The sequence below is a fragment of the Phyllostomus discolor genome, chromosome 4 (genome assembly GCF_004126475.2).
Source record: "Phyllostomus discolor isolate MPI-MPIP mPhyDis1 chromosome 4, mPhyDis1.pri.v3, whole genome shotgun sequence".
In the NCBI taxonomy this organism is placed as follows: domain Eukaryota; kingdom Metazoa; phylum Chordata; class Mammalia; order Chiroptera; family Phyllostomidae; genus Phyllostomus; species Phyllostomus discolor.
Window position 1 is genome coordinate 208,406,001 of NC_040906.2, and position 275,867 is coordinate 208,681,867.

Below are 275,867 nucleotides of genomic sequence, written 5' to 3' on the forward strand. Positions count from 1 at the left end.
TTTTTCTGTGCCTGGTCCAGTCTGATCACAGAGACTTGCTCCTGCTCAACCCGACACAGGAGCTCGGTGAGCTCGGATGCGCGGAGGAGGAATCCAGGAACCGCCCGGCATCAGCACAGGTGGGCGCGACCCCGAAGAGGCGGAGGCTCGCCCTCTGAAAAAAGTCACTCCACACCGCTGTCCAAGGCCACCCTGTCGTCGCCACTGTTTTCCACACGGCGACCGGAAACCTGGCCCGTGCACACCGACCCCGCGCCCCACCCGGCCACCTCCCGCGCCCCCCAGCCCACCCTTCGCTCCGGTGGGCCCGAGCACCGTGCTCCGAGTCCGCCCTCCCCCCTCCGCCCGGCGACCCCGCCCCTGCACGCAGGGTGCTGTGTGGGCAGCACCTTCTCCATGGACGAGGGATTCAGCAGAAGTCGCCCCCCGCTCCTGCCCTCACCGCCCCCAGCTGTGCTTCTGGAGACTCGTGTGCATCGGGGGGGTGTGCACGTGAGAGCGTGTGGGAGGGTGTGTGTGGGCACGCATGTGTACAGGACTATGAGCAAGTGTGCACGCACGAGCCTGTGAGAGCATGAGTATGTGGGTGTGCAAGATGTGTGTGTGTTTCAGTGTGAGGGCTGTGTGATCGTGTGATTGTGTGTGTGTGAGGGCGAGCCTGTACGTGAACACGTGTGAACATGTAGGTGAGCGTATGTGTGTGAGCCTGAGTGTGAGCATGTGCGTGAACATGTGAGCGTGTGTGTGAGTACGAGCATGTGTGAGCATGTGTGAGATGTTAGAGTATGAGCATGTGTGTGTGTGAGCATGTGAGTATGGGCATGTGTGAGAGTGACTGTGAGCACACGTGAGAGCGTGCGAGAGCGTGGGCAGCGTCGGTGTGGGCTCGCCCCCAGCACCTGGCCCACAGCGGGAACCCCGCGCCCAGAGCAGCAGGCCAGGGCGAGCGGCGCTGTGGTGGCCGCCCCGCTCACACGCCAGCCCCGCACCGGGGGCCGAGCTCCTGGCCTTGGGCCTCCTGTGGACGGGGATGGGGACCAGGTCACCTGCTTCCACGCTGTCCCACCCCCCACGTTTCCCACTGAGCAGAAACCACTGTAAATACAGCCCCACGTCAGCCCCACAGTAGATGGCCACCCTCCTGGGCCACGCCCTCCTCCTGGCCGTGACCCGCTGGGTGGCTCGCAGAGAGGGGCACCCACGGGTCTCGGGGACCCAACAGAAAGGGGCGGGGGGCGGAGAGGGACCTTCACCACCGCCTTCTCCCCCAGGGCCACAAGGACACCTGTGGGCACGAAGAGTTAGGCCAGGAGGGTGCGGGAGGCCGCTTGAGGGCAGAGAACTGGGGTGTGGGGCTGTGGGGGTGGGTGGGGGAGGGAGAGGGGCTGGGCAGGAGGTGGGCCGGGGGTCAGGGGAGGTCGTCTGTGCCCCACAGGGGCCCGCTCGGCTCTCGGGAGCCAGGGCAGGTGTGGAGGACGTCGGACGAGGCCGTGTCTCCCAGGAGGTCGCCCGGGTGGGGCAGCACGGCCAGGTGTGGGGTGTGGGCCCTGGGTGAGCCCGCCCAGTCCCGGCAGGGCCCGCTCCCCGGTGCCCGGGGCAGGAGAGCCCCGGGAGGCCCACCTGGATCACAGGGGCCCAGAAGCGGGGAGTGGGCTTGGGAGGAGTCGGGCCAGCGCCCACCGCTCACAGCGTGCTCAGGTGCGGCAGCAGGTCCAGGGGTCCGGTGCGGCTGCGCGCGGCGGCCGCTGCCTCCACACCCCGCAGCCACTCGGTGCACCTGCGGACCAGGTCCTCGTCCATGACCGTGGCCTCCTCCTCGTACTCCACGTCGTCGTACTTGTGCCGGTCGTTGAGCAGTGACACCTTGAGCACGCCGCGCAGGTGGGCGGGCCGTGGGCTGGGATCCGGGGCCCATCGGCCACGGGGAGGCAGCGGGAGCCCGGGCAGGCGCGCATCCAGGCCTCCGGGGCCGCCTCCCCTCCGAGGACCCCTGCCTTTGGCTCCGGGCTGGGGGCCCAGCGGGAGCGTGGCGCTGGCCAAGGGCGCGGGGAGCAGCCGGCGGGGCCGAGCCAGCAACTGCTGCTCCAGGGGGCGTCTATGAAGGACCGGGGTGACCTCGGGTGGTAGGTTCAGGGGGAAGCGCGCCGCGGCCTCACGCCTTGGCCCCAAGGCAGCGGTGTCCGTGGTCCCCGCGGGGCTGGGGCTGGAGCCGGCTGGGGCCTGGGCGCGCCGAGGAGCAGGGCCGGGGGCACGGCCCACAGGGGGCTTCCTCAGGGTGGCCGAGGGCCAGGAGCGGGACAGCAGCGCCTCGGGCCGCGCGGGGGGCCGCTGCTTCTCCCTGGTGGCAGCCGGCGGCAGGGGCGCGGGAGGGGCACAGGTGGGCGCAGCCGTCTTCCGGGGCCTGCGGGGTGGCGGGCGCGCGGCGGAGACCCGCGGGGCCGGGGCTGGCGGCGGCGGGAACGGCATGGCGCCGCCCAGCCTGCGGAGCCCCAGCGCGCTCGGAGGACGAGGATGGGGGGCCTGTAGTCCGCAGGGTGTGAGCCGGCGCCCTCCCCGTCGGTGGGCGGGGCCAGCACTTGTCCTTGCCCCGCACACCCCTCCGTCCAGCGGCGTCTGCGCTCTCCCTTCCGGGTTCCCGCAAGGGACCCGGGAAGCCAAGGACCCGTTTCTTCCCTCCACCCCGGGCCCCCAGCCGAGCCCCAGCGCCCGCTGTACCGCCGCCCACTGCGCCCTCTGGAGAGGAGGAGCCGCGGCCGGGGACGCGGCGGTTGCATCCAGGAGACAGGAGACTCCGCGGGGCAGGACGGCGGGAGGCGGGGGCCACCGGCAGGGCCAGTGGCCGCTGGGCAGAGGCGGGGCAGGCCGCAGAGTGGGCGTGTCCTCCGTCCCGGGAGGGTCCCACCCCGGGCGGGGAACCCTCCCCAGGCTCCCGAGCGCACCCCAAAGGCTGCGGCCCGCACCCCGCGGAGGGAAGGCTGCGGGACACACAGGCGGGCGGAGGCACCTCGGCGCACCGGCAGCGCCGCGGCTGAAAGACAGTCCCTTCAAAACCAAAGCCCCGCCGTCCGCGAACAGGCCAGGGGGTCGTCTCAGGACGTGATGACGGCGCTGGGAACACCCGACAGCGCGTCCTCTCCCGGACCCCGGGACCTCCCCCGGGGTCCTCACTGCCGCGGCGGTGGCTCCCAGTCAGGACATCCTCACTGTCCACCCCCACGAGGCGTGTCCCGGAAAAGTTGTCACTTAGTGTAACAGGAACGGTTTGCGCGACATCGGTGTGACCCGGCAGCCAAGAAGGGTGCACTGGAATGTGCACACGCGTGAACAGTGACTTCACCGCACTGGTCAGCGGGGGCCGCCGAGTGAGCACGTGCACTGTGTGGCTGTCACACTCAAAGTGACTGAGCGCGCAGAGCAGCGAATCTGCACCCAGTTTTGCATGAGGCTTGAACGTTCCTCCATGGAAACCTTCCGGTGACTCAGGGGGCCGCACCTGTGGGCCACTGTCTCTGCCCGCTGCCCAGGTGTGTCGGATGCAGTCAGGGTCACCGGAGGTCTGTCCCATGTCCCGAGAGCGCCGTGCATTTTACCCCAGGGCTCACCCTGTCTGGGCCAGGGCCCTTCCCCACCCCGCAGTGGACACCTCCGCCCGGAGCCCCCGCACGCCCTGTCCCAGGACCCTCGGCACACCGCAGCAACGCGCCCACATGCTCCAGGCACGCCCCGCCCCCAACTCACCGCAACGGCTGCCTCCGGCCAGCAGACAGGGCACACCTCCGGCATGTGGTGCATCCGCGCTGCCCTCTGCCAACCCCTGCCCCCTGGCCGCCCAGGTTCATGGTGGTCGCTGTGGCCCCGCTTTGGCCCCGCTCCGGTCTGGCTGCCAGCCAGAGGCCAGCCAGACAGTGCACAGGCGCTGAGGGCAGGAGGGTGCGGAGAGCAACCGCGGCCAACCGGGCCCTCCCGGGCCTGCCCGCCCACCCCGCCCCAGCACCCCCTCCTCTCCCACACGGGTCTCGTCTGGGTGTGTCCCCTCCGAGACACTGCCCCATTCTCTCTGCCCTCTGCCCCTCCACCAAGGCTCCAGCCCGCCCCCCGGCAGGCGCTCCTCAGGGGCCCGGCCCCTGCCAGGCGCCCCCTGGCCCCTCTCCCCCCCACCCCCGCCCCAGGCGACCAGTGGCTGGACCCTCGCCTGCCCGCCTCGCCGTCAGCTCTGCCTCCGCCCCAGGACCAGACCCGCCACGGACCCCCGTGCTGGGCCGGAGGGCGCACTGAACGCCGCCCTTCCGAGTGCCCGCGTGGTGACGCGGCCCGCCCCCTGTCACAGACGCGTGGGCGGCGCCCAAGGGAGCACGGGGAGGGCGGAGACCCGAGACCGGAAGCCGCGGCTCCCTCGCTCTCCGGCAGACGAGCGCACGGCACCCGGACGAAGCGCCCCTGAGACGGAACCCAAGGGCCTCCCTCCGAGAAGCCTGTGACTCTGGTCCAGGAAGAGTCATTTTTCCAAGGAAGCTCACTGCAAAGTTGTAAAGGTTCATATATTATTTTTATTACATAGAATAAGCAACTTTTAGTTTAAAGTAAAAACTTCCACATTTAAAGTTTTTAAAAAAATATTTTTAAAAATCTAGACGTTTTAAGAGAGCCAAGAAAGGTGAACACACACCAGGCAGCACAGGTTACCTTAAATATTCACATCGCGAGTGCTGTTTAGAGAAGATTAAAGAACTGGCCAAAAATCATTCACGACCGGCACTGATTAAGATTCCTGGTCTTCGGAAGGGACAGACGTTAAGGACACATCATGCACGAGGGTTACAAGCATTCAGCAGTTTAATCACGCACGCACGGAGCTTCGCCAGCGCAGAACGGGCCCCCACCGTCACCGTCACCGTCACCGTGGAGGGCCGGGGCGCGAGCGCCGTCTCGGGGGCAAACACGCTGCACCAGACACCGAGCAGCCGCTGTCACGCGCTCCTTCCGACGAGTGTCCGGTGTTCAACCCACCAGCGAGGAGCAGCACTTCAAGGCGGCGTCCCTGGCGGGGGAGGGGACGGGAAGGGCCACGTGACCACCTGCCTGCCTGCCGACAGCCCCGCAGACCGCCCCCGCAGACCGCCCTGCGCAAGACGGCCCTGCCCCCAGCACTCGGCGGGCGCGGCCGGCGCCTCCGCCCGGCGTCACTTGAAACGAGGAACCGGGTTGGGAACAATCTCTTACTTTCTGAAATGACCCATTCTATGAAATCTTTACCGGCACATACACTCATCTTATGACGAAGAAATAAATTTAAACGCCAAACACAACCTAACAAAAGAACTAATTTTAAAAAGAAATAGCAGGTTGGATGTTAAAAAAGCAAAATAAGCCCTGGCTGGCATAGCTCAGTGGATTGAGCTGCGAACCAAAGTGTCGCAGGTTCGATTCCCAGTCAGGGCACATGCCTGGGTTGCAGGCCAGGTCCCCAGCAACCGCACATTGATGTTTGATGTTTCTCTCTCTCTCTTCCTCCCTCCTTTCCCTCTCTAAAAATAAATGAATAAAATCTTAAAAAAAAAAGTGAAATGTTTGTGACTACATACTAACAATTTTTTAAAAATCAGGTGATGAAATTCATTCGCCTTCTGACCCTTTTCCCCGAACAGCCTGCCTGCATGCTGCCAGCACCGACACTCGTGCGCACTTACACAAACGCAGGGCCGGGTGCGGGGGGGGGGGGGGGGGGGGGGGGGGGGCCCTGACCCTGGCGGGGGGGGGGGGGGCGGCCTGGCTCCGGAAGCCTGGCCGTGGCTGCGAGCGCCCGCGACAGGGGACAGCAGCTGACACCCGTCCGGGTGACCCGCCCCTGCTGGGCACGGCGGCAGGTCTCCAGCAAAGCCCAGGGACGGAGGGAGAGGCACCCCGGTGCTCCTGTGCCGCACTGGGCCCTGGCTCCTCCCCGTGCGCACCAGCAAGGATTCCCCCCGCCCCCAGCCCCCCCGCTCTCCCTCAGCGCCGTCAGGCGCACGGCCTGGCTGCTTTCCCCGCACACCCTGTCCCCACCTTCACTCAGGGGCAAGGCTGTGCCGCAACAGAGCAGTTTTCTGAGTCTCGGACTTCAGACTGTAATCAGCGTTGCCTTTCCCTCCGAGCCTACACGAAGTGCACTTCTCTGAAAAAGTGTAAATGGCAGCTGCCTCTTGACACACACAAAATGAATGTGTCTACTGGCTTAAAACGAGCCTCGTGTATCAGAACCCAGTGTTTCACTAACTTTAAAGAAATGTGGAATTTGTTTTGCTGGAGTCTCCACGTCCTGTTTGCTGAACACTCACCACCACGGAAGGACCCGGAACCTCTCGCCAAAGCCCCCGAGCCTCGAGGGGTCGGGGGTCAGGGGGGTATAGCCTCAAGGGGTCGGGGGTAAAGCGGCAGTGAGCCCCACCCCTCTGGGCCGCGGGTTCGAAGGGCGTCCTTCTGCCGCCTCGTTTAAGACACCGCGTCCTCTCGAGAGGACAGGCAGCCAACGGCGGCCGTTAAGCAGCGTCTCCCGAGAGAACGGGAGACGCAGACGTGCTTCCGGGAGCTGCTAACCGGGGGACGGGACCGGCGGCCCCGGCGAGCTCACCTGGCGTACGGGATGTAGGACAGGCTGTACCTGCAAGAGAAAGCCCCGCTGCTAAGACCCGCCGTGTGACACCGCCGCGCAGTCCCCTCCCCGAGGGGCCCCACCGCGCGCCTCCCGAGGGAGGGGCCGCGTTGGGCACGCGACTCTGGTGCACGCCGGGGTCTGAGCGCGTCCTGGGCAGAGGCTCCCCGTCCGAAGTCCTTGTCGCCATCGTGGTGAACAGAAACAGGCCGCTGAGAATGAAACGCACCCCCACCCCCCTCAGGGTGAAGCCGTCACTAAACGCAGATGATGACACAGAGAACGACAAGTCACAGGAAACGACCGAGGGATTCGATGTAACCCCACCCCCCCCGCCCCCCACGGCCCCCCCGCAGCACAGAGAAGTGCGGCGACACCACCCACACACCCTCATCGCTCATGGGGGGGCGGCCCGGGGTGGGAACTCGCAGCAGGGCGGGTCTGCTGACCGCGGACGGAAGGGACGGGGCTTCGCTCTGGAGACGAGGGAAACACTCAGGCGCCCTGACGTGTGGGGACACCCTCCCGGTGCGACAGGGTGGCGTGCAAGGAGGGCACTCGCAGGGCCTGTCGCCGCAGCTGGACGGGACGTGTCCGGGGGGGGGGGGGGGGGGGCGGGGCGGAAAAGGCCCACGGGAGGCAGAAGGGCAGACCACCACCGGCTGTCACCTCGGACTGCTGCAGGGTTGGTGCCCAGAGGCGCCCGTGTCACACCGGTCTGGTGCCGGCTCAGTGCCGGGTGCACGGCAGGCCCACGCTCCCCCGGCTCCCCTGGGTGGGGCCTCCCTCTGCGGATCCACGCGGCGTGGCCTACACATCCCACCGTTTCTCTTCCACGCACCAGGAGACGAGGGGAGGCTCGGGGGGGACCCTGTGACCCTGTGTCCGTGCAGCGCCCCGCCCCGCCCCCCGCCCGCACCCTGGAGCCCCGTGTACGCCCCAGGGGACACGCCCCATGGGACACGCCGGCGCGCACTCACCAGGTCATGGACAGGAACTGCAGGATGCAGAACAGCACGGCCAGCCCCTTCTTGCGCCACTGCAGCGGCGGGAGAGGGGGCGGTGAGCGAGGGGCTTCCGCAGCACCGTCCGCGACCGCGGCCGGCTCCTCCCCGCAGACGCGCCCGACGGCAGCCCCCTGCGTTAGCCCTCAGTCGGACAGACTTAAAGCTCAGCAGACGTAACACTCAACCAGCCATAAAGCACGTTTCCTCGCCAAAAGTCTCTGCACCCGCCAAGTCACGTGCCGCCCAGCACAGGGCCTTGAGTGAACGTTGCTGAAGGACCGGGCTCAGGCCGGACACGTCCAGGCTCTGCAGCGCCGGGCCCGGTGAGCCGGTGTCGCCGCCCCTGGAGCCGGCACGTGCACCCCGCTCAGGCAGCGGCCAGGCCCGCACCCCACGAGAAGGCCCCGTCTGCACCCTCCTCACTCGCTCCCTTTCCCACTGTTGACGGAGAGCTGACTCTATATTGTGATCTGCCGGAACAACGTGAAACACAGCTTCCAGGACTTCTAAAGTTGTGTAGTTTTAGACTCCCTTGTCCATCGTAAGTTCTCACTTATCTAACTTTTTATTTCATCTACTGCTTACAAACCAACAGGCTGCGAGCCCCTCCCAAAACCGGAAGCCAGTTTCCCACAGGGACGTGCAGAGATTCTTGGGCCGGTCCCGTGGCTCCTCCCGGGGAGCACGCGCAAGCGAACGCCCTCCCAGAACCGAAGGGCGGTCCTTCCGGAACCGTGTGTGTGCGTGCGGCGGGGGGGGGGGGGGGGGGGGGGGGGGGGGTCGTCGGAACCCCTCCTGAGGGAGCACTTCTGACACCCAACTCCACCCTCCCCACAATGTGCGGCCCTCAGGGTGGACGCCAGCCGCCTGGAGGCCTCCGGGGAGCAGGCAGGGACCCCCCCGGCCGGGCGCAGGGCTGGGGGCGCAGACGGGAGGCCGGGCTGTGCGTGGGCCTGCTGCAGAGGTCCCGGGGGCCGGGGTTAACCCAAGCCCCCGTCCAGGCTCTGCCTGTTGGCTGGGGCGTGATTCCTGCCAGCGGGTTGGCCCTGGCGACCATCGCCCGCCCCCCAACGGCCCCCCGCCCCCCGAGGGCGGAGCCTCTCTCAGCACAGCCTCGAGCGCCTCTGCAGTGCCGCGCAGCCGGCGGAACGAGGGCCCGGCCGAAGCACTTACCCAGAGAGCCGCACACAGGGTGAACACGAAACACAGCTGGGGGGAGAGAGGGGCCTGTGAGTCCGTGTCCCTTCAGAGCCCGTGAGCACACACACACACGCATCTGCACGGACAGCGTGCTGCGGGCACCGTCAGCGAGACCGCCAACTGCGGCGCCCCCCCCCCCCCCTCCCGCAACGGGGGGGCCCACACAGAGGACGCTCGGGGAGTGACTCCGTGGCAGCACTGCTCTCGGGAGCCACCGCGGCTGTGCCCCCGCCAACACGACACCCAGTGAGTCGCCCCCCCCTCTGCCCGGCACCGCCGGAGGGGCCGGCCGGGGCGGCCTGCACACAGAGGGCTACGTCCCCAGCACGCACCTGGGCCCCCGGGGAGGCAGGGCAGTCCCAGGGGAGGCGGCGACGGCCAGAGGCAGCCGACACCTGGAGACCAGGAGCCCTGGGCGAGGCCGCGGCCCAGCCCGCCGGCCGCGCAGGTGGCGGCCCAGGAGCCCACGTCCTCAGCCCAGGTCCTCAGCCCGCAGCCGGAAGGGTGTCGTTGCCACCACGGGCAGCAGGAGCCACGTGACGGGACCCTCACAGAGAGTGGGCAGGGACCCGTAGGTAACCCAGAGAGGCAGAGAGCACTCCAACACCAGCCTCCCGGCCCCCGCAGCCACTCACCATCATGACGACCGTGGCGAGCCACCGCGTGCTCTCGAACATCTTCTTCAGCTGCTTCACGGGCCCCATCAGAAAGCACGTGCTGTGGGGACAGGCGGGAGGGCTGAGGGCGGGCGGGCGGGCGGACGGCGGTGCTGTCCGGTGACGCATGTGCTCCACGTTGCTGCCCCGCCCCCCCGCCCCCGGGAGGCACCCCGGCCCTGCCCCCCGACCACTCCCCACTGGGTCGCAGGCCTCACGGGAGCGGGGAGGGACGGGGGCTTCGGGGACCTGTAAGGTGGGAAGCCTGCCTCTGGCCTCCCTGGGGGGTGGGCTGTGGAGGCCCTGGCACGCTCCCCCAAGACGCTGCATTGTGGCCACTGGCCCACGCAGGGGCCCAACGCCTCTCGACGCCCCGGCAGGGGCGGGCTCTGTGGCGGAGTTAGCCCCCCCCCCCCGCCCCCGCAGGCCAGAGCCGCAGAGACACCCCAGGAGGAGCGCGCTCACGGGGAGGGGGTTCTGACGCGGCAGCACACGCGGCGGGAGGGGCACGCACCTGGCCAGCGCGGCGATGTTCCCGAAGGTGTAGAACACGGCGAAGAGCTTTATGCCGCCTGGAAGCCACAGCAGTCCGGTCCCCTGCGGGGAGACAGTCGCGTCACTCACCCCACCGCCACCGCGAAGGCTCCGGCGCCGCGGGCTGCCCTGGCCGTCGGGGAAGCGCGCCGGCCGCAGCGGGGCTCCGAGCGCGGTGTGCTCGCCACACGGGGCCTGGCGGAGCAGGCCGCTGCGGGGCGGCCGGCCCGGCGACGGCGCGGGTGCCGTCACTCACAGTGGTGGTCTGAGCGCTGCCCTAAAGTGTCACGGGAGTGCCTGAGTGTGGCACTGTTAGGGCACAGAGGGACACGCCTGTGACCTTGTAATAAAGGGTTCTGGGATCAAAAAGGGGCGTGGTGTGTGCCGGGCCCCGTGGGTCGTCTCTAATCGCACCTTCTCAGGCAGCTGGTCTTCCGCGTCCCGGGCTAACGGAACCTCGTGTCTATCTGCACGTGAGCCCGTGTGCGTGAGCAACACCACGGCTCCCTCCACGCGTGCATGAAGCCCACCCTGCCGAGATGCGCCCCTCACTCACGTGCCCGCCCTCCCTCCTGGCCCCTTGGGCTCTAACCACTCTGAAACAGCGCGGCTCGCTGCTCCCCACCCCTCCGCCCTGACCTCCGCCCTGCCCTCCGCCCCCCCGCCCCTCCGCCAGTCCCAGAGTGACCCAGGGAAGGCAGTAACGGGGACAGGACGGAGGCGGCCGCGCCACACGAGGTCGGGCTCACCAGGATGGAGAAGAAGACGCCGCTCACGAAGCAGACGGCGAACCACTTCAGCCTCGTGCTGAAGCTCAGGGAGGCGCCGTCCAGGACCTGCAGGGGAGCAGCTGTGTCCTCAGGGGGCCAGGCAGGCCCCCGCCCTGCGCTCTGGGTCCCCGGACTGTGAGGGGGGCACCGACACAGTCCGGGCACCGGTGGCCCTGAGGAAACACCACTGCTGTCGGCAGGGGTGACCCGGGCCTGGGCTCACGTCCAGAAAGCCCCCACCCGCCAGGGGCAGCGCAGACACCCCCATGTGGACACGAGTGACCCAGGGGGCGAGATGCTGTGGAGCAGCGGGCGGTCTCGACAGCGGGGAGAGGGGCAGCGCGACAAGAAAACGCTGACAGACGCTGAGGCTGGGGCGTGGGCGCCACGTCTGTCCGGCCGCTGAGGCTCGGTGATGGGGTCCTCGCGCAGGAACTGCGTCAGGAAGGGCAGGGGCAGGAGCCCAGCGCAGAGGAGGCTCTAGCTGACACAGCCAGCGTCAGCATCAGTGTCAGCGTCAGCGTCATTGTCAGCGTGGGGCTGTCAGCGTGGGGCTGCGGTGTCAGCATCGGGGAGGCCTGAGCAGGGCGGGGCCCTGGGCCCCGCCTCCCACCAGGGCTCCTAGGCTGGAGGCTGGGGGCGAAGTGCGGCTGGCCGCAGGGGCCCCAGGGTGCGCAAAGGGGCAGAGCCACCTAGTCCTGACGGGAGTGTCCACCATCAGACACGGCGACTGTAGAGTTCACTGCTAACCAGCCCGAGAAAGCCTCGGGTGGCTCCCCGGCCATCGGTGAAACACGGCTGTGAAGGGGCCGTGGACGCCACACGCATGCTGCCCGCACTGCGGGGGAGCCGGCTCACACGGGGCAGCCCCGCACGCGCTGACCGCGGCCCGGCACACACACGGGACCACACGCACCACTGGAACTCGCTCTCCCCACACGGCTGCACGGGCGTCGACCACAGGCGCCCAGCAAACCAGAAACACCCAGCAGGAGCTCGCACCCCAAAATGAAAACTCCTCATGCTCATCACCACACACGCTTGTAATAAGACCGCATGCTTGTGGCATGTTTTCAAGAGTGAGGAAGCACAAAGTTGTATATGCAGAAGCTCAGCATATCTTTGGCTACATCCTTACCTGCGTCGATTCATCTGTGAATCCTTATGTAGCATGAAAAGTAGATAAAAATAAATATTCCGTCAAAGCAACATACATCACTTTTTAACAGACTTTAAATGTTTTTAAAATTTCCGCTTAACTCAGGCATTCCTGTTTCCAGCCACGACACTTGCTTACACAGCAAAACTGACCCGTGGGTTCTAACCAGAGAATGGTCTTGCCTGTAACCTTCTAGAAACGTCTGAGTTTCACTCTTTGACCGGGGACAACGCCCATCAAGCGCATTCTAACGGCGTGGGACGGAACGGAGCCCGGAGACTGCCCACGACCGAGGACATGGCCTTCGTGCTCCTGGGAAACGGGGACAACGTCCTGAGAACGATTCCGAACGGCACTGTGAGTCCCCAGTGACGCGAGGAGGGGGAACAGGAGGGGAGAAAGCACCCACTGCACTTCTCCCACAAGTGTAACCGCCCCGCGGTCAGTGAGTTCGGCCGCTGGTTTTCAGCGGCCAGCGCACCCCGATCCCGGCGGGCCCGGCTGTGTGAGAGCAGGGTCCCCCCCACCCCCACTCCATCTGCCACAAGCCGACCTCGGCAATGAAACCGACACCCGGGCGGTCAGGGGAGCGGGAACGGAAGGTCCCTGCTGGGTGCCCAGCAGCGGGCAACGCTGGGCACACACGTTCTGTGTGTGTGGGGGGGGGCACCTCACCCCCAGGGTGACCTTCCTCCCCCAGCACACCCTGGGCCTGGGGCTCAGACCCGCCCCGGACCTTCCCTCCCCAGGCTCGTCACTCACCAGGGGTATTGACCCCCATGGAGGAGGAGCAAGGGGCTGGAAAACAGACTCATGTGACCCCCACACACGCGCGCCCCCCCCCCCCCCCCCGTGCGACCACACCCTTGGGCACTCAGTCCTCGGGACCACGAGGTTCCGGCCCACATGCAACACTCTCGGAAACCAAGCCTCCGGGCTGCCGACCACAGGTCTGCTGGCCACAAGACGGTTCTGGTCACAGAGTCCGACAACATCCGGGCCTCGGCTGTGTCTCAGCTCCAGGCGCAGAAAAGCAGCACAACCAGACTGAACGCCGACCTCGGGGGCCAGCTGCACCAACCAACGACCCCAACTGCACTTGACTGTAATGAACTCAAATGTTTTGGAATGAAGAGTCACCCACGGCTCTGACCAGCGTACTGTACAGCGGAGACCCAGGACACAAAAGTGGCGGTCCCATAGACGCACTGGCGGACCCCGTGGAGCTCCGCTGACATTTCTCGCCGGGCTGTCTACGGTCCCGGTAACACCACTACACTCCGCAAACCGGCAGCAGCTCCCGGAGGGCATCTGCCCGTCTTACAGCCGCGGAACCTCCGCGACTCCCCCAGGACCCTGCTGCCACAAGACGCACTGTACGGACGCGACAAGGAGGGAGATTAGGACAGGAAGGGGGGACTGATAAAAACATCCTTCCGCAATCCTGTTCGACCTTGAACGCGCCAGTTCTGGGACAGGCACGCAAGAACTTGTCAGCGTGCAAGCGCCAAAAGCACTTACCCAGCGGTTTCACTCCCCGGAGCTCTCTCAATAGAGGAAGTGCCCTACCAGAGCCCAGAGCCCAGGCCCCCAGAGACGGACAGCTTTCAGTCCGGTTGTCAGTCTCCGCTCCTCGACCCTCCGCGGCTCCGCCCCGCCCCGCCCCGCCCCCCTGCCGAAAGGCACGCCCCTCCCCCGCCAGCACCGCGTCTATCAGAGAAGCAAAGGGGGGCGAGGCGCCCGAGGACCTGGGCTCCCGGCAGCTCGCGGGACGGAGGGTCTGCGCCCGAGGGGCGCCCCACGGAGCCCCCACCCGGCGCCGGGAACCAGGCGGAGGCTGGGGGAGGGCGGCGCGGGGCAGACGAGCGGTCTGGGAGGGAAGGCAGGCAGGCAGCAAACGGGCTCCTCGGTCGGAAAGCCCCACGGGGCGCCGGGGGGCGGCTCCGTTAGCGAGGCTCTGCGAGCCCCACGGACACGTGCGAGGACCCCAAATTCCTCCGGGAAGCAGAAGGAGCCCCCCGCATGCACGGCGCCGGCAGAACAGGCGCCGCCCCGGCCCGCGGTCGCCCCTGCGCCCCTGCCGCCGCGGCCCCGGGGACGGGCGCGCGCGGGGTCCCTACCTGCGAGGTCAGGCCCTGCTCCTCGTCGTCCTGGCCGCTCAGGACCCGCCGCAGCTTCTCCATGGCCCGGCTCCCGGGCCGCGGCGGCGGACACTGGCCGGTCAGCGGTCCACGCCCACCGAGGAACCGGGACCCGAAAGCCCTCCTGCCGGCCGGAAATCCGGGTCGGGGCTTCCGGCGCGGCGGCCCCGCACGGCCGCTGCGGTCCCGGCGCGCGCATGCGCCCCGGAGCCCCGCCGCCGGCTCGCAGCCCTCCAGCGGGGGGGCCCGGGGAGCCTGGGGACCCTGGGGGGGCGGCAGGAGGACTCCGACCGCCGCGAGTCGCGGTGCTCCCGTTGGCGCGGTCGCTGCCCCGCACCCCCTCCGGCGGGGGAGCCCGGGGAGCCTGGGGACCCTGGGGACCCTGGGGGGGCGGGGGGGCCTGGGGACCCTGGGGGGGCGGCAGGAGGACTCCGACCACCGCGAGTCGCGGTGCTCCCGTTGGCGCGGTCGCTGCCCCGCACCCCCTCCGGCGGGGCCCGGCGGGCGCGCGGCCCTGGCTCGAGGGATGGGCGGACGCGCGAACGCGCTGGGGACGCCGGGCGCGCAGGCCCAGGTGCTGCGCTCGGACCCTCGTCCCTGCCCGGCTCGTCGACTGTGTCTGGCCCGAGCCAGGTGGAGGCAGGTCTCGGGGGACCCCTGGGAAGGCAGGGCGGACGCGTCCTCCCGCAGGACTCCCATGCTCAGCGTTTGTCAGCAGAAAACCCTTGGTTTTGACCTATTTATACTACGATGTGAGCACCTACGCTTTTGTCAACTGAAAAAGTTCAGAAAAATAGGTGATAAACATCTTCCGTAAAACAATAAACCTCTATGCTTCTATGTAATACAAAAGTACATCTATAAATTCTTCAAGAGTTTTCCTTTTGAAGTATAGTAACTTGAATTTTCCATGTGCAAGATGATGAGATAAACCGGTAACTCTAAAAGCGGAGAGAATTTCCAAGGACAAACGAGGTTGGAGCACGTGAAATTGCCCGTGTCCAACTGGATCGCCCTGCCCTTGAGCATAAGAACTCTCATTGGAAAATACTTTGAAGGTGTAAGAAGAGGGGAGGGCGGCGGGTATAACTTCTGTTGAAGAAAAGGAGGCCAGCGCAGTTTCCTGGAAACCTCTGTGCAGAGTTCGCTGAGGCAGAACCCTCCCTTTCGGAGGAACCAGTGAGATGAGCCCGGGTCTAAGGTGCAGAGTGGCTCTGCCGGGGTTGGGGTCCCGGCTCCCCATCCTGCAGCTGGGAAGTGTTGGGGAAGTCAACCCAAACTTCTCGTTTACTTTCTCAAACGTGAAGATGAAGGTGGGACTGTCTCCTACCTTCCGGGTTGTTAGGGGGATTAAGTACGATAATGCCACGTTGACCCTCATTACTCACGGGTTCCTTATTTGTAAATGCACCGACTTGCCCAAGTGTACTTGTAGCCCCCAAACCAATACTTGCAGGTGCTTCCACCCTCATTCGAGGACCACGCACGGAACAGTAAAAACTGGGACTTGTCCAAGGCACAGTGACCCAGGTCCCGGCTGCCGTGACCCAGGCGGTGCTCTGCCCTGGCCCCACTCCTGGTGTGAACAAGGGCCCTCTTCATAGTCCACTTAGTGCCACATTCTGTGTTTTCAGGCTTTTGTTCTGTCGGTGACTTCACTGTTAAAAGGCCCCCCAAGCCTCCTGCTGAAGTTCTGTCGACTGCTCCGAAGAGCAAGGAGGCTGTGGCAGGCTTCATGGAGAAAATACGTGTGTTGAAGAAGCTTCTTCCAGGCCTGAATTTCGTGCTGTCGGCCACGGATTCAGCACTAATGGATCAATGACTGTCACCACATAAGGTGTCTTCAGACACACATGAAACAAGGTTCGGGACTGGTCGGTGGAGGACCCTGCCCTGTGTTTGCCCCCAGGAGCGGAGCTTCAGCGTCGCTGATGCAGGGTCTGCCGCAACTGGGTGGGACAGAGCTGCCACGAGTGACAAGTGGCCGCACCGGCAAACACTTAAGGCAGGGCCTGCCGCTTGCCGAGTGCTGAGTAACAGCAGCTGCTGGTGTGTGACTTCGATGATTACTGTTGTTCCCTTGTGCGTCATTTCTGCTCCGGACCCCCGCCCTCCTCCCCGCAGTCAGTGCCTCGGCCATAAACCTAGAAACGTCTGACTGCTTCCTTTTTGCTCTCCCCGTCTGCTTCTCAGCTCTGGGGCTCTTCCAGAGCCGTCGGCCTCGCAAGCACGAGACAGCCCAGGCACAAGATAGGAAGGTGCGCCTGGTGGTGGGGAGAGGCAGGGCGCGGGGGAAGCTGCCTCTCCTGAGCCCTGTGCTGAGCCGGCTGCCATGCCACCTCCCTCTGGGCCACCAGAGGGAGTCCACAGACGGTTCCCTGAAGCCAGCCTCTCCACCTGACTGCAGGGAGGTGGAGAGAGCTGAAGGCAAGCCCAGAGCGGAGAGCAAGTCAGCAAGGCTGAGGTGGCCCTGCCCGGGGAGTGGGCCATGGAGCTGGTGAGCGTGGGCCTCTCTGCAGCTAAGCCCACCCCCGAGAGTGCCCAACACTCCCTCCCGCGCCAGGAGCTCTGCCCCCCTCCCTCGGGACTCATGCCCAAACCCCAGCCCTGCACCAGCTCACTTGGGTGCCGGGGCCCGAGAGCACTTCTTAGGAGGGAGGACCATGACAACGGTGGTGGGACCTTCCCCCAACGGCCACATTGTAAGCATTTGGAAGTAGAGGATACAAAACCTTTTAAATCTCCTCCTCCCGTCTCTAAGGTTTCGTCCAGTCTGTGGGAATGCTGAATGTGTCGAACACTCGAGTGACAAGGACGCTGACACTGAGCCCCGTGTGGTCGGAAGTGCCTTAGAGTGCGGGACCCACGAGTGTGGGATAAACGTAATAATATTTAACCAGTGGTGGTTTATTGTCTCGTCAGCTTGTCCTAATCACTTCCCCCGGACATGATAGCAAATCTTGGTACAAAAAGTAACACAATAGTTTTCCTTCCGGACTGAGGCCCGGGATGCTTTGTGAGCGAGAACCAGTCCGTTCGCTGCCTGTCAGCAGGCCCGTCGCCATGGCCCCGTCGCCATGGTCCCCGGAGCCCAGGCAGCAGAGGAGCGGAGGCAGCGGGTGCAGGGGCAGGTCCGCTCGTCACGTGTGGGCGGGAAAGAGAGATTAGGGGTAATCGGTAGGAGGAAAGGTGAAGTGAAGAGAGACAGACGAGCCTTTAGAAAGACACAGTCTTAGCTCTGATTGCGCTTTTCATTTCCCAAAGGCACCCCAACTCCCGTCTGTGGCGTTTCAGGGTTTCGGTTCCTGCCCTCACCGTGGAAACTCGGGCACAGCTCTGACGACCCTGAAGACCAGCAGAGGGCGCTCCATGCTCACGCTTCCACCCACACCAGCCCTGTCCCCCGCCCGGTGGGCGGCAGCAGTGGGGAGTGGCCAGTGTCAGCTCCAGTGGATCCCTCTGGTGGGGCCCCACTCACCGCCACCCTGCACCCCACGGCTGTGGTGGTCGCCTTAACTCTGTTCATCTCCTGTGCTTCACCACCTCCCACGAGGCACCGGCTTCCTCAGAACAAATACACGGCCGCCCACGACCCAGCCCCGCTCCTCCCTCCAGCCTGGTGCATCGCCCAGCTTGCTCTCCACGACACATGCATGTGTCTGCATGTGCACACACACAGGTTTGAGTGTGCGCGCCCACATGTGTGCATGCCCGAGCACATTTTATGAACACGCAAAGTCGCAGGTTTGGCCGGACCCCCTGCTCACAGTCTGAAATTCAAAGCCCCGCCAGGAGCCCTTGGCCCTCCCGGCCTGGAGCCCTGCTTCCCCACGCAGTCTCGCCCCACCCCCGCTGCGGGCACACGCCTGCTCGGCGCCCTGCAGGTGAGCGGGCCTGTGCTGAGACCGGCTTCTGTGACAAAGTCAGGGGGCAGCGGCCCCTCACGGACTTCCCTGCGGTTCCGGTCACATCCTGTGTCAACAGCGCCGCCCTGGGGGCCTGTGGGACGGCCTGGCTGTGGTGCACCCCGGGGTCCGCCCAGCGGCACCTCGGCCCAGAAGCCTGTGGTCCTGTGGTCCTGGGCTCCCCCCCCCCCACCCCCCCAGGCCAGCAACCCGCCCAGCACTTCAGGCCCAGGCCACTCGGGCTCGGCTCCTGACGGGGCGGGGTTGGTTTTGACGTCCTCTTCTCTTCCAGACCTCAGGCGGCGACTCCGAGACTGCGGCAGACTCCAGAGAGGCCCGGCCCCGTGTCGGGGTGTCGGGGTGTCGGGGCCTCCATGCTATCTCCACGGCTGCTTCCTTGCCCACGGTGGCCTGCAGCCGTGCCTGCCGAGTCTGAGAGCCCAGCGAGGAGCCTGGAGCGCCAGTGCAGCCAGGACAGGGACAACTGTGTGCACACAGCAGGGGCTGTGGATGTGGGGTCGGCCCCGGCCAGTGCCGGGCGGGAGAGGGCAGGAGAGGGCGGGGAGGGCCAGGCCGCAGCAAAGGGGAGGGCCCTCAGCCTCGCCAGGACTCCCTGTCATCGGCTCCCCTGGCCCGCGGCCCAGGCCTGCGCTCCCTGCCGGCACCCCGCCCGCCCGGCCACCAGCTCCGGCTGTGCAGGAAGCGCTTCCCCATTGTCACCTCCGCCCGGCTCTGCGGCAACACGGACACCCCCCTGAGGCCCCGTGGTGCCGGCCTGCGACCCGCGGTGCCAACTGCATCTGGGAAGCCAGCCTGGAGCCCGCTCACTGCTCTCCCGTCTGGGGCGGCAGCCGTGTCGGGCCTGTGCGTGTTTTTGGAGGCGTGTCATGTGGGGCAGCTCAAGCACCCGAGTGTGTGTAGCCGGGCTTCGGAAGGAACCGGGGTTTGCTCCAGCCCGGCCCGCATGCTCACACCTCCCTGACGCAGCCTTTCCTCATGTGCTGACCGCCACCCCCCCCCACTGCCCAGGGGCTCACGGCCCGCACTGCCGGCTGTGTCCTTCCTCCCCCGGCCGCCCCCGCACCCCGCGGGCAGCCGCTCTGGGAGCACGCCCCAGGACCAGACGGGACGGACCCCGTGTGCATGCCTGCAGCTGGGACCCTTCCCACGCCTCTGCAGGCCCGAGCTCTGCCAATCCCAGGCGAAGGAGCAGGAGCAGCGTGCCCGGGAGGAGTGGGGGGGGGCCCCATGTTGCCCCCCGCCCGGTGCTCGAGAAGCCGAGCAGCACACTGGTCAGTCTTCTGGGCGCGAGGCCACCACCCACCCGCTGGGCACCCCGCGGTTCTCAGCGCCCCTTCTGCTAGAGACAGACAACGGACGTGGTCATCTTGGAGCAACCCACACGCTTCAAAAAAAGAAAGAAAATAAAACCAACGCTGCTGTGGAGGAACATTTCACCAGCTGGTGTCGGCGCCACACGAACCACACCAGACCGTGCCCGCCCCACACCCTCCGACGCTCCGACCTCGCCGGCAGCCAGGGCCCTGCAGGAGTCCCCAGGCCCCGTCCCGGAACTGGGAGCGAGCTCAGTCCCCTCGTCTTGGCTCCGTCCTCCTCCTCCTCCTCTTCACATGGGAAGGTCAGCGTCAGGGCGCCCCCGGGGCCCCACGTGGGGCGCTCAGGCCGCAGGCGTGTCTGCTCCCTTGCGGATCCTCTCCCGTGGGGGGGGGGGGGTGTCTGGAGAGCAGAAACGGCCTTGCGGGCCTTGCTCACCAGGCGTGCGAGGGAAGCCCACCACCAGGCGTGCGAGGGAAGGCCACGGGGTTTCATCAGGGCCCGTCCTGGTCCCGGGGTGCCTGGCGTCCAGCGGGGTGACAGCTACAGGCTGCCCCTCTGGGGACCCGGGCAGCCTCCCTGTGGAGGGGGGAGAACCCCCCACCCCCACCCCCGGCTCCTCCTGCCGCTCCAGACACGGGCAGGACGAGACTCTCCCTCGGTGACGACAGGAGACCAGTCCCACCCACGGGAGAGCGGAGGCCGGGGAGAGAGGGGGCCGGAGGGCCGGGGGGGAGGGCGCAGGCTGCAGTCCCTGCTCCAGGAGGCCCAGGCGGGGCGGCGCTGCCCTCTCCTGCAGTCAGAAAAGGGGAGCGCAGCTTCGACAGGACTGGGGCGCCCTGGGCTCCCGCCTGCGGCATCAGCTCCGGTTCAGCTGTAGGAACGAGTCCGAGGAGCCCTGGACGGCATGGTCCCCGCCGAGTGGCCCCAGGGGCCGGCGGGAGACAGGCCGAAGGGCAGGGAGAGGAGAGGGGCCCTGGCCCGTCACAGGTGTCTCCCGTGGAAGCACCCCCGCCCACCCCCAACCCCTCGGGCTGCGGCAGTGGGAGGGGCCTATGTGACAGCCCTGGGCCGCAGTCTGGCAGGCAGGCAGGAGACAGAACAGGCATCAGAGGAGCTGCTCGCAGGGCACAGGAGGACAGGGTGGGGGTGGGGCCGTCCCGAGTGGGCGGAGACACGGAGGCAGGCTGTCTGGGGCTCTGGTCTCCCGCTGCCGCAGGGAAGAGGCTGTTGCTAGCATTCCCGGCGAGGCCCCACACCCTGCCACGACTGTGTCCTGTGACAGCCCTGACCCAGTGTGGCCTGTGTCCTCAGGACACGGGGTCACCGCCCAACTCCAGGAGCCGCTCCGGCCCCCGCCGAGGCTGCGTCCTCTACCTGGTGCCCAGCGCAGCGCCCCGCCCTGGGGGTCCGGGACGGCAGCCCCAGTGGGACACGGGGAGCTCTGACCACTGCCTCGGGGAACGGAGGCCGGCGCGGCTCCAGGCCCGGCCAGTTACTTCGGGCGTCTGCAGGGGCCACACCTGGGGGCGCTGTCTTGCACCCCCCAGGAGAGCGGCCTGCCAGGGCCGGGGCTGCTCCCAGAACCCCCCTCCCTGGAAGGCCCGCCTCGCCCCGACCGACCTGCAGGAGCTCGGCTCCGCAGCTCCCTAGGAGCCTGGCAACACACCCTGTCACTTGGCCCACCAGTGTTTAAGCCGTTTATTGCCATCAGGTCACAGCGCTTGAGGACGCACGCTGCACGGGGCCGCACGCTCCTTCGGGCCGGGCCGTGAGACCTGACACATGCGTGCGGCCGGCGGGCAGTGCTCTTGCGTTGTTGGGGGCGGGGGGGGTCAAGGACACGGAGCACGCAGAGTTGCCAGCTTTGTTCTCTTCGGTCCTCGGGGATGCGTTTGGATGGACGGCGTCCACACTGCTGCAGGCGGGGCCGCCGCCGGGGGGTCATCAAAGTGGCTGTGCTGGGGCCCGCTCGCGGGGAAGGGAGCACCCAGCCCTCGGGGGCCGGGGGGCCGTCCGGTCTGTGCATGGAGCTCTCTGCGCGCGCCCCGCCCCTCGCAGCGGTGCTCCTGGCGGCGGCCTCTGCGGCTCGGCGGCGGGCGGTGCCGCCCGGCCACAGCGCCAGCTCCCGCCTCCCTGCCGTCACGCGGAGGCCTTCTCGCTCATCCTGGAAGCGAGCACAGGGAGAGAGTGTGTGTGTGCGGGGGGGGGGGGGAGCCTCTCCGCCAGCGGCCCGGGCTCTGAGCAGACACGCCAGGTGGCACGTGTCTCGACGGGCCGTTCCATAAAAGCACAAGCGTGCAACTGCACGCGGCCACGGTTGAGTCTGGCCGCACCGTGTCGACTGCCCGATCGCGCCGCCAGGCCCACAGCAGGGCTCGCTTAGCACCAGGTGTCACACACTCACAGGCCCTGACACCCCGAAAGGCCTCTACCGTGAGACTGGGCTTCACCCCCCGACCCCGCACCCGAACGAACCAACGACCGCGCTCCGTGTACCTGTGCTTGATGAGCCGCGTCCCCTGGACCAGCTGGGCCACCTCGTTGGTGGCATGGCAGGCGAACAGGAGCCAGTTGCGAGGCTGCACCTTGTAGGCGAATCTCATGAAGGTCAGCGAGTAACAGCAGAGGGCTGCGGGGACGCCGGGGCGAAGGGAAGCAAGGGTTGAGGTCTCAGGAGCCCGGGTGTGGGGGCGCCCCAGGGTCAGGAGCCCGGGTGTGGAGGCGCCCCAGGGTCAGCCACCTCAACCAGAAGAGGAGCCTGTTCCGCGAGGACCCCGGAGGGGCGGAGTCACTGCCCGCAGGCACCGCGTGCAGGAAGCCCGTGGGACACCTCACTCAGAGTGCAGGTATCAGAGGGAGTGGGCGCACAGGAGTTCCAGCTCCGTCACTGTCCCCCACCGCCCCCCCAGTCGGTCGTGTACCATCCGTCACCGGAGGGACCTGCTGTGTGAGCCCCGAAACAGCTTCATGGCCAAACATCGGGGTTTGGGGTAAACTCAGGAAGGCGTCTTCCGAACACGGTGCAGCTCGAGAGAGCCCACCCCTCCATCCCTCCACGGGGTGCGGGGCGCACGAGGGGCCCACAGACCTCAGCTCCCCCCGGGTGTTCCAGCGCCCCTCCCCATGGGGCGGGGGCGCCTCCCACAGGCCACGCTGTCCCTTTCTGGCAGGGACCGTCCCGTCTGGAGCTGCTGGAACCGTGCAGCTGCAAGCCCCCCGGGTCCCACAGCCGCGCACTTACCGAACGTCATCCTCCCGCTGATGATCTCTGGAGACTTCTGCATGTCATTGATGGCGGCGATGGGGAGGCCCCAGTTGGCCACCGGGCCCCAGAAGTGCTGTGAAACCGAGAAGGAAGCAAGGAGGAGAGGCTGAGGCGGAGCCGCGGATGGGGCACCTTCCCCGGCTTGCCAGGTGTGAGCCGGGGAGACCGGCCCCCACGTCTTCAGGGCGCAGGCTGGCCGGTGAGCTGCCCCCGCGCCCGCCTGTGACTCGGCGGTCCTTACGAGGTGGGCCCCGAGCCGGAGGGGGTTTGGCAGCTCACCAAGGGGCCAGCCAACTTCCAGATTGCAACCGAGTAACCTCGAATCGCCCCGTTTAGAGAACTTTAAAATGAGACTAACTTCTTACAGGATTCCTTCTTGCCATAACTTAACATCTGTGATAACCTTTCTCCACAATTTAACGTTTAAATGCATGAACACTGGGGTTTTTTTTATTTTCCTGAGGCTATCTGACGACCCATCTCACAGCACAGAGCCCGCCCCGGGCCCTCCTCCGGGAGACAGGGACCCGACGCAGGAGGGGCGCCGCTCTGGGGCCGGGCGAGCAGCTGCGCGGTCCGAGGACCTGGGTGGCCGCACTCGGAGCCCCGGCGGCTCGGCCGGAGGGACCGGAAAACACCGTCAGGCTCACAGCGACAAGCTGGGTTTCAAAACCGGACCGGCAGCTTCTCACTCACGCCAGCACCGGGCAGCCGCCCCGAGAGCCCACCCTCAGCTGTCCGTGCTGGACGCGGCCACGCCCGACCTCACTTCCCTGCGGCTGAAACAAGCCCAGTAGCCTTTCCCACTAAGTCACAAACTGTCCCGCTGACCACAGCCTGCAGCCCTTCGCGCCGTGAAAGGAGCCGCCCGTCGCCGGCTAGCGCCCTCTGTAGAGCGTCACACAGCGCTCGGGGCTGAGCTGTCGGCACCGGACAAACCCAGGCAGCAGAGCCGGTTTTAGATCTTGCACTTTTAATGCCGACCGGAAATAACACCCAGACTTCCACAAGGACTGGCGACCAGGGGGACCCGAGGAAAACGCGGCAGGGCTGCAGAGCCGCCAGCCAGAGCTGCGACAGGGCCGGCCGGGGACTGGGGACTCGAGGCCCTGCAGGCCGGGCGGGCGCACACATTAGCCTTTGGGGCTTGGGGTGGCGCACGGGTCCCTCTGTCCTCGGGCTGGAGTGGCCCGCGTGAGACCTTGCTGCTGGGCCTGGACACCTCCCGCGTCCGGAGGAGGGCGGCACCCTCCTCTAGGCACCTCCCGGCCCACTTCCTTCCCCACCCGTCTTCTTCCGGGGGTCACCCATCTGCACTCCTGTCATTCCCCAGTGATCTCCCCGCCTCCCCCTTGACCGGTCCTTTCTCCACTTGGGTCTGTTCCCACTTCTCCCCGAGGTCTCTCCCCGCTGCCCCACCCGCACGCCACTCCCGGGGCCGAGGTTCTGGGTGCAGGTCCAGGGCTGTCACCGAGCCCGAGGAGCCGCCCGGCAGCGGGACCAGCAGCAGACACCACGCACCGTCTGAAAGTTTAAGGTGCCCGGGGACTCCCCTCAGACAACAGTATGACAAGTCACAGCACAGGGTCCCACGGGGGGACGGAGCGTGCTGGGCCCGGCACCGGGGGCCGGACGTGGCAAGGGCGGGGGGGGGGGGGGGCGTGCTGTGACTGGGAGCGGTGCCCCACGCTCACACGCGTCTCTTTAAAAGTGCGCTCGAGGTGGAAGCCACTCAGCGCCCGAGCACGGGGGTGCCCCCTGGAAGGGGCCTCCGTTCCAGCACGAGGTCCACGTCCGCCCCCCGTTCTTGCAGTGCGTGCGGTCCACGCTCCGGCGGGCGTCTGCCGGTCAGTGTCCAGGAGAACGCGGACAAGACGAACTTGTTCTGGGTCAACGGGAGAACACTCGCACCCGTTACAATTCTGAGCTGCACGCGAAGGACGCCCGCACCAACAGGCGGCACCGCCATCTCTCTGGGTTGGGACTCCCTCCCCCCCCCACTGCATCGGGGTCCGGCCCCGGGGGGACTGTTGTTGGTGAGGTGCATGGGGCCTGCAGAGACAAGGACTCTGGGGCGGACCGGGACAGCGGCAGGGAGGCTGCGGGCGCCCCCGGCCCACCCACCGCGCCCGGGGCTGGCGGCAGGCAGGCCATCTCCGGCAAAGGGCGCCAGGTCCGCTGTCCCGCAGGCCATTGACACAGACAGCCGCACAGGCAGAGGGAAGCAGGAGCAGGTTTCTTACCGTGCTGTGTGGTGAGAGATCGCCGCGGTCCGGTCAGGGGAGACACGAAAAAAAGAGAAAGAAAAAAAAGGTCAGCCGGTTTCGCAGGCCAGGTCCCGTCTGGTCCCTCCAGCCTGGCACGTGTGCCCGGGCACCGGAGCGGCTGTGCGAGCGGCACGAGCTCCCCCCCCCCGCCCCCCAGAGGGTCTAGTGGGATTTCTAATGACAACTCAGACCTTCATTACCCCTTAACTTCATTAAAAAACCTTACTTCCATTAAAAAAACCTTAATCTTCAGAGTGCTCCGACAGAAATATAATGCAAGTCACAGATTGGAGACACAGACATAATTTAAAAATTTCTAACAGAACGAACAGAAGTTAATCTAAATTTATTAGGTTTATGTATTCCGACACGTCAGAAGTGCTTCGTTTTGGACGCACAGCCAGCGGACGCTCATTAACGCAGCACCGTCTATCTGCTGTGTCCCCGGCCAGGAGGCGCTGTGCACCGGCACCCTGGCACACCTCCTCTGGGCAGGCTTCCAGTGTCGGCCGAGTTGTGGCTTGTGTCTCAGGCCGTCCGGCACGGCTTAAAGCAACCGCGTCCTGGAAAACGACCAGCTGGAGAGGAGCACAGCACCCCAACAGAACCCCGCTAACAACGAGCTCCCGCTTTCCCTCGAGCTCCCGCGGCCGCCTTCCGGGACCCCTCGGCCCGGGTCTGCGCCCAGGCCGCGACCGAGCCACACTCAGCGGGCGGCCGCCCTGCTCCCCCCCGCAGAAACGCTGTTCAGGGTGCAGCACTTCAAGTCTGATGGCCCCTGGGGGATGACTGACTTCCAGTTCAGCACTTTGCCCTTGAGTCATGTGACAGTTCACGTTGCACAGGGGCACGCGGGAGAGGAAACTGCTGCCTCTCTTGCTGCCGGACCCAACAGCCCTGCACGCAGGGGACCGTGGAAAGGACGCTGGTCACTCCACATCAACAGTGACCTGATGACTGTAAAACAGTCTGAGAACCCCGTCATTTCCTAAGCGTCCCTGGAAATGACAAAAACCCACAACTCAGCAGCCCCGAATTCCACGTCAGAGATGTCCAAAACACAGACCAAGTACTCAGCTAAAAAACCTAAAAATCACACTTGTGCAGAGCCAAACTAGGAGAAGGAAAAAAACCTTCTTGGTGTGTGTAACAGTCTGTTCCAAAGAAAGATAAATTTATAAGGAACAAACTACAATTTGAGGAGAGTAACGTAAGACTGTATAAGACAGTCCTTGATTTTCTATTTGGTATGCTGCCTTAATTTTATTACAGTGAAGGTTAAAAAACAAAAAACCCCAAAACATATAGGTAAAGGTTTTCTTGGGCTCGCCCCTGACCTTGACCCCTCGTGAAGGAGAAGGCTCTCCCCCGGGTGAGACCGGCTGGCGGAGGCGGAGGCGGAAGACAACCAGCACTGAATAGTTCCGTCCTGCTTTCCTCCTTCCTCCGGGATTGTGACCCGCGGCGCTCGTCCAAGCTCATCCTTATTTCCCTGGGCCTCCCGGTGCGGCCACGCCAGGTCCCACCTCCCTGAGGGCGCTGCCCCTGCCGCCAGCGTCCTTCCTCCAAAAGCACGGTGCGTGACCTGGGCCACGTGTGGCTCGTGCACGCCTGTGGCACCATCTGTTCACACCGGGACGGCTCGTGGGGCAAGGCTGTGAGACGGTGTAGACCGGGGTGTCACACTCATGCTCACCGGGGCCACGTCAGCCACGCAGTGACCTTAAAGGGCCGCATGTAACGTCAGGACTGTGTACATGTAACTCCTCCTTAACAGCTAAGTGAGAGCTCAGCGCTGACACCGGGTAGAAACCAGGTGCCGGGCGGGTAAAACAAGGTGGAGGCCGGACTCGGCCCAGGGGCCGTGTGAGTGCACCTGTGGGGTAGAAGCAGTTCTCCCGTGGGCTGACGTGCTCACTTGAAGGTCACCTATTCTCACCAGCTGGCGTCTGATTTTCTAGCTCAAGTTAAGACGAGGGAACCGCTGGGCTGTGCGGTGTTCAGCTGCACGGAGCGGGCAGAACTGGACTGGACGGCAGGGGAGAGGCCAGCTCTGCCCCACGCCTGCAGCCTCATCTATGGGGGTCAGCCCCACTGCAGGGGGTGAAAGCACAGGCGGGCAGGGGGCGGGAGCAGCTCGCAGAGAGGGCGACATGGGCAGGGACAGACGCGTGGGGAAAGGGCCCAGCGCCTGACTGCTTCCAGAGCCACCCCCCCCCCGCACGGGGCTCTTCCTCCAGACTCTAACCAGCACGCCCGCTCAGCCCCACGCGTGTGGGGTCTCGGGGCCCTGAGCTTCCTGGGAGGCACAGACACCAGTGTTTTCACGCGGCAAGTGAAGCGTTGAACCGCCCGACTTCCAAGGTCTGTTCCAGCTCTCCTGTCCCTCATGTGGGGAAGATCCCCCCTGTTACTGCACAGGTGCGTCTCACCTGGTGAACAAGTCCAAGTCCTTAAAGCTCCCCTGGAAACTTGTGAGTTAAAATTAACAGAATAAAGTATCTCGGTGGCCAGAGCATCTTCACTGCACACACGAGCTGACTTCGGATGTATGAGCATGCTAGGAACTGGCTGGCCCCCACACCCCAGGACCTAGGTGCTCCTCAAGAAGCAGCCTTCGCACACGCGTCCAAACACGCCCGTGCAGGCGAACGCCCGCCCCCTCCTGGGAAGGGCGGTCAGCCCCGGGGCCCACCCCTCTGCATGGCTGTGCAGTGCCCGCCACTGACATGCCCCCCCATGTCCTCCCTCACGACTCACCGCCCACTCTCACTCCTCCTTTCCCCAAATTTGGAGACAGAAGGACAGGAGGGAAACTGTCGTCTCCTTTTACTCCATCGTAGGATGTCTGAGAAGACAGCTTCTTTAAAAATACGAATGAGGGAACCAGGAAGTTCCTGACCCGAGACCCTCAGAGGGAGGGGAAGGGGGAAGGGGAGAGAAGAGGGGGGAAGGCACGGAGCCGGTGCGGCAAACCCAGGGGGCGGAACTCCCATCGGGAACAGCAGGAAGGGGGCTGTCAGGCCCGGCGCTGTCATTAGGGCTTGGTGAGAGCCCAGGGTGACAGCTGGACAGCCAAGGGCCAGGCCACTGACCCCCACCCCCACCCAGGGCCAAGGACACACACCCAGGAGAGCAGGGAGGGCCGCCCCTCTCCCTCGGGTGTAGTGGACGCCGGGTGCCCGCCAGCACACTCCCCGCGAGGGTGCGGTGGGGAAGCTCCTGTTCAGTCACACCGACCGGCCTTCCCCGCAGCTGCACCTGACCCCGGGAGGACCTGGCCCCGGGAGAACCCGGGAGCGAACCCCGCACAGGCTCCCAGCTTCGGGGACCCTGCACCACGGGGACGAGGCGGAGCCTCCTGTCTCCGCGGGGCTCAGACTTTCCAACACGCTAACCTGACCCGCTGCTCCCGCCCGGGACTAGCCGCGTCCCCGTCCCCGACTGGCTCAACCGCGCCGCCTTCTTTTTCCGGGGAGTCAGGAGGGCGGCTTCCCTCCCCAAACTCGCCCTACCGCCCGGCAGGCCGGGTTATCTTCCCCCCCTGCGGCTCTGTGAAACTGGGAGTCAACCGCGCCGCGACCACAGTCAGGACTGAAAACAAACCCTGTTCCCCTCGGTGCAAGTCAGCTGCCTGCTCCCGCGGCCCCCTGCGGGCTCCCCTCCCCCGCCCCCTGCACCGCTCACCGGTGGGCCACACGGCCCAAGACCCACCCGCACGGCTCGCGTCCCACGCCAAGGACACGACTTAAAACTGCTTCGAAGTTGCATCACACACTGTGGCGCTGCACCAAGCAGCGGGGCCTCGGCGGGGTGCCCAGCTGGCGGGGGCACCGACTCGGGGCCAAGGTCAAAGGTCCGACCCCAGGTCAGGGCCCCGACAAGAGCGAACCAGGACAGGTCAGTAAGGGCAACAACAGATCCACGTTCCCTGCCCCCCTCCTTCCTCTCTCTAAATCGATAAATTTAAAAGAAATATATTGTAAACGAGCCCCTGAAGGTCGGAGGTGAAGGAAACACAGACAGCGAGTCTCGGGCCCTCGGCCGGGCTTGCCCTTTGCATCTGACGGGAGCGGCCGCGGTCACGGACAGCAGAGCGGGAACCCTCGTCCTTGGCGGCGCAGCACTCGCGTTCGGGAACCTTTCGGACCCCACGCTGACACTCCGGGCCCGAGAACGGAGAACGGAGAACGGCGAACGGCGAACCCAGCCCCGCGCCGCCGTTTCCGCCGCCGCCGGAGCGCCGGGGCGGCGGGGGTTCACCTTCGCGAGCGCGGGCGGCTCGGTGCGGGGGACGCGCGCGCCCGCCCGGCGCCCCCGGCCAGGAACCGCCCCCGCGCCGCCCCGACCCCGCGTCTCGCGGCCCCGGCCCCCGCCCGGGATCCCACCCCGTCGCCCCGGGCACCCGTCCCGCTACTCCGCCGCCCCCGCCCCGCTGTCCCAGCCCCCGGGCCCCCGGCCCCCGGCCGCGGAGCCCCCGAGCCCCCGCCCCGAGCCCCCGGCGAGCCGGCCCCGGCCCGGCGGGTTCCGTCCCGGGAAACCCGTCACCTCATGAGGTAGTCCCGGAAGTCCTTGCTCCGGACATAGTCCGCCGCCTTCCGCACCAGAGCGCCCGCCATGGCCGCGCCGGACCCCAGGCCACCCCCGACGCCCTCGCCGCCGCTCCTCGGCACCCGACGCCGGCCGAGCGGACGGAGCTGACACCGCAGCAGCCGGCCGGCCCTCCCGCGTCACGACAGCTCCGCCCCGCCTTACGGCCGCTGGCTCTCGGCCTATGGGAGGGCTCGGGGCGGGAGGCCACCGGCGGATTGGCTCGCGCGCGCCGCACACCTTCTCCCCGCCCCTCAGCGGCGCGCGGGGCGGGGCCTCTGCGGACCGCGGCCGGGCCCGGCGATTGGCTGGCGGTCACTAGGGGGGCGCTCGGGCGCGGCGTCCCTGCAAGGGCAGTGCGGCCCGGATCTCCGGGCGGCCGGCTCCGCGCCCGCATCCTGCACGCTTCCGCCTGGGCCGGCAGACTAGTGGGCGCAGGGCGGGGCGCCCCAGGGCGGCCGCGCCGCTGTCCTGGGACAAAGGCCGCCCGGGCCCGGCGGGGCGCGCGGGTGCATGGAGTCACAGAGGGTTTTGTTTGGTTTTAATTCTTTATACTGGCCCCACATGTGGACGATTTCGGTTATCGGAGGTGCCTCCGGTGAAATGTATGGGGACGGGGACTCGGACACCACAAACGTGGATTAGAATATGAACATCTCTGGAGGGCGGGCGTGTTCACACTAGTGATGGACATGCCCCGCAGCCCAGCAAGCCCATTTCTAGAGATGCGACCCGAGGTAGACAGGCCCGTTTGTGCAGTCCCGCGCGCACAGCAATGTCTTAACGTGCAAGGTGGGCAAACCACTTGCCTGCCTCCTTAGGGAGTCTCGAGTAGGCCATGGTGCCCCCTTTGCATGGAGTACCCTGCAGCAGTCAGAAAGAATACAGGACCTGCCCTGGTTGGCGTAGCTCAGTGGATTGAGCTCGGGCTGCAAACCAAAGTGTCGCAGGTTCGATTCCCAGTCGGGGTACATGCCTGGATGCAGGCCATAACCCCCAGCAACCGCACATTGATGTTTCTCTCTCTATCTCCCTCCCTTCCCTCTCTAAGAATAAATAAATAAAATATTTTAAAAATAAGTTAAAATAAATACATTATTAAGTAAAAAAACTTATTTAAAAAAAGAATATGGGACCTCTGTGTGCTGACGTGGAGAGATCCTTAATACTCACAAGTAAAATATCAAGGTGCAGAAGTGTGTGTAAAGTATGCTACTCACTTGTGCCTAGGGACAACGGAACTAAAACTTCATGTCTGCAAAGACTTGGGAGAAGTGTTAGCATTGTTAGAAGTGACTGCATCTAAGGACGGTTATGGGGGCAAGGCATGGAGGGGCATTAAAGAAGAAGTGTTTTTGAGAGTCGAAATAGCAAGCTGTTGCTTGAATCAGACTCATTTTCTGCTAGGATCTCTGTGGCTCATACCTGGCCGTGAACTTCTGTGAGTGTACCTCCGTGCACAATGTTACGTCTCACAACAACACCAGGAAGGCTGCTGTCCACCTCTGATGCTTCAGAGTGGAGGTGGGAATGCATGACCTAAAGAGAAGCAACGAGGTGTTGATTATTAATAACATTAATAGCTATCTTTTGTTGACTGCTAGGCACTTGCACATTATTTCTCCTTCTCATGTCGAGCCAGAAGGTGGGTGCAAGGAAACCAAAGACTACTTGAGTAAAAACCAAACTGCTCCCGGCAAGATCGGTGGGGAGGAGAGACATGTCCCTCCTTGCCTGCACCACCCCCGCGCGCCCCCAGTGTGAGAGCGGGTTTCTGGATCTGAGTTCAGCCTCACCCCCTAGTATTTTCTTTCTCTTGCGAACAGTGGTTCTGAAATTCCAGCGGTCAGAAGAATCACCTGCAGATTCTTAGGAAAGCCCCCCCGCCCCCCAACTGCCCTGAACCCATAACCTCAGCCTCAGAGGGCTGCAGCGGGGCCCTGGGGAGTGGTTCTGAGATGGCTGGGCAGCGCCGCACCTGGAGAACCACCGCTGCGGGCCCCGGTCCCTGGGGTCACCGCTAGGCCGGCTTCCGGAGAGTCTGCTCCACATGCGGCTGCGCTCGAGCCTCGGCGCCTTCCGTCCCGGCGCGCCCTCGCTGAGCCGCAGTGTGTAGTGAAGGAGCTCCAGTGCGCCAAGGGGACAGTGTCCCACGAGCCCCTGGCCTGGGATCGCACTGCAGCCCGCTCTGGGCCTGACGTCTGCGGCTCTCCAGTAGGCGCGCCGCCACGCAGTGGAGGACTTCTTTCAGGTTAATCCGCGCCTTTGCTGCTGCAACACGGAGCCCGCGATGCAGCCTCACGGGCGAGAGGACACCGGGGCAGATGAGGCACCCTGCTACGTATTTTCACACGAATTTCGGAAGGCCCAACCCGTGTTGTTCCACGTGGCATTTCCCAGACTTCCTTAAGCGCGAGCCCGGTGGGAAGGAGCGTTCGGCGGAGCTGGTGGGCGAGGCTCCCGCGGCCGAGTGCCCCCCAGGACGGCCGCACCCTCTGAGCCAGGGTGTGCGGTGGCCAACTCGGACCTCCCAGCCCTGCCCGTTTGGGGCTGACCACATTTGGCACGTTACTAAAGCTCCCTAGGCCTCTGTTTTTTTCATCTAGAAAATCGAAACTCTAAAAGATAATATAAAAGCTGTATCCTGTCCCATGTAAGAGGGAAGGAAAGTGGTTTCCTGAGGTGCCCAAGGCCACATCTAAGCCACAAGAGCCCCAGAGCAGAGGGGCACTTGGGCCTCCGGCTCCTTCGAGGACGCACGTGTCCCCAGCTTCTTTCGGATTCTCGGGCGGAGGCTCAGAGGCCTCGGTGATCACCTCAGCCGCTGAGCGATCATTAGTTGAGAGGTTCTGTATGAGCAAAAATTCCTATAATAACAAAAAAATGGCCAGTGAGGTAGGTTTAAATATGATGTTCAATGCTGAGTTACATTTCCCGGCAGAAATTAAGTGAAAGAAGCCAGCCACAAAGGCCCACGTGTCATGTGATTGCACTCCCGTGGAACATCCACAGACACAGTCAAGGGAGGGGCGGCCGGGTGCGGCTGGGTGCAGCCGCGAAGGAGATCCGGCTGCAGGGTCTCGAAAACGGTCTAACGTTGTTCCAGGGACGCTCATGCAACTCTGTGAATTTGCTAAAGACCGGTGGGTTGTGCGCCATGTGAATTATGTCCCAACAAAGTTACTTTGAAAAACGTCACGGCAATAAAAAAGAAAAACCTCAAAAAGGTGCACAGAAAAGCTAACCAAACAAATCCCCCGAAACGCTCTCACCACAGAGGAGGAGCCGCGACCTGCGTGCCCTCCCTCAGGCGGCCCAGTACTGAAGGGGATTCCTTCTTTTCAGGGTCAGTCCAGCGAATGCGGGAGAAGGAAGGTAGGATGAGAAGCACACCGCCGGTTTGCTGTCCTCGCGAAGTGACCGATCCAGACAGAAACCACCAAGGGCCGGACGCTCAAACCCTGGCGTGCGTGGGTGGGGGCTGGGTGCTCGCGGCCGGCGGCGGCCTCCCAGGGCAATGCTCCCAGATTTACCAGGGTGGGGGAGGGGACCTGCTCACCCCCAGAGGTGCCTCCTGCAGCAACGCCACACTGAGTGAGCGGCATGGGGGGACCGTCCACCCCTCATCTTGGACCTGAACTGAATGAGCCTGTCGCTCCGCCTCCAGGTCCCACGCAGTGCAAGGGTTGCAGGCGTGTGGGAACGTGGCCCAACACAAAATTGTGAATTCACTTAAAACATGATGAGTGTTGTTTGCGATTCCGTGTTGCGATGTATTTAATGTGTGGCCCAAGGCAACTCTTCCTCCAGGGTGGCCCAGAGACGCCGCAAGGTTCGACACCCCTTAGAGGAACGAGTGGAAGAATCGAATGTGTGCAGTGAGGGAGATGGGGGGAGAGCAGGGGGGCTGAGTCCTTCTGGTCTGCACACCCCGGCGTGGGGCAGGGGGCCATGTGCAGGGTGCTGGGTTTCTAGTGGCCACATTCAAGTGTAAAAAGGAACAGGCAGCCTGGCTGGCGTAGCTCAGTGGATTGAGCACGGGCTGCGAACCAAAGTGTCGCAGGTTCAATTCCCAGCCAGGGCACATGCCTGGGTTGTAGACCATGACCACCAGCAACCACACATTGATGTTTCTCTCTCTCTCTTTCTCCCTCCCTTCCCTCTCTAAAAATAAATAAATAAAATCTTTTTAAAAAAGGAACAGACGGAATTCATTTCAGTGTTCTGTTTAGTCCAAAATGTTGTTTCAATGTGTGACCAACATGGAAACTATTATTGAAATATTTCATGTTCTTTTCATACCCAGTCTTTAAAATCTGGTATGAGGTTTAGACTTACGGTTCCTCTCCGTTCAGATGCCAAATTGTCATTGGCAACGCTTGATTTCTATTTTAACTTCATGGAATTTACAGTTTAAAAAAAAAAGGATATTCATGCATCCAAGTTATTCCAAACATACTGAAAAGTTCTCCCAAACAGAAACGAGTGCCCCCAAACTCAGTTTCCTTTACCCTTGCACTCACGGCCACAAAACCACTTCATCTTTTTTTTAGAAGAACCTACTTTGAAGCAAAAGCAACGTCAGTTTCAAAAGGACAGGCCCGAGTTAAGTAAATTGACCCTCTGTTGCTGCAACTCGGCTGGGTCGGCTTTGAGTCGAAAGGTTGGTTGTTGCACAACCGGCGGCACCTCTTCGGTCTGGGGGTCGATTCGCAGCTGATTTACACCGAGTCAGGTATTGCTGCCAGCCGTCCTGCCTGTTCACATTAGACACGTCTGTGAAACCATGGCCGCTGACTCGTAGTCCAACATTTTCAGCTGCAGATAAATTCTGCTGCCCGCCTCCCTGTCTAGCCAGGTCCCAGACCATCTCCGAAAGGAAGCGTCTCAGCCTCAGGTCTAGCGCACCCCCCGGCGGCGTGACCTCGGCACGAAGACCAAGCCACTGCCGCCTGCCCTTAATCCAGCATTTGGCAAACATCCCCTTTATCCCCAGAACATCATGAGTGGGAGGTCAAGTTAAAGTAAATCATTGTGAAATTTCTCCACGACTCAGCCAACAGGTGCTGGCAGATGTCCCTGCGTTTAGGGACTTGGATCTCTTGCACTAGCTCCACAGACTGTGGGACCGCGTGAGCATGGTCGCGGGACAGCCTAAAAGCTCCATCTGGGGCACTCTTCTTCGTGCCCGCCCCAGGACATGGAACACAGACATGCTCGAGGCATGTCCCACTCTGGAACGAGGCCGTAGAGGCACACCGGTGCCTTCTGGAAAGGTGCCCACACATCTCGGTTTTCAGCCGGCGCAGCCAGAACACCGCTCACTGGGACAGAAACTAGTGTTTGCACCCCTAGCGGACACTCCGCAAGACCCCCAATGCCCGCTCCCTGCTGCTGCTTCTCGGGCCTCGGGCGGGCGACGCTTCTGTCTGCAGGTGCAAGTCCGGCGCTGGCTGGGCAGCTGCTCGCCGCCGCGCAGCCCGGCCGGTCTTCGGTCATTCATATCTTGCTCCTCACTGGAGCGGGTGAGGGGCATTGTAGGTCAGGGTGTCACTATAACATTTTCAAAACTTCGACGAAGTTTCAAGCAGTCAAAAATGTATGTATATTCTGATACACGATGTTGGCTTACAATGTTTTTCATGAACGTGAATTCTCTTTTAACTGCTGTGCATCGCGGGCCCGCCGTGCCACGGTCTGTGCAGGGTCAGCCCTCTCCACGGGACAGGAGCCGCGGAGGTGAGAACCGCTGGCAGGACGCAGCCATGGGGCACACACACACAGTGGGGGCGACTCTGTCTCCCAGGCCCGTCGGGAACGCTGGAACCCAGAACGAGGTGGCCTGTTGCCAGGACTCCTTCACCCATGGACTGGGTCGGGGGTGACCGGGAGCAGGTTGTTTGCTTGGCCTCGGGGCAGCTTCCCGTGGGCCGGGCGCAGGGATCTGCACGGTGGTGCCGAGCGGCGTGTCTGAAAGCCCGTGTCGGGTGCGCCCGTCCCCAGCTTTGGCCCGAGTCTGTGCCCCAGAGGAAGGGATGCAGGCCCCCACACTCTGTGCTGACCCAGCAGACTCGGGTGTCCTTGGAGGGTCTGCCTGCAGGGGCAGAGGCTGGATGGCAGTGAGAGGGACTCTGGGTATTGCCACTGAGTGAGAGCGGGAAGCGGCACAGCCGGCCCCCCAGGAGGAAGGAGAAGCGCCCCCATACTTCGTCCCACACCCCCGTCACAGAAGCCCTGAGACCACAGCGCACACACAGCCCACGGGGGCCAGAGCTGGAACGTGAACTGGGAACACGACTTCCAGCTGCCACAGCCAAGGTGCATTCCACGTGCACTTGCCGCTCCGACTGTGTGTGCAAACTCAGTTTCCCAGGGGCTCGAGGGGCGGGGATCCGGGAGAGGGGGGCTTCTGACGGGAGGAAGCCGCTCGGGTCTGCGTGTGGGCTCCAGCCCGGTCTCTGTGCCGCGGTCCGTTCTGTCTCCTGGCCCAGTCTCGTCCATCCCTCCGGCGGTGCCGAGCACCCACGGGAGCCAGGTTGGGTGCTGCGTCCGGGGTCCAGGCAAACAGCCGATAAGGATCCTGCAGTTGCTGCCCATGGAAGCAGGGTTCTTGTGGTGCCCCGAGAAAAGGCTTCCGGGAGACACGCGTGTAGGGGCTGTGGTAAGGGTTACTTGTGGCGCCAGGTGCCACCAGAATCAAAGGCGAGCCCCTGGGTTCCCAATGTCCCATTTCCGTCCGTCCCTGTGTGGAGAAGGCCCAACTTGGCCTTCATCGGGGCCAGAAATAGGACCAGCGTTCAGACATTCCGTGCCACGCCAAGGCTGGCCCAGTCCGGCCTTTCTCGCCATCCGGCCAGCCAGCTCAGCTTGTTTTTCCGGCTGCGCCTCCCCTGGGGCTGTGTTTGGAGTCCGTGGGGCTGCTGGGCCGCAGGCAGCTGCTGTCTCCACGTGGCTGCCATGGAGAGAACGCATGGAGGGGGAACAGGGTGAGCACGTGTTACCCGTGAGAGAGAGAGAGAGGAGGGGCGACATCCTTTTAGACTCAGGTTACACTGCCTCGGGCTTGGGATGGACCAGGAGCTTTTTCAGAGTAACCAGTCAGCTTCCCAAGCGTTTGCAGGCTGCGCATGGGTCCGCCTCCTAGCCAATCGATTGCCTAGATCTTCCAGGGTGGTGTCTCTTATCCAGTCCAGCCCTTTGCCTGGGCTGGACTGGACGGTGTCTGTGGCCGCCGTCTTGGCTCCTACTGCCCATGTGCAGAACACCCCCTTTATCATTCTGTCCCCCCCCCAGGGATCTGTGGGGGACAGACCGGTGGAGGTGCCCTGGGGACTGTGTGAAGCTGTAACTTCCCAGCAAAGCAAGGAGGCGCGTGCGTCCCAGCTTCTCGGGCATCGTAACGTCTGATTCCCTTGCTCCCTTCCTTCATTGGCATCTGGCCCCCACGCCGACGCCGCGGTCGCAGTTCGGCCGGGGAAACAGGTGGAGAGGGCACGGGAGTGGGTGCCGGGTCCTGCTGGGTGCCGGAGGGAGACCTGCGGGCTGCGGAGACAGCGCACAGCTTCACCGGGGTGGGCGGCTGCGCTTTGGGTGGGAGCCCCCCCCCCATAAGAGCAAGCCCCCACGAGGCCGGGGAGGGCAGCAGAGCAGACCAGGGCCCCCACCCCCGACAAGAAACAGCTGGGAGTCCATGTGAGGGGCCCGCTGGCCCCCACAGCGCCCTCCCTGCGGCCTCGGGGACCTTCTCCCTGAGGACCTGACACTCCGCACACACGTGGCTCCTGCTGGCAGTGACAGCAGCGGGCAACCCGATGCCGTGGACACCGTGAGCACAGGGCACTGTTTCTGAGCCAGGAGCGCACGGCTACGGAGGCACACTGGGCTGAGTGCCCGTGTGGTTTCCAGTTCACTGGTTCTGCCCTCCCCGCCCCCAACCCCGTGTGACGGTGTGTGGGGGGGCCTCGGGCAGGCGGGTAGGTTGGGACAAGGTCACGAGGATGGACGGACACCGTGTAAGAACAGGCCAGAGCCGGCTGGGAGCCCAGGAACGGGGAGGCAGGTCCAGGTGCACACACTGCCAGCACCTGATCTTGGCCTTGCAGCCCCACAACTGCCAGAGATAAACGTCTGCCGTTCCGGGGCCCCGGGCTCAGGTGTTCGGTTGCGTGGCCTGATTGGTGCAGCTGGGCCAGGTGGTTTCCCTCCCTCTCTCCCTCCCTCCCCTCCTCCCTCTAAAAATAAATAAATGAGTTAACAGACCAGCAGACGGATTCCGGACCTAATGTCTCACCACCGTCTCCGGAGCAGTTTCCTGAGTCGGTGACACACAACCAAAAAGCCTTTTTAAATCAAGTTTTCCCTTGCAGGCCTGTCGTAGGCAGGGTTTTGTCTAGTAAAGGCATGTATTAGGTAACTTTCTGCCCCTTGTGAAGGGGTGTCTTAAGGAGACATTTAAGACTTTCTCCTGGGTGTGAGGGAAACCAGCGTTGCTACAGAACGAACCCAAACTCAGACAAACGGGAGGTTTTCACTGTGCAGGTCCGGGGCGGGCCGGTTGATGCCTCTCAACGCTCTTCTGTGTGTTGATAAAGAGGGAAGGCCCCTGGGAGAGCACCAGGGCGGGGCACCTGGGAGGGGGAGGGGAAGGGAGGGGCGGGGGAGGGGCGGGAAGGCGAGCACCAGCACCCGCGGGTTCCAGGTGCAGGTAGTTGCTGGTTCCTTCCTGCAGGTTCCAAGTGCAGGAAGTTGCCCATTGCCCCCTAGTGGTGAATTGCGACAAGTGCAAACAGGTGGAGCGCCAGTTCCCGAGGAATCACGTGGCCGACCTCCCAAGGTCAACAAGGGCATCTCACCTCCCCCCGCCCCCCCACCCCAAAGCCCTGGCGGGGATCTCATAGGCCACTGGCGAACGTGGGCTCCGAGTCCGGGTGCAGAACCTTATCTACTCATCACTCGCGACAGTCAGCCGTTTGGGCCGGGCGCCCCTGCCGCTGGGGACCGGGACAGGACACTCCCGCGGGCAGGGCTGTCCCGGGGGGCGCCCCGGAACCAGTCCCGCTGCCACGTCTGCCTCGCTGAGTGCCGGGCGATGCGGGGAGCAGCGCGGGCCGCGCAAGGGTTCGCGGCCCAGCGCCTGAGCCGGATGCCAAGGGTCGGGGCACTGCGTCCGCGGTGACTGTGAGACTCTCGCGACCAGAACTGCTCTCCCTGCCGGCCCAGCACCCGCTTGCTGGCCCCGTGGGGGCTTTGACGCGTCTGGGTTGTGCCGCCACGCCCTCCCCGTGTCTCTGTGCCCTCTGAGTGCACTTGCGCATGCACGTGTGCGCGCACACACACGCACGCACCCCCCCCCCCGCAGGGCTCTCAGTGCAGAATCGGCAGCGATGGGCCCACCTGTCCCACGCGGTCAGTCACCCAACCAACCGCGGGGTGACAGCCCCCCAAAGACCGCGGGGCGGGGCTTCCTTGCAGGGCATTATGGGAACCGAGGCAGAAAGCCCAAGACGCGAGGCGAGAAAAGTATTCCACTTCATAAAACCCGTGTTTATTTAAAAAACCTATTCAGAAAGTCTGGAAAGCGTAATAAATACCTGTACAGGGGCCGCCCGTCGCGAACACGAACCGGAAGCGCGAGCAGAGGGGCCGGCGAGCGGAAGCGGCGTGTAAACAAAGTGCGAGGCCGGGGTGACGGGGTGCGGGAGAAAGCGCGCGCCCCGCCCGCCGCCGCTGCCGCCAGCCCCCGTGCGCGAGTCCCCCCCCTTCCCACACGTGGTCTCCTGAGCTCGGGAGGCCTCCCGCAGTCACCACCGTCTGTTCCTCCCCGTTCGGGTGCCGCTCCTTGCTAGGGTCTTTGTCACTCTGAGGTGGGGGCCACCAGCATGGGGGAGGGAGCAGAGGCAGTGCCATCGGTCACCCGGTGCCGCAGAGACCCGGGAAGGACAGGGCCGTCTTGCCCACGGCCTTGGGGACAGGGTTCAAAGAACAGCGCTGAGAACTGACACTGAGAACCGTCACCGCTTAGAAGGCGAACGGCCTTCCGAACATGGATACACAGGATGCCCGTCCCCCGCCACACCGCAGGACAGGAGGGACACCGGCCCTTGCCCAGTGTGGCTGGAGGTGGCCCCTGTGAAGACCCTCACACCCGTGGGGAGAGCCAGATTCTCTCAAACTGGGGGTCGCCGGGGCAGGGTGACACCCCAGAGGTGTCGTGCAGGGTCTGTGTCTTGGCGAGCCGCAGGCTTTGCTCTGAGCGAATCCTAAGGTTTCCCGCCCCAGGGCTGTGGGCAGGGCTGGGTGACCTCCTGTCACCTGTACACGATCTGATGGTGCCGTTCCCGGAGCTAGGGGAGCTGGCCCCGGCACGGTGGAGACACCCAGCGCCCTGTCGTTCCCGCCGGACGGAGAGGCCGCTGGACGCCCCGGGTGCCTCTGGGAAGGCGGGTTTCCCGCCAGCGTCTCCCTTCTCTAGGTTGCCTTTCTCGCCTCGCTGTGCACGGAGGTGGGGGCACAGTGGTTCACAGACTCCACGGGGCAGGGCAGGGCTGTGTGGGGGTGAGGGCACAGGCCCACCAGGCCTCAGGGTCATGGGCAGGGGTGGGGGTGCCATCTCCCGGGTCCGGCCGTGCAGGCTGTCCACCGCAGGAGCTCGTGAGCCCCTTTGGAGCCGAGAGCTCAGACATCAGGCCACACTCACCGCACAGCGGAGACAGTTGGGGGCTGGGCCGTCACAGCGGGGATGACAGTGGGGACACACCTGCCGCCCGCCGCCCCCTCGGGACGCTCAGCCCTGGGTCCCTCCGTCCGAGCTCAGGGACAAGCCTCGTGCGGACAGGCCGGGCCGAGGGCCCAGCAGGCAGCTGGGGGCCGAGCGGCACACGAGATGCAAAGACTCGGGTGGCCTCTGGGTGGGGAGACCCTGGGGCCTGTGGGCACTGCAGCTGTCCCTGCTCTGATCCGCAACGCCAGTCGGGCCTGAGCAAGACCCCTGGGGTGGGGTGGGTGTCGTCGCAGCCTCGGGGACCCCTGGCAAACGCCTACCAGGGCTGTGCAGGAGGAACCCGGGGCCGAGTCTGTCCCCACCTTCCGTGTCCTGAGGTGCTGTGATGAAAGATGCCGTGTGTACTAGTTCGGCTCCCGTTCCAGGTCTGAGAGCCTCCGACCCAGCTAGGGAGTCCTTTCCAGGAGGCAGCATGCGTGTGTCTGTGTGTGAGAACGAGCAGAGGCCGAGGGACACGAGAAACACGGGAATATTGTCTTTGTAGCAGGAGCCTGGCTGTGACCCCCGGCGCTCCCGCAGCCCTGCCCGAGCCCACAGGGACAGACAGACGGATGGGTGGCGAGTGGCGGTCCTCCCGCAGGCCGACTAGGACACACGTGCTCATTCCTGCAGACCCACGCAGGCAGCGGCTGAGCTGGTGGCGGTTTGGTTCAGCAGCAGCACACACCTGGCTGGCAGTAGCACACCTCGCCTGTGCGCACACCCAGGGTCACGTAGACGGTCACGGAAGGCCCGTGCAGGCGGGTCCATGCGACAGAAACACGCAACAGCACAGCCCAGCTTCCGCAAATGGTGCCACCTCCCTGTCGCCAGAGCTTCCAGCTCCCCACCCCCGGCCCCTCCTGTCCCCTTGGGGAGACACTGGGGACTGAGCTCGGGGTCCCGGTGGGCACAGGCTCCCGTGGGCGGTGGGCGGAGCAAGGCGAGCAGACCCAGAGCCATCGAGGGCAGGCCCGCGCCAGGGGCAGCGCGATGAAGGCTCTTTGGGTGGTCTTCGGGGGGCCGGGCCCTGCTCTGGCGCCCTGTGCCCGCTCTGACGCTCTCCAGCTGCGGCCCCCGGGGGGGGGGGCCTCGAAGCCTCCTACACACGACTGGGACCCCGTGTCGCATTTCCGACCAGGTGACTGGCTTTCTCTTTGGGAAAAGTCTGTCCGCACGAGCGGGGGCTGTGGCGGTGCACGGAGCCGGCAGGAACCCCGGTGTCACCGGCGTGGTGGCTGCGGGGAAGGAGGTGGGAAGGCGGGCAGAGCGAGGCGGCACCGGGAGGTCGCTGTCCGGACCCCCTGGGCTGAACGAGGAAGTGGGGCCGAGTGCAGGCCCCGTGGTTGCTGTGGCGACGCCTGCGGTGCCGGTGCCGGGGCTGAGGGCGGTGCGGGTCCTGGCGCTACAACCGCGTGGACGTGAGTCTCTTCATGCCTCTGCGCTGGGCCAGGCCGGACGACAGCACGGGCTCCAGCCGCGGGGCCTGGGGCGTCCTGTTGAGCGCAAAGTAGGTGGCGGCCATCGCGCCCTGCAAGACAAGGGGGGGCCCGGTGACCGCACTGCCACCGCCCAGCTGGGCGCCGGCGGCCACGGCCTCTCAGGCGTCGTTCTCTCCCACGTGTGGGGGTGGGGGTGGGGGTGAGGCCCCTGTGACCACGAGTGTGGTGCGTGAGCCCAGGCAGGGCCTCACCCCTGTGCCCGCCTGACACCCCTGCCGGCCCTGACCCCTGCCCCGGGCAAGGTCAAGCCCCCCACTTCCTCCGGCTGGGCGGCGTCTGTCCTGGGCCCGCTGGGTCTGCACACACACACTCCCCCCTGCCACCCACCAGGGTCTGGCCCCCGCCACTTGGCCACGGCCGAGGAGCTGGACTGGCCTGGGAAACGGTGGCAGGCCCGAATCCTCAGGGCAGACCGCTGCTAACCCGGGAGCTCCAAGCCCCGCACGTACCCACAAAGGCTGGGGCCGCCCCCACTTCTCTGAGGAGGGCTCTGCCCCCCGCCCCCCACCCCGCCCTGTGAGGCTGCTGCTCGGATGGAGGCCCCTGTGGAGTGGCACCCTGGTGTGCTCTGTGCCCCATTTCTGAGTGTGGGGGGACGGGGTCTCACAGACTGCTGAGAGGGGTGCCCCAGCAAGCCCTGGTGGCGGAGCAGAGAGAAGGTGGCACCTGTCCGTCGCTGTGCACGGGAGGGAGGGGGCGTGGCCTCAGACGGAGGTCTAGTAGCTCCTCCGGTGGGTGACCTGCACAGCCGGACCCAGAAGACTGCACCCACTCCTGCCCGGGACCCTGAGACCTGGCGGGCCTGCGGCCTTGGCCCTCCTCCAGGCACAGAGCCGAGGGTGGCCACCTAGCCGGGGGCCCGTGCTGCAGTGTCTGTCCCCCGTCTGGCGCACACAAGCGGGTGCCCTGTGTCGTGACGGAGGGGACCGGGAGCCGCACGGCCCCAAGACCCTCCCTGCACCTCCCCGGCTCTGCCTGTGTCCCCCTTTGTCCGTGTTCCTCTCCCTGCCTCGCTGTCATGTGCACACATACACGCACACACACGCACACACGTGGAACCTGTCAGCCACGTTAGCAGGTGGTGTGCCCACTCAGAGAGCTGCGTGGGCCCGCGTGAGAGTGATGGGTGAGGTGGGGGAGCCTGCCCGTGCGCCGGGGGCCCCTCCCTGCACACTGCGATTCTCGGGTCCATGGGGGGGCCTCACGGGGCCTCTCCTGGGCTCCCCGCCCCTTTGCCCCCCGGACCCGTGTGAGCACCTTCACCAGGTGGACATCCTGCCTGCTGCTGAGCTGGCTCTGGGACAGGTGCTCGCGGTTCACGATCCAGGGGTGTTTCAGGACCTGCACTGCCGTCAGGCGCTGCTGGGGGTCCACGTGCAGCATCCTGGAGACCACGTCCTGTGGGGAGGGTCAAGGGTCAGGGCCAGAGAGAAAGCGGGCGGTCTGGGCTGTCCCAGAGCCCTGAGCAGACAGACGCCCCCCTCCCTCGGCCGCTCGCCGCGCTTCCCCGAGTCTCTGCGTTTCGGGTCCAGTGCTGCTCTTCAGGCCCACCAGCACGTGGCTGGCGGCTATGTTCTAACCCTGAAATGTTTACATTGTGTTGAAGATGTCATGTCTGAAGAGAAACCGCGTGTGGAGATGTTGAATGGTGCTGTGTGTGAGCTGCTGAAATACTGCTCCGTGGGGATGACACCCCCCAGCGGCGAAGCAGGGCTAACCCCACGGACAGCGGCCGGTTCCCCATGACGTGCGCAGCCGCATCTTCGCGAGGACCCCCCACCGACATCTGCGACCAACGGTCACTGACCACGGGACAGTCGGACGATCCGTCACCGTCCCGGATGTGCCACGGCCCCATCTGGTGGGCAGAGTCCCCGAGGAACCAGGAACTCTGCCAGTGGGTGGCCTTTGTGCTAGAGCTGCCGCCTCGACTCCCCCCTGCGCCTGCGCCTACTGAGTGGATTCTCCCCGCGCCTGCAGCCTGAGCCTCCCGGGTGGATTTTGGGCTCACCATGCTCCACGACCACATGAGCTAATTTCTTAAAAACAAACGCCTCTCTCTGTCTCTGTCTCTCTGAGTATGCATGTACATCTTATTGGTTCTGACACACCAAGCCCGTAGGAAATGTGAACAGCGCTGTAAAATATTTATGCATCTATATATCCTTTAGCTGAGCAGCTTTAGAAAAACCCACGGCGGTGCAGCATCTGTGTCGTTCGCACGAACGGTGTCCTCCGGCTCTGTCAGGGACGGAGCAGCTGTGGCAGGGTCTGTACACCCGAGGGGGCGCCCGGGCGGCGCGGGCTCACCTTGGCCGCGTCGGAGACGAAGTCCCAGTTCCCCCCGGAGAGCGCGTACTTCCCGCTGCTGATCCGCGCCAGGATCTCCTCGGGGGTGTCGTCCGGGCCGTTTGCAAAGGGGGTGAATCTGCGTGAGGAGAGGATTTATGGAAACGAGCTTCTGTTTTAACCCTCAAATAAAGCCCACGACAGAATGCAGCCACTCTGCCACTACAAACGGCTTTTTCCTCCCCGTGATGCTCCAGAACTGGGACTGGTGGTGACGCACGACTTATTCTCAATGCTGCGTCCGTTTCCCTTACGTGGTCAAGGCTCGGGGTCAACGGGGCAAGTGACAAGGGCCCCCTGAGCCCTGGAGAAGCTTCTCCGCACCACGCCTGGCTTCCCCAGTGACCGTGTGTCGGAGTGGTGCACCTGGTGATTCGGTTTCCATGGTGACGACACAATGTGATGGGTGAGGGCCTGAGACGCTGAGTCAGGGAGGCCCCCAGCCGGTCTGCTACCACCCCTGGGTTCTCTGACAAGCTGGTTTTTGAGCTTCAGTTGCAAAATGGGTGGAAGCACGTGCTCCCAGGGACCTTAGCAGCGCCACACATGACACTGAGCAGGGGCGTGCACGGTGCTTGGTGCACGGAGAGGGCGTGCGAGCTGTTCATTCTGCCACCCCCAAGTGTGACCCAGCCCACAACACGGGGGCTGGGTACACGCCTCCCTAGAGTGGAGTCCCGTGTGGTTCTCACACCAAGGCTGTGATCTCGGTTTCGTGGACAGCCACACGGCGGCGGCACAGCCGTGACATCAGGACCTCGGGGCTGCTCCCCTTTCTCCGTCGGCACTAATCACCAACTTGTTACGGAACGCTTGTTAGGGCCACAGAAAGTGCAGCCTATTCCCGTCCAGTTTTGTGAGGGCTCGAGGTCCACGCTGCTGCCTCAGGAGATGGCGCTGGGTGACCCTCCCCCGAGTACTCGATAGACTGGGGCGACGTCGGGAACCAGGGGTTTGTCGCGTTCTTGACCCTCTCAGGGGAGGAGCCTCAGCCCTCATGTGTGAGTCCCCCCATTCACAGGGAGGGGAGCCAGGCCAGCGGGGTCAGGGGTCAGCCAGGGGGCTGAGCTCGCAGGAAGGCATGGCCGCTCCCTCTAACGCCAGGGCCTCGTCCCAGGAAACTGGCCCACGCACGCCTGAAGGCCGCAGCGCCGTGAGCGGCTGGCTTCCTCAAGACACTGTTTGACCATGACCTTTCATGGGCTGGGTGCTCCTTGGCTCAAGACAATGACTTTAAGGAGCGAATGCCTGGACCTTTTCAGGGAGTGGCCCCGCCCGGGCAGTGGCGAGGGGGTGGCCTCGAGGCCAGAGGCCGGGATGCTCTGTGGGTGGGGCTGAGGCTGGCAGCCCCCGGTGCCTAGTTTGGAGATGCCCTCAAGAAAACACCTGGCCACGTTCCCTGCCCTGTTCGCAGGTGTCCTGAAGGGGGCGTGAAGTCTGCAGGTGTGCCCACACCCGAGCCCCGGGGACAGGTGGCCCGCCCCTTGGGGACAGCGTGGGCACAAAGGCCCCCCCCCGGGGAGGGCGTGCCTTACCCCGCCAGCATGGTGTACAGCAGGACGCCCAGGCTCCAGATGTCGCACGCCGCGTCATAGCCTTGCCGCTTCAGCACCTGCAGCGGAGGGCGGGGGGCAAGTGAGCGCTCGGCGAAGGCAACTCAGGTTCACGGCGAGTCGGTCCGATGGGACGACGGTCCCGGCAGGGTGCGGACGGGGCGGGCAGGACCCCCGAGAACCAGCCCCTGGGAGCCAGAGCTCCTGCTGGGCACCGGACAGACAGACAGACTGAGGAGGAAGCTGTTCGTTCTTAAGGCAGGAGAAGTTTTCATTATGAAAAATAGGCCCAGCGTAAATCGACTATCTTAACCATTTGAAAAAGTTCCATTGATTATAGAGAGAGAGGAGCGGTGGGGAGAAGGTGGGGGGGAGGGAGCGGGAAACATGGAATTGTCGTCCCACTGATTTTGCACTCGTTGGTTGATTCTCGTCTGTGCCCTGACCGGGATCGAACCCACAACCTCGGAGCATCAGGACGGCGCTCTAACCCACTGGGCAACCCGGCCAGGGTTAACCGTTTTTAAGAGTGGCGTTAAGCACATTCGCACTGCTGTGCAGCCGTCACTGCCACCATCTCCCGAGCTGCTTCACCTTCCCAGACTGACACTCTGTCCCCACTGGACACTCCTGCGCCCTCCCCCTGCCCGGTCCCTGGCGCCCGCCACGCCCCCACTCTCTGTCTGTGTGAATCTGGCCGCTGCAGACCTCAGCCAGCACTGGGGCGAATCTCACTTCACCCCTTGTCTTCAAGGCACACTCGAACTGTAGCTCGGGGCAGGCCCGCCCTCCTTTTTGGGGCTGAGTCATACAGGATAAGCCACACTGTGTTCGTCCTGTCAGCCGTTAACGCACAGGTGGGCAGCTTCCACCTCCTGGCCACTGTGAGTAATGCCGCTGTGACCACGGCAGACGGGGATCAAATAAAAGTTGTGTGTGAGCAAGGTCGGAGGCCGATCCTTCTCTGACGCATTTCTGTTCTCGAAGGCGCCTGCCGACCTGAACCCCGGTTCCGCCAGGCGCCGTCTCCCGCGGGCTCCGAGCCCTCCCTACCTCCGGGGCGACGAAGTTGGCCGTGTAGCAGGGCGTCATCAGCAGCCCGTTCTCGGCGCGCAGCTGCTTGGCGAAGCCGAAGTCGCAGATCCGGATGGACTCGGGGTTCCCAGACTCGTCCACGTACAGTATGTTGCTGGGCTTCAGGTCTCGGTGGACTACCTGGTGGAAAGGCAGCAGGGGTCTGCCTGACCTGGGGGGCAGCACGGAGGGAGGGGCAGGAGGGAGCCAGCGGGCCAGGAAGGTGGGGTTTCCGTGGGAACCCTGTGTGTCTCCAGGGCACATCCCACAGCACAGGCAGGTCAGCCCGGAGGCTCTGCTTAGAGCCCCCCCATGCTCAGATCCGGTCAGAGGGGCTGGGTGGACCCCTCTGACCGTGAGGGGACATTTGAACGGAAAAGTACGCTGGCAGCTACACAGCTGCGCGAGCGGCTGGGGGCCAGCGGACAGAAGGGACTGGGGCTGCTCTGGCAGCACAGGTGGGACCATCTGAAACAGCAAGCACGTGCCTCGGGCCCGCGGGCCGCAGGGTAGGCGTCGGTGCACCTGTGAGGAGGGACGCCGAGCCGAGATGTGGGCACAGAAGCCTGGAGCGCGCCCTGAGCCCCGAGCTGTGGGACCGGCCGCCACAGCCGTGTTGGACGCAGGGCAGCGGCACCTCAAGCAACACCACTACGTAGGGCACGGGGCGGCGTCTCCTGAGCGGGACCGAGACTGACTGCAGGGCCACCTGTGGGGAGAGCTCGGGGCCTGAGCATCTCCTCGTCCTGTGACAACCCAGGGAGAGGACACGGCGGGGGGGGGGGGGGGGGGCGCGCAGAGTTAAAGGGACCCACACGGGCAGCCGGTGTGGTTCGCAGAGGCCCCGGAGGAGGGGAGGAGAGACCGTGTGTCCACTTCCAGGTCCTGCCGCGGTCAACCACAGCCAACCTGCACATTCCACCAGGGCAGGCTGACCACAGTGACCACCCAGAAGGACCCACTGTGGGTCCTGGCAGAATCCCCTCCTGCTCAGGGGGACTGACCACACGCACACGGCTGGTCAGAGAAGGATGCCTGCCTCCGGGGATGTGCCCAGAACCCGGAGAGTGGGGGCTGGTGAGGAGGAGGGGCCAGGCCCCCTGGGGAGGCCGCGTCTGGGGCTGAGAGTGTGGGGTGGGGGGCAGTGTCTGGGGGAACCGCTGGCACTCGCTCGTGTGCGGCTGGGGGCGAACATTCAAGCCGTCCTCGCCCTGGTGACAGTCTGTGACGCTGGGCCACCAGAGGTTAGGACTTCGAAGGGGCGGGGGGTGGGAGGTGGGGCTGAGGGCAGTGCCTGGACCGTGGTGGGGGCTGTGGGGGCCTCAGCGTTACTCCCACTTACATAAAATGATTTTATTTACTTACTCGTAGAGAGAGGAAATGGGGGAGGGGGGGAAAGAGAGGAAGAGAAACATCGAGGTGTGGTTGCCTCTCGAACTCTGGCCAACCGGGGACCGAACCCACACCCCAGGCCTGTGCCCTGACCGGGAATCAACCCATGACCTTTCGCTTTGCAAGACAACGCCCCGCCCACGCAGCCACACCGCTCAGGTGTGCTGTGGTCACTTTTATCTAGTGTCACTTTGCGTTGGTTAAAAAAAATTTCAAGTTTAAATAGGGCGAGTGAAGGGAATTCTAACATTTCCCTTTACCGAGCCTACGTTGTTTCTGTAAGTGATCCAGGTACATTCACCTTCCTCCCTTGGCCCCTTGCGCCCCGCGTGCGCCCGTGACGTCAGACACAGAGCGACTGGGAGGCCGGAGGAAGCCGCAGACGCCCCAGGTCCGCGGCCCGCTGGGCTGCGCCCGTCCGCCCGCGCCACGCCCCCTGCACCGCCCCGCCCCCCACGCCCCGCCCCGCGGGCTCACCCCCTGCGAGTGCAGGTAGTCCATGGTCTTGCTGATGGTGCACAGCACGTCGCTGGCCTCCCGCTCCGAGAAGCACCTCTGCCGCAGGATGCGGTCCAGCAGCTCCCCGCCGCGCATCAGCTCCGTCACCAGGTACACGAACTTCCCGTCGTCGTAGACCTGGGGCCGGGAGGGGGCGCGCATGCGTCGTTGCTGCTGCGCAGTCACCCACGCTGCCGCCCGGTGCCCCCCCCGGGGGGGCGGGGAGAGGAGCGGCCGCAGAGGGCGCCGTCCCAGGAAGTGAAAGACTGTACACAGTAGGCACGTGCGAGTGGCCAGCCCGGTCCCACTAGACACGGCTCTTGGACGAAACCAGCGTCCACACCCGCAGCTGGGCAGGGACTTGGACACTGAGGTTCCTGCTGAAAGGAGCCCCGGCCCTGCCCACGGCCCGAGGCCGACTCGTGGGGACTGAAACTGGGCGTTTGCACGGCCCCTAGGGCAGCGTGGTGCACACCCTCAGTGCACCTAGCACCCAGGGGCGCTTGCACCCCAGCAGGTTCTGACCCTGCAGGTGGAGGGGGTGGGCCTGGCCCTGCGTTTCTGACACACCCAGGGGCCCTCTCCACCTCGGGCAAGACTCGGAACAGCCAGACCCCAGGGTCCAGGCAGGGCGGGCGGCAGAGCCAGGGCAACTGTAGCATGGGGGGTGGAGCTTGTCTTTCAGCAAAGGGATGATAGAAAAGGAGGTTTTCGTCACACTAATTGTAATGCTCCGGCTGTCCCTGTGTCACACTGTGTGTGTGACAGGCACACCCAGGTCCTGCTGCATGGGCCCCCGGCACCGAGGAGAACCTGGAGGAAATGGAGTAAAACTCCAAAATAGGATTCCACTTGAGCTTCCAGACCAGTGAGTTTTCAAAACAGGCCACTAAAGCCACTAGTGTGGGCTGGAGAGGAGGGAACTCTGCCGTGGGCCCCGACACCCCAGCCCGGGGACCTTCACGGATTGCTGGGGGCACCCCCTGTCCCCCACCCCCCCAGGGGCTCAAATGTGGCTGGTTCCTGCCCACTCCGCCCTGGGGGAGGGGCCGCTAACAACCCACAGGGAAGGGAAGGGGGCTGAGCCCCCACCTGGCCCGCCACACCCTCCTGTTTGTCACAGTAGCAATGACAGTGGGAAGCGCACATTTGGGCTGGAATTCACACCAACTATCTTCCCCCCTTTCCGGTCATGTGACCTGGGAGCTGGGGGTGGGAGGTGTAAGCAATGGGCAGGTCAGGCGGAGCCCGGAAGGGCGAGCGGCAGATGCAGGCCTGGGCGCGAGCTGGATGCCACGCCCGGTCACCGAGCCCCACGGAAAGCCAGCCTGCCGGCGCTGCACCAGGGAGGCCACTCACGTCTTTGAGGGTGATGACGTTGGGGTGCTGGCCGTACCGCAGCAGGATCTCGATCTCTTCCGAGGGGTCTCTCTTGCTCTTGTCGATGATCTGAAACAGACGGGGGGCCAGTGGGCGAAAGACCACCGGAGGACTGTGGCCTGGGTCCCGTCTGCCCCTCCTCCCGCCAGCTCCCCCCCTCCCCCGAGGTAACTCACAGCCGCCTAGAAATCCAGGGCGACCCCCCTCCCAAAGCTGGCACAGAGCAACAGTTACAGAAGGACACCACCCCTGTTGAGGTGTTCCAGGGCTGGCTGCAGAGGGGGTCTGTGGGCGCCCCCAAGCACGACAGGCTGTGGGTTTGGGGGCCCGTGTGCCCGTTCACCGCGTCCAGAACGAGGCTCCAGCTGCTGTGTCTGGCCGCACACCAGCTGCACAGCATAGTCGAGTGCGGGGTTCTCGCCCAGAGCCGCGGGGTGGGCGCCTGCGGGGTCCCTCTGTGGCTGCGACCTGCGCACTCGGGTGCTTCTGTCCATCCTCCGCCTCCCCCTCCCCCTCCCCCTCCGGCGCCGCGCCCCGTCAGAGGGCAGGCACAGCCCTCATGCCCCCTGCGGGCAGATGGCTCCACCGCAGACCATCCCACCTGCCTTGGGGCAGGGAGCCCGCTGTGGGTGTGCTGGGGGTGGGGGGGACCAGCCCCTTCGTGCGAGAGCTGCTCTCAGAATGGGAGAGCGGTCGGGCTGTTCCCCTTGTCAGCCACCCCCCCACCCCCGACTTAAAAGCGTTCGCAGTTGGGGGGCCTGCTTCCTCTGTCGTGTCAGTGACCCTCCTCATAAAGCTCCGTCTCTCTCTCTAGGTGAGCACAGTGCCGGGCAGCCCCTGCCCCGCGGTGGGGGCTCTGCCCCGTGGCCTGTCCTCCCCACCCGGCGCCGATACGAGGAACCCCACGGGGATGGCTCTTCTCTCCCACCCCGCTGACAGCCCACCGCCGAGCCCAGGGGCGGCGGCGCCCAGGACTGTGGGCAGGACGACACCCGTGACGGACAGGAGACACACCACCGGTCTCCTCTTGCTGCTTGCACTTCCTCCCACTGAGGTCCCAGCTGCGACCCGGGGACCCAGTCAGTTACTGACACCAGCCAGCAGGTGGCGCATCGCCCTCGCGGACGCGGTCTCCTAGGACTCGCCCAGTGGGGGAGGGGCTCCTGGACGTCCGGCGCACCTGCGGCTGGGGGGCTGGGCGCCTGCAGGAGGGCAGGCTGGCCAAGGGGGGGCCTCCGATGGCCTCTGCCGTGGCTCCCTGCTGGGCCACCCAGCCTCCCTGGGCTGGGGTCTTCTCTTTGAAACTTGAGGTTAAGAAGGCAGGGTCTGGCACAAACAACACCCCCTTTTTATCACAAAATCATGAGCGTGTCATTCTGTAACATAACAACGTCACACTCAAGCCCACGGTAGGACATTTTAGGTGAAATGTTCCCATTAAAACGATAAATTATCACCCCCGCATCACTACCCTACCAACCACACTCAAGCAGGCCTTACTTCTGTTGGACCCTATCGGTGGATTAAAAAAAGATTTTCTTAATAATAAAATTTCATGATGAAAGAAATGTTTTTGTAGCATAACCTGTTGCATCACCCTCCGAGTGGGTAAACAAGAAACAGGAAGCTTTTTCCGCATGGCCGGGGGCCGGGCGGGTGGGTGGCAGTTAGACTGAGGAGGCTGCTGTGGGGAACGGGGGGGCACCCACGGGCGCTGGGCCCCACCTCCCTCCTGCCCTGCCGCCTCGCCCTGGCAGAACTGACCGCAAGCCAGAGGGCAAGGCAGGGAGGGCACCGTGATGGGGTTCCCCCTCCCCACGGGGAGGGGAAGTGGCTCTGCAGGGCCCTGACCGCTGTCCTGGACGGGACGTCCCCGGGAACCCCAGCCTGCCTCCTGGCCCCCGCCTACCCCCTGGTCTGCTGGTCTGTGCTGATGCGGGTCGGACACAGACGCGGGTCGGACACACGGATGCACGTGCTGTTCAGGCCGTGTTGAGACCCCGAGTTCTGGCAGAGGTGCTGGCCACCCTTCTGCACAAATCTCCGTGGTTTCGCTTTGCTGTGTGTTCAGCAGGGAGGGAGGGCTGTCCGTGGAGGGTGAGGAGGGAGCCCCAGCAGAGACGCCCCAGGGGAGGGGAGGGGAGGGGAGGCGCGGTCACCTGTGCGGGGCGGCACTGTGAGCCCATCCTCGTCCAGACAGGCCAGGAAGAACCGTGTGCTCTGTGGGGTGGGTCCCTCGGGGTTGTCGGTGCTCCGCCTGCCTCGAGTCCGAGCCTGGGCGGACTGCGCTCCCCGTGTCGAGAGCCGCGCCGTTTGGAAGCCCCTCTGCCGCGGCAGGGCCGGGGAGGGAGGAGCTCTCCCTGAGCAAGCTCCGCGCAGGCCCCCCGCCCCCCTGTGCCCCAACAGTAACAATGACGGCCACCGGGAAGGAGTCGCAGGGCACTGCCGGGTGTTGAGCCCCGCCCCACGGGGAAACAGCTTTTTCTCCGGGACGGCCCTAAGAACGCACGTTGTGGGCCCGAGGTCCGGGGGGATGCGCAGCCTCGACACCCACAGGCGAGCCCGGCCCGGCCAGGGGGCGGCCGACACCAGCCGCTGTCCTGGGAGGTGACTCACAGGCCCCCGTCACACACTCGGACTCCCGGTGGCTGACGAGGGGGCAGGAGGGGACCAGGCTTCACCACCGTCACACGCCTTCTCCTCTTCCCTCTGGCCTCCAGTTTCTCCCTCTTCCTCCGCGCCCCTCCCCCTCCGCTGCCCTCTGTCCCGGGACAGCACAGCGGGGCTGGGGCCTTTCGGGTGGACCCAACCGAGACCCGGGTGAGCTCCCTGCCTTGCGAAACGCCCTCCCCCCAGCAGGGATGGGCATTTCCCCTGGCCCGTCAGAGGGATCCGTCTCTCGTGTGAAACAAGGCTGGTGGGGCGTGCTCTCGCTTGCAGGGAGCCACAGACGCCCCCCCTGCACAATTGACTTTAACAAACAACACCCAGAAACAATGCCAAGGTTTCCTGCCAGGAAAGGTGAAAATCTCCACACCAATCAGCTCTCCTTCTAAAAGCAAGCCCCGTCTGTGGGGAGCAGCTGTCTTAATCCCACTGCTTCCTCGGGTGACAAAGTACGCGCACGGCGTGGAAACGAGCACAGGGACGCTAATGTGGTTGCAGACGGTCTGCGGTGGGCGCGAGTTGGGGTCGGGAGTCGGGAGAGACTCCCGGCCTCCTCCGTGGAGTGCCTGGGCCCTGGTGCGTGTCTGGTGCAGAACAGGGGCTGCTGCCAGGGGCTGCGGAAAGGAGTAGAACCGCCCCGGCCGAGGAAGGGACCGGGGCCCAGACCAGAAGGGCTCTGACGGCAATGAGGGCGGGGGACGGAGGGATTGGGACTGCCAGGGAGGTTTCCGACAGCTCCCGTCGGAGGTTTCTCTTTAAGTAACTCGCACCCTGGACCCCACGAGCACTGGGGTGGGGGTGGGGACAGGGACAGGGCCGAGCTGAGATGCACGCCAGGGGTAGCAGGTACCCCCTGGGGAAAGTGCTGCAGCTGGGGGGGACACGAGACAGGTCAGGAGCCACAAGGGGGCAGCTGCCCCCCCAGAGAGCAGGGACCCTTGGAGCTGAGGTGCAGGCGCCGGGTCCTGGGGATGGCTCTGGGTACGGGGAGGGCAAGCCCGGGCGCCCCAGACAGGAGCTTCCTGTATCCGTGAGAGCCGCTGTGTCCCGGGGATCTGCTCTAAGGCAACGGGTGTCCTTCGTGGAGGAAGAGCTGCCCTGCCCTCTCCAGAGGCCCTGCCCCGGGCCCAGAGCCACGGGGTCACGGCGAGGGCCACCCAGCCCCGCATGGGGAGCCCTGGGCTCTGGGTCCAGGATGGTCCTGGCTGGGAGCCCTCCTGTCCCCATCCTGTTCTCTCCCCCCCGCCCCCGGAGGTCCTCGGGCTCGGCACCGCCGACATTTGGGGCTGTACAAGTCCACAGGGGAAGAGTGGGAGGGGCAGGACCATGAGCAGGAGTCCCGGGCAGGAGCGACGCCCGCCCCAGCTGTGAGTGACCAGGATGTCTCTGGACGTGGCCAGAGTCCCCTGGGGAAACTGCCCAACTGATCCGGACCGCCCTGGGGAAACTGTGCCTCCTGTCCAGTCGGATCCCACGTTCTCCGTGCGGCTCACCACTCCGTGGGGACATTGCGGTGGTGCCCACGCAGCAGGAGGGGTTGTGGGGTCCCTCCCCGGTCAGGGCGCAGGCAAGGATCCGCCAGTGAGCGCGTGCATGAGCGGACACCCAGTCGATGTCTCTCTCCCCCCCACACACCCTTTTTTTTTCTCTCTAAAATCCATTAAAAAAACAAACAGTCCAGCTGAGCTTAGTGGGCAGGCCGTGGACTCGAGCGCCTTGTACAGAGAATGTGCGACTTATGCTTCTCCATGCACTGGGATCAGATTTACAGGAGACCTGAGCCCCTACAAATGGCCAAGCCCACCTTTCGCCAACCAGAGAACTCGAGAAACGATACTTTGCTCTCCCGGACCTCACGGTCGGTGGAGCTGCTCTCGACCGCCGAGGGGAAGCCGCCAGGTTCAGCCCCTGCAGATGCTGCCAGTCCGTGCTGGTCTTCACTCCCGTGACTCGATTTTTGGCGACTGTAGCCACCTCCCCTCCTTCCTCCCTCTGTCCCTTCCCTTTTGCCGGTCGCTACCCCTGTCCCCAACTCGACTTCCCAAAACACAGAGTGCCCAAAGCTGTCCCTCCAGCGTGTATCGTCTCCGAGGCTGCCGCGCGTGGTCAGGAGCTACATGCTGACTGGAACTGCAAATGGACCACCCGACTCGGCAAACGGAGCACCGGCTGGTCGGAGCGTGGACAGGGGAAGGGGGCGGGGCACGGCCGGCAGCAGCGAGCTCAGCGGCCGCAGCACGGCCCCGCCCACGGCCTTACCTTCACGGCGTACTCCGCGTCGGTGGCTTTGTGCACACACCGCTTGCACACGGAGTAGGAGCCCACCCCGATGTCCTCCTTGACCTCGTAGCCATCAGTGAAGTGGACGTTGTTCCCGTGCAGCTGCTGCAGACACACCGGGCGGAGGCGTCAGCGGTCGGGCGGCGCACACAGCGCAGGCGCAAAGGGGTCCGCCCAGGGCCGCGGAGCTGGTAGGATGGCTCCGGACCTAAACCCCGACCCGCCCGCCTCTCGGGCGGCGACCACGTCAGGCACCACAGTGCGCTGCGCCCGAGCCGCGTCTGCAAGTCCCACCCCAAGACACCCCGGTCCCCACCGGCTCCGCCCACGTGCACACCCTCCACCCCGCCCGCTCAGAGTGCAGACAGGAAGCCACCGAGACCGGGGCACCCCGTCACACCCATGTCCACCCCGGACACGCGTGTTTTCCCAAAGGGTCGTGGGGAGAGAAATACGGAATTCAATGCCATCCACTAGCCCTGAGTGGGTTTTTAAATAGACTCTAACCACGACTTCTCCTTAGCATTCTCTATATCAGGTTATATTTACAAGGAAGAAAACTTGAAAACACGGCACCTTCACAGACCCCCCAAGGGCAGAGTTCAGGGCGGGGCAATGCCGCCCACACAGGGAGCTGCCCTGCTGGACTCCGGCTCGACTCCCCAAGGTGAGGACACCCCCGTGGGCCGACTGTGGGCCTGGCCCCCGTCATGCCCCCGAGGACCCCCGCAGAGTGGGCGCCGGGTTACCTGCACGATGGGGTGGACCGTGGACTCGCGCGGGCCCTGCTGCGGGGGCTCCTGGCCCAGGCTGGAGGCCACGAAGCTGAAGCCTCGGAACAGGTGGTGGGCGTTGGCGCTGGGGGGCACGCCCGGTGAGTCTGCAGGGGTGGGGGACAGTCAGCCTGCCTCGGGGCCGCGGCCTGGGCGCACCCCGGCGTGGGGGGGGGGCGTCGTCTGAGTCACGTGTGTGTGTGTGTGTGTGTGTGTGTGTGAGATGCTGTGCATGTGGCAGAGAAGGGGGTGAAACAGGCCGGATGGAGGGGAACCGTGGGAACTGCTCTGTTCTGGGTGCTGCCGGCAGAAGCGGGGGCAGTGCCTGGAACAACCACCGTCTGGGACTCACTGACCGTAACTCACTGGCCACGCTTGACCATGACCCTCCGCCCGGCCCACTGCAGGTGGAGGCGGAAAGCCGCCGGGGACCTGGGGTGGAGCTGCGGGCACACGCACCCACGCCACGGAGCCCAGCTCTGAGACCGCGCAGCCCGTGCCCAGCCTGCAGGGACTGCACAGAGTGCTCGGCACCCCCCCCCCCCCCCGCCGTCCTGCAGGGTCGTTCGGCAGAGGTGCCCGTCCCCGGTGGCAGGAGCGGGAAGGGGCACCGCCCTTGGACCCTGACTTCTCCAGGCGCCGCTCGACCTGCGGGAGAGCCTGTGGCTGTGGGGCTGGCCCCGGTTCAGGTGAACGGTGAAGCAGAGCGAGAGGGTAAGTCACTGCTGGGGGGGGGGGGGGACAGAGTTCACAGCCCGGGAACAGCCTGGGGTGAAGCGGACTCCGCGATCTCGAGCTCCTGGAGACGGATGGGGGAAAAGGGCAGAGCACCCGGGAAGAACTCGGGGGCAGACAGAAGGGCGGGAGCCCAGGCTCGAGGCGGGGGCACGTGTCCATTCAACTGGGGAGGCACCGGGCCTGGTGGACACACGGAAATGAGAGTGGTCATCGCCCCGTGGGCTGGGGGGCGCTCGCAGGGTGGGGCAGGCACGGCAGTGAAGGGCGCCCGGACGTCCAGGAGTGTGCCCCACAGAACTGCCTCCAGCGTGCTCAGGGAGGTGAGGGTGGGAGACGGTCGTGGTGGCCACGTCGGTGACGGCAGGGGAGTGGCGACCTGGTGAGCTCTGGGCACCAGGGAAGTCCCGGGCGTGACCAGCCACGGCGCACGGCCGGGCGTGACCCCAGTGTGTGAGTGCCGGTGCCTCTGACAAGCGGGATGGGGCCCGGCTGTGCCAGCTGCATGTCGGGTCAAGGGGAGAGAGCAAGCTCGGGCACCAAGGGATCCCACGCATGTTCCGGAAAAGGGAAAACACAGCATTGCGATACACATTACGTTGCAATGAAGTCCCGTGTAGCAATATAACTACAAATATAGAAGCCTATAATTATATGCATTTAAGTTTTTCTCATAATGTACTTATACAAAAACGTTCAGACACGTATTTCATGAAAGTTCCTGCAGAGGGGGTGGGAAAGGCCCCAGCAACGGCCCCGCCTCCCACCGTTCACCCCTCTGCTCTGTGCTGCTGCTTCCCTTTGGCACGGAGGTAACCAAGACGAGGCAGGGTTCACCCTCTCGGGGGAGCAGGTTCGTGGGGCGCAGTGGGGTGGGCTGCCACAGGGAACGTGGGTTTTATTCCCCAGTGTGTTGCTTCGGGGATGACGGCCATGAGGGGGGCTCCTTGCAGCCCGAGCTGTGAGCTGTGGGTCTCCCTGCACCGAGTGACGCCCACCCACAGCCGTCCCAGGAGACCAAGCCTGGTGACAGGGTGTGGCAGTGGTGGTCTCTCTGTCAGCACCGTGGACCGGCAGGGGCCGACTCGGGTCTCCGCCTGGACCGGTCACCACCCGGCACTGAGACCAGAGCGGACTGTGTGTGGGGACGAACCGCCAGGTGCTGGACCTGAGACACTGAGACACTGAAGAGCCAGGAGTGGCGTTTGAGTCACGGGCTGTGCGAGACAGCAGACTCACCTTTGGGAGACACTGGGTGCAGCACACGGGCTTGCTCTGTGCCCTTTCTGTCGCCGGCACGGAATTCTGGCTCCAAGGTCCGACCGGCCTTAAAAGTCCCCCAGGTGCCAGGTGCTGCACCCTCTCCACCAGCCCCTGGACCCACCGCCCTCCCCCGGCAGGGCTTTGGCTGGAGGAGCGCAGCCGTCCCGGGGCATCGGGGCGAGTGCAGAAGGCCGGGGCAGACCAGGAGGCGCCCTGACTGCCTACGGGGGTGGGTGCCCGCACGAGGGTCTGCCACACTTTCATCGTGACATCGTGACGGGAACTCTGCGGTCACCCGCCGCCTTTCTTGCCTGGGACTGCCCCGCCCTACACAGAGACGCAGGTGCTGCCCAAGGCTCAGGGCCACCTGCCCGCGGGTAGATGGGTCCTTATAGGCCCAACAGCCGGCGTTTGGCCCGTGTGGCCGGTGGGACCAGAGACAGGAGGCGACAGCAGCACTGAGGATGCTTTACAGTCATCAGGGGGCGCTGACTCTCAGCACTGATCTCGGGGAAGGGCAGACGAGGGCGTGGGCAAACGGGATCCCACAGAGCCGGCCCCGGGTTCCCGGGAAAGCGCCCCTGCAGCTGGGCTGCTCTGGCGCCCACACAGCTGTCCCTCCCGGGTCAAGGGAGGGCGCCCGCCACGGGCAGGAACCACGGGCTCACCCCCACTCTCGGCGGGCACGCACCTGTGGGCGTCCGGGTGGTGAACTCGGGGTCGAAGTGGAAGGTGTCCTCGGGCCTGCCCACCGCGGGCTTGAAGGGCGGCTTGATCTCCTTCCGGTACAGCTTCTGCGGGGACAGCGGCGGGGTGAGGGGCGCGGGGCCGAGGAGGCCGCGGGGCCTCGGGCCAACTCAAGGGGCACCAGGGCGGGTGGGTCACGTGGCATCCCGTCTCATCGACAACAGCGCCTCACACGCTCTGACACACATGTGAATACACATCCAATCACACATCCCCTCCAAACATATGCGTCCCGGTTCCCAGCGTAAGGGTCCTCATTTGGGGGCAATGGTTTTCAACCTTTCATCAGCCTGAGAATCTGTCTTCACTCTGTGGACAGGACAGTGTCTCGCCCTGCCCCGGGTGACCTGGGGGGAGAGCCCTGCTCCCGGGGACCCTCCTCACGCCCTGGCGACCTCGGGCCAGCCCCTAGGAGCCGCCGGCCGGGTCAGTTTGGGAAACACACACAGCGATGAGTCGAAGTCTGAGCAGAAACTCCCGTAGCGCTGCAAAGCAGGTGTTACCACTCTGACCTTACCGGCGAGAACACTCAGGCTAACACAGGTTAGGTAGCTCGTCAAGGTCAAGAGCAGCTGGGATAGGCGGACCTGGGTCTCCGGCCTCCTGCAGTTGCAGCTGTGCTCGGGACGCAGGTGCAGCAGGAGGGACCCCTGAGCGAGCACCGCCTCCCAGAACCCCGTGGAGCCCACAGACATGCCGGGGGCCGAGGGGCCGGGTGCGGGGGTGCAGGGGTGGGGGGGTGGGGTCGGGTTCTGACTGAGGACCACTCGGCTGGGGGCGGAGCCTAGCGCTGCCCTTGGGAGCCACCAGCAGAGGAGACGGGAGTGGATTCGGGTTGGATTCTCCGTCACTTCCTGCCCTGGGCATAGAGATCCCTTTGGGATGGAGTTACCGCTCCAGCCCTCTCCAGAAACGGCAACGTGCCACCGCCTGTGGAGATGCACGCATGTGCACGCATGCACACATGCAAACACGCGTTGGGCGGCACGGACTCCCAGGCCTGGCACTTCTCAGAGGTGACTCCGAGGCCAGCCGCCGGGCGGGCCCACCATCACAGCCCTCCCCCTCACAGCAGCAGTCCCCTGGACGTTGGAGCTGGGTTATCAAACAAACACCCACCCTGCTCCCGTCTGAGACACAGGGTCCCCTTCCTGACGCTTGGGGGACAAGGAGAGGACAGGGGAGGGCACACCCAGATCCTACCCACTGAGCTAGGAAGGGCGTTTTAATTGTTTTTTTTGACACTCGGTTAAAATGCTGGGGTGACTTTGCTAGCTCTGGAAGAGAAGACCCCCTGTGTCGCTGTGGTATTAGCCTAAAGCAGAGACGTGGGGACCGGCGTTGGGGGGGGGGGTCTGCCTGCCTGCCTCCCCGGGACAGACGGCGGCTCCCAGCTCCGAGCTCGCCATACCACCCCCACTCGGGCCCGGGGGCCGCAGGTGTCGGCCTCGGACGACCCCCAGTTCGTTCCCCACCTGTGGGCCCTGGCGTCCCACAGGACCTCGGCCCTTGGGCCGACATCTCGGCCCCCGACTCGGTTTCAGCAAGTTGACGACGGTTTTCCCAAAGCCCGCCCTCCACATCCGGGCTCCTCCACAACCGGCCGGGTTCCTCCTGCCCAACCACAGGGGACGTCTGACCCCCACCTGCCTTCAGCAAGAATCCTGGTGGCTCTGTTCAGCCAGAACCGCCCCCCCACACACACACCCTGGGTTTGACCCCCCCCCCAACACCCCCCTGCTCCCTGGCTGGAAGCTCCTTGTGCACCTGTGTTCAGAGTGGAGCCCCGCCTCCCCCAGACCCCACCCATCAGAGTGGAGCCCCGCGTCTCCCACTGGGAGGCCCCACCCATCTCCACAGCCCCAAGAGTCTCCTGTGGTCTTTAACAGGTGTCACGAGTAACTCCGTCTACAACAGGCTGGGTCACTTTTCCCTTTAACACCCTCCACAAGAGCACAGTGGGGGGCATTAGAGGTGGGAGACCCAGACCTCGGGGGCCCAGAGGCCCCGGTCATGAACAGGCTCCGTGGCCCTGCCCAGCGCCCCTCCCCCTAGCGCCCCAGGGGCTCTTGCTGGCTGAGGGGGGCCCTGCTCCGTCCTCGGAGGCCCACAGATTTCAGGCCCCAAGCCGGGGGTCCGTGCCTGTGCTGCGCCAGCCTGATCGGAGAGCGCCCCCTCCAGGTGACAGGCTGGCACTGACCGCTGGTCTGTGCCCCAACAGCTAAGGTGTGCCCGTCCCCGGGTGTGCGGTGTGGGCCACGGCAGCCACTTACATTCCAGTCTATGGTCACAAAGAAAGGGTGACGCTTGATCTCCTCCACGCCGTCGCTGCCGGCACCTGTCACAGCACAAGGGGGCGGCGGGGGGGAGAGTCAGGGCCGAGGACCCGGGGGTGCTGGCTGTGGGCGCTCAGCCTGTGCGGCGCCCCCGGCGCCCCGCCCTGACCCGCGGCTGCGGGGACCCTTCTCAGAGCTCTGTTATGGAAGTGAACTGACTTGGTTCGCCCTCCTGTGAACCTCGGTTCACACAGACGTGGAGGTTTTTTACGGGAAGAGGGATCAAACTGGACGCAGGTCCCAAGTGCGCCTCCCGCGGTTCGTGGGTTCCGAAGGAAGGAAGCGAACTGGGCAGGGGGTAGCGCCACCGCGCGGGGGAGACAGAAACTGCAGCCTGCAGGCACGCGCTTGCGCTGCCCGGGCAGCCACGGGGCGTTTGGACCACTCGCGAGTCCTCAGTCCTTGGGTCGGACGCAGGCGAGAGCATCCCCCCACCCCCATCAGTGGCCTCGGGAGCACGTGGGGCTGGAACGGGGCTGCAGGCAGGGGCCCCGCCGACCCCCCTCGGTGCGCCGGCAGCGGCGCGGGGCTCTTACCCAGCCGGTTGCACGGGTTGCGCTTGAAGAGGGCGCGCAGCAGGCTCTGCGCCTCCGCGCTGAGGAACTGGGGCATGCCCAGCTTGGCCCTGCGGGGTGGGGGCGGAGGGGAGGCGGAGTCAGAGGCAGGGCCTGGCCGAAGGACTGACGGCCGGAGCAACCGCCTCCCCCGCCCTCTGCGACCTGCTGGGTCAGCAGTAACTGAGAAAGCAGCGCGGGGGACCCCGGGCAGCTGCGACCCAGCGTTTGGCCTTCCGCCCCTTACACTCCCTTACACTCCGAGGTTAGTGAGGGCACCGAAAGGTGTTTGTTCATGTGGCCGCACCTGTGATGTCGACCACATTAGAAATTAAAACTGAGAAAATTTTAATAAAAAAAAAGTCACTACAAAGAACCCTAACAATCCCGGAAACAGAAGTCACTGTAAACGGGAGTTACAGTGACGTCCCGACAGCAGCAGGGGCCTCGGAGAGAACAGCCACAATGTCCCACCCCGGGAACCTCTCCTGGGCTTGTCGCCCCTGTGGGGGTCTCGGCCCCCCCCCGACCTGGGGCCACAGCTGGGAGCTGCCCCCTTGGAAATGCTGTCACCCCCAGGGGGCCCATCAGGAGCCCCCCGTCTACCCCTGGGGTTCGCTGGAGGGGACTCTGCTAGCTTCAGGGGACGTACCGGCCGTGTTCCCCCTACCATGAAACGGAGCTGAGGTCATCGCTACAAAAACACGGGGCTGGGCCCACACTTGGTCCTCCAGGACGTGCGTGAGCAGGGAGGAGGCCTCTCTGGGGTTCCCCCCGAAGCCTGTCCTGCATCACCCCCACCCCCCGCCCTGTGCACACCACGGCGCTGTCTGCAGGCACCGAAGCTCCGCATGTCCCTCTGCAGGGCTCGGTGGGCGGGAGCTGGGGGCCCGCTGCCTCATGGTCCCCTTCAGCCCACCCAGCCCTGCCCCAGAGACGCTGCCTTGGGCCTCTCCAGGAGCCGCCCCCCGCCCCCCCCCCCCCCCGCCTCCCCGCCCCGGGGCCCCGCTCAGACGGCCCCTGCTCACGCTGGAGATGCGACAGCGAGGCCGGCACTGGGGTCGGCCTTCCTTCGGGGGCCCCAGCGGCCAAGCCCACTGAGGGGTGAGTGATCCCCCACGAGAAGGCGCAGAAGCCCGCTCCCTGGCCCGCTGGGGCCCAGTCCTCTGCCCTTGGAGCCTGCCCTCCCCCCTGACGGGCACCAGCCACCGCACCCTACAGCGCTGCCACTGGACAGCTTGGAGGGTGTGCCTGGTGGGAGCCTGGCCTGGGGTGAACCAGCCCACCTGAGCCCTCGGGGGCCCTCACGGCCGGCCCCTCACTATCCCTGTCGTCACCGTGATCGCCCAGGCCTGCGTCCCAGCCTGCTCCCACGACCGAGGCTCTGGGCAGCAGGAAGTGCTGACAGGCACTGGGGGGTGACCCCCAGGGTGGGCGGTCCCTACAGAAGGGGCTGACAGGTGCTGGGGGGTGGCCCCCGGGGTGGGCGGTCCCTACAGAAGGGGCTGACAGGTGCTGGGGGGCGGCCCCCGGGGTGGGCGCTGCCTACTCACTTGAGGATGAGGGCCATGGTCTCCTTCCGGTCCTTCCCCTGGAACGGCAGGGACCCCGTGAGCATCTCGAACTGCAGAGACAGCGCAGGGAGGGCGAGGTCAGACCAGCAGACGCGGCAGCGGAGCCTGCACGGATGGGCGGAGCGTGCCCGTGTCCCGAAAGCACTCGGAGTCCTGAGGGGTCGCGCCGGGCGCTGGGGTGCTCCGTGGAGCCTTGGTGACTCTGCGTTACGGAGCGGCCCGCTCGCCACAACCCCGCTTTCCTGGCAGGGGGGTGACGGGGCGGGAATGTGTTGACCCCAGAGGCAGACTCAGCCCGCCACCGAGACGGAGAAAGGGACTCCCGGTCTGGTTCAGGGCGTGGGATCCCTCCCTGAGCGGCCTCCCGTGCGTCTGCCCCGCCGGCCAGCATCCCTGAGCCCCGGGGCCGAGGGCCACACCTAGAGACCAAGTGACCATGGCCTGCGAGGCCTCCCGGGGACCAGCCTGGGGCTCCCCGGGGGTTCCTCCGGCCCGTGGGGGGTCACAGCCCCGAGGTTCCGCAGCTGGGGGGACCGGCATGTGCCTGTGGGAAGAGAGGGGCTGGGGAGGTGCGGGGCGGGGCCAAACCCACTAGAGCTCGGCAGCCTCGCTTCCTCCCGGGCTCAGCGCGCTGGATGCACTAGATGCGGGCGGGCGCACAGCCCTGACCGCCGCGCCGCTGCGCTCACCCGACGTCAGATTTCGCAGCGTCATCCTTCAGGCCTGCGCCCAGCGCACGGCGCAGGCTGGGAGGACGCGGAGTGGGCGGGGCGGGGCGGGGCGGGGCGGGGCGGGGCGGCCCGTGGGGGCGGGGACAGGGACAGGGAGCCGCGCCCGCCTCCCGCAGGGCCGTAGCAGGCAGGTCGGTCAGTGTGCGCTTAGGCTCCACCCGCGAACGCGCGACCTAAAGAAAATTCCGGCTTCCCGACGCACAGGTGAAAGTGTGCAACTCGCCGTGCGTATTGGCCCACGTTAACGTTTACACCTAAGTGGGAGGATTTGTGCTGGAAACAAGGAAAACGATGAACGCGGAAACCGCTGCATCTCTCCAACCCTCATGTCAGCCCCTAACGACGTTAATTAGGTGTAGGCCTTTGACTTTTAAGACACGTGCCCCTTATTTGGACCCCACTTCTGTCTCCTGAGGGTGGGGCTCGGGGTGGGCGCAGGAGGTGGTCCGGAAATGCGGGGGCCAGGGTTCGGGGGTCCGGAAACAAGCCCGGTTTCCCCGGGTCACCCGGGTCTGGGACGCGGCCTGGGGCGGGCAGGTGCGGGGGTGGGGGCGGGGGGCCAGCGCTCACCATGAGCACGCCGAAGGACCACCAGTCGGCGCTCTGCGTGTGCCCCCGCCGGTTCACCACCTCGGGCGCCATGTACTCGATCGTCCCGCAGAAGGAGTAGGCTCGCTTGTCATGGTCCACGGCCTCCTTGCTGAGCCCGAAATCTGGAGGGGAGACCGCCGCAGCCTTCTCAGTCCCCAGGGGGCACGGTGGGGGGCTTCGGGTCACGTCTGTGGGTTCCGCCCCACTGGCCTTCCCTCCCCCACTCGCTCCGTCAGGCCCAGCCCCACCCCGGGTGGGACGGAGCACCGTGGGGCCCGCCTGTGTCATGTGAGGCCGGGCAGCTCCCGGGCCACAGTCTCAGGGGATCTACGGACTGAAGGAAGGCCTCGCCGAGACACCAGCACACTATTTCTCAGTGGCCACTGTGAGCTCCCGGGAGGCCGGCCTTTCACAGGCCCCCACGGGACAGCAGCTGGGCCTGGAAGCACGTGGGGCCACAGATGGGACGGGAGGCAGGCGCTGGCTCGGAGCGAGAGGACACGGGCTGCCGCCCGCCACACCCGTGCATGCACGCACCTCGTGGCGAAGGGCCCGGTGACCACACAGGTCTTGGGGGGCGCACCCTCCGTCTCATCAGCGAGGAAGACAAGGGGCCCGCACCCCTGTCCGGGGCCGCGTGCGGGGGCCAGACTGTCCAGCGCCCTGGTGGGGTTGCTCACTCCCTGCCTGAGTGACTAGCTTTGCACCTGGGTGTGTCAGGGGTTGTTTTCACTTTGTGCCTGGCGGGGGGGGGGGGGGGGGGGGGGGGGTGACGGCGGCAGCTCCTACAGGCTGGAGCAGGCCCTGTGGGCCCTGGACTCAGCCCCACGGACCACTCCGGACTCCTGGCCCCGGAACGGGAAGGTGGCACACGGGTGTCCCTTTAGGTCACCCCGTGTGTGGCGGTCTGCGACGGCACCAAGAGGAAATTAACACAGACGGGTGTCGTGGGACCAGAGGGGCGTCCCCCGTTCGACTGAACTTGGCCTTGACAGGGGAGATGGACCCCGAGAAAATGAAGGTGGGGAGGGAACGCAGGGCTGGGACCCTGCAGAAGTGACACCATGGACACCTGTCCCCGGGTCTGAGCGAGTGGTCCCCGAGATGCCGGAGCCGGACACCCAGTGGTGCTCCGCCTGCGGGAAGGTGCTGGGAGGGTCTCAGGTCAGAGGGAGAGGGGGAGGCCCCTGGGACGAGTGAGTGAGTGTTCAGGACACGCCCTGCCATGCGGCTGACCCACGGCTGCGGAGCACCCAGCCGCGGCGGACAGGGGTCGTCCCAGGCTGGTGCGGCGTGGGGGGGGGGGGCGGCCGAAGGAGACCGGCGGCCTCTACGCACCTGTGATCTTCACGTGTCCCTCTTCGTCCAGGAGGATGCTGCAAGGCGGGGGGAGAGCAGAGCAGAGGGTTTGTGTCACCAGCCGCCAGGCTGCCGGGGGCGCGCGGCCTCGCGGGGGCATCTGCACTCCGGCGCTGCCTGCTGTCCAGTGTGCAACCGAGGTGGCACTCGACCACGTTTTTATCTTTGCTCCTCGGTGGCACCGAATCTCTGCCCAGAAATGAGCAGCTTTCGAGAGTAATCCCTGACCGATTCTCACTGACCGCAGAGTCCCCTCTCTCGTGGCCCTGCATTGGGAGTCACCCCTCGGGAGGGCGTAGACCCCTCCCGCCTGTCGAAGGAGAGAGGGCCAGGGGCCGGGCTCATGGCCGAGAGCGTGGGAGAGCCGCCCTGCTCAGGCTCGCGCGTGGGGGCTGGGCCCACCACTTGCTGCTCCCTCCGCGGGACCTCAGGCTGGTCTTGATGGGTACTCGGCCGTCTGTCTGCCCGGCAGAGGGCAGCCCCGTCCCAGCGTCACGGCCAGAGGCTCTGCATCGCCTGGCTCCTGGGCAGAGCGGGAGGCTCCCCGGGGATGAGCACGTGTGCTGTTCTCGGCCAGTGCGGGGGGGGGGGGGGGGGGGGGCCGAGAGCCCAGCACGGAGCCCCTTCCTGCTGCGGTCTCAGCGCGCTGCCCAGGCACCCAGCCCAAAGCTGGTGGCTCCCAGCAGGCCCCACGCCGTCCGTCAGGGGCAGGTGAGGATGCACAGGACAGTGACCCGGGACTGAGAAAAGCAGTGAGGTCCCCTCAGGGATGACTGTTAGGTCAGCACCTGAACCTGAAACGCCCCCTAGCCCTCCCTGCCCCGTGGGGGCCCCCGCCCCAGCCGTGTGTCTGCTCCATGGGAAACGGGAGAAGAAAACCAGAAACGGAAACGCGGTGGCCCCGGCGGGTTTCCGGCTCGCGCTGGGCTAGACCGGCCGGCTCCCCCGGCAAGGACACCGCAGGGCGTCACCGCCCAACACGCTCGGTCCCATCGGAGTCCGGGCCGGGAGTCGGTGCCACTGCCCTGAGAGCAGCTCCAGGGAACGCCCGTCCGACTTGCCGTCACCGAGAGAGCGTGTGCTCCTCGGCGATGACGCGGCTGAAAGCACCTCCCGAGGCCGGAGGTGCCTCGTGGGAGACCACCCGGGGCAGGGGGCACCACTCCTCGGGGGCAGGAGCCTCGTGGCAGGAAGGAACGGGGGCAGGGGGTGGCGAGGAGCTGAGGGCGTGCCTCCCACCCGTGCAGTCACGCCTGGGAGCTGGGACACGGCTCTGGCCTTGCACCCCCCCCACCCCCCGGGACCAGGTCTCGCGGGCCGGGACGACGCTGCACCATCCAGCAGAAGCCACTCTTGTGTCCGGGCCCCCTTCCAGGGGAGCAGGTGGAGGCTGCTCACCCCTCTGGGGCCCCAGCGTGGGAGGGGCTGCAGCCAGGGGCGAGCTCACTCACTTCTCCGGCTTCAGGTCCCTGTAGATGATGCCCAGGCTGTGCAGGTGGTCCAAGGCCAAGGCCAGCTCAGCCAGGTAGAACTTGACGTCCTCCTCCGTGAACATCACCTGGCCAGCGAGAGCACAGACTGCTGGGGGCGGGTTTGTTTGGAGGAACTCTGCCAGAGGGACCGGGACGCAGCCCCACAAAGTCCCACGCCCCCACAATGCTCTGCTCCTGCAACATGAGGGGAGTGAGGGTGGGAGCCCTTCCTGCAAGGGTGACGCCACCAGCCCTGTGAGGGGCGCCTGGAGCTTCCTGTCCTCTGGGCCCGCGGGCCCCGCAGGCCACCCAGCTCCAGGTGTTGCTCCGGTTTCACACGTGCACACGGGAGCTCCTGGTGTGCATTTGCAGGATTTAACACAAGACCCAGCAGAAGCCTGGCGAGGAGCCCTCAACAACACGTCGGAACTCGTGTCTCCTCCCTCTCACGTGACACCTGCCCCGGGGTTTGTGCGGACCCGTGAGCTGGGGAGCCGCTGTCCACCCTGGGTGGGGGTGGGGGGGTCTACCCGAGACGACGCACACCTGTGGTGCAGAGTCAGCGGGCGCCCGGGGACAGTGGGACAGGGGACACGTGGGCGGCGAGGTCACGCGTCAGGGCGCCTGGCTTCGGGCTAGGAATTCCCACGACTCCAGGGTCGTGGTCTGGGGGAGGGGGTTCCCCTGCCCCCGGCAGCAGTTAGGAGCAACGTGTACCTCCTGCGGTCACCTGCGAGGAGGCCAGATGGTGACGCGAAACCATTTTCCGCACTCACCACGGGACTCAGTGTCCCAGAAGGGACCGGATGCCCACACCTCTCCCTCTGAGGGCCTGAACGCCGGTTCAAGGCTGCCTGCTACGCACGATCGTGGTGCGAGGCGGCTCGGGGACTGGGTGGTGACTGAGTCCGGCTAACGCGGACGGAGCGCACCCGTCTCACGAGAGGGTGCTCCCCAGTGCGGCAGGGGCACGTGCCCCAGCCCCGGCAGCGGCACCTGGGTGCCACCACCCCTCTGTCACCCCTCCCTCTGGCCTCTGGAGTCTCCTGTTCTGCCCTCCACACTCAGCCAGCGCCTTTCCCGGTTGGACGTTTCTTTTCTAGACTGTTGGCCCAGCCATGGGCCTAGTCGTAACCGGTTCTGCCGGCCGCTGACCCCCCCTTCCCCCGACTCGGTGTACGAGGACCACGGCTGCACCTGCAGGTCAGTGCTCAGGGGGCAGCCCAGTGTCTCTGCCAGGCCAGTTCCCACGGCGCAGGTCGGCGTGGACGGGCAGGGGCCAGGCACCCGCTCCGTGGGGCGGGGGGGGGGGGCAGACACCCACTCTGGGGGGACCATACGTGAGCTCTAAGAGAGACCCAAACACACACATGCACTCTCTCCACACAGACAACACACACATGTAGTCTCCCTGCACAGAAAACACACATGTGCACACCCCTCTCGGCCCCCCGGCGGCCCTCACCTCCTTGGAGAGCCGGGTGAAGAGGTCCCCTCCCCGCAGGAAGTCCAGGATCAGGTAGAGCTTCCCCTCCGTCTGAAAGGCTGCAGGAGGGGAGAGCGAGTGAGCATGTTGGCAGCCCCTGTCCTCGAGGCCCCGCCCTGCACGTTTCCCGGGCTCGGTCCCCTGGGCTCAGACGACACTGCGCAGCCTGTGCCGCTGGGTCGTTTCAGAACCGGGCCGGGACGACGGGCAGGAGACAGCCGGCCAGGGGGCGGGACTCAGGGAGAGAGACTCGGTGTTGACAAGCTCGTTTCCGACACTCTTCAGGGTCTTGAGATTTCTTCCCTTCCCCTTCCCTCCTCCCTCCCTTTTCTGGTCACAAAGGGGGAGGAAAGACACAGGGCCCGCTTGCCGTCCTCGTCACCGCAATCAGGGTCGCGCCCTGGGTGCACCTGGGCTCACCCAGCGTCACCCTGGCCGGAGGGCGTTGGGTGAGGACGACAGCGCCATCCTCACCAAAACGCCAGGGACGCCCCCCAGCCTGGGTCAGGAGACTCCTCCTACTCAGCCAGGGACAGAAACTAAAGAATAATGACACTGGTGTGTAGCCGCCGCACGTGAGGTTTCCAAGACAAAAACAGGCCTCTTGCTCCTCTGGAGAGGACAAACAGATTGGGCCCCGGGAAGGGGAGCGGCGGGGGGAGGGGGCTTTGTCCTGATGGATCGGGTCGCTGCCCCGGCCCTCTCCAAAGCGGTCCCACTATCTCGCCCTGTCGGGGCTCACCGCACTCACCGTAGTGGAGCTTCACGATGAAGGGGTGGTTCACTTCCGCCAGGATGTCCCTCTCCATCTTGGACCTGACGCGGTCTCGGACTGCGGGCAGAGAGACGGAGGCTTTCAGGGCAGGAAGCAGGGCCCACGACCCGGGGTCTGCAACACTGACTCGGGGTCTGCAACGCCGGCGTGGGCCGTCTCCCCAGCCCCTCGTGGCAGAAACTTCCGGGCGTGCACACAGGTTGAGACGGCGGGACAACCATCACCCTGAGCCCTCAGGCAGTTCCAACACTGCTGATGTCTGCACGCGCTCCACACACACACGGGAACACATGCCGTGCGTACGTGCACACACGTGTGTGTGCACACACTCGGCCAGCGACCTGACAGTGAGTGGTGGCACCAGGGCACCCGACCCCAGGGCAGCACGCCCCCCCCCCCCTCCGGAGAACAAGGACGACCTCTCACACGGGCAGCAGGACGGCCACCCCGGAGGCAGTCAGCGGCCACCCCATGCTGTCCCCTGACCTCCAGCCCGAAGGCCAGTCCCACCCCCGGTCATCCGTGGCTGTGTCCTTCCCCCAACCCGGGACCCCGTCACGCCCCCACACCGTGTTTCTTCACTCCGTTTCCGCACCAGAACCGCCCCACACCTGGGGCCCTCCCTCCCGCCGACGTGCCCCCTTCTGGCCAGGAGGGAGGAACGGCCACTCTGGCCCCGCTCCTGCGGGCCGAGGGCGGGTCTGGGGGCTCTGCGAGGGGGCTGCACGTGTGCACAAGACGGCCTCCGGGGGGGGGGCAGGGGGCTCGCGCCACATGGTAGATGAGGGGTGCGGCCACCGCCCGCTTGCTGAGCGACGAGGCTCGGGCGGCAGGTCCACGGTCCCCCACCCTGAGGTCCACGCGCCCGTCAGTACGGCGCCACCTGCGGGTGATGCTCTGGCCCCGAGTGACCCGTGGGGGCCCTAACAACTCTCCATCCAATGGTGTCACCTTACGTCTACCCTCCTTGCTTGCATCCTAAGGGTTACAAAGGGGCAATGTTCTCATTTCCGATGGAACTGGAAGTCCACAGGAAGTTTCCTTCTCCCTCTCTCTCTTTCTCACTTTCTGAGAATAAATCACCATGGACCACCGATTTTTAAAACAGATTAGTTTGTTACAGCCGATTGCAGTACTACTCCTTTTGGTGGCGACGTTGTCCCAAGCTTAGCCATCTGGAAATACAGATGGAATCTGAGGCAAAAATAAACAAACAAAAACGATCACCACTTGAGAAGGAGAACAACTCCAAGATTCCCACGTGTGCACCGGCGCACCCAGCACTACGCCTGCGTGGACTCGCGTGGCCCCACGCGGGCGACGGTGGGAAGTCTCCCCGGACGGGTGTGTGTGCCTCCCACCCCCTGAAACAGGGTGCAGCCAAGAGTGGGGCCCCAAATAGGGATTTGGAATGGGGTCCAGAGCTCAAGGTGTCCAGGAACATTAGAAAGACCTATAAGATGTCTTCACCCCTTACCCCCCACAGGTGTGAGTTGGGGGAGGGGACACGTGGAGCAGGAACATGCAGGGCTCTTTTGTACAGCCACAGCTTTGCAGCTGACCTCTGGCGTGGTCATTTAACATATCTACGACCTTTAACTGGCTGCATAGATATGTTAAACAGCTGTGGCTGTGCTCTGAGCCAGGGGGATGGAAGGGATTTCCACCCAAGATGCAACTGGGGGGCAGGTCCGTGGAGTTACAGTGCCTGCGTGGGAGCTTGGAGAAGACTGGCTCCATGACATGGGGCCACCCCCGCCCAGACTCACGATGGCAGCCCAGTGAGCTTGGAGTAATACAGGAATGCCGGCAGGTGTAACTGATTGTGGGAGGGGTTGGAAAAGGGGGTACAGAGGAAGATTGGCGCGGAGATTTAAACCCAGACACCGCAGCCATTGCTAGGGGAGAGAACCATGCAGCTATGGCAGTAAATGAGAGATCCGCGGGGTCTCGCAGGAGTGCAGACCCCCACAGCTTGGGTGGAAAGGAGAACCACTCGGCTTTAGCCGGAGTGGGGAATCACCGTGCGGCTTTAGCAGAGAACGGCCGCTCGGCTTTGGCAGAGTGGTGACCCCCGCTCCTCGCAGCTTTGCTGAGAAGAACCATGTGGTTTTGGCCAGAGTGGGGACCCCTGCAGCTTTGGTAGAAGAGGACCATACGGCTTTGGGGTGCTCCCTTTGACCACGTGGCCCGGGAAGCAGGAGAGACTTTGCCTGGAAGAAAGGGGGTGAAAGAACTCTTGCCAGTAGGCCACGAGAAGGTGCCACGTGGCTTCGGATCAATTGGAGATCCTGCCTGGATGGTGACACAGCTGACGGTGTCAGGAGCCTGGGTCCCGGGCGTTTGCTTCTTTTCCTGAGTGACAGTGCCCCAAATTAGGGCAGGGGGAGGAGGGAGCACTGTGGGCGTCTGTGGGTACCCAAAGGGACTTTGATATCTCAATGAAGACATTGGGTCTCTACTTGAAGTCTGCATAGCTCTGAAGAAACACTTCTTCTCCTTTTCACGACTCTCCGGCATGGAGAGACGTCTTTCCTAAGGTGGCAGCGGACAATCGAACCTATTGGGGGGTCCTTTGAGTAATAGTATATTGTACCCCCTGGGCCCTGTGTGTGTGTGGGTTCTGCAGCGCCCTGGCCTGGGCGCCACGCTCGGTTTGCTGTGAGGGGCCCCTCCCCAAGGACGGCCGTGGCGGACCACCAGCCACGAGCCCTGGCCCAGCTGCGTGCAGAGAACCCAGAACCCTGGGCGCCGCCGGCGGGAGCCGGAAATGGAGCGATGGAGGACAATTCAGTGGTTCCTCAGAAAAGCGAGGCGTAGCCCATTATTTCTCATATAAGAGCTGCTTTCTCTAAGTGCCCTTAGGCTATGGAGGAACAATGCTTCCAGATGAGTGGATGCGTTAGATTAAAATAATGCTTACCCCGTGCTCTAAAGTGGCTCTCCGAGGCCGGGCACTATAAATACACTGACCCAGTTTAAGTTGTGCCTGTGCACCCAAGGGTGACGGAGTTTCAGTAAGAACAAATTTCTGAGTTGAAACTGCACTTTTCCTTAGTGACTTTTAGTGAGTTTTACTGTTTCAAATTCACAGCAAAAGCGTGCATTCATGCAATAACTTGGATTTTAGAGTGTGAAGATACATGTGTTTTACTTCAAGCGGTGGACAACAGACATGCCCAAGAATTACCTTGTTCCCAGCCGCACTCTAATTAAAAGTGAGCTGACCTGCTGCTGTTGTTTCAAAAAGATTTTATTTACTTATTTTTAGAGAGAAGGGGAGGGAGGGAGAAAGAGGAGAGAAACATCCATGTGTGGCTGCCTCTTGTGCGCCCCCTACTGGGGACCTGGCCTGCAACCCAGGCCTGGGCCCTGATGGGGAGTCCAACCAGTGACCCTGTGGTTCACAGTCCATGCCCAACCACTGAGCCACGCCAGCCAGGGCTCTGTTGCTTTTTTTTTTGGCTTTCTTTTTATTTTTTTAAAATATTTTTACAAATTTTTTGAGAGAGAAATGGGGAAGAGGAGAAAGAGGGAGAGAAACATCCATGTGTGGTTGCCTCTCATGCGCCCCCTACTGGGAACCTAGACCACAACCCAGGCATGTGCCCTGACTGGGAATCGAACCAGCAACCGTTTGGTTTGCAGGCTGACGCTCAATCCACTGAGCCACGCCAGCCAGGGCCCTGCTGCTTTTTTGGAGTTGCACACGGTGCCCAGTGTGACCCAGAAATCCCGCTCCTGGGTGTGTGTGTGCCCACGAGCACCGACAGCGGGGCCTCCCGCAGACGGGTGGGTGCGCGTTCCCGGCTGACTGTCCGCAGCAGCCCGAGGACGGACGCAGCCCCCGGGCCCAGCCGCAGGTGATGGGTAAAGGACCCGTGGTCCATGCAGACGCTGGAGGGCAGCTCAGCCTTCGAGGGGCACACTCTGACACGTGCTACAGCACGGGGGGGGGGGGGGGGGGCTGGGGACCCGGCGTGGAGTGGAGCCATCCTGACGCAGAAGACACACGCAGCAGGCCTCCCTGTCTGGGGGGGACCCGGGGAAGTGGGGGGTGTGTGCTGGGGCGGGGGAGGGGTAGGTGGTGTTTGTGGGGACAGAATTCCACTCAGGCGACGAGACCTTCCGGGAACAGACGGGGCGGCGCCCACACAGCTCCGTGGACTCGCACGCATTCATCGCCACGTGGGACTGGCCGGAGAGTCCCCGCTCCGCGGCCCACTCCTCACCACGGGCAGGGGAGAAGCTGTGCTTCCCGCTCCCGCGTCCCCAGGGGGTGGCCGCGCTCTGCTCTGGGGGCTTGGTGCGGCCTTCTGTGCTCAGGCGCTCTCTCGGGGGAGGGAGGCCGTGCTGGCTCTGCGGCCGTGACCTCGGGGCTCCCCCCCCCGCCCCGTCTGTCTGTGGTGGATGTGCAGCGTCTGCGTGATTCCCTCAGGACGCCCCCCCCCCACATACAAGCTTGTTCCCAGGGACGGGGAATGCTGCAGACCCCCCCCCCCCCACCACGGCTCCCACACCCGCCGCCACGCCGGTGCTGCCGCTCAGGAGACGGACGCCGGACGGTGGAGCAGGTCACGGGGCCAGCAGAGGGCAGTCCCCACCGCTGGCTGTCCCAGCGCAGGTGCCACCGCCACCACCCGGGGGCCGCCACAGAGCGGGCCCCAGCAGGGGGAACAGAAGCGAAAGCTGAAGTCCACCCGCTTGGTGGCAGAGGCCGAGGCCGCCAGCTGAGGGCTCTGCAGGAGGGGAGCAGGTGACGCTGTGGTGACACGGTGGCAGCACTGAGACGTCTCTCAGAGGCACGGGCGGGGGAGGAGGCCTGGGCAGCCGGCCGGCAGGCTCGGGGGAGCGAAGGGTGGGGGTGTCGGGGACAGTCGGGCGTGGGACTGTCCCTTCCAGGGCCACCAGACAAGCACGCTGCTGTGTGGACACGGGCTCCACCAGGCCCCGGGGGCGGCGGCCTCCTCAGGGCAACCGCCTCACCCCGTGCGTGTGGCCGGGCTCCTTGCTCTCCGGACAGCAGTCCAGGGGACAGGGCCACCTCAAGGTGGGTCGTCTTCTGGGGGACAGTGTCTGTCCCACCCACCTGTGTAACCCCCACACCCCGGCCCCAGGACGTGACCCAGAGAGAGCCAGTGTCAGAGAAAGGGACCCGGCTCCTACACCTGTTTGTCACCTCCGTGCAAAGCCCTGTCCTCAGCACGGGTCAAGATGACCTAACCCCCCCCCCCCCCAGGGACTGACACGTTGTCATGGAGTTCGCGTCTCTGTGGGAGGTAACGACCCTGCTTCGTCACATGCCTGGCTGGCCGAGGAAGCCAAGGGCCGTGATAAACCTGGTGCTACGGTTGGAAAAAGATCTCCCACTCAGATTTCCAGGGGCTGGCTAGTCACGGTGGAAAAATAATGATCTGTTTCCACCCTGCATTTTACACAAAAATTGATCCCAGGTCTACTAAAGAGTTCGGTGTTAAGAGACTCGAGCCCTGCAAACAGTAACACGAGAACGCCTGGTGGGATCCCCTCCGAGGGAAGGCGGCAGGGGAGACACCCCGGGAAGAGGGGCAGGCCGCACCCCAGGCGCCCACGGACCGGCCGTCCGGAGAGACCCAGCACCGGAAGGCAAACCGAGGAACTAGAGGTCACCGGAAACAAACGGAAAGAGGGCCAGGAGCCTGAACACACAGGCCACCCAAATCCTCCCGCTGCGGCATCTCAGACAACGGAGGAAGTGCCCGAGACCCCACCTGGCAGGGAACAGACACGGCTCAGAGGAAGGCACCCTTCGGGCAGCGCTGGGGGAGGGGTGGGGAGCTCAGAATCGAGGGAGCCAGCCACAATGGGTGTGCACAGAAAAACGCTCCGGGCTGTGCTGAGACACAGGCCGGTTTTCACGAGCGCCCTGCAGGTGCTGGGTGCAAAGTAAGACGGTTTGCCCTGCACGTCACCCCTGTGCCTGTGGCCCGCCCCCAACGCAGAGGGTCCGGGTGGGGTGGGGTTTCGTGGTTCACTTTGCTCTGAACCACGGGGCCGCCTGCCCCTCCCGGAAGCAGGGGTGACCTCCCCGGTCTTTCAGCCCCCACGCCCCTGGGGCTCAGATGGAGGAGGGGCGCCCAAGCACCACCCCCCCACCCCCGGAGCAGGGCAGGGCTCCCTCCCGGGGACACAGGCAGGAGGCGCACGGGGGTGCCGCTCTGGTGGACACGACACTCAGCACCCAGAGCGACCCTCTGAAAGCCCCGCTCTCCGGGACCAGACCCCGTCTCCACGACACCCCAGCCCCCAGGCCCCGACTCCGGCTGGGCCTGCTGCCCTGCGCCCACGGGGAGCTTCAGGCGCCTGGCTTCCCGCCCCGCTGGCTGGCCCCGGTTCTCCAACCAGGGGCCTGCTCCGGGCTGGCAGGGGCTAAAACGGTGGCCCTTTCAGTCCCGACGAAGTGTCTCCGCAGCCACGGTCCCTGGAGGCCCGGCCGGTGGGAAACCACAGCAAGTGGCCTCTCGCCCGGTGACCTCTCGCCCGGTGACCTCGTGAGGGGGACACGGAGCCGAGTGGCTGTGACCCGAGGCCACCCTGCTGAGGGCCTGAGATACCAGATAACTTGGTGTGGGGGGGGGGAGGGGCAGTCACCTTGTGTTACTCTCCCTCCCACTCCACCTTCTGGGGAAACCAGCCCCTGAAGAGCGAGCGGAGACCCCGGTACGACCCACGGGCTGCCAGAGAGCGGCTTCCCGGTTTCCTGCCTCGGCTCCCCCGCCTGCCGAGGGTGGGGGGGTCACACCGGCAGGGGCAGGGAAGAGCCCGGCGGGGCTGGGACTGGCGTCCCCTCCTCCCCCGCCCCCAGGAGTTCGCAGTCATCCGGGTGCGAGCCCCACGGCAGACGAATCGGCACAGAGGCGAAAGGTGTCCAGACCTCGGCGCGGACTGAGGCTATTTCCGAGTAGTAAGTCCGTGTTTGTCAGGGGAGCGACCCCGGGACGAGGCCGCGAGTGAGCCGGCGCTGACACGGCGTTCTGGGCGGAGACCGACCGCTGCGCCACGCCGACTCCGCCCCTTTCCCCTCCCGCAGCGCCCCCCCCCCCCCTGCGCGGACCCCCGCGCGGTGGGGTCGCGGGGAGGCGGCCTGCCTCTCCAGGCTGCGGCGCCCCGAGCGCGCGCTGCTCTCCCCCACTGCCCAGAACTACCCGCCTCACAGACGCGCGAGGGCGAGGAGACAGCGGAAAGTGCGTTGCAGAATATTCCTGGGTTTACGGGATAGCGGGGTGACTCGGCTAAGGACGCAGAGGGGTTGGAGCCACACCGAGGTCAAAGGGTTCTTTGACCTCGCCCCCCTTCCCCAGGGAGGGGCAGGGACGTGGGAGTGGCCGGTGTCCTCCCACCCTCCTGGAGGGGCGGCCAGTCAGCCCTCCCCGGACCCCTGACCCCCCTGACCCGGCAAGCCCCACCCCGCAGAAAGGACCGCTTTTATTTTCTCTGGAGGACATACCTCCCAGCTGCGTTTCCGGAAAAGAAGTAACAATTCTCTAGTGACCGGCCGTCTCGGGGAGCTAGAATGCTCGGTGGCATGAAGTAAAATGTGCTTCGGAGCGGCGGCACGCACCGCGGGGTGGGTCCCGCCACCAAACGCTCCCACGGCTCCTTTGCACGAGGGAACGTGCAAGTGACGTCACACGGCCGGGCACACGGGGCCGGGGCCGTTCACAACCAAAGCCGCGTGCTTTATTTTTATCGGACGCCGGAACCATGGGCGTAGACAAGGGGATCACAGCCAGTCACCGCGTACCCGTTCCACGCGGCACCTGTCTGTCGGCCAGCGCGGCGTGTGTTCAGGACTTGCACACGCCGGGCCTCTCCCCGTCCTGACACACACACTCGTGCGTTCAACCAAGCTACGCTCGGGCTGGGCACACCATCTCCTGCCTCGCCCGGGCGGCGCCCCACCGGACGCTGTCTCAGGGACGCGGGGGGGGGGGGGGGGGTGACAAGTGGGGAGAGTGTGCGTGTCCGCGGAGGATGAGCTCAGGAGCTCACCGAGCCGGACTTTGCATGGGAGCTGAGCGGCCAGGGCTGACTCACGTGGACGGACTGCAGGTTCGCCGCGGGCTGAGCCAAGAACAGACCCAGCTCCTCACGGGAGGAGCCTTCATTCCGCTCCCCAGGGCAGCGAGCACAGTCGCAGATTCACGGGGGGCGGGGGGGGGGGGGGGGGCGGGGAGGTCGTGTGTGAGGGCGAAGGAACCGCTGTGATTTACGGACAAAAGGTTCACGGTCGAGGTGCCTGTCCTGGCCAGGTTACTATGGCATCAGCGGACGGATGACCGGGTGCGTCATCTCCAGGAGCAACGTGACCGAGAGGATGATGTCACACCTTCCCGTTCCCACCCGCCCTTGTCTCGGGACCTGCCCGCTCAGTGCTGTGGGGGGGGGGGTGAGAGAGGGTCTTAGAACCGCCCCCATGTTCTTTAGCAGCTGTTGGTTGTTGTTGTTTTTTTTTTTTTTTTTAAGATTTTACTTATTTTTAGAGAGGGGAAGGGAGGGAGACAGGGAGAGAAACATCAATGTGTGGTTGCCTCTCGCACACCCCCTGCGGGGGACCTGGCCCACAACCCAGGCATGTGCCCCGACTGGGAATCGAACCGGTGACCGTTTGCTTCTCAGGCTGGAGCTCAGCCCACGGAGCCGCCCCAGCCAGGGCTAGCAGCGGTTGGTTTTTAAAAGGACAGCTTCGCCGAGATACAAGTTGTATGCCATCCAATGCACTTACTGAAAGTAAGCAGTTCCATCGTCCAAACCCCGAGGCCACGATCATCCCCGGCCCCGCCCCATGGCCCCGCCCCCACCATGAAGCCCCGCCCCCAATCACGAATACACTGCGGATCTGCCCCTTCTGGACCTGCAGCACGGGGACTCTGTGGCCGGCTTCCTCCGCTTCCGTGTGATGTCTGCGGGATGCGCCCACGTCGCCGCAGGAGCCAGCGCGTGGCTTCTCCACAGCCGAGTGAGCCCCGCCGTGTGGCTGTGCCACATCTGATTTGTCCACCCGCTGAAGGACAGTCGGTGCTCCCCGCCTCTGGCCACCACCGTGAGCCGGCCGGTGGGGTGTGCACAGCCTGCACAAGCCCCTGACCCACGTCTCGAGGGTCACCGGGCAGCTCCGGGTTTCACCTTCGAGCCCGCGCCGGAGCGGCCGTTCGCTGTTTCAGACGCTCCGACGCGCCCCAGCTAACGCAGGCCTGACTCAACCTTCCGTTTCTGAGCGCTCCTGTCCAGGGAAGGGCCTATCTGGCTAAAACTTGGGAACAGAAAGACAAAGCCTTTCTTGTTTCCTCTGTACTTTCCTACACCCCTCGTTTCCCACACGCTTCAATGCTGTGTAGGAAATTACAAAAATGAAACAAAACAATTCTTTAAAATGATGTTATCGTCAGACCCTTGGACTTCTTGGCCAAGTTCCATCCACAGACGGGTCTGCAGATGCAACCCTAGCTGCAGTGAACAAGGCTCACTGGGGAGAACAGGCTGCTGCCTGGACCCGGCTGAGCTCAACACCTGTGTGTCTGCAACAATGTAGCGTGTCCGCAACAACTCAGCATGTCTGCAACAACTCAGCATGTCTGCAACAACATAGTGTGTCTGCAACAATGTAGCATGTCCGCAACAATGTAGCATGTCTGCAACAACGCAGCGTGTCTGCAACAATGTAGCATGTCCGCAACAATGTAGCGGGTCTGCAACAACGCAGCATGTCTGCAACCCAGAGCTTCCTGCACGGGAGTCACTCGGAAGGACCACGGGTTTACAGAGTCAGGTTCCAGGCTCTGCCCCGGACAGACTCCGACTCAGCAGGTCAGGAGGGGGTCCAGGAGCCTGTTTGGACCATTTTCCCTCTGGCATGCAGGGGATTCTGGGGCAGCCCCCGCCTGGACAGAGGGGCCCCCCTGGCTGGGCTGCGGCGGCGCCCTGGCTCCTGTCTTCTCTTTAGCACCCTCCCGACGGGAGCCCCCACCCATAGTCCCCCTCGTGTGGCCTCCTTTGGTTTGGTTGCTGCGTACTTGGTCTGTGCGTTTAGTGTCCTGTGTTGCTGGTCACATGCAGATGGAACTGTGCGTCCCCCCGCCCACTGGACAGCCAGCAGCTGCAGTGGCGGGAGTGGCAAGGCCTGTGCGGGAGCCCTGGGGGCCCGGGGCTCTAAGGCTGGCGCCCACTGTTGCCTGTACACCCTCAGGTTTCAGGCCCCAGAGGCCCAGCGTGTGTCCCCCTTTCACAGAAGTCCCCCTCACTTAGGCAGACAGACCCCCCAACTGACCGGTCCCCCCACAGGCTGGAGCGGCTGCCGCGGTCTGGTCTACCCCCCCCCCCCCCCCCCCCCCCCGTGCAGCCCCCTGCCCGCCCAGCATCCTCCCTCCAGACCAGCGGAGGGGACCTCCGAGCCTTTGCTCCTACAAAGACAGCCCCCCCCGCCCCAGCCTACTCCGCTCCTGAGAGCGACCCCGAGCAGCCCAGGTGGCTCTGTGCCCTCCTCCCTGGGGACAGGGACCAGGAGCACACGTGATAACACGCTCCGTGTCCCACTGCCCGTCCCGGATGGTGTGCGTGGCCGCCTCTGGCCGCCTCCGCTGCTGAGCGCAGGGATCCCTCTCCCACCCGCGGGGAAGAGGCCGTGGCCCCAGCCGACGCGGCAGGAGCTCGGGTCCCGCGTGCTCTTCTCCAGACGCTGGTGAGCGGGGAGCAGACCCCAGAGGACTGCAGCGTCCGACTTGCACTCGGAGCCGGGGCTTGGCTGGAGGGCGGGGCTGGAGGGCGGGGCCGAGGCCGAGACCCGGAGGGAGTCGGCCTGCGCTGTGTCTCTCCACGGAGTCAGTGGGACCGCCCGGGAAGCGCGGCCTCCCGCAGCACGTCCCGCCTCAAACTGAGCGCCGCCGCCCGCGTCACCGTGACAACCTGCTCGCCACCGCCCCCCTCCACGCTCCACGCCTCTTCTGCCAGGGGGTGCGCACGAGCGGAACAGATGCGGGAGGACGGTATTTACACAACACGGCGTTTCTCTCCGGGGACCGTGGGCCGTGTGCGGGGACATGCTAAACGCTCAGGGAGACGTTCACACGGTTCACCATCGTGAGAGCGCCGCGCGGCAGAGGCCCTCCGGCCGGGGGTCTGCCAGCCCCAGGCGCGCGCGCCGCACAGCGGACACCCGTGGGGCGGAAACCGCCCCCACGCAGCCGGCCCGCCGCGCCGCGCCGCGCTGCACCCGCCCGCAGCGCTCACCTTTCAAGGTCGCCTTCTTCAGAACCTTCATGGCGTACAGCTGCCCCGCGTCCGGGCCCGCGACCTTCCGCACCAGGAACACCTGCGGAGACAGCGCGGGGCGGCTGAGACCGGCGGGGCGCCGCGCTGTGCCCCTATTTCACCGGCCGAGGGGCCGCACGGGAGTTCCCCAAACCCCCAGGGAAGCAGACGCGCTGCAGGAAAATGTAGGGTTTTCCCCGACGGCCCGGCTGCGGGGAAGCGGCCCCTCATTACAGGCGCGCCGGAGGAATCGGGGGTTGTTTCTGTGCCATGAATTTTCTGTTAAACCGTCTGGTCAGAAGTGAGGCCGCCCTCCTTTGGTTTTTATCTGTCTGTACCTCGTCCTTTGTTCCTGCTGTTTCTGCTCTCACGGCTGCCCTCCCGTCCCGCCCCCCCCCCCCCCCCCCATATCCTCCTTTTCCTAAAACGCAGACGGACAGACATGCCTCCGGGCCGAGCGCTCCCTCTCCTGCCAAGGTCCCCTGGGCCCCCCAGCAGAGCCCCCCAGCAGAGCCCCCCGAGTCACTGCCCGTCCCCACAACAGGCCTGACTCTCAAGAGAAACTCGTGTCTCTTACTCTGGGCTGTCTCCCCCAGACTCTACCTCCGAGGAGCTAAAGCTCATACGACGGATTCGTTTCTAAGTGACAGGGAACCCCCTGCTCAAACCGGGAGACCCTGGGGGGACAGTGAGCGCCGTTCGGGGGGGCCGCGTGTCTGACGCCGGCCTCTGGGGTGCCTGGGGAAGGGCCCCCCACAATCCCGCCCTGTGCTGTCCAGGCACTCCTCTGCCCCTTCCCGGGGGCCCTGCAGTGTGGAGGGTCCCACGAGCTCCCACACGTGGCTGGAGGGGGACTGAGAACCCCGTCCCACCGGCTCTGGACGGAAACCACGCTCACACGAGCAGCCAGTTAGGGCTTAGTGTCGAAGACGTCTGACTCTGCACGAGGGGCTGAACACAAAACTTGGCTTCCCTCTGTTCCGTCCCAGGCTGCAGAATGGCAGTGACTGGTGGCCGTGGCCATTTTCTTACCTGGTTTTAGAGTTCTACTTTTATTTCTGGAAAGAACAGGGGGAAATCCACCTGCCGACGGCTGCCAGGCCCCTGAGCGGCCGGCCCTGCAGCGGGGGCCACCCCGGGGCGAGCAGGGGACCCAGCGGGGACCAGCAGCGTGGGAGAGAAACCAGAAATCACGGCAAACCCCCATTTCAGAATGAGCTCAGCCCAGGACACCGGCCCTCTGGGCCTCAGGGAGTCACGCCCAGCCCGGACCTGCGTTTCTCTGCTGCTCCTCTCTGACCCCTCAGTTCGCACGGAACCCTGGCCGCGCGGAGTGAGGTCCCGGCTCTGGGGGCGCGAGGGACCCGCCGGGGGAGGAGCGCTGTGCATTTCGCTCCCCGGGTCACGTGTCCACCTGTTCAGGGGTGTCTCCACCACGTCCCGTCACCAGACGCCCGGGGGCCCCGCCTGGAGATGGGGGACCGGCCGCCGCGGGACCAGGCTCGGAAGGAGCTGAAGGTGAACGTACCTTCCCGTAGGACCCCTGCCCCAGCACCTTCAGCAGCTCAAACTGGGAGGGGTCGGCCTTTTCGAACCCTTCCTTCACGTGGTGGCTGATGTCGATCTCCTTGACGACGCCTTCCTCCTGCAAGACACGGGGCACTGGGTGAGCAGCCGGCACCGAGGTTATGACCTTGACCAGCTCGGGTTCCTGCCGATGGTGCCGTCTGCCGGCCGGGAGCCCCCGCGTGGCCCCGTGGATCTCTGTCCCGGGGTCTCACCAGCACCCTGAGGAGAGGGAGAGGGGCTCCCTGTGTGATGCGCCCCACTTCCAGACACTCTGGGCATCATCAGCTTGGACGGAGCGGACCTGGACACTAAGGAACAGGGGACCCTGACCACTCGCTCTGCCTCTGGGAAGGGCCGCCGTGGGTTCGGCGCGAGGACGCAGCCTGTGACGCGCGGGTCCGTTTCCCCGTCTCAGCCACGCTGTCCCTGGGCCCACTGTCCCTGGGTCCACTGTCCCTGACGCTCTGGCCACAGCGACTACAGAGGACACCGCACTGCCGTCCCAGAGAGCACGTGTCCCACAGAAGGGGGGTCCCAGCCGCCCAGCAGCAGGCTCCCCCGGCAGGAGAGGAGCCCCGGTCAGTGCGTGCAGCACGGGCAGAGATCTCTGGGCACCCACCGCTGGACGTCCCGCCCTGCAGACACTGCTTCCCTTGGAGAGGGGCGGCTCCCTGCCCCTGCCAGCGACCGGGCGTCAGAACGCTGGACAGACAGACAGACAGGCAGAATCCGCCTGAGGTCACAGCCTGACGGCTCCCAGAGTCCACGTCCACGCGTCTCTGACATTTCCCTTCATCCACCCGCCCACCCGACCTCTCACCCCGGGCTGCAGGCCGGGCGCCATCGGGACGCGCTGGCAGCAAAGCTCTGAGGCATCTGGAGCAGCCACCCGCCCGGCACTGCGTGCGCACGGTGCTCTGGGCACGCGGGGCTTTGCTCACACCGTTCCTGCCATTCCTTCCCACACCCACACGGTGACCTTCCATCCGGCGAAGGTCGCAAGGTCGCGCTGCCAGCCAGGAGAGTCGGCCGGGCCTCCGACCAAGGGCGGGGTTTCCCCGTATTTCAGTCTAAGAGCCACTATTTCAAATGCAGTCGTCACGGCAGTGATTTAACGAGAGCGGTCTCTAAAACTCCGGGAGCTCCGGCTCCCCAGAGCGAGAAGTTTCATGACTTCTTCTCCGTGGGACCATGACCGTCCCTGACACCCTTTGGAGGGTGGGGGGAGGGCAGGGGACGGGGGGCCCTGCCTGCAGGAAAAGCCCCCGCGGCCGGCAGGGCAGGGGCCTCAGCAGCTCCCTCTCTTCTTCTCTGAAATTCCGACAGCTAGAGCGAGCGCTCGGAGGCCTCGCCTTCCAGGGCCACTCAGCATGTCTGTCCGATGGCGGTTTTCTCTTTGCGAGAACAAGGAACAAGGAGCCGGTGGACCCCCCTCACGGAGGCCAGGAGGCGGCCCGAGCACGGGAGACAGCCACCCTGGGCGTCCTCTCAGGTCAAAGTTGGGCAGGGGTCGCGTTGGAGGGCCCTCCCCTCCTCCCTGTGGCTTTCCACGACCACAGGCCCCCTCTAGCCGCAGGAGACTGGGCAGCTTTTGGAGGGAAATCTCTTTGTTGGTAACAGGGGAGACGGGAAGGGGGGACCTCCAGGTGCACCGTGTCACCTTGTTTCCCACAGGACAACGGTCCCCAGCATGGCTGCTGCAGACTGGACTTCCCACTTGGAATACGGGGCTGAGGGCTGCCGTTAAAACCCTCCAAGTCCCCCCAGACGCCCGCACGCCCTCTTCCCTCCCACTGGCTCACCCCTGAAGAGAGAAATGGCAGATTTGTCCCTCGAGTCAGAACCAAACGCCCCCTGCCTGTTAGTACAGTACTCCCCCGGCCCAGCGACTGGGCTGCCCCCTGCCGGCAGTCCTCCACCCCGCACCAGGTCCTCCCCAGGCCCCACCCCTCCCGAAGCAGCTTCCACCACGCAGCCGCGGTAACACAACACCCCCGTTATGAAACAGGCCGTCAGTCTCCCGGTCACACCTCCTGTGGCTTTGCTCTGGCCACGTGAGCACGCTCAGTTGCACTGCTGAGCGAGGGTGAAACTCAGCCCCGAAAGGCACGGTGGGTGGGAGAGTGTGGTGTCAGCAGAGCGGCCAAGGGGGCAGGTGACCTGGGCCGCGGGCCCTTCAGCTGCCGGCCTCCGCCCTGGGCAGCTTCACAGCACCCGTGTGTTTCCCGAAGATTTCCACGTCGTCTGTGTCCCTCGGCTGCTCTTTCTGGCGGTCTGGAGACCCAGAACTGGGGTACTGAGGTCACTCGACATGCTGGGACACCAGAGGGGACCCCCACCTCTGCGAACCTGTCATCAGACAGGTCTGTCCAGCTCTGGCCGGCGTGTCCCCACAGTGGGAGCCTGCTGCGCCCAGCACCCGGCAGCCAGCACCCGGCAGCCAGCAGCCAGCACCCGGCACCCGGTACCCGGCACGGAGCCCCAGAGCCTCAGGTTCCGCCCCCCCCCCCCCCCGTGCCACTGTGCCTGGGGACACCTTTCTGAGAACATCGGGATCCGCACCCCCACCCTCACTCCCCTGCTCCACCCATCCCCCCGGCTCCATGACAGGAGTCACCTTCTGCAGCCATTGCTGGGATTTCAAATCAGAGGCTTGGACGTGAATCTCAGCATTTCACGGTTTATGTAGATTCTCGCTGTCAGTATTTGGAGCAAATGCACCCAAAGCACACGCTGAATTTCATCTCCAAAAACAGCACCTTCCAGGGTTTTCCCTGGGTAATATTGCAATGTAGTTGATTTCTCATTTACTTTATATATTTTTAAAATATTTTATTTATTTATTTTTAGAGAGAAAGGAAGGGAGGGAGAAAAAGAAGGAGAGAAACATCGACTGGTCGCCTCCTGCCCCCGGCCCCCCCAGGGAGCAGCCCACAACCCAGGCACGTGCCCTGACCGGGAACCGAACCGGCGACCTTCGCTTTACAGGACGAAGCTCAGCCAACGGAACTGTGCCGGTCAGGGCTCATTCTTCACTCACATCAACACGGTCTTTCACAGCCAAGAATCTCAACCATCCACAGAAAAAAACCGCACGAGCGTCACAGCTGAGAGTTTTGAGTTCTGCGCTCACACTGACATTTAGACTTGAACTCGCCTGTGGATGCTTTGTTCTTCTTTAGTCCCAAGGACTTGAAAAAAAAAGAAAGAAAGAAAAAAGCTCTGGAATCCGTGCCGACCCCAGGGGCCGGTGCGCCTAGAAAGCTCGGGGGAAGGAGGCGGGAGGGGCGGCCCAGCACGCCGGCACCCCCTGCCTCTGCCGGCCGCCCTGCTCTCTGGACGGCCGCACGCCTGCGGCTCGGAGGGGCGGCAGGAAGCCAAACGCCACCGCGCCTGTTCAGAGAGAGACGGCTCTGTGCTCCACGGGGCAGGTCGCTTCATCCGGAACACTCCGTGGGCGCTGGCGCCGTTCTCCTGAGACCACGCCCTCTGCTCCCACGGCCGCCACAGGGAGCGCTGGGCGTCTGGTCTCCAGCAGAGCCCCTGTCCGTGGGGTTTCCTTCTAAATAACGGGGGGCTCGGGGCAGAGGCTGGCACGGTGGCCGGGCTTGCTTCACAGGCAGGGACTTCGAAGGTGTTCTGACGTGAGAGGTGAAGAGTGGAGACACGAGCTGCCTCAAGGGCACGCATATGTGACAGAATCCTCTGTGACGATGAGTGTGTAAACGCCAATCGGACGTGTTTGAGGTTCCGACTGATGGGGGCGGGGTGTGCCGGCGGGTGCGACAGCGGCTGTGTGAGAGGCAGGTGAGCAGCCAGGACGGGCGGAGCCTGGCCCGAGGGGGCGGAGCACAGGTGTGTGCACCTGTCTGCACCCAGGTCCCCTCGGGTCACACCTCTGCTCTGGGTCATCTGCTCTCACATCATGAGGGGAGACTGTACGAAAACCAGGTGCAAATTAAAAGTTGGGAACTACTAATGATAAAGACATAGAAGATAAAAACTGGGCGTGTCGGATTCAGCTCTGAAAAAGGGGGGAGAGGTCACCCCAGCAATCACTGACCCCCGTGGAGGACATCACTTTCCGGGCAGATTATGGGGACTGGAAGGGGCCCAGGCCCAGGTGCGCCTCCTGAGGCCTCCTCCCACACCAGGGGGTGAGTGGCCCACCAGGGGCCGGCGGGCACCGGTCACCCAAGCCACGTGAGGCTGCGAGCTCGCTGACCCCACGCTCTCGGCTGGGTCACCCACGCTCCAGGACGGAGTTGGCTCCACTGTCGTCTCCTGGGCCTCTCAGCATCTCCCGCCGACGTCCCGCCTCACCCGTGCACTGGCATATTCTGAAAAGGCGGTCGTATCCAGTGCTTTTCATCGTTTCCAGCAAGAAGGCTCGCCACCCCTAATCCATGGTGTTGCTGGAAACAGAGGCTCAGGAGTTCTCTCCCCGTGGACAGGACTCCAAGCGGCCTTTGCGGCCCCTGCAGGCGGCCGGCTGCAAGAGCGTTCTAAACACGACGTAAAAGCGTAGGAGTAGTAACACTGCAGTAGCAACCGTGCAGGTGACCACAGGGGGCCCATGTGACTTCCTCAGGAAGCCTGAAACGCAGGACTTTCCGATGCAGTAAAATGTCTGTGTAATAGGCTGTACAAAAATAAAACTTTCATGACCTTAAACTATAACGGTCTTATTAAGATGCCGAGAACCACCAGGAAAAGCTCCATGGGAGCCCCAGTTCTACCACAGACAGGAATGACTTTATACTCACACATGGAGATGGACACAGACTTTAAGAAGTCCCCCGTGCGCCCCCCGCTGCGTGCACGCCAACCCTCACTGCCTCCCCCCGACCCACACGGCGTGGCCGCGGCAACCCCGCACCCGGCAGCCCCGGGCTCTGAACGGCGGCTTCTGCTTCTGGGAGCAGGACCGGCCTCTCCAGGGCACAGCTGGGGGGAGAGTTCAAAGAGATACAAACGATGAAGGTACACGTTGAAGACCTGCCAGGGTTTATGTCTTCTTTGGCCTTTGCATTAAAAAGTCAGACGCACGCCCAGGTTGTACTGGGCACAGCCGTGATGGGGGCGAGGGCTCAGCAGCAGCCGGGGACTGTCCTCCGTGAACAGCTTTGCCCAGAGCCCCCGCTGTCAGCGAGGGCAGGCCCCTCGGTGCCAAGACAGAAGCAGTAAGGCGAGGCAAGGCGAGGCGAGGTTGCTCATTCCCCACTTACTTTGTTTATTGTGAGATAAACAAATCAGATTTCCAGGGAAAAAAGCCAATTTCTGTTCTGAAGAATAACACACTGATTAGCCAGTGCGTTTGGCGGTGTGTTTGCTGGTTGTCTCCACCCCTGGAGACACCTTACGTCCCGACATCACGGATGGGGACAGTCGTTCCCAGGCGCTGTCACTGTCAAACGGTTCACACGAGAGCCCGGAGCCCAGGACGGCGTCCACATGCAGGGGAACCAGGAGAGAGTCGTCACCCCTTTATCAGGAAGGCTCGCCACCCGTCCCCGGGAGTCGGGGTCCCTCCGTCGACTGGGAAGAGTAAGAGTCTCAGGTGGAAGGGAGCGAGCGGAGCCGACAGTCGCTTCAGAGAGGCCGAGAAGGCGAGAGAGAATGACTTGAAGTCGCCACCAGGACGCGGCAGGGTGGGGACCCGGGGTCCCGGCCCCGAACACTCAGCTGTGACCTCCAGCACCGGCCCCGGGGGCCCCAGGCCACTTTTGCACAGTGCCACCCACCCAGGAACCACAAGGGTCCGTCCGCACAGAGATGCAGCGCGGCGGGTGAGGACTGCGGCTGGTGACGTCCTGTGTTCGCAGCCCAGACTGGACCGCCCCGGCCAGTGCGGCTCGGCCGCTCGGAGGTTGTGCGTTTGATCCCCGGCCCGGGCACGTGCAGGAGGCAACTGATGGATGCTCCTGTCTCACATGGGTGTTCTCTCGCTCTCTTCCTCTCTCGAAAAGCAACAAAAAATAATGTCCTCAGTGAGGGGAAGAAAATCCACATTTGACTCAAGTGCCTTCAGAGAGACACGAAACCCTCTGCACGCCACCGTCAGTATTTCTTGGGGAAGCGCAGGCAGAAGGGACTGGTCACCCCGACACAGGACACAGACGACACACGGTGGCGAACCGTGAGGAACAGGAAGAGGCCGGCTAGACAGCCAGCTCGGGGCCCTGGGCCTGGCCATCTCCGCGGAGGGTCTGTTTATGCAGCTCAGTAAACTGTATATGCTTGTGCTCCGCTTTCTGGGTCAGTCCTTTTTTCCTTTCTTAGTAACATTATTATAAAACCCAGGTTGCAACTAGCCATGTGTACAACCACTACTACATCCTGTGCAGAGGGGAGGCCACGTCTGGCGGAGCGGGCCGGCTACGGGCTTCCCTGCGGCGCCTGGCCTTCCGGGGCGAGGACGTGGAGGAGGCGGGAGTGAGGGTGGGGTTCTGCCGGGGGCTCGGTGGCTGCGGTTCTACTATGGACAGTAACAATTCATTATCAACCAAAGTGTCGCAGGTTCGATTCCCAGTCAGGGCACATGCCTGGGTTGCGGGCCACGGCCCCCAGCAACCGCACATTGATGTCTCTCTCTCTCTCTCTCTTTCTCCCTCCCTTCCCTCTCTAAAAATAAATAAATAAAACCTTAAAAAAAAAGAAAAGAAAACATGATTACAAACATTAAAAAAAAATCACTATCACTGTGTTGCTCGTAACCTGAAGACTGTCTTTCAAGAAAACGTAGGCATACTACTGTATAGAGAGAACCCTAAAGATTCCACCAGAAAGCATTGGAACTGATCAATGAATTCAATCAAGTAGCAGGACACAATAATTTTTATACCCTGATAATGAACAATAAGAAAGAGAAATTAAGACAACGTTCCCATTTACAACTGCATCGGAAAGTTAAAGTACGCAGGAACGAGTTTAGCCACGGGGGTACGGGAGCCGGACTCGGCCAGCCACGAGACGCCGAGGAAGACGCCGAAGGAGGCGCGCGCAGGGGTGTGAGGGGACACGCACACGCCACTCGTGGGCGAGGGAGAATGAGCTCGGCCACCGTGTCCGTGCTGCCCGGGCAACCTCAGAGTCGACGCAGCTCCCGTCGGGATGCCGATGGCATCCTTCACAGACTAGAACAAGTAATTCCGGAATTCATACGGAAGCACGAAAGATCCCAGATAGCCACCGCGACCCTGAGCGAGGACGGAGTTGGAGGAACCACGCTACTGACAACCGGCTACACTGCAAGGTCCCAGTCGTCTAAACGGCCTGGGGCTGGCGCGACAATGGACCCCGGTCAGTGCAGCCCAACAGGGAGCCCAGAAACCAACCCACGCCCGCGTGGTCGGCCCACCCACGACGACGGGGGAGGCAAGAACACGCCACGGGGCGGAGACAGTCCGTTCAGCACGTGCTGCCGGGAAAACTGGACAGACACAGGCAAAGGCAGGAGGGAAGTCACACCACCCTCCTGCACCAAACACGAGAACAAACTCGAAATGGACTCAAGACTGACGCGTCAGGTCCGCACCAGGAAACTCCTAGAAGATGAGCACATGGCACACGTGTCTAAGCAACGTTTTGTTATTAAGAGCCTGAGGTTTTGTTTGTTTTGGCTTGGATAAATAAACCATTCGACCAGTAACTTTAAATGTTCAAAAAATTCCCAGGAGAAAGCACGGGCAGTGAATTCCCTGAAACCGCTCCTTGTAACGTCTGTTCCGATGACCCTTCTCAGGCAGGGAGACAGAGAACAGCGTGGGTCACAGCGGCCCCGGAGGGGGTCCTGGCACAGGGGAGGCAGCCGGCCACGGAGCGCAGAGACGCCGATGGGGAGGAGCCCTCTGCCAGAGGCATCCAGCGGAGTCAGGACCTACTATTTAGAAAGAACTCGTACAGCTCAATGCCAAGAAACCCCAAACAATACAATTTAAAAGTGGGCAGAAACACTTCTCCAAAGACACACAGGGGGCCGACAGGGATGAGAAGAGGCTCAGTGTCACCAGCCATCAGAGAGATGTGAACGAAGGCCCACTCTACTGGTACCATCATCCACTTTTCTCGCTACAGACTTCTCGCAGGACACGCACCAGCACCATGGACAGGGCAGCCGAACCTTCCAGGGGCACCCGGTGCTGGTGCTGGTGATCCAGCCTCTCCAACTCCAGCCCCTCCATCAGGCAGAGGCCCCGCCCACATCCCCCCCACCCCTCAGCTCCCCCTCACCGCTAGGACGCCCCCTCTCCCAGGTTTATCTGCCCAGGTGTGGTTCAGCGTTCCCCACAAACCCAGGAAGGCGCACCGGCAGAGGTCAGGCCACAGGCAGGAGGCTGGCGTCCAGTTGCAGGGGCAGCTGTGAACCCTCCCTCTGCATCAGCTTCCAGCCTGCAGCGCCCAGACCTGAGACCCACACCGGCTCAGACCTGAAAGGCCCCAGGAATTGTCACCTGAACCTCGGCTGAGCGGGTGAGGCCAGGGCGGGGGTGGAGGCAGGAGGGGGAAGGCGGGAAGCCGCCCGTCTACCTGCCCTGCTGCCCAAGGTCATCGGTCGGACTCTGGCCACCTGGGGCCCACGCTTTCAGAAAGAAGTAAAGCCTTTTCATTTGAACGGGGCACGTCTGGCAAAACCAAACTCCTAGGGAAAGGAAGAGCTTTTTTAAAAATGGTTTTTACTTCTTTGTTTTTAGAGAGAGGGGAAGGGAGGGGGAAGAGAGAAGCATCGATTGGTTGCCTCTTGCACACACCCCAACTAAGGATCTCACCCGCAACCCAGGCATGTGCCCTGACCGGGAATCGAACCGGCGACCTTTCACGTTGTGGGTTCCTGCCCACCCCACTGAGCCGTGCTGGTCAGAGCTGGGAAGTGGAAGGTTTTTAAATCATCGTCTCTAACCCATCGCACGGACGGTTCGCAGCAGCTCAGCTCCGGCGCCTCTGGAAACTGGGTGTGGAGGGACAGGCAGCCACCCCCTCACAAGCAGGAAGTGCACTTCACAGGCTGAATGTGTGCGGGTCTGTAGCCTTATTTTTTAATCACATTTTATAGTATGACATGAAGTTTTATGAAATTCCTAGCATAACATAAACACATATAAAATGTCATAAGCATTAATTTCTCGATGGAAAAAAGTGCCAAAATACTAGCAGTAATAAAATCTCTATTATTAAAAACGTTAGCTGTGATTTCCATCTTAATTGAGAACGCAGAATATTTTGGAAGAACTTTCCAGAGGTCTTACGTAAGCCCTGCCATCATGCCTCCAGTTTACGGGGTAGGACACAACCTCTTGAATACTAAAAGACATAAAATATAGCAGGGTAATAAAAAGCTGGCTTTAGAACTTAAATATTTTTGTAACTTGCTGTAGATAAGAATTTGGAGGCTTAGGAAAAAACACCTTACTGTATTTTTATCCTTTCTGCTACTCTGAAATGCATTCAATTTATTTTAATTTGATTGCTGACTTCTTTTATTCCTAAAAATGCACTTGGGGAAAACAGAATTAAAGCATATGCACATTAAATTAGAAAAACAACAATACTCTTTAAAAAATTATTTTGAAGATTTTATTTACTTATTTTTAGAGAGGGGGAGGGAGGGAGAAAGAGAGGGAGAGAAACATCAATGTGTGGTTGCCTCTCTCATGCCCCCTACTGGGGACCTGACCTGCAACCCAGCCATGTGACCTGACTGGGAATTGAACCAGCAATGCTCTGGTTTGTAGGCCGGCACTCAATCCACTGAGCCACAGCAGCCAGGGTGAAAAGCAACAATACTTTCAACATCAGTTCTAATTAAACAATTTGATAGGTTTTAATCTAAATTTGCATATTTTCAAGGAATTACGTTACACATGAATCAGTTCCTAGAAGTTACCAGATTGCTCTTTGTGAGCCGAAAGCGCTACAGTTGTGCAGATTTAGCAAGCACACGGGGCCTCACCTGCCAGCCAGCCCAGCATCACCTACCAGGCTCCAGGCAGGACCACGTCACCATCACCTTTGACCTGTGAAAATGGCCCTGCCCACTCTGCCTCCCCTAGATCCCAGTGGCTGAGAAGCTCGTGAGACCCTGGCACCACTTCCAGGGGCCGAGGGGGGGCCGGCTGCGGGGAGAAGCTGGTTGGGAAGGGCTCCCGGGTCCTGCAGGCTTTCCGCAGCCGCAGCGGGCGCCACGGGAGACCAGCCCTCCGCTGCCCAGACGTGACACAGAGAGACGCCGTGAGGAATGTGTGGTGTGATGGTACGCCCTAGCAAACTGGGGCGGAGTGCACCCGGCTCCTTTGGGTGCCTTCTAAATGCTCGGGAGCCACGAGAGGCGACAGTGCCACACACTCCTGGCGGCCCCTCCTTGAGGCTGCGGGCCTCCCGCCCCAGGCTCACTGCCACCCACGGGGAGGGGGGCACCACGAGCACGGAAGGACCAGGCTGTTCTAGAAGAAACCTGCCCTGTGCTGGTTCCCTTGTCTCCTGCAGCACCTTACCTCCCTAGACGTGGCCCAGGTGCTGCCCCACGGCCACACGACTCAGAGTGGACAGTCAGCACATTTATTTACAGTGAGTTCATCAGCTTACCCAGTGCGCGCAGAGACACTTTAATTAAATGCCAATAAAAATGGGTATCTTTCAATCTATTTTACAGCCCGGAGATGCCGTGCAGCTGCGCCACGGACTGCCATCAAACCGTGAAAACGCCCGGCGGCCTGGGCACTCGCGCTGCGCCCCCCCATCCCCCGATGCAGTGAGCGAGCTGCGGCGCCGCACCCAGTGCGCCCGTTTCCCGCCCCCCCCCCCCCCCCCGCCATGGGACCGCGCCCGGCACTCTCCTCCACCGGATCTCGCAGCAGCCCCGACGGAAGGTCCAGATGGGACGGAGAGGCTCCGAGAGGCACCGCCGCCCTGCCGCGTTTCCAGGAAGGACGTTCTCTGAGAGCTGCGAGCACAGGAGCCGCTGCCGCGGGATTCGCTTCCCCACCAGCAGACACGTGCGGCGGAACCCGGGGTTTACGTGCACAGCAGTGACTAAGGACTCGCGGGGCGGTTGCCGCTAGGCAGAGAGGGGACACACCGGAACGGCCCGGAACCGCAGTGGAGGTCACTGTGCGTGCGAACCTGGGGGACCAGGAACGTCTCGGCCACCCCGCCCCCCATAGCAGGGTTCTGCGAGCACGTGGGCACGGGTCTCCAAGGGCGTGGGCGAGGGCCCTCGGGGTCCTGAGGACCTGATAACACATTTTTCTTTCCACCCAGGATGTCCCACAGTAGACGTCCTGGCTGGTGTAGCTCAATGGGTTGAGCACAGGCCTGCCAACCGAAGGGTCACGGGTTTGATTCCTGGTCAGGGCACACGCCTGGGTTGTGGGCCAGGTCCCTGGTGAGGGGGCGCACCGGAGGCAACCACACATTGATGTTTCTCTCCCTGTCTTCCTCCTTCCCTTCCTCTCTCTCTAAAAATACATGAATAAAATATTTAAAACACACACACACACACACACACAACCCTACAGCCCTGGCTGGCGTAGCTCAGTGGATTGAGCTCGGGCTGCAAACCAGGCATCGCAGGTTCGATTCCCAGTCAGGGCACATGCCTGGGTTGTAGGCCACGGCCCCCAGCAACTGCACATTGATGTTTCTCTCTCTCTCTCTCTCTCTTTCTCCCTCCCTTCCCTCTCTAAAAATAAATTAAAAAAATATTTTTAAAAACTACAGAACTTTATTTTTTAAAAAGTTGCTATTTCCAGGTGAGGAAAGAGCAGGTCACCCACTTCCAGGGGGCGATGTCTCTCCTGGACTCCAGGCGACAGGGCACTGCCCCCTCGCCTGGTGGCAGACGTGCCCCTGTCCACGGAGGACCCCGGGCCGTGGACCCCCAGCCCGTGGCTGGGACGCGTTGGCTCCGAGGCAGCTCTGCACGCCCCCGACTCCCTGGGCCAAGCCGAGGGTCTGGGATGTAAGCAGTTTCCTGTCGGGTGACTTGTTACTCTGTGTGTGTGTATGTGTGTGTGTGTGTGTGTGTGTGTGAGAGAGAGAGAGAGAGAGACAGAGAGACAGAGAGAGAGAGAGACTCATACTCCCACAGACAAGCAGCACAGGCTGACGGGGTCCTGCGAGCTCGGTCCCCACAACCGCTGAGTTCGGTGCCAGGGACCGGGGAGGACCCCTGCCTGCCGTGTCTAGGGGTGGCCCTGGGCACACACACTGGGGGTCCTGAGGCCCAGCGCCCTGGAGAGCCGGCCCGGGCCCGACTCACGCCCTCTCGCTCCCCTCACCACGCCTGCTGGAGACCACCCCGGGGCTCGGGGGACCCACTGCACCGGGAGCACGTAGCCGGGAGAGGACGGGTGCTCTGCCGGGCTCAGCCCTGCGGGACGAGGAGGGGAGGGCGGGGAAGGGCCGGGGGAGGTGGGTGGCCGGGGCGTGGGCCCTGCACAGAACAGGAGCGGACGCTCTCGCTCCTGGTGAGTCACAGCCGGAATTAGTGCAGTCCCCCCCCCCCGCCCCCCAGGGAGGACACCACGGGCCCCCCTCCTTTGGAAGTGAGGTGCTTCAGACACAGGCCCAGCTTTCTGAGGACTGAGGGTCAGATTGGCAGGAAAACGTGCCCCCGGGGCCTGTCGCCTCCGGCCACCCGCAAGAGCCAGACGCCCCTCGTGCTGCGCGGCCAGTGTGGAGAAAGTGAGCTGGACCTCTCCCCGCGGACCGGGCTCGGGAAGACACAGCCGGGCCCACGGCTGTCGGCAGGGGCTGGGGGCACACCCGAGGGACGTCGGCTGCGGGGCACAGCTCGGAGCTCGCCGACGGGGGGCTGGCGGTGGCAGCGGGACGTGTCCGGGCTGGCCGTGGCGGGGCTCGAGCGTGCCCCCCAAGAAACACGTGGCGAAGCCCTAGCCCCCCGTCCCCGAGACCTTGCCTGCAAGCAGGGTCATGGCCAACGTAACCAGTCAGGATCTGCGTTCACTGTGGGGGGGGCGGGGGGAGGTGACCGCAGTCCCAGGACGGGGGCCACGGGAAGACACAGGCCGGGAACAGCTCCGTGACAATGGGGCGTGGGGACCGCAGTGATACTCCCACAGCCTGGGAGCAGCGGGCGCCCCAGAAGCCGGGGGAGGCGAGGCAGGAGCCTCCTCCGGGGGGTTGGGGAGGGTGTGGCCCCGGCGAGGACGCCCGATTCCACCCTCCAGCTCCGGAGCCGCGGGGACCCGCGGTGCTGTGGTTGAAGCCCCCCCCCCCCCCCGGGGAGGGGGGGTGGTCAGGGCAGCCGCGGGAAAGTGGTCCAGCGGGCAGCGACACGGCCCTCGGCTAAAATGGCATCGATGCTCGTGACCACCCCCGGGTGTCTGTGCCGTGCAGCGCACACCGCGTGGAACACCAGCCCCCACGGAGGCCGCTCAGAGCCCCGAGGGAAGGAAGCGTCTTTGACGAGGGAGTCGCTTGGGTCTCCCGGAATGAGGGAAGATGGGAGGCCACTCGGCAGGAAGGTGAGCTTGCAGGACAAGCACCGGGGTGCGGCCACGGACCAGACCGTTAGCAGACGTCACGGCAGGTGGAGAAGACTCGGGGACACGGGCCAGCACCCCGACATCACGGAGCAGCATGGGAGAGAGACAGCAGTGCCTCCCACAGGGACCCTCGGGAGGGCGGAGGGTGGAGGGTGGACGAGCCAGGGTCCCGGAGAGCAGCGGGCCGGCTGGTGGGAAGCACGCTGGGAGGGCTGGGCCGTGGACAGCCCAGCAGCCGCATGCGGCGCTCGACTGCAGCCAGACCCTCGATGCAGAGGGGAGCGTCCGCGGGCTGCTGGGCAGGGACAGAAGGGTGGGTTCCTCTTCTACTGGGAAACTGGGGGTGGGGAGAAGGCTGGCATACCGAGACATTAAATGTGTAAATAGGGAAAGCTAAGTTAAAACGCCAGTGAGTGTAGGACAATGAGGCAATGATCCCGCAGCCGGTGCTGCACACGATGATAGCGCCAACAGACAATGGATGCGGAACCACCGTTCTCACGAGGCTTTCTGGGGATTTAACCAGCGGCACCGACGACGCAGCTCTCCCGAGCTGGGCGGGCGGGTGGGAGGGCCCGTGTGCCGGGCCCTGCTCTCCGGGGCAGCCGGCCACGCGCGGGCCTGACCTTGGCTCTGTCGCCAGCTCCCGAGGCCGTATGTGGAGCACTCGTCCCCGGAACAGGACCACTGCCATCACGCAGCAGAGAGCGCTCCTGTGCGGGTGGTGTTTGTCTTCCTGCGAGCACGGCCCACTCTGTTCCCGTCTAAGTGGGTCGCAGGGACATCTCCAGGCACGCGGGCACAGCCTGCGGCCACACTGCGCCACCTGCTCCCCATTGTCCACCTCTCCGGCAGGAAGTACACAGGCGCTGCTCCGGAGGGAGGGAGGCAGGGAGGCAGGGAGGGAGGGAGGACGAGAGGAGGGGAAGCAGGCAGTGCGGGGCTGTGGCGGGGGTTGGGGGGAGCACGGATGGCCCCTGCTGCAGGCCCGTCCCTCCCCCTCGGCCCACGGGCGAGGGCCCTGCGGTGGGCAGCCCGAGGCGCTTTCCAGCTTCTCACGGGCGTTTCCGCTCTCACGGGAAGAATGCAGAGAGGAGACGGACAGGTGAAGAGGTTCGCAAATTCAAGGCCGATTCCCAACACTGCAGACGGGCAGGGGGCCTCGAAGGGCTGGAAAGTCAGTCACGTTCGGACCCGTCCCACAGCCAGTTCTGGACAGAGACGTTGGGGTGCAAGGACCCCCTGAACTTCAGGACATCCGGTTACACAACCTGGGATGTGCTCCCCATGCACCCGCTCACGGGCGGCTTGTGAGGGCAAAGCTGTGGGCCCCTGGGCCCTAAGCTTCTTGGTTTGCCCGCATCCTGTCCCCGAGCGAGCGGCAGGGGACGGCAGCCTGCTGTCTTTGGGAGGCGGTGGGCGGAGAGAGGCCGGTCGGGGCACAAAGCACTCTCCTGTCGGAGTGCCGGCGTTTCTCTTGTTCCCGGTGATCCGTCTTTCTTCCCTCCACCCTCCGCTGCTTCCCTGAGGATGGGGACTCAGGCTCTCAGGTGACACCTGTCCTGTCAGCTGGGGTTTGTCCCGGTGTCACAGCTCGGGCTTGATGACCCGACCTGCTCTTGGTGACCTTGGAAGAGGCTGGAGTGCTGCGGAGGGCAGGCAAAGGCTCTGAGGAAGGACGAGGACCCTGTGACCCTTCACACCGGCCACACCAGGGAGGCGTCCCTGGGCCCAGGGAGGCAGGAGCTCCTGCAGCTGAAGGACGGTCCACTTGCCAGGCACAGAACACTTTGCTCTAAAATGACCGACAGGCTGCAAGGCTGGATTTCACGCAGACCACTGAGGTTACGAAAATGAATGGGAGGTCTTGTTCTTGTTCACCAAAAAGACACGAGGTACGGAAGGCAGCGACGGGTCACAGCCCCCCGAATTTACGGTGTGGTCCTGATGGTGGATGATAAGGGTGGCCCGTGGACCCCTCTGGGCGGGCCCTCCCAGGCACACTCCCTCGCTCCGGCTCGTGCTGGCCGCACGGTCCCCTCTCCCCACACGAGTTCCATCCGTCTGCATGCAGCACCTTTGCTAAGGCTCGCAGCAAACGCCAGCTCCTCCATGAAGCCTGTCCTGACCACCTTCTGGTCGGACCCCTCGGTTGCGGGCGTGGGGCGACCTCCACTCCTGCTCTGTCCACGCGTGACCGTGGCAGTGCTGGTCAGCACCTGCCTTCCTGTGCAGACGTGGCTCTGGGGCCGTGCTGGCTTCTGTCTCACCTGGAGTCTCTGCCACGGCGGAGCCTGGCATGTGGGGAGAGCCCACTAAAGACGAGCCTGGTAACCAGATGAATGAGCCACTCCAGTCAGCGGGCCCCCACCCCAGGCTGCCGCGGGGACGTGGGCTGTCTCCCGCCCTGGGTGCATCTCGGGGCACGAGGGCTGGTCTTTGTCGAATAAGCACCCGCGGGGATGCCACGCCCCGAGGTTGGCCGAGTAAGTGAACGGGGGCTCAGAACAATGGTTCTTCTAACATAAAAGTTGCTGTTCTTACCCCATTGTCAGGACTGAATAATGAAGCGGCATGCAAACCGTTTAAGTGAAATGGAATTTGAAATTGGCAGAAAGAGCTCCTTATTTCACAAAGTGAATAGAAATGGCAAATGGAATGCACTTGCTTTTGAAAGTGGCCTTATCGAAACCAGTGGGAAACGAAATTCCAAACTTGAAGTCATTTTTATCATGTGATTCCTACTGAAACCTGGTTTGCTTTTGCTGCTGGGCACAGGGAGCAACCGATGGAAACACTTCGCATATCCAGTACTTCTTTAAAAGGAAATCTCTTGCCCTCCCCTCAAAAAGATGGCGATAAATGAAAAAAAAGAGTAAAAGTGTAAAACAAAACAGAACGGCTAACTGGTCTACCTGAGTCTGCCATTCAGATGGTACTAAGCACTCGCAGGCCACGTGGCATTGCACAGGCAGGGGAGCAGAAACAAGCCATAGGTCTTTACCTGTAAGCGAGTTGTACGCCAGCAGGTCCGTGGAACAGAGAAAATGCCCTGAAATCCAGGTCAATCACAACGTTTCCACGACGTGAGAACCCACAGCTTAAATCCACGCAGCCCTACGCTGCTTACAACACTTCCACAGAGAACTTGTCGTCCGACTTGCAGGTTGGCCCGGATGGAACTGAAGAAACAAGGCGCAGGGAGGAGCGCCGCGAGTCCGGCATCAGGACCGACTTTAGGGCGATGACAAATAAGACGGTGTGGTTGGGGCACAGGAGAGACACAGGGGACGGAGATAGACCCAGCCTTCCCAGGGGCTCTCCCGATGTGACAAGGTGGCCGGGGAGGTCGTGGGGACAGGATGGACTGGTCAGTAAGTGGTGTTGGGAAAATCGGTTGGTTCTCTGACTGAGGCTCCAGGTCTGGGCCACGAGCTCATGCACGGGACAGCTGGGGTCCTGCACCTGGGGCTGGCGGGGCACCGGGAGGGTGGCCAGAAAGTTTGGGCTGACCTAAGACAGCACAGGCACCACCAAAGGCCCCCAGGGTGGCCACACCCTGGGGGGGGGCGACTGGGGACTGGGTGGGCTGAGGTTTACAAAACCAGCTCCCTCCTGCAGCCACTCAGGAAGGGCTATCTGGGTCCTGCAGGACCCGGCGACCCCCACCCCCTGCCCCGCCAGGCAGAACCTGGGAACCGCGTGTTTCCAGGCTGGGAAGGGGACACTGTGGCTGAGACCTTCTCCACCTGGCTCTACCACGCCCTCCCTGCCTAGGCCGCTATGGAGAAGGGGGGGAACACAGAACAGGAGGAGTGAAATGCCGGAACACTGAAAGGCTAAGTGACAGCAACAAAACAAGGAGAAGCTCCGTTCTCATGGACCCTCTGAGAACACCCCCAGGAGGACCCGCCCCACTCTGAGGGCTTAACCGAAGGCAGCCCTGCTGTGAAAGGCACCTGCACTCCCACGTCCCCCAGTCCCACTCGGCTCTGCGGTGCACTCCGGACGACCGGTCTGGGATGTAATTGGAGTCAGTGTTTGGAAGGCTCGGAGTCCACTTCAACGGGAACAGCACAGCTCACTGATAAAAGTGAGAAAATGTCGTGCTTTCTTTTAAAGCTCCCCCCTAGCACAGGTTTGCTTGTGTGGCCCGTTTGGGGGTTCGCAGTGAGCTTGTGGAGAACTCAAAACAAAAAAACAAAAACACACAAAAAAGAAAAGAGAAGAGAGCCAGAGGCAAATAAAGGAGTGAACCGCATGTTCAATATTGTCCAGAGTGGCCCACGGTCCGCTGGTCAGGGTGCTGGGACCACCGTGAGCTAATTCGGCTTGTGTGTTAAAGAGCCGACTCACCAGGGAGGGTGGGAGGCCCTGGGGGTGGGGCAGAGCCAAGTGGGGGGCCCCCTGGGCCCTCAGCAGGTCAGTCCGTCACTAGGCGTCCATGGTGCCCGCACCGCCTCATCTGCCAGGCGGGTTGGTGCAGGTGCAGGTGCAGGTGCAGGTCCTGGGGGCGGCGGAGGGGGGGCCCGTCACACACAATCCTGCGGCAAAGCCCTGCTCCCCCGGCTGGGGCAAGGAGGCGGCAGGCCCGCCCTCCCTGTGCCTCTGCACGGGTGCCCCCACACAGGTGCCTACACAAAGGTGCCCCCGCACAGGTGCCTACACAGAGGTGCCCCCGCACAGGTGCCTACACAGAGGTGCCCCGGCACAGGTGCCTACACAGAGGTGCCCCCGCACAGGTGCCTACACAGAGGTGCCCCCGCACAGGTGCCCCCGCACAGAGAACAGTACTCTTGTCTCCTTAACTAGATTATAAGCTCCTTCAGAGGTAACTCTGGGACACCATCACCTACAAGACGAGCTTGACATGGATGGGACTCATCCAGTCCTCGAGTTCCGGCGTGGAACTTAAAAGGGCCTGCAAGGCTAACCCAGCCAGAGCGCGCTGGGTCCCACCTGTGAGTCTCCAGCGGCCAGTCCCGTTGAGTGTGAGCTGCACGGCTGTCTGTGCAGGCGCTCAGCTCGGACGTGACGTCACGGCCCGGAACGAACACGCAGCCCCCGGCTTGCACCGCGAGAGGGCCGTGGGGGTGGCTCCGTAGGTAGAAACGCACGCAGGGGCACGCGCACACGCCCTCCGTGCACTCAGCGACACGCAAACAGAAGTGGCCCGCACGGTTTAGGGGGAAGAGCAAACGCGAAGACCGGGTTCGGTGGTCATGAACCTGGAACGAACACCTGACGGATGGATGGTCGAGGTGGAAGGGCCTTATCCTGCCCGAGGGAACGCAGCCTGAGGCTCGAAACCTCCGCCTCCCAGGCCCCTGGCCTCCTGCGTCCCAGGCCGGGTCAGAGCCTGGGCCAGCTCTGCGGAACGCCAGGCCAGCCCTCGGCCACATGCTGGGAGGGGGGGTGCCACGGGTCCGATTCCTCCGTGCGGTTTGCCCCAGCTGCAGCCGGGCTGCGGGCAAGCGGGACAGCGAGCACAGCACCAGAGTGCGCCGGGCTTGGGGGGGGGGTCCGACCCCAGACGCCCGCGCCCGTTTCTTCCGAGACCCGCAGACCCGGGCGCTCGCAGAGTTAAAACCGGCTCCTTAGACACGCGCCCACCTGTTTGCTGTGGGGGGGGCCAGCGAAAGAGACCCCTTGCCTTCCTTGCTCCGTGACACAGAAGGGCAGGCGACACAGGGATGAAGTTCCACATGCCCTGTCCTGAGCTCAGCGGCCTGCTGGGGGTCTGGCCGTCTGGGCGGGGCTGCAGGCCCGCCAGGTGACCGTGAGTCTCAGCGGGTCGACGCGGGCAGCAGAGATGTCATGGCACTCCCGCCACCAACAGTGTCACCGCTAGAGTGAAAGCGTGACCCCCAAAATGAGGGGAGAGGTTTGCAAATAATGCTCCAACCAGGGGCTTGTATCCAGAATATACAAATAACTCTTGCGACTCAACGGTAACTTAAAACATCACCTGAGTTTAAAAAGCGGCCACATGGCAGGCGTTTCTCCAGGGAAGCCATGACCAATATGCAGGTGGAGAGGCGCTCAACACGCCAGCCGCTGGTGACGCACACCCGGGCACCACCGAGGGGGCGAACCGCGCCCACCTGCACGCCCACCTGCGGGCAGGGCTGCCACCCAGAGGGCTGCAGGTGGAAAAGCACGTGCTGCGGCCGCTCCGGAGCCCGGTCTGGACTTCCTCCCACAGCTGGAACGGAGCCCCCGTGGGACCCGGCGCTCCAGTCCCCGGCTCACGCCCGAGACACGTGAGGACACGCTCCCACGCAGAGGCTGGTGCACGAGGTCCCTGGCGGCCCCGGCCCCGGTAGCTGGAGCATGGGAACACCCGCATGCCTGTCATCTGACTGCCGGGTACACGGCGTGTCAGAGCCACAAAACGGAACGCCTGCCACGACGTGGGGGGGGCACCTCGAGTACACGTGAGGAGAGGAGGAAGCCAGTCACAAAACTCGCTTTATGGCGCGACTTACGCGAACTCTCCGGAGCGGGCCCGTCTGCGGAGCCACACTGGAACGTGTCACTGGTCGGGAACCAGGGCTAGTGCGGGGAGAGAGGGGGACGGAGTGCAAGGTCACAGCCCACGGGCGCAGGGGTTTTCGGAGGGTGTGGAAGAGTTGTGGTGGTGGTGACAGTTGTGCAGCCCTGCAACAATACGGAGAAGCACGGAGCCGTGCACTGTATGGGGGCGCACTGCATGGCTACGAATCGGATCCGCCACGCTGCTCGTCAGGGAGCAGTGGTGGCCTTCCGGGGGTGTAGGGGGGGCTTCCCTGGGCGGAGCGCGTCTGCTCACCGTCCAACCTGAGCCCCGAGCCCGTTCTCAGGGGAGGCCTGGAGCTGTTCGGAGACCCCCAGGAGGCACGGGCTCCCCGTGTGACGGCAGTGGCCACAGGGGATCTGCTCAGCACACGGGACAGGCTTTGGGGCAGATGCGGACCCCGCCGGCATGACCACGGCCACCCGTAGGACAGCCCTGGGTTTAGGGGCCGGCAACCCCGTGCGTGGAGGTGGCAGGCATCTCCGCGGCCACGGCAGCTTCACCGACCGGGTGCTGCAAGTACAGCCGGGCTCGGCTCTAAACCCTCCCACCCAACCTCACCGCCTACGGCACGTGGGAGGCGATCTTCCGCGTGAGAATCCCCAGCCACAGACTCGGGGTGACACCACCCGTGAGGGGGGACATCAGGAGAGACCGCGGAGTCTCACGGAACACGTGACATTCGACTCCTGTGTGGGTCTACAGGGCGCTGCTGGAGCGAACGGCCCCGATACCGCCCGCGTGAGGCGGTGTCCTGGAAGCTGGGGCCGGCCGCGAGGGCGCCGTGCCGGGGTCTCCCAGAACCTGCCCCCTCGTTTCCGGTTCTCCGTGGCCCGGCTCCGCGCCTGTGGGGCCACTCTCTGCGTGCCCACCCCCTCTCCCACGGCCGACACACGTTCACACACAAAGCCACGTTTACCCCGAACCCAAGCAACCGGGGAGAGTGTCTTCTAAAAATGGGACTTTCGGGAAGGACAGACGTCAACCGAATGCGAGCGACCCAACAGTGTCGGGTCGGGATTTCTCTGTCTGAAGCTCCGCTTCCCGAGAACAGAGTGGGGTTGGTCCCCGTTCCAGCCGACGCCCGCCGGCCCTGGAGGACCACTGGGCAGGACGTGGCAGGGTGTTGGGGTCCCCCCCGCCCCATCCCCGCTGTGGGTGGGACGAAGGGGCGGGGAGGCTAAAGATAAGGAAGCTGTTAGTTAGCCCCTGCCCTGTGGATAAATGCTTGTCTGGACGGGCGGTTTTCGAACTGCGTTCTCTGGGCCGCTGGAGTCCTGTGCCCGGCCGCGGGGAGGGGGGAGGCCCAGGAAGGTCAAGGCCTTTTCACCCCGCACCAGCAGAGTGTGGCCCTTCTTCCCACACCGCGGCGCCACACAGGGCGTTTGAAAACAGGGTCCCGGTGCGTGAGAGGAATGCCAACGCCTTGATTTGGAATTGCCCTCAGGGTCGGTGCAGGAAGGCCTGCCGGCGCCTGGCAGCTGGATCACGGGCGACCCGTCATTTCTCCGTGAGAGGACATTGTCGTCGGAGCTGCGGCGGGGGCCGCGAGGACTGGCGTGTGTGTGCCGAGGACCTGGGAACATCGGGACATCGTGAGATAGACCACGGGGTTATGAAAAGCTAGATCTTACTCAGAAGTGTTTTAGTGTCGGGTGTATTTCGTTAGCCCGTGATTGCCTGAAAATGCGGGGTTCACAGACTGGAACAGTCCGGTCGCTGGACGATGCCTTCCCACGTTTGTGTCAACACGAAGAGAAGGCATCAGCTCTGAATCGCACAGCCGTGTTCTTCCATGTGCTTTGCTGGTCTTTGTCCCCCCTTCCTCCCTTCCTTCTCTTTCTGAAACAGGGGAAACCCTGGCTTCCGAGGACGCACGGCCCGGCCGCGTTTGCTTTGGCGCCTGGGTGGCTCCCACGGCGGAGGGGGGACAGCGGCCAGGGGGACTTTCCTTCTGGTTGTGGCTCTTCTCCCCTCTCCTGACTCCTCTCCTCACGCCTCCTGCCGTTCCTTCGACGCAGCGCCGTTTACTACAAGTACTTGCCAGAAGCAGCAGTGCATAACGGCGCTCACACGGTGTGAAAAAGGTGCTCCGGGCTGCTTCCGTGCGCGTGCGAGGCGCCGCGGACGTGCGGCACAGCGGTGAGTCCGCGTGGGAAAGCACGCCGGTCTTGTCACACTCGAGCCCCACAGCAGCATCCCGGAGCACGCGCCAGCGGCTGTCCCTCCCGAGAGTGCGAGGCGGGGCCCCCCAGCCCTCACAGTGGGGGCCGGGGATGGACAGGAGGGTCAGGAACGCCCCGCGTCCTGAGAGCGCGGGCTGCCCGGCCCCTCGGGGCGAGAGCGGGGGACGCGCTCCGAGGGAAAGAACTGGCAACGGCCGACATGGGGAACATCGTGTGCCCTTAGGGGGTGAGCTCCGAGACACCACACACCAAAAGTGTATTTAGTGCAAAGAGCGTGGGCGCTTCCGGGCAGAATGGGCTGCCTGCTCACGAGTCCCGCGTGGTCCGGTGTTGTGCGCTGTCCTGGGTGACAGACGCCGTCGGAGGCCGGGTGGCAGCGGGCAGACGGCCGGTCGCAGGGCAATGTCCACCTGTCACCATGAAGTGCACGCTCCTCAGGGTGGGGGCGGCGTCCCGAGCTTCCTCCCCCGGCCCACCCCCCCCCTGCTCCCTCGGGCGCAGGCACCCACGACAGCCATTCACGTCAGCCAGCACACCACTGTCCTCCTCGCGCCGGTGCCGCAGCCGCGCAGGGTGTGGGAGAGAAGACTGAGGCCTGCGGGGGCGGGGTGGGGGGGCTCGGGGAGACGGCTCTGGGCCCGGGGCCCGCCAGCCCAGTGCGCCCAGTGGGCGCAGGCCTCGCTCCCTCCTCCGCAGGGGGCGCCCTGCGGAGTCTCCCTTGAGTCGCCCGTCAGCAGGCACGCGCTCTCCCTGTGCCGAGACCTGGAAACGCAGAGGTCTGTGCGCCTCGGGGTGCCCGGGGAGGAGGGCGGCGGCGAGCACAATGGCGCCTCGCCTCCTGCCACCACCCTCTGTCCCGGTCCCAGCTCGGCTGCACGCCAGGCGGGAGCAAGGACCCGCCATGCTCTGAAAACAGGCGCCCTTCCTGCTGGGGGGTGCCTGGCCTTCTCTCCCCACCTACCTTCAGAGCGAACCAGACAGAGTCCCTTCGGCGAGCACAGGACGTGAGCACCTATGCAGCACCTGGGGCGTCTGCAGGTGGGCGGGACCCCTGCACCAGGGCGGCCTGCGCACTCCGGGGGCCCCGCAGCCTCTGCAGCCCCACCCCCACACCTCACACACGTGCCCCCAGGGGGCTCCCCTCTCCCCGGGGACACTCACGGGCCACAGCACGGGGCCTTCCTGTTCTTTCATCCTCACAGAGACGCGGGCCTCGCCGGCCTCTGGCTGCAGACGTGCATTCGGATGCCAGCGTTCTTTCCAACCTCGGTTCCACCGAGTTTGTAGCTACCGGGTCAGAAGTGACGAAACTCGGACTTGAATGAGCAGTTTCTACCATGACCATTCCAAAAACATTCTTTCGAAAGTAGCCCACCCTTTTCCCTGACACATTTGACCCCCCCTTTCAATGAGTCCGTGCTGGGAGCCTGTGGGCCCTGGGCAGGGCGGGGCAGCTGGGCTGTCTCCTGGTGAAGACGGTTGTAGCTCATGCAGGCCACACGGACCATGAGGAACACACGGGCCACACAGACCGCACGGACCACGCAGACACAGCCAAGCAGGTCCCTGCCTCGCACTCTGGCTTGTGTCCACCCACTGTGGACACACGCTGTGACGATGTGGGGGTGGATGGTTCTGGGGGAGCATGTCTTTCTGAGCCTGTCCGTCTTGTTTAGAATCTCTTCTTTTCCGTCAGCCGGGGGAAGCACCCAGGCCGATAGGCTAACTGCTCCCTTTCTGATTCGGTTTTTCAGACGTCACCGGTGTCACGCAGGACGGCAGCACAACCACAGGAGGAAGCCTTCCCCCCTGGGAAAGCCAGAGCAGGCCACCTCCGCCAGCCCCCGGCTGGGTCCGGGGCGGCGGGAGCACGTGCTGCTTCCCCAGGGCGGCCGTTTCCGTGAGTGACATCTGCAATGACAGCCACGCAGATTACACCCTCCCTCCGGGGAGCCCTGGCAGAGCCACAGCCTCGGCGGAGCCGCCTGGCGCTGGCAACGCTAACGTGCAGCACCTGGGCTCCGAAGTGCGGGCAGGAGCGTGGCAGTGCAGGGGGACCTTCCCAGGAAGTGTGCAGAGCCCCTCACAGGGCGGGTCCAGCAGCGCTGGGGCGCGGGACCCCCCAGAGACCCAGTGCAGATGCCTCCCTGACACGGCACACGTCGCTTGGCGAGCGTTCCGGAGCCTGAGTTGGCAGCAAGACTTGGCGATGCCGTGCCGTAGGAGCTCAGAGGGCTGGGGGCCAGGTGAGGCCCCAGCAGGACGGGGAGCGTGGGGGGCCGGGGCGAGGGGCAGCCCGCAAGGTGGGCCCGTCCAGGGCATCCGGGGACAGGAGCACTGCGGGGCCTCCGACCGCCGCCAGCCCGCGCTCCGGAGGGGGCGTGGCAGCGGTGTCCGCGGCCGGAATCAGGCAGGGCTCTCTGTCCAGTCAGCACGTCCGGAACGCCCTTACGGGGTCTCAGGGACCACCGGCAAACTGCCGTAGTACCGCTGTGCTGACACTCGCTGAGGACTCGAGGGAGACTGCACCCAAGGGACCTGCCGCGGGTCGTGCAGGAGGGGACAGGGACTGGGCCCAGCGCCAGGACCCCGGGGAAAGCGGGGACTGATGGCCGTGGGTGTGGGGGCGTGGGGGCGGCCGGCAGATGAGAGTGTCCTCGGGGGCCAGGCCGCGTCTCCCTAACCGGCCCGCCGGGGTTCCCTGCCGAGGGCAGGCTGAGGCTCCCACTCCCCGGGGGGCGGTGGGAGGGGGCATGAGGTCAGATATGGAGGGTGACTGAGCATGGAGGGTGGGGGTTCTCTCTAGACAACTCGGCGGGGTTCTTGCTACGACGGGGCGTGGCCGGCCCCGCAGGGACCTCGGGGAAGCCGGAGGCTGAGCAGAGGGGTCCGGGACGCCGCGCAGAGCCCCGTGGAGGGTCTCCGTCAGCGCGCACCAGGTGCTCCCGAACAGGGGCTCCTGCTGGCACCATGCGCAGCGCAGCCAGCGGGGGCTGCACACCCACCCCGAGCTCCGGTCGTGGGGGGGTCCTCGTGTTTAAGCCAGTGGCACCCCCGCACGTCTCCTCGGCGGCTTCATCAGCAGGGGGGCCTCTGACACAGCTTCGAACCCGCAGGACGAGCGGCGTTTGCACTGAACGTGGTTGTGTCTGACGACCTGTTTGCTCCATGGACTCGCAGGTAGTAGCTTCACAGGCTCTTGGCGGGTGATTCCTACTGGACTTGAACTTCCCGGCTTCCACCAGCAGGGCACACGTGTGAGCAAACACACTCACAAACGTATAACACCAGGGAAAACCACAACACGACGCAACCCGGCGTCGTCAGAAACAGAAGCGGACACCGCAGACGCCCCGGAGCGCCGGGCTGGCCCTGGCCCCGGCCCCGAAACACGCGCAGAGCCCCGGAGAAGAGCGGCGGTGCACTGCGGCCGCCACGGGCACGGGGCCGCGCCACACAGGAGGAGCCCGGTGGGGCCTCCCCAGTGTCAGAGGAGCCCTCCTGGAGACGCGAGCGTAGTCTCCGGTGTGCCGAGCGACCCACAGAACGCTGCCACCGAGCCTTCTCGCCCTCTGCTCCCGCCCAGGGCCTCCGTCCCCCGTCTCCCGCCTCAGAGACTCCGGGCATCTGTCCCCCCCCCCCCCTTGTTCATTGGCCACATCTCAGCGATGGTGTCCGCAGCGTGCGAGACGCCGAGGGAAATGCAGCTGATCCGCCCGCAGGGTCCGTTTTCACCCGGGGCCTCTCCCTTCGTCTCACCCGACCGTGTGAAGAGCGCACGCAACTAGTCTTGTTGCATCGCACCGCGTGGGAGAAGCCACTGGGCACCGGTGTACTGACAGAGGGGGGAGGAGGTGCAGGGAGGAGGAGGGGTGGGATGTCAGCATTTTGGGGGGCTTCTCACGCACTTATCAGTAAGACACAACACTTGGGGAAGCTTCTTCGATGTAAGGAAAGTATGTGGCGAAGTTAGCAGGTTGGGAAGGCATGCCGCAGACACCGTGGCCACAGAGAAGAAACTAGGTTTGGTGTCTTTAAAACTGAATGAAGCCTAAATAAGCCAAATGATAAGCAAATTCAGCATTCACTTATACGGACCATTTATTGCGGTGTCCTCTGGCCTTTTGTGGCCTGAAGGCCCAATGAAACCAAGATAAACATAGAATTTCTGTGGGTGCCTCTCTTGAAAGTACCTGAAAGTGATGTTAATTAAAAGTGGTTTTCCTGGAAAGCACCCAAGAGCTAGAGGAGAGCTTACCTATCCAGCACCAAGAACACGCCGGACCTTCCGCTTTCCAGGGAGCGTGCTTTTCTCCGTGCCTGGAGCCAGCGTGGAGAAAGGAGCCCGTTGACCTGACTTACGGGGCCACCGCGTCCCCCCCGGAAAGGGGCACGCAGTCACCGTGCGGTCATCCGCACACTCGCACAAGGCCTGAGGGTCTGCGGCCGCCCAAGGGCGACCAGAAAGGACCGGCAGCGGACACAGTGAGGCTGCCCGGCGCCGCCAATGCCCGCCGTCTCCCGGGCTGCACCCCCACGGCAGGCTGAGCTGGCACGATTGCCGGCTGCACTGGGTGCCCGCTTACGGAGGGCCGGGCCGGGCCTGCCCCCCCAGTCCCTCGGCACAGTGCCCACGGCACACGCTCAACGTGCTTCCAGCGTGCAGCGACCGTGCAAAGATACAACACAATTCTTCTCCCACGAACAGTTTACCACTACCAGTACCCCGGGTGAAATCTGTCGTCCTGTCCTTCGTACTCATCCCCAATGCCCCTCAGTACAAATGTCAAGCACAGGTCAGTACAGTCATCAGAGCCCCCTGGCCTGGGTAACCCCAAACTCAGTGAGCTAACCTTTAGGACATTGGTACATGAGTCTTACCCTGAGCAACGCGTATCACTTTTCATTAACTTAAATCTGTAAACCTTCCCCGGCCGCCACCTCCCACCTGTCCCAGCCCCCCACCAGGCTCTGGGGCCTGCCCACCCGGCCTTCGGTGGCTGCCCGGGAGCCCTGAAGGTCGAGTGGGGGGGGCGGGTTCCACCAGAGCCTGGCTGGGTCGGGACACTGGCAGCAGGCACTTCCCGGCCCTAGAAGCCGCCTGAGCTCTCAGGGTCCTGATGAGGGCGCCAGCGTCGGGGACGCGTTCACGGGTCAGGGCAGCCGACTCATGGGGGATGCACAGGGTGAGGACGAGGGACGCCGCCACCCCAGGAAAGACGGTGCCAACGTCCACAGCTCACGACGCTGGCCAGCGTGTTTATCACCTGCGCTCCATGCCCATCTTCACACGTGGTAGCTCAGCACCACTCTAACCCCGGGAGTCGGGTCTGTTACCACCCCCTGCCACACCGAGGAAAAGCGAGGCCCAGAGGGTGTGAGAAACCGCCCTGCCCTGAAGGTTGGAAGCGAGAATCCAGTGACAGTGCACCTGGCGCCAAGCCCCCCCCCCCCCGGTCATCTGGAACTTCCCAACCTCTAGAAAGGGCTCTCTAGAATAACTTAAAGTATCCCATCGAGTGACTTCCTTCTACGCATTAAAGCTGCCCTCCTTCCTGCCCCTCTTCGGTGTGGTCAACTCCAATGAACACACAACCACAACGTCTAAAATTAACAGACAGCTCTTACAGGAAGCGCTTCCTTCAGAACATTGTAGGGGCAGGAGCAAGTCCTTGGCTTCCCTGGGCCCCGTTGCTCGTCTGTAAAATGGGCTGAAGAATGAGCTGGTGCTGCGGTTCTTGGGCAACCTCAGGGCCCCGAAATTGGGGCTTTTTGGGGGGTGAGGGTCTGGCACACGCTGAGCCCTCATACCCTCCCCTGGGCTCGGGCACAGGAGTCTACGTGAGGCATCCACTGTCCCTCTAAAAGGCCAGAATCGTTCCTGCCAGAGCTGAGTGTGCAGCCACCTCGGGCGGCGCAATGCGGACGCACCACGGAGAGGCGGCAGCTGCACCTCGTAAGCTGCTCCCCGTTCCGATTAGGTGGCCCGGTCTCTCTGTGGGTGAGAGGTCACCAGATGCCGGGTCCTGGGTGTCAAGTCTGACGGCAGCAAGTCTCTCCCCAGGAGGCTTTTTAAGAAAGACGGTGTTGTTTGAAACTTCAAGGGACAACTGTTACTTTCCTGTATGTGTCACCAAATTTTGAATTTCGAACAACAAAATGTTTCCACCTCCACGCACATTCTAAAATATGAATTTCACAGAGACCGTGAAACACCATTTTTACCGTGTTATCTTTTTCATTAGGGCGCACACAGAAATTATGCAACTCTGTGTCCTCTTCCTCAACCTCTCACCATTGACAGCGCGCCCTCCTAAATTCTACATTTTTTGGTGATTCTCAGCTTATAGCCGGCAGCGAGCACACGAACAAAGGGGCAGCTTCTCCAGAACAAGATGGAAAGGCAGCTGGGCGGGAACGAGGGGTTTAGGGAACCAAAGCTGCTGACTGGTTGGCTCCCCCACCGGGTGGAGACCCCATGAGGCCAGGACTTCTGGTCTTGATTGTTTAGAGCGACAAGGCCCCAGAAAGGGCGGGACACAGAGCGGGCTCCCCAAAAACACTCGCCCAGGGAGTGGGTCAGTGAGCTTCCAGCAGGACCCTGTTTTGCGGGGCTTTTGCCTCTCTCGACGGGGTGGGTTGGCGTGGTGAGCCGTGCCCACGCCAGCTTCGCAGCATCCCTGACAGGCGCCGGTGGGCGCACAGGTGGGAACGGGGCACCGGGTGCGCCTGCAGTCTGCTCTTCACCGCGAGCGCTTCTCCCCGGCACCCAGCGCGGCGTCGGCCGGGTGTGCGCCCGCTGACTGCTGGCCCAGGGACCCCGTTCCCTTCTCGGTGGTACGTCAGACCTTCTGCGTATCTGACGGGTTATCCATGCGTTTTAGAAATGCAGTGTTCGCACTGGAGAAACTTCATTTCTGTTCCCTCCCACCCCGGGGCCCATTGTATCCTCCTCTGAGGCACTTAGCAACCGGTTCTCCTGCTGGACCACGGCACAGCGCTGTGCGTGCCGGGCTGCCGGACCGCTGCCCCCTCCACCACCGCCCCCGGGTTTGCCCCGTGTCTTCCTGAACCGCACCGGGACCTGCTCACACGCACGCCCCCCTGCAAAGGACAGGAAGTGAAAGGTGCTGTGTAATGAACCTGGTGCTTTGATGAATAAAAACTTACCAGGTATACAGGTAAAGGCACTTTTGAATTTCTGTTTTTGTCAGCTTTTGTTTTTGAAAGTGCCCGAGTCCCACGGAAAGGACACGTGCCATTGAACTTGCGTCTAATCTCTGTCAGCCAGGAGCTGAAGGCAAGCCCTCCTCCATTACTTGATTAGTAAGTTGTACCGGTTGGAAAAGACGTCGGAAACCAGCCAGAGACCCTTCCCAATCCTTTAAATTCTGGTTTAGCGATACCCAAACAGAAACTTTTTAAACAGGGGATTCCCTGTTGCTTCCATGCCCCTTCCCGGGCTGCGCCTAAAGATTTAATGGCTGTATCTCCTATCATGGCAGCTTGAACAAAGGAACCAAGATGAAAAATGGGACATTGTTCCAACGGCCTTGACAGCACGAGAAACGGACAAGCCGAAGCCCCCGGGGGTGCCCGCCTGGTGGCAAAGGCAAGGGCAATGCCAACGCAAACCTCCACCCTGTGCTCCCCCGCACCCTCCGCCACGAGTCTCTTTCTCACTTGAACACACTTCACCATTTTGTCATCTATAGATTCCACAATGCAGGCTGGACCCTGGGAAGAAGAGAGTAAGATCTGACTGGCGAAATGGAAAAACACCCCAGAGAACCGCACACAGATGACTTTGGAAACCCGAAGATGACAACAGGAGGAGGGACGGGGGGAAGGACACGGTTCCCAGGGTCCTGTGGGTGTCCCGGCGCACCCGAGCGAACCCGGGGCCCCGGGATATTGCATCAGCACCTCTCAGACTGGCCGGAGTGGATCGTGTAGCTGTGTTTATTCGTTCCCTGGGGTTAATTCTGCACGGACTCGAACACACCAAGGACCTGCACCACACAGCGGCACGGGCGGGGCTCTGGGCTCTGGGCGCTGGTAGGAGCCCATCACACGCCAGCAGGGTAGGGCTGGGAGGTCAGTGCTCGGGACTTCGGAGGTGCCACGGGGACCGGCCAGCCCTCCTCACCCGGAGCACGCAGGTGACTACCCGGGACCCTGCCCAGACCGGGGAACAAAACGAGTTAGAAATTCATCGGGGCCGGAGTTTATGCACCTCCTGCTGGCGACCGAGGGCCGTCCCGGCATCGCCAAGTCCCAGCAGGAGCACCGGGCCAGCGCTCAGAGCACTTGAACTCCCCGACGGGCGCCCGTGGGCACCGTGCGTGTGATGACGGGCAGGGGTCGGACGGCCGCAGCCCGCTGCATCCTCCGGGGCGCGGCGCGGCCAGGGAACCTGCGCGCGCAGGGGCGGGGGCAGTTACCTCGCGCCGACCGAGGCTGGAGCTCTTGGAGCGCGACTTCTTGCGCAGGTACACGGAGAAGAACCTGCGCACGGTGAACTTCCTCATGCTTAGCTCCATCGCCCCGCGCGCAGCCCGGAGCAGCCGCAGGGCCGCAGGACGCGCATCCCCAGCGCATCCCAGGCGCGGAGGTTAGGTCCGCGGGCGGGCGCGCGTGGCCGGGGAGCCCGGCGGGGCGGCCCTCCGCGCGGGGCGCAGGCTGCGGGCACAAAGGGCAGGCCGAGCCGGCCCCGGCGGCCGGGCCGCAGCGATCACTCCTCCTCCACCTCCACCTCCTCCTCCGGCGGCTGCTGCCGGGCGAGGACCAGGCAGCCCCGCCCGCCTCCGCTGCCGCCAATCAACGCCCGCGGCCCCAGGCGCACCCTCCTCTGTCTCCAGTCCCGCAAGGACCGGCCCCGAGCAGCCCCACCTCCCCCAGCCCCGCCCCTGCTACTACGGCCAACCAGCGCCCGCCGCCACGCCCGGCCACACCCATCTCCTTGTTCTCCTTCACTACCGCCAATCAGAGCCCACCGGCCCACCGCCCCAGGCGCTCACCCCTCCTCCTCCCCCTCCCTCCGCATAGTACTCACTCCGGGCGGCCCCGCCCCGCCCCCACTCCGCCCACCTGCCCCACCGCCAATCAGCGCCCGTCGCGGCGCATGCCTAATGAGCCCCGGGGAGGGCCGCTGTGCCGCACCGGGCCGGGCCAGCTGTGCGGCCGGCCAGTCCGCTGGGCCCGCCGCTGGTTCTCTGTCTGCTCCGTTGACCGGCTGGGTTTTTTCTAGCTTAAGGGGTGTCATTGTTTTCCTTCCTTAAAGCCTGCATTTACACACTTTGGCATAATGCTCTGTGCCGAACAAAAACTTGAACTGTTGATTAGCAAACACTTCCAGAAAACGGAATAAATCCCGGGTGGGGAGGCATGCGAACTCGCACCCCTCCCAGGCCCGGCCCCAGGACTCCCCGCTCTCCCGGGCCCTGCAGCTCAGGAGCCCAGGCCTGAGGGTCCACCCGCCACCCCCCAGTGGTGACAGGGTGCCCACGTGGCCGGGGACAGGGCAGCGGCTGGCAAAGCCGCCCTTGGCAGTGGTTGGAGAACAAAGAGACATCCGTCCTCCCTGACCTCCGACTCCATATATAGAAAACCATCCGGACGCATGACCCATCCGGGCCTGCACAGAGCGCCAGCCAGCGGCAGGGCTCTCTGAGGCCAGCTGCTGGTTGTAGGGCTCAAGGGCTTTGCCTTAAAGGGAAATGTACTGTTTTCACCCCACAAACGCTTGCTGGAGGGCTGTAGGCAGTCCCAGATCTGTGAGCCGCGATCTTCGCAGCCCATCTTGTTTTACTCGTGTGCAATGTCCGTGTGTTGAGTTTACATTTGAGACAGGGTCCAACGATCTCATTAGCACACGGTCACAGGCCCCTGCAAAGTCCCCAGGCGGTTAGGCCGGCAAACTGCGAAAACCCTGGAGTCTTGCCCTCCCCTGGCAGAATCTAAGGTTGCATTAATGCCTGTGATAGGCTGTCAATGCTAAGGTGAGTAAGGAGGGTGGGGGACCCCAGGAAGGGCTGGCGAGTTCACGTGTGAGGTCGCAGGGGAGGCCAGGCAGCTCTCACCGTGTGACGGATGCTGCAGGCTCCAGCGGCAAGCACGGAGCTCTCGGTGTCAGGGAGTCGGTGCTGCCATCGCTCCCCTGTGTGCATGGTCCCCACCAGGAAACATCAAGCACCTTGATGCACCCCAGCCCCCCCTGTCAGCAGGGCAGGCTGCAGGCCCGGCGGGTCCCCCGCTTCACTGTCTGCCTCGGCTGTCCCCTGGGATGCGGCTGGGCCCCCATGCTGTGTACGTGGCTGTCGCTGCCCGGCGCGTCCTTCCTGCCCTCTGGCACCCACCGGCTGGCTGCGCCTCTTTCCCACGACCCCCACGATTCAGCATGGCCCCCGAGGAAGCCTGTGGGCACTGTTCCACCACAGGCCGTGTTGGGGGTCCTCCCTGGGGCCCGGTTCCCGTATCACAGTGGACTCCCGCTCCCGGCTTCTCTGTCCGCCTCTCCGCCAACGTGGCAACACGCCGGAGCCCCCTTCGGCACACTCGCGGCACGTGTTTGTTTAAAGGGACTTTGTGACGGTTACTGTCAGAGCCTGCTGGCTGTGAAGAGCCCCGCCTACGTGATGACGTCATCTCAACAACACACCTGTGGAACCTGCGAAACAGACACAAGGAACCCGCGTCCGGAGGTGAGGTCCAGGGAGGCGAACCGACTGTTGACGCTTCCGGGACAAGAAGGAAAGGGTTCGGACCCAGCTGGGTGTCACGAGGTCGCAGATGCTCCGTGTGAGGAGCTCAATGCTGGTTTCCATGGAGAGGAACCACGGGAGGGAGGAGCCACCCAGGGGTGACAGGCCAGGGCCCGCACTTCCTTTGACCACGGCACCTGCCCCGGAAATCCCACGAGTCCTGGTTTCCTGGTCAGAGCCCCGCATCGACGGCAGTCTGGGCGGCGGCTGCACCGGCCCCCCCAGGCTCTGGGCGCAGACGCTGCGGCGGTCCGGCAGCGGGACGCACAGCTCCAGACCGCAGGACGGCAAGGCTCCCTCGCCCACAGTTCACTCCTTTCTGAGACCGTGCGGGGACCCTGGAGAGGTCCGCCACGTGCGTGGCTCTGAGGGGAGGAGACGCCCAGGCGGTGTGCCAGGGGAAGGCCTTTGAAGACGTCTCCCGAAGGTGCTGTGACTCGCCTGGTCTGTTCCAGAAATCCCATCTACAGAGGGTAGGGGCGGCAGAGCCAGCCTCTCACTGCAAGGCAGCGGCGCCTCCAGCTTTACTACAGCCCCTCGTTGTTGTGGGTCGTGTTGTGTCCCCCCAGAAAAGTCGTGTTGGCACCCTGACCCCCGGGACCTCAGAATGTGGCCTTATCTGGGCAGAGGTGGCTGCAGAAGGAATCGGTCACGGTGAGGCCAGACCGGAGCAGGGCGGGCCCTGGTCCCACGGGACGGGTGTCCCAATCACAGACACAGCAGGTAAGGCCACGTGACGACCACGGCAGAGACCGCAGTGCCACGGCCACCACAGGAGCCGGAGGAGGCACGGAAGAGCCCCCACGCCCCGCAGGGCTCAGTGCAGCGCGGCCCTGCCCACACCTTCGACTCAGCCTCCCGGCCTCCGGATCCGCGAGACCAAGCCCTCTGTCACTGGAAGTGCTCCCAGTGTGTGGTAGCCATGGCAGCCACAGGAGACGGCCAGACACCGCTCATCGCACAAGTGTCACAGGGAACCTTGGTGACAGCAGTGTCCGCGGAGAGGCTCCCGTTTAACACAGCATCTGTGCTAACGGGGCGTGAGGAGGCTGAGCGGGAGCAGAGAGACAGGGGCTGTTCTGGGGTCTGCTGGTCTGCTGGGGGCGGGGGCTGTGGAGGAGCCGGGCGAGGGAGGGAGTTCGCAGGAAAGAGGAGACAGACGACACTACAGCAGGAAGGATTTCTGTTCCTTAAAAAGGAAGAATGAAATGCTCATCGTAGGAAAGTCTCTCAAGGCCTGGAGTGGGCACAAAGGGGAATATTGTTGCCAGAAGTTTGTCTGTTTGTTTTGTTTTGTTTTAGCAAGAAATGTTCATCTTCTAAAAGACGTTTCATAGATACCTACGGCACTTCCAGCAGGAGGCGCTCATATCAGAGACAGGAACCAGACAGGACACACAGAACACAGGCTCAGGGACACGGACGCAGTGGGGTTTCGGCTGTGGCCGTGTGCCGGGTCCAGCCCCTCCTCCTGGTCGGGGGTGGGGCACCCTTCCCACAATCGAAGGATCCCACGTGTAGGGGGAGCTTTCCTCACGTGGAAATGCTGGCTAAAACGAGGCTGGGGGTCCCCACCTTTTGGAAACGTGACTGATCCAATAGTAAGTGGCGGGAAGGGATTTAAGCCCCAAAATAAGGCTCAGACGGAATTCCCCGAAGGTGCGCATGGCATTTGTCCCGGAGCCGAGGTTTCAGCAGGGTCTGGGGAAGGGCGTCCTGGACAAGGCCGTGGGGAGGTGAGGCCCGAGCCCTGTGCAGGGAAGTCAGGACCCTCGAGGAGCCAACTGTTAGGGGGGCTGGGGACACCCCTCCCTCTGCAGCAGGACAGGAGCTTCTCTCCTGTGACCCCAGAGAGGCCCGGTGGGGCCCGGCGAGGGGACTCTCTCCCCACAGGCTTCTGCGGCCCCTGTTGGCCAGTGTGAGGCTGGAGCGTGATCCCCGGCAGCCTGGAAACCACCTGGCCAAATTTACTTTTGAGGGGCCCAAGCAGAGCACCCCGAGGACCAGGCAGAGGCGACCGTAAGTCCTCTGAGGCACCCCTTAAACTCGCCCAAAGCCCAAGCACAGAGGAATCCCAAGGGGTGCGAGTCGCAACCATAAACTGCTAAATGCACAGGGGAGTGAGCTCCGGCCAGCGGGAGTCCCCAGACATAACAAACTGCAGAATCAGACTGACCGTTCTATCTAAACAACACAGAGTGTTTGTTCAACATGTTTAAAAAACAAAGAAGGGGATTGGCAACATGCCCAAGAAAGGAGAGATTACAGACCAATCAAGCAGGTTTGTAAACGACAGTGAAACTTTCCAAAGTAAACTATACATTTTAAATTCAAACTCAACAGACAGGATAAACAGCAGGGTGGACAACGTCCAAGACAACGTTAATAGAGGAAAATGGATGGAATGCGCACCAGAAAGTCGCAACGACGGGAAGAAGGGAGGCAGAGTAAGAGGTGCGGAGGCGAGGGGTGGAGAGAAGCACCAGCCTGCGTCCGAGCCTCTGTCCGGAGAGGGGACAGGATGACAGGACGGCGGCGGGGGGGGGGGGGGGGGGTTGTGAGCGGGATTCACAGCGGGCGAGCGAGAGTGGGGAGCTGTCCAGAATTCACAGAATTCTTCAGTCCTCGTAGTTAATCTTAAGAATTAAATAAAAATAAACCTACACCCCAGTACATCGCATTCCATCTGCAGAATGCCAAAAGCAGGAAAAAGATCTCTCCGAGGCGACCAGAAGAAAAGACAGATTTCCTACGAACGCACGTCAGGCCTCTCCCCCCGGAAGCCGCATGGGAGGGCTGAGGGAAAACAGTTTCAACCTCGAATTCTCTCGCGAAGGCTCTTTCAAGGACAAGGGCAATAGAAAGACACTTGGAGCCCAGCAGCCCGAGGGCGTTGGTGCCCAGGGAAAGCGTGGAGGTAAGCTAAGCCTCCCTGGAATGTGTAAGGAGAAGTAAAAGCATCGCATCCCTCGTGGTCTTCAATCAAGTCAGAAACGCTGTTAACAATGGCGGTTACAGAAGCGGGGGTGAGCACAGTTACAACCACCCAGGGCAGCGAGCGTCAGCCTGTCCATCTCGGGGCACACGGCGATGGACTCCTGAGCCCTTCTGTGCAGTGCTCCAGGGACATGCTCCAGGGACAGTCCTTGGGGACGCACTCCCTGCCCCCGGGCCCGGCCAGCCTCAGCAGCTAGGGGCTCTGGAGGGCACAGGGACCCTCAGGCGTGCGCAGGGATCTTGGACTCTGTGAGGGCGGGAATGTCTCTGTTTTTCCAGCCCCTCCACGCAGTGCCTGGTGCACGCACATCGAAGACGCGCTGAGCGGACAGACGGAGGGCGGGGCAGCCTTCCCACGAGGCGCTCCGTGCCCCGGGACAGAGTGCGGCACGTGGTCTGGGTGGAAGGGCCAGCTGCCCGCTCTCCCCTCCCTCCCGCCCCCTGTCTCCCAGCCAGGAACTGGTGCATCGCCTGGGTTCACCGGGAGGACAACTCAGTGACCCTAAACAATGCTTTTAGGTTTGCGAGGGGTCTGGGACATGTGCTGTGTACGAAAAGGGACTGCTCGGTGGGGCACAGGTGCGAGGCTCCCCGAGGGGCCTCCTGAAGGTCAGTGCCGTCCACGGCCCGCATTTCTGAGCCGGTGTGCGTGCCCGTCCCGTGCCCACTCCCCAGCCGGTGACATCACCGCTTCCAGGTCCTGGGATGGGACTTCCTCCCCGGGGGGACTGGCTGGGGAGTCTGCCGACCGCTCAGGGAGCCTGCGCCTCCGATCCCGTGCCCACTGCGGGGAGATGAGCGTCGTGTGGCCCCCTCTCCCCGCCGTGTCGGGAAGGGGCCCGGTGGGAGCGTCAGGCACGAGAGCACACTGCAGAAGCACTGGAGCCTGGATGTATTTTAAGAAACAGCTTAAAAATGAGGAAAACCAAAAAAGACGCTGAGGTCTGAGAAGTCTCCGGCTCCGAGCCGTGTGCCTGTGGCTGCTGCTGTGCTGTGTGCCTTCCCAAGGGTGCTGCGACGCCCCAGCCCCCACCCCGTGGACGGGGCCTGGTTTGGAAGCAGAGCGTGGCAGACGCGGTCAAGCTAGGGTGCCCGCCACAGCCGGGCTGGGGTGGGGGGCCCAGCTTCAGCAGGTCTGGTGTCCTCACGAGAAGGGGCACACGCAGAGGACGCCACTCGGGGGTGGGTCAGGCCCCAGGGAGGCGCCCCCGCACACAGACCCCCGGAGCCCAGCAGCCAGACAGACCCCCGCGTCCAGAGAGCAGGCCCCGCCCACACTTTGATGTGCAGTGGAGCGCGGGAGGTCTCCTGAGATCGGGGGTGGCGGGGCTTACAGGGGCACCCTCCATGGGGAGAGCACTGTGGCGAGGAGCCCCCAGAAAGAGAGCAAGGGTCCCCGAGAGCAGCGCTGTGTCCTGGAGCTTCCGCCCACGGGGAGGGCCAGGAGTGGTGCTGGGAGGGCCCGGGGGGCGGGGACCGAGGAGTGAGCCCTGGCGCTGGGACAGAGGGTCCTGTGGAAGAATCGGGGTCTCGGGCTGTCACCCCCAGCACAGCTTCTTTTCCTCTGTAGATCACTGCAGCGCCCCCTCTGGTGGGAGGCTGTAGGCTGCTGGCTGATTTTTCTTGCAGGGCCTGGGGGGGTCCAGGCGGCGAGGGTCCGCCCTGGGGGTCAGGGCGGCAGCCAAACTCCCCCTCAGCCCTCGGCCCGCAGCCCAGGCTCAGGACTGGTCCCTGCAGGGGGAGGGACACACTGGGACCCCGGGGCCTGCTGCCCGCCACCGAGTGAGCTGAACCCGGCTGTGTCCCCGGGAGCCGTGACAAGCTCAGGGGTGCGGCGGGGGCTTCTCAGCAGAGACTGGGCTACAGTTTCACCCGTCTCAGCGGCCCGGACAGGAAAGGTGCTGCCTGGCCCTTCCGCACTGCCGTTCCGGTATTTCACATCCATTGAGTCCGCTCTAGCCCCTCCTTATTGGGGTCTCCAATGACTCCCCGTCCTTTCAGGATAAAGCGAGGCCCCTTAGGAGCCCCACAGGGTCCCCGAGTGTCCCTTCAGCCTCTGTCCGAGCTGTGTCCCCCCCCCTCGACAGCAGCTCCCCAGTGCTGCTGACTCACTTTAAGGCACCCCGGCCTGGGTGCACGCCACCTTCTCCCCAGCACCTCCCTGTAACCCGTCTCCTCTCCTCCTTCAAAGCTGCACTGAAGAGCCGTCTCCTCTGGCAAGCTTTCCTGCCCACGTGCACACACACGCACTCATGCATGTGTGAGGACACCCACACTGACACACGCGTTCTCCTGCGCTTTCCCTGAGCACCCACGGCGTGAGGACACGCCTCCGCTCCATCCTCCCCGGTCGCCGGAGCAGTCCATTTGCCTTTGCCTCTGGGAAGGGACAGAGGCCCCGCCCCTGAGGGCAGAAGCCGCGGTGTCCTGTCTGAGGAGCAGGTACCTGGACCGGGACAGACGCAGCCGTGTTTCTCGACTGAACGAATGAATGAGCTCGCGTCTTCCTGCACCGACGGCTGTCGGGCAGAGCATCCTCACCTGTCACCTGGCGCGGCTGACTTCCACACCTGTGTTCCAGCTCACGGCACTCGAAAGCTCCGCTCTCGTGTTAACCACGGCCTGGTAATACGGGGAGCCTCCGGGTGGTTAGGGTCTGCACCCGGACGGGCCACCTGTCTGTGCCGGCACCCGTCATTACAGCCCACGCACACCTCCGCGCAAAGGCCGCCTGCCTGTGGGGACACGTGCTCACGGGGAGCAGGTCACGGCCTCTCGTCCACTCCTGCGGCAGAACCTGGGGCACCATCCGTCCGCCCAAGAGGGCAGGGGCCCTGCTCAGGGGCCCCGTCCGGGGGGGAGCCAGATCTCTGGGGTTCACATCGCCACTTTTTCTACTTTATCTGACACTCACCCCTTAATCTTTCTTCCTTTCTTTTCTTTCTGGTGAGAAGCAGAACTCATCTCCCACTTGTAATCGACCATCTGCAACCGCCTGCCCAGCTCAGCAAGCACAGAGAGGTGTTGCAGCACGTGGGCAGCGGTTCCAAGATTTTTTTATCCGCTTATGCAATTACCTCGACGCGCTGCGTTATGTAAGTGTACCTGAAACCAGGTTATTGCAGAGAGTAAAGCCAGAGATGTGCAGTCGGTGTGCTTCTTAGGTGTTTCCGGCGTCTGTCGAGGGCCTGCCATGCCCACCCGGTCGGTCACACCCTTCCTGAGCTCGGGGCTTCGGCACCAGGAGACGCCTCCTCGTGGAAGACAAAGGAACCTCCAGGAAAGCTGTTCCAGCGGGTGTCTCGGGAGAGCGAGAAAACGTTTCTTTGAAGCACTCCACACTGTCACTGTGAAGTGTTGGTGACAGTGATCACAGATGCCACCAATTACTAGTCTGGCTTAGAGTCCACGGGCACGACAAGAACCGTGAGGCAGGGTTCTGAAATGCTACTACGTGGGACTGGCTAGTTCACGCTGACCGTGACGTTCACGCAGCGTGGCGGGGCTGACGACGGGCCACACGCCGTGCTGTCGGCGACTGTTCAGTTTACGGCGTCACAGGGGCTTTTCCCTGCGTCCATCAGGAACGTGACGCCGCACCCAGCCTGGAGCAGAGCCGCTCTCGCCAGCGTTCGGGTTTTCCGGGATGCCGTCCCACAGAGTCAGACAGCAGGACAGCCAGCCGCTCTGTGCCTGGGGCCCCGGGCCCCGGGTTTCGGTCGCTGACTTGCTCCGTGACCTTCGGCCAGACCCTCCACCCGCAAGTTCCAGCTTCCTCACCCGCCTGATGGGAGTAATGACCCAGTGGGCGGGGCTGCAGAGAGAAGAGGGGCCCACAGCTGTGACGCAGCACCTGGGCGTGTGGGAGTGTCACAGGCCTGGACCCCAGGGGCCCCACGGCAACATGAGAACGTCCGTCACCAAGGCCACGAGACCCACCTCACCCCGGCGTGGAAACACCAGAGCAAAAGTCGCAGCGGGCAGCAGGACCAGCGTCCTCATGCTCCACACGGGTCGGATGATGAGCGACTGTCCCGCGCTCGCTGAGCTTCTTTAAGGACCCCCGAGGGGAGCTCTCCCGAGGCACGAGGAGGAACAACACTGAGGTTCCGGCATCGGAAAGCCGGCGCCGATGAGGCTCCGGCACGCTCGACGCCCAGGTCGCTCGTGTGCTGTAACAAATGACACACAGGCTCCGGGCAGCCGGAGGGGATTCTGCAGAGCGGCCGGCGGACGGCCACCGGGACAGGACTGCAGAGCTGCGTGCACAAATGTGCGTGAGGGTCCCAGGACAGAACCCACCCGTGGCCGTGGCTCAGCACCGAGGCCAGCCGGCCTTGATTTACTGTCCAGAGGCGAGGGCCGATTTCCGACTCCCGTGTCACTGCTGACGGAAGGGAGCAGCAGAGAAGGTGCCCTGGTCACCCATGGCGTGGACGCTGCCGAGTGTCCACTCTGCATCTGCACCTGCTCCATCAAGGGCTCACGTGGGCCCTCAGGTCCCCTAGCGGCCCATTGCGCAGGCGGCTGAGGACCCCGGGGGGTCCCATGGGGCACGGACGCCACACTCTGCCTGTGACATTTTGCACCCGTCGCTTCACGCGGGCTCAGTGACAGGCCAGCACCCGCGGGCTGGAAGTCACTTGGAAATCATGTGCTGAGGGTTCTTCAGCTAAAATGGCCTAACTGCTCAGTACCAGCTGCGTCCAGCCGGAGGGTGAGCTGGGGAGCCCAGACAGACTCCCCCAAGGGCTGGGGGGAGCGGCCACTGGGTCCTCCCCATGCAGCTCAGAGGGGCTGCGACCTCACGCAGGCGGCTCTGACCTCCCCACGGGGGACTCCCTGAGCTACTGACGATGCCCCAAGCCACTCCCAGCCCTAACCGTTCCGCGTCCTTCGACACCCGCAGAGAGGACACTAGTGGGTAGGGTGGAGGCCGGGACTTGTCCTTGGGGGGCCGGAGGGGACAAACTCTGACCTCCTGTGACCTTGGGGACAGGCTCAGGGTGTGGGTTCTTGGGGTGGAGGGAGCGACCGGAGACAGAGAACTGGGGACAGCTCCGACCAGGCCAGCGGACTCGGTCCCGCAGAGGGCCGGCCTGACTCCTCCGCTCCCGGCGCCGTGCGTGTCACCCGGGGGTCAGCTGTGACGATGCACGCGGGGCAAAGGAAGGGACACACGGGGAACGTGCCTGGAGCCCTAGCACCCTCGACCGAACCACTCAGCGCCGAGGAACAAAGACTCCCAAACGCTCCCCTGGACCGGCACTTGGAGGCTCCGCCCCTTATGCAGTCCCACACGTTTCCGCGGTAACGGACGCCCCGCCTCCTTGTGACTGATCCTCCTCCGCGCCCGCCCCCACTGCACGTGACGCTGGACCTACCTAACTCCCCGAAGGCCTTTCGTGGCACTTGCACGGGGACCACAGAGGCAGCAGCCGGAGAGGGACCGATGTCCCCCGCGAAGCACCAATGAGGCAGGAAGAACAACACGTCGAATGCGGTCAATATATATTAAGACAGAAAGTCCCACTTCCCCATGTCAGCCAGTTAATTAAAATTAAAATTCTGCAGGGTCACTTATTAAGTCCTCAGTGCAAACACCAGCTGCCCGGCGGCCCTCCCCCGCCGTTCCCCGGGCCTCGGCGCTGGAAGGACGCCCCGAGACGGGGGGGGGGGGGGGCGGCACAGAGGGTGTGCGGCCCGTGTCCCCCCCCCCCCCCCAAGGACCCCCGCCCCGCCCCCGCCCCCGCCCGTCTGCAGGAGCAGGAGCTGGATTCCTCACGGAGGCGGGACCGTTTCTTGCCCTTCCCTGTCGGGGAAAGAAAGTGTTCGCCTCCCAAGTTTGGTTTTTTTCTTTCCTAAGCGGTCTGGGGCAGCACATACTAAAGGCCTACTCGGCGCGAGCGTGGCAGGTTCCTGCTCCCAGGGACACGGGTGTCGGCAGAAGGAGGGTGGTCCGGGGCGCTGGTCCCCGAAGGTGGGGGCAGGAGCGCTCGGGGGTGAGTGCACAGGCACACTTGGGGTCCCCGCACTCCAGCTGCGTCCACCTGCCCCCCAGCTCCAGCGCCCACCCCATGAGCAGGGACCGCGCCTCCTGGACCACAGACCGCCGCAGGAAGACGGGGCGGGCCTGCCAGCACCTTCCTGCTGCGGCGGAGGGACGCACCCACGGACGCTGAGCGCGCTCGGAAACGGCTCGGGCAGAGTGGAAAGCACCAGCGGAGCGCGAGGCGCCGACACCTGCCGGCAGGAGAGCCGAGGAAGTTCCGACTCGTTTTAATCTCCGCGCGGTGCCCGAGACGGAGAGTCCCTTCATCCAGCAGATGCAAGCAGCCATCTATAGACGGAGAGGATCTTCCTTACGTAATCTCACTATTGTTCTGGTGTATGTTCTTACGTGCCGGCCTGCAGCTCACACACTTTGTGTGTGTGTGTGTATGTGTGTGTGGGTGTGTGTCAGAGAACAAATATCTGAGGATTGTTTGAGTGTCCGCCGGCTCGCGGGCCGGCCATCGCCTCCCTGGGGGGCAGCGAGCGCAGACCCCACCTGCCGCGCGTCAGTTGTATCTGGACAGACGCAAATACCCACGTGGTCAGTGGTTCCCTCGCAGAAAGGGCATCACCACGCACACTGCGGCTGACGGGGGCGTGGGTAAGAGCCGGAACCCACCGGGCTGGGACTCCGGCCCCTCCTCGTCCAGGCGTGAAGCCGGATGTCTGCGCTCGCCACTGGACGACGGGCGTTTCCGCAAGCTTCCTGGCGGTCTCGAAACATCCTCCCGTTGAGGGCAATATAATCTGACCGTTCCTCACTTATTTTTAAGTAAAAATAACATTGCAAGGAGCACTCTGGCCCATAAACCATGAATTAATGCCTTAATTGTGTCCTTAGAATGCCTTTGCACAAATTGGAATACTGAGTTAAAAGTGACAAAAATTTTGCCCTGGCTGGTGTAGCTCAGTGGATTGAGTGCGGGCTGCAAACCAAAAAGTCACTGGTTCGATTCCCAGTCAGGGCACATGCCTGGGTTGCAGGCCAAGTCCCTGGTGGGGGGCAAATGAGAATCAACCACACATTGATGTTTCTCTCTTTCTCTTTCTCCCTCCCCTCTCTCTCTTTAAAAATAAATAAATAAAATCTTTAAAAAAACCAAGTATCTACATATAAATAAATAAATAATTGAATGAACATTTTTTAAAAAGTCACAAAAATTTTGAGGTTAACCTACATGTCGTTTTCCAAAAGCTTGAATTAACTCACACTCCCCCGCGGAGGAAAAGCCCGTGGCCGGCACGCACGGGTGGGAATCACTGGCTAATGCAACTTGCGTCTGTGTGGTCCTTCCCAGGGCCTGAACGTGTCTGGGCTCACGCGCATTATTTTCCTGTTTCGTGCGCTATGCCTGTGTCTTTAGCCCATTTTCTCTTTGGAGAGTTAGGATTTTGCTTATTGTTTTCTGAGAGTTCTTTATATATCACGGAACTAGCCCTTTGTCAAAGTTTACGTATATGTGTTTTCCTCCTACGTTTCCTTATCAATTCATGTATCGACCTTGACATAGAGTTTTCAATATTTTAATACGTCGAATGAAATGATCTCTTTTGTGAGACGTTTTCTCTGCTCGTGTGCTTAGCACGTTCTTTCCTGCTCTGAGGTCAGTAAAACATTCAACTGTGATTTCTTTCTTCTTTCACGTTTTGGTTATTTTTATTGAACTCTGACCCACATGGCGCCTTTCATGGGCACAGGACAGAGTGAGGGGCTTCTCTGCCCCGCTCCGTCTCCCAGCATGACTTTCGGGGTCTCCCACCTCTCCCCCGTGTTCGGTGCTTCGTGCGTAACACACTAAGCACCACAGAACCGTTTCAGGTGGTGCACTGCCGCTCCTCCCCCACAGCAAACTCCGACCGGCCTGGAGGGAGTCCGTGCCGTCCTCCTGCACAATGGGCCTGCACGTCCATGTGGGAAGACGGATTTTCTTTATCATCGTACGAGTGCCTCTTTATTTCTCACTGATTGGTATCAGGAATGGCCTTGCAATTGATAACATTCCATCTTTTCTTGTAAGACTATCGTAGATGTAGAATTTGCCGCCTCCCATGAATTTAACACTGGATATCCCGTCTCAGGGATGTTGTCATGCTACGACTCTCAGGCGGTCCTGGGTGGCAGGCCTCCTGGGAGTTAACTGAGCTGTCAGCTGTCAGGCCAGGGACCCATTGGGGGCGGGGCGGTGAGAGAGGGTGAGCCCCGGGGGCACGGGGACGTCCCAGACGCCAGAGTACAGGACTCCAAGCTGGTGTCTGCCGCCTGAGCGGTAAGAACCGGTCAGCCTGCCCCCCCACCCCTGGTCACAGCAATGTGGCTTCGTGCTTGGGAAGAGGCACTCGGTGCCACAAGGGCTCCGTCACGTGCCCACGCCAGCCCACGAGCACCCGCCCCGGGACGCGGGGCACGCAGACAGAGGAGCACGGAAACGCCAGCGAGGAGACGGGCTCCTTCCCGTCGGCTCAGCAGGTGGACGAACGACCGTCTCCCCCGGCACCAGCCCCGCCTCGGGCAGGGCCGTCTGCGCAGCCCGGGCTCTCTGCGCGCATGCGCGGCCATGCGAACAGCGCCCTCTACGGGGCGGCGTGGTGATCCGCCCGTGGGAGGAGTCGGGCGCGGTGTCGGGGTCACGGCCAACGCGAGCCACGCCCCGTCGTGCACATCGGTCTTTGCCTGAAGGCGGGAGCGCGGTTCCTCCCGGCGGACGGACGTGCTCACACCCACGGTGAGCCGCGGGAGTTCCCAACAGCCCTCCCACGGCTGCCGCTGCGGGGAGTGTGCACGCTCCCCTCCCTCCACATCCCCGCCGCCCGCGGGGGAACTCCAGTTCGGTTCGGTCTGCACCAAGTCACAGGCGGACAAGCGGAATACGCGCCATCACCGGGTACCAGGGCCCAGCCTGCGGGACCCTGGGAAGCGCTGGACTTCCGAACTCGCCCGTCCTCCCCTGCAGCCGGGCCGGGCCCGCCTCCCGGGCCCGCGCCGGGTTTCCAGAGTCGTAGCCACCGGATGCCACGCCCAGCCAGGAAGTTGGCTCCATTTCAACCGTGACCTTAGTAAACCTAAGCTGGAGGGTGAAATATTTGTAGGCCGATGGTATAATGGTAATAATCACTGCATTTCTCTTAAAGGACCCTTAAATTTCCCAAATTCTCATCCCCAGCTCTGCACCGCTCCAATCCATTCGCCCGGATCTGAGCATGTTGCCCAGCCCCCACCTCTGGCCACATCTGCACTGTGGGCCCACACCTGGACGCCCCACAGGCTCCCTGTGGGTGTCACCACACCTCCCCCGACACCCTGTCTCCCAGGCACCAGGACCCACTGGCCGAGCTGTCCAGGGCCCCCTCCTCTGTGCCTTGGGCAGTGTTCACACTGACAAGTCTGCCTTCTCTACACACACCCGCCCACACTCAGCTCTGCGCCCCGCCCTCGGCCCCGCCCTCGGCCAGCGACTCCAGAGAGGAGCCAGGCACCCGCCCCCTGTGGACACGAAGCCCTTTTACATTTTTTTCTTCACAGCATCAAACCGGAAGCCACCGAAGCATGCACCTGTGACAGAGAGGGGACCCGAGAAGCCTGTACGTCCCAATCACGTCCTACTGAGCTCGGGGCCTATCCCAGCACCTGCCACCTGGCCCACAGCACCTCATGGATAAACGGGAGGACAGAGGAAAAGAGTGATTTTATAGAAGCATTTCTTACCAAATCAGTACAGTTGTCTGTACTGAAATAGCTGCTGGTTTTTCTCCTTTTTGACGAAGGAGAGGCACCCTAGATCACGGGACCGTGGGGGTGTGAGAAGCTACCAGAATGGTGAAGACAGTCCTTTGTGCTGGGGCCTCTCCAGGAGGAAAACTCAGCTCACAACTTCACACGTGTCCGTTCACACTCTGCTCGGAAGAGCCGGCGCTCAGGGACACCAGCCCGCCGCCCTGCAGTGCGGAGGCACAGACCCCTGGGCACGTGCACGGAGACAGCCCCAGTAGGGCCCACAGAGCAGGGGGCAGGGGTGTCATCCGGCCCCCACACTGTGGATTCACCCAGGGAGCTCTCCCACGAGGCGTGTGCGAGTCAGAGCACCGCAGATTGGTGTCAAGGATGCCAAGAATTGACTGAATTAAAGAGTGCTTGTAAAACCCTCCGGGGCTGGCGCAGGGCGCTTCCTGTGCGTCTACGCCTCCTCCCCCAAACCTCGGCGAGGCTCGTGGCTGCAGGGACTCGGCCAGGCCCAGCCTCTTCCCCACGTGGCCCTCGCCACCTGTGCAGGCATTTGCACGAGTCACGCGGGAAGGGACCGGGGCACAGGCTCAGAGAACAAACACAAGTCACCCCAGGACCGGGTTTCTCCTGGAGAGACTCTCAGCTGGCCCGGCCCCCGTTCAGAATGAGGACCGAAGGTGCTAAGGTTGCCCGGCGGCTGGAGGCAGAACCCCGACCGAAACCCGGGTGAAATCAGGAGTCCCGGCCACCGAACCTGCCCTGAGCCTCGTCCGGGGAGGAATCTGGCTGCTCTGTCCCATGTCCTGAGAGCGATGGCGTCCAAAGAGGCCAGACCTGGTCAGAGCAGAGCCCACGGCACCGGCTGTCCCCTGGGGACACATTCGGGTCCTCAGAGCCCGCCCAGCGTCACGCTGGTGAAGCCGGGGACACGGTCACAGCCAGTCCAAGAAGAATCCATCCGGAAGGCTCACCGTCCTCCTCGTCTTCCTGTGCGCCCCGATCGGAAAGGGGTGTTGATGAGAGACCCCAGAACAGAAACGTCATCGGAAGTCCCCGTTCTCCCCACCGAAGGGTCCAGAAAGGACGGAAGAAAGAAGCCGAACTGTTGTCAGACCTCCGCACCTGAACCTGGCACCTCACTCCGGAAGGCGTACCTGTCACCTGGGCCCACTCCGGCCCGACGGCTCCTGTCCGTCACGGAGAGGCGGTGCCCTGTGGCATCTTCCCAGGGGAAGAAGAAGCTCTGGGCAAACGTGGCGGGTGGTTTCTACACCACCCCCCTTCCTGCCCTCAAGCGACAACGGCCGGGCTGCTCCTGGACAGTGGCCCGGTGCCTGAACCCCGACCCTTGTCTGTTCTGCAGAAATGCAGGGAATGCCGTTTCTAGAGCCAGAATGTTTTGTTTTTGTTTACGAAACATGAGGGAGGATCGTTTCTCCAAAGAAGGGACTCGAAGGGCGAACAGGCACACGGCACGGGGCCCAGCGTCACTAAGTACTTGGGAGACACACGTCACAGCGACCGTGCGACAGCACTTCACGCCCATGAGGACGAGGACAGCATGGTGGCCACTCAGGAGGTTGCACATGGAGTTACCCCACGACCCAGCAATCCCGCCTCCTGGGCCGCACCCCACAGAGCCAAACACGCAGTGTCCAGGAGGCACCCGTGCACCCAAGGTCACAGGAGCATCACGCACCGCGGCGGAAAGGCGGCTGTCACCAGGTGGGTGGGTCAACAAAGCGTGTCCACCCACGCCGCGGAGGAGGAGGATCTGGTCTTTGGAGTCCGTGCCCCGGTGCCTTCCCGCATGACTCGTGTGAAGGAGAAGCTGACAGGTGCTACCACGTGGGTGCACCTTGAGGACCTGGTGCTCCCGAAATAAGTTGTCAAAACACAGGCACTGTCTGACCCCGCTTGGCTGGGGTTGTGGGGGGGCACCGGTCAGAGAGACGGAGCGGAAGCTGCAGCCGGTGGGGGGAGTGGGGGGGCGGTGTTCACTGCGGACAGCTCCACGGTTCTGCGCGAGGAGCAAGTTCTTGAGACGGACGATGGCCATGGGCACCCTTCACACCACTGAACTGGACACTAAAAAATGGTGACAATGGTACGTTTCGTGTCTGTGTGTTTCACCACAGGGAGTTATTTACGGGAGGCAGGGAGGCTCTTGTTTGAAAAAGCTGTTGCCTTTGAGGACAGCAGGTGGCTCCCGTGTGTGTGGGGAGGCCTGGACGGGACGGGTGAGCTGGGGAGCAGGACCCCCCACCAAGGCCCGGAGGAGGACGCTGGCAGGGCGGTGGCCCACACGTCACCGTGCTGAGTCTGAGGGGACAGTGGACACGAAGCCCACAGGCCCCCAGGACAGGGGCTGGTGTCTGTGTCTGTGGGGAGGGGGTGGTGTGACGAGAGGCCAGGGGAGTGAGGAAGCACAGTGACTCATGGAGACCACCGGCCCCCACCCGAGGCAGGGGGGGCTGAACCAGATAGGAGCACCAGGGATTAACCAGGAAGAGTCTCCTGGCTCACCTTGGTTTTCTGCAGAGTGCTCCTGACACCCACACAGACCCACGGCAAGTGACCCCTGGCGAGCACACAGGCCAGGTCCTGAGGGCCGCAGAGTGGGGTGGACACCTCCCTCCACGGCCACGCTCAGGCTCTGCCCAGGCCCCGCCCCCTTGCGGAGAAGTGCCCAGGGCGCCGCCAGACGCTCCTCTCCGCTTCAGGAGGGCGCAGCAGGGACGCAGTGAGGGCCTCTGCGGCCGGCTGGGCCCGGCCCTCACTTGTTCTGCCGGCGAGGACCACAGTGTCCCCGGGCACCACTGTTCTAGGAGACGCAGTGGCCCGAGTGGGCCTTGCCCGCTGGCTGCTCTTAACCTCAGCGGCCCTCTCCGGTGCCCCACGTGTCCCGAGAAGGGGCCGTCCCCGCTGTCCTCTGGGGCATCATCGGCGTGGGTGCAACTGCTTCAGCCGCGTGAGGATTCACACTCTTCCCCAGGGGCGACTTAGTGCCACGGCTGCGACCACAGCTGGAGCCCACGTGCACCGCCAGGCCCCGCGCCCGAAGGAAACTCCGGGAGCCTCCTCCTCTCACCTCCCGTGGCATCGGCAGCCCCAGCCCTGCCCTGTGCCCGTCAGGCTGCGGCTCTGACGGCAGCACCCCGTTAAATCACTGCCCCCCCATGTGAACTCCCTGCTTCTTCGCTCCTGCGGAGGGCTGGTCTGCCTGCCCCCAAACGGAATTCACGTCTGTGTTCACGTGAGAGGAACGCCAGCCCGGGTGCCAGGGAGAGAGACCACGGTTGTGACGTGTCCCCGTAACGTCTGCGGGGACATCTCGACGGCGGCCCTCCGATGGTGCCTGCCGTGGACACCTGTCCCCTCAGGCTCTCAAGGAACAGAGCGCAGAGTGCGCGCAGTGTGGACACGACTCGACTCGCTGCGACCGGACTGAACAGGACCCCGGGGAGAGTGGCCTCACCTGGGGACTCCCGGTCTGCCGGGGGACCCAGGGCGGGCTGGGCGGCCGCTCACCCCTCTTCGGCCACCTGTCAGGAGCCTGTGCACTTAAATAAACTCATTATTTACAGGTGAGCACTTGCTGCTCCGGACAAAACCGTGGCAGGTAGCTCCGGGCGCTGGCTGGCAGGCGTCGGGACCGTTTGCTGGGACGGCGGCAGCCACCTGCTCTGCAGACCGAGGCCCACGTCAGTGTGCGTCCCCAGCCCCCGGGGGGACTGGCAGGAATGCAGTGTTCCCACCAGCCCCCGGGGCCCACGATGCTGCCCGTGGGGACCCTGGAATCCTGGCTGCGCCCCTCCCCGAGGAGTGGCAGTGTGGGAGGAGGGGGTCCGAGGGCCCTGGAGGTAGTAGCCCGGGAAGGGACAGTCCCCGTGAGGACAGACGTGGGAAGAGGGTGAAGCCTCGAAGCCACATGTCTGCCACGTGGACGGACAGTCCCAGGTCACACCCTGCACTCCGTTACTGCTCTCCCGTCTGTGGTCACCAGCGCCCCCTGCTGGAGTCGCAGAGGCCTCTCTCCTGGGGCTCCGCCTGAGTCCACCCCCGTGGGATGACCTGCGCGGGGCCCATGGGAGCCCTGGCCGCCCTTCCGATTCAAGACGCCGGTCCTGGACACAGAGTGTCCTCACCCAGCGCTGCCGCCGCAGGAACACAGGCGCGACCCCGCTGTGAGACTCCCGTCTGGCTGCCCCCACACCCTGACCCACGTGGAGACCCCGGCCCTGCATTTCCGAGACACGCGGCCGGCACGGGGATGCGCTCCCTGAGCTCTGCTGGGTGGGGTGGGGCGTGCGTCCGCTCCCTGGGCGGGACGGCGCGGGGACCCTGCACCCAGTCAACCTGCCTGGACAGCCTGGAGCGTCGCCACCCGCCGCCCCAGTCACTGAGCAAGTCACCTGCTGGCACAGCCCGCAGCTCCCTCCCCCGAGAAATGGGCGAATCGGCTCCTGAGCAAACACGGCGGCGAGTGCTAGAAGCCACGTGTTTCGGGCTGAGCGCCCACAGGTGTCCCCCGAAGCCCCAGGGGCTGGCCTGGAAGGCAGGGCCTGTCCCCCTCTGTAGAGAGGCCTCGGGACACGGCCACCACGGACGGGTCTGTGACGCGCACCGCCCGCTCACGCACCTCTCCTCAGTGCTTTACCAGGCACGTCCGGCAGGTGAGAACGTGGAACAAGTGGTGGGTTGAACTGGTCTCGCCCAGGGCCCGGGGTCCACGGCACCGACCGCACACGCTTGCGTGGGGTGTTCTCGACGGCTTTGAAAAGGAATCGAAGCCCTGGCTGGCGTAGCTCAGTGGATTGAGTGCGGGCTGCGAACCCAAGTGTGGCAGGTTCGATTCCCAGTCAGGGCACATGCCGGGGTTGCAGGCCACGGCCCCCAGCAACCGCACCTTGATGTTTCTCTCTCTCTCTCTCTCCCTGCCTTCCCTCTCTAAAAATAAATAAAATCTTTTTAAAAAAGAAAGAAAAGGAATCGAGGAGGTAAAAAGCACAGTCCCTTCAGGTCCCTGCAGGTCCACACGTCGACGATGCATGCTGGGAAACCCGAGCTCTTCCGGAGGCTGCCGTTCTTCCTTTGGACACGGCTGTGGCATGTGGCATATGGCATGTGACATGTGGAAATCACGAAAAGGGACAGCAGCCTTGGAGTCCGTCCTCACGCCCAGGCCACAGGACGTGACCTTGGCTGCTCCCTGGACACCTTCTCTGCCTGACGACCCGCCAGCCACAGCCACCTCCAGAGAGAGAGAGGGAGGGAGCTCCTGGTTTCAGGTTCCGCCCTCTGAGCCAGTGCGAGGCCGGCCCGGCAGCCGGACGGCCGGTCCCAGAATAGCCCCGCTCCCGGGTCCCTGGGTGGTCGGCGGGGGGCGGGGCAGTGGGGGAGGCAGCGGGGATGCGCTCCGGCCCCCGGCTCCCATGCAGCCCTCCGTGACTTCGCCTGAGCGGCCGCTGGCCGATGCACTCGCCCCTCTGTCGGGATCAGCACCAGACAGGGCAGCCCGTTTTGAGGGGCAAAGCCACAAATGGCAGAGATGCAGTGACACTGAGGGGCCTGGCAGAACCAGGGAGATGGGAGCGAGGGAAGGGTCCTCGTGCCAAAGTCCCACGGGCCAAGCCTGGAGTGGGGACCCCACCCCCTGCCGACTGTCACCCCCCTGCACCTGCTGCCTGGGGAAGGGGGGACAGGGATAAACAGGGGGAGAACGTGGGGCCCAGTGAGGACAGAAGGGCAGGAGAAACCTGGGGGGAGGCACTGTGAGAGAAATGTAAAACCAGTGAGCTCGGCCCACCCTCCCACCCTGTGCTTCAACTCAACTAAAGCCGCCCCTCCCTAGAGAGAGCCCAGGGGTGGGGGTGGGGGGGACCCCGCCATCGGCACGGCCCGGGGCCGGTCCCCGCACCGACACCCGAGAGTCGCCGACCTTCAGCCCACTCCGCACAGGACCGTGTCACGCAGACAGAGAACGGCACGATGCAGAGCGGGGAATGTGTGCAAGCCAAAATGTAAGGAAACACAGGAAGAAAGCACACCACGTTTGTACCCGAATGAAGAAAAAGTCCGAAGAGCAAAGGTTTAAAAATAGCATTCTCCAAGTTTCACGTCAGGTAAAATGTTAGGAAACGAGGGGAAAGGTTACCAATGTCATGCACGATTTGGAAACCTCACAACCGGACTGGCCGGTTTGGCTTCCAAATGGGGACCCCCGTAGGAGGAGAAGAAGAAGGAGAAGACGACACTGCACCCCCGGAGCGGGGTGGACTCGGACACCAGGGTACTTACTAACAGCGCCCCGTAGACCCTGGAGAAGGCTCGGCGGAAGCGGGAGAGCATAGCGCCCACGTCGGCGATGACAGGGACCACGGTGGGGGGGCCGCCCAGGCCTGTGCTCCGCGCGTCCGGACTCAGCCCCCACGTGCGTGTCCCCGAGCACACCCCCGGCGGCATTTGTAAACATCCGGCCGCTTCTCAGCGGCGTGACCCCGACGCCGGCAGGGGGCGAAGCTGGCCCCCCCTCCTCGCAGCAGGCGGCAGAAGTCAGAGCCCCTTTTAGTAACCGGCCGAAGCCAGCACCTCGGGGTCATCTGCCTAATATAGGGACAGCGCGTCCCTCTGGGCGGCCAGTTGGCATGTGTGGCCACCTGCTCCGCCGCCAGCCGGCCGGTCTTGAGCAAAGCCCAGATGGGAGGGAGCCACCGGCGTGGAGCCAGCCGGGCTGCTGGCCACGGGACGGTGCCCGAGGCCACGGCTGCCCCGGCCCAGGGTCCACCCCTTCCGCACGCCGGAAGGGCGGCACGCAGGCCGCCCAGGGAGGGACTCTGCGTCCTGGTAACACCCTCTTTACGCCTCTTCCCGCTGGGGCCTCCATTTCTGTCCTTTTAAGACTCCGATCTCCCGGCACCATTCACCGGTGGGGCCTCCACGGAGGAGACTTAACCCCCGGAGAGGACTGGCCACGTCCCAGCGGCCACACGGCTTAATCTGGAGCCACGGAGGCGCCACGTCCCTGACGCGCAGGCCCCCTCCCGCCTCCTACACAGGGACCCCCCTCCAAACCCGTGGCCACAAATCTCCGACGTGGATGCAGATCATCCACGAAATGCCCATCGCTTGTGTGGTGACGTGGCTGAAGGAAGCTGCACCGCATGGACACTCCACCCCACGCGCCGGGAAGAGCCGAGGAACAAGAGAATCATGCCCCAAAGGGCGGCCTTACTCTTAACGAGAAACGGTGCTGATTTATGAAGAACCAGGTGCACGGGAACCTTCCAGAAACAAGCTCGGTGGGGTGGTGAGGATTGCAGGTGAAGCGCCGTGTGGAGGTAACAGGATTAAAGCACGTTGCCGTACATTTAAGGACGGTGAGTATCTGGACACATCGGAAGTGATGGAAGAAAATGCCGGAAAAGACACAGGATAAAGGCGCTACCGGGACCAGGCGTGTCACGAGAGAAGAGTTCCGGGGGAAGTGGACGGACAGCTGACCTCAAGGTTCCCTAACGATGGTCTTCATGAATGTTGTGGCTGGTTATCTCTAAGGAGGAGGATTGGCTCGCTAATACCGTGTAAAAGCACAAAAAAAGAAAAATGTTCTCTATCATAATTAAATATCTGTATGAACATTTACATTCATATTTCGTTCATTAAAATGTTTGTGATTTTGGGGGGGAACTGGAAAAAGTCCTAATTTAACTGAGTCTATTTTCCTCATTATGTTGTAACTCTTTCGGAAACACCACAGGACTGAACTTGATGTCATAACAGAACACAGTCACTTCTAAGGCCCGTGACTGGCCCCGGCCAGTGAGGTGGCTCCGTGGGCCGTGCGTCGTCCTGCAAAGTGAAAGGTCCCCAGTCTGATTCCGGGTCGGGGCCGTGCCTGGGTCACAGGTCCTGTCCCCAGGTGGGACAGGTGTGGGAGAGAGCCGACCCATGTTTCTCTCTCCCATCGATGTTTCTCTCCCTCCCTCCCCCCCCCCCAAAACCAAAGGACAAAATAAGTAAAAAGGCAACAAAAGAACAGTCACTAGGACGCGACCCACGAACCCCCACTCTCAGGAAGTCCAGCCGCGCCCACCGGCCGTGCTTATTAGGCTGCCGTAAAGAGCTGGGACACTCACAAAGTAACCTCGGGGGGACCCAAGGCGCTCTTCCTTGAGACCCCCCATTCCCGGCCTTTTGAGGTCGGACAAAGCTGGGGGCGCGCAGGCTCCCGCTGCCATCTGACAGCCGAGAGGACAGGGAGTCGGCCACCCGCTCCGGTGACGCCGGCGGACTCCCTACTCACGGAGCCAGCCACGCGGTCCGCCCGCCGCTCCCAGGGCTTGGCACACGGCGGCCCTTTCCAGAACCATCCACGCCCTCTCATTTTCAAGTTCACTGGCATCTGCAGAACAGACGGCCTCCGCATGGACACCTCCGCCACCGAGTGTCACGGGCGACAAAGGACAGAAACCGCACTCCGCACCACAAAGTTAAAGTGTGTTTGGTGGGTCGAGGTGAGCTAATTGTGTGGACAGTGGGGGGCGGGGGACAGGGACAGAGGCAACGGGCTGCTCCCTGCGTCCACGGCCCACCGGGGAGCCGGCAGGGAAAGGACAGTTGCATACCTACTGTGCGCTGTGAGCCCGGACTGCGGCTGTGCCAACCTCGCCACTGACCGCCACCTTGCCCGAGGGATGTCACTCACCAGGTCGGGTCTCGGAACCGGAAGTCCCTCAGGCAGCCCCTCCTGGGCTCTGTCGGCGGCACCGGGGTGCTGCTGCGGGTGCTGCTGTGGGTGCTCACCACGCTGAGCACAGGGGGACAGATGGACAGACGGACAGACGACTGCTTCTGTGAGTGGGGGGGGGGGGATGGGAGCAGCAGCCGCAGAGGTCAGGACGGGAGAGGGGACGCAGGTGTAAGGCTGAACGCAGGACGGGGACGCTCGGGGGCTTGGGGCCCTGCCTCAGCCTCGGTTTACCATCCACTTCCGATCACCGCCACCCCCTTCCCTCGGCAGCGCCAGCGTCCCAGGTGACACCGATGACGGAGGCCTGAGGTCCGGCCAGGTGGCTGGCGAGGACCATAAACGTCAGACGGGGAAGAGAACGGCAGCGGCGAGACGGAGCCCCGGCGCGTTCTCGGTCGGCGGCGTTTCATCTGGCTGCCCCCACCCCCGACCCCCGGATTTATGGGGCCTGGCTGCCCCCGACCCCCGGATTTGTGGGGCCGTCAGTCCGTCCTCGGTTCTCCATGACGAATTCAATCGCCACCAAGGAGCGGTTTTCAGATAAAGTCCCCCGTTTCTGCTCCCGTGTCTCAGGCGTGGCGGCTGGAGGCGCAGGGGCTGCGCACACCCGGCCGTGTCGCTCCGAGCGGAAGGTCCGCCGTGAGGTCGTGAGGTCGTGAGGTTGCAGACAGCCTCTGCTGTCACACGGGCCCCGTCGGGGTCTCCCCGGGCTCCACCGCACCGTCCAGTCCACACCCCCTCCCCCCGCAGGGCGAGTCAGCCCCCGCCCCCCAGCTGCTGCCGCCGTCCGCGTCCTCCCCGAGGCGCGTTTCCCTTTCACGCCGGCCCCCGGGTCCCCGTGGGCATGCGGGCGAGGGTGTGAGGTGGACCTCCGAACGCCTGAGAGACTCGGTTCAGCTTCGCTTTCTGTGTGGAGCCCGATTTCAAGCCTGACACGGGGGCGGGGGGGGGGGCAGGACGTCGGCTCCCCGTGTCTGCGGGGCTTGAACCGGGGGCGTGTGACACGCCCCACAGGGCGCTCTCGGCCCCGGGACGGTTCCCCGGCACAGCCAGCTCCGACCTGTGCTCGTCGGCACGGCCCGTGAAATCGCGTGTGTGTGCCTGCACTCTCGTGGTACGTGTGTGCACCTGTGCATGTGCGTGCGGTCAGACACCCTCTCTCTCCACGGCATCCTGGCGGTGCACACGCTGTGCGTGCGCCTTCCGCCCCGGGAGGGTGGGGCGGGCGGCTCTCCCCCCGCCCCTCGCTGAGAGTCGCTGACGCGCGGACGGCCCGCCTCAGACGCCCACGCGGAGACTCCGGGAGGCGCAGAGAGGGCAGGCTTCTCTCGTGTGCCCCCCCTTGGAGCTGGGAGCCAGCAACCCACAAACGCCAGGGGCCACAGACGAGTAGAGACGCCCCAAAAGAAGCCGGCTGTCTCGGGGGCAGGGCCTACAGCACCCCCTTTCCAGGCTGCAATGAGGTGCCCCAACACCCCCACATTGTGGCATCCGCTGCCCTGGGGTAATGAGACAATGAGACCACCCCTCGTTTTGGTACAGGGGCGGTTGCAGGGGAGCTGAGGCAGCCCCCCCAGCTCCCCCAGGGGAGCCCGTGGCGTCCACGCCAGCCTGCACGTCCCGCTGCCCGCCTGTCGTAACGCCGGGCACCACTTCCTCTGTCACAAGGCGTCCGAGCCGCCCGTTACGCCAGAGCCCGAGATAAGGCCCGCAGGCCCACAGCCTGATGATATCCAGAGGGTCCAGCCTTCGGTTGGAAATGACTCATTGCACCACGCAGCAGGGAGGTCTCGGGCGGGATGAAGACGGACCACCGAGAGCCGTCACCCCAGGAGGGTGGAGACGTCACAAGGACCCGACAAGTTCCCAGGCAGCCCCCAAAACAGCGCTTCCATGAGCAGCGGCAGCCGACAGACCGAGACGCACGGGAAGACAGACACCGTCAGCAAAGGGGCGGAAGGGGCAGCCAAGAACCAGAAGACGCGGAGAGAGAACCAGGAGGAGGTCTGGGACCTGAAGGGCAGTAACGAACACACGAAGTTCCCAGCCGGGCCCCAGAGTGGAATGGGGCAGAGGGGAGGGGGATGGGGGAGAGGGGAGGGGTGGGGGAATAGAACCAGGGGCTCCGGCCTCTAGAACCTGGAGAAAGAGGAGCAACCGGACCCACGGCCGACACGCGGCAGGGCGTGAGCGTGAACGAGCTGGGAACCGTGAGCACTGGGCAGAGGCCGGCGGACAGGGAGGCCCGAGGACAGAGAACAAGGGGGAATCGGCGGAGCCACGCGCTTGTCCTAAAGCAGCAGCGGACGCGGCACACCCCCAGCAGGCTGCCGGGTGGCGGGGGAGCGGGGAGCGAGCAGACACACTCCAGCGCCCTCGGGGGACGCGCTCCACGCCCCTCGGGCAGCGAAGGGCGACGAGGGGACAGCGCGGCACCCTCAGTTTCAACCATGCAGGTGGTGGACGGGCGATGGGCACGCCACCACGGCCGCCACGTGAGTGCACGGGCCTGCGTGAGGGGCCCCCGGGCTCAGGGCCCAGCACAGGGGACCTCCTGGTCCGGGTCTGAGTATCGTCCTGATTCTGGGTTCTTTTCTCCCTGTCGGCAACGGGACGACGTTCGTGGACACAGGAGAGCGAGGGGCGTGGGGGCAGAGTTAGCACCCAGGGTGCAGGTGCGTCTGAGGCCGTGCGCCTGAGGCCGTGCGCCTGTGCCACCTATCGTGTGTCAGGCGTGTGCGGCCTGAGACGTCCCTCCTGGCTGTGGCAGCCGCCAGCCGCCTGCGTGGCCTACTGGGTCCTCTTCCCGCGGGTGGGGGTCAGGTTCCGCTGGGAACGGGGTGGGGGGCCGCAGCAAAGGAGGCTGGGGGCCTGGGAACTTCGGAGAGGGGCCACGGACACAGGTGCAGAGTGAGAAAGCACAGCCACGGGCTCCCTGGACACGGCCCACCTTTCCATGGAAGCTGTGCCACTTGCCACACGCCCTCGGGCTGGCCCCACCTGGGGTTTCGGACGCGTTTCCACCCTTCCCTGCGACGCACAGGCCGCCACGGCCTGGCACACACTTCCCCTGCCACAGCGGCCGGTCCCGCCACGGACGTGCCCTCACCAACCGGTCCAAGCACAACATCGCCGTGGGTCTTGTTTCTTTTCAAAGCGTGCAGACCCCGGCCCCCCCCCGGTTGGTGCGGCCCACAGGGTCCCTCCAAACCAGGAGGAAGGCCCAGTCCATGGCTGTTTTCCACACCACCTGGGACCGTGCGAGGGTTTTCCACAGTCATCCTCGACGGAACAGAGGAGAAAAAGAAGTAAATCCCAGGGGTGAAAGGGCAGATCCCCGTGGGAAACGGGCGAGACGTCTGTGCGGATGGACCGGACCTCCAGGAAAGCGCACGGGAGGCAGCTACTGCCTTGTGGCCGCTCTTTTAAACGGGCCCAGAGTCCGGGTCCGAGCCCCGAGCGGAGACGCCGAAACGCCCCCGCGTGATGCGGAGGGGAACCGGACGACGGGAGCGGCTCCAAGTGGCCGGGCACACGGGGGTGGGGGGGGACACACAGTGAAAGTGTCAGGGGTCGGAGCAGTGACGTCGCCCGACCCCGTGCGCCCTCTGTTTGGGTCACTCCGCTGGCGAGCGTGAGCTCCCTGAAGCCGGAGGCAGAGGCAGGCGAGAGCCCCAGCGACGACGTCCCGAGGCCGGTGCAGGCCGTGCTCTCGGGCGGGTGACCGATGCCACCGTAAGATGCTCCGAAAACAGAGGCAGCTCGCCAGTGTCCCGGTGGCGGTGGGTCAGCCAGGCACCGTCTCCCAGCGATTGTTGCCACACAGTCGCTCTGTTGTCGCCCACATGCACCTGTCACTGTCACCGTCGCCGGGTCAGAGCCTCGCCCCCCACCCCACCCCACCCCCTAGCTGGTCTGCCCCTGCCCCCCTCCCTGCCCACCTCGGGACCTCCCCCGAGCTCGCCCCCACCCCCCGACGCACTCTCCTCGCCATGGGGGGGAGCAGACGTGCAGACCCCCAGCTGTAAACGAAGCCCCGGGGGCGTGGCGTGCAGCGCGGCGACTGGAGTGGGCTGCTCCGTGTCCTGTGTTTGACAGCCGCGAAGACAGCGGACCTTGAAAGTTCTCACAGGGCCCTGGCTGGGGGCGCTCAGTGGATTGCGAGCCGCCTGTGCACCAAAGGTCGCCAGTTCAATTCCTGGTCAGGGCACAGTCCTGGGTGGCGGGCCAGGTTGTGAAAAAGGCAACCAGCTGATATTTTTTTCCCCTCTCCCACAGTAATGTTTCTCTCCCTTCCTTCCCCTCTCTCCAAAAGTAGAAAATAAATAAAATCTTTGTTTGAAGTTCTCATAAGAAAAAAATCGTGTGTGGTGACATGTTACATAGACATAATCGTTTCACAACACGTACAAATACCGGACTATTACGGCGTCCACTGGAACGAATCTGCCATGTCTGTCAGTTACACCCCCACGGAGGCAATCTTAAACGTGGAAAAGGGTCACAGTTATCCAGGAGACGGAGCCTGAGACGGCCCAGCAGGGGGACGGGAGGCAGCTGGTCCTGGCAAACATTAAGATGCAATATTAAACATCGTGCACAAATCGGCAATGCATTTGGGGGCACGACGCCGAAGGCACAGCAGCAGAGCCAACCTCAACAAGTGGGGAAAACCACGGAGAACCACGCCGCTCCCACACAGCCAAGGGAACCACCCACGACGTGGAAAGGCGACCTCTGGGACCGGAGGGGGCACTTGCCAGCTGCACATCTGGTCAGGGGTTAAAACCAAAAACACACTCCTACAGCTTCACGGGAAAACACCTGACTTACGGAGGCGCAGAGAAACTGAGCTGACTTTTCTCACGGAAGAGACCCAAGTGGCCAAGAGGCGCCTGAGCAGGTGCCGGCGCCGCTCACCCCCCTCCCGGGGAGCGCAGAGCAGGGCCCCCCGAGGGGCCGCCTCGCATCCGTCACAGCGACTCTCACGCCGAGCGCGGGAGACGGCGGGCACCGAGGGCGGTGCGGGGGGCGCCGAGCCCTCGTCCACCGCCGGATGTGCGCCGGTCTCCGGAGGTGAAAAAGGGAGCTGCCGTGTGACCCAGCCGCCCCACGACAGGCCCCCTCCCGGGGACACGGAGACAGGAGCTCTACAGACGCCCGCAGACCACGCTCCTCGCAGCATTCCCCACAGCAGCCTGGACACGGGGACAACCGGTGTGTCCCCCCCCGCGGGCGCCTGGGCACGGAATGTGGATCAGAGCGGAGGACGAGGTTGGACTCGTCCACGGGGAGGAAGGGCGTCCTGCCCTTGGCCACGGCGTGGAGGGGCCCCGAGGGCGTCGTGCTGGTGCAGTCGTCCGACAGAGCAGGGTGGACCCTGAGTGACGTGACTTACGTGTAGGCTCTAAAACGGCCAAACTCAGACCCGGAGCGTTCCGCGGTGGGGCCCGGGGCTGGGCGGCGGGGGGCAGGTCGGAGGGCACGGACTCCAGGTGTGGTGACGTGGATGAGCTCCCGGGACGCGATGTACAGCTCGGAGATGACGGCTGACAGGACCGCGTGGTACGCCTGCAAGCCGCTAGGAGAGGAGACCCCGGACGCTCTCCCCGTGAAAGAGAACTGGTAACCCCACGCGTGGGGGTGTCAGCTGGCACTGTGGCCACGCCCACTCTGTGGTACGTAAGTGCCCCAAACCACCTGGGACCTGTATAATATTGTGCGTCGCTCTTATTTGAATAGAGCTGGAAAAATAGTATGAAAAGTCAGTTTGATGGAAGAGAAGTATCCAAAGACAGATCCAGGCGTGTGTAAGAGTTTGGGGAGCAGTGACAGCGGAGCAGAAAGAAAAGGGGATGGAACAGATGTCTCAAAAAGAATGGGTGAGCCCTGGCTGGCATAGCTCAGCGGATTGAGCGTGTGCTGCGAACCAAAGCGTCGCAGGTTCGATTCCCAGTCAGGGCACATGCCTGGGTTGCAGGCCACCGCCCCCAGCAACTGCACATTGATGTGTGTCTCTCTCTCTCCCCCCTCCCTTCTCTCTCTAAAAAATAAATAAATAAATCTTTTAAAAAAAGAATGGGTGAGAAGTTTGGAAAAAATAATTAAATCCATAGAGTACACCTCACAATCCAACGTGCCAGAAAAATCAAGTCTAAGTGTGAAAAATGAACACCGAAATACTAAAATAAAATAAGGCTGAACATTTACGTGACCTTTGGATGGACACACGTTTTCTCGGCATGAAATCAAGACTGAAACTATTTTGAACGTGAAAACACCACAGTCAACACTTAAATAAACTGCGAAGACGTGTTGGCAACCCGTACAACACAGGGTTAATGGGCCGTGTGGGTGTGCATGTGTGTGTGTGTGTGTGTGTGTGTGTGAAGACCTTGCACCGATTAGCAGGAGGACAATGAACCTGCTTACAAGCTGAGGGAGGGGCCGTGGGTGGGAGAGCGGCATTCCGGGTGGGAGAGGGACAAGGGGCGGGTGGAGGAAGGCAGAACCGACCAGCAGGGGGCAGAGGTGGAAGCTCAAGAGCACTGTGGTGGGGGAGGGGCGAGGCAGGGCTGGACAGGGAGGGTGTGTCTCTTTAAGTCCCGGAAGGTCCCAGAAGTGTCCCCAGGTGAACCTCTCATAATGAACTTGCATGCGGGCAGGTAAATGTGATGTAGGTTTTTTCTCTGACGGTTGTTGGATTGCACATTTTTCTGCAAAGACAAAACTCAAAATTGTGAGTTCCCATCCACTTCCCCAAACAGGTTCCTCCGTTACAGACAGGAACGGGAAGTGGCGAGGGTCTTATCTGTCCCGTCACCCCTCGGAGGGGCGGGGCGGCGCCCAGGGCCGGCCGGGGAGGGGGCGACAGCCGGCCCGGCCGGTCTCCCCCGAGCCCCTGCACCAGGGAAGCCCACCAGCCTTGGAAAACACCCTTCCCTCTAAAAAGACTAAAGCGTCTCATGTCTGTGTGAGTACAATGAACAAGCTTAAGGCCACACCAGACTCTAAACCAATTCCTACCGATTCTGGAATGCTATGATAAAATGCAAAGCTGTCTGCGAATACCAGGTGATGGAGTTGGGGCTCACCCCCTTTAAAGTGGCCAAAGGACCTGGCTGGCGTAGCTCAGTGGATTGAGCGCGGGCTGCGAACCAAAGTGTTGCAGGTTCGATTCCCAGCCAGGGCACATGCCTGGGTTGCAGGCCATAACCCCCAGCAACTGCACATTGATGTTTCTCTCTCTCTCCCCCCCCACTTCCCTCTCTAAAAAAAATAAATAAAATCTTAAAAAAAAGAGAGATCCTGTCCATTCATATGGGAGATGTTAAATATCATTAAAAAATGGTCAAAGGAACTCGCCCCCCAAAGGTGGACTCGTGAGGACGTGTTTGCAAGACAGTCACCAGCAGCTGCTTCCCTGTGGACTGTCTCAGAGCCCCGCCCCCCCATACACACGGAGGGGCTGAGCACCTGGCCGACCCTGGGGGGGCAGCCCAGTCTCCAGGAACCGTCCTCGGGTTCAGGGAACACAAGACCCCCACCTTTCCAGACACCCCGAGTGGGCCCTTCAGGTGCTCACAGAATCGGGGGTAAAGGCCAACCAGGTTAAAAATCCAGCCGTTGGGTGTCTGCCCTACTTGTGCGTATCTGTCCGTGTGCACACGCGTGTGAACACAGGGCCAGAAGAGAAGAAATGGAAGACAAAGAGCGTTCACGACCGGCGTGGACGGAAATCGCCCTGACTTAGGGGTGGCCCCACCCTGACCCGTCCTAGTGGAGAACTCGCGTCCTTTCTGGCCAACGGGAGGAGCGGGGGCTCAGCTGTCCTCCCTCCTGGGGCGGCCACTCCGGCATCCCTGTTGCCAGGGTGACGGTTCGGCCTCTGCTGTGCTCCCGGGGCACACACGTCCTGTGTTCTGGGATGCGTGCGTCCGTGTGAGTGTGCCAGCTTTGTATGTGTGCATGCATGTACACGTGCATATAAATGTCACACAAATTACCCAGTCAGCCCTGGGGGGGGCGTGCTAAGCTCTGGCGTGTACTCATCACGGGTACCACTGAAAACACCATGGGGAACGAGTGACATAGGTTTTCACGGGCACGCGCCATGCGTCCTCCCACCCCGGTGTCTTCACGGCCCCAGGGCCCAGCCGTGAACTAGCAGTTTCCACGCAGAACAGCCACGATCTCCAGCCGGGACTTGGGGAAGAAAATGTGGTTTGTTCGTGTGCGCGTTGCGCGAGACCGGGGCCTTAACGGCAGCCGGCATCTCCCCGGTCCCAGCGGACTTCGTCCCCAGGATGCGGCTGGTTCCAGGCGGCCCCTGCTCGCCGGCCTGAATCGTCCGTTTGTCAGATCACCAGGAGCTGGACAATGCCAGCTCTGTCTCCCGTCCCCGACAAATCCCACGCACCGCACTCCTTCCAGAGGCCCTGGACCTTCGACAGAGGAGGACAGACACCTGCCACCCCATCCCCTCCCGGTGGTCACTGCCACCCCATCCCCTCCCGGCGGTCACTGCCACGGCACAGGGACCAGCATAAGAACAGAAGCTCATGCCTCTCCCAACCCCCTCCGCGGTACTGCTGAGCATGGAAGAACCATCTGAAACATTGTCCTTAAACCCCGGGATCTTGTGGTCCTTCCTGAACACTTTGCCCTAATCACTTTAATAGTCCTTTGGTTTCCCCAAGGCACACGGTATCCAGGCTTAAAGGAAATTTTTCCTGAATTTCCTTGGAGGATGTCGAGGCTCTGGGATGGTCTCAGACACGCGGGGGTTTATTGTCACCATCGGTAACCCACTGGCCCCCGGGGGAGGGTGCTCGCCTCACGTGGGACGTCCACGCAGGCCCAGCACCACATCGCGTGGCAAGTGGCTCTTCGCAGCGTCGAGACTGGGCTGACTCGGGACACCGGCACTTCCTTAGGTCACCTCCTGCACAGGGTAACGTCAAGGCCCCTTGAGAAACCGTTTCAGGGCCTCCCCCTGATGGCGCGCCTCAGGGTCCCCGGCTGAAAAGAACCCCCGGGGCCACCAGCAGGCACTGCATCCGACCCGCTGCCACAGCTCCACGCAGAACGAGAGGGGGCGGACGGCGCTCCGGCGGGGCTCCCTCTCCTGGGCTGGTCCCGGACGGTGGGCGGGTCGGGAGACTCTTCTCCGGGAAACCGTCCAGGTGGGATTAACACCAGCCACAGGGAAGCTCACAAACGCTTCAACCAAAAATGCCACCTTCCCTGCACACTCGTGGTGCCCAGATCACGTGCACCAGCCGCTCGCTGACAATTCCCGTCCTCCGGCTGGTGGCGGCGTGCACCGGTATGGAACAGACCCGGGCAGGTACGGGATGGAGACCGCGGGGAGAGTCGGAGGCGGGGAGGGCTGGGGTGAGCGGGCTTTTGCTTCCAGCATTCGAGGTGCCCCCCCCCGCCCCTGCATTCAGAGCGTTCTCTCACGAGGACTCAAGGGCAGTTCTCCAGGGCTTCTCGCTTTTGCAAACACGAGCACAAAACGGTTAGGGTCTTTGCTCTCCAACTGAATGGCGGTCCCATCAGGTCCAGCGGGTTTGCAATAGGAACCTTCCTTTTTTTTTTTAAGGTTTTATTTATTGTATTTTTAGAGAGGGGAAGGGAGGGAGAAAGAGAGGGAGAGAAACACCAACGTGTGGTTGCCTCTCACACGCCTCCAACTGGGGACCTGGCCTGCAACCCAGGCATGTGCTCTGACTGGGAATCGAACCGGCGACCCTTTGATTCACAAGCCAGCACTCAATCCCCTGAGCCACACCAGCCGGGGTGGAACCTTTCATTTTTAATGGAACATAATTGCAGGTATATGTAAGTATATGAACTGAATGTTGCCATGGTGACTAGGGCAAGAAACTGCCTTTTGTTTGATGCATGAGATTGTCATAACCATCGTGGCACACCTAGCTTCCAAACACGCCCCGAAAAGAGATCCTTCTGGAGAGCCTCGAGCAGCGTGTGCTGGCCACTGCTCTGCAGGGGCTGCTGCTGTGACATTGGGGGGCCTCCGTCTCCCGGCAACAGCACCTCAGCGCTCCCACACCGGGCCGAGAAAGAGCCCCCTCGCTGTGCCAGCGTGAGGCGCTGCACCGCATCTCCCTCTAACGCCCGTGGACCAGCCGCCCCGCCTGCCGCTGTAGTGCCCGGGCCCCTCTGGGCGCCCTCGAATGCTGGAAGCAGGCAGGACATGGCTGGGTCGGGACCACAGGCCCGGGGACAGACATGCAGTGGCATCAGTGGGCACACGTTACCCATGATCCACGCCCACCCCAGCCTGGTGACGAGAACAAAGCACCCGGGACCACGGGGCTGATGGGCGGAAGCCGCCAGGGCTCTGGGCCAGCTAGACCTCCAAGGGCAGCTGCTGAGGGCAGCCCCAGGCTCGGCGACCTCGCGAGACGCAGGGAAGCCCTCCACGGCCAGGCCCTGGGTGTGGTGCTCGTTGGCCCCACCGGGACCAGGGCGAGTGGGCAGAGCCGCACGGAGGGGTCAGGGGTCACAGGAAGGAAACGCGGGCCCGAAGGGGCCAGACAACAGGGTGGGAACACAGCCGTGTCTCCCACACGTCCGTCCCCCGCAGTCCACGCCCACCCCCCACCAGGACTGGGAGCACAGCCAGGAAACTCGCTCGGGCTCCGGCAGGAGCCCCCTCAGCACCCGGGTTGCGGGAAGCCACCTCTGGGTGTCGAGGAACAAACCCCCCCAAAGTGCAGTCACCCCCGAGGCCGCAGGGCGGGCCCCTCATGCTCCCCAAGGGCGGGGCAGAGAGAGCTCCCAGGGGGCGGAGACATCGTGAGGACCGTGAGGTCAGTGAGGCCGCTGGAATCCGGAGCGGGGTCCCTCCCGCAGGGAAGCAAGGGCCGGGGAAGCTGCCCAGGCCGCCGGGGGCCACCGCCTGCAGGGGCCCTGGGCTCTCGGGGATGCGAGCGACCACTGCCACCAGGGGACCAGCGGGCCGAGTTTCACGCCCGTCAGTGGGGTAAGTGGGAAGGAAGTGGGGTCCCCTGGTCCTGCAGCTCTCGCGCCACCCGGGGCAGGTTGGCACAGGGGCGGGGGGTCACGGGAGCACCGCTGTCACAAGGAAATACCCAGCGTCCCACGGCTTAGAGAAGACGGTGACCGTTTCCCCTGCCCTCGCCTTTTCTCTGAGACCGGCAGTCAGAGGCGGCCGGCCTCACCTGGGGTGGGGGCCCACGATGTCCAGCTGGCGTTTGTAGAAGAGAATTCAGACGGCGTCCTGCTGCCCTGAGAGACGGGGACCCAGGCCCTGCCAGGGAGCGCCCGGCACGGGGCAAAGGACCCTGTGTCTCCTGACCCGCGTGTCCTCGTCTGTAGAGGACAGCTGTCCCCAGTAAACAGTGACCGGGGACCACGGGCCGGGATGACGTCAGGTGCTCAGGGACCGCCGGCCCTTCCGATGACCAGGAGGAGCTGGCGGGAAGAGACCGTGCGGTCCCCACGGCGACACCGTTCTGAACGCCAGCTCCCAGTGCACGAAGCACTGCCCGCTCCTTTGGTTCGCTGGGGGTCAAGGCCAAAATGGCCACGGTTATGGCACGGGAAGTCGCCAGGCGGCCACACATTCCCGGCAGAGTTCCTTGAGGGCTTTTGGGCGTGTAGTCACGGCAACGGTGTCTTCCCGGCCGTGTCAGTGACCGGGACGACCTGTCCACGAGGGCGCGGACCACCTCCCTTCTTGCCACTTGTCACCGCATGTCACCAGACATCTCCCGCCACCGCTGACGTTATCTAAGACGTCCACAGTTCACCGTCACCCTCTGACTATAGCTATTTCAATGTTTCAGGGCGAGATGAGCCTTAACTAATTTCTTAAGATGTACTTCTGTTAGTGGTTTAGATTTCTTTGCAAATGAAGAAAAACGATGAAGAAGAAAAAAAATCGCCTGTGATCCGAGAACTTAAAGAAAAGCCTTGGGGATTTTTTGCCATAAATCCCGTCCTTTTCGGGGCTGGAAGCTGGGAAGTAGGCAACACCTGGATATGCTAACATTCGGGGTCAACCTTTGTCAACACTAATTTTGTTTTTTCCTCCAGCTGTCCCAAAAGAAACTGTAAAAGTCTGGCTTCAGTCACAGGATGTTCCTGGCTTGAAATCTGCCCCGAGACGTCACTGGTGTCCAGGGCAGGGCCACGGAGATTCGGAGGGGCCGTCAGCCGTCGAGGGGACAGCAGCACAGGGGTGACCCTGTGTTTGCCTCTCCTGCGACCGCTCGGGGGCGAAGCTGTGGAAGCACAGAAGCTGCAGCTGGGTCCTCCTCCCCAGCAGGCATCTCCTCTGCTAACGCCCTGTTCTGGAAGCTTCCCTGGGTACCCCACCTGCCTCACGGAGAGTCTGCCCTGTCCTGTGGCCTGCTGCCGTCCCCATGTGCCCATCCCCCTCCCGTGACCCCAGAACCAAAGCGCTGTCCCCTTGGGTCCCCGTGGGTCACGGCGCCGGACGGGCACAGAGCTGTGGCTGGGAGCCGGGCTGGCCGCCTCGTGGCTGACTGTCCGTCCCGGAGGACAGACTGAAGCCCGGGCGTCTGTATTTGTGCCCTGAGCTCGAGCCACCTTCTGCTGTCCCCGTCACCTGCACACAGCCGCCACCCTCAGAAGGCAGGGTCGTCTCCAGGCGCCGCTCCACGGGCCCCAGGAGGCGGAGGCACGGCGGCGTTGGGTGACACAGATGAGGACACAGGCAGGTCCGCCCTGGGCTCCGCGGGCTCGGAGCATCACCGCGGGGCAGGACGGGAGAGACGGCCGCCGGGGGATACCCGGCTCGAGTTTCAGTCTCAAGGTTCTGACCTGGAGGCCAGTTCCTCGACTCGGCCAGGGGCTGCTGCTACGTGGGACCCAGGACCCTCTGGGGTGGGTGGGACCCAGGACCCTCTGGGGTGGGCCCCACCCGCCGAGACCGTGCACGGAGACGCCCGGCCCCCGGCCCGTCGGCGCTTTCACTCTCGGAGGCCCTTTCCACATGCACTGCATCCGAGCGCCGCGTCCCCTTATTCACACACCAAAGAACAGCGTGCTTCACAGACTACTGGGAATTAAGACAACATCACAACATCACACGCACACACACACACCCCCCGACATCAGGCAGGCCGCCCACCCACAGATGTATGTCAGGCAGGTCCCCCGGTGTCATGGCGGACACGAACCTCAGAGCCCTTTCCGTCCCGTGGTCGGTCCACGTCGCTCCGCCCCGCAGCCTCGGCCGGCCTCCCATCCGCACCGTGACCGGGAGGGTCACTCCCTCCGCCCCCAACAGCGGGAGACCGCAGGGGCAGTCCTCCAGTCCCCCTGAGTCCGCGGACGACGACGGAGCCGGCAGTGGGTCGCCCCTGGAGGGAGGGGACGCGAGTGCTCACGCCCCAGCGCAGTGACCCAGGGGGAGGGGAGACAGGGGGGGGGGAGGCCCCGAGGGCGCCGGCTGCTCGCACAGGCGGGGCTGCTGGGGGGCCAGGAAACGCACCCCCCCTTGGAGTTCGCCCTCCTTCGTGTCCTTCCTAGAGTCCTTGTCATGCAGTGAAGGAAATAAGGAGTGAGACTCCCACAGAGGAAGAGGGAGTTCAACAAGTGGGCAAACCGTCTGCCTGGCGGAACCCACGGACGAGGGCTGGTTGCCGAGCTCGCCGCCGGGGCGGCCGCCACGCCGGCCCACCAGGTCAGGCTGCTCCTGGCCAGAGGCGCGAGCTGCCCGGGCCCTGGCAGCTGGCCACGTCTGTGCTCAGGCTCCACGCCGGGGCCTGGCCACCCGCCTACGTGGTGTGACACTCTGTCCTCCGTGGACATGCAGGCGGACTGTGGGGGCAGCCGCGGTAGGACAGAGCACTGTCCCCTCTCTGCCCCCGCATGGGCTGGCCGTGTTTCCACAGTGTCCCCTGGCACCGCCAGGCGGCTGGGCCCCTCTGTCCTGAACGTGAGGAGGGCCTCCCGGCCACCACCCTCAAAGTGAATCAGAAAACACGCCACGATCCTGGGGCGGACCGGGCTGCCGGGGCTGCCGCCTCGGGGCTCCGGGGGGCTCTCCAGGGCCTGGCACGGGGCGTGACCGGGAGGCGGGGGCCCGACGGGAGAGCGAGGCTCCCTGGGGGCCGGGCCTCTCGCAGGTGCCACCCCGTAGGGGCGGTCACTGACGCCCAAGGTGGTTCATGACGACACCCACACGCGTGTCACCCACCCTCACCGGACACTCCCTTGTTCGGTTCACCGCGTCCACTGCTGACACCGAGAGGAGACGCGCACTCGGCACCGGTCCGGCGAGGCCAGTCTCAGCGCGGGTGCCGACGGCAGACGGAAAACTGTCCCTTAGGATCGTTCCACAGGACACCAGCCCTGGCAGGTCGGTCTCTAGCCGCACGGAGCCCTGCCCAGCCCCGGCCCCTGCGGTGGACGGTCCCTTTCCCGGCCAGGGGACAGGCTGCGCCGACAGGAAGTCACGGGAAAGGAGGGGAAGGGCTCTCTCCTCCGACAGCCGCACCCCTGCTCTCTGAGTTCCTCTACCCTGGGACGCACGCCAGGATGCGCGGGCATCTTTCCTGCCCTTGGCTGCAACAATGACAACCACCTGGAGATTTTTGTTATCGCCTGTCACGGGTGACCATGACCTTCAACAATTTTTCCCACATGACTTTTGTTTCTAAAAAAGAGATCTGATTTGTACAACAGAATGGTTCCAAGAATCTTTTCGACCAAATTCTCAGTGGAGGGCTGTTATTAAGAACACGTGCGGGTCCGTGGGAACACGACCAGCGTGACAACGGTGAGCCAGTGGGATCTGGTGGCGGGGATGATGGGGCGTGTCGGTGTCCAGGGCGGGGTCCTCCACTCTGACTGCTGCCTTTGGTCCAGGGGGACGGGCCCCTGGCCCCAGCCAGGACCCCGCAGCCCTGGGAGCTCACGGGCCCACGGTGAGGGGCCAGGGAGCCTGTGTCCCTTCCCCCCGTGCCCCGACCGCACAGGACACTGTGCAGCCCGCACCTCCCCAAGGCCGGGGACGCAGGGCGACGAGAAACCGGCCAAATACACAGAAAAGCAGGAGTGTTTTCGTTTCGTGGGAACCAGACTGTCTTTTCATGCACGCACAGGAACTGAAGACCCCTGGCCAGGACCACCCTCCCTGCCACACCTGCCGTGTATGGCCTCCAGCCAGACAGTCACGGAGGCCACGGCTGGGCCAGGGCACATGGCATCAGACCCACCAGGCCTGTGGGAGCCGCGGAAACAAACACACCCCAAAACCACCCCATGAAACGTCTTATCTACGACGTTACCATTCAAACCACAGGGCTGCCTGAAACATTCCCAGAAACGGCCTCCCTCTCAAACGATCCGTTTTGGGCCCACCTCCCAGCAAAGCCCCCGATGGGAGCCTGACCTCTGTGCGCAAGAGGCCGGTAAGGCCGGCCACTGCCCCCCCACCTGTGGGTGGCGGGCAGCAGGGCCGGCCCCGTCCTGGCCGCATGCCACTCGAGCGTCTCATCCGCCGTTTGCAACTGCGGCTTCCTGTGCGTCTGGTGAAGCTTCCATAAGAACGCTGCCCGGAGGGTCACACACACACAGCCTCCCCTCTGGTCCCCGCAGGCCGGGCAGACCCCTGCCGTGCACAGGCGGCACCGTGCACATGCACACGGGACGTGGGCCAGCATGCGGCAGCGAACACACCGAGAAAGGCTTCGCGTCTAACACTGTTGTAGAGACGTGACCTGTGCGTGCACAGAGAGAAACAAGCCGGCGCCAGTGCGTCGTGTCTTACCTCGGCCGGCGCCGCGGCGGCGGGTCTGGCGGCCTGTGAGGTCCCGTCGCCCTTGCCCTGTGGGAGCAGAGGGGGGAGTCCCTTTGAGTCACGGGGCCGTGCACTGTGTGTGGCGCTGCACGTGGGGACGGGCCGGGGACACTCACCGCGCCGGGGAATTTCTTGTGCCTGAACATGAGCCTCCACATGGTTTTGAGTGGCCGGCGCGGGCGCGTCTCCGGCCCCAGGAAGCCCTGCAGTGCGCGCCGGCAGGGGGAACTGGCAGCCGCTTGTGCAACGCTCACCCTCAGCCAAAGGAAGTGATGGGGCTCCCATCACCGACCTCAGAACTCAACCCCCCAAAGGCTCCGGTGTAATCTCCACGCACAGCGTTTCGCCACCCGCCGCGGCCACCACGCAAGACCCTCGTTCCGGCTCCTGTAGGGCAGCCGAGAACCCTCCTCTGCAGGCCCACGGGCCTCATTCAAAGTCCAGGCACGGCCACAGCCACGGCCACGGTCGGTCTCAGGGGCTCGAGCACTGGCTCCGGCACCAGGCACGGGGCGGGTCCCTCTACCACCAGGGCCCTCGGTTTCCTGGTTGACAAAGTTGGGGTGAAGCGGGGCCTGCCCCGTGGGGCAGCCGGGACGTTTTGGGGCCCAGTGGCAATGGGTGGCCATGACAATGACGTAGCAGAATGAAGGGGCTCCCCGGACTGGAGGCCCCGAGACACCCCACTGTTCTTTGAGGACACTTGGCTGGTGTCCGTTTCTCGGGAGGGTGAGACTGCCGAGGGGAGCCAGCAGGTGGCACCGTCAGACCCAGGAATTCTCTCTCTTTCCCGCCACCCGGCCCTAAACCAGCCCCGCCTCCCGTCCTGTGGGAACCCTTCGGAAGTCACCAGAGCAGTTCCTTTAAGACGCGGGGTTTCTCCAGACTGTGCTCTTTGCCTGTCTTTGGAGGGTGGGGGCTTCAGCAGACACAGCCCCCACTACACACCCCCCACACAAACGGAGGGGGGTCCCAGCCCTGCTGCGGGTCCCAGACTGCTTGGCAGTCTGCATCCAGGGCCCTGCAGCCCTGGCTCCGTGCGGCGGCCTGCCCTCCCAGCCCGCACCGCGTCCACCACCAGAGGGCAGCAGAGGCGGAGCCCGGGAGACCCAGCAGGAGCCAGGCCTTTGCCCTGGGAGGCCTCCTGGGGGTTGGGGGACAGTGGGGTGGGGGGAGGGGTCTGCTACAAAAGGAGGAAGGTCAATCCACCTGCAGCCCAAACCATCAGGAAAGTGACCTGTTTTCCCTGCCCCTGACCCCGCTCCTCCCCCCACCCCGGGGGCCCAGGGCGCCAGGTCCGCAGCGCCGCCTGCATTTCCAGACGCGAAGGGGTTAGCAGGTGATGCACTGTGGCAACTGAGCCAGCCGCCCTCCTTGCCCTCGGCAGGTTCTGAGTCGTGTATGACCCGTGTCCTTCCAGGTAGAGCAGGCCAGAGCGGGGGTCACTAGTCTCAGCGGTGGCCAGGCCTGGACTAGAAACGGGGTCCCCAATAGCAGCAGCCCCCCACCCCGGGGCTCCCCCACCCCCAGTCTGCGGGTCCCGTGTCTAACTTCTCTGAGGAGCTGACAGTTTCCCCCACAGCAGACCAACGACTCCCGCTCCCACCAGTGGCAGGCAAGGGGCTCAACGTCCGCTTCCCCTCACCCAAAACCTGCCACCTCCTGCCTCCCATGATGATGATTGTTGTCGCCACCCCATGGGCGCGAGTGGGTCTCACCGTGGCCTTACTTGCGTCTCCCTGATGCTCAGTAACCCCAGCACCACGGCACCTGCCCCTCGGCCGTTCACGTGTCCTCCTTGGGGGAAACCCTACCCAGGTCCTTTGGCTTTTTAAAATTGTGTGCTTGGCCTTTGTGGGTCTTAACACCATGGCGGGACAGGACAGGGGCCCTGGCCCTGAGAGGGGAGGTGACCAGACAGCCGCTGAGGCTGGCACAGTCACAGGCCGGCCTTGGGGGAAGGGTCAGGGGGTCAGAGGGCAGCGATTCGCTGGTCAGCCACCGACGACCCGGGAAGCTGATCCGACGGGACTCGGGCCCAGGTTAACAGCATTGTTCTAACCACGTGAAAGGAACCATCGGACCTGTTTCTCCCACGGGTCTGGGCACGGCTTTCTAGCGGTGGCAGTGTGGCTCAAATTCCACGTGAAGTCCGTCTTTCCCGTGAAGCCGGGAACACAGCCGAGGCGCGGGGAAGAGGCGCATACAGCGCCTGCCTGCACCCCCCGCGCCCCCCGCATCACCCCCCACCACCACGGGACTCAAGGAGAACCCGGCCAGGGGACAGGCTCCGGAGCGTGTGCCCACCGTCACCGATGTCAGGACCTCCGGACACCACGCAGCCCGGGGAGGGCCGCAGACACACGGAGAAGCACAGGCTCTGAGAGCACAGGGCCACGGGAGAGACTCCAGGACGCGGGTGTACGCTCAGAAGATGCAGCGAAAGGAAACCGTGCAAACAGCTGAGAGGACCAACATGAAGCTGGCACTGTTCACAGATGATGTAACCCTTTGTAAAACCGAGAGAGCCCGCCGACGGTCCCCGCTCCCTGATCGGAGCGTGTGAGGGGTGCGGTGGGGGCGAGGGCAGCGTTCGGGGGTCGGCGGAGCGTGTGCGCTTCCCAGGGGAGTGATTCGAGGGGACGGCGCCTGCGGCTGCAAAAAAAAAAAAAAGGAAGAAGGAAGGAGGAGAGACAGGAGAAGGAAAGAAAACCGCAAAGTAGAAAAGCTTAAATCGAACAAAAATGTGTAAAAAATTTGCAGAAAAAAATGATAAACATTTTTCAAGCTTTTATTCAAGCGCAGCGATCCAGGACGGACTTCAGATCCTGTTGGTTGTTGAAAGCAGCCACACCCAGGGACGGCTCGCGTCCTCAAAAGCGGCGGTCCACTCCCCCGGAGTGTCCATTCCAGTTTCATTGTCTTCCCCCGCGCACCGTATCCCAAGTGTTTCAGTTCCACCCCCGCCGGAGCCGGCTCAGAAGAGCCCCAGGCCAAGCCGCCTGCTTGCAGGCCCCCCGACACGCTCCTTCGATTCCGCCGCGTCCGTCCGTCTCGCCATCCCAGGGTCTCGCGTCCGGGAAGATGGAGGACTCGTAACACGTGCAGCCTTCCCGGCCTTCTTTGGCCCCCGCGGTGCACGGCGTTCTCCTCTTCTCCCTGCCTTTCCGCTTCCTCGCTTTCCTCCTCCTCCGATCCAGAGGGGTTGATGTCGTCGTCGTCGTTACCACCTGCAGCGCCACGTCCCGTGGGGTCCTCCCCGTCAGCAGGGCCGCCCTTGCCCGGCGCCTTCTCCACGCCAGCAGGCTGGCTTTTCCCTTTCCGTGAGGCCTGATGCGGTCACACCAGCGTAGGGCACGGCACACATCGGCAGGTGGTGGGCCGGAGATGGCGTCACATCCCGCCACGTCTGCCGCTGGGGACGGCACACACCCCTTGATGTGGCTCTCGTCCGCCAGGTGGTCGTGGAGCACCTGGAGACCAGGGGGCGCTTTCCAGGTCTCCAGCACCCACGGTGTCGGTGGACCCGGGACCCCGGCGGCAACGGAAGGGAGAGGAGCGCGGGCAAACGGGCGCCAAGCGCTGGAAAGGAAAAGCTGATAAACGTTCTGAAGAAATGTTTACGTAAATGAAGATGCATGTTATATCTAAGAATGACAATCATAGAATCCATGTATACATTTCATGTAATAAACCATCATAATCCAAGCGGGATGATTTTTCCTGGAACGCAAGTCTGAGAGGGAGGGCTGAGGAAGAGCTGGCGCGGTTTCGAAGGGCTGGTGGGAGGCGTGCGGCCAGCCCAGTGCGGCCAGTCCTTGTACGGCCAGCCCCGCATGGCCAGCTAGGTATGGCCAGCCCGGTACAGCCAGCCCCACGCGGCCAGCGCTCAGTTGCTGTGAGTGATTGAATCCGAGCAGCGACAGGCGGAGCCTGGAGGGCCCACCTGCACCGAGACCCCGGTGACAGCCAGGTCGATGCTGGAGGACAGTGGGAGCAAAGACGGTCTCTTTGGTGAAGGGCACCGACCCCTTGACTGGTCAGCCTCATCCCACGTCCAAAAAGGAGTTTAAGGTCAAAAACGGGAAAAGGCTGAACAACGTAATTCCTTAAAGGCCTTTCAGAAGATTCCACTCTCACTTGTACCACTGAGGCACGTTTCAGACAAGTCAAAAATCTGCATAGTGCTTTTTTTAATCAATAGATTTGGCTACATTCAAGAAAAGCTATTTTGTGTGACAAAGTTATCACAAAGTCAACAAGGCCACGGGCCAGAAGGATATTCTTTTTTTTTTTTTTAAGATTTTACTTATTTATTTTTAGAGAGGGAAGGGAGGGAGAGAGAGAGAGAGAGGAGAAACATCAATGTGCAGTTGCTGGGGGTCATGGCCTGCAGCCCAGGCATGTGCCCTGACCGGGAATCGAACCTGCGATGCTTTGGTTCGCAGCCGGAGCTCAATCCACTGAGCTACGCCAGCCAGGGCTCAGAAGGATATTCTTGATCTTGCAAACCACATGACTCAAAAGGCCCCAGCCCCAGAAGTATGCAAGGACACGTGACGATGAACACAGAGAGTGGGGAGGCGCGGCCCACCCTCACCACAGCGAAGCCTTCACTCCTACAAGAGGAGCACCGTTGTGTCTGAGCAGCGCCCCCCGAAAATTCACGCACTGAAGCCCCAGCCCCCAGAGCCTCAGACTGCGACCCAGTTGGACATGGGGTCTTTACAGAGATGATGAGCTCGTAGGTGGCCCTCCCCCAACAGGACCGGTGTCCTTGTAAGAAGGGGAGATTAGGACACAGACACACACGAAGGTCGTGAGGTCACAGCACGCTGTGTCTGCCCGCCACTGCATAAAGGTCGACGCCTTGGCACCCAGCTCAAAGCCCTCCCCCCCGGCGGAGGGGGAGCCCCTCACTGCTGAAAGCTGCCATCTCCAGTATGACGTTCAGTGCCCAGGAGCAGCGCACGTGGGCAGAAGTCTTTGGAGTCCTTGTGCCAACCAAGGTCATTCCTGAGCGTCCCCCCGAGTCCCGAGTGACCTCTGGGTGCAGACTGACACCTGCCTGGCTCTCCCGGACCCTGCTATGTGCTGGCCCTGGACTTGGGTGAGACCCTCCCACCTCCGTGATCCTCGGACTGGGCAGCCTCCGCCAAAGACCCCCCCAGGGGTCTGTGGGTGTCATGTTTGTAAAGCAACAGTTATCGTTTCCAGACACTCGACTCTTTCCTACAAATGATCTGAGACCTTCTCTGCCCGATTTCCCTTTCCACAAGAAAGGCTCGACTCTCCCCGCAGTCCCCCTCCCCACGCACTGTCCTGGGGCGGAACCCCCCACCCGCCCCAGGCAGAGATCCTTCTGCATCCACACGCTCCCTGCTCCCCGGGCCCACAAGGAGGGAGCGGTCCCCCAGCAAGTCCCACAGCCCCCACCCCTCCCTGCAGCAAACGTGCGGGAGCGGCTGCGTGCGCTGTCTGCCGACGGAGCTTTAAAAACACTCTTTCATAACAGCCCCAAGGTGGTTCCTGGCACACAGCTTGAAAGGCGCTCAAAGGAATCGTGACATTGTTACAACACATCCCGTTCCGTTCCCTTTCATTCCAGGTCACGTGAGCGAGTGGCTCCGGCTCCTGGGGATGAAAACCAGGGAGAGGACGGGGCACTGAGCCCCCCCTCCACCGCCTGGACTCGGGGGGGTGGCGGGCTGGCGGGCTGGCTGCCCCCTCCCGGGCACCCGCTCCGGATCTCCCATCGGTTCCCCTGTCCTGTCAAATAATCATCAGCTTCTAGAAGCATTTTACTTTACTCAATTTTATCGCAAGAATACTATTATAACAGTTCAAAAGGACAGTCTTGCAGCTACAACTGAATTTCAAAATCAATTTCCGTCTATGAACGGGTTTTTCCTGCAAGAGCATCAGCTGGTGAATAAACAACTTTTGCAAATAATCTGTACGTCCAACGGCGGGAGAGTATCCTGAGGAGGATGTAGGAGGGACTTCCAAGTTCAAGGAGGAAAAGGAGTCTCAAAACCTTCTGCCTGCTCGGGGAAAAGCATTTCCTTGTACTTGTTTGAAGCTACCGACAGCGGGTTATCAGGTCACCACGACACTGAGGGTCCAGCGGAAACATGTAGACGCGCCATAACAATTTTACCCTAAAAACCAACACTTTTTAAATCCCAGAAGGTGCCCCTTGTGACTGAGAAAACTTACTTTTAGATGCACGTTGGAAAGGCGTTACCTTGGTGTCCTCTCCTCTCCTGAGCCCCTGCTCAGGTGCAACCAGCTCAGGTGACCCCGCTCAGGTGACCCTGCATGGACTGCGGGGGGTTGGCTGAGCCGCTCCATCGGGGCTGCGGGTCCCCCTTTAAAAGTCAGTGCTTGTTCGGGTCCCAGCAGTGCTGGCGTCTCCGAGGCAACGAACTCGTTTAGACCCTGGAAGCAGGCTGCCGGTTCCCTCGGGCCAGCTCCTGAGGGGCCCCAGGAAAACGTCTGCAGCCGGGGGGTCCCCACGTGAATCCCGGGTAAGGGGACGTGGGTGCAAAGAGCGGACACGCAGGGGTGCCGGGCAGAGCGGAAGCGACCTGCCCCATTCAGGGGCTCACTCGTCCAGAGCAGGGCAGGGGTGGGGGCAAAGACACAGCCGCTCCCCAAGGCCCTGGGCACAGTCCCTGACCGCCCCCCCCCCACGCTGGTCCTGCTGCGTCCACCAGCTGGGCCTGGTGACCGGTTTTAAACACAGAGGAGCAGGAGAGAGAGATACGCACCGTTAGAGCGAGCGGGCGGACCAGTCACCCTTGCACGCGCTTGTGTGGCCGGCACTCACCCGGGACCCGTTTGAACTGCACCGACAACTGGACTCGGGCACCCGTCCAGAGGGGGGCACGCCCCCTTTGCTGGGAACACTGGATGCTCACGCACTTTCGGGCTCCCAGTAACCGCAGACGACACTCACAACGCGGGAAAAGCTGAACTAGGATTCCCCGTTTCGACTTTTAAAAACAGGAAGACTCTGAAAGGATTAAACCTTGTCCACAAAGGATGGGACAAACACTGAGTTTCAGGCAGCACGGAGGCCGGAGGCAGGGGTGAAAGGCGAACCCCCCTGGGCTTTCTCGGACTCGAGTCCAAGTGGGGGGAAGAAGTTCAGGAGCCGAAACCACGGCGCGGGCTAATGGGTTTGCTGGCAGTGACCCCCTCCAACGGGTGACAATTTCATTGTGTCTCCTTTTTAAAAATGTAGAGCATCGAAATGCTAATCCGATGTGCTAATCCTGAGAGAAGTTGGAGTGACAAAGTTTGCAGCCGAAACACAGAGCATGACGCGTCTCCAGAGAGGAGAGATGCTCGGTGGAAGGGGGGGGTGGGCGGAGGGGGCGAAGAGGAGGGAAAGGCTCTGTGGTCTCTAGCGGACCCCCTACTGGACCCCTCTCGTCTGCAGCGTTCAGACACTAGAGCTCTTCCCTTGGTTTGAAGTGTCCCATACACATACACTCACTCGTATCGTTGTGGAAAATTCACCTACACTCGGGGAGGTAACGAAGCACAAACTTTATTACCCGGGGGGGCTTCAGGGGTTAATTCCAAATCCTGAGCCCAAAACGGCTGGGTTAGGGGTCCTTTTTATGTACCAGTTACACAGGCAGAAAGGGAGGGGGACCAGCTGCTGAAAGCAAGCATTCAGAAGCAGGGGCAAGGTTAGTGGCCTTGAGATAACATTACTTAGCAACTTCTGCTAGCCGGCTCCTTACCTAAAACTAACTTTTACTCAGCTTTTGTCCCCACAAAACTTGCAAGTGTTACAGAGAGCAGTTTCTTTTCCTGCCACAGTATTGTTTTAAATCAATGCGTATATTTCATGGCAAAAAATAATACTTTGAGAAATCAAACTGGTCACATTTATGATTTATTGTGAGTTGTGTGGACAGTTTCAAGCTGACTAGAGGAAACCTATTTGGAGAATTAACTATGAAACGGTCTTAGAGGTGCGCGATTTCAAAAAGCTGTGGGGGCGGGGACGGTCAAACACCGTTTTGTCAAGTCCCTCCCTGGACTGGTCAGGAAGGGTCCCCTGCGTCCCTCCTGCGGCTGATCCCATTGGAAACGGGGAGGGCGCTGCGGTTGCACCCTCAGGGCCCCGTCCCGCCCGCTCAGCCCGCGAGTGCGCGCCCCCAACGGGGTAAGCGCCCCCGACCGGGACCAGGCTGCGGCGCCCCGCCCCCGCCCCGCCCCCCCAGCAGACCCGGCACCGGAGCGAACGCTGTGTGTCCGGAGAACCTCTGCCCCCCCCCCCCCAAAGCATAACCCTCTTAGGACATGTTGACGAGACTCTTACTCTAGAAGCAATGTTGACTAATTATAAAAGGTTTTTCACGTGTGCAAAATTTCCGTTCAATCCTTTGGTCAATGGAAGGCACCCCCTTGCCCTGGCCTGCATGGCCCAGCTGGTTGCAGTGGGGACCCACTCGAAAGGTGGCAGGTTGGGTCCGCCGGTCCAGGTGCAACCAATCGGTGTTTGTCTCTCCCTTCCTCCTTCTCTGAAGGCAATGGCGGGGCGGGGATGACCTCTGGGCCTGGGTGTCTCCTCCTCTTCTTAGAAGGACTCTGGTCGTATGGCAACAGGGCCCCCTGGGGTCTCAGCCCGGTCACATGTGGAAAGCCTCTATTTCCAGATAGGGTCACAGCCACGGGTCCTGGGGGTAGGACCATGAGTCACCTTTGGGCGACACTCAAGTCAAAGCGTAACACACAGTACAGAAGATTTAGTACGCCTGGGGGAGAACTCGTGGGGCGGTTTTTAAAGGAAGTAGGTTAAAGTCACGACTGAACGTCGAGTCTGTTACAGAGCCACAAAAGACTGGGTTTTTACTTTGTCTCTGTCCAGCACACGTACCGGACACGTAGGACATTTAGGTCAGGCTGTCCTGCTCCCCAAAGTGTAGCGATGGCTGGTCGCTTGCATTCCCTCTGGCGTTAAATACTATCTGTTTGACTCATAGTTACAGGCTGATTCCATGTTACTGGTGTACGCACTTTTGCATTAATAAACATATACAAAGTGTTTCAAATATATGAATGGTTTTATGCTTAAAACTTTGACCGTGTCCTGGCCAGTGTGGCTCAGTTGGTTGGAGCATCACCCCGTATACCGAAAGGTCACAGGTTCGATTCCCCATTAGGGCACATGCCTAGGTTGCGGGTTCAACCCCCTGTTTGGGGCACATATGGGAGGCAACCAATCGATGTTTCTCACATCAATGTCTCTCTCTCTCTCTTCCCCCCTCCCCTTCCGATCTCTAAAAGCGATGAAGAAATGTCCTTGGATGAGGGAAAAAAAAAAAAGAATTGCACCAGGGTCTCTTACTGGAACACCACTTGGAAGGCACGATGTTTTCTTAAAAAGACTGTTAAACCAGTTACAACCAAGTCATTGTTCAACGCTGGCCACATTCACCAGTAAAGGACAAAGAGAAAACATTTTTAAAATCCAATCTGAAAATCATACAGGCCCTTTCATTTCAAGGCGCAGTGGAGCAAAATGAAGCACCTCTTACACGGCCCCTTCTTCTCCCCAGAAGCTGAAGGAAGCCCGGGCGGCGTGTGCTAGCCCGACCCTCAGGAGTGTGTTAGGGCTGGACCAGCTCAGCCGGGCATCCCGGGGACGGGGTCTGTGTCGTGACAGAGAGAGAGAGAGCGAGAGAGAGAGAGAGAGAGAGGGAGGATGCGGGGGAACTGCTGTCTGTGGTACGTGATCTATTACAGAAATAATGGCCAAAATCACTTTTCATGAAGAGGAAATATGAATTAGGTTTTCTGCCGCCACAGTTCCACATAATCTAGAAAAATAGATCACCTCCTTCATGTCTGCTTGGACTGATGTGGGGAACCAGGGAGGCCTGTGGGGCGTCCCGGAGATTGTGGGGTGCCCTGGGGATTGTGGGGTGCCCCGGGGACTGTGGGGCTACCAGGCTGAAGGAGCTCAGCCCAGCTCCCCACAGGCCGAGGCTGCCCACCGGGACTCGGTCGACTGAGACGTGGGGCGGGGAGGAACGTTTGTGTTCTCACGCTGCCGCACTACCACGGTCAGGGTTACCGTCTGCAGCTGCTTTGGTCTCTGGTTGCTGACACACGGTAATGCGTTCTGAGCCAGACCCCACTGGACCCTCACGCACGCAGCTTGAATCCTACTCCTTAGACCAGCACACTGCACCAACGCCGTATCACCTGCCCTGCCAGGTGAGGCCCACGGGACCGGTTCACTTAGGAGGCTGTCCGGAGCACAGAAGGACGCCTCGCTGAGGACAGACGCTGGCCTGGGGCCCCCCCACCTCTCCCCCCGGGACATGGGGCGGTCCGCCGGAGGGGGGGCAGGCGCTTCAGGAAGGGAGCGTGGGCCTGCCACATGCTCACGGCAAGAGCATCGGAAAGGAGACGACGACAAGGAGGGAGGTTCCAGAGAACTGCCGAGTGTCTGCGGAGCGGCCCGGCCGGGTGAGGGTCTGGTGCCACGGGCAGTGCCTGGCACGCGCCCGTTCCCTGAATCTCTCATCCGCCAGCAGTGGGCGTGGATTCACACCGAAGTGTGGGTCGCAGCGGGAAGCGGCTGTGCGATCTGTTCCACAAGCTTCAAGCCCCTAAGTGGAGAGGGTGCTGGCGAGGCGGGTGCCTCTTCGGAAGGTGGACAGGAACTAGGTCAAGGGAAGACGTGGGAAATGGCCGAGCACCTGAATGTGCACGGTGCGCGTGGGCGAGGGAGGACGGACAGACGCCCACCGAGCTCTTCGAGCAGGGAAGGGAGTCCTCTGCGACCCCCGGGGCAAACCCCGCCCCTCGTCCTCCGCTGGGCTCTGACCGCACGCCCCGCAGCCCGAGGTCCCCACGGCCCGTGGGCGTCCCGAAACAAACTGGGGACTGCGCTGGGTCGGAAGGTGGCCGTAACTCCTGCGCCCTTACCTCCGCTTTGAGGAGGGTCAGTAGTTGGTGGATATAAAATGACTCGGCCCGATTACAAGATATTCTAAGCAGGATGTCATGAGCGTGACCCCACGGGACATGTTCGAAAACCAGAGTGAAAACCTCTCTCACAAGAGAGGTCGCACAATGGCCAGGTCGGGGAAGCCGACTTTTACCATCAGACACACACACTCACTCACAGGCTCTCCTCAGAAGGCACGGCGATGAGTGGGTTCAAAAAGCGCCCACGAGGCCCAGCCCTGTGGAGCATCCACCCACTGGGTGCACACGGGCAGAGTCGCCAGGGCCCCCACACCCAGTGTCCACGCCAAACCCACGCAGGCGAAGGCCTCCCCACGGCACTGCGGCGACCTTGGACCCCGCCTCCAACACAGAAGGCTGAGGCTTGTTTTGTAGAGGAACAGGATAAAACATGCGGGAGGGGCGGACGGAATAGAGAAAACCCACATTTCACTTTCTTTATCACATCTAGTAAGGGTCACACCTCAGGCCCTGGCTGGCGTGGCTCAGTGGATTGAGCGCAGGCTGTGAACCAAAGCATCGCAGGTTCGATTCCCAGTCAGGGCACAGGCGTGGGTTGCAGGCCATATTCCCAGTATGGGGTGTGCCAGAGGCAACCGCACATTGATGTTTCTCTCCCTCTCTTTCTCCCTCCCTTCCCCATCTCTCTAAAATAAATAAATAAAGTCTTTTAAAAAAAGTCACAACTCAGCCCTGAATGCCAAAAAGCACTGCGGGTCCTTCCTGGCCCCTCCCCTCAGCGCCGGGATCTCAGCCCCGAATGTGAGGATGGGACCAGCAGCCGGTGTGAGTCTGGCTCTGCGGTTCGGGCTCCCCGCCCCCTGCCCCCGTGACTCTGCCCCCGTGACTCCGCCCCCGTGACTCCGCCCCCGTGACTCCGCCCAGCCACGACGCACAGGATGCACAGGCCGCCTCTGTGGTCGGACAGGGAACTCGGGCCCACACGAAGCAAACAAGGCACACACTCGTGCACACTTGCACACCCACGCACACTCCATGAACCACAACTGGAGCTCCACACGTGAAATTCGAAACCTGCCGGCGAGCGCGAGAACACCCCCAAGTGCGGCGTCGGGCGCCCGGGCCTTCGCAAGCACGGCGGGTGGAGAGGGCGCACCGGGGCAGGCCGGGCCGCAGTTTCTGTCCCACGAACATGACGGAGGGTCATTTGGTCATCGTGTCGGTGGGTTTTCCGTCTAGACCTTTGTCCTTCTTTCCCCGGGGCATGTCCTCCTCTTCTACGTGCCCCTGACCTCTGAGTCTCCTGCCTTCTAGACTGACTTACATGCTGTTCACATGTTCATGGACTGGAAACCCGCCAGCCCTCCTTCCCCTCTGCCCACCCCACCCCTGCCTGCGCCCTCCTGCGGGCCGCCTCCCAGCTGACCCCGCCGATACCCGTCGCCCCTCCTCCAGGGGTCCCCGGCTTCCCCTCTCCACACCCGAGACCTAGCTGAGCACCTCCAGATTCCCCAGATCCCACGACGCCTGACTTAACCTTGGTTCAAACCGTGTTTGGGTCCCCAGGCTGTGTCGGCGGAATGTAAAGGGGAGCCTTGAGCAAGCACAGGGCTTTCCCTGGCCGAGCGAGGCCGGGGCTGTCCAGGGAGAGAGACCAGGTTGGAGAACGCTCACGCTCCTGCCTGGCCGCACGCTGTTGGGGGTGGCACCGGGCCGGTGCGCACCTCTGCTGGGGAGCGCCGGAGCGCTTCCGAGAACGCAGGAGGGGCTCTCTCGGCGATTCCGAGAAGAGCTCGCTTGTGGCCTTGCAATGCAAGTGAACATTAGAGAAAACCACATTTCTCAGAAAGTGTGTTGGAAGGAATCACGCCTGTGAAATTTTAAATGCATTTGTCATAAGAGACTAAATTGCCTCCTTAACAAAAAAAATAATTAACCCACTTATGATAGCCTCAAATTATTTTAATTATAATGAACGCATTGCTATGTTAAAAGTGCACTGTTAATTGCTAGTTTAGGAACGTTATTTTAAATCACTTCTCCTTCCCTAAATTCTAAGTGAAACTCAGCATCCCTGACGTGAGTTTTTAGACACAGCGTGAACTAGAGTCCGTCCCCGTGGGGGCTGCAGGCCCCAGGCCATCGGGGTCTGAGCACTGACCCCCGGCAGGAAGGACCACCACACTCGTCCCCACAGGCTGGCTGAGCCAGGAGGTGCACTGATTAGGATAAAAACATGGAAATTAGGTGCATTCGAAATGTGATGCCAAGGTGTTTAATGGTTAGATGTTTACAATATGGAGATGTTAAATGTGTTTAAAATAACCCCTGGACAAGCCTCTCTTAAGAGCCCTGTCCACCACACAGCCAGGGCCGCCAGGTGACCGTCCCGTGACCTCCCCCCCCCCCGCCCTGGGGCGTGGCGATGCAGGAGTGACAGGGAAGGTGCTGGCCGTGCAGACGGGGCTGCCGCGCCAGGCCGCCGCCACGCGCAGGCCCTACACTGGAAACCGGCCGCCTGTCTCCTTGTGATCAGACGGTCTTCGCCATCAGCCTCATAAATCTCCCCCAAGTCAGGTAGATTTAACAGCTGTCTCCCGTGCCAACCCTTGTTACTGCCAACCAGGGAAGAGTGCGTCACACCAGCCCCTGGCTGAGGGGAGGGGCGGCGGTCCCTGAGATGTCCAGCTCCTCAGCGGGGGCTGCAGACGGGCGCCCCCGGGTGGCCGGTCGTGGTGATGAGGACAGGGAAGGGGGTGGTGGCTGTGCTGCTCTCGGCCCCCCAGGAGAGGGGACCAGGCCACACAGACTCGGAGACGCACAGCCCCCGTGAAAACACGACACTCTGAGGCCAGACAACGGGATATGAGTCATCGCTTTAAAAACGAGCCACCGAGTCGTGAAAGGAAAAAAAAAACAAACGGAGAAACAAGCGCGTGTCACCGAGGGAGGGAAGCCAGGCGGAACGGTCTCCGTGCCGCGGGATTCCGACTGCGTGACGGCCCCGCGGAGACAGAACCTCGGGGACGGGGGGGATGGGGGCAGGTCCTGGCACCCGGCTCGGAGGGGACGCAGCGCGAGCAGGTGGACGCGAGGCTTTCTGGGGTGGGGACGCTGCCCTGCACGACACCGCAGGGTGGACACCTGTTGCCCCAGACCCGTCCGAACGTGCAGGAAGGGCGACACCGAGAGGCGGCCCATCCCGGACTCCGGGGGACAGTGACGTGTCACCACACATTTATCGGTTGTGCCGAACGGGCTTTCTGGCCGGGACGTCGATAGTGGGGAGGCGCCACACGTGAGGGGGAGGGGTGCACGGGCCACCCCTGCACCTTCCTTTTAGCCTTTCTGCGAACCGAAACTGCCCCGAAACCGGTCTACGAAGATTACGGTAGACGCTGAACGTCACCGGCCCCCACAGCACTCCAGCCACGTCTCATCTCTCCTGCAGTGACACTGGGTCTGAGCGGGGGGAGGGGCGTGGCTTTGTGCTCCAGGGACGTTGGCCAGTGCCCCCTGGGTTGTCGTGACTGAGGGGGGCGCTGAGCAGGCGGGGTCCCCAGTGCTCAGGGCACCTGTACAGGGTCGTGCCGCCCACACCACCCCTGGCACGGGGCTCAGGTCCCACTGGGGAACCCCTCACTGCACGCCCTGCAGGTGTGTCCTCGTCTGGCCGCTGAGGATGTGGGGTTGCCTGCTCTGTGCCCCGTGAGTGTGGGCCACAGCGTGTCTGCCTGCCGGGGACTCCGCAGAAGGGCAGCAGGGACGGCACACCCCCACCCCGTGACCCGGACGAGGGTGGGAGCCGAGCGTCGGGCGCACGGCCAGTCCTGAGACTCGGCCGCCAGAGGCCGCATGGGGCAGAAACCCTTCTCTCACAAAGATTCAATGAATGTAAGTAAGGCCCTGGATCCAGCTCACAAGGCACAGGACACGCAGGGTCCGGAGAGCGTGCTCAGTGACCCAACAGGGGGCGGGAAGTTCAGAGCGCGGGAAACGCGGCAGGGCGAACGGACCAGCATCTTACACAAAGAAACAGGGAACGCAGGCAGGGAAGTCTCAGACATGCCCCCCGGAGCAAGGGGCGTACAGGAAAGAGTAAACAAGTGGGACCTCATCAAATTAGAAAGCTTCTGCACGGCCAAAGAAAACACCAGCAAAAGGGGAAGGGGACCGACCATATGGGAAAATGTATTTGCCAATGATATGTTAGACAAGGGGTTGATCTCCAAAATACATGAAGAACTCACACAACTCCACTCCAGGAAGACAAACAATCCAATTAAAAAATGGGCAAAGGACCCGAACAGACACTTCTCCCAGGAGGACACACAGAGGGCCCAGAGACACATGAAAAGATGCTCAGCATTGCTAGCCACCAGAGAGACGCAAATTAGAACCACAATGTGATACCACCTCATACTGGTGAGAGTGGCCATCATTAACAAATCAACAAACAAGTGTTGGAGGGGTTGTGGAGAAAAGGGGACCTAGTGCACTGATGGTGGGATTGCAGACTGGGGCAGCCACTGTGGGAAGCAGCATGGAGTTTCCTCAGAAAACTAACAATGGATCTGCCTTTTGACCCTGCGATTCCACTGCTGGGACTATATCCTAAGAACACTAAAACACCAGTCCAAAAGAACCTATGCACCCCGATGTTCTTAGCAGCACAATTTACAGTAGCCAAGTGCTGGAAGCTACCTAGGTGACCATCGGTCAATGAATGGATCAAAAAACTGTGGTGCATTTACACAATGGAATTCTATGCAGCAGAGAGAAGGAGCTCCTGCCCTTCATGGACGGAACTGGAGCTCACACCTTGGGCAGGGGCACAGTGAGGGAGATAAAGCCCAGGGAGGAGGGGCCAAGGCAGAAGGCCAGGTGCCCCCCGCTCCACACAGCCCGCCAGAGCTGAGTCCAGGGCCTGGGGATGAGGGGACAGTGGTGCCCTCTAAACAGAGGCAGCCTGGCGCTCTCGCCCTTCCAGGGCTCCGCGGGTGGAGGAGGCATGCCCTCGCCCGTGTTCGTGCGTGTGGCGAGGGGGGAGACCCTGGGCCCTGGCAATGAAGTCACCCAGCAGGTCCCTTGACGTGACAGTTGCCCTAGTGTCCTGGCTTTCCCATCCACCATCTTGGGGAGAAAATGAAGAAAACAGGGTTAAATTAACCAGAAAGAATGAATCAAAACAAATACAACAGTGAGTCAGTAAATAACACTTAGGACATAAATAGACATTCTCTCCTGGCACATTTTCTCAGTTGTGGGCGTGTTGAGTTTTAGGAGGATGTGCATGCTATTAAGTGGCTGGAGTGACTGGTGCACAGAGAAGTGTCCCCTCATTTTTCCCAGGTGACACGCAGCTGTAGCTGTCATCGAAAAATCGATGTGAAGTTTGCCAATTGCTCTGAGTGGAAAAGCAAAAGCAACTATGCCCCATCTTTGTGACGTTCAAATGTTAAATTCCAGGGTGTACAATCAAACCGAAGAGCACACATGGTCACAAAATAGATCAAAGACCTAAACCTAAAACTCACAAGTGTAAAACCCTTAGGAGAAAACAAGGGAAAGCTTCATAACATCAGATGCGTCAGTGGTTTCTGGGCTAGGACGCCAAACGAGCAGCAGCAAAAGGGAAATGAATGGGACCTTCATCAAAATGCAAGGGTTCGGCGTCTCAGACAAAGGGTGCGGCCAGCACTCGGAAGGAAGTATGTGCAAATCGCACACGAAACAAGAGGTGAATATCCCAAATGGAGAGAGAATTCTTACCACTCAGACACAACCAAAGTGACCCAGTTAAAACGACTTTGCGTGGATCGGTCCACAGAGTCAACCATGCGTCGACTGTGCTTGCGGAGGGAGGAGACCCGGGGGAGCCGGCCGAGTGCTGCAGGGCCAGTGGGACGCTGGGGGAGGGGCGCTGGCCGGCCTCAGGGCTCCCCGGGAAGCCGCAGCCGTCGGGGCGGCGTGCTGCGGGGAGCGGACAGACCGCTGGGGAGGAGCGGAGTCCAGGGCGGACACCCCCCCCAACACACACACACACAGACGATCGGTGTTGACAAGGGGCATGTCGATACACCGGAGCCAGGGCGGTCTCTTCGACACACGGAGCTGGGACAGCCGGGCATCTCAGAGGAGAACAGGGAGGAAGCCTCGGTAACCTCGACACGGCAACTGTTTGAACACGACACCGGGGACACCATCCAGAGAGAAATGATGAACAGGCTAGACCTCGTTAAAAATGAGTTTGCTGGCTTCTGCGAGAGACACCGTCGAGAGAGCTGGAAGACAACCCCCAGACTGGGCGGTGATGTTTGCAAAAGACACACACCTGCTAAGGCCCTGCTGCCCAAAATACACGAAGACCGAAACTCGAGAATAAAAAAATGAAGCTCAGTTCAAAGCGGGCAAAGGGCCTGCACGGAGACACCACCAAGGAAGATGCGCAGGCGGCGCGTGAGTGCCCGAGAGAGGACCGGCCCCGCGCGTCACGGGGAAACACGGACAGAAGCAGCAGGGAGGTGCCCGCACGCACCGGTCAGAGTGGCCCAGATCCAGACCCTCCAGCACCCGGTGCTGACGGGACGCAGAGCGTCAGGGGCTGTCCCTCCGCGCTGCGGGGTAACGCAGCAGCTGCAGCCCGTGGAAGACAGCCGGGCAGTTCCTGCAAAACCACACACACTCTCGCCGTGCGGCCCGGCAACTGTGCTCCGGGCGTTGGCCTAAAGGAGGGGCAGACCGATGGCCACAGCAGCTTCGTTCACCATCGCCGAGACTCAGAGGGCGCTGCGGGGGTCCTCAGCGGGGTGAGGGGTGATGAGCACACTGGGGTCCGTCCAGACGGGGGAGGGGCGGGGATTAAGGAGCAACTGAAAGAAACGGGCCACCGAGTCACGAAGACACTCGGAGGAGCCTGACGCGCATGTGACTAAGTGGGGAGGCCAGTCCGTGGCGGCTGCGTGCTGCAGGGCGCCAGCTCTGTGACGCTCCGGACCGGGCGGAACTAGGACACAGTGAGGATGAGGGGTGCCGGGGGTTGGTGGGGAGGGAGGGCAAGGGAGGGACGGTCAGCGTGAAGAGGACTGTGGGGCTGTGGCAGGGCTCCGTCTGGCTCTACAGCGGTGGGCCAGGTCCCCACCCATTTGTGCGAACGGCCCCAAGAGGGAGCCCTCGTGCGGACTGTGGCCTGGGAGACCAGGATGCGACAGTGAGGGTCCATCGCGTGTGGCCAGTGCCCACCCCCCACCGGGCACGCCTGATGGGGGGGCTGGACGTGTGCGGGGCCGGGGCGTCTGGGGACCGTCTGCACGCTCGGCTCCGTTTGGCTGTGACCCCAAAACTGCTCTGGAAAACGAGGTCTGCCCAGAGGGGGCACATCTGCTGGGCTGGCAGCGGGCGTCGCGCTGGCCTCGCCGTCCGTGCAGAACAGAGGGGCGTCCTCGCTCCGCGAGTCTCCTTGCGCCCGTCTCTCCCTCAGTCCCAGCCTCCCTTCCTCCCTCACCGCAGCTGCCTGGCTCTCAGGACACGCGCCCGCCCCATTCGGTCAGATGCACCCCTCAGCGTGACCGCCGGGGCCGCTTTTGCACGCGGTTTTAACTCCGGCTTCCAACGCTCACGGCCAGTGTGCCGCAGCCCGGTCGGAGCAGGCGGCTTCGGCTTCCCCACGGGAGGGCAGTGCCGGTTGCCGGCTGCAGTGCCGGGCCTGTGCCTGTCCCCGGTGGCCCCCAGGTCCCACCCGCCCGCCCCTTCCTCCCAAACCTCCAGTGCAGGCCCCCTGACAAGGACACCCACGGGCGAGCGGCCCCTGGGCCCCGCTCCCAGACTCCGCGCTGGTGCAGGAGCCGCCCTGCAGCTGTTCTCTCCCCGCCCACCTGCACGGGCTGCCCCTCCCACCTGAGCCGCACCGCAGGGGCAACCCAGCCCCCTCCAAGGGGCCGCTGTCCTTCAAGGGCCAGGTTCGCCTGGTTGCCTGCTCTCTGCTGGGCTCAGGGCAAGGTTCCACCTGGTGGCTCAGCTGGCTTCGGCCATGACCACAGCCTCCGGGTTTTCTGCAGCCGCAGCAGAAGCAGAAGGCCGAAGGTTCTCATTGTTTGCTTGCTTGCTGGCTTTTCCCGATGATCTATCCAATATTTTCCCAGAATTTAACAGGTCTTCCACGTGAGATACGACAGTCAAGAAGCAGAACTTGTGCTAACTCCCAGCGAGCTGAAGGGCGCGTCCCCTCCGGCTCTCGGGCGCACAAGCATGACGCTGGCTCTGTGTGCGGCAGGCTCGTCACCCGGGGGTGCAGGCTGAGCACCCTGCTCTGTGAGAGCCTCGTGCGAGGGCCCTGGCTGGGCGGCTCCGCGGGCTGTTGGGTCGTCCTGGGCACCAGAGGGCTGAGGGTTCGATCCCTGGCTGGGGCATGTATGAGGGGCAGCCGATGGATGTTCCTCTCTCTCCCTGTCTTGCTCTCTGCCATCAATGCGCACGTCCCGGAGTGGGGATTCATTTTAAAAGCCTCACACGAGGAAGTCAGCAGCTAACACTGCTTGTTAAAAGTAACAGCTAGAGATCAATGCCCTGTCCCACAGAGGTACGCTTTAGCCAGAATTGATTTCTTTTTTGTTTGAGGAAGGAAAATAACATGGAGAGAAGGGTGGGTACCTTTTAACTTAAGAAGTGAAGTGCTTTTGACCTTCCTGATGCAATGGTTTAAGGAAAGGCAGAGTGAAGCGTCCAGTGTCAGAAATAACGGTATTTGCTTATGCAGAACATGGTTTTTTAAAGAGGTATATGGAAATATTTTGAGGTGAAAGGTGTGATGTATATAAAACCAAGAAAAATGTTACCAGGTTCGAAACCCTCCACTTGACCCAAGAACTAAATTTTACAGTTGCTTTTTTCAAATGGAGACGCCACCAGTGGAGAGCAGGCGGACAGCTAGTGGGGGGGGGTGGCGGTCAGGGGCGGAGGGGCTGAGCAGGAAGGAAAAGGACTCAGGGACATGGACCACCATGCAGGGTGGTGGAGGGAGGGGCGCAAAGGGACGACAGGGTCATGGAAACAGGACAGTAAAGATTTTTTAAGAAGACCCAGTATTTTCTTGTTACGGCTCCTGTGGCTGGAACACGCAGCAGTACCCCCACCTCCCGTCTGGCCTCGTGACGAGACCGGAGCCCCTGGCCCCACAGACGGGATGCACAGTGGATGCACCGCTGTGAGGGACGGAACAGCAGCACCCAGAGGTGACCACGTGCTGTGACCATGTCACCTTCCGTGGCAAAGGGGACGTTGCCCGAGTGTTTACATTGTGGACCTTGAGACGGGACCCTGGATTCCACGGATGAGTTTGATGCCGTCACAAGGGACGTTACAGGAAGGGGGGGTATCGTGGAGGCAGGGGAGGGGTCAGAGCGGTGCCATGGGGAGGGAGCCGCGGGCCAAGAACCCAGGCAGGCGCCTCTAGCATCTGGGAGAAGCCGGCACTTGAACCCTGGACAGGGGACGCAGCCGGGCTGCACCGAGACGCCCGAACCTCTACCCTCGGAGCCGTGAGGCGATGAGCCCCGAGGTCCGGGGCCGCCGGCCGGCGACAGCAGCCATCGGAAACCAGCACGGCCCCTGTGGGGGTGCCCAGCTGCTCGGTCAGCGTCCTGCCTGTCTCCTTCCTCGCTCGGCCATTCTGTGTGCAGGGCAACTCCGCGCCGGGTCCTGTGAACGCGTCACCGTGCCCCTGCGCTGCTGCCATCGCTCCCCGGCTCACGGACACCCGGGCTCCAGGGACAAGGGCCATGCACCTCCGCGTGCTCTCAGCTGCCTTTCCGGGACGGGCGCTGAAGAAGCGTGTGTGCCTGAACGCTCGGCAGCCGGGGACGAGGAAGGGGAAGACGACGAAGCCAGGGGGAGGGGGGCTTCCGCCGCATCCCAGAGCTCGGTCACCTCGCACTCGACACGATTTTCTAGAAGCAAAGCTAAGTCGACCGACTTCTCGTCTCCCAATGAACGGGGACTTCTGCGGCCCCGGCTCCCACTGTGGGAACAGAGGCCGCCCCAGCGCGTCTCGGGGGTCCTGCAGGCGGGGGCAGCAGGAGGGAGAGGGGACGGGAAGGGCCGGAGGAGACGCCCTGAGGCAGACCACCCCCACCGGAGCTTCCGCAAACACCCGCCTGCTCACCTCGGCTCCCCAGACTGCAAGGGATACACACACGCTGTTGGAAGTGGCAACGATTAAAGAAGAACTAGCATCCGCCTCCTGATAGGTACTGAGTTGAACCACTGCATAAAATCAGCGTTACCACACACACAGCAAAGTACCTGTGGCCCAGCAACACACATAGACACAAAACGTATGGAGCGTGTGTGTGTGTGTGTGTGTGTGTGTGTGTAGAGAGAGAGAGAGAGATCCTCATCCACCAGCTTACAGAGGAGGGACCTGGCATCGGGCCAGTGTCCCGCCCCAGCCCACTGCTTCGCTTCCAGACAGTCCTCTCCAGCACGGAGGAAGGGCCACGCCCTTGTTCCGAGGGCTCCTGGCCGCTGGGACTCCGGTGAGATCTGAGTGTCGCCCTGGGAGGGCAGCGGCTAAGACCTCTGGGGCTTCAGGGTCCGGCCTCCAGGACGGGGCTCTGCATGGGCGCCCGCAGCCCCGGGGGCAGGACGGCCCCTCCTCCCCCTCCCCCCAGGCTGACATGGCCGAGTAGCCTGGGGACCCTCTGGGGCTCAGGCTAGAGGACCGGTCCAGCAAGCAGTGACCTGGGAGCCCATTTCCAAACACGCCGTGAACAGCCGACAGGCATGCGTCCCGTCAGCGGCACCGGAGACACGGCACAGCATGGTCCGACGCCCGCAGTGACCGCTCGGCTCGTGATCAATACACCCCCAGCTGCTGTCTGAGCCTTGGCCTTGCTCACCACGGGGTTGGAAGAGCAAGCTGCAAGTCCCGCCCACCCCAGTCCCACCCCGCCGTGTCTGGGACCCCACACCTCTCCTCAGGACCCCTCACAGCCTCCTTCCCCATCTCCCGACCTCACTCTGTCCCCAAACGCCATCCTCTGAACACCCCACCAGCGTGGCGGCACTCAAAGACACCAGTGGGCTCCCACCCCCTTCCTATCTATGCTGCCTGGAAAACCCAGAGTGAACCCCGAAGGCCCGGCTGGCCCCCACTTCCCTACCCAGGCCCCGTGTGCACTGCAAGTGATTCCCGAGGGCTCTGCGGCTCCCGAGCCGGGTCGTGCCCTGCAGCCACACTGGTCCCTGCGTGCTGGCCCGGCTTCCCCCAGACGTGGCTGGTCAGCCCCTTCCCGTCGGTCATGTCCCCCTATACCAGCCAGCAAGGAGAGGAGGCCTCTCCCTGACCACCACTCCACTCGGGGGACCCTGCCCACGTCACCCTGGGTTCCCCACTTCCCCCTCCGCAGCGCTCCCCAGTGTGCCACGGCCCTCATCGGGCGGGGAGCGGCGTCTGCAGGAACACGAAACACGAGCACGGGGGTCCCTGCGGCCGGGACTCTGTCTGTCTCAGCTGTCCTCGTCCCCGAGCCACCAGAGCCCGACGCCGGGCCTGACGTTTGCAGGAAGAATGGAGGCAGAGAAGGGAGGCCGAGGGAGGAAGGCGGAGGGAAGGGACCCTGGTGTTGCCACAAGCCCGCGGCGACCCGCCAGCCCCCCTGGGGACGCACACGGGACCCCGTCATTCCTCCAAGGACATGCCATCTCGCCTTTGTCCTGTGACTTTGGAAACAGGCGCTTGCGTGTCTGAGTTCTCGGACCGCGATCTCTGGAGTGACAGGGCGTGTCTCGTCTCACGTGTGTTTCTGTAATGCGTGGACGACGCTCGGTAGATGTTTCTGAAGGTTTTCTTCAAAGAGCCAGGGCCTCCCCTCGGCCCCTCTGCACCTGTGTCCTGTGCCCTTTGCTCTGCGGACGGCGGGTGAGGGCGGGGAGTGAGGGCCCCAGCGGCCCTCGGCCCCCAGGACCGGTCCCCCTCGGAGAAGCGGGGACGTGGAGGGAGCCGCAGCCCGCAGCCCACGCCCACGTGCGGAGGGCCAGGAGGGAGCCGTGGCCCACGCGAGCCGGCGCTCACCCAGCACGCACTTGGCACAGCGGGTGTTTGCTACAACATCTCGGAAAAAAATGTGTTTTGATGATTCCCTCGAGATTTCCATGACTCACACAAATTGCAAAGCCTGTGTCCCCACACCCAGCTCCCAGCTGCATCTGGGGTGCCAAAAGATGATTTTGCTTCACGTTTATCGCTTCAAAATATCTGAGGGCAACACAGCAAGCTCCACGGTTTTCTCCCCCTGGGCCCCTGCACCTTCCCACACCCGGTGGCATCACGACACAGGAAAATCCACTTACAAGGCATGGGCAGAACCTCTCTCCCACAATTATTCAAATTACCCACTTGAGGTTAATAAAAATCTCCGATTGTACAAAAGGAACTTTTATAATTCATGTGAGGCGATAATATATTCCGCCCACAACCGGGAGAGGAAAAAGAAAAAGCCGGGGGAAGATAATTTTCAAAAGCATCTCCAGCGAAAGCCCCTCTGGAATTTTTTGTGCCCGAAAGAAAAAAACAGCTTTGCATTCTCCCTCGTGCAGAGAAAGAAGAGCCAGTCTGGGGAAGGGGCAGGGACCCCAAGGGGCGGCGGCACAAGGGGGCCACTGAGCTCCACCCCGCCCCTGGAAATGCAGGTTGGGGCCACAGCCACGCTGCTTCTGGGGTCCCCGGTGTGGGCACGCAGGAGGGGCCGGGCTCGCAGGTACCCCAGGGCGGGCCAGGCTGGCCGTCCGGGGCACGGCGGTCCTTGTCTCGTTGCTGTGCCCCCAGGCGAGAGTGCCCGCCAGGGCACCGGCCCCCGGCCCCGACCCCATCAGCCGGGTCCACCTCCCAGCGCCAGGCCCATGCGGGAGGGTCGGCGCGTTAGGGACAGATGCCAGAATTCGGGAGGCCCCAGAATTTCAGGGGGCCAGGAAACACCCCAGGACTCACAGGAAGGGACGGGATACCACGCGAATGGTGTGACCCACGTCTCTGGTCTCTGGGTTTGACCAGACGAAACAGCGGTCACCATCAATAAACAGGCGCCTGACGTCTGGGACATGAGAAACCCACCTGCACGTCACCTGTGAGCCTGAACCCCAGAGACTGAAGGTCCCACACAGGACAGGGACAGGTGACAGAGGTGACAGTGCCTGCGTGAGGGGGACCCGGAGGTGGAGCGTCCCTGCTGCAGACACTGAGGAGCCACCGCACCCTCGTCCTGGGGCACCTCTCCTCCCCGTCCCTGAGTCCCCAAAACCACACAGTCCCCCCACAGGTGGACAAGCTGATGAACCCCCTCTTGGGGTGCGGAGGCCTCCCGGGCTCGCTGGTCAACCCCCGCAGTCCACACTGGACTTGGACTCTGGCAGGAGCCCCGGCCCCCTGCACCGGTGTCACTCCGCTGCCCACAACCTGCGGGGACGAGGCGGGACCCCAGCAGCTCGCAGAGCAGGCGCCTCGGGACGCTCAGGGGTGGACGCCGCCCCCAGACCCCGCCCTTGGCCGTGGTCAGCTCCCACCCCGGCCCCTGGCCACCGCCCCAAGGACACCGCTGAGAAGGTGCTACCAGTGGGCACTGCCGGGTGCTTCCCCGGCTTCCGGAGCATAGAGGGTGCCCACGCGTCCTGTGACAGCGCGACCCCCGCCCCGGGCACCTGTGACGCGGCCCCGATGACGGCCGGCAGCAGTGGGACGGGGTGCCCAGACACCCCGGCGCCGCCCCCCGCCGCCGCCCGTCCACTTTCCCCCTCCTTCCGGGCCTTTCGCAGCCGACACGGGGCCCGGGCTGAGACGCACGTGGAGTCGGACCGCACGGCACGCTCTCACGTGGGCTCCCCCGAACGTGGTCTGACCTTAAACACGGAGGAGGACACGGAGGACACGCGGGCGAGGGGGAGCCCGCCCTCAGAGACGCCGCGTCTGCGCTGCAACGGTCTCTGGCTGGGGCGCCCCTGCAGCGCCCCGCCTTCCTGCACGACCCGCCCCCTCACCCCTCACCCCTCACCCCTCACCCCTCACCCCTCGGCGTGGCCGTGAGGTCGGCCTGCAGCTATCGATCAGGGTGTCGACCGAGCGAGCGAGCGGAGGAACGAACAGACGGCCGTCGGTGTGACCCACGTTTCCTCCTGAGGAAGGTGTTTCGTCATCGGACGCTGCGGAAGGCATGAGGTGCCTGCGCTCCGCCGGCTCACACCCACCCTCCGCTCCCTGAGCCGTGAACCCTCCGGCCAGTGAGGGCCGAGGGGCCGGGCCGGGCCGGGGGAGCCGGGCGGGGGGGAGCCAGGTGGGGGGAGCCGGGCCGGGGGAGCCGGGCGGGGGGAACAAAACAAAGGGCAGAGGAGCCCACGCGGCACCGACCGCGTCCACCCTCGCTCATACACCCCCGGTTTCCCGGCGCTCCGCCCACAGACGCAGCGACGGAGCGTCCTGCCGGACCCCCCAGGAACTGGCACGGAACTCTCTCCCTTCCTTTACCTGGAGCCGAGGGGACCCGCACTGCCTGTCACCCAGACACGGTGACACCGGGAACCACGAATGACTCCCTCTGGCCCCTTCCCATGGTCGAAAACACCTTGGAAGGGGTGGGTGGAGTTTGCCGCACTCCTGCAGCCAGCGAGCGCCCACCTTCCCACCAGACGTGTTAAGCGTGAGGCCTGGCCGGCGTGGCTTGCTTGGTGGGAGTGTCACCTCGTGGACCAATGGGTCACAGGTTCGATTCCCGGTCAGGGCACGTGCCTGGGTTGCGGGATGGGTCCCCAGGTGCGGGGCACGCAAGAGGCAACCAATCAGTGTTTTCTCTTGGGCACTGGTGTTTCCTTCCCTCTCGTTCTCTCTCCTCCCCCCTCTCTGAGAACCAGTGAGCGTGTCCTTGGGCGAGAATTTTTAGTGTTAAGGCTAAGACGACTCCAGAGCAGGCGGTCTGAGGAAGGGAAGGCTGTCGTGGGTGAGGGACGCTGGGGGGTGCAGACCCCGGTGGGCACGCCATCACACAGCCGTGCTGCCCACCCGACCGGCGGGCCCCCGACCTGGACGGTCCACACGCCCGTCTTGGCCGGGAGCCGCACGGCCTGCCCCCTGAGGCTGATTGCTAAGTGACCCCTTGCATCTGCCCGCGAGAGACACGCCAGCGGTTTCCTGGGAACCGAAGTCCCCACGAATGCCGAGCAGAGTGGCACTAAACCTGAGGGGCTGGGCTCGGCTGCTCCGTGACCCCGGGCCTCCTCAGTCACTCACCCTGCTCCTGGGCAGGGACAGAGGTGAAGACGTGGTTTTTCAGGAAAGTCTCGGGCCCAGATGCCTCGTCACCCTTTCGCCTCCGTGGACCCGGCCAGGGCAGGGCTCCCCTCTGCCCCCAGAGGTGCCCAAGGCTGGGGCCGGGGCCAAGCGACGTTTCACTCAAGAACGCAGGAAGGCCACTGGGAGCTCGGAACTGAGCCAGCCCCCGCCCCCACCCCGCCACGTGCCCGGGGCCGCTGGCCAGGGACGAGGCGGCCTGGTGCCGTTCTGCGCTATTAAGCCGACACCCGATGCCACGTGATCTCGAGGTCCGGTGGCCCGGAGCTGCCAACGGGCACTGCTGCGCCCGGGCTTCGTCCGTCAGAGGCGAAGGGCCAGTCCGGCCTCCGAAGAGCCCGTCCTGCAAGCCGGCTCCGCGCACCGACCCCCGCCTCCCAGCCCACGCCGCCTGCCGGCTGCGGGCACAAGTCACCGGGCTCGCAAGTCCCACAGCATGTGGCTCCGAGGGGTGCCCGGCCGTGCGACCTGAGTTGCTGTCTTCACACCACCCGGCCCCTCGCCGAAGCCCTAGCTGCCTTCCAGAGAGTTTCATGCAAGTGGCAGGAGCTTGGCCTCGGAGGGGGCGCCCTTCGCTGGCGCCTCCCCGGCGGGATCAGCCCTCTTACGCCAGCGGCGCTCCTGCAGAGAGCGCTGTGAGCACGCCCGCCCCGTGACACGGCCCCGTCCCCTCCCTCCGTGGCGTCCCGGCTGCCCCCTCTCCGTTCCCTGCCTGTCCGCCCCGGATGTCACCATCCCCACGACACCCAGCTCCTCCTTCTGCCCACGGTCCCCACCCGGCCTCCAGGCGGCCTGACAGGGTGCGTCCCTGAGGGAGGCCCCCCCTTCTCCAGACGAGCTAAGGGGCTCCTTCCCTGAGTCCCAGGAGGTGGGTGGCTCACCCACCTGTGCCCTGCGTTTTCCGCACGCCTGTCTCTACTGAGAGCGACAGACACGCCACTTCCTCCTTAAAACGCCCGTGTGTGCCAGAATGGCCGACTACTCAGGGGCAGACGGCGATCAACCTCAAACACCCCCCGCCCCCGCCCCCCGCCCCCGCCCCAGACAAGCAGGTGTGATCAAACAAACGTGCAGTTACCTCGTGCGCCGTCTCCTCCGCGGGGGGCGCCGAGTCCAGGGGCTGGTCTTCCTCGGTGGTCTGCGGACGGAGAGGAACATTAGGTGAAGCGAGCAGGTCAGCGTCCTCACCGACAGCGCCGCACAGGGCATCGATGCGACGGGCCACCCAGACGCCCCACGTGGGCTCAGCAGAGCGTGGGGACGGCCTCGAGGTCCCCTCCCTCCCATCCCAAGTCACTGGCACCCACACGGAGCTTCCTGCCGGGGTCACGTCCTTCGTAGGACAGGCGGCAACTGAGGCAGCGAGGTTTTGTGGCCACAGTTATAAGCGGCTAAGTCACCCGAGCATGTGCCGCTTACACCACAGCTGACGGGAGCAGCCAGGGGACGTGGGTGGGGTGGGGTTGCCGTGGGCCAGAGGATGGAGACAGACAGGTCACGGCGGAGGTCCACGGGGCCCCGGCAAGCAGGAGGAGCGGCACGACCCCCCCACTGAGCCCCTGGAAGGAGTGAGTCTCGGAGCGCCAGGTCCCGGCTCACAGAGCAGGGCCGCCCAGGTGTCTGCAAGCTGATGTCTCGCCCGGCAGCTGTGTCCCGGCCGGGCTCTCCGTGACCTCTGACCTTGGGCAGATGGCTGGCCCTGGGCCTCCGTGTTCCCACACACAGGGAGTGAGGAGGGACGGCACCTGTGGCCTGGGGACATGGAGGGGACTCGAGGACGTAACCCCTGCACAGCAGCACTCCGCTGGGTGCCTCTGCAGGGCACACGGCTGCTGCCACTGTGTCTTGCTTCTCCTCCGAGCCCAGGGGTCAGGAGCTGTCTGCCACGGTGTCGGCTGCAGAAGGAGACTTCCGGGACCTCGTCTGGTCCACGGCACTTGAAAACGGGGCTCTTCCTGGCCCTGATGCCCGATGGCGTCCCGGGAAGACAAGCCAGGCCCCGTCCTCCCAGGGAACGCCGGTCACACGGGACATCGGACCCTGCGGGCTGGCTCTGCACGCACCTCTCTTGGCCCTTCCCCCGGGCCTGCCCGGCCTCGGGGACCCCGCTCGGGAGATGCGGGTTCAACTCCGAGGAGCAGACTCACCCGGCTGCCTTGCCGGGCCGGGGTTCTCGGGGACTCTGCCGCGGAGGCCCCAGTCTTAATTAGTGTCCGTCTCTTTGTCAACCCACCTCGTCAGTGGGCCAGATGCGCCCCCCAGGGCAATTTGCAAAACCACAGGCACTTTCCCTAGACGGTCAGTGATCTCCCGCTGGTTGAGGGGCTGGTTTTCACGAAGGACAATACACGGTATTTTTTCGTGCATTGGGCCTCCCACCCGACGTAGCCCAGGTCCCCCAGAGGGCGGACGAGGGAGCCAGGCCACGGGGAGCAGCTCAGAGAGACCGCACGGGGAGCCGGAGTCCACGGGCGGAGGGCGGCGGCGGCCAGTCCCGGAGCGGCAGGGCACCCCCCCCACGCTGCGTGTGCGGGGTGGCACCCGCGTGAGCACCGGCCCCCGCAGGCCTCCTCGGGAGAACAGCGTCCTCCGGGCGGGGGGGGGTTCGTGGCGTTTCATTTGGTCTCCGAGGGCCGAGGGCACTGTCCCGGCTCTGCCCCATTCCGTGACACGTGAGATGTTTCACAGCCGAACAACAGAGAAGGGAGGGAAGGTGAAGTCGGCCTCTGAGCTCCGGAACCGACGGGGGGCCACGTCTGTCCGGATTTGGAAGGGTCCTCAGGCCCGGACGGGGCGCAGAATCTCTAGTCCAGGCTGAGGCTTCGGCGGGGGGAAGCTCACTGCACAGGGCCCTGCTCTCCGGCCGGCCGCTGCGGGCAGCCTGGAGGCCGCCCAGGGTGTCCAGTGTCCTCGTGTGCGGCTGCACGTCCCTCGGCCTCGGACCGGTCACCACGGCCCTCGGGACGGGGCAGCGGCGGCGCGGTCACCGGCAGCTCTGCTCTGACTCCCCCTCGGGTGGCGCTGCCCTCGGGGCCGGGGCGTGCTCTGAAAGCAAGTGCACTCACGCGGGTCCACAGTCGGTCCCTCTGAAGACCGTGTAAGACACAGGCTGCGCCCCCGTCCCCCCCCTGGAGCTCGGTCAGGGCCGGAGGCGTCCGGCCGAGTCCCAGGATGAAGGTCCAGGGCCTCTCTCTCCGCTCAGCCTGCCCTCGTCAGGCTCAGCCGAGGCCAGACCCCCCCTCCCCCCCGAAGACGGGCCTCCCCCCTCCGGGCCCCACCCCGGACACACACACAGGGCTGCTCGGTGGCCAGGAGGGCTCCGGCAAGCACCAGGACACCGGGAGAGGACTTCCGCCCGTCACTAATTCCATTAGAAAATAGACCCGCATTGGCAGCCCTCGTGAGGGACAGGCTGTTTCTCAGGCACTGGCTTCAAGGCCAAGGCTTGCACGGCGCCACGGAGGAGCAGGCCACAGCAAGCAGGAGCCCTGAGCCCTGGCTCCCGCCGGGACCGTCTCCCAGGCAGCCCTGCCACTGCCACTGCGGCGGCCGCTCCAGCCAAACCCAGCCCGGCACCCCCGGCGCTGACCGGCCTCTGAGCGCGCTGGCTCACCCATCCCAAACTTGCTCATCAGCAAGTTCGCCTGGCATCCCAGAACTCGGAATATAAACCAGGAGTGCATTCCCTCCTAAAACAGAACCTCTCATTCAGTTTACACCGATGTCACGTGGCTGCCGAGCATGTACTAGAGAAATAAGCAGCGTTTAAGACGGGAAGGGCCCCGTGCACGACGCTGGGTGTGGGCAGCCGGGCCCACAGCGGAGCCCGGACTTCTGACGCCTGGGTGCGCGGTGGAGACGGCCTGTTCTCGGCGCAGCCGGCGTCGCCGTGAGCACGCCGCGGTCTGTCTAACAACTCAGTAGGTGTCGGCGCTGTGGGGGGGCCGCGTCTTCCAGGAAAATGCGCGTTGGCCATCTGTAATTCAGATTACACAGACCGAGTCCCGGGGAGGAGCGCGCCCCGCCCCCGGGGAAGGCGCGCACAGCCGCACCACTGGGGCGGCTCCCGCGCCGGCGGGCGCACCCAGCCGGCCCACCCTGCTGGCTCACAGCGGGGGAGGGGCGGTGAGCACCGTCTCCCCCCCCCTCCCCCCTCCCCCTGGCCACCCCCCTCTGCGGAACCCGGGCCTGGCGGGGCTCCCTACGGAACAAGTCCCACTTGTTTGCCGTCTGCTTCCACCCTTGCCGGTAGCAAAGGGAGTTGCGTCCGTGGAAGCCACTTGTTGAGGGCACACACACCGACTGGTGCGGGGTGACCGGGAGACGCGGACGCACAGGCGTTCGGAAGCATCCGGAGCGCGGTGTTCCCGCGTGTGCGGGAGTATGTTTACACGTGTGTGGTGTTTACGTGCGTGCCTGCACGCGTGTTGTGTAACAGGGTGCGCACCTCTCTGCACAGCCCGTGCCCGAGCCTCTGCCGCACGGCTGTCAGCCTGCGACCCCGAACGCCCCACGGCGAGCGCACTTGGCGTCCGCGGCGAGTCAGGGCCCCGGGACCAGCGGGGAAGCCTGCGCTGTCTCCCCACTCACCTCTATGTCCATGGGCTCCACCTCTATCTTCTTCCATAGCTCCAGCAGCTGGGCAATCGGCATTTTTCAAAACTTTCCCTCTGGCCGCGTCCAGATGGCGAGGAAGGAAGCGGAGGCACCAGGCAGCCCCGGGCCAGCCGGCTGGATGGCGGGGCCTGGGAGCAGAGGCCAGAGCCCAAGAGCCGAGGGTCTGGGGGGAGCAGGAGCCCAGGGGTCCTCAATATGGCTGCGGGGCCCGCACGTCCTCTCCCGCCAGCCCGGGGCCGCTGCTTCCCGCTCGCTGGCTGGCTGGCTCTCGCTCTCGCTCTCGCTCCTGCTGAGGCCGCAGGAGGAGGAGGAGGCGGAATCGCTGCTGGAGTGTCTCGCTGCGACTTTGGCAGAGAGCAGCAGCCTGACTGGCAGCGTCAGACCAGGTTCCCAGCCTCCCTCCCCTCCCCCCACGACTCTACCTTAATGGGCTGTGAATGGTGGGTGAAAGTTGGGTCTGAGGATGCTGCTGCCATGGAAACCGCATAGCAACCAAGGGCTGGGGGGGGAGGGGAGGAGGGCGGGGCCCCGCCACAGGTTCTGCCCTTCTCCCCCACGTCGTGCACCCACTAGGGCGCACACACACGCACACGCACGTGCACACACTCGCACACACCTCCCTTCCTCTGCTGAAGACTCCTCTGAGCCCCACACGACCACCTCCAGCCGCAGGATCACGAAGGGACCGGGCGCGAGGCCAGGTGCTGATACTCAAGGGGGGACTCGCTGCAGGGGGGAGGGCAGCAGAAGCAGCCTCTCCCTAGCCCACCCCACCCCGCCCCGCCCCACCCCTCCCCGCTCGGGGTGTCCACACCTACTGAGAACAGTAGCCTCAGATCCAAGGAGGGGGGGACGGGGCGGGAGCCCTGGCGGGGGGTCTGCCCCCAGCTGCCCAGGCTGCCCCCCGGCTGGCCCTGGGGCCGGGCTCTGGCCTCCGTCTGCGGCGCTGTGCTGGGGAGGGAGCAGGGGGGGAGAGCAGCGTGGAGGCTCCCCAGCGACAGGGTCTGCGGAGGTCAGGACCGGGCTTGGGGGGAGGGACCTCCCCTCGCACAACAGCCCCCCCCCATACTGCGGGTTCCCACCCCTTCACAGAGGGGAGCCAGTCGGGGCTGCCGGAGCAGGAGCCGGCCACGGCCGAGCCCCCAGGTGGCAGAACCGGAAACGCATCCTGGTGGGGCTGACTCACGCGGGGACGGCAGGGGGGCCGGCCTCTCCGGTCTGTCCGTTGGGGAGGAGGGGCAGTAGGGCACAGTGTCCCGGGGTGGGGGGCTCCCATTTATCTCCCTCCTTCTCTCCCTCTCTCTCTCTCTGTCTCTCTGTCTCTCCCTCCCTCTCTCACTCACCCCCTTTCGTCTTTTTCCTCTCTCTGCTTTTGCCTCAGATGAAAAGTTGTGTGAAGACGCACTCATCTCCGGGCTCCTGAGTGCTCATCTGGCAGCATCCTCTGCTCCCTCCTCTGGGAGACGGTGCTGAGGCCCAGCACCGTCTGATGCTGCTCCCGGAGCGCGCTCATTTCTACAGCAAACGCCTCCGACCCGGAGAAAAGCGTCTAAGGAAACGGCTCACCGCTTCCTAAAATCATCAATCCCTCTGTCTTTTTCATCGTTGTAAAATCACTAAGTAACCTAGTTAATTAGCAAAAAAAAAAAAAAGAAGAAAAACAGAACCTAAATAAAAAAATTGCCCCAATCCCAGGCACTTTGTATTTCAGAGCAAAAAGCAAAGAGTCAGGCTTCACAGCCCAGGTTTCATTTCGTGTTGACTTAGGGTCTCCCTGTGGCCGGTAGACAGACAGCAGCAGCAGCAGCAGCAGCAGCGCGGGGATGGGGCAGGGCAGGGACAGAAGGTCACGGTGGGAGGACCCCCGTGCCCAGCAGCGGACAACGCTGGGCACACACGTTCTGCGGGGGGAGGGGCAACTCACCCCCCAGGGCGACCTTCCTCCCCCAGCACACCCTGGGCCTGGGGCTCAGACCCGCCCCAACCCTCCCTCCCGGGGCTTGTCACTCACGGGGCGAAGACCCCCGTGGAGGAGGAGCAAGGGGCCCGAGTGTGGCCTCCTGTGACCCTGGGCGCTGGCAGGCACGACCCCCGAGGGAGAACATCTGGGCCTCGGTGGGTTCCAGCTCGGGGCCCAGAGAAGCAGCAGCACCAGACGCAGGAGCAGCCGACCAGCTGACTAGTGACCGCCTGCCCTGGCGCAGCCCTGGCGGTGGGGACCGGACCCTGGAAAGAGACACCTGGAAAGAAAGCTGACGCATATCCCACTGAAACTGTCCCCTCTGACGGCCCCTAAAATAACCCCCACCCTGACCCTGGGGACAGAGGACGCAGCCTCTCCCCATCCCCTTCCCCCTTCCCCTTCTCTCTCTCTCTCTCTCCCCCCACCCCTCCGCTGAGCCCCAAGGCCCTTCTTCTGCTGGGACCTGCTTCCTCAGCCCCTTCTCCGGCTCCTCCTCCCCCCTCTGCGCCTTTCTAGACGAACTTTCTCTTCCAGCGTGAGTCCTGGCCCTGAGTCCCTTCTGAGCCGGCGCTGGAGCGCGGAGGCTGCCAGACTGTGAGGTCTGCCCCTGGGGCTGTGGTACCACCTACGAGTTTGTCTTTCTACACAACCAGGCAGGCCAGCAGGGCCTCGGAGATTAGTTCCACTCAAAATAAAAATAACACCAGGACTGCTCCTTTTCTCAGCGGACAGGCGCTGGCCCGCGGAGCCGGGTGCTGGGCGCCAGCGTGGTTGCCGCAGCCAGGAGACAGGGCCCGACTGGACCGGTCCCGGAGGAAGTAAAGGGGTTTCCATGCGATAACGGTATCGGAACTGTGGATGTAAAACATGGTGCTGAGGAGACGTCAAGACTTTTTCCAGAAACACGGAGCTCCTGAAGACAGTGGGGAGAGAGGAGAACTGGGCTCCTTACTGATGTTCATAGAACTTCCACGTTCTGGAATGTTCCGGAAGCGTTCTGAGATGGGCCCCCCCGGAAGGGAAAGAGGAGCCTTTCCTTTGGGGAGGGATGTGGAGGATGAGGACCCTCAAAAGAACTTCATGCCCTGGCTGGCGTAGCCCAGTGGATTGAGCTCAGGCTGCGAACCAAAGCATCACAGGTTCGATTCCCAGTCAGGGCACATGCCAGGGTTGCAGGCCATGGCCCCCAGCAACCACACATTGATGTTTCTCTCTCTCTTTTTCTCCCTCCCTTCCCTCTCTAAAAGTAAATAAATAAAATCTTTAAAAAAGAGAGAGAGAGAGAATTTCACAAGACCTCCCGAGACTGGGGAGGGGGCCGTGAGCTGGGCTGCGCAAGGTGGAACCCCGGGCTGCAGGCTGGGGCCTCGCTGGACTCGGTCATCAGACACAGGAGAGCTGTCACCAGCCCTGAGCAGTGGGGCTCTGCTGGCTGGGCATCACCCCGAGAGGAGGAAGTGCCCGGGCTCCGGCCCTGGTCCCCCGGTGGGGAGCATGCACACCGCCCCCCGTCAGGGCGCCTGCCAGAGGCAACACACCCATGCTTCCCTCCCTCTCTTCCCCCTTCCTTCCCCTCTCTCTGAAAATAAATATACAAAATCTCTTTTTGAAAAGAGCTGCAATTAAAGGCATATCTTAGGAACTGCTGAGCATACAGTTCATGATTTAGCAAGTGTCTCCTTTTAAACTGCGCAGATGGCGGACCGCTGGAGGGGCTGACCCTCACCGCCCGAGTCACAGAGGAGCCAGGCAGGCCCCTGGGGGTGCAGGGAGGTGCGGACCAGGGGGCAAGGGGCTCCGTGTCCGCGTGTCCGTCACCGGCACGCTCTGCGTGGCGCCTCGTGACACCCAAGGTTGCCATCAAACAGCCAGCAGCCCCCTTGGAGCTGTTCCCTCCCCCTCGGTTTCTGAACATGCGGCCATGGCCGGCCAGACCCCCAGGCGTGCTGGACAGGCGGGGCCAGGGCACGCAGACAGACTGCCTAGGGAACCAAAACACAGAATAAAGTGAAAGACGACTTTCAAAACCAGTACGGATCCAGAAGCACGTGAGCTGCATTTCAAGTTGCATTAAGAGCCCTGGCCGGGTGGGTCAGTGGGTTGGAGCATCGTCCAGTACACGAGAAGGTTGCGGGTTCGATTCCCAGCCAGGGCACGTGCCTGGGCCGCGGGTTCGATCCCTGCTTGGGGCGTGTGTGGGAGGCAGCCGATATGTGTTTCTCCCTCACACGGATGTTGCTCTCACTCTTTCGCTCCCTTCCTCTGTCTCCAAAACCAGCAAACACGTCCTCCTTGGGCGAGGATTTAAAAAAAATAACCATGAGATAAAATAAAGTCGCGTCAGGAGACACAAACAACCAGAGGACGCTGGTTCTGAAAGGGAAGAACGGTTACGTCTAAAAACCCCAGGGGTTTGGCTCCAAAGCCCCGGGGAAGCCGGGCCTGGCCAGGGGCGTGTGGGGCGGGATTCCGGGAGACCCTGAAGCCGTTCTCCGCAGGAGCAGCGCCTGGCGAAGCCGGTGTCCGAGAACCCGCCACGCGAGCCCCAGCTTCCAGGAAGCTTCCCGCCGGGGAGGGTCCTTCAGGAGGCAGACCGGCCGACCAGCCACGGGGGGCGGGGGGGCTGTCTCCAGGGTCCCCGGGCACAGTGTCACCACGGGCGGAGGTGCGTGACTCGGCCTCCGCCTCACTGAGCGGGGCCCCCAGTACCAGCGCCACCCTCCCGAGTGAAGAAGGGGGGCCCGGGGCCCTGGCCTGCTCACCGTCCCCCACCCCGTGAGAAGTGCAGGGGGCAGCCCCCACCCTGCGGGCTCCGACACCCCGAGGGAGAGCTCCGTCTCCCCCGGAACAGACGTGGGAGCGAAGCCCTGGGACCCGGGCCGGCTTCTGCCACGGACGCCTGGCGTCCCTGAAGTCCGTCCCCTCGGCACAGCAGACGGGGCAGCGGCGCTGACGTGTCCCCGGTGACGTGACGGTAGGACGGTGTGGGGAGGGGTCTCCCGAGCGGAGAGGGGCACCTGGTGCCCGATGACACACGAGGCTGGACGTCCGTGCTGGGGCGGACACTTTCGAGTGACCCAGGAGGCTCACCCTGGGCTGCTCCCCCGGGCGAGGAGCACGCCCCGCTGCCTTGGGGAGGGGAGCGCATCCTTCACCTCACAGCAGCCGGGCGGCCGCCCCCCCAAGCTCCACAGGACTCCCCCAAACCTCAAAACTCGATTCGCTTTAATCTAGACAAAAAGGCGTGCTACCCATTGTTATAGGGTGAATTATGCCCCCCCACAAAATGTGTGTGTGTGTGTGTGTGTGTGTGTGTGTGTGCCTATGGACATTCTAAGCCCACAACCCCCGTGGGCGAACGTATTTGAAGTAGGGTCTCCACAGCCGTCATTTCTTCAGATGAGGTCACTCTGGAGGGGGGCAGCCCCAATCCAAGGCGACCGGGGTCCTCATAGGAGGCGGGGTGTGACCCAGACAGTGTTCGTGCCATGCGGAGACTGGAGTGAGGCCGCCGCGAGCCCACGCGAAGCCCGAGCCCGAAACCGACTCTCCCAGGCGCCCTCGGGGCGGCGGCCCTGCTCACACGGGACCGCGGCCTCCAGCCTCCGGAGCCGAGACCACACATTTCTGTCGGGCGAGACACCCAGCTGGAGGGCCCTGTGACGGCCTCACCCCAGGCAGGACGAGGGGAGGTCACAGCAGCGACTAGAAAGCATGCTACTGCCCCCACGGCTCCACCGCGGTCAGGAGCCAAGGGCCCGGCGAGACCCGCGTCTCTGTCCCCTTCCGCGGGGCGCACCTGGGGCACAGGGGGTGTCGTCGGTGGAACTGGCAACGGCTGAGCTTCGGAGAGGCCGCCACAGGCGCCCAGGGGCCGCCCCCTGCGTGAGTGCTCTGCCGCGAGGCCCGGGAAGACACTGGCGGTCGCCGGGAGGCGGCCCGTTTTGCGGGACACACCCGGGGCCCCGAGCCCAACACAGCGAAGTCCGCAGGTTTTTCCTGCCCCCAAGGGGGAAAACAGGGCCGAGGGCAGAGTGGACGGCCTCCCTCGATCAGGAGAAGTGAATCACACGCCGGGAGAACACTTGAAAACAAGGAGCTCTGACCGGCTGTGCCGTGGCAGCCGCCGGGTCGTGGAGCTCCCTTCCGGGAAGAAACAGGAGTCCGTCCGGCACGGGAGGGGTCCCTGGAGTCCACAGAGGAGTCGGGCTCCTCGGGAGAAGGGACGAAGGGCAGGGGGATTCCCAGCGCGAGTGCAGATTCCCAGGCCCCTGGGGCCCGACTCCGGAACTGTTCACACGGACTTGCTCTTGACTTGATCTCCCACCTCTGATCTTTTAAAAATATTCTTTTACTTATGTTTAGAGGGAGGGGAAGCCAGGGAGAAAGAGGAGAGACATCAAGGGGTTGCTTCTTGTAGACGCCAGGACCGGGGACCGGAACCCACAACCCAGGCATGTGCCCTGACCGGGAACTGAGCCGGCGACCTTTCGGTTTGCCCAACGCTGCCCAGCCCACGGAGCCGCACCAGCGGGGCCTCTACATCTGATTTGTTTTATTTTTTTTAAGATTTTATTTATTTATTTTTAGAGAAGGAAGGGAGGGAGAAAGAGACAGAGAAACATCAATGTGCGGTTGCTGGGGGCCGTGGCCTGCAACCCAGGCATGTGCCCTGACTGGGAATTGAACCTGCGACACTTTGGTTCCCAGCCCATGCTCAATCCACTGAGCTACACCAGCCAGGGCTTATCTGATTTGTTTGAAAAGATGGACGCTTGCTGATCGTGCGGGGAGAATGCAGCAACAGCATGGACAAGCTCGCCCTGTCTGACCCACGGCCCTCCAGGAGAACATTTCTCCTGAAGTGCTTGGGTTAAGGCGGGACGGGAACAGCGGGCATGGCGGGCGTGCCTGTGCCAGGGGCGGAGGAATGAAAAGCACAGACGGGACAAGTCCACGGAAGGATGCCCCACGGGACAACACGCTAGCACACGGAGGGGTGCCGCGCCCGCAGAGCACACACACTCCCTGGCACCAGCGCTGGGTGACCTGGAAGGGGCCCCACACCCCCTTTCCTGCACAGGTGGACGGGAGGCGCGGGGGCAGGTGCGTCGGCAGCGGGGGCCACTGGCTGGGCAGCAGCAGAGCCGGGGAGGCGGGAGGAGGTTTGAGGGACAGCGGCCCAGTGATGGCCCCCAAGGTGGGGCACAGGGATGGCCGTGGGCGGTGCTGGCCCTGCAGCCTCCCCCCCTCTGGGGGCGGCCACTGTCCCTGCCTCGTGGACAGTGACACACGTTTATGAGCGTGAAGCTCAGCTTTGACAGCCTCCCGGAGGACAGGCCCTCCTGCCGCCACCGAGCACCCCGCAGCGCCGGGCACACAGTGGTGACCTGTAAATGAGGGCTGGCCATTGCTGAGGTGAACTTTTAGGGTACCAACAAAATTGTGTGTGTGTGCATGTGTGTGTGTGTGTGTGCATGCGCACACGGGAAGGTCACAGGCTTGTCCCATGGTCTCTGCCCTCTTTGACCTGGACCTTGGACTCTGGGCAGCAGCGTGCAGACACAGGAACCTCAAGGTTCTCCCTGCCGGGCAGGACCCTCGCCTGGTCCCTGGAATCTCAGTGGCCAAGCAAAGCACCTGGTTCGTGTTCGGTCTTTGGAGCCCTCGCCCGTGAAGGACCCCTGAGGCTGCGGGGGCTGGACATGGCGGAGGGGAGGCCAGCGGGACAGGACCCGGTGACCCCCCCCCCCAGGGTGGGTGCACCCACTGTCGGTCCCACCGAGCACGGTGATGCCAAGTCCCCGCCCCCGGTCTCGAGCAGGAGTCCCGAGAGACGAGCAGTGACTCGGGGTCGTGAGGGCGCCAGTGGAGGACCCCTGGGGCAGGCCACTCTCCGGGAAGCACGCGGCCCTCCAGAGTGGACGGGCGACCAGGCTGCTGCTCGGGAACCCTGCGCCCCAACCTCCAACGCTCAGGCTAGCCCAGGAATGGAGTGGGGCGTGTTTCTGGTGAAGACAGTCTTAGGGACAGCCCGTTCTGGTCGCTCCCCAAGTCCCCAGGAGACCCCCACACCCCCGATGGGAGGTGGGAGATGTGCGGGCCGGGGTGGGGCAGACGCAGCTCCCCAGTCAGGCGGGGGGCGGGGCCCCCAGTGCCGGAGCGGGAACCTGGGGCGCAGCCATGACGTCAGGAGCCCCGCACTTGCCCACCGTGCGCCCCCAGCCCCGTCTCCTCCTGACCACCGTCCCAGCCCCCGCCTGCCCGCCTGCCCTCCTGCGCCTCCTGCCTCTGCACGGGCTCCCCAGGGTGGCTGCAGATGCCAGAGAAGCCGCTGGCGCTCGAAGAAGCAGGTGGCCCCCGGTGCTGTGTGGTCGTCGGGAGACTGGAGGGAGGCCTCCGAAGGCCCCTCCCAGCCACCGCCCTCCAGCCCAGAGCAGCGTCCACGCCGAGGCGGGGCCTCCTTGCTGGGGGCCTGGCCTGAGCTCCGAAGGCACGGGGCCAGGACGGCACATTGCCGCCGTCCCCCGCCAGCAGGAGCCGCTCTCGGCTGCACACAGAGGCTGCGTCCCAGCTCCGTGACACCAGCCTAACGCCTCTGACTCAGCGTCCCCTGCGGTGTCCCTGCGCGCACTGATTCTCTTCCAAAGCAGGCTCTTGTCCTGTGTGCCCACCGCTCCCCCTCCCCCTGCTGACCACCCGCTGACCGCCACAGCCTTCCAGACAGCAGCTCGGTCAGCCCCGGGGTCTCTGCGTGGCTTGCTTCTGCGCCAGTACAAACAGGTGTTTTCCGACGGGGGCTGATGCGTGTCCTCTGCCCGGCCACGTGCCGACGTGCACCCGTGTGACTCTGTGCTCTCTGCAGGGACGTTTCTCGGTGACCTTGGAACGGCCAGCAGAGAGGGCAGGGGAGCAAGGGTCTCGGGGGAGCATGCGGGGGCACAGGGCTGTGAGAGGGCGGGCCTGCGGGGCAGTGACTCCTGCCTCCGGGAAGGCCACGAGGGGTGGGGGTGGGGCCGAGACGGCGGCCTGAGCCGGCCAGGGAGCGCCCACAGCCGCCAGGGCGATTCGGGGGAACACGGACGTCCTGACCCTCTCTCTGGGCACCTGCCTCCCCTGCCCAACCAACACGGAGTCGTGGGGCCCCGGGCCGTGACATGAGGCCAGGCAGGGACCACGGCCCTGGGGAGCGGGCCCAGGGTAGCCTCCCCCCCCCACCCCCCACCCCGATCTGGAAGGAGGGCAGGGCGGGACCCCAGAGGGCGGTGCTGTCACCGGGCGACTTCTCTCCGCCCCACCCAGCGAGGCCGTGCCTCTGCTTTGCTGGGACCACCAGCCACGCCTGGGGCTCTCCCCTCAGCCCGGCCCGTCCCTGTCCTGGTCGGCTGGCTTCCCTTGGTCCCCAGTGCAGGTCTGCAGGCCAAGCTGCCTCCAGCAGGAGCCGGGGCCGGCCTCCCCATGGCCACGGCCACGGCCCCGCCTCGTACGACAGCGGTCCCGGTCCCGTCACCCTGGACTCGTTTACACGCTCATCCATGCGCCCAGCGCCGCACACACGGCTGGCCGGGTGTGAGCCCTGAGCCAGAGAGACGCACTCCCCCCACCCCAGGTGCACTTGCATCACAGGAGCCACGGGAAACCAGTGAGTTCCCCGAGCAGGTCACCGGACGATCGGAGGGCGGACAGGGAGTGCCGGCCAGCGGGGGTGGGGCGTGGACCCACACAGAGCAGCTGGGTGGTCTCACAGGAGGACCTGGAGAGGCGAGGACGCTTGGTCACAGCTGTGCGGGCAGCGTCCTGGCGGGTTCGGCGGGGTCGGCAGAGTTGGCAGGGCAAGGCCTGTGGGCCGTTGTGTGCTGGGGCGTGAACTTGGATTGAACCTGGCATATGCCCCAGGGAAGGGACACCCCAAGAGAGCCACCCGGCCTTCCGTCTACCCAATCACAGCCCAAGAGAGCACAGAGACAACTGAGGGCAAAACTTGGCCGGGGAAGGATCAGCCCAGGGGAGGGATCAGTCCAGGGGAAGGATCAGCCCAGGGGAGGGATCGGCCCAGGGAGGGATCGGCCCAGGGGAGGGATCAGTCCAGGGGAGGGGTCGGCCCAGGGGAGGGATCGGCCCAGGGCGGTGGAGTTGCTGTCTGGGTGCTGACCGCCGGAGTTCTAGCCGGTCCCTTCTAGATGTGGGCGGCACACCCTCAGGCCACAGTCCCAGCCCCGAGAGTAAGACGAACAGCATGACGCCGTGTGTCTTCCGTCATGGCACACAATATCCTCTTTGACTGTCCGCCTGGTCCCTGCTGGCGGCCTTGACTGTGGCTGCGGGAGGGGCCCCCACTGCACTCCGTTTCCATGGAGGTGACGACACCCCGCCGAGCCCTGGACGCGCCGGGCAGCGCTGTGCGGAGCACCCGCAGCGGAGAGCAAGGACGCCCGGGCCTGGGCTCCCGAGATGCCCAGGGGCTTTGTGCAGGGAGACCTCGCTGTCGTCCGTGCTGGGAACCATGGAGACGAGGAGCGGCAGCATCTCCACCCGAGAAGTGAAACCGATTGTGGACGCGGCGAGCGGAGGGACACATAGAGGCCGGGGCAATCGGCCTGGCCCTGACCTGCGCCGTCCTCAGAGGCCTCCGCCGCTCCTCCGCGCTGTGTGCCCCGCCCCCATCTCACCGTCCATCACAAGGACCACAGAAACCACCTCTCCTCCTCCGTGGCAGGACGGGGGAGGGGCTGCGTTTCCCGTCACCAGGGGGTCCTCCCCGGCTGCCCCCCCCCAGCAGACCCTCATGGAAGCTGCTGCATGAACGAGTCCGTGGGCAAAGGCGACCCCGAGTGGGACGCCCAGGGAAGGCAGAGGACGCGTGAGAGCCGGACCCTCTCCGGGCGGTCTCCTGTCGCCGTTGGTGACACACCCACAACGCACACCTGCGTGGCCTCGCAGCCTGCTGACGGCACCTTGTCCCCACACACGCCGGGTTCACCGGAGTCTCTCCAGCCTCCCCTGAAGGCGGCTCGCCCACCCCACCAGAGGCAGCGCGCCAGCCTCCTCATGTGTGCCGGTCACGAGCGACCTCTCTTCTCCAGCCCCTGGAAGGCTGGACCGTGTCCCGTTCCCCGCCCGCCCTCCCCAGGCCTGCACCCAGGACCCGCCAGCTCAGCCATCAGGGCGGTGGCCCCTGTCCGAGGGGGCAGCAGGTCTGCGTCCCACACGGGGCATTGCAAGGGGGCTTGCAGCTGTGTCCACGTTCAAACGTGACAACGATAATACAAGGATACACTCTACTCAAGTGAATACAACGGTTATCCCACTTTTGCACCACCCTGCATGTTGAACAAACTGCATTCCATAACAACAGCATGAACAGCCCCGGCTGGGGTGGCTCAGTGGACTGAGTGTCGGCCTGTGGACCAAAGGGTCGCCGGTTCGATTCCCACTCAGGACACATGCCTGGGTTGTGGGCCAGGCCCCCAGTAGGGGGCGCTCGAGAGGCAACCACACACGGATGTTTCTCTCCCTCCCTTTCTTCCTCCTTTGCCCCCCTCTCTCTAGAAATAAATATCATTTTAAAGTCAGCCTGAACCATGAACGGTGGCTGTGCACCCCGAGCCTGCGGGCTGCAGAGCATCCTGCGTGGGGCGGGGTTTCCCGTTCTCACAGAGCAGTTTCTCGGGAAACAGTCACACCTTCGTTCTGACTCGACGGAGTCTGAGTTTTGGGGTGATGCTTGCTGACCATGAGCAGCAGCCCGTCCAGCCTCCTGTGTCCATTTCTCCCGGGGCACAGGCGCACAGACCTTCGGCGGGTGAGGACAGGAAGGGCAGCCCGGCCTCTTGCTGAAGACAGGAAAACTCGGGGTGCCCTCTCTTCCCCGGGGACAGGCCGCCAGGAGCGGCAGTGCGGCCGCAGGCATCTCTAGGAACACCCCCCCACGGCCTCCCGCCCAGCCCCAGGGCCCGAGGGGGGCCCTGACCCACAAGGCCCAGGCTTCCCTCTGCGGTTGGTGCCAAAAGCAGGTGTGCCAACACACTATTTTATTTTTTAAAGGATTTTATTTATTATTTTTAGAGAGAGGGGAAGTGGGGGAGAAAAAGAGGAAGAGAAACGTCAATGTGTGGTTGCCTCTCACATGCCCCCAACTGGGGACCTGGCCCGCAACCCAGGCCTGTGCCCTGACTGGGAATCAAACTGGTGACCCTTGGGTTCGCAGGCTGGCACTCAGTCCTCGAGCCACAGCAGCCAGGGCAGGACACATTATTTTTAAAAGGAGTGGTCGGGGCATCACACACTCCAGGGTCAAGGGGACTGGAAATGCCTGTGAGCCGGCAGGGGTGGGCAGCTCCCAGGCCTCAGAGGCCCATGGCCAGGGGACCCCCACTCTCGGGGCCCATCTGGGGGGTCAGGTCAGCCCTGAGACGGGCGCTCACCGCTCCTGCAGACGGATTTGCACGGCAGGCGATTGGAACCCGAATATCGGTGCCCGAGCAGTTAGCTCCCCTTTGCTACCAAACACCTTTCCTCCTCTCTGTCCTTCCTGCTCACACCGTTCCTCTCTCCTGAGAACTCCAGCGCGCAGGCACGGCCTCTGCAGACTGTAACGGTGCGGACCCTCCCCCGCCCTCCCGCTGGGGTGTCGGCCCCCGGGGACCAGGGCCCTCGGGCTGGGAGGCCGGGGGATGCTGGAACTCCCGAGGGTGCGTGGGGAGCGGCAGCGGGGAGGGAGACACACCGGTCGGAGGAGTAGGTCAAGGTGCAGAGCGTCCTGGGAGCCGGCCCATCGACCCCAGAGAGAGACGAGAGTTTGGGGCAGAGGACTCCGAGGAACGCCCCCTGCAGGGCTCGGTGGGGGCGGGGGCCGGGGGCTCACGGATCTCGGCACAGGAACATGTGCGGACGTCGACCGCGGAAAGGCGGTTTTCTCTTGGTTCAAGCGTCGGAGCGTCCCTCCAGCAGGAGCCGGGGACACAGCACTGTGCCAGGAGAGAGGGGACGGCGTGGCCGCGTGGAGGGACACAGCCAGCCCGAGGGGCTCCCTCCGGCCAACCCGGGGCCGTCTGAGCGTCAACACGATGGAAGCCCCAGACTGTGGGTCACGGGGGAGGTAGGGAGGGGCCTGGAGTCCGCACTGACCCGCGTCGCTGGGCAACGTGCCGTAGGTCACGTTTGAGGAGGAGCGGGGAGTGTCCGCAGCGGCACAGTCTGCCCACACGCAGTCGTCGCCACTGACCACTGACCCCCGGGGAGACAGGAGGCTCCTGACACCTGCCTGGGGCGCTGTGGCCGATGGGAGGGAGAAGGGGGGTGGCCCAGAGTCCCCCCTGCAGGGGGCTCCCCGAGCAAGCACCGGCCAAGGAAACATCCTCAGAAGCCAGGTGGGGGCACAGCCCTCAAAAGAACCTGCCTGCAGCCGCACAGGGGCCAAGCACATGGGCACCGCAGGCGTCCTGAGGAACGTTCCGGAAGGAAGCAGACCGAGGGGCTCCCTCGGCCCAGCCGAGTCAGCCTACAGTTAACCAGACAGTCTGGGTCCGCGCTTGCTCAGTCCCTCACGGGGGCGGACCCCCTCCCGGAAGCCCTGGGTGGAGGCGCAACCCTAACTCTTCATCGTCCCCTGAGAGGAGGGCGCTAAGGATCAGCTCGGAGAGAAAGCGGGGGGCGTGGCCAGCGGGCCCCTCGCACGCGTCGGGCAGGCAGGGCGGCCTGGCCTCCAAGTGCTGGTACCGGCCAGGTTCTCCGGAGAACAGGAACCGGTTACGCACTCGTGCAGACACACCTCCGTTCCCCGTCGTCCGCCATCGTGAACCATTCGGTTCTCCGCCGAGTTGTTCACGGAAAGAGCGTCTCCGCTGTCCAGCAAAACTCCGTTTTGTTTTGTTTTGTTTTAAGATTTTATTTATTTATTTTTAGAGAGGGAAGAGAGGGAGATAGAGAGAGAGAGAGAGAGAAACATCAATGTGCGGTTGCTGGGGGCCGTGGCCTGCAACCCAGGCATGTGCCCTGACTGGGAATCGAACCTGCAACGCTTTGGTTTGCAGCCTGAGCTCAATCTACTGAGCTGCGCCAGCCAGGGTGCTAAAACTCTGGTTTTTTAAACCCCTTTTGTGCTCACACCCGTGGGATCGGTCACACATCTCAGGTGACAGCAAAGGGGAGAATGTGTCAGTGTGACCGTGCTTTGGTGTTGCAAGAAATCGCTTCCCCAACAGCTTCCTGCGACGATGTAGGTCTGAGGCCTGAGGCCCCACGGTGTGTGGATGAGAGAGAGAGAAAGCGACAGACTTAGTCCCAGGAAGCCCCCGAGGCCGCGAGAGCCGGGGAGGTCAGACTCTGCAGCTCCCCTGGGAAGTCGGCCGGAGGGTTCCTTCCTTCCTGCTCGGGGAGGTCGGCCTTCTGCTCTCCCCCGGCCTTCGCCTGATCGGGCGCGGCCCACCACGGGGGGGGGGGGAGGCAGGCTGCCTTCCTCCAAGTCTGCCCACGTGAAAGCTGACCTCGTCCCCACGCACCCTCATGGAAACGCGCAGAGCGACGTCTGCCCACACACCTGTGGGCACCGTGGCCCAGCCGGGTGCACACGCGAACCTCAGCAGCGCAGGGGATTGGGGTGCAGTTGAGCAGTGAGACCAAAGGGCGGCAGGGCGCCATGTCCACCCTGCTGGGCCACGTCCCCACGTCGTGGTCCCATTATTCTACCACAAAGCGGTGCATCGCCGGAACTCCACAGCTGTTGCCCCACAGAGTGCGGGGACACGCAGCCAACACTGGGCCCCTGGCCCCACACTGCTGTCGCACGCAGGGTAGACGGAGGCAATGAGTGTGGCTTCCTCACCCGGGCGTCTGGGCCACCAAGGGCAGCAGTTTGCCATGACCTTGAACGGGCCCGGTGAGCAGTGTTGTCAGAGACCTGAGTCTGGGCCCGACGAACTGTCCCCATCGCCTTGAGGGGGGTTCCCACACAGAATCCCGCCGTGCCACACAACCAGCGTGGCTCGCTGCCGGCTTTGCCTCTCTTTAGCGTGTGAGCGGTCGGGGCTTCCCAACACGCAGGCAGCGTGCAGCGTGCGCGGCTCGCCCACCCTCGAACACAGGCGTGTCACGCGTCCCCACAGCTGCACGACTTTTCTCCGTCCGCCTGCATCTGGAGTGCACCCGCCCAGCGGTGACAGGCGGCAGGACGCGCATCTGTGACAACCAGCACAGTAGCCTGCGGCAGCACCGAGGACAACGCAGAGGCAGACCCGCCCTGCGCGAGACCGAAAACCGGGTGCCCGCTCTGTGGGAATCGGCGCACGTCTGAGCCGCGCCACGCTCCACGGGCTCTCCCAGAGAGACTGTGCAACACAGGAAGTCTGGGGGGGTGGAACAGACAGGGGGTCCCGGGGGCAGACAGGGAGGGGGCAGTGTTGCCGCGATGCCCCGGGGGAGCTGAATGGAGCCTGGTTCTCGGGTCGTGCTGACGGCCCGTCTGTTCTGCAAACTCAGGACAGACAGTGCGTGAGGGCGGCCCCCGCGGTAAGGCTTGAAGCAGACCCCTCGCTCCACGGGCAACGAGCCGTGCTCCCCCGGGAAACGCGAACTGCCCCTGCCTGCGGCTGTGACCTGAGGCGGTGGCGACCACCCAGGGTTTCTGGTCCATGAGTGCGGCCGCCCCTGGGCGCGCACCACCCCGGGCTCCGCACCTGTGACGACGACGAAGGGAGACCGCCGGGGGCGGCGGCCGGCTTCCGTGCGCCTCCCGAGCCTCAGCGCCTGCAGCCCCAGCCCTGGCTCTGTCGGGCAGGACTCGAGATTCAGGGGACAGGACGCGCACACAGGACACAAGCAGGAAACTGTTTTGCTTCAAAAAAGCCTCCCGTTGTCTTCAGGGCCGTTGTCCCCGGAGCGCAGAAGGCAGGAGCCCTCGGTCACGGCTCCAGTTTAAAAGCAGGCTCAGGTCCCCGTGGTTCTCGCTGCCTGCACGCGGGGACTGCAGGGCTGATGGCCCGGGACACACGCCCGGCGGGCATCACGAGCCCTGAGTCACCGCCACTTCCCAGTCCCAGGAAGAAAGGCGGAGAAACGGTGTCATCGCAAATCCAATCTGCCCTGATGTAAAAAAGTGCTCGTGAATTGACTGTACCCCCGGCCCACGGGGGGGGGGGGGGGCGTCCCCGCGAGCAGCCTGCGTCTCCCTGCTGGTGGGGACTCCCAGGTCTCAGTGCGTTCTCAGTGAGGGCCACCCTCCGGGGCACGGCGAGCGCACGGCCACCTCGCCGGGGACAGGCAGTGTCTGTCCACAGGAGCCCCAGCCTGCACCAAGCCCGCTGGGTTCGGGAGCTTCCAGCCGACTCTCGGGGCTCTGAGCAAAGCCTCAGCTCACAGAGCCCCCCCGCCCCACAGCAGCCGCCCGCCCCCAAAGCCTCTCTTTCTCTGCAGCAACCGGGGCCCACAGGACCGGCTGAGAGGGAGGCTCACGAGGTAAGAAATTCGGAGCGTGCTGGCCACGGGCAGGATGTGATGACATCATCGTCTCAGCCGCCACAGCACCAGCTGTTTGCACAGAACACGGACAGCCGGGGGCAGGAGGCGGTGCCCACCCACACCCCCGGGAAGCTGACCTGCTCCACCAGCCTCGTCCTCCCTCCCTCGGGGTCGGCTTTGCCGGTGAGGGGGCCCAGGTGGTGTTTTGAAAGTGCAGATGCCCCCTGTGAGGCCAGGCCAGCAGCTCCCCGTGTGCCTGAGCGCGCTGGGTAATGACCCACTCCTGTTGCTAGGTAACAGGGCAGGGTTACACCTCTGGAGGCTGCAGGGAGAACTCAGCAAGAAAGAGCCGCCTGCCCGTGAAATGCCCAGGAGGGGTCTGCAGGCGCTCACGCTGCAGACCCACTGCCCTCACGCTGCAGTCCCACTGCGCTCACGCTGCACTCACACTGCACTCCCACTGCCCTCACGCTGCACTCTCACTGCGCTCACGCTGCACTCCCACTGTGCTCACGCTGCAGTCCTGCTGCGCTCACGCTGCACTCACACTGCACTCCCACTGCCCTCACGCTGCAGTCCCACTGCGCTCATGCTGCAGTCCCACCGCAGACCCACTGTGCTCATGCTGCAGTCCCGCTGCGCTCACGCTGCACTCACACTGCACTCCCACTGCCCTCACGCTGAACTCCCACTGTGCTCACGCTGCAGTCCCGCTGCGCTCACACTGCAGTCCCACTGTGCTCACACTGTAGTCCCGCTGCGCTCACGCTGCACTCCCACTGCCCTCACACTGCAGTCCCACTGCGCTCACACTGCACGGTGAAGCACACAGCACAGAAGGTGCTCGCGGCTGGAGGCCTCCCGCTCCCAAGGTCACCTGCGGCCGCCTGTCCTCCCGAGCCCTGCCCTGCGCAGGACCAGTGACGGAGAACAAGGGGTTGGGGCCTCGGGCCGGGGAAGCAGCTTTGTGGGAGAGGCTGTGCCCAGGGCGGGCGGAAGTGGGTTCACGGTTGTGAGTGTGCAAATCAGCTTACTCTCGTATCATGATTTATTCACTATTGCACTGTTTTCCGTGTGAACAACTGCAAGCCTCCTTTTGCCCACCCTGTGTAGATTCTGTGACTACCCACGGTTCTAGGCGTCCGCTGGGGGGCTTGGAATGGATCCCCTATGGGCGAGGGGGGCACTGTTGTAGTAGGCTTTTTTGGAAAGACAGGATTATTTTGAAAATATGGTTGTTCTGCCCTGGCTGATGTGGCTCAGTGGATTGAGTGTCGGCCTGCAAACCAAAGCATCGCAGGTTCGATTCCCAGTTGGGGCACATGGCTGGGTTGTGGGCCAGGTCCCCAGTAGGGGGCGTGAGAGAGGCAACCACATATTGATGTTTCTCTCCCTCTTTTTCTCCCTCCTTTCCTCTCTAAAAATAAATAAATAACATCTTTTTTAAAAAAGAAAATATGGTTGTTCTGAGGATTAAATAAATATTTTAAGTGCTTAGCACAATACCTGGAAAATAGTGAATTCTATTTTTAAGTTTTTTGATAAAATATCAGTATATCTTAGATAAACAGATGGGTCATATTTTAACCCACATGGCTGGAAACACGACAAAAAGGCAGAGACCAGGGAGAAGCGAGGTGATGAAAGGGTGGTGTTACTGGAGCCTGGGACAGTCATGCCCTGGATCGCCAGGTGTCCTCACTTCACAGACGCCGTCGCAGGACAGTGGCGGTGGGGGGAGGGGAGGGGCATGCACGCAGCAGCCCACCCAAGCCTGGGCTCTCTCCTCATTTGCAAGGAGAGCCACGCTACCCACGCGTCACAGGCAGGGCACCCTGAAGCCTGGGCCCAGAGCGTTTCTAAGGACTGTGGACCGACCGGTGACCCAGGCTGCCTCCCGGTAGGTAGAGAGGGAGGGACCTGTGTAAACCGACCGCGGTCCAGTTTGCGGGGCGGCTCCCGCGCCCGGGTGGGAAGCTGCCTGGCACTGCCTGGCACACCCAGGTCCCCGGAGGAGATGCGGGCGCCCTCAGAGCACCTGCCAGCACCTGGCCCCTGGAGCACACGCCTGCCCCCACGCCAGGGCACGGGGGAGACCCTAGCCGGGGGCGGGGGTGGGGGGGCCCTGTTTTGTCAGCCCTGAGGTGGGGGAGGTGGAGACGCCCCAGCCTGACGGCAGGTGCCCAGCCCACCCGAGGGCAGCCCGCCCTCAGGGACCACGGCGGGTTCTCCCAAGCCCCAGCCACCTGCCAAATAAACGCCCAGGTGCCTGCCTAGTCTTCCAGAGGTGACAGATGAATACAGGAGGAAAAAGAGAAAACGTGGCTTTATTCCGAGCACTGCAAACTCCACTCTCAGACGAGACGTGAAAGCAGAACGATCGGGCTGAACGGCGGCCGCCAGGAACACGGGGCCGCGCCGCCGCCGCGCTCGGCGAGGGTCTCCTGCGCTCCCAACCGAACCGGCGCACTTCGGGGCGGGGCCTCAGCGCCCGCCCTCGGGGGGCGGGGGGTAGAAGACCGGGCCGTCCTCGCAGACCTCCAGGCCCCACAGCGCCCCCGCCGGCCGCGCACGCCCCCTGCCGCCCGCGGGCTCCCGCGGCGGCTCCCCGGGGTCCGTGCAGTTGCGCAGCTGCAGGTCCTTCGTGAAGCAGAGCTCGATCTGGCCGAGGGCCTGCACCTCCTCGTCCTGAATGAGGGAGGAGAGCCGGGTTAGGGTGCGGGTCCGGGTCAGCATCCCGGCTCCACCATCCCCACGACTTTGAACTTGAACCAGAGGCGGCTCCCAGCCTGGGATCCGGGCTCCAGGAGCAAGCCCCTCCCCCAGCAGCGACCTGGGCCACGCCCCGGTGCCGCCGGGACTCCCGGTCCCCACCGCGCACTGCCGTCCCAGAAATTCACACAACTGCAGGGGCAGGCCGGCAACCACACACACGGTGCCCCCGACGCCGGGGTGGGGGGCAGCCTGGTGGGCAAACCGGCAACGGCATCCTAACCCCGAGAGACTCGCATCTCCCGCGGCGGACAAAACCGGCTACAGCTTGTCCGTGAACTGGACAGAACCATGGAGACCACGGAGGAAACATTTGTAGCTCAGAAATGTTCAGCCGCGGCATAGCCCCCTCTAGGGGCCTTCGGGGGCGGGGTGCATCCCGGGAAGGGGTGAGTCCTGAGAAAACCGACCCTGTCTGCCTGGAGCCGGAGAGCAAGGTGAGTTCCACACACACACACACACACAGCACCCACATAGTGCGTGCCCACATTCCCACCACACACACACACACACACACGCCCGTACCCCACGTGCGCACATGCACACACACACACACACACACACGCAACTCCGCCCCTGTGAACTCTGTGGTGAGCTCCGAGCTGCCCGCAGAGGGGAACCCGCCCTCTCAATATAGACCGGGAGGCCCACGGAACAGCACCCTGACCTACCTGCTGTGGCAGAAGGCACTGGACTTTAGGGACGACCCCGTACAGGCTGGCAAGGGCATCTTTGATATCTGAAATCTGGGGTCAGGAAAGCGCGTCAGAAGCGAAACTCCCACGGAGGAAGTCCAGCAGCTCTCCGGTCGGACGCGACGCTGGCCCACGTCCTCGGGGACACAGTCGCGGGCAGTGTCCTCGCTGAGCAGACCGGGCAGGGCGTGTGGGGAACGAGCCCCGGCCCGCCCGCCCGCGCCCCCACCTGGGGACAGGACGTGGCCCCCACCCCCTGGACCTCAGCCTCACACGCTCTGCTCTCTGCCCTGCTGCCCCCTCGGCTGCACCGGAGCCTGGGGGGCGGGTGCAGGAGCAGATGGTGCCCTGACGGTCAGTGCAGCAGCCGGTGCTCGCTCGCCGACACCTGCCGCTCGGTCACGCGCCGCACCGGCTCTGCAGCCTGACAAAGTGCCTGCAGCCGGAGGGGCTCCGGGAGGGCGTGTGGTCACTGCTGCCTCCGTTCGGTGTGGCTGAAACCGAGCCCTGGGCAGCACGCGGCGTGCACCCCCTCACCCGCTGGGCAGGAGTCCAGGTGACCCCTGGCGTCCTTACTCTCTCCGGGCTCCCGAGAAGGGTGGTCGGGGCAGCGGTCATCCGTCCCCAGGGTCACTGTGCCCGCCCTCCACTCCCTCCGTGGGGGGAGGGAAGGGCCCGACTAGACTCCACAGAGCCAGACCGAAGGGCCCTGGACGCCACACTCCGTCCTCCAGCCGTGGAGCCCAAACCACACGGCCATTACTGGTGACTTTCTACCCCGCTCACCCACACCTGCAACGGCACAGACCCACGTCCGAGAGCCGCACACTGACTCCGTAGCGGGCCGGAGAGCACCCACCACCGCGGGGCCTGCGGCCACACCGTCTGCCTGCCGGGCGGCTAACGGGGTGCCGCGGAGGGCGGGAGGAGGGGGCGGCTGGGGGTCAAGGTGACTTCGCTTGCGTGTGTGCTGACCTGCCAGTGAGGTCTGGTCACACTTAAGTCCCTACAGTTTTACCATAAGAACGAAAAACCACAGTGTCATCGTGAAAACAGGAACACACGCTGTTTCGTCCCCAAACAGAACGTCACGAGACCGAACGCTTCCCAAACTGCCCGGTCCGCACCCGAACACGCTTCCGGTCGTCGGTGTGAGCAGCCTCCCGCGCACACCTACCGCGCACGGGGAAACACGGCTGAACAAAAGGTCTCAGAAGCGCAGCGGTGACGCAGGAAGGGAGACCATCCGGCCTCGCTAAAGCCGAGGGCACCCCCAGGGTGGCCCTTCAACCCGCCGGGTGTCCCCCAGGCAGAAGGGACGCGTGTGACGAGACGCTCAGGGCAGACTGACCTGGTAGTAGTTGCCGGACGGCCGGATCCCCAGCTTCAGCAGCGCGCTGGAGTGCAAAGCGAAGGAGACACGTTAGCTGTGGAGCGGAGGTCCGTCTTCCTGTCTCCTTCTCTCCCAACGTCACGTTTCAGAGCGGGGGTTAAGATGCCCTCAAGGCAAGTGCCTTTTTCTCCCGCCAATAAGGGCAGCAAGCCGGTGGCACGGCGGCCCCCGCTTGCACCCAGCGCTGCGGGCCTGGGCCTCCTTCCGCTCCGGGTGCTGTCCTCGGGGTGCAGGCCCACCCCCTGCCCCCCCCCCCCCGCCCCCAGTCACCACGCCTGCTCTGAAAGACAGTTCGCCATCAGCTCGGGGCTCGGGGCTTGTCCCTGGAGATGGCGCTGGGCCAGGTCTGCAACCACACCCAACACCCCGAAGGCTTCCCTGCAGCACGAGGTTTGGACCGGCTCCAGCCAACCCCCCCACCCCCCAGTGCCGAGTGCTGACCTTCCTGCCTTGGGGAGGCACAGTGAGAATTCTCACACAACAGTGCCCCCCCAAAGCCCCCCAGCCCCTCAGGGCTCTCCGGGTCACCTGGGTGGGGGCCGCACAGAGTGGACGCAGGGACGGTGCGTCGGCTCAGCAGGGGGCGCCCCTTCAGCTGCGGTTCTGACAAAGGGACCCTGTGCTGACGAGCCCGCCTCTCTCTTGGTCCTGGTCTCTGGGCTGCGATGCCCTGGAGCACGGGGGGGGGGGGGGGGGGGGGCCCGGCCAAGGTCCTTGGAGCCCGGGAGGCTCACCAGCCCACTGCCTCCCCGGGCTGTCTGTCCGTGTAGGAGAAGGGCCGGACTTCAGAGACTTTGTGCCCCAGTGCAACATTTCTCAGATCTGTGTATTTATCACGGGTGACGGTGATCGTATTGTGAATATGTGGATCCAACAGAGGCTGTTAAAACGATAGCCTGTTCCTTCCTGCTCTGTTTCGAGAGTCAGTGAGACGGTGAACAGTCACCCCGTCCTTTGGCGGGGGGGGCCCTGCTCTGTTTCGAGAGTCAGTGAGACGGTGAACAGTCACCCCGTCCTTTGGGGGGGGGGCCATGCTGGCGGGGGCTGCCCGGCTCGGGCCACCAGGAGCTCCGGTGACGCCGGAAACCGCCGGGGAGATGGCGTGCGGCCCCCTTTGGCATTGACCCCCGGCCCATCTTGTCGGTTCGAGACAATCTGCCTTTCCTCAGGTTTGCCACTTTCCCACTACAGGCGAATTTTAGAAACCTGCTAGCTTACGGTGCTTGACAGGCTTGCCCCTGAGGGAAGGATGACACTCCGTGGCAGCGGCTTACGATGCAGAGGAAAATGCAGGGATGTTAAGGTTCCAGGTCTGATTTTAAGGCCTGACAGGCAGGTCGGACCCGGCCCCCAGCGGGCGCCTGGGGGACAGTTTCTGAGAGTTCTGAGGCTCAGGACTGGGGAAACCTGTCCCGTTGCCCCAGGGCCACAGCACCGGCCTTGGCCAGGTCCCAAGGGCCTGGGGGCTTCCCGGGGCCACGGGCCCGGCCCACCACTCTCCCCGCTACTCCATGGGCATCGCAGCAAAGGCCCAGAGGTCACCAGTGACCAGTCTGAGAACTGTCTCGTGCACTCAGTTCGCTTTCGGGGGAAATTGAGGCCGGACAAGGCACGCCCTGGTCGGTGCTGCTTCCCCCGGGCCAACACGCCGTGCAGTGACGTCCCCGCCCGGAGAGGCGGCCCAAGGCCCCGTGCCCACTCCGAGTGGCCAGGACCCAGAGCGACATGGAGGGGCCCAGCAGGAGACACGGGTACCGCCTGGAAGGATGGCTCACGTCCAGGGCCCACGGCACCGGGGGAGGGCGGCTGCCCTCGCTGGGTGGCTCCAGGCTCACCCGGGGATGGGGCGTCACACCTGAGAGAGCCGGGTGCAGAGGGGAGGCTGCCTGTGCGGGGCCACCAGGCCGAGGCGGGCGCCTACCTGTTCAGGGCGAGCCCGCGGTACAGGTCCAGGCCCTTGCCAAAGTACTTCTGCTGGGAGTTGAGGGCCTCCAGCTGCGCGACGCAGGTCCCGTGCTTCTCCCACTCGTGCTTCCTGGAGGGGTGCGGGACGTCCCCAGTTAGAGGGGCACGAAGCTGCAGGCTGGTGTGGCTCAGTGGATGGGGCGCTACCCTGCGAACCGTCGCCGGTTCGATTCCCAGTCAGGGCCCGTGCCTGGGTTGTGGGCCAGGTCCCCAGCAGGGGGCGTGTGAGAGGCAACCTTGTATCTCACGCACGTGGATGTTTCTCTCCCTCCCTTCCCCTCTCTCGCAAAGCAAACAAACAAAAATTTGTCTTCTTCAAAAGCAACAGTGTGAAAAGCTGTCTTGAATTAAGCACAGCATTTTCCTCCTCGGCTCAGCTCAGCTCTCGCCACGTGGAAAGGTGTTTGAACGGAGTGGCCTGCGGACCTGTGGGCTGAGCCTCAGGGGAAACCCCCCTTTCTCCCTCCCTACGTCTTGAACTGTATCTGCCCTCTCCTCCTCGGCCTCGTCCGCTGTGCTCTCGTGTGTTTCGGAGAGTGGCGGTGTCTCCAGGAGCTACTCCGTCCTATCTGACTTGGAGTGGCGGCTCCCGAGACCTGCCGGTCGTCTAACCCTCAGCAGAGCAAGTCGTTACAACGAGGCAACGAACAGGTAACAGATTGAAGCCACGCTGGCGAAGTGCCTTCCGCTGCCCTCGTTTTTGCCCATCGGGGAGGGGGAGGCATCACAGACGGCATACGGGGGGCCGTTCTGAATTAAAGGTTGTTCGCACCTCTCTGCCCGGAGGACCGGTTGTGCGGTCTGTCCCCCAGGTGTCCCAGGGTTCCACGGGAGCGCCCTGGCGAGGCCCTCACCGCGCCTGAGGCTCGTCAGGCTGCCAGAACTTACCAGAAGGAGCTGCGATTGGAAGGCGAGTGGAGGAAATCGGGCCAGTACACCTTCATGTCTTGCAACAGATCCTAAAATCACAGAATTTAGACAGACGGACGCAGGATGAGAACCACGTCATTGACAACACTCGGTGAGTCACTGTAACTCCGAGCTTACTCTGCACGAAGCGTCCGAGCTGCACGGAATCGAAACACGGAATCTGAGTAACCACGAGCACGTCTGAATGCCTGAGCTCTCCCAGGTGAGCGGTCCGTCTGGACCACGTAGCATTACTCAGCACTTAAAAAAGAAATACACCACCAGACCATGAAAAGACGTGGGGGGACGTTCCACACACGTGGCTGAGTGAAGAAAAAAGCCAGTCCGAACTGGCTGTGGGACCCCAACTCCACCACAGCGGGACCCCAACTCCACCACAGCGGGACCCCAATTCCACCACAGTGGAACCCCAACTCCACCACAGTCCGGGACCCCAACTCCACCAGTCTGGGACCCCAACTCCACCACAGTCCGGGACCCCAACTCCACCACAGTCTGGGACCCCAACTCTACCACAGTCCGGGGAAGGTGAAACTAAGGGAACTGAGAAGAGACCCGTGGTCGCCAGGGGTTGGGGGAGGGAGGTGGGGGGTGAACAGACAGAGCTCAGCAGATTTTCGGGAAGTGTCGCTGCTCCGAGTGACGCCGTGGTGGGGGTCATGTCACCACACGTTTGCCCAAACCCACAGAACGTCCAACACGAGGAGGCACCCTCATGTCGGCGATACATTTCAGTTGGTGACAAAGTGCCAGCGCTGGTCCATCTGTTGTAACAAGGGTGCCACGTGAATGCAAGCCACTTAACTTTTCCACGGGTTTCTAGAACTGCCCTAGAAAGTCACGTCCCGTGATGACAGCAAACAAGCCCTCTTCCCCCACCCGGCAGGGGAGGGGGAGGCCGACCCCCCAGGAGCGGCCCCCTTGCTGTCTCCATCGCCACCTGCTTCCCCCCCACCCCCCGGCTTCAGCCCCCACCAGCCCTCGGGGGGCGGCGGACAGTGACCAGACCACGGATTGCCCAAACCAGGCCACCTTGTTTGGCAGGAATGCTGACCGGGACCCTCTGCGGCCAGCCAGCAGTGCCTGACCCTCACACCTAACCTGGCAGCTGGAGCCACGTTGGAAAGACACGCGGGGTCACTGCGTTCCTCGGCTGCCCCGCTCCCAGCGCCCTCCCACGGGGCTCACAGGTCGGAGGAACGACGCGGAGCCAGCACGCTGGGCTCCCTGGCACCCGGCGCTGACGGGGCCCGGGCTCGCAGCTCACCCCAGCCTCGCTGGCTCCGCCCCAGCCTCGCTGGCTCCGCCCCAGCCACGCTGGCTCCGCCCCAGCCACGCTGGCTCCGCCCCAGCTTCTCAAGGGCTCTGTGCCCTCTACCCCGGGGCCCTGGCACGCGCTGCGTCCTCCGCCTTCCTCGCCCTTCCCCTAATTAAATCTGGCTCCAGCTCACACGCCACCTCCTCAGGGGAGCCTCGCTGGGGGCCACGGCCCTAAGCCCTGGCCACTCCTCTCTCCAGGCACCCAGCCTGCAGTCCCGGGCGGCCGAGGTGACATCGTCTCGGGCACCTGTCTCCCGACCGTCAGCAACGTGGGCCGGGACCCCGTCTGGTGGTGCTCGGGGTCTCCCCAGCCCGAGCACGGGGCCTGGCCAGCAGCAGGGGCTCAGTACACGGTCACTGAATAATAAACCCACCTCTGACTCCACCCTGGGGTCACAGGATGTAACCAGGAGTGTCCCTAAGGCACCTGGGGGAGACAAAGGGGGTCTGGGAAGAGGAAAGCACCTCAGAGGGGGTGTGTTACCAGCTTGGGGCGCACTAACGCCCCCTACAGCTGGCCCACGCCACTGAGGGCCCCACAGGAAGGGACAGAAAGTGACAGTCCCCTTGGGCTGGAGCCTGTGATGGGTTTAGAACCTTGTCCTTTCCGGGGCTGCACACTCCTGGGAGCCCATGACTCTAGCACCTCCCGAGTGTGCCCCGGGGAGCCAGGGAGGCCCGTGTCCTGAAGGCCGGGTGCCGGTGGCCCTGGCAGATGACCGGTCACACACCCCTGGAGGAGAGGGGGCACCTGCACGGATGTGCACACGCGTGTGTGTGTGCCTGGGGCAGCGCGTCCGCTGGCCCCTCTCTGGCCCGTGAGGCGTCTGCGACAGGAGCCTCTGACCGGAAGGACTGGCCACTTCCAGGACACAGCCCACGGCCCCAGGGAGCAACCTACCCCGCCCGGGCCCCAAAGGACGGCCAAGGGGCCGCCACCTCTTCTGGGAGCCACCGCCTCCATCTGGGTGCGCTCACCATCCACCCTGCTGGGGGAGGAGGGCGGGGATGGGGCCGCCGCAGGGACAGGGAGCGGCCGGGCGGGGCCTGGGCTGGTGGGTGAGAGCCCGGGGGTCCCACCTGCTGCCGCTGCCTGCTGCCCGCAGCCTGCTCCCCGGGGTCCCGCCGGAGGAGGAGGAGGAGGAGAGGGCTCGTTCCTGTTTCATTTAGGGGCCGAGTTCACACATCCCGAGGTGCCAGGGGTTCGATCCTGGCCAACGGGTCATGGCCCTCTCTTTAGAAGACAGCCAGAGGGCGCCGGTCAGCACCCCAGGGCGACACCCGAGGAGTGACGTCACGAGGAGTCCGTACCTTAATCTCGTTCAAGTCGAAGTGCCAGGAGCGGTTGCACTCCTCCGCTTTGTCGGCCCTGGAGGTTCGAAGGGGAAAGAGAGGCATTTCAGTGTCGGTCGGGATGCGGTCCAAAGGACAGGGGAAACACTTCCCTGCGGTCTGCGGAGGAGGACGAAGGGGCTCTCAGCGGGGACGCCCAGGACCGGAGGGGCTCAGGCACCCACCGCAGAGGAGAGGGGGTGCGGACCGCCCGGGCCCCACCTAACGGCAGCACCCAGCAGGGGGCGCTCCAAGGCCGGCCGGCGGGGCTCCAGCGGGGTGGGGGGTGGGGATCTCAGACCGTCCCGGAGCTGCACAGTGCAAACCCCGCCCCACAGCCCCGCGTGAGGGCGGCAGGAGCCCCGCCCCCTCAAGGGGAGGTGAGGGTTGAGGGGACCATGCGCAGAAGGGGCTCAGCGCGGACGGGTTTTTTACAGCCCCAAGCCCTCCGTCTGCATGCCACCCTGGCCTCACGTGTCTGCAGCTTCGGCTTGGGTCCCGAGGTCGCCAAATCTACGCTCCAGACCCCCGCTGTGTCCCCAGTGTCAACAGCTGCCCCTGGGCCGGAACAGGCGCCACCCCCACGGGGACGGCAGCGTCCCCGGGCACTGTCACCCCCTCCCACAGGGGAGGCAGCAGAGGCATGGGGCAACCCCAGAAACCCGGGGCCCCACACACTGACATTCCAGGTCCCCGACAAGCCTGGGGGAAGGTGGACTAGAGGCCCGGTCCCCAGAGCCCTGTTGCCGAGGCTCGCCTGTGCCCGCCGCAGCCGGAAGGGTCCTCCGTTCACGCGAGCAGCGGCGAGACAGACCCGGTGGTGGGGTATATTAATGTGCACAGCTCAGCACCTCAAATACGGGCCCGGGTAGCAAAAAAGAACAAACTAAACAAAATGCGGGCAAAAGCAGAAAAATAAATCTGGGTGTCTGTGAAGTGTGTATAATACAGATTATATAACCCTGGCTGGTGCGGCTCAGTGGACTGATCGCCAGCCTGAGGACCAAAAGGTCGCTGGTTCGATTCCCAGTCAGGGTGCATGCCTGGGTTGTGAGCCAGGTTCCCAGTAGGGGGCGTGCAAGAGGCAACCAATCTATCTCTTGCACATTGATGTTTCTCTCCCACTCTTTCTCCCTCCTTTCCCCTGTCTCTAAAAACAAAAACAAATAAAATCTTTAAAAAATAGTGATTAAAATATATATTTACACCCTGGCTGGTGTAGCTCAGTGGATTGAGCACGGGCTGCGAACCAAAGTGTCGCAGGTTCGATTCCCAGTCAGGGCACATGCCTGGGTTGCAGGCCACAGCTCCCAGCAACCGCACATTGATGTTTCTCTCTCTCTTTCTCCCTCCCTTCCCTCTCTAAAAATAAATAAATAAAATCTTTTTTAAAATCTTCAAAAAAATAAATAAATATATATATTTACTTATTGCCCCCCAAAGAAGAAATAAGAAAATTAAAATTTAATAATCCTAAAATATACCCAGAATCCTTAAATGCATCTCAAGATGGAACTAAATGACAACAACAGAATTAGGATTATGTGCGAGACACTAAAGGTATTTTTAAACGAGGGTCTGGTCTACTGAATAAACTGTAGGGTCTACTAAAGTAAACTCCGGACAAAACCTCAAGTGTAAGCACTAGGACCGGACTCAAGCCCCGACCCCCCAGAGCCAGCCCCCCGAGGGTCCAGTGCTTGCCAGAGTCCGTGTATGGTCCAGTAATCCGGGGGGCTCCTGCAGTTGTTTCCGACTTCCTGAAAAAAGACAGGCGGGGAAGAGTCGGTGCGTTGCGTACCAAAGTGCCCGTAGCAGCCGGCCTCTCCTCTGGCTCACGGGTGACACCCAGGACCGGGCTGACACAGCACAATCCTGTATCAGTTCATGATCATGTCACTCCCCCAACACGCCGGAGGGGACACTGCGCGGGGCCGGAGGTGGGACTGGCAGTGAGTGGACCGATCCTCCGCCCACACGGCGGAATTAAAAGGCAGTGTTCGCTCTCTGTCATCTGCTCGCAAATCATGTCGACCTGATGCAGACGCCGCGGCCCATGAACAAGCTCCTGCCATTTAACTGTGACCGGACGTTTGGGAACGAGGCTGACGGCCCCCGCGGGCCTCACGTCTGTCCCGGCACCGAGTCCGAGTCCGAACACGTCGGCGCGACAGGAACCACCGGGTCCGGAGCCGTGGGAATGCCGGGGCGAGAACGGGGGTGTGTGATGAGAGAGGAAGCACCCCCTCCGTGGAGCGCTCTCCGAGGCCCCCCAAACTGCTTAGCTACTCTGGAGTTTTCCAAAGCAAACAGCCGTCGGGAAATACATGTTCACTATCAAATGAGATATGCAAATGGAAAGGGCCAGGTGAGGGCCAGGTGAGGGCCAGGTGGGGGCCGGGAGGGGGCCAACCCCAAAATGAATTCCCTAATAATGACATTCCACTAGTTAATAATTTGCTGATATGTCACTTCTAAGCCTCAAGGCAGGAAGGCACTTAGGAAGGCACGTCCCATGAGGTTCCATTAGCAACCAGAACACACCCACACGGCCCCACAGCGGCCTCGCCCGCCGGGGACCCTGCCCCTGCCCCGAGGGAACGCCCCCGGCGGCGTGGCCCAGGACACAGCTCTCCGCACACAAGCCCTTCCCGCCACTGTCCTAACCTAACTGCCCCGGGGCCAGACGAGGCTGCCAACGAAACGGGACACAGGTGACAGGCGGCTGCGCCCGCCCCCCCGCCCCCACCCCCAGAGCAGAGAAACCACAAGGGGTGGGGGGGGGAGAGGGAGGACAATACTCAACAAGTGTGCAAAACCGAGCCGGCTCGGCCGGCACGTGTGCACGCTGCTAGAAACACTCCGGGCTGGGCGCACAGCTCGGTGGGCGTGACCAGTGGTGTTTCCTCTTCATTTGTCAACAGAAAAATCAGCCCGTGAGGAAGTAGGAAGGAGCCACCGGCCCCCGGGTGCCACCAGGTGGCCAAACCCCAGGGCGGTTATTGGCAGCTTCCCGCCCGCTCTCAGCGATTCAAGGAGGGGCCTCTCGTAATGCAGACTCTCGAGTGAAAACCTCAGAAACACCGTCCCTATAATGAGAGATGGCCCGGCACTGCAGCGTGGCACCTGGGGCCTGGGCCACAGGCAGCGGCTTTACTCCCCACCCATGGGGGCAGGGGCGGGGTGGGGGGGGGGACAGGTCCTGCAGGGTCCCGACAGGACACTGACACGGAGTCCCCTCCGTCTCAGACGGGGACCTCTCCGCAGTGACACCATAAGGACAGGGGGCCCAGGACCGGACAGGGGGCCCAGGACCGGACAGGGGCACAGACAGGGCGACCGGCCTGTGGGGGACACGGGGCCGCATCTGTGCCCAGCAGAGCCCAGAAGGCTGCGGTCTCCGCGGACACATCTCGACCAGAAATGGAGGGAGGAGCCGGGTCTGCCCTGCGGCGAGCTGAGCCCTGTCCCCGGCAAAGACAGGCCGAGGCCCTAACCCCCAGGGCCTGGGACCGAGGCCTCCTCTGGAAACAGGGTCTTCTTGGGCGTCATCAGGCGAAGGCGGGGGCGGACTGGGTGGGGTGGGCCCTGGGCTCTCTCGAGGCACAGAGACTCGGAGCAGAGGCCACCTGGGAGCCCGGAGCGGAGCCTGGGGTGACGTGTCTACGAGCCCAGCACACCCAGGACTGCCAGCAGCGCCCGAAGCTTCCAGAAGGGGCCGACCCTGCCAGCACCTCAGCTTCAGACGTCAGCCTCCAGAACCGAGGAAACGGATTCCTGACGTCCTGAGCCGCCCAGGTTGTGGCGCTGGGTCAGGGCCCTGGGAACCCGTCACAGGCCCTCGGGGAGGCAGTGTCCCCCCGGGAGCCCCTCCGGCACCTCCGGCACCTCCGCACCTCCCCGCCTGCAGCCCCTGGCCCTCGGCCTCAGGGAGGGACTTCCCACAAGCCACCGGGGTGGGGCTCCCTGGAGCGAGGGGCCCCTGGGGCGAAGCACTCACCATGCACACGGTCGTAGGCCAGTGGTGAACCATAATCAGCTTCTTCCACTCGTGGTCGCCACTGTGGAAGACAAGGAACGCGTTTCCAAGGACCGTTCCGAAGTCCCAGTAGACCAGCCCACCCATCATGCACGCCCTCACTCCCTGGAGAAGCCCCAGTGCCTGCTGCGGGCCAGGCACTCCTGTGGACAGGGGGCCGTCCCGAGGGAAGGGCAGAGTCCCCGGCCCGTGGGGGAGACGACACCCCCGTAAGTGAAACGCACGAGCAGCCCGAGGTCCCTCCGTCCCCTCCCCACGCGGAGAACAGCTGCCCCTGTTCTCTGCAGCACGGGGCCCTCGGACCGGGGGGTGCCCCTTCTGGCCCTGGGTGCCCCCTGGACACTGGGACGTCCCCGGAAGGGCCCAGGGCTGCGTCACATGCGGACTCTCAACAGGAAGCTCCAAGCCCACCTGCTGGGCTCAGCAGACAGACAGACAGACAGACGAGACAGAAGGGACTCAGGCTGCGGACGGAGGCGGCAACGGGACGTCCTCAAGCCGAGGGTTCACAGGTGACACAGGACCAGGTCCGCGCACCTTTGATTTCGTGCGCCAGTGAGCACGGCGGAGCAGGTGCCGAAGGGGGGTGTTAGGGAACCTCGGCTTTGGGTCTGAAACGGCGAGGCCAGCGCTCAGGATACAAGAAAAGCCGTGGGAACCGCGGCGTGAGAATCAGGGCTGGGAGAAGCGCTGGGAGCTTCCCCCCAGATGCAAAGCCTGACCTCGCCCAGGTCGAGACCGACCGACCGGGGCTGCAGGCCAGGCCACGGCCGGGAGCCCAGACCATCGTCACCCTTTGCGCTGAAACGGCCAACACCCCCGAGATGTCTGAAACACAACCCTCCCGAGTCACGGAGAAGCTGCAGACCCCCTGAGCGGAGGAGGGAGAGAGCCAGGCGCTGAGATCTCAGCCCGGGTCATCCCGGGAACGTGCCCGCCGACCCGTGCGGCCCTGGTGGGTCTGGATTGGCCTTGTCCCAGTCAGGGCGGCTGTCCGGCTAAGGAGGGTGCACGGCCTATGGTGTGGGGGCACGGACTCCAGCCCTGGTCACGGCTAATGCTGACTGACGACCCTCGGCCAGGTGCCTGCCCCCACCACGCATGCACCGTAGGGGGCAGGTGCTTTTGTGTGTGACTTCTTTTTAACCCTCACCCGAGGGTATGTTTACTGACTTCAGGGAGAGGAAGAGAAACATTGATCGGCTGCCTCCCGCAGCGCCCTAGGGGGCGGAGGGTGGAGGTGCGGCAGCGGTGGACCCCAAGTCTTTGGTGGCCCGAGGATGGCCACCAACCCACGCCACCCAGCCGGCCGGGGCGAGGGCGGGTGCTGCTTTTGTCTCTGCGGTGCAGAGGAGCTGCCTGCCGCACACAGCGCCCAGGTCCCGCTCAGCCGGCGCTGCACCACCGCCTCCCCGGTGACGCCCTCCGCCCGAGGGCAAAACCCGGCTAGTGCCTGTGGCTCTCCAGAAAACACGCTTTCTGGGAACACTGGAACATAACGTTACCTTTAAGAATATATGATCAAATAGCAATTAAAGCTGTCACTAAGAAGTTAAAACCACCTTTTCCCACACCTGTGTAAGCATGAAATCCTTCTCTTAGTGTGATCATTACTCAAAGAAAAATAGAAGGGAAAATTAAAACCCGGGACTCAAATTTTGGCTTCCTGCACGAAGTCAAGTGAGGATCCTGTAGGACACAGCCTGTTCACCGCCCCCTGGTTGTCACTGGGACAGAGGAAGGGGGGGGGGGTCAGGAAACTTAAAAGGAGGAACCAGCACCGTTTCACTAACTGTGCCCTGCATTTTAAACGACAGATGTGCCAGCAACCTCTGGGAGAACTTCAGAGCAGGGACACACCGAGGCCACCCGGCACGGGTCCCCTCCGATGCTGGGACCCTCTGCAGGACCCTCTGCGGATCCCGCCGCCCGCCCAGGAACCCGGAAGAGCCGAGGACAGCCGGTGGGACCCGCACCGCGCGCCCGGGGGCTCACCTACCTTCTCCAGAGCACCTGCGCGCAGCAAAGGGAGCAGAGGGCCAGGCAGAAGGAGCACAGGAAGGCGCGGCCAGCCGCTGCAGGCTTCATCGCGCCGAGACCTCGGGGAGGGACCCTGCAGGGGCGCGAAGGCTCCGCTTCCAAAGCACACGGGGCACAGAGGGTTCCGGGCCAAGCCTTGCACGTTTCTGAAAACGGACACTGTGTCTTAACTCCGTCTCTGCACCGGACCGTAAACCAGCGAGCAGCGCCGTCCGCCCCGCTCACAAGGGGGTTCCACCAACCCGGGCCCCGAGCCACCCCTCCGAGTGGACACCGGGCCCCGGACTCCGGTAGACCCCGCGCGCCGGTCCTCCGCCCACAGACCACCCGGAGCGCCCTGGAGCACCAGATCGCCAAAGGGCGTGCCGCCTCACCGGAGCCCGCCGGACGCGGCCGCGTCCCAGCCCGCGCTGCGACCCCCACTGCCACCCAGCGGTTCTGGCCGTTGCAGCCTCCAGGCCCGAAGGTCTCCGCCCCCGGCCCGGACACGCCCCGGATCCGCCCCCGCAACGAGCACGCCCCCCCCCCCAGGTGGACACGCCTCCAGACCGACACGCCCCCACAGAGGAACAGGCCTCCGACGCAGGCCGCGGAGCGCCGGGCTGGCGGACACGCCCCGCGACGCCCCGAGGTCGCGCCCCGCCCCCGGGCCCGCCCCCTGCCCGGAGGGCTCCGCCCCCAGCGCGGCGTCCCCTTTCCGCCCCGGCTCCTGGCCGAGGCTCTCCTCTCCACCGCGGCGGCCCGCTCGCGTCCCCCAGCCGACCCGTGAGGTCTGCTGTAGAGCCGCCCGCCCCGCTGTCCTTTGTGTCCCCGCCCCTGGTCCGCGCGCCGCGGCGGGCGCGGCGGTCTCCTCGGGTCAGCCCGCTACCTTCCAGGAGCTCGGCGGGCGCAGCGGCGGGTCCCCGCCTCCCTGCTGCAGGCCTGCGACTTCCGAGCTCCCCGACCCCGCCTAATGCTGCTCGCTCCGCTCCCGTCCAGGGTCCCCACCGCGTGCAGCGCCTCGGGGCCCCTGGGGAGAATTGCCAGGCGGCCGGCCGGGCTGGGCTGCTGCTCCCTGCCCCCAGGGCCGCCAGCCTCCTCTGAGCACAGTCGGGTGGAAATGCCAGCCGGGGGCCGCGCACCCCCCGCCAGCCAGCGCCCAGCGCCCTTGAGCGGGAGGACAGAGCGGTGCGACCCCTCGAGGCCGGCTGGAGGGAGGAAGGGAGGCCCCTGCCGGATGACAGCTGCCCGCCTCCCGGCCGCCCGCCGGTGCTCATCCCTCCTTCCAGGCCCTCAGACGCGGCCCCCTATGATAGCCGGGGACCCTGCATTGCGGCCCAGGGCTGGCTCTAACTTGAGAGGTGATCTCAGTAGAAACCGCAACCCTCACTCGCAGGGACACTGGAGATCTTGCTTCCCTGCAATGCGATGCCATCAGTTCTGGCTCAAATTCTCATGAAACTCTCTACAGGTCTGGACGTCTCCGACATAGACATTATTTTGTAAATACCTGTCTTTCCCTCCAGACTGCAAGGCCAGCCCCTTGTACAGTTTGCTCACTGCTGAGCCCCTGCCGCCTGGTAAAGGGATGGCAAACAGTAGGTGCTCAGTAAATACAGCCGTGGACAGAAAGCACGCGCCTCGCCCTGCTGGGGTCCAGACTCGGCGGGGTCTCAGGGTCCCCAAAGGCTGCATGGCTCAGGCAAACAGACTGAAGTGAGACACCGGGTGGGGTGCCAGAGGACAGCCAGGCTTTTGGGGCCCGACTAACTCTCTGAGAAAAATCAATCTTTATTTTTACAGGGAAGGTTATTCAACATTCAATGCATAGTGTGATTATTAAAACACAAATGGTTACCACAGAAATAGTTTCTAAAAACACAGAAGGTTTTACAGATCAATCATGTTAAACAAAGAAATAACCGAAAAGTACAGGAGGTCCCACAGATCAACCAAGTTAAACAAAGGTTATTTTGACCAAGAGGGTCATCAGTCAGATAGCCAACGAAGCTATACGGGCACAAACTTTCAGGTGCCAATTAGTAACTAGGTATCTATTAAGATTCTAGGGATTGGTCTAAATTAAAAGGGTGCAAGGGGTGATTTATAGGTTATATAGAAATTGGCTATTGTCCTTCAAGGTTAGATTTGTCTCGGTTAGGTAACTGGTATTTTGCCTAGGTTTTTTGATTCATACATCTTGCGGGGGCCATGTTTTGTGTTTGTTTCCATGTATTGGGATTATTATTCTCAACTGGAACTTCTTGCTTCTTTGCACTCCTGTCCAGGGTGTGGGAGGGGTAGTGGCTGTAATAAATCTTAAGCTTTTAACTGGTGACTTTTTAAGAAACATTCCTAGCAACAGCTTTCTTCAGTGGTCTGGCAGCTGGTCTGCCCATAGTTTAATTTTGTCTTAACTTCCCAGGTGGGGGAAGCAGGCAGCATTGGGGTTGCTAGGGGTCTCTGTTCTGTGGTCAGCAAGTCATTTCGCGCAGAATCAGAGGCATCGTGCAGATGTTTTGTTGTAACCCACAGGCATCTAAAAACCCCACCCCCTATGGCTGGCAGGGACAGGCACACAGGAGGAGACAGACAAGAGACCTGGCCACAGTCGCCTCTGCTGTGTAGATGCATCTCACCCGACCTGGCTGTGTCAAAGGTCAGCTGTGGGTCAGCTCCGGACAGCCCCCAGGATCTCCTCGTGTCACCCTCTCCCTCCCCCAGTTTATCCCACCACTTCTTTGTCCCTTCTGGCCCCTTTCACCTTCCCTCCCGCTGACTAATGTGGCATGCTGCATGATTCCGTCCTCTTTCCTCTCTTTTCTTTTAGGCTAAAAAACACCCGTTTCTTAAAACAACCTCCCCTGACACCGTAATTCCAGTTCTTTAAACCACAGTCCTGGTGTTCAGACACCTTTCCTGAGCACTGCCAAACAAAATCAGACCCTGACTTAGGGGAAGCTTTGTTGGAGAGGGTCGCTGCCGGCAAAGGGGCTCTTGCCGCAGAAGAATCCCTGACCTGGGACCTGCAGGTCCCTCCAGGGTTATGCAAAAAGAGGCTTCTCTGTAGAGAGAAGTCAACACAGTTAGAAGAACTGGATGAGGAGGACTGTGGCGGACACCAGCCAGCAGTGTCCATCCCTGCTGCGGATGCTCGTGGAAACACGAGAAAAACAAACACACGGACAACCAGGTCCTGTGGGGAGATAGGGATGGAACGGCCACTCTCTCTAATGGACAGCACGCTGAGTCACCGCCTGGGTAGGCTTTTATTAAGAATACAGACACAGTTTGTGGATTCCAGTCTGGCAGGGAAGATCAAAAGGAGTAGGTTGTTTTCAAAGGTGCTGGCAGAACTCCCACTGGGATTCTGGGCAGAGTTTGGGGTTTTATCACTTAAAAAGTCACTACGGGATCTAAAAGGCCAGTCTCGTTTCCTGCCCAGGCCTTCATATTCTAATTCAAGAGCATCCTCCAGCAAGCAGATCTCACAGGCTCTTGCATATCCTATGTCCCAGGCCTGATTACCCCGGGGGTCCGCCGACTCTGGTCTGGGCTGCACCGCCCCTGCTATTTTCACAGGCCTGAGTCGGGCAGAGGAGACAAAGGCAGCCAGGAGACTTGGATTTCTCACATCTAAGACAAGGACTCAGGCTTTGACAAAGCCAAGGGGGCAGGGGTCGATGTCCATCACCCCCCTTCATTTCCACAGCCCCGAGTCTCTTCCCTGAGGCCTCCTCGTGATCATGCCTGTCTTAGATAATTCCCCCCATGGGAAATCCTACCTGTCATTGGCTAACTGATCAAGCATAGGAGGCCAGGCACACAACAGGCAGTGTTCATGCCAGGGAAATAAGTTTTTGTCTCCTTAGTGGCTCCTGGTCCGGAGGTCTCTCACTCAGCCTAAGTCTCGGGGGGTTACAGCTTCCTGAGACCAGGCAGGGCGGACCCAACAGAGGACTGAGAATGTTTTTCCCTGAGGCCAGCCTGTGCCTCTATCCTGACCAATCAGAGAGGCCCCATCATGTCAACCAATCAGAGAGGCCCCATCATGTCAACCAATCAGAGTGGCCCCATAATGTCAACTAGAGGAATGTCGAAACCTGTAAGAATGTTTATGAGTTTATTTGAGCCAAAATGAGGGCAATGACGAGGAAGAAAAATCTCAGTGGATTGAGAACATGCTCAATAAAACAGCAGTTTTGCCCCTTGTTTCTACGTTGCAATGGAAGGAGGCATAGGGAGGGCCCCACGGCACCCACTGGTGGGGGGCTCGGGAGGCGGGGGAAACAAGGCGGGGGTCTGGGAGACTGGACACGGAGCACAGTGCGGAGACATTGCTTCTACACTGGATGGTGAACAGTAACATTCACGGCCCACAGAGATGGTGTCCGGGAACAAGATAACCACAAGGGGTTCCCGCCCGGTGCTCTGGGGGAGGGTGTGCCCTGAGGGGTCTGGGAGAAGGGATTACTCAGGCATGTTATCTTAGGGTCAAAGAGACGGAAAAGCCAGTGTCCTTGCTGCCTGTCACGTCCCAGGATCAATGAGCAGGGAAACGGGGGTGGGATCTTCACGGGCACTGTGTTCAGACGGCCGACGACCTGAGAAGACGGTGGGTTCGGACCCTCTCAGACCACCTTACGTTTCTTTTACAGCCAGCCTTCTTAATAAGCGGGCAAAAGTGTGGGCGAGGGATTTGGGCCTCGGGAATGAGGTTAATCAGATAACAGCTGCTCTCCTGCAATTTCCTCCCTGACACCCTTTCATCCGCCTACGGGTCCTTCTCTTCATCTCTTTCATCCTGGGTCCTGGGCGTTTCCTTATCTGTGTCCCGGGTGGCTGCCTGGCTCTCCCAGGCGCACAGGGCTCCGACACCACTTTGACTGCTCACGGTCTCTTCTTGGCAACAGAGGTCAATCGCCTGTGGTCTCCTGGAGAAGGAATGTTGCGAGGGCTGTACCTGCAGTTCCTGGAACGACAGCTTTTCACACGCATTAACTACTAGGCTCATGAACTATGACCTAAAACTAAAATTTTCCCTCTCTTGAGTCCTCCATCAAATGGACAGGCTCAAGGTAAAGACCGACCTTTATCAAGGGAGATCCCGGCCCAGGGCAGGACACGACTCCCTGCCCTGACTCCCTTTTAGTTACGAAGTTTCAGCTGGAGACCAGTCTATGTGGTGACTTTCTGTCCCCGAGTTTCTAAGGCCACCAGGCAGGCCTCCCCGGGGCTGGGCGGGTTTAGTACGGGGCCCCTGTTTCATGCACAATCACGGCTGTTGAGAATGTGTGAAGCCAGCCAATCAGGATAGTGCTATTTCGACCAACCGACTGTGCAGGTTTGGATTTCTCATTTGCATAAAGACAGGCCAGTCAGGAACCGGGGCAGGAACCCTGCGAGGAGCAGCCGCCCCGTCCTCTCCAGTGTGTTTGGCTCCGGTCCCCACCACAGGCTTCTGTTCCTGCTCTGCAAATCCTTCAGCTGAATAAAGTCTCTCCCCTCCTCTGCACAGCCCCGCGTGGGAGCTTCTGTTGCCCCGAGAGTGGTGGTGGTGGCTGACTTCTGTTGCCCACCCTCTTCATCAGTGACAGCTCCCTGCTTCCCCATGTGCATTGCTCCCCACCCTGCCCTGGGCTGTGCCCTGACCCTGAAGCCAGGAGGACGCAGCTCGGGCCCCGCTCTCGCACGGCCCCCCGGAGGCTCTGCACCTCGTCCTGCGTTCCCGACTCTGCATCTCGGTCCTTGGAGCGGGACCGCCAGGTGGCCTACTCTCATCCCCCAAACCTGGGTGGGGACCTGGGTCATTCCCTCTTTCGGCCCTGCCCTGGGGAGATCCCGAACGAGCCCCACGCAGAGCGAGTGCTGAGTAAGTGTTCCTGCAAGATGAAAGGGAGGGAGGAGGAGGAGGCAGCTGAGGCAGACAAAAGCTGTCCTCCCGCAATTTCCCTCAGGCCCTGGAAGGAAGGAAATGGAAGGAAGGCTCTGGAAGCTGGCCGGCTGTCCCAGGGACAAGGGACGAGGGCTCCAACCTGCAGGAGGCCGGAGAAACCTGAGGGTGATTTGACCGGCTCCGGCTGCAGAAGGTCCTCTTCGCTCCGGGCTGAAGGAACAGAAGTGACACCTGCCACTCTCGGGCTGAGCAGCGGCACGACCAGCCGCCGGGGGCTCTGAACAGTCGGGGCCCAGCGTCTGGCCTTCCACTTGGGTTCTTTTGGCCCAGACAAGTCACGTGGCCACACCTGGCATCAGCAGAGTAGAAAACCTTCTCCTGCGACATTGCAGTCACAGGGCAAACACCGGGGACCTATGGGGAGTGAGAGCGGGTACCTGGCAGGAGCCGTGGCCTACATAAACCCACGTAAACGGGGAGGCAGCAATAAGACCGTGAAAAACGCAGGCGGAAGGGGAAGGGTAGGGGAGGCTGCGACGGCACGGATGTCTGGGAGGGGTGCCCTGTGCTCTCCTGCGGGCAGGGGCGGGGTCGCTGGCACAACGGCAGGTGAGGCACAGACTCCCCCCCGCCTCCAGCCGCGTGGGGCCAGCGGCCTCTGCCCCGGGGAATGCCCCAGGTGCAGGCTCATAAGCAGCAACAGTCCGCTGGAACGGCTGAGCCGGCCCAGGTCAGGGTGCGGGGCCACAGAGCCCCTCGCCCCTCGGTGTCTGCGGTGTCTGCGTTTGTTCTCCAGGAAACAGACTTCCGGGCCCTGCGCGGTCCGGACCGGGGAGCGCCGAGGCAGGGGGCCGTGCTGACGGGGTTCAAGGCTCACATTCCTGGGAGTTTCCCAACACACAGCCCTGTCCCGGCCAGGGGAGGCTCGGGGGACAGGGGCTCCGGGTCCGGCTGCCCGGTGAGGCTCGGAGTTGGCACAGTGGGGTGGGAGGGGCTTGTGCTCACGGATAGACTGCGCGGGGGTTCGTATTCTCCCGCCCGTTACCTGGGCAACCCTGGTGAGCCGGCCAGCGCCGGTGCGCTCATTTGCAGGAACTTGGGCCTTTCTGAGCGTGCGCCGCGGTGATGAACAGAGAGAGTACCAGCCCGGGCCCAGCATGAGCCCGCTGCCCAGCTCGCTCAGGAGCTCGCTGCTGCTTCCTCTCCGATCGCGGGACCCTGGGCCCTCAGCGGGAGGGGGGAAAGCCCGGAGACTCCGCCTCCAGCCCGAGCCCGGCGCTGGGGGCTTGGTTCCAGACTAGTTAGTCTAGAGGCCAACCAGTGTGTTAGAGGCCTGACCGGAGCCACTTGTCCCCCGGCGCTGCTGCATCCCTTGGGGGTTCTCAAGCTCCGAGCAGCTCTGTTCCACTTTCGGGAAACTTCCCTTAAAAACTCCTTAGCATTCTCAATTATTTTTATTCTGAGGAAGTTAGGACCGTTCTGGGTGCTTTCCCTCTGACTTATCTCTCTCGTGTTGGACAGCACCCACATCCACGGCCTTGCCACGCCAGCCTGGCTGCCGCGGTTCCCGTTTCGTGAAGCTGTTTTATTCCGAGCTGCGGCCATGGCCGAGCCGGGGCAGAAGAGGACCACTCGAGTGTTTTTCAACGCGCGTGTCTTCTCGAAGGTGCCGCTCTCACCGTCGGAACCACAAGGAAGACACTTTTTGGAGCAGAGAGTGAGGCTAAATCAAATCCAGCAGCGTGGTATTCTGAAATGGGAAATAAAGGAATGCATCACCTTTACTCTTTTTTTTTGGTAAAGGTTTATTTTGTTCTTGTTTGAGAGAGAAGGGACGTGGGGGTGGGGGGACAGAGGGTGAGAAAGAGAGAAAGGGAGACATTGATTGGTTGTCTCTAGCACGTGCCCTGCCTGGGGATGGAACCCGGAACCGAGGTGAGCGCCCTGACCGGGAACTGAACCGGCAACCTTTCGGTGTGCAGGAAGGGAAGACACCCAGCCCGCTGAGCCACACTGGCCAGGGCCTGCTTCCCCTCACTCTCCGACAGCAAGTTGTAGAGCTCAAGGCCAAGGACTCACCTCCAGGCGTTCACCTAAAAAGCCTCTCTGGTTCCTGTCATAAAGGGCTTCAAAAAGGGAGAAGAAGAGGGGCTCACTCTCACACGTGTGCACATGTGTGCACACAGGCCCACACGCTAATGTGCACTCCTACGCGATATTAGGAAGGACTGCTTACTTGGACAGTTTTTGAGAGTTATCTGTCGTAAAGAACAAGCGGATGCCGGAGGCTCTGCTGCCCGGCCGAGCCGCTTTTCCCCGGAGAGCACCCCCCCCCCACAGTCGGCCGGGGCTGCCCATCGCCCTGGCGGCCTTGCAACAGCGGCGGGCCTGTGAATGTCTGGTCTCGACGCCGTCTTCAGCAGCCGATGCGAACCCAGAGAACGAACGCCCAAGCCTGCCGGAGCCAGCGCTGGCAGAAGCGCTGTCTTCATTGCCCACTGGTGGCTGGGTCAGGTTCAGCTCGGGTGTCTGGGTGTGGCCACCACATCACACGCAGGAGAGGGCCCGGAGCCCGTCCACGCCGCCCGCCCACCCTCTGGGTCCCTCTGAGTGGGCCGGCCAGGGAGCCCCCGCCCTGACACGGCAGGCTGCCCGCATAGGGAGCCTCGGGCGTGGCCTCCCGCAGGTCCCACGGAGGTGGCCGTCCCTGTCACGGAGGCGGTGACAGCCCAGTTCAAACAGACCTCCTCTCCCTCAAACAGCAATGAGCTTCCTCTTCCCCCAAAGGAGACAGAGAGACATGGGCCTCCTGCCGGGTGCCACTGGGTCCTCTTTCTCAGTTCTGCTTTGGGGGCCTCAGTTCCCTTCCGCAGGTCCCTGGGCCCCAGCGCCACCGCCCTCCCGCGGCCCAAGGCCCCAGGGAGTCACAGAGCTTTCCCGTTCCCAGCCCGACTTTGAACTTCTGGAATGGGAGGGCAAACCAAAACCTCATGGAACCGCGGTGGCACTTCTCGTTCTCCCAGAGCGGCACAGCATTCCTCGCGGCCCGGGGCCCCCACACCCAGCCTTCCCCGTTCTGCCAGGATGAGGGGCCCTCCTCCCTCAGCCGGGGCTGGGCGGGCTGGGCCCCGGGGGGAGGGTGCAGCAGAGGGGGGGGGTGTGTGTGTCTGCTGGGGTGGCGTGGCCTCCTCGGGCCTCCTCCATCTTATCTCGGCGAGCTGGCCGTGAGGAGGCCCCCTGGCAGGCAGACAGGCGCGAGGACAGCCCCCCACACCCAGAAAGGCAGAGGGCTGGCGGTCCCACCTGCGGGCGCCTTACGCCCACCTTAAACTCTCCCAGCCGTGGCCCCAACGTCACAAACTACAGTGAAGCCACGCTGCTGTGGCCCACCTGACCGGGGGACCCACGAAATCAGTGAGAATGATTCGGGGTTGTGCCCGCCCCAGGGTTTGGAAACTTGTCCCACAGCCTTGGTGACAGGGACAGGGGCCATCCTCGGAGGGAACTAACACGGGACAGCGACGGGAGCCAGAGTTCCTGGACAGCAGCCGTTCCGCAGCTCGGACTCCGAGCAGGGTCAGTGTTCTACGGAATCACGGAACACGGCGGAACTCTGAGGAGGCGGCTCCTAATAACTGAAAGCAACGGGACGGAGACCCGCTCCGAGGCCCAAAGGATGGCCGAGGGACCACAGGTGCTCCTCAGTTCCCGTGCTGTTGCTGATTACGTAATGCTGTCGTTGGAAAAGGAAATACAGAAAGACACAACGTGAGTGAGGAATGGTGTTAGTAAAACCAGGGTTGCTGTAAGCACAACAGACAATGCAAAACTATAAATGAAAGGAACCAAGAAACACATTCAAAACGAAGTAAAAGTCCTGTCGTGCTTGCTACATGTGGATTGCAAATCTCAGTAGGAACTCATGATGTGCTTTCTGCAAAAAGAAAGAAAAGAGAGCAAAAACAGCCGAATAAAAAGCCTTCTGCTCTGGCTGGTGTGGCTCAGTGGGCTGAGTGCAGGCTGTGAACCTAAGGGTTGCAAGTTGGACTCCCAGTCAGGGCACATGTCTGGGTTGCGGGCCAGGTCCCCAGTAGGGGGCGCACAAGAGGCAACCTCACACTGACGTTTCTCTCCCTCTCTTTCTCCCTCCCTTCTCCTCTCTCTAAAAATAAATAAACAATTTTTAAAAGCCTTCTTACCTAGTTCTTGCCTCTGCAAAGCCCTCGTCACGAGGACCAGTGTGGTGCCAGCGAGCATGGGCACTGGACGCAAGTCTCACACACAGGACAAAGGACCCAGGCCCCTGAGGAATGGCGGGCCGGGCCAGCAGAAGACGACGCCCCGGCCGGGCCTGGAGTGCCTCGTCAGGGCAGAGGGAGGCGCTGCTGGGCCAAGGCAGAGGGGCTCCGCCGCACCCTGAGGGGCTCCCAATGGCAAAGCGAAATGCTTTTTGAGCATCAAAAAGAATAATAACTACAGTGGGTTGGCAGACATCAAACATATTACAATTCACAGATGCGTGGCGACACCCCCCCCCTCCCTAAAACAAGTCCCCGTGGGTCACCTTTGGGGACTGCACGGGCACCAGCTCTCACTGTTCGGAGAGGCTGCGAGTCCTTCACCCCCTTCCCTCCCTGCATGACACCCCTTGTCCTCCAATAATGGACGAGGGCGTGTTCTCCTCCACGGAATATTCCCGCTGAAGACGAAGGGGGATCCTGAGTGGTGTGGCTCAGCGGGTTGGGCGTCGTTCTGAAAGGCCAAAGGTGGCCGGTTTGATCCCCGGTCGGGGCGTGAGGCTGGGCTCCTGGTCGGGACACAGGCGAGAGGCAGCCCACAGGGATGTTTCTCTCCCTCCTGTCCCCTCCCTCTCAAACACATACGTGCATACATGCATGCATGCATGCATACATAAAATCGTTAAAAGGAGAAGAAGGAACGGTAGGTAGTATTACCACAATATCAACACCTCACAGCCCCCCACCCCAGTAGTGACTCTGGACAGTGATTATCAGCAGAAGCGAAACCGCTGGAGGAAACGCTGAGAGGGGAGTTTATCATGGACGGGCCGGCGTGGCGGCCCCTGGAGCCCGGCTCTGCGCTGATGTCGGGGAGAGAGGGCCGGACTGGACCTCGGAGCCCCGGGCCCGACGCCGCAGGAACCACACAGCCTGCCCACGGCGTACCCTGGCCTCGGTCCCACCTGTCTGGGTCTTTTGCTTTGGGGTTGTTCGGTGCCCTCATTCCAGGGTTTCTTTATACAATTTCCTTTTTATACTCAAAAGAAAAACCCTTTTTGTGTTATAAAAGGCATGCCTCGAACTCCACTCCACGTCAGTCTGCATGTGAGTTGCCACTCCGGCCTTATTCTGTCAAAGGAACCCCGGTTCCTCCTGGTGGAAATTTCTGTCAAGGGGGCGCGCGCCCCGGTGCCTGTGGCTACGGGGTTAGTCCCTGCTTCTGGGCCTTTCCAAAGCCAGGAAATATGTTTCTTTTGTCCATTGGTCTTTTTTTTTTTTAAGGAAAATACATCATGAGTTCACACGACATTCATGAATAAATTTAAGATGAAAGGGCTTTCTTATTTTATCTTATTTTCATACGTCTGTGCATCTCCCCTTTAATCTCCTTGCAAGCAGGCGCTCGCCCACACATTACGAGAGGGGACTCCGTTTCATCTGAGGGCTACCTGCTGCACCTTCAAAGCACAGCCGCTCATTACCACAGTTCGCCCCTGCCTGCCCTGGGGCCGGTTTCGGCCGGGATGCTCATTAAGCTGCAGAAAATAGTTCACCCGGACGGTCCCGAGGCGACTCCACTCGTCCTGATCGGCTGACGCAGGCTTCGTCCCGAGCGACTGTCGCCACGTCTGCAGGCGCCTGTGATGTGGTTCGGCACCCATATTAACCTGCTGCGCCTTGGGTGCTCGCAGCTTCAAACGGGGCGGGGGGACACAGGGGGCGGACCGTGGGGGGCGGGAACACAGGGGGGGAACCGTGGGGGGTGGGAACACAGGGGGCGGACCGTGGGGGGTGGGGAAGGCCGAGCGGCTGCTAAAAGAGGGGATTAGCGTACGACCTTGAGGTAACTGCTTGTCTGGGAACGGCTGCTGGTCAGCTCCTGCCTAGGAATGGCTACTGCTCAGCTCTGTCCTGTCACAGTGGGAAGAGTGGCCTTGTTTTTACATTTTGGTGAATCACGGCAACGTCCGCTTTAATGGATGGAAACTGGACGCTCAGGTCTGCTTCTGCTTGGTTGATAGGCTGCTTGGTGACACAGCGTATCAGCCACATTCAGGCCCACGCAGACACGTGGTTGGGGAGGGGGGAGTATTTCTGTGGTCTTTCAGATGCTAGACAAAAACTCTAAACTTTATAACAGATCAGCAGGAACGTGGAGTCTGGAACCATCGACACCAAGGAACCTTTGCAGGCTCCCCCCTTAAGGACCCACGGCTCTCCCTGGGATCTGAATTCACGTGTTGTCCACGCGGGGCAGGCAGAGTAATGGCCTCCAAAGACATCCTCTTCCTGCCCCCTCACCCCCGCAACCTGGGAGGGTCGCTGAGGAATCCTGAGACACAAGAGAGACAGATGCCACACTGCTGCTCTCGCAGACGGAAGGACTTCCAAGAGCAGGGGAGGTGGGGGCCTTCAGAGGCTGGAAAACAGAAGGGAACACACTCTCCCCTGGAGCCTCCAGGGGTGGGGCGGGGGCAGGACACGGGCTGGGGCGGCACCCTGGCCTTAGCCCCGGGAGGTCGTGTCAGACTTCGGGCCACAGAACTGCAAGGTGACCGTGTTGTTGGAAGCCACCGAATCGGTGGTGGTTGTTAGGGTGCAGGAGGAACCGCCGACCGCAGGTGGGACTGGCAGCAGCAGGGACGGGCCCTTGGGAAACGACGGTCCCCTGACTCACCCGCAGTCTCCCAGTGACGGCACGTGTCCCTCCCCAGCAGCACCAGCTCCCCTTCGTTGCCATCCCGCTGGCCTCGTCCGAAGACTCGTCCACAGACCCGTCCACAGACCGTGACGCGGCCGACACCAGCTTTCCTACGTTTTCACTCGGAAACTCTGACTTTATCGTTGGCAGCAAACACCGTAGGCGGGTTTCCTTGAAGTGAAGACTGACTGCATTCAGGTTGGAAGCAGTGTTGTCTACAGGACCCAAGTCCCAGGGCCGGCCTGTCTGCCTGCTGCCCCCCTGCGCTTTGCAGGGGCCAGGAGGGCTCGGCACAGTGCGCGTGCGACCTCCCAGGAGGTAGCCACCCGAGTGCCCAGGGTCGAGATTCGGTGAGGTCAACAAGCCCACCTCCGCATCAAGGACACCAGGTTGTGCACTGAGTGTTCTTGAATTTTGTTGTTTTAGCTGAGATTTTTAGAATCGTTTTTTATTTAACATTAAAACAATTTTTGAAATAGCTTAGTATTGAATAAAATTGACCCTCAAGATCAGGGTTCTGTCGGGAGCCGCCCCACAGCTGACCTTTGACACAGCCAGGTCGGGTGAGATGCATCTACACAGCAGAGGCAACTGTGGCCAGGTCTCTTGTCTGTCTCCTCCTGTGTGCCCGTCCCTGCTAGCCATAGGGGGTGGGGCTTTTAGATGCCTGTGGGTTACAACAAAACATCTGCACGATGCCTCTGATTCTGTGCAAAGTGACTTGCTGACCACAGAATAGAGACCCCTAGCAACCCCAATGCTGCCTGCTTCCCCAACCTGGGAAGTTAAGGATAAAACTAAACTATGGGCAGACCAACTGCCAGAATGCTGAAGGAAGCTGTTGCTAGGAATGTTTCTTAAGGAGTCACCACTCAAAAGCTTAAGATTTATTAGAGCCACTACCCCTCCCACACCCTGGACAGGAGTGCAAAGAAGCAAGGAATTCTAGTTGAAAATAGTAATCCCAATACATGGAAACAAACACAAAACATGGCCCCCCCCAAGATGTATAAATCAAAAGACCTAGGCAAAATACCAGTTACCTAACTGAGACAAATCTAACCTTGAAGGACAATAGCTAATTTCTATATACCTGTAAATCACCCCTTGCACCCTTTTAATTTAGACCAATCCCTAGAATCTTAATAGATACCTAGTTACTAATTGGCACCTGAAAGTTTGTGCCCAGATAGCTTCGTTGGCTATCTGACTGATGACCCTCTTGGTCAAAATAACCTTTGTTTAACTTGGTTGATCTGTGGGACCTCCTGTACTTTTCGGTTATTTCTTTGTTTAACATGATTGATCTGTAAAACCTTCTGTACTTTTTGAAATTATTCCTATGGTAACCGTTTCTGTTTTAATAATCACACTATGCATTGAATGTTGTAGAGCCTCCCCTATAAAGATTGACTTTTCTCGGGGAGTCAGTCGGGCCCCAAAAGCCTGGCTGTCCTCTGGCACCCCACCGGGTGTCTCGCTTGTCACCTCGCCTGAGCCGTGCAGCCTTCGGGGACCCTGAGACCCTGCCGAGCAAGGCTGGACCCTGGCAGGGTTCACTTTTCAGCACTACTGACTCTTGTGGTCCAGGTAATGCTTGCACGGGCGTGCCTGCAGCCTTTGCTGGGGTGGGGGCTGTCCCGTGCACCGGCAGGTGTCAAGCAGCCCTGCCAGCTTCTCCTACCAGGTGCCAGGAGCGCCCCCAAGTTATGACAACCAAATGTCTCCAGACATTGCAAATGTCCCCTGAGGAGCAAGGTCACCCCCATTAAGAGCCAAGGCTTTATCAGGGGTGTCCAACCTTTGGGTGTCTCTGCACCCCACCGGAAGAGTTGTCCTGGCCCCCACACTAAATACACTGAGACACGTAGTCACAAGAAAAGCTCATCATGTTTGAAGTACATTTACAATTTGGTGCGGGACCACATTCATAGACGCACGCAGCCCACGGGCTGGGCACCCTGCTAGATCTTCTGGCTTTGAGTGCCCCAGCACCTCCCACTGGCACCTCCCACTGACCCACTTTCAGAAACCAGCCCAACCACGGGTGGCATTTGTGACACAGGCAGTGGACTTCAAAAGGTTTTTTTTATGTTAAGATTTTATTTATTTATTTTTAGAGAGAGGGGGAGGGAGAGAGAGAAACATCAACTTGTGGTTACCTCTTGTGTGCCCCCTACTGGGGGGGACCTGGTCCGAAACTCAGGCACGTGCCCTGACTGGGAATCCAACCAGCGACCCTTTGGTTCGCAGGCTGGCACTCAGTCCACTGAGCCACCACCAGCCAGGGCGACTTCAAAGGGTTTTGCTCTCGCACTTCCAAAGTGGTTTTGAAAACCTGTGAACACGTTTGTAAGTTAACATCTAAACATTTTTATCCTAAGTTCAAATAATTACAAAGAACCTATTCTCTGCTGTTATACATTGTAGACATGCTTTAAACATACTTCACTGAAAACCTTAAAGCTGAAAAGAACTTATGAAATTAGTGGAGAATGTCAGCCAGAAACCTAATCTCGTCTTTGGAATAACCCAGTCAACTCAGGCTACAGTGAACTCGTAAAAGGAAAACCAAAAAATAAAAGATGACACGCGTACTTAGGGCTCCTAGTGGCTTTAAAAAAAAAAAAAGCAGCGGAAGAAAGCAGAGCCTCGCTGCCTTCTGCCAACCGCACACTCAGGAGCGCCGGCGCCGACCCGCCGCCTGCCCGCTCCGCCGTCGGGACCGCTGGGCTCAGAGAAAGGTTTCCTGGAGGAGTTCAACCAATAGGAGTGACGTTTCCCCTCCGAGGCTGCCGGCTCTGGCCAATCAGAGCGGCTCGGTGCTGACCAATCAGGGACCTCCTGGCGGGGGCGCACAGTTTCCTCTGACTGCGGCGTTTTTCGGGAGCTGAGTCACGGGAGCGCGCTGGGGGCGGAGCGGGGAGGGGCTGCCCCACTGCAGAGGGGGCTGGCCCCGGGGCAGCCTCCCGGCCGTGCCGGTCTGCCGGCCACGCCGCACCGCTCCTGCGCTGTGCCGCCGCGGCGCTGGGCCCGGCCACTGCGGAGCTGGTTGCAGGAAGTAGAGTGTCCCCGCTCGCCGCAGAGGCCCCGCCCCCACCCCGCCCACCCGCGCCGCTGGGCCCCGCCCCGGGTGTGAAGGCGGCTGCGCGCCAGGCCTGGGGGGCGTGGCCTAGGCCCGCCCGCCCTGTGGGATGCGCGGCGCGGGCGGCGTGGGCCGTTGGCGTGGCTTGGGCGGTTGTCCTGGAGAAGCAAGATGGCGGCGACGGCGGCGGCCCCGGTGGTGGCGGAGGAGGACACGGAGCTGCGGGACCTGCTGGTGCAGACGCTGGAGAACAGCGGGGTCCTGAACCGCATCAAGGTGGGGCGGGAGTCCGGCAGCCTGGCAGAGGGGACGGCCACCGGGCCGCGGGGCCTGGGTGGACGGCGGGCGCCGCGAAGGGCCGGGGGCGCGCTGGACTGGCAGCCGGAGCGGGGGCGGGACCGCGGGCGGGGTCGGGTGTCAGGGTCATTCCAGGTCCGGGTTCCCGGCTGCCGGGGGCTGCTGGCTGCCGTGGGGGCGGGGCGGTGGCGCGTTCGCGGAACCGGCTTCCAGGCGCTGTGGGACCGGCGGGCGCGATCGCGGGAGCGGGACTCCACCGGCGGGTGGCGCCGGGGGCGCCAACGAGTCCCGGCCGCGCTCTGGCCGCCGCACCTGTCCGCAGGCGTCACTGTCCTGCCCGTTTGCGCTTGGGGCTTCGCTGGTGTGGACGGCGCCCGTGGAACTTGCGCGTGTGCCTTTCTTGTCCTGAGAATGGTCTCGAAGCAGTCTTTGTTCCATGACCCTTTTATGTTTTAAAGGCTGAACTCCGAGCAGCTGTGTTTTTGGCCCTCGAGGAGCAAGAAAAAATAGAGGTATGAAATCTGCAAATTTCATTGTGACTCTATTCACTTATGTTGAATTTCCGATTACCTAAAAACCACTCTAAAATGCTATTTATTGTGGTGTGTGGACAGGGGTGATTTTGAACTATTAAGGATTACATTATTATAGAGAGTCAAAATTTTATTATTATAGAGAGTCAAAATTTCTCGTTTCTTGCGTATTTAAGAATTTTGGGGCAGCCTGAGGCCAATACTAAGTCCTGATCATCGTAGATCCGGATTGTAGGGGACTCTGAAACACAGGTCTTGGGACTTATTTGAAGAAATGGTTCTGTTGTCCGAGTGTTCTGCAGCCCCCCCCCCCCCCCCCCCCCCGCCCCCGGGAGCTTTAGTAGCGCTCATGTGCACTGGGAGCCCTGCTCCATGGGGGGTGTGGCATGCGCCTTCCCCCAGACTGTCAGACCTCCCCTTGTCTTCAGGTTGCTCAGTCTTTCCTACTGTCAGGAGCCCATTTCTCTGTGTGTAGTTCTTTCTCTCTACTCCAAGTCCCACCACCGTCCTGAGCGAAGATCCTGAACCTTGTCCACGAGAACCGCCCCATCGTCCTGGTCTTCAGTCCCCTCTGTGCAAACCAGTCTCCTTTGCTCTCACTGCTTTAGACCCATGGTCCTGCATGGCGCCCTTGAACTTGTCTCCTCTGTCTGCCCAGCGCCAGTCTGTTCAACACCAGTCTCCTCTTGTTTGCTTCTGGTCTGGACCCCTTGGTCTGTGCGTCAAAGCCTCACCCCAAGGCCTCCCTTGGTCTGGAAGTGAGTCTGAGTGGTCACAGGAGTCTGAGGACCAGCTCCCTGCCTTGTTTGTGCCGCACACTCACTGGAGCACTGTCACCCGGCCTGCGCACTGCGGAGGGCCCCCGGTGGGGGGTGCTGCCCTGCCAGTGCTTGACCCTCACTCCTGACCAAGGGTCTCGGCTCTCCGGGGAGTGCAGACGCTCAGGTCCTGGCGTTGCATCCTCCCCCAGAGAGAGCCCCCCACCTCTGCCTGTGCCGCCCCTCTCCCGCCCTGTGGGAGAGGCTCGGCCCAGCCCAGAGTGGCAGCCTCCTCGGGTCAGCCAGGTCAGCCGTCCCGGTGCTCTCAGCTCCTGCCAGTTGCTGCGTCCTTTTCTCGCCCTTTCGGGGGGCTTGTCTCTGGACCCTGGAAGCGGTCCCCGTCTCGTGCCCTGCTCCCACCACCGCTCTGCCTTTGCTCGCAGACAGGCTTTGAGGGAGTGTGTGTCCAATACGACCCCTCGGGTCCCAGGCACCCTTCAGTCCCTGAACGGCCTCAGGCCGGGGCTGCTGCGCCCCAGTGGCTTCCTTCGCCGCGGTCAGCACGGGCCCCGCTGAGGTGTCTTCGTGCCCGCCTGGCGAAGTCACTCGTAGTGGCCCTCGGCGTTCTCAGTTCCTCCTCCTTCCTGCGCGCCTCCTTCGACTGTTAGGATTTTCCCTGCTCTGTTCTCTTTTGACCTCTCCTGGGTCGTAAGATCTTCAGCGTGATCTTGTTCCTGGGCCCCTCACTGGTGGTCTAGGGGCAGCGTCCCACAGTTGTCCTCCTCCCTGAGTGACCGTGACCACACTAGTGACATCAGCCTGCACCTCTGCCCCGCGCCGCCCTCCTGAGCCCCAGGCCTGTGTGCCACCCAGCTGCTCCGCTCATCTTCCTCACGGGACCGCTCCTCAGCCCAGCAGGGAACGCGGGAGGCCTGCCCTTCTTTCCCCGTGTGCCGTCTGGCCCCACCTGTCCGCTCTGCCCTGGTCTGTCGGAGGAGCTCCTCGGCTGCCCGCGGCCTCTGCCTCGTGACTTCTGTGCCGGGGGGCCTTCCCTTCCTTGCTGTCCCTCGCTGTGCCCCTCCCCCCACCCCTGCCCAGCTGCCGGAACTCCTTCCCCTGTGCGCAGCTCCTGGACGGGCTCTTTGTAGTGCGCGCTCGACCTCGCCCCTCCCCTTCCTCCGAGTGTTTCCGTGAACTCCACGTCCTAGCGTTTCCTAGACCAGCGCACTGAGGACCTTCATGATCTTTACCCTCCGTGTCATTTTTGAGTTTTAAAAAAACAAAACTATTGAGGTATGATTGACCTACAGTGAATTCCACATACTAAAAATGTATAATCTGATGCACTTTAACATACTTGTGCATCCAGGAAACCCTCAAGACAGTAGATGTGCCCATGACCCTCAAGTTGCCTTCAGCCCCTCCACACCCCCTTGTGTTGCCCCCCCCCCCCCAGCCCGGGCAACCCAAGTGTCTTCAGCAGCTGGACAGGCGGATTGCAGAGGACATACTCTTTGGGGGGGGGGGGGGCGGCTGCATTCACTTAGTCTAATGGATTTGAGATTCGTTCCTGCGGCCACTCCTGTTCGTGGGCGGTGCCGTTTGGCTCCCGCGTGGTGCCCCCCACTTGAGTCGTGCGGTTGTCGGAGTCGTTCGCCTGTGGGTGCACGCCGGGCTGGTTTCCCGTCTCCAGCTCCGACGAGCGGCAGCTGGGAGCACCCGTGCGCGTGTCCGCGGCCGGGCTCTGTGCTCGCTCGCGCTGCTCCTGAGGGATCACCTGGGGGTAGGGTGCACGGTGGGGGCATCGTCAGCTTTGTCAGACGCCGCAGCCTGCGCCCCGGAGTGGCCGCACCCTGTCCCGTCGGCCGTGTGTGGGACGGCCGCTCCGCCCGGCCGTGTGGCCTGCGTGACGAAGCCTCGGCGTGTGGTCGTGCTGTCCGCTCGTCCACGGGGGTGTCTGATGAGGAGAGACGGCGGCCTGCGACCACGGGAGGTCGTCCCGCTGCGGCTGACGGGCTGGGGCGGCGCGCCCACTCGGGTCCTGTTCCCGGTGGGCGTGGCTTGGGTGGCGGCAGCGCGCCCGTGCCAGACTTCACTGAAGGAACGGCCAGTTGTCTCTCTAAGTAAATTCGGTGTTATTTCACGTGCGTATTTAAAGATCTGGCTTCTAAAGCACTTTAATGAGCAATTTATAAAACATTTAAAAATACGAATCATATATGGTTTTGTTAACTGAGGTATGAAGTGATACAAAAGCTCTTTCAGTAATCAATAGGTGTGGAATGGGGTTAACCATAATTTTATGGGTGACAATATTTTATTTATATCTTACCCAAAAAATTACACTTTGATCCGAATTTTATAGTGTTCTTAGGATAAACACATGATATTTACACAATATTTCATTTTTTCAACAGAATAAAACTCCTTTAGTCAATGAAAGCCTGAAAAAGTTTTTAAACACAAAAGATGGTAAGATGTTCGCTTGCTCTTGTTTATGCGTCTGTCTCTGAATGTTCAAACCCGGGCCCCACGGGGGAGGAGTCGGGGTCCCGCCCGCGTGGAAGCCTGTGACCCCCGTTGGGTCGGACAGCTGCCTGCCTGTCGCGTCCCACGTCGTCGGTCCTGGGACGCTGCGGGTGACCCTCCCCCCTCCCCCCCTTTGGCTGCAGGGCACAGGACACCGTGACCCACTGGGGAAGTGTCACGCTGACTGACGTGACTTCCAGGGTTAGGGCCCGATGAAAAGGTGGGGGGACCGGGACCCCATCGCTCCCCTGGGCCGTGTTGGGGGGCCTCGTCGGTACACGGTGGAGACCGGACACTCTGCGCTTCCCCTGTTACCTGGCGCGTCCTGCGTCCCAGCGCCGGCGCCTGGGCCGCGGGCCCCCGGAGGACTTGCTCACCGCCCCGCCCCCTCCCTCTGCAGGCCGGCTGGTGGCTAGTCTGGTGGCGGAGTTCCTTCAGTTCTTCAACCTTGACTTCACCTTGGCCGTCTTCCAGCCTGAAACCAGCACGGTAAGAAGGGCGGTTTCCATCGCCTGTGGAGCCTTTGATGAAATGGGTTCGTGATGAGCCGACAGCTAACATTTGACAACTTCTGGTGTCTGGCACGGGGTGATTTTTCTTCAGCACCGCCTGAGCCGTCCGCTGGCACCGGGGTCCCCGGCTTATTTAATCGGAAGGGAGTGTAGTCACAAAGTTAATTTGTCGTGAGGTGTCAGGCCCGCCTGTTAACGTAGACTTGGAACGTGGAGACCGGTAAAAGAAAAGGGGGTAAAAAATCGAAGCTCGCACATCCCAGCGCAAAGTCCCGGACAGCAGTTTGCGCGTGTCGCGGCCTCGTGCCGTGTGTTCATGCCACACACCGGGCCACTCGGCGCTCCCCGGGGGAGGGGGCGCCGCCGTCCGCTGGGGGCTTGCCCCCCCCCCGTCCCAGCCAGTGCAAGGTCAGCCGGAGCCTCAGGCAGGGTGCATGGCGGCTCCCACTAGACAGAATTTTAAAAACGGACCTTTCCCTCGTTAGAAAACCAGTCTCTGCGTTTAGCGGTGTCTCTAAGTTCTGGAGCTACTTTTCTGTAAGCCCTGAAAGTACTTTTGCTGCGCGTTTGCACACTTAAAGCTCACCTTTCCGTCTTCCTCCCCAGCTTCAAGGTCTGGGCGGCCGGGCGGAGCTGGCCCGGGACTTGGGCATCGCTGAGGCGGACGGCGCCGTGGGGGGGCCCCTGCTGCTGGAGGTGCTCAGACGCTGCCAGCAGAGGGGGGCGGGGCCGGCCGGCGGGCAGGTGAGTGCGGGCCGCGCCGTGTCTTGTCTGCCGCCGCTTTCCGAGTTCTGTGCGGCCGCCCGGTGCAGCCCGCGGGTCCCGTGTGCGGTCCCGTGTGCGTAGTGAACCAGGTTCCAGTGGAAACCCAGTGAGACGCACTCGGGCCGTAGAAGTGCACGTTTTAGTGACAGCTGGCGACGTGGGTGCCCCGAGGCTGCTGCCGCCCCGTCCTGCGGCTCGACCCCGCTCCCCACCCCCGCTCCCCACCCCCGCTCCTTCGGGGAAGGGGGCCCGGAGCCAATTCAAACACTGAGGGGCCCCTGTGCGGGCCGGTTAGTTTTTAAACTGAAAGGCTTTTTAAAGCTAGACCTGGGACTGTTGAAGCTATTCGTTTTGCTTGGTTTCTGTGTTTCTGATTGGCCGTCGAGGTTCTCACTCTTACCCTTCCTGTGCGGGAGTGGGGTGGTTCACGGAGCCTCGGTCTGATCTCTGCTCACGCGTGTGCGCTGCTTTCAGTGAGCTGCGTGCTCAGGCAGGGACGGGCCTGCGCCGCCCCGGGCAGCCCGCCGGGTGTGTGCTTCTGGCCCCCCCCCACGTCGTGGGGAGCAGTGAAGCGCCCAGCAGGGGGGCAGGTGCGCTCCGCTTCTCTAGGTCGAAGTTGGGGGAGACCTGGCGAGGGTGTGCACAGTGATCTGGGAACCCTCAGTGTGCCCGCGTGCGCAGTGGGTTTGCATGCCCGAGGTCTGCTGCGGCGTGGCTCTGGCTGTGTGTTGTTTTCAAGCGTGTTAATTGTGAACTGGACATTGCAGGGTGCGCTGGACGTGGCTGCTGCCGGGCACCCTCCCCCCGCGCCGCCGGAGGGAACCGCGAGTGAGCACTCGGGCCCCAGCAAGGTGAGTCCGGGGTGGGGGCAGGGTGTTCCTCTCCGGTCTTACTCACTGCTCATCTCGTTGCTCCGTGACGCGGGTGCCGCTGCGTCTCTGGACGGTGCCGTCTTCCTTCCGGTGACGTGCGTGTTGGAAGGAGCCGTGTGGCTCCATCGGCAGACCTCGGACTCGGTGTCACAGGGAGGGGTGTGCTGGGAGAGAGCGGGGCAGTGGGGCCCATGGGTGCTGCACACCCTCCCTCCCCCTTCCTGGAGCAGAGAGCCGCGCTCATGTGCCGCGCACAGATTTGGACTCGGGCGCATCGGGCTCCAGAGCTCGGAGTGGCAGTGGTGGACGCTGCAGCTGGGCGGCCAGGTCCGGCATTGTTGGTCAGGATGGGTGTCTGTGGTAACGGGCCACTTTGAGGGTTTGTAGGAAAGCCTGCGTGCTCGGGTCGCATTTGCCTGTGGTCGGTGCATTGTTGAAGTTCAGGCCTGCTGATTCCCAGGGTTTGAGATCATGGGAGATGAATTGAGGGGGACACTCCAAATGGAAGCCTGAAACCCTTGCGTTCGTGCCAGCCGTGGTGAGACGGCGGGCGTGCCGAGGGACCTGCCATCTCCCCGAAGCCCAGCGAGCAGCGGAGTGCGTGGTGACTGCCTTCTGACGCCCACTCCCCCCAGCTGTGGGGAGAGTGAGGCCCGGACAGCGCAGGGAGGGTCCTGGCGAAGCTGGGCTGGTGGGCGCAGCTGTGGGTGGAGCCCTGAGGGCGGCTCCTGCCTCGGCCTGGCCTTGTGGGTCTCCTTCACGGTCTCAGTGCCCAGGCAGAGGCCTCGGACACGGTGCCCTCCCCCGCACAGGGGCCCTGTGCTGTCGGCGCCAGCTCCCTTCTCCGGGCCTGCCCTGGGCCCTGGGGGGGCGGGCCTGCCTGGGGCCAGTCCCGGAGTCGGGTCCCAGAGTCCCGGGGGCGACTGGGGGAGGAGAGCCTCTGTCCGAGGCTCCGCTCTCGGGGGGCTGCAGCTCGCACCTGGCACGCCGAGCCATCTGGGGGTCTCCTCTTCAGCAGCTGCTGGAGCAGCGGGCAGGCGGGCGATTCTGACCGTGCACAGCTGGCGTGTCCTCGAGGTCAGAGACCGATGATCGGTCTGCACGTTCCGGTTCCTTTACAGAAGTTTGTTTGAGATTTAAGAATGACAACAAGAATCTGAGGCTTTAAGTCACTTAGGAAAGGCTGCTCCAAACCAGCGGTTTGCAGCCGGTGGGCCGCGCGGGCCTGTAGAACATGCGGCTCCTGACTGTGGAGCCGGGCGCGCGCTGGCCCCTTCTCCCTGAGGCCGCCAGATGAGACGATGACCGGTGACCGGTGACCGCCACCGAGGCGACAGCCCTCGGTGTGCACGAGTCACAGTCACACCCGTCTCCTCAGACCGGCCAGAGTCATACCCTTCCTCGTGCCGCAGGCCCCCGGCCCCCCGCCCGAGTGCCGGGAGGTAGGGGGCTCGGACCCCGCCGCTCCGAGCGGTCCTGGGGGAGGGCTGCTGGTGGTGGCCGAGGCCCACCAGGGAGCGGTCATGGGGCCCTCGGGTCCAGCTGCTCGGCCTCCCGGCCCGTGTGGCGGTGGCCCGTGGGGACACCAGAGCCCAGCTTTGCTGGCCCCGGCTGAGGTGTGCCGCGGTCCTGGTGATGTGTGTTGGGGTTCCAGACCTTCTTCCCCCTTCTCGTACTGGCTTCCCTCTGCCCTGGGGGGTCACTGACCCCCGCGGGGGCTCTAGCCCGGCTGGCGCCTGCGGTGTCTTTCCAGCCGGAGCTCCACGGGGGGCAGGGGGGCTGGGGGGGGGACGAGGGGCGGAGGCCAGGCCCCTCGCTGCGTGGGGGGAGTCTGTGGGTGTGCAGGGCCGGCGACTTCAGGGCGGACCCCCCCCCCCCCCCGGGGCCACAGCTGCCGGGAGGGGCCTTTCGCCAGGAGCCTGCGGGGGAAGAGAGTTCAGGCCAGAGACGTGGGTTTCAGAAGGGAACACGGTCAGCGTCTCCGTTTTCAGGGCGTTTTCTAGTGGGGACCCCTGTCCGTTTCGTTACGCGTTACTTTACTGTTGGAGATTTCTGCGCTGGGGTCAACTGTCGCTTTGTTCTCACGCTCAGATACCGAGGTACAAAGGCCAGGGTCAGAAGAAGACGAGCGGGCCGCGGCCTGGTGCGCAGGTAACGTGCGTGAGGGCGGGGCGGGGCGGCCTCCCGGCGGGGCCCCTCTCCTTCCAGTGCCCCCTCTCGTCTGCGTCGGCACGTGGCCGCGCCACGGGCCTGGGACAGGGAACAACCCGGCCCTCAGCCTTCGCCCGGGCGGCAGTCGCAGCCCCGTTGTGCGTCGACACTGCGGTCAGTTCTGTCTGGGGGTTCCTTGGCGTTTGGCCACGAGAAAGTGGACGATAGTTACTTTTCGAGTGGACGGTCCCGTACACATCCTTGACGTGATGACTTTAATCCGAGGTCAGAACTACTTCTCGATACGTCCTGGTTGGTGAGTTAAAGGCTGAGCCATTTCCTTCCGGGCGTTTTTGGGGTCAGCAGCTGTGAAGCCATAGCCCTCAAGTCTCGACACCTGTGGCCCGGCGCCCGTGGGCCGGCGCCCGTGGGCCGGCGGGGACTCGCGGGGGAAGCGCGCCTGCGGCAGTGACCAGTACCTCAGCTGCTCCTGTCTGCCCCCCGCCCCCCGAAGGTCGCCGGTGGTAGACGGACCCCCTTTAGAACCTGAACGGCAGGGCTCTTGGGAGCGTCCCTCACCCGCCGGTTTGCACACGTGCTCAGCGGAAGACGGGCTCGTTCACCCTTCAGTTCCGGGAGGCCCCCGGCCTCTCGGACCCCGGTCTGTGCGCAGTGCCGAGGCTTCCCCCAGGGCGGCGGGCTTCTGCGGGTGTCTGCCGTGCCGTGCTGGCCGGGGCTCCGCTGGTGCCGGTGGCTCCCTGCCAGGCCGCAGGGTCACGCAGGCCGCACACAGCAGGCAGGGCCCTAGGTGGCGCCTTCCGCTCGGGGCCGGGCGGGAGCTCTCCCAGTTCAGCGGAGCCCGGGTGCGGCCCTGGTGCCTGCTGGGGGGGAGCCAGCGTGCCCTGCAGGGCCCTCCACAGGGCGGGGGGGGGGGGGGCAGCAGGAGGGGCCGGGCACGCAGCAGGGCCTGCGGGGCTGCTCTGGGTGCTGCTCCGGGGCTGCAGGCGTGGGAGCCGGTGGCAGGCCGGAGACCTTGGCCGTGTCCAGGGGAGCGGCGGTCACACCACAGTGAGCCTGAAGGTCAGCCCGCCCCGTGTGCGTGCACCCGGCTGTGCTGAGGGCTGTGAGCCTGTCTGAGCCCAAAGCCGAAGCCAAGCTTCTGAGCCCGTGGGACTCGGGGGAAGCAGCAGCAGCTGCGTGTCTGGGTGTCGTGCTGGCGGCGAGCCAGCAGAGGGCGACGGAGAGCCGGGGGACGGACGAGGGGTGCACCGTGGGTGAGCGGGTGTCTCCTCGCCGAGTCCACGGCTTCCCGTGGGCGCCGCCGGCACGTGCTTCCGGGGTGCTCCCTGCGTCTCCACAGCCCGTGCCGTCGTCCTGTCAGGGAAGGGACCAAAAACTGGACCAGACTTCTGCTGGGCAGGCCCCACTGACTTGGGTTCCCGCCCCCGGTTGGAGACACAGTGCGACGTCACGATTCAGTCGGTGATGTTCTGCCGGGGCGGTTCACCCCGTCACGTGAGTGCAGTGTGCACGGTCGGCCTTTCTCAGCCGCTCCAACGGAGGGTGCTTAAAGCTAGTGTCCGCTGGGGTGTTTTTTCTCCAGGTTCTTGAAAAAGGGCCGTTTCTTCAAACCTCGCTCCTCGTCTTCAAGATGCTCGGATAAACCCAGCTTTGTGCTGCGTTAGGGCAGTGAGGGGCCCCCGCCTGGTGTGTCTGGGGGTGTTTCGGCATCTCTCAGAGACACCTCGGGGTGTGCTAGGCAGACCCAGTCACTTCCTGCACAGACACGCCCACACGCATCCCTGGCCGTGTGAACACGCACGCACCCTGACTGTACGAGCACGCAGGCGCGCACTGAGCATGCACACACACACACGCACACTGAACACGCACATACACGCACCCTGTGTGTGTGAGCGCACGTGGTGAGCACACGCCACCGTCAGCGCTCGCCGCCCTCCCCGGCCAGCCGCGCAGCCCTGCCGCAGACCCGAGACTTCGCCCCGGGCGCTGCTCGTCCAGCTGCTCGCCCGCTCGCCCCGGAGCTGCTGGCGGGTGGGCAGGTGCGTGCGGGCGGGGTCCCCTCTGGTCCGGGCTCAAAGCCAGAGAGCTGGGGCTCTGTCCTGTGGCCTGCAGGAGCGTCAGGTGCCTCCAGGGCGAGGGGTGGAGCCTCTGGGGAGGCTGAGTGTCTAGAAAGGGCTGAAGTGTTTGTGCGTCTGGGATTCCACAGGGTTCAGTTACAGGTGGACGAGTCAGACTTCTAGGTGTGTCTGTGTGTTACAGGCGCAACACAATTATTTTTCTGAATTTTTCGGTGAGTTCTGGGTCAGAAACTGCCTTGAGTGGGTTTGGGGGTGGGCGCTGGGCGTGGTTGAGCCGTGGGCAGGAAGACAGTTGCGGGAAGTTTTTGAAACCTTGGAGACCTTCCCTTGGCTTTGATGTTTCTCTTTACAAGCAGATCAGATAAAAGTCTTCAGTTTGGAAAAAGTGATTTTTTCTAGGTTCTCAAGACGTTTTCTGATAATTGGAGTTTGTGGCTCCCGGGCTGTTAGTGGTTAGTCTTTCTGTGACGCCGGTTCTCTCTCTGTGACGCCGGTTGTCTCTCTGTGATGCTAATCTGGAGGGCCGGGATGCTGGCGGGGAGCTAGGCACCCACGGGAGCTCTCTTCCCCCGTGACTGCAACTTACCGGAAAGCGTGTGAGGCTGGTCTGGCTCGCAGGGGCTGAGCACCGGCTGCCGTGCGGCGCCGTGGGTCTCTCGCATGTATGAAGAGACGGCCTCATGGTGAATGCTTTTACGAAAAATCGTCACTCACTGTCACCGTGTCTGTCACAAAGCACCTAGGGCTGCTGTCACAGAGCCCCGTGACTGCTGCGGCCTGACCCACAGAGGCGCACGGTCTGCGTGGTCCTGGGGCCCGCGGCCAGGGCTCCGCAGGGCGGGTCCCCCTGCTGGTGGCTGGCCCTCCTGGGCTCGTCCCCGCTGTCACACCCCACGGTGCTGTCCTGTGTGTCTGTCCTCCCTCATGGGGACCCAGGCGTGTGGGGGCCGGGGCCTGCCCTGCCCGAGTCTGACCTCGGCCGGCCGCCTCTGCCCTGACCCCGCTGTGGAGGAGGGCGGGCCACCAGCAGGGGGAGTCCTGCTCTGAAGTCCTGGGTGGGGACCCAGCCGTCCTTTCCCGGGGAAGCCCGTGTCCCCGATGGCGGCGGAGGCCCCGAGCTTGGCTGGGGAGGAGGGAGTTCCGAGGCCCCGTTGCGGGCTCCTCTGCCCACTGCCAGCCACACGTCTGTGCTCTGACAGGCTCCCCGCCGCAGCCACGGATTCGCCTGGTCTCAGCTCTGGTGCCCCGCCCTGGGGACGGGGCCCGGGGACGGCGTTTGTGTCGGAGGTGGTTTGTCGTGGCGGGGCTTCAGCCGGAGGGCGGGTTGAGCGCGGGTCCCGGCGGCCCGTCACGAGTGGGCTTGCCGCCGCTTGGGGGACATGGGCGCCCGCAGGAGACTGCCCCCCGAGAGTCGCCGGCGTTCCCGTGGGTCCGAGGGCTGCGTCGGTCCCCCTCCTCTCATCCTGGGCATTTCCCCCGCAGTCCACGCTGCGTGAATGACGCTCACCGAATGAATGTGCCAGGTGACCCCGCCGGGTGATGCTCTTCTTGGTGAAAGAACATCAGCCCCAGTTGTAAGCCGACGACACGTTCCGGGTGGTTCAGACATGGAGCTCTGGAGCCGTCCCGGAGCAGGCGGGGCGCTCTCACCCCGAGGACAAGGGGACCACAGTTTGGAGCAGGCCGGTCCCCGTGTGGAGCCCTGTCTCGTGCTCCCCCCCGTCCCATGCGTTCGTGCAGCAGGCCTCCCCTCCTGCAGGGGGCGCTGCTGGCGTGGGGCCGGGCCGGGCGCCAGGCACGGGTGAGGCAGCCTGCCGTGTGGGCGCGCGTTGTGCTGGGCGCGAGAGTTCTCGGGCAGGACGGCCTCCGTGGCGTGCTGCTGTGTGTGGCTCAGCACCCCGTGCCGGAGGGTCGGGTTGGAGGGATGTAACGTGCGGAACCTGTTGGAAGGCCTTTGAGAAACGCCCGCTCCGTTTGGCACTGCGGTCACGGCGCTGGCACTGTGTGTCTGCTGTCCTCCTGTGGTGGCCGCCGCAGGCCCACCTGGGGTGGCCGCCGGGATGGAGCGGGGAGGGGTTGGTTGGTGCGGGTCCAGGCTCCTGGGGACGGGCCGCGCGGGTCCCTGGGGCGGGAGCGGAGCTGCGGAGGCGGGGGTTGTCCGCCGGTGTCGCTGTCAGGGGCGTAGGGTTGTGGCTTCACACGTGCACGGACCTTCGAGGGCGGCCGGGGCGCTGCTCTGCCGTCTGCTCTGCCGTGACGGCCAGTGCTTCGCTGGCAGCGGGGCCACGCCCTCCTCCCCCTCGATGGCTCTCGTGTCACTCGGGTCCCCTCGTGTGGGACAAGCTACCTGCTGGACTGACTGGCAGCGCCTCCTTTCTCTCCGGGCGGGAGAGGGTGGGTTTGCGGGAACTTGGGGAGTGGCGACACGTGCGTGTGCGGGAGGACGTGGGCAGGGTGCTTGTGGCCGGAGCGGGCGGAGCGGGGCACCCCGCCTCGCGGGTGGGAGGGACTGTGTGGACGCCCTCTGGGACCTTTTCCCTCCCCAGGAGGCAGGGCCCTGAAGCCGGGGTGAGCCGGTTCCGCGTGGGGCCCCCGGCCTCTCACGCTCAGTTGCAAGACCCCCCCACACACACGTGCTCACACACACTCACACACAGGGATTCGCATGTGTTCACGGCTTTTTGTCATCAAAAAGATCTTAACGTTTTTTCACCTGGGAGACCTTCTCTCTTCCCCCGTCTTTCTAGAAGGCCGGCAGCGAAGCCAGCCACAGTGATGCCAGCACCTCCTCGTCAGAACCACGGGGCAAAGGCAGTCTCCAGCCGCCGGCCCACGAAACCGGAGTCGGGTCCTCGCTGAACACCAGGAGCAATGGCGCCGAGGCTCCGGCGGGCCCCGGCCCGCAGGACGGCGACTCGGACGGGGACTCCTTCTTCGACGACCCGGTCCCGAAGCCCGAGAAGACCTACGGCTGGTGAGTGGGCCATCCCGGGGCTCGTGCGCCCGCAGGCTGGGAGACGTGATTCCTGCATGTCTGACTGGGCTGCCCGAGAAGCTCCTCTGGTCTTTCCCACAAAGTGAGACACACTCTTCACCTTCGCCAGCACCTCCGCTGACTTGGGTGTTTGAGTGGGTCGGCGCCCGGAGGGTGGGGGCCAGGGCGCTGCTGGGCGTCTTCCGGTGCTCCGGACAGACAGCCCACGGCGGCGGGAGGTGCGGCCGGAATGTGTGACCAGGGCCGGGAGCTTCACAAACCACTCTGACACCTCCGCTCAGTCGCTGCGCCTCCTCCGTCCACGGCACCAGTCTCCTTGTGTTTCCGCTGCGTTTCTGCCTTTCGTGGAATAGTGAAGCGCAGCGTGCTGAAAACACCGCTTTGGGCCAGACTGTCTGGCCCGGCCGGTGTTCACTGGTGGAAACTCACGAGCTGCTGCGGGCTCCGGTCTGGCGTCGCGGCGGGAGCGGTGGCCGCCCCGCTGACCCTCGCGCGCTGGTCTCTCTCTCGCCCGTCAGGAGGAGCGCGCCCGGGGAGCAGCGCGGAGGAGACCCGGCCTCGGGCTCGGGCGAGCCCCCCTCGCAGAGCGGACGCGGCGCCCTCGCGGGAGCCCCCTCGCTGGCAGACACAGAGAGTGAGTGAGGGCCGGCCGGCCAGCCCGCGCTGGCCGCAGGCCGGGCCCTGCCGCGCGTGTCCCCTCTCGGGAGGGTGCGGCCGTGCTTGTGTTCTCGGAGAAGAGTGTGCGAGTCCTGACGTAGTTCATCGTCTCACCACTCAGAGGTGTTCCCGGCTGACGTCGTGTCCGTGCTTTTATTTCTTCTTCATGAATTTACTTTTAGAGAGAGGGCGAGGGAGGGAGAAAGAGGGAGAGAAACATCCGTGTGGGGTTGCCTCTCACGCGCCCCCCACTGGCGACCTGGCCCGCCACCCAGGCCTGTGCCCTGCTGGGGATGGAACCTGCGACCCTTTGGTTCTGGGGCCGGCGCTCAGTCCACCGAGCCACCCCAGCCGGGGCTGCTGCTCTTTAGCCCGACCTGTGTTCCGCTTTCTCTGTACCGTCGGAGCGCTCTCGGGAGGTTGACTCCCGGCTGTCTGCCGTGCCACGTGGACGGGCTGGCGTGTTCACACGCGCTGGCGTGCTCACACCGGCGCTGTCCCAGGCACGGGGTGGACTGGAGCAGGATTCGAGTCAGTTGATTTCTAGGGACCTGTGTCGTGGATCCTGTGGTGCCACGGTGACGTCACAGGACGCTGGACTGTGGCTGCCCTGGGGGTCAGACCTGTCCCTGCGGCCGGGGCCGGGCTGGTGGCTGCACCAGGGCGGCCTGCTGCCGCCCCCGCCCCACAGGGCGCCAAGACCTGAGCCGGGGAGTGCAGGGGCGTGGGGGTGAGCGCGGACGCCGTGGCCCCAGGAGCGGAGGGGTCCGTCCGCAGCGTCCAGAGCGCACACGTGCCCCTCTGCAGAGGGTGCCCCGGGAGGTGGGCTGGCCCTGCCCCGGGAAATGGCCGTGCGGTTGTGCCCGTCCGTGTGGCACACGAGGTGGCCCGGGGCCGCTCGTCAGCCTCGGGGGCATCAGCCGTGTGGCTGTGGCCGTGCCCCCCTTCTGCATGGTCCTTGCCACCTTCGGGGAGGAATCCCGTCAGCTCTCGGCCAGCACTGGCTGGGGGGCGGGCGGGTCGAGAGGCCGCTGACGGCTGAGGACCGCGGAAGGGAAGCAGTGCGGGGGGCGGGGGGGGGTGAAGGAGGCGGTGCCAGGGGGCGGGGGCCCCCGCCCACGTGTGGGGGTGCAGGGACGGGTGTGCAGCGCTCGGTGGAAGCATCCCCTGGTCAGTGTGTCGTCACGTGTCTCAGTGTTCGGTTGTCGGGCTGATACCACCGGCGTGTTTTCCGAAGGCTGTGTTCAGCGGCTCAGTGCGAGTGTCTCTCTGTGTCCCCAGGGAGAAGAGGAAACACGGTGCTGAAAGGCCTGAAGCTGGTCAACGACAGAACTGGGTCCCTGGGACTAGGTAACCGGCTCTCTCCTGTCCGTGCTGATGGCTGGGGGGGTGACCCTGTTTTAGAGTGACAGCTTGAGCGGCCCCAGTGAGTCCTGGGGGGCACGCTGGCTGGTCGGGGTGCCTGGCGTGCTCTGCCTGCTGGACGGCTCACAGCAGCGCGGCCAGCTCTGTTGCTGGCGGCGAAACCTGGGCAGGGGGGCGGTCGGCCGGTACCCGTAGGCCCCTGGTGGGCTGGAGGCATCGGCCCGCTCGGCTGTGGACGGGGGGCACGGGCCCCTCCACCCGGCCCTGCGTTGGTTCCAGAAAGGCCTCCGTGGGCGCTGGCGGCCGAGCATCGCTCTGGGGAGTCGGGAGTCCTGGGGGGACAGGCGGTGGCAGTGCCGCGGGTCGCACGCAGCTCTGCACACAGGACACCGTGACGGCCCTGGTGCCACCTGTAACCCCTCTGGAGGGAGCACCGTGGTGTGGACGCTCTGTGCCTGGCCTCGGCCCGCTGTCCTCACAGACCTGGGGGGCGATGGCCGGGCGGGCGGGCCCGCTGCCCCTGCTCATTCTCTTCCCCTGCGGTGTGACCGCGTCTCCAGCTGGCGTCCTCCTCCACGGGCCGGGTGGGCGTCTGTCTGCCCTGCGGACATGCCCTGTGGGCGGCCCCCGTGGGCGCCTGCCCTGCCGTGTTCCGGTGTCTGCGTGCCTCACCTTTGCCACGTGGCTTCCCTGGGACCGCCCTGTGCTCTGTCCTCCTCCTCGGTGTGGGGGGTGCCTGCTGCCGTGACGCGGCGGGTGCGGCAGCGTGGGGCCCGGACTTCACTCTCCGCGTGGCACCTGGCCACTCCGGGGGCTGGGCCGCTTGGTAGGGACACCGGCAGCGCAGCGGACTGGTGGGGCGTCGGTCGCGCGGCCAGAGACCAGGGTCCTGTGTCAACGGCAGCTCGCTCGGCGCTGTTGACGGTGTCGCTTCGCTCCCGCTTGCACCGTCTTCGCCTTTCAATGCTACAAGCCCGTGGGCCGGCCTAGGGTGAGCCGGGACGAGCCAGGACGAGCCGGGGGCGAGTGTCTGCCGGCCGCAGACGGAGAAGCTTGTCTGTTTCGGCTCCCACCCTGGGCGGCGGGCTCAGCTGCACCCTCCTCTCCTCGGAGGATGAGGGGCCCCGGGGCTTCCGGGGCCACGCCCCTTTGGAGTCCTACTGCACCTGTAGGCGCCCTGAGCGCCTTTCTGTGGCCGAGGGCCCCGGGGGACTGGGTCAGGGCGGGAGACTCCGAGCCCCGGAGGAGGAGCCGTGGGGCGGGCTCTGGAGATGGCGAGCTCACAGGCACCCGTGTTCGGAGCTGGGCGGGCGCTGGGCGTGCGTGCAGCGCAGACCTCTGGGGGGGGCCAGGCAGACACTGCGCAGGCCCGTGGCCCCTTCCTGACCGCCGCCCCGCCCCTCGCTGCCGGGCTGCGTGAGATCAGAGGTGCTGCCGCCTCCACGCTGGACTGCAGGGCCTCGCGGTCTCGTGTTGGGTGCAGGAGTGGTTTGGGGACCCCTGTCGAGAGAGGACCACCTGGTCTGACGGTCCTCCCGGAGCCCGCCCCCTCAGCAGTGCCCGGGTTGGCAACGTGGCATCTGGTCTCCCAGGGTCACAGCCCCCACCCGCAGCGGGGCCTGTCTGCCAGCCCCCGCTCGGGCCGGGCTTCCCTGGGGTCCGCACCCCGGTCTCGGGGCCACGTGTGACACGCCAGTCGTCCGAGGCTGGGGCGACGGGCTCTGGGGCCCCGGAGCCTGCCGTGAGGCCGACACCCCATTTCCTCCGCTGCCCCTCGGAAGGAGGGGGAGTCGGGGCCGCTCCGGCAGCGGGCGCCCTCTTCTCGTGGGGTCCCTTCCTGAGTGCTCGGGCAGGGGCGGCAGGGACCCTCACTCCTCCCTGTGCCGGGGGGCCCTTGCCACGGGCCCAGGGGACGGCCGGGGACGCTTGCCCCTCCCCCAGGGCCAGCGGGCCCCCAGGCCAGCCCGCTCGGACTGTCGTCTGCCCGAGGGTGCTCGCGCTGGCCCTGTCCAGCGACGGGGGTGGGGGCTTGCCGACAGCATGCTTGCCGTGCCCCCCGCACGCCTGAAGCCCGGTCCGGGCGTCAGGCGGTGGTGGCGGCGGGAAGCCTGCAGCTCCAGCTTCTGAGCATGGGGAACAGAAACGGTGGTGACCGCGTCTTAGGACAGGATGAGGTGTTTTGTCATCTGTTTAGGTAGTTCGTTTGTCACGTGCACTCACGTCACGTGTGGTGAAAACGTTATTCCTGACCTCCGAGGCTGCTTCTGGAACAACGCGACGTTGCTCTCGTTGGAAGGAAGCGTGTGTGTGCGATTGTACATAAGTCGTGAAGCGTGTGTGTGTGTAACCAAGTCGTGAAGCGTGTGTGTGTGTGTGTGTGTAACCAAGTCGTGAAGCGTGCGTGTGCGTGTGTGTGTGTGTGTAACCCAGCCGTGAGGCGTGTGAACGGGGCCGTGACGTGCACCTTCCCCCGACCCCAGGGACCGGCGGCGGCGAGGACGACTATGCTGACGACTTCAGCAGGTGAGCGGGGCGGCCGCGCAGCGCAGGCGCCGGCGGGGAGCGCCGCCTGGACAGAGGCCCAGTGCTGCCTGTCCCGGGGGACCCGCCTCCCCCCGCGTCCACCCTGATGGCAGGGGGAGGGGGCAGACTTGGGCCGTCCCCGGGGCGCACTGGGCTCGGGGGCGTCCGGGGACTTGGGGGGCGTGAGGTGGGGAGCCCAAACTCAGGCGTGGCCTCGGTGGTCTCTCAGGGACGGCCAGGTCACCGCAGGGGAAGGACCCTTTTCTCCTGTCCCCCGCCTCGGGGGGGCCGTCCGCAGTCCCCTGGGAACCAGTGCCCTCTCTGAGCGCGGTTTCTGTCCAGCTGGCTTTGCACTCAGAGAGTGGGCTGGGGGTCAGCTTGGAGGGAGGGAGTGTTTGTCGGGGAGGTGGCGAGGAATCTCAGATCTGAGGCTGGGAGTTCTCCGTGTCCCCCACCCCCACCAGGGGGCGGCCCCTTTCCTAGCAGAGGAGCCCCTCCCAGTTTTCAGGGAGGAGACCCCAGGCTTGCCTCTCGCTGCCCAGGACCCCCGTGCCCAGGAGCCTCTGTCTCACCAGGTCGGCTCTCCGGCCGTTGTGGGGTGCAGGGGCAGCGTGCGTGCGGCTGGTGTCCGTGTTGGTGTCGGGTTTCCCGTGAGGGTCCCGTGTGCAGCGGGCGGGACGGGGCGGGCGGGACGGCGCGGCCGCTCTGCCCACACGCGCACACACTCAGCACCCCCGTGTCCCCCGACCCAGCACCAGCCACCGCTCCGGGAGGAGCGGGCTGAGCCTCGGCGAGGAGATTGAGGAGGACCTCTCCGTGGGGCTGGACGACGCCACCGCCAGCGACAAGGTGCGGGCCGCCCCGGGGGTCCTGGGGCTCCAGAACCTCACGCCGGTCAGGAAGACAGTTTGAAACTGGACGCCCAGGACAGTGACCGGGCCCCCGTCTGGGGAGAACGTCCTCCGTGAGGACGCGGGACTCTCCAGGGGCGTCTGGGTGTCGCTGCTGGGCCTCGCTGGGGCGGGCCCATGGCCACGGGGTCAGGGGGAGGCCGCTTCCGGAGGGGCACCGAGGGGGGAGACGCGAGTGTGAGCCCGGGGGTGCTGGGGACGCAGTCGGGCCCTGGGGTCGCGCGGGGAACGGGGTGCTCCCAGGTGTGCGGGTGGGGGGGCGCCTCGGGGTCCCAGGCGGGTGCTGCAGTAAAGCTGCCCCTGCCCCGAGGGCCTGCTGTCCGGTGTGGCTGCTGCTCTCCCGAGGGGCTGCAGTGCTCGTGGCCTGCCCGTGGCAGCCACGGGGTGGGGGGGAGGCGGCCAAGGGGGAAGTGGCGTTTTGTAGTGGGACCAGCATGTCTGCACCCGCAGAGCCTGGGCGTGCCCCCCCCGCCCCCGCACTGTGTGCCCAGACAGCAGCGCCGCCTCCCGGAGGGCGGCGGGGCTCCGAAGGGGAGGGAGAGGTGGGGGGGTGCCTGGGGAGGGCACAGCCGAGGGGCGGGGGGTCGGCAGGCACCGGGCTCCGCGGTGCGTTCTCTCGGCGCCTGAGCCTCACGCCGCGGGCTGACCCGACCCCTCTCTGCCCGCAAGCTGGACGACCTGACACAGGACCTGACGGTGTCCCAGCTCAGCGACGTGGCCGACTACCTGGAGGACGTGGCGTGCGCCTGAGGGGCGCGGGGCCGTGGCCCCCGCAGGACAGGGCCCCGCCGGCACCACTGTTTCTGGACCGTCCCCCCTGGCTGGACCGCCTGCTCTCCGTCGGTGCCGGGTACTTCCGAAGACTGTGGATATTTTTAAAGTTACCTTTCGTCGTGCTAAACAAGATACTTCCTGTGAGCCCCTGTGTGGGAGGTCGGATCGTCTTAACTTGGTTCGCCAACACGTTTTGCTGCGGCGGTTGATGACACACGTCCACGGCCGGGAGCGAGCCTGTGGACACCGCGGCGTTAGGAGCCGAGTGCAGGGTGTGCCCGCAGCTCTGCGTGGCCTCGGCCGCTCAGCGAGTTGCTGTGGGCGGCGCAGGGGGCCCGGGCGCCCCGCCACCCGCACAGGCCGGTGGGGGGGGGGGCGGCAGTGGTGTGCCCGCTGCCACCGGGAAGGCCCACGGGGCCTTGTGGGTGGCCCGGGCGCGCTCTGGGTGTGCTGCTCAGTCCTGCTCGTCGGTGAAGGGACCTGGAGGCGGCTGTGACTTCTCCTGGGACAGTTGTCACTGCCAGCGTTGTGGCGGCTGCCCTGTGTCCACGTGAGAGGCTTTAAGCTCAGGGCCTCTGTCCGCTGGAGCTCGGCTGGTTCTCGTGACGATGCCTTGAAGCTCACACCAGTGGCCTCTGGGACCCACGGGCGGGCGGCGCCCCTGCTCCCGCTCCAGGTCTGCAGGGGGTCGTGGGAGCCCGGCCGGACGGTGGCGATGGCCGAGGACCACGTCCAGGTGGGCAAGCTGCTGTGCTGTCCCTGGTCTCTCTGTCCCCCTGGATCTGCGGCTGCGGACAGCGACGCCGCTGGACCGTGCGGGGACCGTGGGCAGCGGCGTGCTCTGGTGCACAAGATCACAAGGGAAGCTGTGAGGGTGGTGAGCTTGCACCTCTCGACTGCAGTAAACACGGGTCTCACTGAGGGTCACCTCTCCCGGCAGAGGGAGACGCGAACGCGTCGGCCCCGGCGGGTGAGCAGACTGGGCGGCGTGGTGTGTGTGCTGCCGCTGCCGCGTCTCCCGCCGGCCCTGGGGCCGCAGGCGGCGGGCTCTACGGCCCTGGAGTCTGACTCGGGGCTCCTGGCGGCCCGGGGACGGGCGTGCTGCGGGGGCCGCTGCGGGGACGGGCTGTGGCTCACGCCCCGCCGTGCTTGTCGTGCCGGGGGGAGTTCCCGAGTTCCCCGTGCTCCTTGGTTAGGGTGTGGCGTGGCTGGTTTTTGTTGCGTGTGTACTGAGATGTTACCCCACGGTCACGCCTGGGTTAGTATTTTTGTGGGGACGCGTTTTCACGGTACAACCTGCACTTGACGGCGGGGTTTCCCCAGCGCTGGGCCTCGTCCTGCCCGTGACAACTGGAAGTGAATAAAAAGCTCGCACCTCTCACGCTGTGCAGTGTGTGACCGTGACTGGGCCTCCGTGGGGTCTGCCTGGGTCGGGCCCCTGACTCGGCCCCTCCGCCCGTCCGCCGCCCACCCCCAGGCCCTGGCCGCTCCTTCCTGGCTGGTTTGGTCGGGCTCTCGCAGAAGCTCCCGCCTGGGGGGCGTCCCCCCCGGCCCACCCCGTGCCACGTTCACCGTGTGTTTCACTCGCCTCCTGCAGCTGTTTGTTGACCACCAGGCCCAGGAACGCGGGAGCCGCTTTGGACAGCCGTGGCCCCCGGCGGTTAGAACCGTGCCCGCCCGCAGTCTGCACCCAGGAGGCCCCGCGCCGGCCGGGGTGCTGGGGACGGCGGCTCCCCGTGGGCAGCTGCCTCCGGAGGGCAGTGCCGCGTCGTTTTGGGGGCACAGCTGTCCTGCCCCAGCCCCGAAAGGAGTGGGCTCACAGTTCAGTAATGGTCCCTGGTGGCCCCTGCTCCCACTGGGGCGGGGGGAGTGTGGCCCTCGAAGGAGGGCACAGCTGTCCCGTCCACGCTTGGTGCGGCCGCCGGCACAGGACAGAAGCCGGGTGGGGCTCGAGGTGGCCGGCCCCGACCCATCCAGACCAGGAAGGGGGTGAGCAAGGGAGCGGGAGCGCCGCCGGCCAGGACAAGTCTTCCTGATGGCCCCCCCCCCCCCCCAGCCCTGCTGTGCACGCAGCCCCAGGCCCTCGGGGTGGGGGGGGCCACACTGCCAGCGTTTGTTGGGGGGTGGGGCTCGTTTGCCGAAACCGCTGGCAGAAAGCGGGGCAGCCCCGTCCTGAGCATCCGTGTCCTCCCGGGTCAGGGAGCCCAGCCGGCGAGGACCGCGTGCAGCGGGCTGCAGGAGGCGGAGGCGGCGGGTTGAGCCGCCCTTGGGCTGCGTTGGGCAGACAGGCTGAGTGGGGGGCTCCCCGGAGCCGCAAAGACCAGTCCCCCCAAAGACGGAGCCGCGCTCATCCCACAGAGAGACCGGCACAGCCGGCAGCGTGGGCGGGAGGGGAGGCCCAGGCCCGCAGGCAGATGCGCCCTGTGGCCGGACAGTCCCGAGGTGACGGCGAGAGAGACACTGTGCACCTCGGAGCTGGGCGGGGTGGCCCTGCCCGCATGGGTGGGAGGGGGATGGCTGGGAGGCGGGGCTCCGGCCCTGTGGGGGGGGGGCCTTCCTGCCTGGAGGAAATGCACCCCGAAGCCCTGGCCAGCCTCACGCCACCTCCTGGGAGGGAAAGCAGGGGACGGGGGAGCACAGAGGGGCAGGTCTGGGGGGCTGGGCGGGAGAGGAGGTGGGGAAGCCATGGGACAGAGGGGGCCGGGCTGTGGTGGCCGTTCGTGACGTTTTTAACCTGAGTTTGTTGTTTTTTCAGCAATTTACATAGTCTTCACATTCGATAAAAATATTGTTCCCATAAACGTTTAGTTTTCAAACGTTGTGGCCAAAAAAAGCCAGTTTTGCCGAACCATTAGATGCAGACCCTCCTCATTCAGAGCGTCCAGCACTGCCCCCGCCCCCCTCAGCCCACGTGGTACGTGCCTTTGTGTCTCGCCGCCGACCGAAGCTTCAACCAGGTGGAAGGCAGCTCCCTGCGGCAGCCACCAGCGGCTGGGGGTGGGGGCGGGGGGCCCGGCGCCCCGTGGACACGTCTGCGCAGCTGTCCCGGCCTCTGCCCCGGCCTCACCTCACGCCACGGCGGCTCCTCGTCCTGGTCCTCTCCAGGCCCTGGCTGCAGCGGTGTTCTCTGTCCCCCCCGTGTGCCATGGGGTATGGTCCCCTGTCCCCTTCACTCCCTGCCGGCCCCGTCTTGGGAATTACTGCCCACTGTTGCACAGACGTTCGGGGCGCCGGGTGCAGGCCCCGGCCCCAGCCCTGTGTGCACATCCTGCGAGACCCCCGCTGCCCACCCACAGCTGGCCGTGTGCCGAGGGCGGGGCAGAGCTGGGCAGCCTGCAGGCTCCTGGAGACCTCGTCCGGGGCTGGAGAGGGTCGCACACCGCTGCAGGGAGGGGCTGCGGGGGCTGGAGGGGGTCGCACACAGCTGCAGGGAGGGGCTGCGGGGGACAGTCCCCGAGCCTCGGGCCCCGGAAGACGGCCAGCGGGGTCTGCTCGGGAGGACGGGCCGCGCTCAGCGGGGAGGGTGTCTCCCGGCAGCTTGCCGGGCCCCAGGTGTGCAGAGTCCTTCCCCGCCCCCCACACAGACCGGAGCTCACGGCCGGAGCCGGGGCTCAGTGTGCCCATCCGAGTGCAGGGGAGCCCCCCCTCCCGGACCACGCAGGGCCGCAGGGTGGTCAGCGTCGCTCTTGGGGAACGGCGGGCACCCCGGGAGTGGTAACGGGTCTCACCGGGGAGAGCAGAGCCACGGGCCTCAGTGGTCCCCGAACGGGGAGGGGAGGAGAGGGCCTGGCTCGGGTGACAGTGCAGCTTCCGGTGACCTTCTGTCCCTCCTCCGAGGGCGCGTCCACGTGTCATTTTCCCTGACATGTCCCCCGGGTCCCCTGGGCCGCGGCAGAGCCTGGGTGTCCGGCCACACCCCCACCAGGGCTCCAGGGGGACAGAGGGGTCACCACGCAGTGTGAAACATTGGGGGCCCACTGACTCTGACCCCAGCACCCCAAAAGCAGCGTAACTCTGCCCTGGAGAGTCACTGAGTGAACAGCAGGCCTCGGGCCCCCCCAGAGCCAGCCAGCCAGCCAGCCAGCCGGGGCGTTTTCCTTCAGGTGAGCATTGCGGGGAGGGGCCCTGTGCCCGGATCGGGGGATGGTGGCGAGCGACTGGCATGGGGACCACCCTGCTGTTCACCGAGATGGCCACAGACACCACACACAGCAAGCTGGGAGTTGGATTTTGGGTGGAAACAATGAAAATGCTCTGGGGTTATTTGGTAATCCAAGTGGTGAAGAGCCCCTCACAGGAGCACCGGTTCGTTGCTGACTGGACAAGACGCTGGTGAAGCCCACGTCCACCGGGCGTCTGCATGGCCCCGCCCCCGCGCGTCCGCGGCGGGCCAGCCCCAGGCGGCTGCAGGCGCCGCTGGTGCCGCCTCCGCACGGGGGCAGGTGCAGAGCCCAGGGACCCTGGTCTTCGCTGCTGCCACGGCTGTGGCAGCCCACCCACCTCGCTCCTCTCGGCGAGCCGCACAGACCGGAGGCGGGGCGGTGTGTCGGGGAGGGGCTGAGAGCGACCCCCGTGACCAGGTGGGTACTTGGAACAGTCACCGGGGCGACCGGGTTGGCCTGCGTGCACACAAGCCCTCGAGCAGACGGACGGGCTTCTGCCGAGCCTGCCTGCCCGGCCGCGGCGGCGCTCCGCCCCGCTGCCGTGTCCTGCCCGGAGAAGAACTTGCGCGTTCGGGCCCAGCGCCTCGCGGCGCTGGCTGTTGTGGGCCGTGCCTGTGGCGGTGTGTCCAGACCCTCGTCCCAAGTGGAGGGCCGCCCGGACTGCTCCTACTCACCCCGGAGGGCGCGCCGTGTCCGCAGCAGGGTGGGCGTCCGCCGTGTTTTCGGGGTTCCTGCTTGGTGCCCCTGGAAGCGCGAGCACAGACGACGGGACGGAACCTCCGTCTGGCTGTCGGTTCCGTCCATTCCGTGGCCCGGCCCAGGTCCCAGAAACGTTTGTTCAGAACCCCTCGCCACGGAGGGGTGTGAACGTGTTTTCTCCGAGCCCGCAGCCCACGCCGGGCCGCCGGGCACAGTTCCCCGGAGAGCAGGCCGCCCGGGCTGTGGGCGTGGCGGGCGGGCCGCCCCCACGCACCCCGGCCCTTTCCGGCGGTGACCGGTCTCGGTGGGAAATCGCTGGCGCCGGCACCGCTCACCGCGTGACGTGCACGCGGCAGCCGTTCTCAGCCTCTCCGCAGAGCTGAGCCCCCACCAACCCCGAAACCCCTCCGTCACCCCCATCGCAGCCACTCCCCGTTTTCCGCCCCTCCCCCTTCACCAAGACAACCGCTTCCCGTCGCCCCAGAGCGCCTGCTCCGCACGTGCCGTGTGAACGGAACCACCTGATGAGTGACAGCAGTCCTCCCGACCGGCGTCTTTCCCGTAGCCGGTGTGCCCCAGGTCCGTGCACTCGGTCGCCACGCACGGTCTCGTGCTCCCCGCCACGAGACGCTGCACTGCGGGGTGGGGCGAGGTGCCCGTCGGGGAGCCGGCGGATGCTGCGGCTGCGTCCACGTTTCGCTGACGCGAACAGCCCTGCGGAGAGCACCCTTACCCACCCCACGCCGCTGTGTGGACGCGCGCCTTCCCCGGGGCACCTCCAGGTGGAGCTCCTGAGCCCTGGGTAGCTCAGCGAGCGGACTTGCGGCACTGCCTCGCACAGCAGCGCGCCACCGGCCACGCCTGCCGCCTCCTGTCCCCGTCCCCACCGGCACTCCGGGCTGCCACGCTGCCGAAGCGGAGCGGTGCCGCAGGCGGGCGCGTTTGCTCGGGCACGAGAGCTACGTGCCCGCGCCCGGGGGGAGGCCGAGGCCCTGGGCCGCCCTGGAGGCGGGCGGTGCAGCGTGCAGTTTTCTCTCCAGTTGCCGTGTCTGTTCTTAGGACGGACGGGTGCGGAGACCTCCCGGTGTCGCCGCTGAGCCGCCCGTGTCTCTTCAGTTCCGTGTTTTGTTTTGTGTTGCTGTTGGTGGCCTCAGAGTCTCAGGACGGAACACACTCCTGGGGGTGCCCGACCTCCTGGCGTGTCTGGGCCGCGCTGGGAGAGGAGGAATTGTCTCGGGCCACGCGTTAAGTACACAAACACTAAGGGAAACGGATGCGCAAAAAAGAGGTTTTGAGTAAATTTACGACTCTGTGTCGGGCTGCATGCAGGGCCATCCTGGGCCGCATCCTGTTAGCGACGAGAACTGCATTTCGAACTCCGGTAAAAACCCTGTCGGCCTGCAGGGTGGGGTCTCCTCCCCACGGGGGAGTCCCCCCAGCCGGGTCCAGCCCCAGGCCCCTCCCTCCTGCAGCTCCTCCGCCCTCCGTGGTCTTCCCAGGGCGACTTCCTCAAAGGTCGCCGGCGAGGTGGCAGCTGGGAGACGGCAGCATCTGGGTTTCGGGTCCTGCTCTCCCACGGCCCCAAGGGAGGGCCTAGAGAGTCCCCGCCGAAGGGCAGGCACAGCGCTGGTCCCGGTTAAGGCCGTTCCGTGAGGGCGTGCCTTTGATGCACTTACTTATGTTGGAGTCGAACTCAGTTGTCATCTTGAATGTGTTCAGTGCACAGCGGGGCTGGCTGGGGCCCGGGGCCCAGGGCCGGGGCGGGCGTCTGCAGGGGGCAGCGTTACGTAACCGAGTGGGCCCTCCGCTCCGTGTGCACAGGGCTCTGAAACCACAGGCCAAACCACAGTGGAACAGGCAGCGTCTCTGGAGGAGAATAACAAGATAATGTTCTGCAAAGTTTCCTATTTTGGTTGCATTCTAAGGTGGCCTATATTTCTAGTGCTGCGTGAAGCCCACACAGTTGAGGAGGAGTCAGTCTCGAGGCAAAAAAAAATACACCTATATACAGACTTCGCAGCAGGATGCTCAGCATTGGGAACGTAGGGTGTATTAAATAGCATTAAATAGTGCTCGTAACGCCGTGCGTCTGGGAAGAACCATTTACCCACCCGTCCAGTTCTCCCTCCTGTCGTGTTTTTCATGCTGCCGGGTGTGTGCCTTGTGCCGGGTGTTTTACACAAATAAATCCCTTCTAGCAAGTTTTCTTTTCTGCTTTATTCCTAAAGGTAATGAGTAGAAATGAATTGTAGTAGTATGTTTCTTATTAGAGGGATCTAATCAAATACAAGTCTTATTGAATTCCTTGAGGAGGAAAAATAAGTCATTGGAAGGAAATAAAACCCCCGAGGTGGGGGTGTGTGGCCACCACTAAAAGATTACATTGTCTTGCCCCTTTTCCATCTCGTTGAAAATAGTTCTTGTTCTCCAAAAACGACAGTCATGCCGAGAACCCGAGTGGGACTTTTTTGTCACACGAAACACCAAATGCCGGTCAGCGATCTCCGAGAAGATCGACGGCAGAACACGCACACAGAGGGGTGAGTCAGCACACCCGAGCGTGAGTCAGCAGAATCACGGAATGTGAGCCTCCGAGAGCAAACGCCCGGGGCCCGGGGCCCGGGGCCCGGGGCTGGGCCAGGAGGGCGGGCACTCGCGTGGCCGGACGCCGGAAGGAGATGGAAGAGAGCGTGCGCGGAAGAACACTCGAAGAAATAAAGACTAAAGACTCCCCAAGTCTAGCAAGGCACACCCACCTACAGCTGCCAGGACCTCGAGGACTCCCGGCAGAACAAACCGGAAGGGTTCCACGTGTCGATGGGGAATCAAACCGAAAAGCCGAGAACCGGACGAGAGCGAGGAGCGTGGGAGCGGCAGGAGCGCAGGGCGCACTGCTGGGAGAGGGACACGGCCTGTGAGTGCAGACCACTCAGGGCCCGCCCCCCCCGCCCGAGGGTCGGGGGGACGTGCTGGGACAGGAGCGCGGTCCGCCCTGCCTGCAGTGGGACGCCCAGGGCAGGGCCCTCTGGGGACACGGGGGCAGGGCAGCCGTCCTCAAAGGCGGGACACAGAGGTCACTGGCAGCAGGCCCGCTCCGGACGGACCGCTGGACGGGGTGTTTCGGGCGACAGCGGTGCCAACCAGAAGGAAGCGTGACACATCGGGACAGAGGAAACCTCCAGAAGCAGGGAACTGGATGAGGAAACGCAGCAGGCTGATTTCCTCTTGAGTTCCGAAAACTTTTTTTTTTCAAATTTTTAAGATCCTCACCTGAGCGTGTGTTTACTGTGATTTTTAGGGGGGAGGGGGAGGGAGGGAGAAACATCGCTTGGTCTCCTCCCGTACCCGCCCCGACCCACCAGGGGTCGACCCACCAGGGTTCGAACCCGCAGCCCTTCGGTGCCCGGGACGACACGCCAGGCGAAGCAGCTCCCCGGCCGGGGTCTCCTGAGTGTACAGAACACGTTTGTTTGGTAGTTAAAAACAGCAGTGACAGCTTCGTCTGTTGGGGTTGTAGTGCATGGAATGCACATGGATGTATTTGTAATAAGGTGAGGGCGAACAGTGAAGGGATGTATCCGGTGATTAGGTTTCTCCACGCAACGAGAAGCGGTAACCTACTGACTCTAAGTGGACTGTGAATGGTAATCATGTGTGATGTGATCCCTCAACAACGACTAAAAGTCTATACACAAACATATATTAAAAAACAATAAAACAGGTAAGTGGCACTATAATATCGTAAAATGTTCAAATGATCCAAAGTAAAGCAAGACAAAAGAAACGGCTAAGAAACCAAACAAACAGAAGGCAGCCCTGGTGTGGCTCTGTGGTCCTGTAACCTGTAGGTTGCAGGTTCGATTCCCGGTCTGGGTGGGTGTGGGACGCAGCCAGTCACTGCTTCTCTCTCTCAGGGGCATCTCTCTCTCTCTCTAAAAGCAGTGAGAAAGTGTCCTTGGGCGAGGATAAAAAAATAAAAATTGAAGCCCTGGCTGGCGTAGCTCAGTGGATTGAGTGCAGGCTGCGAACCAAAGCATCGCAGGTTCGATTCCCAGTCAGGGCACATGCCTGGGTTGCAGGCCACGACCCCCAGCAACCACACATTGATGTTTCTCTCTCTCTCTCTCTTTCTCCCTCCCTTCCCTCTCTAAAAATAAAATAAATAAAAATTGAAAAGAGGAGGCAAAAACAAAGAGAATAACAAAACGGCACCCTGAAGGCAAAGCTGTCAGTCACTCTGCCGAGTGTGACGGATGTGCACACGCGGACAAGACATGTCACAGGGCAGGGTTGAGGGGGCCGCCCGTGCTGTCAGCCGGGACGCCGTGCACCTGGGGAGGCCTGGGTGCCGCCCGGGAGGGGACACCGTGCGTCTTCCACCTCCGGGCGGAGGGAAGCGGACGGAGAGGGGTGAGAAGGCGGTGTATTGGCACTCACCGCTGGAAGCGTGACGCCCCACTTCTAACGCTCGATCGATGAGAACCACGAGGAAGAGAATCGGCAGAGTTAGGACCCGCGCTCTCCTCTTACCCCCCCCCCCCCCCCCCCGACGCTCCCCGGTGGAGTGGGAGAACAGGGACATGTATCGTATGAGTCCCAGGTCATAGGTTGCTTGACGGAAAATTCTGGGTAACTTTTGTCCAAGCTGAACTAATCACCCCTTGATCCCCAACTAACAGTAGCCACCGTGGAAGCAGAGCCGACTTTCAGTTTTGAAACGCGCCCCCAGCCGCGTGGCGCTGGGCTCAGAAAGAGGGGGAGTGGGTAGGTGGGAAAGCCGCTGTCGATCCGATTGCCTTCTTTCTCTCTCAAATGAAATCTCACCAATTCATCCAAAAAGCAGTTCGACTCTGATTTCTCCGTAAAAGAACCCAGGTCCTCGGTGGCCTGAGTGACACCGGAGAGGAGAGGGGGCCGTGAGCGAGGGGAGCCCCGGGCCAGAGGTGCTTCCCTCGGCCGCCTCCCGGCGTCTGTCCCCCGAGGGGCCCGCACTCCTCCCCCCGGGGCAGCTGTGCAGATGCCAGACCTCTCCGGGGACCTCCGGACAGGCTGGCCTCTCCACAGCCCAGATCTCTCAGACCCTGCCCGTGGGCCAGGGGAAGACGTGGCTTTCGGGAACAGCCCTCCAGGGGAGCTGGCGGTCGACTCCAGATGGACCTGGGCCCTGGGCTGGGAGCCTGGAGCAGGGCCTCGTGCATAGCGGAGACCCAGGCAGGGCCCCTCCTGAGCGCTGGGACACGGCCAGTGTGTCGTGTGTGCCGCGGGGACGCCGGCGGCAGCTTCCTCTAAGCCGCATTCCCGTCTGAGCGTCAGCCGGGACGCCTTGCCGTTGGTGGCAACTGTCATGCTGACAGCTCTGTCGCTAAGGAAGGCCCGGTGTGTCCTGTTATGTCGGGGAATGGGTCTTCCTAAGACCTTCCTTAAATGTGTCCCAGGGTCCCAGGGTGCACGTTTTCAAAGCAGTGGTAACGCGGGATGAGGTCACCAGTAGCGGGAGGTGGCCACTGGCCGAAGAAGCGTCACTCGGTGCCGAGGAAGCACCGGGAACGGCGGGTGCCAGCAGGACAATGACGGACGTCCCTGTCGCTGGCAGGGCAGAGTGCAGGGTCCGGGGAGGGTGGAAACACCCAGCAAAAGGGAAGTGCGTGCAGGACAGTTGGAGAGTTTCCCAGGCTCGTGCGGAGGTGCCCCGTCCCAGGGGCACCGGCTTGGAGAGCAAGGAAATGAGGAAGCTGAGGTAACAACACACCCACCGGTGCCCAGCTCCCTGCCGGGCCGAGTGGAGCTGGGTGAGCACTTGGGTGTGACCGGTGCTTCTGCTCAGAGTCCCTCACCCCCCGCCACCCCCCCCCCCCGCCCCGTCGGAGACCTGGGGAAGCCCGGCTGCTCCGGCGAGGCCTTTACGGAGCCTCAGTTTCAGGTTCCCGGGGAGGGATGGCGTGTCGGCCAACTCCTGGACGTGCCAACAAGGCCCCGCCGCCTCCCCTGGCAGGTCGGCTGGTGGGAGCTGGCAGGGCGGTGGGCACGGGCAGCAGGCCCCCTGTCCCGCTTTTGGGCGGTGTTCCACAGCCTGCTGCACGCAGGGTGGCCCCCACCTGGCATCGGTGTCCTGGGGGCCCGGAGCTTGGGAGAAATGCAGCCTCTTGCTCGGACCCCCGTCGGGGGCGATGGTGTCAGGGCCCCAGGACTCGCAGGACTGCAGGGGCCACGTGCAGATTAAACCTGAGGCCCACCCGCCTAGAGCCCAGCTCAGCCTTCCTTCCAGACCAGAATTCCTCGAAGCTTCTCTGGGCTTTCACGTACACCCGGGCAGCGGCCCAGCCGTCAGTGCAGACCGCGTCACAGGCCCTGACGCGGGAGCTGCTGGCGGGAGGCGGGGCAGCTTCCCCTTCCCCCACTTCAGGGTCCAGGGGCCACGACTCCAGCTCCTCAAGGCACAGGTGGCTGGCACGCAACTCGGCCACGGCAGGTGGCCTGAGGACCCTGCCACCGTTGGAAGGCATCCTGTCTCTGGGGCCTGGACTCGCCTGCCAGGGCTCTGCTCTGGCCGGCCTGACTCTCCACTTGGCCACCACGCCAGTGAGTCTGCCAAATCCGTCCACCCGAGGCAGTGGCTGAACCCCTCGGTGGCCCACCCTGGTGGCAGGCTGGCTGCCGGCTGCTGGCTGCCGGCCGTCGGCTGGGGCCGTGGTTCTGCCTGTGGGATTTTAACTACCGACTCCAGAGGTGTGTCCCCTTCATTTGCAACGTTCCCTGCTCTTTCTCGTGGGTGTGGCCCTGAACTTCCAGGGGGTCCGTTCCTGGGGTCCCTTTCTTTCCTTCCTGGGACACGGCCTGTGGCCACCCTCCCCGGACTCCCCTAAGCCTTGGCCTTCGTGCGTCACCTTCTCAGCCTGGTCCAGGCCCCCCTGGATCTGCCCCAGCCCCGGGATGAGGGGGGCCAGACACACTCTTGAGGGGGGGCGCTCTCGTGCGGAGGGGATGAGGTCACCTGTGGGAAGGGGCAGCCCCCCCCCGGAGCCGCAGGGGCGCAGCTGTGCGTGCCGGCCCCCCCCGGACGTCCGCTCCCCTGCCCACGGAGGAGGAGGGCTCGGGAGAGCGCCGCCCCCACCGAACACGAAGAAAGCGCCATGTCATGCACAAAACCACAGCTTGCCTTGAGCTCTGCAGAAAGCTCCGGGCACATGACAGCTGTGTGAGCGGGATTCCGAAGAGAGGAAGGCCCCCTCGGGGAGAGACGGCCCTGTGAGCCACGCCCCACTCGGCAGAGAAGGGAGAGAGGCGGCTGCCACGCCGTGGGCAGGAACAGCGCGCCTCGTCCTAACGAATCCGGGCCAGCGGGCTGGGCTCGGACAGCAGGAGGCCGGGGACCCAGGGGAGATCGCGCTGGCCAGCAGGCGCTTTGCTGCGGCCTCCCAGAGAGAGTCTGGGGGGCCAGGGAAGGACCACGTCAGTGCCACGGGCTTCCTAAGGCCATTGGCAGCTCCCGGGAAGGGGACACAAAATCTCTGTCCTTCCCACGATCTTTCTCTGCCGGTGAGCGAGTGCCTCCAGCTGTTGAGAAAAGGACGGTCAGGCCTCGTCCCGGGACACACGCAGAGCTCCCGTGCTGCAGGGGGAGGCCCGGGGATTCTCTCCCGCCCGAGACCGGCCACGCACACAGGCCGAGCGTGGCTTCCGTGCAGTAAAGTGGGACCAGACTCGGACCCAGCTCGACCCCTGACCAGCTCGGCAGCCCCCGTCCCCTCGCAGGTGCGAGGGCAGCTAGCTCACTGCAGTCTGTGCTGTGTGGGCACGGCTGTTAGCAGCCGGTCCAAAGCTGACACAGAAAGGTAAAGCGAAGCGAAACAAAACCAAGCCGTTGCCGATAGATGAAGCAATCCTGACAGCACACCTGGAGGGGGCCCAGCTGCGGGACTCTGAGGCGGAGGCTTTAAAGTGACCATGATGAACGGTTACAGTGAATGACTTAGAGGAAAGGCGTATCGATGGCGTGAACGGGGGGAATTTAAACAGATACGGAAACTATAAGGAAGAGGCCAACGGGGGCACTGCAAATAAAATGATAATTACAGAAAACGAGCAGTCCCCGTGGCAGGTTGTTGGTCGGCTGGTCTCTGCTGAAGGAAGAGGAGTGACCCTGCAGACGGGCCGGCATGGGTCATACAGAGTGGTGGCCGGCGAGGAGAACAGGACAGCCAGGAGCCACGGACTGGCACAGAGTAACTTCATCACGTGCACGCAGTTGGGAGAACAGATAGGAAATAAAGAGATCACGGCCAATAATTTTGCAAAAATAATGCAAGACAATAAATCTCAGGCCCATGCAGCTCAGAGAACCCCAAGAGCGTAAATACAGGACAAAAGGAAAACAACCAAAAGACAAAAAACAAAAACCCCCAAACCAAGGAAACCCGCTGAGACATTTGTGACTGAACTGTTGAAAACCAAGGACAAGGAGAAACTAGAGCGGCCGTGGGGAGCATGTTGGAGGAGAGAGCAGAGCACGTGGTGTGCCGGAGGGGAGAGCAGGGCACGTGGCGTGTCAGAGGGGAGAGGAGAGCACGGGGTGTGGGGGAGGAGAGAGCAGGGCACGTGGCGTGTCGGAGGAGAGAGCGGGGCACGTGGCATGTCAGAGGAGAGAGCAGGGCACATGGTGTGTCAGAGAGAACATGTCAGAGAAGAGTAGAGCACGTGGCGTGTCAGAGGAGAGAGCAGGGCACGTGGCGTGTCAGAGGAGAGAGCAGGGCACGTGGCGTGGGGGAGGAGAGAGCAGAGCACGTGGCGTGGGGGAGGGGAGAGGCGCAGGCCCGAACGGTGGATGTCGGACATCTCACGAGCTGGAAGATCGTGATGGGATGCCTTCCCAGTGTTATAAAGAAACGATTGTGAACACAGAATTCCACACCTAGTGAAATATTTCTCAACATTGAAGGCAACAAGTGTCACTGTTTTGGACAAACGAAAACCGAGATGCCACGTTCCCAGCAGGCCGGAGCCACGGAACGTGGCGCAGGAAGCTCTCTGGGCCGTGGGGGGCTTGTGGCGGTGGGGATCAGGGTCCGCACGGAGAGCGCCGGCCACGGCACAGACAAAGTGGACAAGCACAGTGTTTTTACTGTAGCAGTTTTTTAAAAGAAAATAGAAGCCGAGGTTTATCACACCTGTGAAGCGAAATACACGGGAATGATGACCCAGGGGCGGGAGGGGGAGTTGGGGGTTTAATACTGCAGACGCAGACCACTGAGGTCTGATGCCTTCCCGAAGCTCCCTGGTTCTTTTCGGCCTGAAGTGGGGGTCTCAGACCAGTTGCTCCTGTCAGTGACCCTTGTTAGACGTGAAAAAGCGTGAGAAGTACCAGTCCCGCGAGACTTTGATTTTGAGGGAAGTAAGAGTTCTCATTTACTCTGTGGTTCTCAGCTTTAGCTAACATCCAGATCACATGATGGAGTTTGTTCAAAAATGGAACTTTCTGGAACGTCTGATGCCACACGTTTGCCGCAGGTTTCCTTTGGGTGAGCGGCCTCCTGTCTGGCCCCGGCACGACCTGCTGACGGTCCCACGGCTGCGTGCAAGGCGGCGTCCCCCAGCGTGGCAGACGCGGTGTCCTTGGTCCCTGAGCCGGGTCAGGGCGCGTCACACAGGAGCAGACCGGTGGCCCAGCTGCCGAGACACCACAGCCCGGGCTGGCACCAAGACCCCCTCCTTTTTATCCACAAGCTGCACCCCCGGGGGGTCCGCGTGGAGGAAGGGGCACCCCAGGAACAGCGGGGTGTGCTCGATAAACCTAAAGACCTTCTTCTACTGCAGGGACCTGGGGACCGCAGACAGTGGCCAAGGCCAGCCGACCACAGCAGCCCCTCGGGCGGCCTTTGTGTGGTTTAGAGCTGTGGCCTCTGTGTCCAGGAGAGACGGGCCGCCCCTTCCCTCCGGACAGCGGCCGCGGCTCAGCAGCCCCTCGTCAGGGACGCGGGCCGGCTCTGGGCCCCGCTGGTCTGGGGTGAGGACCGGAGCAGAAGTGGCCCCCACCGGGGTTGGGCCGACTCTCCCGGCTGGGGCCGGAAGGGGGTGGGGGTCCAGGCGGGGCTGCAGGTGGGGCCCTTCTGGGTGTGGCCCTTCTGGGTGTGGCCCGGGCAGGACCAGCCAGGCGACCCTCCCTGGGCTTCTCGCTGTTGGGGTGGGGGGCGGGAGGGTGCATAAGGAGCTTTCTCCCCCCCCCACCCGGGGCGGCAGTTTTCAGGTTCTGCCGAGTAACCGGAGTGACAGAAGCTCTGGCGTCTCCTTAGCTAGCCTAGCATGACCCCCAGGTGGCAGGAAGGGGAGCTGCCCCCCCCTCTTGTGGCCGCATCGCTTTTCCTTCTTTTCTGCTCCCCCAGAGCCACTTCCTCCGTGTGGGGCTGTGCTTGCGAACCACCCAGGGTTGCAGCCCTCCTGAGTACAGCCCCCCTGCTGGCTGCCCAGGGAGGTGGTCCCAGCGGGCGGGGCCTGCCCGGGTCAGTGCCTGTGGTCCAGCCTGGTCTGGCGGGTGCCTGGAAGCCCCCGCAGGCTCCAGCCCGTGGGCCACTGCCTGGTTGGAGCTCTGTCACCGACTGGCCCCTTCGGGTGACTCGGCCATCACCTCTTGAATTCACAACACCCGCTCCTGGTCACACGCATCCCGGGCAGGCGGCTGCCCCGCACCCCAGGCCCCGGTGCCACGGGGAGGGCACGGAAACACCCAGGCCCGGGTCCGCTCCAAGTCCAGGGTCGGTCTGGCTGTCGCCCCCTAGTCCTGTCCAGAGGTGTGTGCCCATCCCGGGGGGCCCGTCTCCGACTGTCACGGCCTCCATGGCCCACGGCCACTGACCGCCACGCCCCAGTCTTGTGTCTAACCACGAGGGGACTGCCACTTGGAAAGGGCACGTGAAAGCCGTGCAGCCCGATGTGGGTTCCACTCACTCCCGGGGGCGCACTTGTCCGGGGGCCGCAGCGCTCGGTGCGCCCCGTCAGAGCCAGAGGCTCCACGAACGAGACCCCCTGGGCCTCCGTGGCCCCTGGCAGGGCGGTGGCCGGGGTCTGGGGTCCGGAGGAGAAGTCGGAGAGGAAGTGGCCTCCCTCCCCGCCCCCACCCCCACCCCCAGCTTCAATCGTGTCCCACTTACGAGCCGCCTACTTTTCTTCTCTTTCAAGTCGAAACCTCTTCCCTTTCTGAGATGACAAATCACAAAGCCGGCTCTGCCCAGCTTGCGGCCAGGCCCTATCTTTGCATCAGCCGTGGTCGGGCCGGGGAGATCAGGGCTGCAGATGGCTGCAGCTGAGATAAGCTCTTACAAAGCTCTTTAAAGAGCTCTCCGAGTGCTCCTGCCAATCACTGCAGCTTCACTGTTCCCCCACTCACCCCCTGGGCATGCACCTCTGGAGCCCCCGAGGAGGGCGGGGGGTGGGGGGAGCCTGGGTCCAGGGGCCGGAGTCTGCGGGCAGGGGAGCCGGCAGGGCGCCGTCCCCGCTGGGCTTGCACACTGGTGGTGGCTGACAGGCCAGCGTGCCGGCGGGACAGAAAGGCAGGGCCTGGGTGCCAGGGCAAGGCCCGGAGGCCGGGCGTGCAGGAGGCACCTGAGCAGGGGAAGGGGAGGCCTTCTCTGAGGAGCGACAGCAGGGACAAAGGCCCCCCAAGGCCAGCATGTCCTGAGCCAACTCTCGGGAAGGCCTGAGTGCCGGGGTGGCCGTGTGGACGGCAGAGGGGGGCGGGCAGCGCAGGGAGGGGCGCGGGGGGCCGGTCCTGTGTGTGCCTGGAGGTCACCGTCGGCAGGCAAGGTTGCACCCTGAAGTATCTGGGGCGCCCTGGGGACTTTCAAACAGAACGCAGGCACGGAGAGAATAATTTCTGAAGTCCCACCCTGTCGAGCGGGGGTGGGGCCGGCCACTCGGCAGCTGGGGACGCCGGCCTGGGCTGCCGGCAAGGAGGCCCCAGGCCTGGGATCAGGGCCTGCATCGAACCCCGGGGAGAGCTAAGAGGGTTTGCTGGTGGGTCTGATGGGGGGAGAGAGGGAAATCGGGGTGCCTCCGAGGCTGGTGCCCTGGCGCCGGGCGGTGCTGCCTGGTGCCGGGGGAGCCGGCCTGCACTGGGGGAGCACGTGGCGGGCAAACGAAGTCGGGTCTGGTGGCAGACGGCAGGTGGCTGGGATTCCCGTGGACTCTCTGAGAGACACCTGGGGCCTGGCGCTCCAGGCAGGGTTCTGGGTTGGAGACACCTGGAGGGTGCAGGTGTTCAAGCAGCGTCTCCCCCAAATCCACGTGCACCAGGAGCCCGGGATGGGGCCTTACGTGGAAATAGTTTTCTCAGATCTAATTGGTTGAGGGTTTTGAGATTCAGACATTTTGGCTTGAGGGCGAGGTCCCCCCGCCCCCCCCCCCCCACACACCGTGTCCAGCATCCTCGTGAGAGAGGCCACACCTGGGGGGCAGAGAAGCAGGTGATGTGCAGGTGCAGGCGGAGGCTGGAGGGACGGGCCTGAGGTCCGGGGCACCGAGGACGGCAGGCGGCCACCGGGGGCCCGCAGACGGGGCGGGCGGTGCGGGGCCGGAGCCCTCAGAGGAGGGGCCCTGACATCGAGCCCCGGCCTCCCGGACCGTGGGCCAGCACGCTGCTGCCGTCTGGAGCCGGCGAGCTCGTGGTCCTTGCTGCGCACGGCAGGCCCGGGAGCCCCGAGCAGGCGTCAGGGCACGTGGCGGTCTGGGGGGCGTCACCCCGGCCTGAGCCCGGGCCCGTGGCGTGCGGGGGCGGTGGTGGGGGGTACCAGCAGAGGAGCTGACGACCCCCTTCTCCTTCCTCGCTCTGTGGAGAGCTGGAGGGCAGACTTGCAGCGCAATTCTAACGGCCCGGGGGCGTCTCGGTGCACGTGCTGTGCCCAGCCACCCTTCAGTCACAGCCCTGGCCCCGCCCCCGGCTCAGCCCTGGCCCCGCCCCCGGCTCAGCCCTGGCCCCGCCCCCGACTCCAAACCAGCCCGGTGCTGTCTCGACTAGCTCGGGCGGGCGCCCTGTGTTTCAAGCTGACGCCGCGGAGAGGCGGTGCACGGACAGCAAGGGGCCTGCTGCTCAGGGCCAGGTCTGCAAGTTCCCACAACGTCCCCCAGGGCGGCCGGGACCTCGGTGAGGACGGGAACGTGGCTGCCGCCCTCACAGGCCCCGCGCCCCTGCCGGTCACCCCAACCCGGCCCCACACAGCAGCTCGTCCGGTGCCCGTGACCCCCCCATAGTGCTGTGTGTGCGAGGAACCCCAGATTGGTTTGCTTCGTGCTCTGCCCAGAGCCCTCCGTGGAGAGGGGTGTGTACAGCGTGGGTGGGCGCCCGCAGGTCCGGGCTGCGGGTCCTCCCGCCCCCGCCTGGCGGTGTTGGCCGAGGCAGGAGCGCTGACGCCGGAGCCGCAGGCCGGAGCTGTCGGCCAGGGACTTTCTCTGCCCGAGGAGCCCGCGCTGAGTCACCGGCCACGAGGGTCGGGTCGGGTGGTGGGACGTTCAGGCTGCCTTCCTCATCTCTCCCGGCCCCCTCCGCTGGAGCCCAGGATTGCTGGTGCTCCTGTCTGCCCCGCCTGCTCACGCCTGCGCCACCCCGTGTCCCCCCAGGCCTGGAGCTCGTCCCTCCAAAGGCACCAGAGAGGCAAAGGAATGCGGCAACCCAGCCCCAAGCTCGAATGCGTGGGGCACTGTCGTCACCGCTTCTGTCCCTCCGGAACCGACTCTGCGTCCAGGACCAGCGCTGCTGGCCTGGCCCAGGCCGGGCCCAGGCAGGGGTTCCAAAAGAAGCCGAGGCCGCCCCAGCGACGGGCGCCCCTGCTCACACGCCCTCAACCCCCTGGGGGGCAGGCAGGAGCCTCTGGTCCATCTCCTGTGGGGGCGCTGGGTCCCACCCCCCCATCAGCCTTCCTTTCTTCGTGCAACCTTCCCCCGGGGCTTTTTCTTTTCCCGTTTTTCCTCCCAGAGGACATTTTTTACATTTTTTACATTTTCTTCAAAGCTTTTGGCGAGAGAAGAAGGGAGACAGAAACATCAGTTCGTTGCCTTTTTGTGGGTGCCCCAGCCAGGGATCAAACCCGCAACCTGGGTGTGTGCCCCGACCGGGAATCGAACCTGTGGCCTTTTGATCTGTGAACCAATGCTCCAAACAACTGAGTCACCGTGGCCAGCCCGCCCCCAAAGCCCCAGCCCACCCTCACAGCCAGGCTTCTGATGAGCGGTTAGCCGTGCGCATCACGGGCGGCTCAGCACTGTCGAACCTGCAGACGATGGGGCCTCTCTTCTCCCAGGGCCCCTGAGGCTGACCTTCCCGGGTGGACCGAGGGGATCCCTCCCAGAGCTCCAACTTTCAAACTCAGAGTCAACGCACGGGCCTTCTCCAGCTGGCGCCCGAGGGTCTGGTGACGGCGCGCAGCCCGGGCCCTCCCGTCTGCACTTGTGTGACTTCTGAGGGCACAGGTCGGGCCCAGCCCCGGCTGCCGCCGCCGCTGCACAGGGAGGCTGTCGTGCGGAGCCCGCGGCTGCTCCTTCCCCCGCGCGGCTGCAGCTCTCCACTCCGCAGCGTCTGCCGGCACCCCCGGGGCTCCCACGCAGCCCCCGCCACGAGCTCCCGGACGCTGCACACCTCCCTCGAGTTTGTGAGAAACTGTCTGTGGGGCGTTCTGCCCTCACACAAACCACCCCCCGTCTCACAGTTCAGAGTTCTGGTCCTGCTCTGCTCACGACGGCTCTGCAGCCTCTGAGGTCAGAGTGTTTCCCTGCACAAAGCATTGGATTTCGTCAGCCGCGCGGGAACGGTGACTGCCAGGAATTCAGGCCCTGGGCGTCCTCCCGGGCCTGTGGGGAGAGCCGGGCCTGCGTGGCCAGGACGGAGCGGCGCCCACACTCTGTTTCACTTCCAGTTCGTCCGGCTGCCCCACACGGTCTGCAGGCTCCCGACCACCCTGTGTGCTCTCCCCACGCGGCCCTGCAGAAACGGTCTCCGGGCGCCTGGCAACCCGGGCCGGCGAGCGGCGAGGCCGTCCTACCTGAGAGGGGCGCGAGCTGCTGCCGGTCTCCCCGGGTCTGCGCACACGCGGCCTGCCGTGCCGGGCCCCGCAGAGCAGGCACCTGCAGGCTGGTGTCGAGAGCTGAGAGCCAGGAGGCCCCTCAGAAGGCAGCACCGGGGCCCCACGGGGAAGGAGTTCCCCCGATGCCCGATGTCGGTGCCCCAGAGCTTGCCCAGTCAGAGCTCACCTGGGGCAGGTGAGCTACTCGACAGGAGCCCCTACCTGCGGCAGTTTCCTGTTCGACCTTTGCCTCTGCGCCCGGCACTGCTCCCGGCACACGGCACCCCCGGGCCCCACGGGGGACCAAGGGCAGCTGGCTTCTTGCCCGGGCAGCTCTTCGCGGCTGGAAGGCGGCTTTTGGGCTGCACCCCGAGTCCCCGTTCTGAGACTAGACACAGTCGGCTCCTGCGATTCCTTTTAAACGGCGAGGCCCCGCGTGCTCGGCCGCCTGCAGGCCGCCTTCCCGAGGGCAGCCGCGTCCCCTCCAAGACGGGTGCCGGGCCCCGGAGCGCCGACCCCTTGTCTGGGCAGGGTGGACGTGTGTCGGCGGCCCCCGTGGCCCCGAGTAACCAGCTCCAGCACCTGCACCCTTGCCTATGAGGTCTCCTGGGTCTCCCGTCCGGAGGCAGAACGGCGTCCTGGACCGGTCCGAGTCGGCCTTGGCCCCAGACCGGCCGTGGTCCGTGGGGTGCGGCACAACCGGTCGTACACAGATTCCATCGGCTAAGAACCTGCCGCCTAAGGGCGGTGCCCTTCAGACCGCCCTGCGCCGCTCTGCCCAGGAGGGTTTGAAGGGAGCCTTGGTGGAAGGCCTGGCCAGCATCCGGGTGTCCGGGTGTCCGGGGGGGATCGGGGCCTGTAGCGGGGGGAGGGGGGGGCAGAACCGGGCCCGGAGGTGTTGCCGCCGCACCAGCGAGCTCACAGACCCGGGCAGGGGACGGGGTGACAGGGGCCCCGCCGAGTGCACAGCGCCACAGCCAGGAGCCCGGAAACTGCCGGAGTGGCCCCCACCCTGGGTGGGAGGGGGGACGCCCATGTCTGCTGGGCCGGGAAAGACCGAGGCACAGGCTCGCCCTGGCCGCCCCCCGCCCCCCGCAACCCAGCGCAGCGCCTCCCGGGCTGGGGAGAGCCCCGGCCCCCGGCTTTCCCCTGAGCCAGCGGCACACGGGGCCACGAGACCCGCGGGAGCACCGCACACAGAGGAGCTCCCTGGATGTGTGAGCGAGCACGCGCCCGGCGAGGCCCCGCGTCAGCCCGGACGGAGAGAAGCCGCCACCTGCCAGGCTGTCGGGGCCCGTGGGGGGCGGGGGGGGTTACCCTGCACACTTCAGCAGCTGCTGCCCCAGGGCCCAGCTCGGGGTTCGCAGGCGTCCAGGGGAGGCTGCACTTTCCCCAGAGAGCACGGCGGCTGGCGGACGCCTTCCGTGCCTTCTCCCTCCAGCCGGCTCCACGGACGAGACCGAGCAGCCAGGGGCGCCCCGAGGGGCCAGCACACTCGTGTGGCTCCCCGGTTTTTGTGGCCGCCACTCACGGGACAGGCCCCCGGGTCCTCCGGCCCCAGCAGCCGTCGGGCCTAGCACCCCCAAAGCCCCGGGACTGCAGCAGAGGAAGAATCTGTCCTCGGTGGTCGCAGGGACACAGCCCCAGCCCCCGCCCGAAGGGGCCAGCGTGACACCGGGACCCAGCTGCCGCTCGGAAGGGGCGGCGCGTCCTGCTTCCCGGCCGCTGACCTGGGTGGAGTTTCCACTCGGCCTGCCTGGAGCTGCTGCCGAGGGCGCTCCTCCCCGCTGGGGCCGGGCGGGGCTCGGCACACCTGGAGCGCCAGGAGCCGCTGAGGGCAAACAAGGGGGCTCAGAGGGAGGGTCACAGAAGTGAGGGAGCCGGCCGGGCAGCTCCAGGGATTCCCGCGAGATTCCCCGGTGCCGTGAGCTGTGCAGACGTGGGGTGTGGCTCCCTTCGTCCGGGTGGGCGGTGGCGCCGGCCGTCTCTGAAGGGGCTGGTCTGGCCCGTTGACGGGCCCGGGCCGGACCGGACCTCGGGGCCAGAAGTCAGGGCCACGGTGAGGGTGCTGGGCCGGGCCGCGGGGGCGTCCTTGTGCCCTGACGCCCTGCCGGCCTGGGCTCTGGAACCGACCACTGCGCTGCCAGCGGGACGGCTGGTGCCCGGCGCCCAGCCAGACGGCCGCCCGCTGACCGACCGACCGCCCAGGAGCCGAGCAAAGAGGCCCCTGAGCGTCCTGGAGGGCGGCTCGGGGGATGCAGAGGGGGAGGTCACTTCTGGCGGTGAGTTGAGTCCTGGCACAGAGGGTGGCTTCCTCCTGTCGCTCCCAGACGGACCTTCAGTAAGAGCTGGTTCGAGGACCGGGGTCCTGGCCCCGCCGCCGTGGGGACACGGACAACGGCTGACCCCAGGCCTGAGGGGGCGCGAGCAGGGGCGTGGAGCCCGCAGTCGAGGCCAGAACGAGAGGGGCGGCCGATCCACCGAGGTCGACGGGTGCCCTCCAGCCCGGACCGCCCTGGGCCGGTCGATCTCCTCCTTGTGCCCACCGAGGGCCGACGCCTTCTCGGGCCAGGTCGTGAGGCATTCGGGGTAAGACGGTCCCGTCAGTTCACTGTCTTCTGTTCAGATTCCAGAGGAGCCGGCACAGATGAGGCCTTCGGGGCGGGGATGACCTGCAGCCTGCGCAGCGACCAGCCGCCTCAGTGGCGGGCAGTGGGGCGTCTGGGGACTGTGCCCTGACTGGGGGCACCCTGGCCCGGAGCTCAGGCAGCCGGGCCCTTCCTGAGGGTGGGAAGTCGCGGACGGTGGACCGAGGGGGGCTCAGGGTCCCCTCCCCACCTCGTGGAACCGGCAGGGCATGGACCTCGTGCGAGGCACACACCCAGGGTGGTGCCGGGGCATGGCGCCCCGAGCAGCCGCTGGCCGTGCTCGTGCCGCCGGTGTCTGCCGGCACGCTTGGGCCTGGCCACGCCTCTGCCTTCCCGTCCGGTGCCCGACGCTGAGGCCCAGCTCCGCTCTCAGTTCCTCCGGAGCACCTCCAACACGTCTGTCCGGTGCGTGTGGCAGCGTCCTCCCTCCTCGGGGCTGAGGGCGCTGGAGTCCTGGCCACACACAGGAGAGGCCAGGACGGCCTGAAGTCAGGGGTCAGAACCTGGGCCCCCGGGCCTGTGCGACCACATCACACAGGGCGGTGTCTCCTGATGTGCTGCCCAGACTGGGCCCCGGGCTCCGCTCGCTGCCCGAGAGCACCTGTCGGCGGGTGTCCTCGTCCCAAGGACGGACGAGCTCGAGACCACCCAGGGGTGCGGACCACCCAGGAATCCATGGCGGTCTCCCATCGTCTCGCCGGAGAGCCCCAAGGCCAGCGGTCGCCAAGGGCGCCGCTGTCTGCTTGCTGAAGGTCAGCCTGTCCAGGTGCATTCGACACGAGAAAAGTCACGGTGGAAAAAAAAAAAAGTGTTGCTTTTACAGCTGACGAGCTCAGTAGTCCGTGGCTCTGCACACTGGCCGGGGCAACATGACGTGGAAATGTCTGGGGTGTCAGAAGCCAGCATCGATTGCGAGCGGAAGCAAGGGTTCGAGCAGCAGTTGCACTGTGCTGGGCGCCTGGCGACCCCGCTGCAGCAGGCCCCTGGGTGCTGGGGTCCCGGCCGCGGCTGTGGGTCAGGCAGGGCGCCGGTGGGAGGCCCGAGGGGCCGGGCCAGGGCTGCTTCCCGGGGGGTCTGCCTCTGGGCCGCAGCGGAGAGAAGACAGCGTGCTTCTGCATCTCACACGCCCCCGCCCACCGGCCCTCTCTCGGTCTGACTCAGCGGACGACCGACCGGAGAGCTCTGGCTGAATTCCACCTTCCTCCTCCTCCTCCGCTCTGGCGCCCACACAGCCTACCGCGTCTAGAGAAGGCGGCAGGCCATGGCGGCCGCGGCTCCCTCCTGGAGCCCCGTTGGCCGCAGGTGTCTCTGGCCTCTGTGCAGGACACCAGC

General features: G+C 63.6%; 6 protein-coding genes across 11 annotated transcripts; 1 reads left to right on the forward strand and 5 right to left on the reverse strand.

The window, feature by feature from the left end:
- Window positions 1-843: 843 nt before the first annotated feature.
- Window positions 844-2,750, reverse strand: PRR18 (proline rich 18). Its single transcript, XM_028503995.2, has one exon. The coding sequence runs from the start codon at window positions 2,464-2,466 to the stop codon at window positions 1,684-1,686; it is 783 nt and encodes a 260-aa protein (XP_028359796.1). The 5' UTR covers window positions 2,467-2,750; the 3' UTR covers window positions 844-1,683.
- A 1,750-nt stretch (window positions 2,751-4,500) lies between these two features.
- On the reverse strand, window positions 4,501-14,236 carry SFT2D1 (SFT2 domain containing 1). The gene is made up of 8 exons (XM_028504031.2): window positions 14,075-14,236; window positions 10,775-10,861; window positions 10,006-10,088; window positions 9,471-9,552; window positions 8,809-8,844; window positions 7,609-7,667; window positions 6,608-6,637; window positions 4,501-5,038 (listed from the first exon to the last, which is right to left on the reverse strand). The coding sequence occupies exons 1-8, from the start codon at window positions 14,135-14,137 to the stop codon at window positions 4,999-5,001; spliced, it is 480 nt and encodes a 159-aa protein (XP_028359832.1). The 5' UTR covers window positions 14,138-14,236; the 3' UTR covers window positions 4,501-4,998.
- MPC1 (mitochondrial pyruvate carrier 1) lies at window positions 6,197-29,604 on the reverse strand. Of its 3 annotated transcripts, XM_036024967.1 has the most exons (6): window positions 29,419-29,604; window positions 24,847-24,850; window positions 22,580-22,676; window positions 21,835-21,967; window positions 7,809-7,814; window positions 6,197-6,302 (listed from the first exon to the last, which is right to left on the reverse strand). In XM_036024967.1, the coding sequence occupies exons 1-6, from the start codon at window positions 29,487-29,489 to the stop codon at window positions 6,212-6,214; spliced, it is 402 nt and encodes a 133-aa protein (XP_035880860.1). In that variant the 5' UTR covers window positions 29,490-29,604; the 3' UTR covers window positions 6,197-6,211. The 3 variants fall into 3 exon arrangements, with proteins under 3 accessions (XP_035880860.1, XP_028359816.1, XP_035880861.1); XM_028504015.2 differs by lacking the exons at window positions 6,197-6,302; window positions 7,809-7,814 and adding an exon at window positions 21,022-21,502 and having other exon boundaries at window positions 29,419-29,602; XM_036024968.1 differs by lacking the exons at window positions 6,197-6,302; window positions 7,809-7,814; window positions 24,847-24,850 and adding exons at window positions 21,022-21,502; window positions 25,092-25,095 and having other exon boundaries at window positions 29,419-29,601.
- Window positions 29,605-38,985: 9,381 nt separating this feature from the next.
- RPS6KA2 (ribosomal protein S6 kinase A2) lies at window positions 38,986-183,762 on the reverse strand. Of its 3 annotated transcripts, XM_028503998.2 has the most exons (22): window positions 183,409-183,762; window positions 179,897-179,956; window positions 82,125-82,241; window positions 80,576-80,657; window positions 69,287-69,367; window positions 68,515-68,594; window positions 67,029-67,135; window positions 65,557-65,594; window positions 64,198-64,340; window positions 62,876-62,946; window positions 61,305-61,393; window positions 60,706-60,770; window positions 58,377-58,479; window positions 55,664-55,794; window positions 54,894-55,019; window positions 49,947-50,036; window positions 48,567-48,725; window positions 46,677-46,838; window positions 45,606-45,682; window positions 44,032-44,149; window positions 42,979-43,119; window positions 38,986-41,750 (listed from the first exon to the last, which is right to left on the reverse strand). In XM_028503998.2, the coding sequence occupies exons 1-22, from the start codon at window positions 183,469-183,471 to the stop codon at window positions 41,625-41,627; spliced, it is 2,229 nt and encodes a 742-aa protein (XP_028359799.1). In that variant the 5' UTR covers window positions 183,472-183,762; the 3' UTR covers window positions 38,986-41,624. The 3 variants fall into 3 exon arrangements, with proteins under 3 accessions (XP_028359799.1, XP_035880862.1, XP_028359800.1); XM_036024969.1 differs by lacking the exons at window positions 179,897-179,956; window positions 183,409-183,762 and adding an exon at window positions 134,248-134,427; XM_028503999.2 differs by lacking the exons at window positions 179,897-179,956; window positions 183,409-183,762 and adding an exon at window positions 112,857-113,193.
- An 18,397-nt stretch (window positions 183,763-202,159) lies between these two features.
- On the reverse strand, window positions 202,160-216,430 carry RNASET2 (ribonuclease T2). The gene is made up of 9 exons (XM_028503989.2): window positions 216,298-216,430; window positions 214,260-214,320; window positions 211,964-212,019; window positions 210,239-210,296; window positions 207,566-207,636; window positions 206,634-206,747; window positions 204,671-204,716; window positions 203,296-203,370; window positions 202,160-202,540 (listed from the first exon to the last, which is right to left on the reverse strand). Exons 1-9 carry the CDS (start codon window positions 216,384-216,386, stop codon window positions 202,337-202,339), a joined length of 774 nt encoding a protein of 257 aa, XP_028359790.1. The 5' UTR covers window positions 216,387-216,430; the 3' UTR covers window positions 202,160-202,336.
- A 15,611-nt stretch (window positions 216,431-232,041) lies between these two features.
- CEP43 (centrosomal protein 43) lies at window positions 232,042-252,357 on the forward strand. Of its 2 annotated transcripts, XM_036024972.1 has the most exons (13): window positions 232,042-232,516; window positions 232,996-233,049; window positions 236,246-236,300; window positions 236,758-236,846; window positions 237,476-237,613; window positions 238,402-238,485; window positions 240,598-240,657; window positions 245,510-245,733; window positions 246,273-246,392; window positions 247,697-247,761; window positions 250,257-250,299; window positions 251,052-251,148; window positions 251,880-252,357. In XM_036024972.1, the coding sequence occupies exons 1-13, from the start codon at window positions 232,412-232,414 to the stop codon at window positions 251,958-251,960; spliced, it is 1,215 nt and encodes a 404-aa protein (XP_035880865.1). In that variant the 5' UTR covers window positions 232,042-232,411; the 3' UTR covers window positions 251,961-252,357. The 2 variants fall into 2 exon arrangements, with proteins under 2 accessions (XP_035880865.1, XP_035880864.1); XM_036024971.1 differs by lacking the exon at window positions 240,598-240,657 and having other exon boundaries at window positions 232,046-232,516; window positions 245,507-245,733; window positions 246,273-246,388; window positions 247,693-247,761; window positions 251,880-252,356.
- The last annotated feature ends 23,510 nt before the right edge of the window (window positions 252,358-275,867 follow it).

Bases quoted from the DNA above. Each gene is read 5' to 3' on its own strand.
- PRR18 (XM_028503995.2), bottom strand. From the start codon at position 2,466: ATGCCGTTCCCGCCGCCGCCAGCCCCGGCCCCGCGGGTCTCCGCCGCG.
- SFT2D1 (XM_028504031.2), bottom strand. From the start codon at position 14,137: ATGGAGAAGCTGCGGCGGGTCCTGAGCGGCCAGGACGACGAGGAGCAG. The intron at 10,862-14,074 runs GTAGGGACCCCG...GCTCCCCTGCAG, and splicing joins AGCAGGGCCTGACCTCGCAG to GTCCTGGACGGCGCCTCCCT. The intron at 8,845-9,470 runs GTGAGTGGCTGC...CTCTCCCCCCAG, and splicing joins TCGCCACGGTCGTCATGATG to CTGTGTTTCGTGTTCACCCT.
- MPC1 (XM_036024967.1), bottom strand. From the start codon at position 29,489: ATGGCGGGCGCTCTGGTGCGGAAGGCGGCGGACTATGTCCGGAGCAAG. The intron at 21,968-22,579 runs GTAAGTGCGCGG...GCGTCCCCGCAG, and splicing joins CAGCGGGAGGATGACGTTCG to CCCTCTGCTGTTACTCGCTG.
- RPS6KA2 (XM_036024969.1), bottom strand. From the start codon at position 134,412: ATGCCGCCGGGGGTGTGCTCGGGGACACGCACGTGGGGGCTGAGTCCG. The intron at 65,595-67,028 runs GTGAGTGAGCTC...CCCGCCTTGCAG, and splicing joins AGGGACCTGAAGCCGGAGAA to CATCCTCCTGGACGAAGAGG. The intron at 64,341-65,556 runs GTGCGTAGAGGC...TCTCCCCTCCAG, and splicing joins GGGACACGTGAAGATCACAG to ATTTCGGGCTCAGCAAGGAG.
- RNASET2 (XM_028503989.2), bottom strand. From the start codon at position 216,386: ATGAAGCCTGCAGCGGCTGGCCGCGCCTTCCTGTGCTCCTTCTGCCTG. The intron at 206,748-207,565 runs GTAAGTTCTGGC...GCACCCCTCCAG, and splicing joins TCCAATCGCAGCTCCTTCTG to GAAGCACGAGTGGGAGAAGC. The intron at 202,541-203,295 runs GTAGGTCAGGGT...TCCCTCATTCAG, and splicing joins AGTGCCTTCTGCCACAGCAG to GACGAGGAGGTGCAGGCCCT.
- CEP43 (XM_036024972.1), top strand. From the start codon at position 232,412: ATGGCGGCGACGGCGGCGGCCCCGGTGGTGGCGGAGGAGGACACGGAG. The intron at 236,847-237,475 runs GTAAGAAGGGCG...CTTCCTCCCCAG, and splicing joins TCCAGCCTGAAACCAGCACG to CTTCAAGGTCTGGGCGGCCG. The intron at 247,762-250,256 runs GTAACCGGCTCT...CCCCGACCCCAG, and splicing joins AACTGGGTCCCTGGGACTAG to GGACCGGCGGCGGCGAGGAC.